General features: G+C 35.3%; 4 protein-coding genes and 1 non-coding gene across 20 annotated transcripts; 3 read left to right on the forward strand and 2 right to left on the reverse strand.

The window, feature by feature from the left end:
• Window positions 1–324: 324 nt before the first annotated feature.
• Window positions 325–3,472, reverse strand: LOC138326317 (uncharacterized). The gene is made up of 4 exons (XM_069272436.1): window positions 2,659–3,472; window positions 2,170–2,243; window positions 1,878–1,947; window positions 325–1,548 (listed from the first exon to the last, which is right to left on the reverse strand). The coding sequence occupies exons 1-4, from the start codon at window positions 3,470–3,472 to the stop codon at window positions 1,421–1,423; spliced, it is 1,086 nt and encodes a 361-aa protein (XP_069128537.1). The 3' UTR covers window positions 325–1,420.
• A 12,703-nt stretch (window positions 3,473–16,175) lies between these two features.
• On the forward strand, window positions 16,176–16,248 carry Trnat-agu (transfer RNA threonine (anticodon AGU)). The gene has a single exon. It is a non-coding gene; the product is annotated as a tRNA-Thr (tRNA).
• A 51,540-nt stretch (window positions 16,249–67,788) lies between these two features.
• Window positions 67,789–68,481, reverse strand: LOC138326405 (zinc finger protein 512B-like). The gene has a single exon (XM_069272515.1). The coding sequence runs from the start codon at window positions 68,479–68,481 to the stop codon at window positions 67,789–67,791; it is 693 nt and encodes a 230-aa protein (XP_069128616.1).
• Window positions 68,482–109,521: 41,040 nt separating this feature from the next.
• On the forward strand, window positions 109,522–227,857 carry LOC138325400 (otoferlin-like). 16 transcript variants are annotated; one of them, XM_069271035.1, is made up of 45 exons: window positions 109,522–109,661; window positions 111,936–112,033; window positions 112,327–112,447; window positions 114,896–114,953; window positions 115,113–115,244; window positions 115,562–115,624; window positions 121,790–121,874; window positions 123,073–123,188; window positions 123,868–123,908; window positions 124,337–124,523; window positions 125,377–125,563; window positions 126,776–126,796; window positions 128,053–128,273; window positions 128,856–128,964; window positions 129,302–129,600; window positions 129,857–130,054; window positions 130,212–130,481; window positions 130,761–130,953; window positions 131,141–131,400; window positions 138,329–138,490; window positions 141,876–141,944; window positions 146,865–146,999; window positions 147,355–147,516; window positions 147,808–147,979; window positions 155,349–155,476; window positions 160,468–160,605; window positions 163,518–163,541; window positions 166,032–166,055; window positions 171,092–171,245; window positions 171,778–171,953; window positions 174,650–174,772; window positions 175,634–175,768; window positions 176,270–176,413; window positions 177,859–177,986; window positions 187,851–188,021; window positions 192,735–192,892; window positions 198,260–198,399; window positions 199,193–199,281; window positions 199,488–199,634; window positions 211,361–211,551; window positions 214,154–214,338; window positions 214,853–214,870; window positions 219,520–219,620; window positions 224,927–225,107; window positions 226,095–226,234. In XM_069271035.1, exons 2-44 carry the CDS (start codon window positions 111,991–111,993, stop codon window positions 225,105–225,107), a joined length of 5,859 nt encoding a protein of 1,952 aa, XP_069127136.1. In that variant the 5' UTR covers window positions 109,522–109,661; window positions 111,936–111,990; the 3' UTR covers window positions 226,095–226,234. The 16 variants fall into 16 exon arrangements, with proteins under 16 accessions (XP_069127136.1, XP_069127135.1, XP_069127133.1 ...); XM_069271034.1 differs by lacking the exons at window positions 121,790–121,874; window positions 224,927–225,107 and adding an exon at window positions 119,647–119,731 and having other exon boundaries at window positions 226,095–227,857; XM_069271032.1 differs by lacking the exon at window positions 224,927–225,107 and having other exon boundaries at window positions 226,095–227,857.
• On the forward strand, window positions 148,900–150,885 carry LOC138326114 (autotransporter adhesin BpaC-like). Its single transcript, XM_069272247.1, has 2 exons — window positions 148,900–149,643; window positions 150,586–150,885. The coding sequence occupies exons 1-2, from the start codon at window positions 148,900–148,902 to the stop codon at window positions 150,883–150,885; spliced, it is 1,044 nt and encodes a 347-aa protein (XP_069128348.1).
• Window positions 227,858–246,062: the final 18,205 nt, after the last annotated feature.

Here is a 246,062-nt window from a genome sequence, read left to right on the forward strand (position 1 = left end):
TTTCTTCTCTTGAACTGGCTTAGTTTTATCACAGGATTACGACGCGCAAAAAAAAAAAAAAAAAAAAAAAAAAAATACTTAAAATACTTTTTAGTATTTTTTTTTCGCGTCGTAAACCTGTGGTTTTATTATGAGATAATGCAGGAGTGGATAGTAACTCCTAGAGCATTGAGGATGGAAAAAGATATACAGTGTACTTGAAAAAAATGACAAACTAAAGATATAACAAATACATTTTGTAACAATTTTATTAAAATATAAAATTTATATCTATCACAGATAACATATACGTAAGTTAATAATTCATTTAAGTAAAACTATAAATAAAGTTTGTAGTTTATGTATTTATGGCAAAAACAATTGGCTAATTAATGTACTTAGTAAACAGATCTACAAATAAGCTTATTATATTAAAATGCTAAAATCCTCAAGCCAAAAATCTTCGTTAATATACAAGCTGATATATAAATTTCAATTTAACCTTGCAACATGGGGTGGTGACATATGCAAAAGTGTAAAAATCAAATATGTTTTAAAAAAATGACAATACATAAATAAATCAGAATTTAAAACCAAATACCCAGACCCTTAATTTTAAAATAGACTGCTTTAACTTTAAAGAGTCTGTCTGATCATTTAAAATGTCAGCTCCGAAATCTGTCCCAGGAATCTGTCTTCGAGGCAAGAAGTATGATATTTAAAGGTATGTACTTTAAATTAATCTATAACCATTTTCAGTTTAAAGTATAGTTTTTGTCACAAAATTTAGACCAACATTTATGTATAGAATATAATTCACCCATACTAGTACTTCAGATAAACATTTTGGCACCATTATGATATAAGTATCGTTAAAATATTAGTCAAGTAGACTTAAAACATATCTTGAAATACAATGAGTTATAAAAATATAACAGTCTTAATATCAAAGCGTACATCATGTAAACATTGGCTGAGCTAAATAAGGTTTTGAAAGCGCTAACCTGAGAATTTTATATAATATATTTCCGCAATACAAATAGGCAATACAAAAAGCAAATATAAAACATAATTGCAATATGTTTTTTTTTCAACTTAATAAACTTTCCATTTGGAATCATTTTTTGAGCTGGGCAAGAAATACCCTAAATACTATACTAATCCTTCTATAACTGCCAGTTCATTGGTAACTTAGAAGTATACATTGGTAATTGCCTCTGCTAACAAGCAAAATGTACTAAAATATCCTTTTCATCTTATGATAATGAAAATAGCTATATATTGTATTAATCTTCTTTAAGACCTTTACTGGTAATATTATCAATGATTTTCTATGAAATATGTTGTTTTACAAATATACCTATAATTACCTAACGTATATTTCCAACGTCTTAAAATTCTACATGCAACTTCTCCCATGTATATCAACCTTTAGTCATCATTATGAAGGTTCCACCTGGCCACTTCCCTTTCTGAGACATGAAAACACTCTCCTTAGAAAATCGTGTTTCTTGGTACAGCTGGTGTTCTTGGTGATCTTGTTATCCAGAAAATTGTCATAATCCACAACTAAAATTAGAATAAGATTTCAAATATACTATTGGAATGGTACAAGAGGCCCAATATTCCTGTATAGCTTATAATGTTCTTTGTAGTTCTTAAGTAAGACTACCATACTTCACATCAAACTTACATTTCATAAGTACATGTACCAAGAACTGAGCTTTGTGTAAGCTGAAATGTCTTGTTAGTAAAATATTCATATTTTTCTTTCAAATTAGATTAAAGAAATAACATTAGATCTACATTTTCAACACATACATTTGAAATATATGTATTGTTATTTAGAAATGTAATACGATTATATAATTTAATTTGATATATAACATTATAATTACCTTTAGTTTTGCCACATACTAGCTGGAGGCAAGGAAACCTCAATTTTATTGAGCCTCTTGATCTTCTCCTCTGAAGAACAAAGTTTTCTAATGATTGATAAAACAGCTAACATATCATTGAGTCATCTTGAAAAACAATGGTGTACAACTGATAAGAAATTTTATATACATGTGATACATATTTTAATGATTATGAAAGTAGAAGTTGGAAAAAAATTAATAACAATTTATTATCTAAAAAAAAAAAAAAAAAAACAGAGGGTTTTGTGACAAAATGATTAGAAATACTTACATTAAAGAAACCAAACACACCCCGAGTGGAAGGTTTAGTGTCTAGAACAGCACTGTCAACCGTCTTATCCAAATCTGTAAATTAGGAGAGACAGAAACTTTAGTGCTTACAAAGTGTCTTTGGTTGTAAATTATCAAAATATCTATCAAACATATATACATACTTGTGTTTTTTCTGAGTTGGTATGTCATAGAGTTAAATCTGCAATGCAGGTAAGTAGCAATTGTGATTATTTCGTGAGCGAAACTCGTGTCGTTTTTCTGAAAGGTATGGTGTTGTATACGCTCGCAAGCACTTGACGTCACAAACACTACCTACCTGCAATGACAGATAACAATGAAATATACAAATACAGCACATTGATTCAATTTTAGTCCAGCATCCATAATAAAAATGATAGGCCCGAAACAAATCGGGAACAAAAAAGTCAAATCATATGTAGATATTTATGACTGGTTTGCAATTATACGAAAGAAGACTCTTGCTCACCTGAATCCTTAGCCTCGATATCATTAACCTTCTTCTCACTAACACTGGCAGTTGTTGGTCCATCTTTGTCTGTGTGGAATTGTACCATTTCTTTTTTTGCTTCTCCGACAATGTCAATGGTCCCTAACTTCTGATCTTCACTTCTGACATCTTGATGCATTTCGTTTTCATTGTCTTCCATCAAAACCATTGTTGCGTCTTCACCTACAATCCTCATCAAAGAGTTACCAACAAAGTGATCGACATCATCGTCCATTATGTCCTCCTTTGTTATAGAGGAAAGTGATAGATTAACGAAGTCGTCAATATTCTGATCCAGGTCTTTCTCTGTGTCTTCTTCTTTTTGTCCACTTGATGATGGATCTGTGGTTTCTTTAATACTTGCAGCAGATTGGCCAGATTTTTGTTCTGAGATAGATGAAGGATCTAATCGGAGGTCTGCTGCAGTTGCCTTCCTGGGTTTGTCTGGTTCCTCCTTTGTCCCTGGTGCTTTGTTGGCACGCTGGTCGACAACAGCCTGTTTGTACTGTCTTTGTAGAATGTTTCTTCGTAGATCTGTTCTGTCTGATGGCCTTCTGTTTATGCCAGGCTGCGAGACTGTCTTTGGTATCTGATGTTTTTGATTGTCTAGGTTTTTCTCTAACGAGGGTAGAGATTTAGCTTTTGGAAACTCTTGATTTATGTTTAGTTTCCTGACTCCAAACTCTGGCTGAGGATTTTGATCATCTTCCTCAATAAGGTCGCGTATCGATTGGTCCACTAAATTATCCAGGAAACCAGAAACTTGGTCTTCTGATTCGTAACCGCAATCCATGGTTAACTGTAAAATTTTAATTAGTCTTATATACTTGTATATTTGAAAATCGTATTAAGTTAATCACTACTGGAATATGATTTATTTCATTGAAATCGAAAGACGATAAATAAATTAATCAGTAGACAAATCCACCTTATTTAAAGGCACTCTTCTCTTAAATTACTTTGCCAAAGATAGAGCAACTTAAGGTATTATCGACCCCTATCAATTATCGATCCCCTACTGTTAATATCATAATTATAACTCATCTTGTGCTGATATATTTGCCAATCAATCTCCAAATTAACAAAGATTAATACATTCGGATCATCTTTTGATTATTCCATAGTCTCAAGCAATAATGAAAACTTCCGGAAACTGACCTAGACGTAAGTTAATTTAACGGTAGAGTTCAAAATCGATGTTGTTACGCAACAAGTTAGTAATTGACACTGTCTTGTCTTTTTTCCTTCTTTTAGGACGTAAACAAAGAGATCGGAACATTAATGAAAAAAAGATATGCAAATATCTTAATATTACTTTGTGGGTAGGGGTTCGATAATAGATTGATAAATCTGATAACCTATTGTATTATCGACCCCCCCCCCTCTCTACCTCCCGGTAGCAAGGATGTCATTATAACTACGAAAAGCTATTATAAGAGTTGTCTTTCTTAGACCGTGAAGCAAGTCACTGTCAACGAAAGTATGTAATATGATAAACACTTCTCACGATTATTTTAACGATATTTTGTCTAATTGCACTGTACTAATATTAATGCAACAATGCAGTTATTTTTGCTCTTAGTTAAAAGAAAACAAATTATTTGCAATGGCTTTCTTGTTCATGTTTATCTAACTATTACATTGCAATTACACCTGTATCATGATTGCTAATGATTTTGAGAAAATGAGGCACTGTAGACTTATTCTAGATGTCAACGACTTGATCAATATAATTTGGGATGAAAAAAGAAGAAGAAGAGAGCAGAGTTAAGATAGAAAAAAACACCCAAAAAGATCTATATTACTATATAAGAAAGCCTAAACATTACTCTAAAACTCACAAACGACAATATATATATATTAGGAAGACAGCTCGGTATAAGGTCGCGGATGTTCAGTTGTGAATAAAGCGGTCAATGGCCATTATAGAAAAAAGGACAAACAGAAAGAAAAAGAACGATTAATAGAAAGATAGGGAGGAATTGACAAATATATCGAATGCCGAAAGACAAACAAGTGGGAATGAGTGAGGAACAGAGTTACACTGTATGTAGAAGAACAGGAAATACACATTTCTATCGAGTGCCTCGACCAGGAATCGAACCCGGATCAAAAATAATATTTTCCTGTAGTCTGTATCTTTGATACATTGTGAATTACAAAGCTTGTAATTGTAAAATGAAATTTTACGTAACAATTAAAGAAATCCTTGATTAAAGATGCTCCACCGCCGACAGAGCAGATATGATATTAATCATTTGAACAATAATTAGTGTTAAATCGTGTATATATATGTCTAATAACACAAAAAAATAATATAAAATAATTTATTTTACCTTTGTTGCATGAACAATCAGTAATTCATTCCATATAGGATATAGTGCCACGGAATTTTTTCGGGATGCAATTAATTATTTTTTATATTTTTAACTTGAAGTAAAATCAGAAGCTCAAACTTTTCAATAGTGGAAATGGTGTAAACTAAGTAACTTTTGCAGCTGAAGAAAAATACTAAATCGTCTGTTCCTGTTTTTGATAGTGAAAAAATACCATTTGTCAGCGGTGGAGCATCTTTAAAGTATTGACGTACGTACACACCGATGATTGATCATTACAAACATTGTGTTGTGTTTTCTAACCGAATAAATTGTGATACATTTATTAAAATATCGTAAAACGTTTCAACATGTGATAGAAAGAATTTATGTTTGATATTATAAAAGATCAAATAATTGAGATATTAAGCAAAACAAACTATTTTTTCAGACCGTGCGGTCGCTTTTAATTTTTAATCGATATACTTATGTACGAGTAGATACTCCGATATAGATATATAATTAGCCATGCCTTTGGTTTGATGGTTACGTAATACCCGGACCAGGATGTTGTTTACCTGTATACAACGCCATTCATCGAACTCATCTGTAATTACCTGGCCGCGGGCAATTTGCTATTCGGTGGACTATATCGGGTATTTGCTATTGTCTTATTGTCAATCAGGTTAGGACATCCGTTAATTGGATTGTGATTTGAATTATGGAACCCCGTACATCTATGCTCTAGGTTTTTTATTGTCACCTCCATTTTTAAATTGAAAATGTAAAAGCAAATGGAAATAAAATATCCCTGATCATACCTAGGAATATATATTACACACACACACATACACACACACACACACACACACATATATATATATATATATATATAATATATGTCGTACACAGATAAAACAATAATGGAAGTTGACTTATTCAGAAACAAAAATGGTTCTAAGAACTATTTCAACTAAAGATTTAACCTTAAAAATTATTCCAGTCTAGAACTGTAATTACGGAAATGTCTAAGGTATTAGTAAAAAAATTTAAGCATGTATTTTCACCGTTTCGAATCTACATGTATAGTCATACAAGAAGGTTAGTATTGCCACACTAAATATACTTATTTCAATATCACTAAGTGTATTTTTGAAAAGGTACAAGATATATCTATTTTTAATGCCTGTTTACAAGTAATTTCATTTTTCATTTGAACACTAAATGTGGTTACTTTTTGGATTATACGATAAATGTTCATATATCATACTATTAAATCTCGGTATGGTATACAAAAGGATCGACAATGAATATACTATTTTAAGGATTTAATATAATTTTTAAATAATGAATTTAAATCTACACTTATACATATGTAGTAAAGGTTATGGATAAAGTTTCAAAGGCAACAATATAGATATACATATTATTTTCGGTTTAAGTTCGGTACTGTTACTCCAATATCACATAAATGATAACCGTCCACATTTTATTTTAATTATAATCTGTGCCGTGATTGCATCGTTATGGCAGAAGTTTGAAATAAAAACACGCATTCTAGATATATTCATGCTTATTTTTGTGATTTTACTCGTAAAAATATAGTGCTATATTATACTGTTTTTATTACACAGAAATTTACATAATATGCTAACTATATCTCAGTCCACACTGATCCGAACATCATTTTGATATATCTATCAAATTGGACTGATTATCTAATCTAAAGTTCGATAAATGAATGGAATGTTTTGAAACTGAAAATATCTACATCATACAGCTAGAACAAGGACGTATATGAGAAGGATAAGTCACAGTGGGTTCATCCTCGATACTCCAGGGGTTCCGATCACTTTCGATGTGTAGAGATCGTAAGTGATCGGAAGCCCTGGAGTATCGAGGATGCAGTGGGTTTTGGGGGAGTACAACGTAGGAGCTTTTGTGTTTGTGCACTGACCGTGACGTTGGGCGACGACCGTTTTCCTTTGATATCTGCCGGCGCAGCCTTTGATGTAGCTTGCGGGTGCGAGGGTTACCGTCTTACTTTCTAAAGCGGGGCCGTCATTTCATGAGCTGTCGTACTTTTTAACGAAAATTTAAGACATATCTTCTAAATCTTCCGTCCTTAAAGCAAGTGATAAACGTTGTAAAATTTAATAAACTTTACATTGGTGTTTCGTTTGACTTGATAAGACAAGTATTTGTTGAGAAAAACGGTTTTTATTCCCGGTTCATAGGCGTCTCGTGTGGTGTTTAGTAATGTAAAGAGACAAAGTCATGAATCCTTCTCACTTATAAATCCTTGGGCTAGAATAACCATTTATTCGAAAACCCATAATGTAGATCTAACGTACACGTATATATGCTGTATACATTTTTCTCTGATCACTGTCCCATTACTTTTAGTATAAAAATTAATCAGACTGTTTCTACAAAAGCTGTAGACAATGTAAATTCAAATGCCGAATACAGTAGAGGACAATGCATGTCGGTTAGATGGAAAGAAGAAAATATACATTTAGTCAGGGATAAATTGAATGAATGCAGTGAGATGATAGATGAAGAACTTAATGTTGACTTTAACAGCCAAAATGTGGTGAACGAATGTATAAATAACATATGTCACATAATCAATGATTGTACTTTACCGTTCTGTGAGTGTAGAGAAAACCCTGTTCGTAATACGGTAGATAGAAAGTTTTCTAATTCAACAGAGGACAAACCATGGGTTACTCCTCAATGCAAACACCTTTATAAAGAATACCGGAAAGCTTTGTCAAACTTTAATAAAGACAAATCTGATGAAACGCACCTCAGACTATTAACTGCTAAGCGTAATTATAAAAAATTAGAATATAAACTAAAACGGGAGTATAAACGGTATGAAGGAAATATGTTGGAGCTTTTGAAAAAGAGCAATCCGAGACAGTTTTTCAAATTATTTAAGAAAAATAAAACGAACAGAACTCGACATAGACGACTTTTATCTACATTTTAAAAATCTAATGGATGCTTACAATGGCGAATGCTCAGACCTTCTTGAAGATGATATGGAACCTGTGTACGAAAATCTTGACTGCAATATCTCAGCCCAAGAAATAATCAGTGCTATTAATAATTTGAAGTTACATAAAAGTTGTAGCGAAGACTTAATAATGAATGAAATATTCATTCATGGAAAAGATATATTATTACCATATTTGGAAAGATTGTTCAATTCTATTTTTAGATCTGGGTTTTTCCCCGAGTCCTGGTCACAATCTTGCATAGTTCCGATTTTCAAGAAAGGATGTGTTAACGAGACAAACAATTATCGAGGTATATCTATTGTAAGTTGTTTCGGTAAATTATTTACTACTATTTTGAATAATAGAATTATGAAATGGGAGAAAGAAAATAGTATTTTAACAGATGCACAATTTGGATTCAGAAGGGGGTCTTCAACTTTAGACGCCATATTCGTATTACAAACTTTAATTAATAAGAAACTAAGAAATAAGGAAAGACTTTATTGTTGTTTTATAGATTTTCGAAAAGCATTCGATTTTATTGATAGAGGAAAGTTATGGAGTAAACTGATTAATTATGGAATTAGGGGAAAGTTTTTTAAAAATTATATTTTCATTATACGAAAATGTTAAAGCCTGTGTAAAACTCGATGGCCATCTGAGTCAATGCTTCCCGAACAGAACCGGACTCTTACAAGGGGAAATATTGTCACCTGTACTTTACTCAATGTATGTTAATGATTTTGAAATGAGTTTTATTAATGATAATTGTCCTAATATTGAACTACAAATGCTTAATTTGTTCCTATTAATGTATGCTGACGACACGGTCCTATTTGCCAATAGTCCAGAAGGTTTGCAATGCATGTTAAATTCATTATTAGATTATTCTAGACGCTGGAACCTGGAGGTTAATGTCGAAAAAACGAAAATTATTGTTTTTAGAAACGGTGGTCACTTACGAAGTAATGAATCATGGAAATATGACAACATGAATGTAGAAATTGTTGACACGTTCAAATACTTAGGTATGCTTTTTAATTACAACGGCAAATTTACAAAAACACAGAAACATCTTGCAGAACAAGGTAAAAAGGCATTATTTGCATTAGCATCTTCCTTTAAAAATCATTGTTTGAATGTTGAAACATATTGTTCAGTTTTTGATTCACATGTAAGTAGTATTCTATGTTATGCAGCCGAAATTTGGGGACTACACAAAGCACCAGATATAGAAAGGGTACACTTGAATTTTTGTAAGAGAATTCTAAAAGTTAGAAAATCTACAAGTAATGATTTAGTATATTGTGAACTAGGTCGCTTACCAATGTATGTAGTTAGAAAACTAAGAGTGTTTAGATATTGGTTAAAGCTCAGAAATACGGATAACTTGATTGTGAAAACTTGTTTCGATGATCGCGTGAACGAAAATGACGAGTGGATAAGTAATATTAAGAATGAATTAGCATTATTAGGACTCGGTTATATGGTTGACACTTACATTCCTGACAACGTTGCTTTTCAAATAATAAAACAGAGACTAGTTGATAGCACTAAGCAAAACATCTTAGCAAAAATATCTGCCTCACCAAAAGGTTCATTATACCAACACTTGATAAACAATCATTGTGTCCAATTTTATCTACGTAAATCTATTGAGGTCAAATACAAACATGTAATAACCAAATTTAGATTATCATGTCACAACTTAAATATTGAGGTTGGTAGACACCATAACATTTTACGTAGAAATAGAATATGTATTAAGTGTAACCTAAGAGATGTAGAAGACGAATTTCATTTTATTCTGATGTGTCCTTTTTATAATGATTTAAGGTTGAAATACATCAAAAAATACTATTATAAAAGACCATCTGTTTTCAAATTAATACAGCTCCTAAGTATTAATAATGTAAGAGAATTATCCAATCTAGGTAAATATCTATATTTAGCATGCAAAAGGAGGAATTGAAAGCCTTATTAATATATATTTAGATAACAAATGTAATATATAAGTGTCCTTGTTAATTATCTTTCATTTATTAGATTTGAGTTTGAAATCTGTCAACTGTCTCGCATTGAATTCATAATACATTATTTTACTACATGAATATTATTATTATTATTATGAACCTATGTAATATTCCAATATTTGTTGATCACTCTCCTTATATGGATTGGTACGTTGCAATTGATAAATACATGTTGTTATTTTCACCTATAGGTCGAAAGGCCTACGGAATAAAATGAATGAATGAATGTATAGTACTAGGCTTACCTTGTGTAGCCGCGGACTACTCTGACATCACAAGACCACGTGACCGCCTTGCTCATTATCTCTGAACCGTTGACGCAAGGACGTATATCCTTGGTTGACGACACTACCTGTAAATCACGACCAAAACCAACCGATAGCGCTAAAACTAGACGATTCGTTGGGTGGGACTTGATTTTTCATTCATCTAAAGCAATATCCTGACGTATTATCAAAACAAAATTTTGGCTGCACAAATCCTTTAATTTTTTTTGTATTAATACTAAAAAAAAACCCTTTACACCCTTGCACCCCTACAGATCACCGTATATATTAGATAGAGGGCTTCAAGGGCTACGTGGGAAATATCTGCCTTGAAGTCCTCGAGTGTAGTGCATTGTACTGCTGCTACAGGGAGGAGATTCCATTGTGTAATTGTTTGTTGGAAGAATGAAGGACACACACCATACAGGAGAAGGGAGATAACTGCTACTAATTCCCGCCAAATGTCGAAGAAGGAATGGCGTGAGCTGCTGATGATCACGGTCAATGGAATCTGTCCCGGGACAGGTAAATGTGGTTATTATCCTAAAACGTAAACGTGACGATGGAGTGTTTTATAGAGATTTATTTAATGGCAACTGAAATTAAGAAAATTACAGTATAACTGACCTTGAACCCATGCCGCTAGAGTGGTCAAGCATCTTTTTTTTACATTAAACAAAGATTTATAAATGATATACGTCCTTGATTTAAACGTCCCTAGCCTAATTCATACCCGAATCGATATCATTAGGCTATAATATGGATGATAATTATAAATCATAATGCAAATTAGTGAAATTTTCATATCACATTTGCTGCAAAATTTGTGATTATATCAACCATAACCAGCAAGCCGGTATTAGATCTAATTAAAGAATGAAATTCGAAAGAATCATATAAAAAAAATGTGAAATTCGTATTACCAGAAATTATTCTGTCTTTATTTGAAAATTGTCGTTAAACTGTGATCTTTTGAACATCTGGGCCCATCCTGTTAATTATAAATACCTTTATACCTAGCTATGTTTGAATGGTTGTTAGATTCAAAATAAACAATTTGTTAGCATGCGTTTGGTGCATTATTGAGCAGATATATGTATTGTTTTAGGAAGGACAGTGTGTGAATATAATTAGGCTATTAAAGGCATAGATTTAGTCATTTACGGGCCTTAGATCTAGGTCTTCAGGTTAAGGTCTCTGTTTTTAGGTACTGCACATGTTACCTTCAAGACTCATTTTCAAGATTCTTTACATGTGATGCAAAAGATCGACATACTTAAAAAAAAGAAAAACTGTAAATAAACCTTAAAGTTGTATTTCTTTTAATTTTCACCATCATAAATTGTCAAAAAACATACATTGTGTGAATATATATGGATGCTTATATATGATGGTTCAGATCCATAAAAGCACCAATATACTATTGACATAGCGGTAAATGTTGCAATAAAATATCACACATTTTGAAAGAACCGCCACAGTCTACAGTCACAGGCTATTCAAATTGCTTTGAATCGTCCGTGGTCTGTCCGTCCGTCCGTTAACAATTCTTGTTATCGCTATATCTCCGAAAGTACTGAAGGGATCATTCTGCAATTTCATATACAAGTTCCCCTAGAACCCTAGTTATGCATATTGCAATTTGTGAACAATCTATTAACAAGATGGCCGTCAGGCAGCCATCTTGGATTTTGATAGTTAAAGTTTGTTATCGCTATTTCTCATAAAGGATTGAATGGATCATTCTCAAATTTCATATGTAGCTTCCCCTAGGGCCTTAGTTATGCATATTATATCTTGGGACTGATTGATCAACAATATGGCTGCCAAGCCGCCATCTTGGATTTCGGTAGTTGAAGTTTGTTACATCTAAATCTCAGAAAGTATTGAAGTGATCATTCCCAAATTTGGCGGCATGCTTCAGTGATATAGCACCATAAAACAAGCAAGTACTGCAGTCTCCTAAAACACACCTGCACTTCATACATGCAACACATCCCATGCATGGGAGGCCGTCCTTGACCCTGGCTGTTAAATATAATAGAACATAAATCAAACAAAATCAATATGTATGTGCCCCTTGGGCCCTAGTTTTGCATAGTGGATTTTGGGACCGATCTGTCAACAAGATTGCTGACAGGCCACCATCTTGGATTTTGATACCAGTTATAGTCTTGAAAAGGAGAGAAAAGATCTATCTGTCAATTGTCAGATATAGATCAATTTCCGACAACTCTCTGGGATCTCTTGTTGTGAATACATAAATATAATGAATCTCCAATGAATAAAACAAATACAATAGCTAAACTTTCAAATGAGTTTGTATTCTACAGTATTGTTACCTGTGTCCAGTGTAGCTTTATAGGTACTCTATAAAACCCTGATACACATACCATCTAACCCAAAATTACCGGTAATTTTACAGGTAACTCCAAACCATACAGTAATTACCTACATTATACTGTAATGCAGGTGTCGGTGTGTAATTCAAATGGCCTAATGAAGTACATTATAAATTTAGAGAATTCATTGACAACAGTTGGGTAAAAGATATTTTTAGTTTTCAGGCAAAAAGTCTTAACTTACTTTTGCCACCATTGGAGAGAATTTATATATGCTTTGCCTGTTATTTAATCCATTTGACTTGTAACATCTTTGTCAATAAAATTTGTTGAAATGAAATGAAAAAGTCTAACTTGTAGGAGTTTGCTCCCTTCGTTTGGAAAATATTGTGTTAACACATTTCTCCAGTGCAGGCCGATGATACAAAGCTTTTGTATTTAGGTTCAGACTGACATAAAACTATCAGCAACTATAACTATATAGGAGCTCTACCTTTGCAATGCCAGTTTCATGTTTGATGAGATTGTACTTGTTTAAGGAATGTTTTTGTAAGCATTTGCAGGTTATCTGACAAGTCCAATTTATTTGGTCAAATTTAAGCTTTCAATTCCTACTTTTCTTTAACGCTTGCATCTGGATTATATGCAATCCTCAGGAATTAGAATTTCCTATGTTACCTAGGTACTTTAGCTAGGTGGCCCTGCAGGTAGGGCGATAGAATTGTACCTGCTGCCCCTATTGTATGATCGTAAGAGGCGACTAAATTTAGGATCTTATTTTTCTTTCTTCCTAAATTACTTCATTCTTCCTAATGCCTCCCTTGGCACCGCCTTACTTTTGGCCTTTAGTTGAGCGCGCGCTCGCCCCTGTGAGGAAGGCTCTGGGTTCTGTCCCCTGGCCAAGACACACCAAAGTCTATAAAAGTGGTAGTCTCTGCTCCTGCTTAGCGCTCAGCGTACCGGGAGTGGGACGACTGGTTCGCTTGTTTTCAGTATTATGTGACCGGGTGGGGTGTGTTGCTTGGTGTCTTTGGCGGCATGCTTCAGTGATATAGCACTATAAAAAGGGCAACAGTTCTACTGTACAAGAAGACACAACATAAATATACCGCAGTCTCTCCAAACACGCACCTCGCACAACATACACACAACACACGCATACATGGGAGGCCGTCTTTACATGACCATAGTTGTTAATAGGACGTTAATTAATCAAACAAACAAACTATAGCTAGGTGAGATGATGTGCTGCTACCAAAATCATGTCACTGTGACCTATACTTTGACCTGCAGTCCAAAAAATGTTTGTTCAGGCTCTGTTATATCTCCTACACTACATGCGTAAAGCCATGGAATTTCATTGTTGGTATGTGTATGGTCCATCAAGATGAGATGACGCATTGCATACTTAAGCTATGTCACTGTGACCTAGATACTTTGTCCTAGACCCTAATTAAAAAAAAGGCTTGTACTCTGTACTATTTGATCATAGATTGCTTGATCGAATCCCAACATAAACCTTTTAAAGTACATTATTTAATATACCATGCAGTATACAGTTGTACTAGGTGCAGAAGATTGTGGTATGATGGTAAGAAGTTTTAAGATGTATTTAAAACTAAAAGCAGAGTCTAGAATCCATTACAGAGATTATGTAATAGGTTAATGTTTAGTTTGGCAGACCAGACCTGTTAACTGTAATTATAGGGTATATCCAGCTAGTTTGATGTACATATCCTTGGGGGAGGGGGAACAAAACTTGTATAAATTTTGGCTCTGACCCACCGGGGACAGGAGGGGTGGGGCCCAATATGGGAAATAGAGGTAAATCCTTTAAATTGCTACTTGTCATAGAGTTCACCATGGATTGTTACCAAATTTGGCCACAAACATCCTTGGGGGAAGGGAACAGAAGTTTTATAAATTTTGGCTCTGATCCCGGGGGCAGGAGGGGCAGGGCCCAATAGGTGAATTAGAGGTTAATCCTATAAATGGCTACTTGTCCTAGAGTTCTGCATGGGTTGTTACCAAATTTGACCATAGACATCCTTGCGGAAAGGGGAACAGAACTTGTATAAATTTTGGCTCTGACCCCCAGGGGGCAGGAGGGGCGAGGCCCAATAGGGGAAATAGACGTAAATCCTATGAATCGCTACTTGTCCTAAAGTTCTGCATGGATTGTGACCAAAATTAGCCACAAACATCTTTAGGAGACGGGGAACAGAACTTGTACAACTTTTAGCTCTGACCCCCCCAGGGGCAGGAGGGGCGGGGCCCAATAGGGGAATTCAAGGTAAATCCTATAAATCTCTACTTGTCCTAGAGTTCTCTATGGATTGTAACCAAATTTGGCCACAAACATCCTTGGAAGAAGGAGAACAGAACATGTATAAATTATGGCTCTGACCCACTCGGGCAGGAGGGGCGGGGCACGATAGAGGAATTAGAGGTAAATTCTATAAATTGCTACTTGTCCTAGAGTTCAGCATGGATTGTGACCAAATTTGGCCACAAACATCCTTGGGAAACAGGGAATAGAACTTGTATAAATTTTGGCTCTGAAAACCCCCAGGGGCAGGAGGGGCGGGGCCCAAAAGAGGAATAAGAGGTAAATCCTATAAATCACTTCTTGTCCTAGAGTTCTGCAAGGATTGTAACCAAATTTGGCCACAAATATCCGTTGGGGAATGGGAACAGAACTTGTATAAATTTTGGCTCTGACCCACTGGGGGCAGGAGGAGCGGGGCCCAATAGGGGAACTAGAGGTAAAAATTCAAATTCCTTCAGAAAAGAAACAATGAACCTGGCCTCTTGTTTTTAAAGAGCTTCTATTTAGTAAGTAGATAAATCTGTATAATTGTGTCAATAGTCATCAACCATGTCACTTGTGTCTTTAAGCAATTAACCTTAAAATTATCCTAAAAAACTTACCATGATTTTCACCAAATGACAGAAAGCAATCCTTGGCCAGTTTGTATGAAAGGTACTGTAACTGGAAAAGATACCCAGTAGGTTCGTATATAATGAAGCTATAGTTTCTCTGCATGGTTCTATATATAAATCTTATTCATACAAGTAGATGCCAAAGGGATCTTTTTCAAATATATGATGCAAGCGCTAGAACTCCTTTTGTTTCTTTCTGTGCATAATATATTTTGTTACTCCTCAGAAAGTAAGCACAGGTTATTATTAAATTTTAGGTGTGTGTTCTCTTTTCATCACTATAGGTGTGATGGAAATATGTTTTTTAGGAATTGATAAGAATACCTAGAACCCATTTGTAGCAGGATTGGAATGGGTCCATCATTGGTGACCAGGTAGCTCAGTCGGTAGAGCACTCGGCTAGTGTTTGGATTGTCCCGGGTTCGAATCCCGGTCTGGCTGCTACATTTTCCCTCTCCGGTTACAGAATTGGCGCCCAATTAAATACCCACGGTGGTGGTGTTAGGAGTGGTCTTGTATGTCTTCCAGGGCAAAGACTTTGAGAAAGGAGAGAGGAGTGTAGCTGGATTGGACTGGGTCGATCATGGGTGACCAGGTAGCTCAGTTGGTAGAGCACTCTGCTAGTATTCGGAGGGTCCCGGGTTCGAATCCCGGTCTGGCCACTACATTTTCTCCTCTCCTGTTATAGAGCAATCAATTTGCATAATTAAGGTCTGATTTAGTCTTTGACAATATGCTGTATTATCAAATACCCCAGCTAGAAACATGTGGGGAGGAGAATTTAATTGATTTGTAATTGAAAAAATAATAAACAGAATTATTGGTAATACTGGTACTTGATTGGTTTCTCCTCATTGCTGTTGTTTCCAATAGATTTCCTGGTGATCTGGACATAAGCGGATATCTGGAATTCGGGGCCTCTTGCAGACTACCAATTAAGCTTCTTGTAACATACTTTGATAGTCCCTCGGAGCTCCATTATCCTGGCCTAGTTATATACTTACAAAAGCTTGCAGAAGGATACAGTAGTGATTAGATAGCCCCCGCCGGACAGATCTTGGAATATTACTGTCCATGGCAGTACTTATAGTGGGAATAGCACGGAAATTCAAATCTCTGTCCTCACATATACTACCTACTCATCTGGAAACGAAGGACTCCCGAGGCCTTCTAGTGGGATCATTGTTTACCTTAGTAATAAACACCAGGCTTTGAATTTCAGCCGTTCAATATAATATGCTCACATATAGCAATTAGAAACCATAATTCTTAGAGTCTTTTTATTCCAAGTCTTGGACTTCTGTAATCTATGATACAAAGTGTTTCAGACATGTTGCTCTCTGAAATAATTGAATCTGTGTTGATTGAGCCTGGTAAACACAAACTTTAACCATTCCATGACTCTGTGTAATTCTAATTGTTTTTGGTACCTTTAATTTGTGTAAATTCTAAGTGTTTTTGGTACCTTTAATTCTAAGTGTTTTTCATACATTTTTTTCTAAGTGTTTTTGGTACCTACCATACGTTCCACTATACTGTTACAACTCCAATTCTATGATAATTCCAAGGATTCATAAGTGAGAAGGATTCGTGAATGCCTCTTTACATTACTAAACACCACGGGAGACGCTGATGAACCGGGAATAAAACCTATTTTCTCTACAAATACTTGTCTTATCGAATCAAACAAAACACCAATGTAAAGTTTATTAAATTTCACAACGTTTATCACTTGTTTTAAGAACGGAAGATTTAGAGGATATGTCTTAAATTTTCATTAAAAAAATACGTCGGCTCATGAAATGACAGCCCGCTTCAGAAAGACGGTAACCCTCGCACCCACAAGCTACATTAAAGGCTGCGCCGGCGGTTATCAAAGGAAAATCAGTCGTCGCTCAACGTCACGGTCAGTGCACAAACACAAAAGCGCCTGCCTTGGACATCCCCCAAACCCAGTGTGACTTATCCTTCTCATATACGTCCTTGGATAATTCTAAGTGTTTTTGGTACCTACCATACATTCAACTATACTGTTACAACTTCTATTATATTGTAGCAGGATTGGACTGGGTCGATCATCTGTAACCAGGTAGCTCAGTCGTTAGAGCACTCGGCTAGTATTCTGAGGGTCCCGGGTTCGAATCCCGGTCTGGCCACTACATTTTCTCCTCTCCTGTTACAGAATTGGCGCCCAACTAAATAACCCACGGTGGTGGTGTTTGGAAGGGTCTCATATGTCTTCGGGGGCGAAGACTTTGAGAAAGGAGGGAGGAGTGTAGCGGGATTGGACTGAGTCGATCATCGGTGACCAGGTAGCTCAGTCGGTAGAGCACTCGGCTAGTATTCTGAGGGTCCGGGGTTCGAATCCCGGTCTGGCCGCTACATTTTCTCCTCTCCTGTTACAATATGATAATTCTAAGTGTTTTTGGTACCTACCATACGTTCCACTGTACTGTTACAACTCCAATTCGATGATAATTCTAAGTGTTTTTGGTACCTACCATACGTTCCACTATACTGTTACAACTCCAATTCTATGATAATTCTAAGTGTTTTTGGTACCTACCATACGTTCCACTATACTGTTACAACTCCAATTCTATGATAATTCTAAGTGTTTTTGGTACCTACCATACGTTCCACTATACTGTTACAACTCCAATTCCATGATAATTCTAAGTGTTTTGGTACCTACCATACGTTCCACTATACTGTTACAACTCCAATTCTATGATAATTCTAAGTGTTTTTGGTACCTACCATACGTTCCCCTATACTGCTACAACTCAAATTCTATGATAATTCTAAGTGTTTTTGGTACCTACCATACGTTCCACTATACTGTTACAACTCTAATTCTATGATAATTCTAAGTGTTTTTGATACCTACCATACGTTCCACTATACTGTTACAACTCCAATTCTATGATAATTCTAAGTGTTTTTTGTACCTACCATACGTTCCACTATACTGTTACAACTCCAATTCTATGATAATTCTAAGTGTTTTTGGTACCTACCATACGTTCCACTATACTGTTACAACTCCTATTCTATGACATCCTCGATACTCCAGGGGTTCCGATCACTTACGATCTCTACACCCCTGGACTATCTCATCGTAAAACTGGAGGCAACAGAACAGGTAATTTAGTCCTTTGATGTACATCAAAAGAACCGTATAACGGTACACTGTGGTTGACTATGTGGCTTTGATGTTAGGCGTCGCTCTCTCTGTAGTCTTCAAAGGAAATCTTTGCTGGTCTGTGATTGGTCAAATATTTTCAGCTGAGCTGCCTTCAATTTCACTATGAGATAGCCCAGGGGTGTAGAGAACGTAAGTGATCAGAACCCCTGGAGTATCAAGGATGATTCTATGATAAGTGTTTTTGGTACCTACCATACATTACACTATACTGTTACAACTCCAATTCTATGATAATTCTAAGTGTTTTTGGTACCTACCATACGTTCGACTATACTGTTACAACTCAAATTCTATGATAATTCTAAGTGTTTTTGGTACCTCCTACCTACCATACGTTCCGCTATACTGTTACAACTCCAATTCTATGATAATTCTAAGTGTTTTTGGTACCTACCATACGTTTCACTATACTGTTACAACTCCTATTCTATGATAATTCTAAGTGTTTTTGGTACCTACCATACGTTCCACTATACTGTTACAACTCCAATTCTATGATAATTCTAAGTGTTTTTGGTACCTACCATACATTTCACTATACTGTTACAACTCCAATTTTATGATAATTCTAAGTGTTTTTGGTACCTACCATACATTTCACTATACTGTTACAACTCCAATTCTATGATATTCAATTCTATGATAATTCTAAGTGTTTTTGTACCTACCATACGTTCGACTATACTGTTACAACTCCAATTCTATGATAATTCTAAGTGTTTTTGGTACCTACCATACGTTCCACTATACTGTTACAACTCCAATTCTATGATAATTCTAAGTGTTTTTGGTACCTACCATACATTTCACTATACTGTTACAACTCCAATTCTATGATAATTCTAAGTGTTTTTGGTACCTACCATACATTTCACTATACTGTTACAACTCCAATTCTATGATAATTCTAAGTGTTTTTGGTACCTACCATACGTTCGACTATACTGTTACAACTCCAATTCTATGATAATTCTAAGTGTTTTTGGTACCATACGTTCCACTATACTGTTACAACTCCAATTCTATGATAATTCTAAGTGTTTTTGGTACCTACCATGCGTTCCACTATACTGTTACAACTCCAATTCTATGATAATTCTAAGTGTTTTTTGTACCTACCATACATTCCACTATACTGTTACAACTCCTATTCTATGATAATTCTAAGTTTTCCCATGGCTCTGCTTACATATCACATGACTGCATGGTGTTATGATGAATTGTCAACTGATTGTGTTTACATCCCAGGAACGCCTGGTCTAATGTTTTTACTTTGTCAGTGACTTCTACATAGGTAATGATACACAACTTCCATCGCAGTAATTTGGTTACATATATCCCAATTTAGTTTGTTTGTGGCTTTAGGTATTTAATGGCTGTGTTCTGTTTTTATTTTGGTAAAGATGTATCGCCCACAGAGAACCACTAACATGAACTTGTACAACTACCCCAGGTAAACGTCAAAGAAAAATACTTTGCAAACAGATATTTCATTTGTTTGGCCTGAAAACTATTTTTTTATGTAATCAAGCGAATAACAGGCTTGCTACTAGAAACGGTCGGTCTTCATCAAAAATTTAACATCAACAATCATGCATGGTGCCAACTGCCCAGCCTCTGTACCATATCAAAGCTTGCTGCTGCATCTGTAGTAGCTAAACTGCACTTAAGTCATTTGTGAAGAAGCTATTAGATCTAGCTGAAAAAAACCTAATCAATGATTCGTATGGGCAGAGAAACTGATGTTCTTTCTTAGACATGGTGTACATGAAAGGTCTTTTTAGGTTCAAGGATATGAAAGAGAATCTTAGAGAAAACAGTTTGACAATAGTAACTTAACTTATTTAGTAAGATTTTTTACATGACCTTGATGAGAACATTGTTATGTAGTATTCATAATATACTATATATGGCAAGTTAAAGGTGACGGTTTAGATTCATATTTATACATGTTACAGGATGAAATTATAGCTAGGAAAAGGAAGCATTCCTATAGAAATGAAAACTCCAGAGTATCCTTTGTTGGTTTTGGTATTTACATAAAAAAAGAGCAATTCAATGGTAAATACAATAAAAACTCATTCACCAGTTTATCACTGGCAAAGGGAACATCTTTTTTATTTTGATGATGGCAAAGTCGTGCCTTGGAAGACTGTGGTTAGGTTTTTCTTGGGACATGTAGTTCAAATCAATGTGATTAGCTCTGAAAATGCAGGGATGAAACGCAGGACTGAGGTTCGGGACACGCATCGGTCTTTCTGCCGCACTCCAGTAGTGTGATAGCTAGAGTGAATTACCTTGACGTTTCCGACACAAGTTGTCTGACCGTCTGACGTATGTAACAGGTAATTGTGGGCTGATGAACCATAGCCGCCGATTCATTAGAGAGAAAGGTTGGCCACAAGGGCAGACGTAGCCTCCTAATGTTCAGACACAGCAATCTCTAGGTCTCCAAAACTATATGTTTCCACCACCAGGCAAAAAACCTTAGCCTCCTGTTTTAGCTTTTTGGGAACTTTTGTCATTTTTTTCTCAAGAATTACATGTCCAAGTCTCATTCAACGGAAATCTGCGCCCACTCTGCTAGCGACAGTCGAGGAATAATCTTTGATCAATTGTATTAGACTAATGGGTATTTGGTTTGTTGTTTTGATGTTTTGTAGTTGTGTTGGGGCGACAGTATATTTTTGTCTGTATTTATCCCAAACTACATATTACGTTACTGGTAATGGAGTAATAATGTACATGTACTAATATAATGATATTTATTAAATACAGAAAAAAACGTTGAGAACATTGATGGAACTTCGTGTCTGTCAATCACCTCAGTAGAGGAGTCTTTCCTTAGATGGTTCTAACTGTTGATAGGATGTGATGGAAAAAACCCTGAAACATTTAAAGATGCTCCACCGCTGACAGAGCATAAATTAAATGACACACATATCATTTGAACAATGATTGTTGTTTAACCATTTATATATATGTCTAATTAATACAAGAAACAATATAATATAGTGTATTTTGCTTTTGGTGCATGTACAATTAGTAGTTCATTCCATATAGGATATACTCATAGTGTCACAGAATTTTTTCTGGATGCAATTTAATACTTTTGATATTTTCATCTTGACGTAAAATTAGAAGCTCAAACTTTTCAATAGTGATAATAGTGCAAAGAAAGTAACTTTTGTAACTGAACAAAAATACTAATTCGTCTGCTTCTGTGTTATGATTGAGAAAAAATACCTGTCAGTGGTGGAGCATCGTTAAACTTGATAGAACTTTGAGGAAAGTTGAGGGAAGGAAGAAAACAAAGATAACATCATCGCTCTAATTAAATTTAGAGTTATAATCTGACGTCCAAGTAATTGTCCATTTCTTAAAAAGATTGGAACTATGGTCTCCAAAGGAAATTTTTTTTAAAAATGTCAGAGAATTGAATTTTTTTTTAAAAATATCAGAGAATTGAATTTTGGTACTGCATAGAAATTCTTATTTATAAAAAAGATGTGTTTCAAATACCAGAAGTTTTATAATTATAGGTTAGAACAAGATATCGATGTGGTCTGTATTTCAACAGACAAGATTTATATGTTTATTCTCAAAGATACCTCGATTAACTATTTTTATTATAAGAACAAAAGATATCATTTATTGTTCAATTCATTGTTTATAGACAATTTTTGTTATTTTTTTGGTGTTTTGTTAAAAAGGAACTGTTGCTAAGTCATCAGAGATTTCTGTTGTTGACATTTGAAGTGCGGCATAGAACACAATCAACATTATTCATGGAGTATATGTAAGTAAGCGGGGTTGAGTTTGATGGTGATCTTTCAAATTTCGTCGGTAGATCTTTTTATGGTGGTGTCTAGACTTCCGAATATGGTATAAGATTGGTACTGCTGCTGATATGTATGGGAGGATTGAGAAATCAACCATCAAACACACAGATATCACTAGTGCTAGCTACGTATACATACAAATTACTCTCTGAATATTACTCACAAATTTATTATCTGGTATCGACAGAGCTTGAGACCAAGAGGTTTTTAGGACTCCATTGTGGCAATGTATAGCGTGGCTATGTTGTCGGCAGAACGTAAAAAAGTACATGATAGTATGAGTTTTGTATCCCCCCTCTACAATCTACACAGTGATGGTGGCTGACCAGTAGATATATGTTGTAATCCTTTATACAGACAAAAGTACATGGTTCATTGATACCAGAATCTTCTGTATCTGAACAATGTAAATATTATACTTGGAGACTTGATACGGTTAAGGGCAAATGACGGATGTAAAGTATTTATACTTCATAGAATTTTTTATCAGAATAAAGCATTCTGATTTTTATCACTATCAATAGAAGTTTACAAGGATTGTTTTGTCAGGCTTTGTTGTGTTAGTGGTGAAAAGAGAGTATTGTGTTACTATAACAATGATACAAATGTGTCTATTTCTTACTACTGTATATATTAGCACTGTCAAATTATAATACAAATTAGAAAAAATGTAAATGATAATTTATTAGTGCAGATATAAATTAGCACAATTATATGCTTCAATTCCAAAAATACTCTTTTTCAAAAGGAGTAGATATGATAGGACCAGTATTTGGCCTTAATTTTTCAGGCCGAAAAATATTAACTCTGATCCACATCAATTTCACATCAATAAATACTCTCATACTTGCCATTCATCAAAACATAAATTTTTATAACCATGTACACGATGTGCTCCACCTTTGACGTCATCAAATTGATGATTTTCCTCTTGTCGCCAAATTTTGCTAGAAATTCATCATCTTTTGGTTAGAAAAGGCTTGAAATGGAATTGGCCTTGGAACAACTTTTATTTTGCATGGATATGCGTAAATACATGATACACAACATGTGAAAATCTCTTTCTGTTCCACGAAGGTGGCCACATTCATTTTTAGAGAAAACCACTCAAAAAGTATGATTTTTCAAAGATTTTTGTGAAAAATGGCGGGACACTGCATGTTGATGACGTCATAGTGAACATAATTGGCACAAGCGGAGTATTTTTGGGATGTAATGTGTTAGCAAATGTATTCAACAGTTATATGGCAAAATATGTTGTTCTTTACTTGAGAATTATTTTGGGGCCATATTCGAGTCTTAATGTACCTTCTCCTTTCATGCTATACATGGATTAGGGTACCTGCCAGCTTCTTAGGAAAACTCTAAATTTCAATGTTTTTTAATCACATTTTAAGGACCATCCAAGGGACACAGAAAATGGTCTATATAACCAGGTGGTCTTTATACACAGGTCCAATGGTGTTGCTATTGGCTATCAGGACCCAAAAGAAAGTGTGTTCTTTAAATGCTGGTTGTCATTTTCAAAGATGGTGGCAGAGCTTTTTCTCACTCCTTTGGGAATGAAGCTGGTGACTTTGAATTTGGGAAAATGTACAACAAAACCAAGATTTGGGAAAAATTGTGAAATATGAAATAAAGCATAACAAATAAGACTTTTTATTTCCAGTGTAGTTTATGTACTTTTCTGAAGCCAGTTCACAATTCTTTAAAGCCTTAGTCAACTACGTTCATATTGCAATGTTTTTGGATAGTCTTCAAAAACCTCTGATTTTGTGAAATTAAGGCTTTAATCAGGAAAAATTAAGAGGATTTGCCATGGGGAATGGGCCGAAATTTGGTCCCAAATCAGGCTGATAAAAAGCTCTGGTTGGTAAAATCAGATTTTATTTATTATATGCCCAAACTGTTATTTCTTTTGGCTTGGATGATCTGCAATCAGGAAATGCAGAGAGGGTTCTTTGTCCATTATCATCAAAAGATATAACAGAATTAGCCTGTGATCCATTGTTTATGTCCTCAGATGTTTAGAACTGTTGTCCCTAATCCATACATATATCCTTTATAATGTTGCAGATTAATGTTCCATGGATACTTATTGGTCAATGGTTACTGAAAAGGACAAACATGAAATGATTGACAGACAGATGTCATGTTGGATTGCATTGTGAAAATATAAAGTAAGTTTCAAGTTTCAACAGTTTCTCTTTGATACAATTATTTATAATGCTTCTGTTTTGTTTTGTTAAAATTGGATCAGGAAACAGTTAGAATATGTCAGGAATCAGTTAAACTGTGTTGATCATATTTCTTTATCAATATAATAAATACAATTGAAAAGAACATGCATCAAACAAAATACTGATTTGACTTTTATAGAAATGATGAAAATGATGGTAGACCTCTAAATACCTGTGAGATCTATTTGATGAATAAATATCACTAATCATAATCATAATATTAGATATTTATTCATCAAAAGATCATCAATACTGTTGTTGATGATGTCAATTACATCACAAATATTGATGATGTCAATTACATCACAAATATTGATGATATCAATTACATCACAAATATTGATGATGTCAGTTACATCACAAATATTGATGATATCAATTACCTACATCACATAGATTGATGATGTCGGTTACATTACAAATATTGATGTAAGTTATATCACAAATATTGATGTCACAGTTGCATCACAAATATTGATGATGTCAGTTACATTACAAATATTGATGATGTCAATTACATCACATAGATTGATGATGTCGGTTACATTACAAATATTGATGTAAGTTATATCACAAATATTGATGTCACAGTTGCATCACAAATATTGATGATATCAATTACATCACAAATGTTGACGATGTCAGTTACATCACAAATGTTGATGTCAGTTACATCACAAATGTTGATGATGTCAGTTACATCACAAATGTTGATGATGTCAGTTACATCACAAATATTGATGATGTCAGTTACATCACAAATATTGATGATGTCAGTTACATCTGTCTGACACCTTTCTGCCTAATATAGAGTTCTCCTTTTCCAATATAGGTCAAATCCCTGTAAAGTATAGGAAAAAATGACATTGCCTGAAATCATTATCATAGTAGAATCCAAACTTTAATTCTGTTTCCTCCTTTTAAACTATGTTACCATACTTGAGGTCAATTTAAAAAGAACCCCCTGATGGTATGTTACTGTTGTTGTTTATTGATGACAACGACAACTTTTTATGTGTAAAAGACAAAAATAGATGTTGATAATTGAATTTCTGTGGTTACAATTAATTGATGGCTGATTCTTGAATGTCAGTAGATTGGCCGAAATGTGATTGAAGTGACACCAACTGACCACAGATAAAGCTCCAGTCAATAGTACTCTCCTTCAGGGAAAGGTCGGGCCACAGAAGGTCATATGAATAATTGATGAACAGTTTGAATGGAAAGGCTGTCATGTTGCCTACTGTTTCATATCATGATGTTGGTATAATGTTTTGTCTGAATGATGTTATATGAGTTGTCGTGGGGAGATCTAGAGGTATTCATAATTGTTTTTGAACAAATCATTGACAATTTCTCTGTCTCCTTGATTTTTTCCAAGCTTGTTAAACTTGAATTGTCTTAGGATGGCATTTGAACAGAGGGGAATTAAGCTTTGCTTAGCTTATCTGGTCCAGGGTTTAATTACGTGATCTGCAGCGTCTGGTGTCTGTCCATCAACTTGTGTGGTCGGGTGGTATAGTGGTTAAGCCACTTGACTTTCACCTAGCTGGCCAGGGTTTGATCCCCGACACCAATGTGAAAAGGTCAGGAGTCACCTGCCCAATCACATGGGTTTTCTCCGGGTACTCCAGTTTCCTCCACACTCCAAGACCCCTCATGCGCTTACATCCCGCAGGCCATGGAAAGTGATTTGATAAGTTATATAATTTGTTTTGCAATCAATGTAAAAAAAAGTAATATTTATTATTAACAGTCAACTCTTCATAACTGTTGGTCGGAATTTGACAAAATATGAGAGTTTTGCCACATTGTTACAAAAGGATAAAACAGCTACTTCTCCTAAACTACTGGAAGGATTTCAATGATACTTGGTGGCAATAATCCATATGCAATATAGATGTGCTTAATCTTTAATTATCTGAACATTTTTAGAGTGATGTCCCTTTTAATTATTACAAATTTTACTCCTTCTAAACTACTGGATGGATTTCAACGAAACGATCCTTATACAAATGCGGATAGGTTCAGGCCTCCTGGATGAGAGTTCTAGTTTATTCATATAGTATGTATTTTAAACACCAACCCTCTGGGTCCCTCTGAAATCATAGAAATGGAATGTGTCAATTGTTGGTAAATAAAAAAACTTTTAAAACCAGATTCAAACAGAGACTCAACTGCTTTTTTGTTTCCTGTAGAATTTTGTAATTTTTATAAGTCCCCCTAGAATTTCTTTATCTTTTATTTTCTAATATATTTGACTCACTTCAATATGTAAATGGCTTAGCTTAACACCTTTTTACACCAGCTCTACTTATGTAACAATTAGGTAACAATTATGTAACAATTTTGCAAGCATCGAATAGATGTTAAAGTTGTATGTGCCGTAACTGGCCGAAAATTTTGACATGTTATTTTTTCTTCAATTATCCATTTAAAACCATAAGTTTTAATGAATAAAGCTGTGAAAATGATTCAAATGGACAGACAAACATATATAATACCTTATAAACGTTAGTTAGAACACAGTTTTTGGCAGTACTGCCAAAAATCATTTTCAGCTCTTATTTGTACATGTAAATCAAAACCTGTGGTTTGAAAGTATTGTAATTCTCAAAATGTTGATAACTTTTGGTGTTGAATAACATATCAAAAGTTCGTCTTGATTCGTGAGTATGAAAAATACGGCACATATAACTTTAAGTTTAGTGTCTGGTCATTTGTTGGAGAGTCAAGCACTGCAGCTGTTATATTCGACAGGATCGTTCTAAGCCCAAAATTGTATATTTGATTAAATGATGACATAATCAATAATTTCTATCCGTGCGTCCGAGTACTTACATAAACAGAAATTAATCAAATTTTGATGAAAGCATATTAGGGAATTGATGGACATTAGACACAGATAAATTGGGCACGGTTATTTCAGCCTATATCCGTACTCTAATTCTATTAATATTATTATGTATGTATGTATGTATGCCTAGCAACACTGATTATTTACACAGTAAGACTTCTAGTTTATTGATCTTCCGGCCGCAATTTTAGCCGAACTTGATATTTATTTAGCTTGACTTATGTCACATCGTTAATGCTTGCTATATTGTAATTATCCCTATTTACATTCCATTGTGTTGCTAATTATATAAGTACAAGTAACGGTTGACATTTCTCCCAAATGAAATTCGGATGGTTTAACACAATGTATAATGTGTATTATCATGAGCAGGGGTTTCGTTAGCATCAGTTACGATTGACATCAGTTACGATTAGATAATTATAAACATTCTATATTTTGAAATTATTCCACTTCTTCTGTGAGTGGTTCTTGTCAATTGTGTATTTATGATAATTCCTGCTCTCTAAGACGGATTTTAAAGGCTCGATCAATAACAAGGTGTTTAAAAATTTAACACAGATGAATTGGTTTTAAGATTGTGATGTTTTGATGCTTGGATGTTATATATTGATTTGTACTGCATTGGTTATTCACAAGGACATAGTTTACGTAAAGTCGTTAATCTCTAGTACAGTGAATTTCAATACTGGTAACGAAGCGAATCAATTTTACTTTTGAAATCATACATTACAGTTATCATTCGTCAACAACAACCACTTGTCTATAGTGTTACCTGTGTAAACTGACTCCAGTGTATACTGCCAACCTGTGTATAAAACACATGTGAAAGATTTCATATGTGTATACCTCTCAATACTGATCACCTATATAAGCTGTAATGCAACAGTTTCTACACATACCACCTGTCCATAACTACCACCTGTCAATACCTACCGCTTGTCTATATCTACCACCTGTCCATAACTTCCACGTGTCTATACGTACCACCAGTCTATACTTACCACCTGTCTATATCTACCACCCGTCTATACCTACCACCTGTCTATAACTACCACCTGTCTATACCTACCACCTGTCTATAACTACCACCTGTCTATACCTACCACCTGTCTATACCTACCACCTGTCTATATCTACCACCTGTCTATACCTACCACCTGTCTATACCTACCACCTGTCTATACCTACCACCTGTCTATACCTACCACCTGTCTATAACTACCACCTGTCTATAACTACCACCTGTCTATATCTACCACCCGTCTATACCTACCACCCATCTATACCTACCACCTGTCTATACCTACCACCTGTCTATACCTACCACCTGTCTATACCTACCACCCATCTATACCTACCACCTGTCTATACCTACCACCAGCCTATACCTACCACCTGTCTATACCTACCACCCATCTATACCTACCACCTGTCTATACCTACCACCTGTCTATACCTACCACCTGTCTATACCTACCACCTGTCTATACCTACCACCTGTCTATACCTACCACCTGTCTATACCTACCACCTGTCTATACCTACCACCCATCTATACCTACCACCTGTCTATACCTACCACCTGTCTATACCTACCACCTGTCTATACCTACCACCTGTCTATATCTACCACCTGTCTATACCTACCACCTGTCTATACCTACCACCTGTCTATAACTACCACCTGTCTATAACTACCACCTGTCTATAACTACCACCTGTCTATACCTACCACCTGTCTATAACTACCACCTGTCTATATCTACCACCTATCTATACCTACCACCCATCTATACCTACCACCTGTCTATACCTACCACCCATCTATACCTACCACCTGTCTATACCTACCACTCATCTATACCTATCACCTGTCTATACCTACCACCTGTCTATACCTACCACCTGTCTATACCTACCACCTGTCTATATCTACCACCTGTCTATACCTACCACCTGTCTATACCTACCACCTGTCTATACCTACCACCTGTCTATACCTACCACCTGTCTATACCTACCACCCATCTATACCTACCACCTGTCTATACCTACCACCTGTCTATACCTACCACCTGTCTATAACTACCACCTGTCTATACCTACCACCTGTCTATACCTACCACCTGTCTATACCTACCACCTGTCTATACCTACCACCTGCCTATACCTACCACCTGCCTTTAACTTCCACGTGTCTATAACAACCATCTGTCTATAACTACCACCTTTCTATACTTACCACCTGTCTTTAACTACCACCTGTCTATACGTACCACCAGTCTATATCTACCACCCGTCTATACCTACCACCTATCTATACATACCACCTGTCTATAACTACCACCTGTCTATACGTACCACCTGTCTATAAGTACCACCTGTCTATATCTACCACCTGTCTATACCTACCACCTATCTATACATACCACCTGCCTATACCTACCACCTGCCTATAACTTCCACGTGTCTATAACAACCATCTGTCTATAACTACCACCTGTCTATACCTACCACCTGCCTCTACATACCACCTGTCTATAACTTCCACGTGTCTATAACAACCATCTGTCTATAACTACCACCTGTCTATACCTACCACCTGCCTCTACATACCACCTGTCTATAACTTTCATGTGTCTATAACAACCATCTGTCTATAACTACCACCTGTCTATACCTACCACCTGCCTCTACATACCACCTGTCTATAACTTCCAAGTGTCTATAACAACCATCTGTCTATAACTACCACATGTCTATACCTACCACCTGTCTATACCTACCACATGTCTATAACTAGCTCCTGTCTATAACTACCATTTGTCTATACATACCACCTGTCTATACATACCGCCAGTCTATACTTACCTTCTGTCTATAACTACCACTTGTCTATACATACCACCTGTGTATAACTACCACCTGTCTATACCAACCACCTTTCTATACCTACCACCTGTCTATACCTACCATCCGTCTATACCTACCACCTGCCTATAACTTCCACCTGTCTATAACAACAATCTGTTTATATCTTCCACCTGTCTATACCTACCACCTGCCTCTACATACCACCTGCCTATAACTTCCACCTGTCTATAACAACCATCTGTCTATACCTATCACCTGTCTATATCTACCATCTGTCTATACCTATCACCTGTCTATATACCTACCACCTGCCTCTACATACCACCTGTCTATAACTTCCACCTGTCTATACATACCACCTGTGTATAACTACCACCTGTCTATACCAACCACCTTTCTATACCTACCACCTGTCTATACCTACCATCCGTCTATACCTACCACCTGCCTATAACTTCCACCTGTCTATAACAACAATCTGTTTATATCTTCCACCTGTCTATACCTACCACCTGCCTCTACATACCACCTGCCTATAACTTCCACCTGTCTATAACAACCATCTGTCTATAACTACCACCTGTCTATACATACCACCTGTCTATACCTATCACCTGTCTATACATACCACCAGTCTATACTTACCACCTGTCTTTAACTACCACCTGTCTATACATACCACCAGTCTATACTTACCACCTGTCTATATCTACCACCCGTCTATACCTACCACCTATCTATACCTACCACCAGCCTATACCTACCACCTGCCTTTAACTTCCACGTGTCTATAACAACCATCTTTCTATAACTATCACCTTTCTATACTTACCACCTGTCTTTTAACTACCACCTGTCTATACGTACCACCTGTCTATATCTACCACCTGTCTATACCTACCACCTATCTATACCTACCACCTGCCTATACCTACCACCTGCCTATAACTTCCATGTGTCTATAACAACCATCTGTCTATAACTACCACCTGTCTATACCTACCACCTGCCTCTACATACCACCTGTCTATAACTTCCACGTTTCTATAACAACCATCTGTCTATATCTACCACATGTCTATACATACCACCTGTCTATACATACCGCCAGTCTATACTTACCTTCTGTCTATAACTACCACTTGTCTATACATACCACCTGTGTATAACTACCACCTGTCTATACCAACCACCTTTCTATACCTACCACCTGTCTATACCTACCATCCGTCTATACCTACCACCTGCCTATAACTTCCACCTGTCTATAACAACAATCTGTTTATATCTTCCACCTGTCTATACCTACCACCTGCCTCTACATACCACCTGCCTATAACTTCCACCTGTCTATAACAACCATCTGTCTATAACTATCACCTGTCTATATCTACCACCTGTCTATACCTATCACCTGTCTATATACCTACCACCTGCCTCTACATACCACCTGTCTATAACTTCCACCTGTCTATAACAACCACCTGTCTATAACTACCGCCTGTCTATATCTACTGCCTGTCTATACCTACCACCTGTCTATACCTACCACCTGTCTATAACTACCACCTGTCTATACCTACCACCTGTCTATACCTACCACCTGTTATTGGCCCTAAATGACCTTAGTTGTCGATGGGCCGTAAAACTCAAACAAACAAATGTCTATATACCTAACACCTGCCTCTACATACCACCTGCCTATAACAACCATCTGTCTATAACAACCATCTGTTTATAACTACCACATGTCTATAACTTCCACCTGTCTATAAGTACTATTTGTCTATTCTTACCACCTGTCTATTCTTACCACCTGTCTATAACTACCACTTGTCTATACATATCACCTGTCTATAACTGCCACTTGTCTATACATATCACCTGTCTATAACAATCGCCTGTCTATACATACCACCTGTCTATAACTTTCACCTGTCTATAACTTTCACCTGTCTATAACTACCACCTGTCTAGACATACTATACATACTGTCTATAGCATCCACCTTAGCAAAGACAATGCATTTTTTTCATTCATGGAAACATTGTGTTGTTGAGTTAGCTTAATGATATTTACTTCATGAACATGATGCTGACACGATTATAGAGTGGCAGTTAACTAGCAATGGCCAATTGATGATATCTTATTGTCTGGACCTAATTGGAAGCTTGGCTTTAGGGTAACAGTGTCTGTCCTCATGTTGTCACTATAACACAGAAGGATCAGATCTAGACCGTGGATTAAGTGTTATGTAAATTTAAACCTTGAGTTAAGTCTGATGTAAATCTAGACTGTGGGTAAAGTCTGATGTAAATCTAGACTGTGGGTAAAGTCTGATGTAAATCAAGGCTGTGGGTTAAGGTAAATGTAAATTTAGACTGTGGGTATAGCTTGATGTAGATCTAGACTGTGGGTAAAGTCTGATGTAAATCTAGACTGTGGGTAAAGTCTGATGTAAATCTAGACTGTGGGTAAAGTCTGATGTAAATCTAGACTGTGGGTAAAGTCTGATGTAAATCTAGACTGTGGGTAAAGTCTTATGTAAATCTAGAATGGGTAAAGTCTGATGTAAATCTAGACTGTGGGGTAAGGTTGATGTAAATCTAGACTGTGAGTAAAGTCTGATGTAAATCTAGACTGTGGGGTAAGGTTGATGTAAATCTAGACTGGGGGTAAAGTCTTGTGTAAATTTAAACCTTGAGTTAAGTCTGATGTAAATCTAGACTGGGGGTAAAGTCTGATGTAAATATAGACTGTGGTTAAAGTCTGATTTAAATCTTGACTGTAGGTAGAGTTTGATGTAAATCTAGACTGTGGGTATAGCTTGATGTAGATCTAGACTGTGGGTAAAGTCTGATGTTAATATAGACTGTGGGTAAAGTCTGATGTAAATCTAGACTATGGGTAAAGTCCAATATAAATCTAAACTGTGGGTAAAGTCTGATGTAAATCTAGACTGTCGGTAAAGTCTTATGTAAATCTAGACTGTGGGTAAAGTCTGATGTAAATATAGACCGTAGGTAAAGTTTGACGTAAATCATGACCATGGATGAAGTCTTATGGAAATCAAGACTGTGGGTAGAGTCTGATGTAAATCTAGACTGTGGTTAAAGTCTGATGTAAATCTTGACTCTAGGTAAAGTTTGATGTAAATCTAGACTGTGAGTATAGCTTGATGTAAATCTAGACTGTGGTTAAAGTCTGATGTAAATATAGACTGTGGTTAAAGTCTGATGTAAATTTAGACCGTAGGTAATGTTTGACGTAAATCAAGACCATGGATGAAGTCTTATGGAAATCAAGACTGTGGGTAAAGTCTAATGTAAATCTAGACTTGGTAAAGTCTGATGTAAATCTAGACCATAAGCAAAGTCTTATGTAAATCAAGATCATCGATGAAGTCTTATGGAAATCAAGACTGTGGGTAGAGTCTGATGTAAATCTAGACTGTGGTTAAAGTCTGATGTAAATCTTGACTGTAGGTAAAGTTTGATGTAAATCTAGACTGTGGGTAAAGTCTGATGTAAATATAGACTGTGGTTAAAGTCTGATGTAAATCTAGACCGTAGGTAACGTTTGACGTAAATCAAGACCATGGATGAAGTCTTATGGAAATCGAAACTGTGGGTAAAGTCTAATGTAATTCTAGACTTGGTAAAGTCTGATGTAAATCTAGACCGTAGGCAAAGTCTTATGTAAGTCAAGACCATCGATGAAGTCTTATGGAAATCAAGACTGTGGGTAGAGTCTGATGTAAATCTAGACTGTGGTTAAAGTCTTGATGTAAATCTAGACCGTAGGTAAAGTTTAATGTAAATCAAGACCATGGATGAAGTCTTATGGAAATCAAGACTGTGGGTAAAGTCTAATGTAAATCTAGACTTGGTAAAGTCTGATGTAAATCTAGACCATAGGCAAAGTCTTATGTAAATCAAGACCATCAATGAAGTCTTATGGAAATCAAGACTGTGGGTAGAGTCTGATGTAAATCTAGACTGTGGTTAAAGTCTGATGTAAATCTTGACTGTAGGTAAAGTTTGATGTAAATCTAGACTGTGGTTATAGTTTGATGTAAATCTAGACTGTGGGTAAAGTCTGATGTAAATATAGACTGTGGTTAAAGTCTGATGTAAATCTAGACCGTAGGTAACGTTTGACGTAAATCAAGACATTGGATGAAGTCTTATGGAAATCAAGACTGTGGGTAAAGTCTAATGTAAATCTAGACTTGGTAAAGTCTGATGTAAATCTAGACCGTAGGCAAAGTCTTATGTAAATCAAGACCAGCGATGAAGTCTTTTGGAAATCAAGACTGTGGGTAGAGTCTGATGTAAATCTAGACTGTGGGTAAAGTCTGATGTAAATCTAGACCATGGGTAAAGTCCAATATAAATCTAAACTGTGGGTAAAGTCTGATGTAAATCTAGACTGTCGGTAAAGTCTTATGTAAATCTAGACTGTGGGTAAAGTCTGATGTAAATATAGACTGTGGGTAAAGTCTGATGTAAATCTAGACCGTAGGTAATGTTTGACGTAAATCAAGACCATGGATGAAGTCTTATGGAAATCAAGACTGTGGGTAAAGTCTAATGTAAATCTAGACTTGGTAAAGTCTGATGTAAATCTAGACCATAAGCAAAGTCTTATGTAAATCAAGACCATCGATGAAGTCTTATGGAAATCAAGACTGTGGGTAGAGTCTGATGTAAATCTAGACTGTGGTTAAAGTCTGATGTAAATCTTGACTGTAGGTAAAGTTTGATGTAAATCTAGACTGTGGGTATAGTTTGATGTAAATCTAGACTGTGGGTAAAGTCTGATGTAAATATAGACTGTGGTTAAAGTCTGATGTAAATCTAGACCGTAGGTAACGTTTGACGTAAATCAAGACCATGGATGAAGTCTTATGGAAATCAAGACTGTGGGTAAAGTCTAATGTAAATCTAGACTTGGTAAAGTCTGATGTAAATCTAGACCGTAGGCAAAGTCTTATGTAAATCAAGACCATCGATGAAGTCTTATGGAAATCAAGACTGTGGGTAGAGTCTGATGTAAATCTAGACTGTGGTTAAAGTCTGATGTAAATCTAGACCATAGGTAAAGTTTAATGTAAATCCAGACCATGGATGAAGTCTTATGGTAAATCAAGACTAAAGTGGTAGGAAGAGACTGAGTCGATGTAAATCTAGTCTGAGTAAATTACTGTATGGTAAAGTCTATGTAAATCTAGATGTAAATCTATGTAAACTAGCGTGGAAGTCGTAGGTAAGTTGAGTAAAGTCTTATCTGATGTAATAGACCTGTAAATGTAAATCAAGACCATGATGGGTAAAGTCGATTTAAATCTAGACATGGGTAAAGTCTGATGTAAATCTAGACTGTGGGTAAAGTTTGATGTAAATCTAGACTGTGGGTAAAGTCTGATGTAAATCTAGACTGTAGGTAAAGTTTGATGTAAATCTAGACTGTGGGTAAAGTCTGATGTAAATCTAGACTGTGGGTAAAGTCTGATGTAAATAAGACTGTGGTAAAGTCTGATGTAAATCTAGACCGTAGGTAAGTTTGACGTAAATCAAGACCATGGATGAAGTCTTATGGAAATCAAGACTGTGGGTAAAGTCTAATGTAAATCTAGACTTGGTAAAGTCTGATGTAAATCTAGACCATAGGCAAAGTCTTATGTAAATCAAGACCATCGATGAAGTCTTATGGAAATCAAGACTGTGGGTAGAGTCTGATGTAAATCTAGACTGTGGTTAAAGTCTGATGTAAATCTGACTGTAGGTAAAGTTTAATGTAAATCTAGACTGAATCTATGAAATATAGTTTGATGTAAATCTAGACTGTGGTAAAGTCTGATGTAAATATAGACTGTGGTTAAAGTCTGATGTAAATCTAGACCGTAGGTAAAGTCTGATGTAAATCTGACCATGATGAAGTCTTATGGAGATCTGTGGGTAAAGTCTATGTAAACTAGATGGGTAAAGTCTGATGTAAATCTAGACCGTAGGTAAAGTCTTATGTAAATCTAGACATGATGAAGTCTTATGGAAATCAAGACTGTGGGTAAAGTCTGATGTAAATCTAGACTGTGGTTAAAGTTGATGTAAATCTAGACGTAGGTAAAGTTTTGTAATCAGACGGTAAAGTCTAGACTGTGGTTAAAGTCTGATGTAAATCTAGACTGGGTAAAGTCTGATGTAAATCTTAGACCGTAGGTAAAGTCTGATGTAAATCTAGACCGTGGGTAAAGTCGGATTTAAATCTAGACCATAGGTAAAGTCTGATGTAAATCTAGACTGTGGGTAAAGTCTTTATGTAAATCTAGACTGTGGTTAAAGTCTGATGTAAATCTAGACCGTAGGTAAAGTCTGATGTAAATCTAGACCGTAGGTAAAGTCTTTATGTAAATCTAGACTGTGGTTAAAGTCTGATGTAAATCTAGACCGTAGGTAAAGTCTGATGTAAATCTAGACGTAGTAGACCGTAGGTAAAGTCTGATGTAATCTAGACAGTAGGTAGTCTTATGTAAATCTAGACGTAGTAGTCTGATTAAATCTAGACTGTGGTTAAACTAGACTGTGGTTAAGTCTGATGTAAATCTAGACCATAGGTAAAGTCTGATGTAAATCTAGACTGTGGTTAAAGTATGATGTAAATCTAGACCGTAGGTAAAGTCTGATGTAAATCTAGACCACAGGTAAAGTCTGATGTAAATCTAGACCGTAGGTAAAGTCTGATGTAAATCTAGACCATAGGTAAAGTCTGATGTAAATCTAGACCATAGGTAAAGTCTGATGTAAATCTAGACCGTAGGTAAAGTCTGATGTAAATCTAGACCGTAGGTAAAGTCTGATGTAAATCTAGACCGTAGGTAAAGTCTGATGTAAATCTAGACCGTAGGTAAAGTCTGATGTAAATCTAGACCGTAGGTAAAGTCTGATGTAAAACTAGACCATAGGTAAAGTCTAATGTAAATCTAGACCGTAGGTAAAGTCTGATGTAAATCTAGACCGTAGGAAAAGTCTGATGTAAATCTAGACCATAGGTAAAGTCTGATGTAAATCTAGACTGTGGTTAAAGTATGATGTAAATCTAGACCGTAGGTAAAGTCTGATGTAAATCTAGACAGTAGGTAAAGTCTTTATGTAAATCTAGACTGTGGTTAAAGTCTGATGTAAATCTAGACCGTAGGTAAAGACTGATGTAAATCTAGACAGTAGGTAAAGTCTTTATGTAAATCTAGACAGTAGGTAAAGTCTTTATGTAAATCTAGACAGTAGGTAAAGTCTGATGTAAATCTAGACTGGGTAAAGTCTGATGTAAATCTAGACAGTAGGTAAAGTCTTTATGTAAATCTAGACTGTGGTTAAAGTCTGATGTAAATCTAGACCGTAGGTAAAGTCTGATGTAAATCTAGACCGTGGGTAAAGTCTGATGTAAATCTAGACCGTAGGTAAAGTCTGATGTAAATCTAGACCGTAGGTAAAGTCTGATGTAAATCTAGACTGGGTAAAGTCTGATGTAAATCTAGACCGTAGGTAAAGTCTTATGTAAATAATCCAGCATGGATTAGCCAAGGTTAATGATTATGGTTAATGGATTTTAAAACGTTTGGTCATGATAAGTAATATAAAAATTGTATAGATGTGTTTATTTTGCATATGATTTTACCAACAGCTTTATTATAAATCAATTTGAGTTCTTTGATCTTGATCTGAATCTCAACATCTCATGTTGTCAACAAACCATCCTCTATATATGTTTTGATACAGCGATACTTGTGTAAAGTAATATAATTTCACGCCATGTTACTTCACACAAGTCTTTAGACGGTTAGAGTCTGATACAGATGAGTTGTCACTGAAAACACAATGAATATAAAGTGAAATTCATTTGATTTTTAGTGAAGTCTTTAAGTACAAGTGTCGTAGTCACTGAGGTATGAAATGTAATACACAGGTTCTTGCATCTGTAGAAGAACAGAAAAAATACACATTCCTGTCAAGTGCCCGACCAGGAATCATACCCGGGTCTCTGGTGTGAAAAACTGTGGCTCTACTGACAGCAAAGAAATGTGCTCCGTCAGCTGAGTGACAGAGACTGTATTTAACACTATGTATATATATATACAAGTCACACCGACCCGCTTCTTTTACATATTATTAATGGTTGTTTTTATTGAAGCTTGAAGTGCAACATCCAAGTTCACATGTACATCAGATACCGATAGCTACATGCATAATGATTGTATGTTTACAAATTGAATGAAATTGTAGAAATCACAGAAAGTATAAGCTGCAATTTCACCAATATTCCAAAACTTTTTTTCTGAACTTTACATGATTTTCCTTAACAATCTTCATTTAATTGGAATTGAAAGTATTTAAGATAGATGATTTTGAATGTTGGATTTCCTTTAGTAAGGCCATTGATAACAGTTAGAACACTGCTAAGGAGCAACCTCATTTTCATGTGAAAGTCAAGATGTACAGTTGGTCAAGATGTACAATTGTTTTGAAACTGTTGAGTATGGTCAAGATGTACATGCAGTTGTTTTGAAACTGTTGAGTACAGTCGAGATGTACAGTAGTTTTGAAACTGTTGAGTACGGCCAAGATGTACAGTTGTTTTGAAACTGTTGAGTACAGTCAAGATGTACAGTTGTTTTGAAACTGTTGAGTACGGTCAAGATGTACATGCAGTTATTTTGAAACTGTTGAGTACAGTCAAGATGTACAGTTGTTTTGCAACTGTTGGGTACGGTCAAGATGTACATGCAGTTGATTTGAAACTGTTGAGTACAGTCAAGATATACAGTTGTTTTGAAACTGTTGAGTATGGTCAAGATGTACAGTTGTTTTGAAACTGTTGAGTACTGTCAAGATGTACAGTTGTTTTGAAACTGTTGAGTACAGTCAAGATGTACAGTTGTTTTGAAACTGTTGAGTATGGTCAAGATGTACAGTTGTTTTGAAACTGTTGAGTACAGTCAAGATGTACAGTTGTTTTGAAACTGTTGAGTACAGTCAAGATGTACAGTTGTTTTGAAACTGTTGAGTATGGTCAAGATGTACAGTTGTTTTGAAACTGTTGAGTATGGTCAAGATGTACAGTTGTTTTGAAACTGTTGAGTACGGTCAAGATGTACATGCAGTTGTTTTGAAACTGTTGAGTACAGTCAAGATGTACAGTTGTTTTGAAACTGTTGAGTACAGTCAAGATGTACAGTTGTTTTGAAACTGTTGAGTACGGTCAAGATGTACAGTTGTTTTGAAACTGTTGAGTATGGTCAAGATGTACAGTTGTTTTGAAACTGTTGAGTATGGTCAAGATGTACAGTTGTTTTGAAACTGTTGAGTACAGTCAAGATGTACAGTTGTTTTGAAACTGTTGAGTACATTTTCAAGTATTTAGATATGCAATTGTGTAATGATATCCTAATTCTAGTATCTAGTCAGGCCGTTGTCTGTGAATTTTCTCCTGAGACGAAGATTCAGGTAACATATAACCTTGTGTAACCTTACAAAAGTAGTATGGAGAATGGCCATTTTATGTCATAATTGATTCCCAGTTTTGGTTAGTAAGAATTTTTTTTTGATGAATCGAAGTGAAATTTAAAAAAAATCTTTTTTTATTTTTGATTCCCATTTTTTTTTGATGAATCGAAGTGAAATTAAAAAAAAATCTTCACAGTATCAATACGGTGCTTGAGTGCACACAGTGAATATAGATCGCAGACAACCTGGTAGCTTACGATCAATTGGTAGAGCGTTTGTTTAGTGGTCGGTTCAAACTCTATTTTGGCTATACATTCCTGCATCACTAGAACTGATGAAGCATTAGATGTTCTCTTCTTTGTATGAAAATATGAATTTTACTTTTAGTCACAGTACTTTATTTAATATTATTTTCAAGGGGCAAATTATATATATATGTTAGAATTTGAATCACTAATTACCAGGTGAAGTCGAGGTTGCGTGGAAAATTTTCTAGTACACGTGGTTAAAATTAAGGCATGGCACGATCTTCACTAACAGATATGACAATAACAAAAGAAGATGAGCACTGGATTGTTTGTTAGATAAACTAGTCCTAAGAATGGCTGCCTTTGTGTCTGTTTATTTTCATTATCAACATTATGTATTTGTTCACGATATCCACTTTAACAGTTATGGCTGAATGAACTCAATCGTAGCAATAATTTCCATATTGGATTTTCATTGATTAATTACGGCAATGTGTGTTATTCAATATTGGCAGCAGATTTCATTGCTCAGGTATTGATTTTGTACCTGTATCTCATATGTATGTATCCATTTCCTAAATTGGATGAGTTTACGTTATCATCTATTGTTGACAGGAAATTTTGTACCTGTAAATGTGTTGATTACAGGTGTAAGATACGTAGAAATGAAAGCAGCTCTGTTACTTGAATTTTGTTTATCATTCATTCATATGTAAATTTTGGTTTCAATAACAAACTGTTAGGGGCAGCATTTGTTACCAAGAGAGCTTTCGATGACTACTCTTCATTTTGTTGATTTCTTGATGTTGGAAAAACTTGTAAACATTTTTTAGAGATTAAAACTTAAATAATTCATACCTAAAATAGGTTGTTTCAGAATCTTTCTAGTCATGTTTTGTCGTATCTTGTCTTGTCATGTCCCAAGTCTCAGTCTCACACAGAGGCAGACATTTATGTGTTACAGCTAGCGCCATCTTGGCTTGAATACAAACATTTCAACTATTGAAAGCATTTTGAAAATGGGATGTCTCATTAACTAAGGTTCCTCATTAAAATGGGTTTCAATTAAAATGACTTTCTCTTTAGAATTGGTTTATCTTTATAAAGTGGGGGTTTCCATTAAGATTGATTGCTCATTAAAATAAGTTTCTCAGTCAGATGCGTTTTTTCTTTGAAATGGGTTTCTTTTTAAAGTGGGTTCTCATTCAAATGAGATTTGCATTCTACAGTGTAGCAAGGCCCATGACTTTGGAGAAGGAAGTTACAGGATGCCAGCAAGTAGGATAAAAGAATATGATCATAAATATTATGATCTTTATGAAGCAAATATACACACATATGAATCCAAGACTTTGAAACAAATGATACATGACATTGTTCTACCAGTCAAAAAGGAAGCAATTCCCCACAAGGAATAGGGCCATTTTAAAATTGGTTTACATGCTTGTGACAGACTTAAAAACCTCGAAACCATGACTCTAGGTTGGATATATGGGTCAAAAGATTGTGGGGCATTATCAGTTTTCCTGTCTGAATAAAGGATTATGTGAGTCTGGTAATAGTTATAAAATTGTGATAGAACAATTACTTGATATACCGTATATGCCATAATTAAAGGGCCCAGGGGGCGGGGGATGCTTATTAGGTGTATTAGGTAACATGTAAGTTGTGGATGAGAAAGCTGCATGATATTTCTAGGATATTACCTACAACTGTGGAATTGACTCATTCAATTTCCTGGATTACATATAGATACCTATTTCATTGGTTTGGCCTTACTTATAATGTTACAACTGGCCTTTATTCTTGAGGTAGATAAAACATTCATTAGATTGTTTTTGCCTAGGTTTTTATGATGAGCATATTGCTAAGATGCTAATGAGTGTTGGGTAGGCCTCTTTGTTCTGTTCTAGTGGAAGTTCCGGACACAACAGTAATGATCCTTTACCTGGTATTGACCGTGGCCTTTTGTCGTGCCGAACACTCAACAACAATGCTCGTCCCTACCATTGTTATTTGTCCTCGAATGTAAACATTTGTTAATGGAATCCATCACATCCCTTTATTTCTGTTATTGTTTAAAAGTTTCCGTTTTACGTTCCGGATCTATTGGAAAACGGAGTTGATATTTATACCTGTGAGGTGGCCCAAATTTCTACAGAGAGTATTAAAAAAGACATTTGACAAAGCATGTGACAATGCTGATGGTATATTTAGTCTCATTTAGATCCTGTCTATTGACAAATCATTTGCATATTGTCCTTGGTAATGCCATAATCCTGTTGTTGGATTTTATCTACAGATATGTTAACCTGGAGGTGAAATTTATATAGGATCTACTCTAATGTAGGTGGTCTCACGATACAGGTATAGTTTTAATACATGGATATTATCTCCCTTTGATGAAGGTGGTCCCACAATACAGGTAATATTTTATATAGGATCTCCCTTGATATAGGCGGTCTCATGATACAGGTAAAGTTTTAATACATGTATATTACATGTATCTCCCTTTGATGAAGGTGGTCCCACAATACAGGTAATATCTTATATAGGATCTCCCTTGATATAGGCGGTCTCATGATACAGGTAGGTGACTTTGTTTTCTTTGTCTCTTGTCCCCTCATGCAGGTAGTCTCCTGAATGTAAGTGGTCACTTAACACAGGTGGTCTCCTAAAGCAGGTTTTCCCTCTATACTGGTGGTACCCTTAAGCAGATGGTCCCTAAATGGAGGTTGTCTTTTCTATGCAGGTTCAGATACTTAATTAAGTGGTCTAAGAAATACAGCGGCCCCTTCAACAAGTGAAAGGTAATTATTGAAAAATTATATTATCAAAAACAAAACTCAAAACAAGTTTGATTGGAGTGTAAATTTAGATAATAATATCTTGTCTGTTCTGTCTGTCCTGTTCTGCCCTGTCCCCACTTTGTCCTGTACCATCCTGTCTGTCCTGTTCTGTCTGTCCTATCCTGTCCTTCCTGTCCTGTCTGTCCTTTTCTGTCCTGTCCCCACTCTGTCCGGTACCATTCTGTCATGTTTGTCCTGTTCTATCCCGTCTCCCGTCTGTCCTGTTCTGTCCTGTCCTGTCCACACTCTGTCTGGTACCATTCTGTCCTGTCTGTCCTGTTCTGTCCTGTCCCCACTCTGTCTTGTACCAACCCTGTCCTGTTTTGTCCTGTCCTGTCCCCACTCTGTCCAGTCTGTCCTGTCCTGTCCTGTCCTGTCCCCATTCTGTCCCGTCTGTCCTGTTCTGTCCCGTCTGTCCTGTTCTGTCCCGTCTGTCATGTTCTGTCCTGTCCTGTCCCCACTCTGTCTGGTACCATTCTGTCCTGTCTGTCCTGTTCTGTCCCATCTGTCCTGTTCTGTCCTGTCTTGTCCCCACTCAGTCCTGTATCCTGTCTGGCTTTGATAAATGGATATAAGAGTAATTATGCATTATAGACATTTCTATATGTATGTTAAATTCTTTGTATTATTAATACAATTAATGTAATAACGTCTTTATTTGACCTTTGACATATCTTGTAACCTCCACCCACATCAGTACAAACAGATAGCTCATCCCTATCTATGTAACTACCATCATAATTCCATTGAGATAACAGTTACTAACCACCCACTCATACCCATCTGATTGGCTGATCTGGGATGGTTATGTTCGTAGTCCTCTGGGTACAAGTAATGGCTCCTCCCAATATTCACCACACTAAACGTCTCTTTGTCATTCACACTCAATCTGGGGCATTTATGTCCATGCGCAATATGGACCATGTCTAATTATTTGCCTTGGATGTAGAAGCTAATTGCTTTTGTTATTAATAATGTATGCATGTTATTGGGTATAAGCTAGTTACCTCCCCTCCCGTATTAATTGTTATTATCTCATTGCTTTGATGGTGCGTGTTGTGTGTATTGATTGGTCGAGTCTGAGGACTGATGTATTTGGATTGGTCAGATCAAGACCCTCGGGTGCTCTGCATCGTAAAGTAACTGGAACAGAGTTGTGATCTTGTGGTAGCCGTAAATACTGTACACCTGATATAGCTATGAAACAAATCCAATATATAGGATAACTTTATAAGCTTTCCATAACAATCGATCAGGGCTTATTGGGGCAAATTAGGAATATCATGTCATTATTTATGAATGGCTTATAAAAAAGAGCCATTGTGATGGCAGTAATATTAAGGATATCGTAGAAAATATTGTCTGCCTGTTTCACAGTTCTGCTTTTCTAGACTAGAAACATGTAAAAAGGCAGATACACTTTGAACTTTATTTATTTTAAATTGATTGCAAACGGGTTAAATATAACTTACCCCGGGTATACAAATAACTTTCAAATTGTTTAGCATCCAAGGGGTCTTCGTAGGAAATCTGAGTGCCCGAAGAAAATCCATAGCCATTTCGATTATACTGTTTGAATATTGGACCTAGTTGTTAGTTTATGAATTAATGATGTTTCTGATGATTTCATATTGTTTTCAAACAAGCCTTAAGAAAGCCCTCAGGTACAGGCCTGTATCAAAAACTGCGAAATTTGTAGGATGATTTATACTTAAAATAATAATGGTTGAAACAGTTGCTCCAAATAAACAAAGTCAGCCTACTATTTTGATCAGACAAGTAACTCAAACCTTTTCATGTCCATGCTTGGAATCGAACCCCAGCTGGCTAGGTGAAATAGCTGAACAGTTAACCACTACACCACCAGATTATTGTATTATTGATTAAAGATTATTCATGTGATTCTCCAGATAATGGTGGATAGAATTTTACGTAATTTCAGAAAGTATATGGTAGAAAACATACAATTAAGATCTCTTGAATGTTTTAAAGAAAGCTTTAAGTTGAGAAATTTCATTGAATTAAAGAAGGTAAAAGAAACTGGATGTCAAATGTTTAGAAATCAGAAATTGCAAATGTTTGAAAAACATAAATTTGTTTTGCTGAATTTTTGTTTTTCTATGTCTGAGTATAAGTGAAATGTGCCTTAAATAAGTATTGGTCAATTTTCCATTATCTTTGGAACATTAGGTTCTATTTTAGGTAAATTTAATACTGAACAGATGAAATATTCAGACAAAAACTTGATAACCTGATCAGTTAATGCATAGTTTACACCCGAGTGAGGACAAAAAAGGACATACAGAGTATTAGGAGGCCGAGCTATTTTTCCAATAAAACATCATGTGACTTATAATTCATGCCATGTATGTACATGTTACAATTGTCCATATAACAATCTGGAAACTGTTCATTAATATGAAATGAAACTTTGTGAACTGAGGCACTGTGAAATTGGGCTCCGGGGAAATTGGTAACGTCGTCGCTAGAATCAATAGGCTTACACTGATCATGGCGAGTTGTGGCAGAGAATTCGTGCATACCTCGCTTGGCGCTGGAAACTCTACTGTCGTGTAATCTACACTACTCTGTACTTTTGCTATAAACACATTTTGACTGTCAATGTATGTTTTGAATTTACCATGCAGATGCTGCGTTTGGTACGGGTTGTCAAATAGGTGCAAGAAGCGTTTATCGGCAGACGGATACCTGCTTGATTGCCAGAGTTAGAGCACCTGTTTTGGGATCTGTGCTGGCCCAAGTTGCTCTCACTAGAGTTCACGGTCGACTAGGCCTACCATTGTGTTCCTGTGGTATGTCTACATACTGTCACAGAGTATTATTGTCTGTCATATTGACTGTACTGTCGCTACAGTAGACACAATATACTGCTTACTTCTACCTGGTTAACAGGTAAACACAGAGTGATCCGCTATATATTGTCATCAATACTATCGCTATCATCTCTCATTTTACCAATATCCCACTGATGAGTCTTATCATGGTTTAGATTGGAACAACAAGGCTGATTTTTGTGTATTCCGGATTTTTTTAAGGATCTTTGGAAAAGTTAAATGCTGCAGTGTCAGTGATGTTCCTGGCAATTTTCCGGTGATACTACAATTCTACGCTAAAGAAGCGGAAACTGCACTAGAAAACGGGATTCTAACCCCTTCTGGAATACCATGGCTCTAATACTCCACTTAAAATATGCTGAGAACCTCCGGGGCAGAGCGGATCGGCTGGCTAAGGTCTCTTTTCGGGGTAAGTTTTTATAAAATTCTATAGTCTTAGGTATTATTCAGCATTTTAGGTTGGCAACATTTTTTTTCACTTTTACATTGGAAATAATACGGTTTGTGTTGTTAACCATGACAAGATATATAGCTGGTATCTTCTTCACAACATCTGAATCTTACATCTATAAATAGTCCATATAATTCAGGAGTTTACAGGTGTAAAATGTGTATTTTGTTCTCACAAAGACACTATTGTTGACGAACAGCTTTAACTTTTATACAGAGCCTTTCAAAACACTGAATATTTAAGTGAGGTATATTTTACTGAAAAGGACAAAATAGAAAAAAAATACCCCTGGTGATATTTCAGGCTATAAAGCTACACACTTTAGTTGATAATATCTACATTCTTTATCTATTTCCTTGGAAACAAATTTACCTGTATAAATTGCACCCAAGATTTTAGATCTTATACCTGTAGTGTTTGTGTACATGTAAATTGAATGGCTTGACCGATCATCCAGGTACATTATAGGTCCAATGGATTTAAGATCTACCAGTAATCACCTGAGAATTCTTCACAATTGGTCAATTATTTTCTGTTTATTTATATGACCTTGACCTCTCAAGACAATTGTTTGACCTTTAATCTTTTCTAATACGAAATATATTTCAAGTCACTTTCACATAGTGGATATGATTTGATGTCCATATTACAACAAAGTTCTCTAACTTGAAACTTATTGAAGAATATCTTTTGATATCAATATTATATCAATGGTGTCTGTTTCACTCAAATTAATTTCCAGCTACCTTAAATGCCTTTTGTGAACCATGAATGTTTTTAAAAAATTGTTTGTCGTACCTGTAGATTTCTAGTGAATATAGAGTAAATAAAAAAGTTTTGCCACCTACTTATGAAATCGAGACAGTATACATACTTATGGATACAGTACAAAACTCAGTTGTGGGGTCATTATCTGGCTGAACAGTGTGGACGCCTTCACAGGATTTTAAAAAGATAAATGCAATTCTACAAGAGCTAATACCTTTTGTTGTGTTCATTTAAACTTAACACGAGGTTTAGATATTTTTAGCTGTATTTCATGACCCGATGGGTACATATTTGTAGAAGTACTAAACAATGTATTTATTTAGTTGTTTAGTTATAGACAAGGCCTTTCAAAGCTTTCACTTACAATAACACAAATACAGGTTATTCTACGCAGTTTGAGTACACTTTCAGTTATACAAGCTTAGGGTACTATGAGGGAAGGCCGAATAATGATATGAACTTAACAAAAAAATTAAGACAACAAAATTCCATTGCTCCAAAAAGAAAACATATTTTTACCGAATATATATAGTGTAAGTAACCCAACCTGAAACATTAGTAAAAAATTTGAATAATTCTACAAAAGGATAAGTTCACTCTTACAATACCTATACAATTTATGACAATAGTGGCCTCTCATTTCGAAATGTACAATAGCATGAAAGAGATCCAGTTACCTGTATATTACCTGTCTGAGTTAGAGATATCAACACTGTCTTCTCGTTTTAGTCACATTAATTAAGTAAGAGCTATATCACAGAGGTTTAGTCAGATTTAGGTCTGATTGTAACTTGTGTTGTCATCTTGATATCCTCGATATGCCACCCAGGGAAACCAGTTCTGTTTGTAATGTATCCTTGGGTGACTATTCAGGTACCCTAATTGGAATATCACTAGAGTCTCCATCTTAAGGAAAAGGTCCCGCAAAGTTCAAACCATGTCAAGATGTTATTTATTCTCCTCATCTGGTACAAAATAGGGTGAGCTTACCAACTCCTTGTTTCAACATTTCAGGTGTTCGCTTAAAGAGTGGACAACTAGACTTGTCTTCTGAATAATTGTGTCTTACTGGTCCAATACTTGAATGGCTGTTGGTCTCAGAAAGCAATCAAAGGAAATTTGTGAAACTTGAAATTTAGATTTTTCTGCATTAATAGTCTAATCCAGATGCCTTTAGTGAATTGTCATGAAACACAAACTTCTAACTAGTGACCATTTTGGATTCTAATATGAAAGATGTGTTCTTGATCTCTTGATTTTCATTTCCCTTGTGAAATGATTAGAATGTGATGGGGAACAAGAAGGAAGATCAGTCTTTTGTTGAACTGAAGGCTGGGAGGGGGGAGAGGGGAGTTTCAATTAATATGGGTTGAATGTTCTTATATCATAATTCTTGTTAAGTTTAATAGTTTTCCAATATATAAGATCAATTCAAGAGACAATCTACTCTAAAAGATGTGAAGAATTAAGTAATAATTATAAGGTCTAATTGGATTCTTTTATCTTAGCTATCAAATATTTATTTCACTCCTAATCTGTGATTGAAATTCAAGGTACTGTTTTAAACACCATGGGGTGACCTAATATGGTAAACATGGCTTGCTTTGTTGTAAATGATCGAGTATTTTTATTTATCTAACTGTAATATTGAATAGTAACATGAAGTTATAGCCTGAGAAATACACAGGTGTAAAGGATAATACAGGTACGCAGGACAAAATCTACAAAGAAATTCTACACATATTAAAATCTTGTTTAAGAAATCAATCAAACTTATAGTGATTCAGGTTAATTTGGTGTCAAAGGGAATTTTAAATATGGACTAATTAACAGTGACAGAAGTACAGTGACGGTATTATTGGTATATATATAACTGTAACCAAGGATGTTCTGAGATAATTACACCCCTAGATGTAGAATTATTGGTAAAGTATTTCTGATATTAAAGTCAATGGTACTCATAGATTGTTGATTAAAAATGAATTATCTTTTTCCGTCAAATTTAGTTCCTAACCACATGGTGACTCTGATTCTCTGTCTGTCAACAGATGACAACCTCAAATAATGTGGACAATTTGACAGTTTTAAAGAATACTATTAAGTAATTTTTGGAAATACTGATGGAACTTTTTAAGTTCCATTGGATAGATGTTCCTTTATTGTCTTCCTTTATTTACAAGTACATGAAGCCACTGTTAGAGTCTCCCATCAGTAGTAGCTGATGGCTATAGATGGTATTTTCATAAAACAAGGCACTCCTTTATTGTCCCCTTTATTTACAAGTACATGAATCCACTATCAAGGGCTCCCATCAGTAGTAGCTGGTGGCTAATTCTTTCTCATCCACTGTCCAGTACATAACACACTAGTGCAGACCAGTTGGTTTCTCAGCCTTCTGATAATGCTAACTGCAATGGCTGATCAAATGCCTGACTGGAAGAGAAGACTAAGCCAATTGTGAACCGCCAGATTTGACATGCTAGACCTTATTCATGTCAATGTTTTATTCACGTTAAAACAAACTGGTCTGACAGTGTAGAGTAAAGAAACTGTCATGAATATTGTATTTGTTGATGATATATTGTTAATTCTGTGGATGTATGTAGAACTTGTAGCTTTGGTTATAAATGTAGCTACTATTCTGAGTATTATCAATGAAAACACCATTATAAAAACTAATTTTGGATTGAGAGAAAGGAAGATTCAAATAATGATTAAATCAAAGTAATTTGCAATATGTATAATCTGATTGATTGAAATCCAGTATTATTTTAGGATGAATTATTACTTCTTGTGTTAGATTGTCTGAAAACCATTTCCAGACAGTGTGTTACACCACAATCTAAATTGCCAATTTTGAAAATAAGATAACAATATCCAGCTAATATTGTTATATCGGGATATCAGAATGGAGACGAAACTCTTTCAGCTGATAGACAGCTTCTGTACGATACTCAACAAATAACAAAAGTGGCTACTCTGACGAACACAAGAAAGGCCAGTCCGTTCATTGATTACTAATTCCTCAATATGATCCCCGGTTACAAGATAATTTGGCGGCCTTTATGCTCCAGAGATATTTAGTATCTATATGATGCACTCTCAACAATCCCAATTATTGGATTTTCATATTTGTAGAACAATCATCGCTGCATTTTCCTCGATGCATTTCCATGATCCATGTCTAATCGCCCCTCAATTCCACTTGTGGTCTTTAATTAGATATTTTTTAGGAGGATATTTCCGATACAGGATGAGTTTTTATGACGTAATATTGAATACCAGTTTAATCAAACCGTGGAGTGCATGTTCGAGATCTTCTACGGACACTTTGAGGTCTTTGTCATATCCAGAGCATGTTTCATACACATGTGAATTTGTCTAAATATTTGGCCATAAATTCACGTAATTTTCATCTGCGGTTGTCATTCTGATGTTTTTTATGAGGTGTAGAACTCGCAATTCTGTTTCCCAAATCGCTGTATTTCATGTGCCATTGAACAAGGTCTGACTTATCGGAAGTTTGATTAAGGTTTTCTGTCAGTGAGAGAATATCTGCCATATAACCTGCTCATATTACTATCGGTACCATCCCTGGAGAACATCCCTCCCACAAAAACTCTTTATTTATTTACACATGCAATTTCCTTCATATGAAGGTTTCTAGAAGAATACGTCACGCACATTTGTTGGTATGTCTGTCTGGAAAGTTTGGTCGTTAACTTTCATGCTATGATGCATAAATTATTAATTTATTGTATGTACATGTACCATGTAGATCATTTTTAGAATCATATGTAAAAGTGTGAAGGTTTTGAACTTAAAAAAAAGAAAACAGAAAAAAACATGAATGATTTTAAATAAAATAATACATAGCCGATTTACTTATATGAAGCTCATCTTTTTTTTTACAATTTGATTAAAATCTATGACACTTTGTGAACTTTTGACCTTTTTATTTTTACATAATTTGATTTCACTCGTTCTAACAACATTTTGATGTCGGCCAAGTTCATAATTAAATTTTCCGTTTGGTCAGAGAAGGTACTCGCAGACACAGAGTCTTGTGAGCGTTTGACTCGGCTGTTTTGGACGCTTTATTTCATCAGTAAGAAGTCAGGGACATGGTCTCCGAGTTTTGAATGGTCTTCAGCACTGTGTGTCAAAATAACAATAGTTGGGATATTTTATTTACATTAAATCAATGGAAACAATAGCCATCCAGTGTGTAATTTGGTTAAAGATCATTTCTGTATCAGGGTGTCAGACAAAACACTTAGCTCGTTTCTTTCCTTTTTTCTCATGTATGTACTCTTTCAAAATTTTTTTTAGTTCTCTTAACAAAATATGAATAGTATTTTTTTTCTGCAATGATGGGAAATTTTACATCAAATTAAGTGTGAAATAGGTTATTTTCTTATTATTTCAAACCCCAAACAGACCAGAAAATTAAACAGGTTTTGTGGTTCTCAAGGCACAGATGGTATAAACAATCTCAGGCCAAAAACCACGATTACTTATATAAGTATCAACTAATTCATTAAATAATTGTAATATAAGCTAGGGGTATGGTATGATATTGGAAACTGCGTCAGTGACAGACTCATTAAGATGTCCCTCTTAATTATGTAACCTCTTAGTTGACAGTAATTGAAACACATGGGGCAGTTGCCAGGTAACTGACCATACATGTAGGTCAGTGGTTTTTCTCTGGGTACTCTGGCTTTCCTCCATCTCCTATACCATCCTTGATGATCATGGATGTAAATATGGCATTAAACATAAATAAACTCAACCAGTTTCTATAGTTTCTAGATAAAGAGCCACAGGTTATGTTAAAATCCAATATTTGTGTAGCTGTTAGTGACTTTCAAACAATTATTGTTTTAATTATATGCCAGGTGTTTGCTATGTAAAATCTTGTCATCAATATTTGTTTTCTCTCTAAAAATATCCAGAACCTGGATCCAGCAACATTATATTGGTACGGTTATAACCCTTGTATGTGACCGTTATCATGCATCTATGCATGCAACCATGCATTGCTGATATAACTGCTTATTATGATATCGTATAATTGTTACATTACATTTAATTAAGACATCACGATTCTCATGCTCAGAAGCATACTAAATGGTCATTATGATTAATGATAAATACATGTTCGTTTAGAGGGGGAGGGGTGGGGGCTTATTGTATGTCAGTTATGGTACAGCTCCTGGTTGTTATATCAGTCTAAATAATATCCATCTCTCAAGGTGTAGTTTGTGTTGGTCCAAGGCTGATTTAACAAAACAAATACAGTAGTTAAAGCAAAATAAAAAACATTTGATAATTTGTTACATTTTTCCTGAAAACTTGAGATTTCAGATCGAGACAGTTCCAAAAGTCACGAATGAAACCATTTCTAACTGCATGTTAACTTTGCTAATGGAATGAAAATTCTCAGGACATTTAGTTAGAGACTCTTGCCAGTTGTGAAGTGAGATTGAAGTTGTGTGTGATTTAGGAGGTAAACAGACTTCAATGATGATTAAGACTTAATCTAGAAAGAGAATGATATTTGTAATCTACGATATTTCTCATTAAAATGATGAGCAGCTGTGGTAAAAATATAATCTGAGTAATTGATGGTCTTTAATCAGCTAGATGGACATATCTCATCAATTTAAGCTAATTAACGAAGATAAAGATTGACAATTGGCAATGACTTATTTCCTTGCAATGGGGCTCCTTAGAGGGATTCCAAGAAACAGTTGATTATAGTAAAGAACGCTCCATTGGGGAAATCTATTGGATAAAATGTGTTTTTTATGCCCAAACCATGAATTTAGGGAGTGGATAGGTAGTGGGGAATGAGGGAGTTGCAGGGCATGGGATTGTATTGTTATAAATCTTTTTTGCATTCTGTCCTTTCCCAATTTCATAGGAAGTGCAAGGTGCAAAATCTTGAATGCTCCACTATCATAAAACATTGCATGTCCTAAGATGAACAAATGGGTTTGACATTTTATACACAAAACATCTTCATTGTCTGCATTTTGTTATTTATATTTACTGTACCTGGGCCTAGGTAGCCCATTTGTATTTAGAATAGTATATTTCTGCTATTTTATAGAATGTAAGGGCTGTGATACCAAAATTCCATATCATATACCATAGATTGGTGCCGTCCCGCCTCAGAAACAAGAGCAGAGATACCTTTCCATATGTTATACCATAGATTGGTGACGTCCTGCCCCAGAAACAAGAGCAGATATACCTTTTGATATGATCCAATTGATGGTGACGTCCTGCCCCAGAAACAAGAGCAGAGATACCTTTCCATATGTCATACCATAGATTGGTGACGTCCCGCCTCAGAAACAAGAGCAGAGATACCTTTCCATATGTTATACCATAGATTGGTGACGTCCTGCCTCAGAAACAAGAGCAGAGATACCTTTTGATATGATCCAATTGATGGTGACGTCCTGCCCCAGAAACAAGAGCAGAGATACCTTTCCATATGTTATACCATAGATTGGTGACATCCCGCCTCAGAAACAAGAGCAGAGATACCTTTCCATATGTTATACCATAGATTGGTGACATCCCGCCTCAGAAACAAGAGCAGAGATACCTTTCCATATGTTATACCATAGATTGGTGACATCCCGCCTCAGAAACAAGAGCAGAGATACCTTTCCATATGTTATACCATAGATTGGTGACATCCCGCCTCAGAAACAAGAGCAGAGATACCTTTCCATATGTTATACCATAGATTGGTGAAGTCCCGCCTCAGAAACAAGAGCAGAGATACCTTTCCATATGTTATACCATAGATTGGTGACGTCCTGCCCAGAAACAAGAGCAGAGATACCTTTCCATATGTTATACCATAGATTGGTGACGTCACGCCTCAGAAACAAGAGCAGAGATACCTTTCCATATGTTATACCATAGATTGGTGACGTCCTGCCCCAGAAACAAGAGCAGAGATACCTTTCCATATGATCAAATTGATTGGTGATGTCCCGCCTCAGAAACAAGAGCAGAGATACTTTTCCTTATGTTATACAACAAGAGCAGAGATACCTTTCCATAGTATCCAATTGATTGGTGATGTCCTGCCCCAGAAACAAGAGCAGAGATATAGTGCTGTATAATATGAATTAGTTTATTGTGGTCATCTCAGATGTACTGCACTGACCTACCAAGTGGCCATAATGGACACAAAAATCAGAATGACCATCTCTTGGTCTGGCTGATAAGTTTATCAATAGTAATTACTAGGGACCAGAATAGTGCTCCTGGTCAGGTTTCCCCGCCACGATCAGATTGACAAATCAAAAGAAGTAGGTCAAGTTTTACTGAGTGAAGGAAATTGACCAATCATTAACTGTCCTGTTTTCTAGGTTAATCACACAATAGAAAGACTCTATAACCATCTTATTTACTGTTGTTTTTCATAATTTATAATGGTTCCATTTCACTGTCAGACCCCTGATCTAAAATGACAGAATAATTACGAGATCTTTGTTGATCTTTATGATGATAGAGAGCTACACTTTTTGGCTTTTGATTTAAAGAAAACATCTTTTATAAAATAGTACTAGTTGTATATGTTTTATTTTGTTGTACAGAGTTTGATAAGCTCTAAAATCTACAGGCCATTTAGAAATTTACTTAGGAATATAGGATGGATTCATCTCCTCTACCATCTGCTACGTCTAAGATGTAAACACTATCAAACAAACAAACAAACAAACAAGCACGCCAATGGTATAAAGTTTATTTGATCTCCGGTATCTTCCAAATTGAATACTTTATATTATATGACGTTGACCCGTAGCCAATTCAAAGGACTGAAGCAATGTTGGAGAATCTATCCAGAAATTATAGATGTGCTGTAGGTGATATTATGGCTGATGTGAATTCCTGACTCTTTGCTCCAGGAAAGATTAACACATTTACATTCATTGGCCTCATTATGGTTAATTAGCATGGATTATTGATTGCTTTATTCTATACTTCCTACCCTTACCCCAGCGGGGATAGCTATACCATTCACTTGTTCCTCATGAACATTACTGACACGTGCTCAAGTGTACCTTAAATACTAATTTGGTAATAAAACACCCGGGTTGTCCAGCTATTATGTGGCGAGGAGATTCGTGGGAGGTTGGGATTCCAGGCCGTTACACGGTGTCAGTAGATAGCTTTTTATTGGAATTTCGATCATTAACAATTTTTCAGTGTTTTTGAATGCTTTGCCTGAAGCTTCAGACCTTTTCACGGCAGCTACTTTACTCCAGCAGATAAGAATCACAAAGTGGAGCTGAAACATTGAAAATGGTTTAAGCCGTTGGTGATTGTAACAGTGTAGCTATGGACATCTGTATGATGATGGAAATCGTGTCCCCAAATTGTTATAGTGGTTACAGCTGTGGTTCTGCGAGTCCATCATTACAATGAAAACAGTTGTTTTCTCGTTACTCTGGTATCGCTGTTTCTACGTTATCACAGAGATGGAATGGAGACATGGTCAGGGTGTGTTTGTATTGGTGTGGGTTAATTACTAGGAATACTAACGTTTTTGGTAGAAGAGATATGGCCAAGAATTTGTGTCAGATCTGAAATGTATTGTAATTTTCTGGTGGATAATCAAATCATTTGAATAATAGTTTAATAAAATATAGACCAATGATGTAAATAGGTCATATGAGGACAGGTGTCTTTAGGGCTCCAATAGTCAGGGTCATATTAGGACAGGTGTCTAGGGGGACACCAAAAGTCTGGGTCATATGAGGACAGGTGTCTAGGGGGACACCAACAGTCAGGGTCATATGAGGACAGGTGTCTAGGGGGACACCAACAGTCAGGGTCATATGAGGACAGGTGTCTAGGGGGACACCAACAGTCAGGGTCATATGAGGTCAGGTGTCTAGGGGACACCAACAGTCATGGAAATATGTCAGGTCATATGAGGACAGCTAGGGGACACCAACAGTCATGGAAATATGGGTCAGGTGTCTAGAGGGACACCAACAGTCAGGGTCATATGGGGACAGGTGTCTAGAGGGACTCCAACAGTCACGGAAATATGGGGATAGATGTCTAGGGGGACACCAACAGTCATGGAAATATGGGGACAGGTGTCTAGGGGGACACTACAATCACAGAAATATGGGGACAGGTGTCTAGGAGGACACCACCAGTCATGGAAATATGGGAACAGGTGTCTAGGGGGACACCAACAGTCACGGAAATATGGGGACAGGTGTTTAGTGGGACACCAACAGTCAGGGTCATATGGGGACAGGTGTCTAGGGGGACACCAACAGTCAGGGTCATATGAGGACAGGTGTCTAGGGGGATACCAATAGTCAGGGTCATATGATGACAGGTGTCTTTGAGGACATTTGAGGTATTGGTCTGTGTGTGGCTTTTTCCTGCCCCATGAGGATTAGTTTCTCACGGTCACCAATATTTCTATCTATAGCAAAACATTCTTTTTAGAATAACATGATACAGGATGATTGTACTGTCAGTAGACCTTGGGTAGCACTACAGATTGATTGCCAGAGGTCCTAAGTTAGCACCCTGATAATGACGATGATACACTCCTCAGGTGTACACGTGGATCACTATAAAAAGTCATTCCTTGTGCTGCTGAAACAATTTGCTTGCATGGCTATAAGGACATACATTATTCAGTAGAAGTTTGAAGGGTGTGCGTTTGATCGGAGTCACCAGCGTACCTGTCAGTACATTCCATTATCTCGTTAAGTCAGGTGTATTTGTTTGCCGTCAGGTGATATCCCTTTGAGGAAGTCATCTATTGCTTTACTGATTGTAGCATCCATTGTTTCACACATTACAATGATATTTTACAAATTTCACCAATTTTGTACTGTTGTTTTACGGAAACAAATTCACTTGATTTCATTATGCATTATTCAAATTTTATTTTCAGTTTGTAGGTAAATATTTTCAGAATGCTAAGCATGTTGATGAAGTATACATGGTTTTAGGTTAGGTTTTATGGCCACTGAATTATTAATGATGGACATGATTCTTTGAAAATAGATGTGTTCAATACATCCAGATAGGTAATATTGACTCGTCAGAATATCTCAGATAAATAGTGTATCATTCGATCAATCTGTGTTATGTAAATGATCTTATACCTGGATATTCATCCTTACTTAGTTAAAAGAAACATTTGCCATCTTAATAAAATCCTTTAATTTAGCTATATTTAGAATATGATAATTAATTTTACAAACTCAGTCCAAAAAAATATTAGGTAAAAGCTGGTTCACAACTAGACTTGTTTTAAAGTTTAATTCTGATTGTCAGCAGAGAGGATTTCTTCCTTAAAAAGTTTCATTTCAGAACCAAAGTATGTCAAAATGGATTGACTGAATTTGTTATACAGATTTGTGTTTCAAATCTCAGAGCTTAGAGAGACAATTCAGTGAGGCTAATTCTGATACATAACCACAAAGCAAAATATGACATAAATGTATTGTTCTACATTCCTTATGAAACAAATATCAAGAAATATTGACAAATTTCACAACATTGTGAAGTGTTTGGATTGATACCGTTGAAATTCCACATCGTAGCTACAACATGTATGCTGTACCCATACCAGAGCCAATGTCGCGCACGTTAAACAAATGCAATACATAACCACTATGGAGGTGATGAATTCTTTTTATACAAGAACATGCATCTAATAATGTAAAGACACCACTGTAAGAGCGATTTGAGTACTTCTAGACAAAAAATTTCTTTACTACACTGGCTAGGGCCAGGGTCCGGCATACAAGACACATCCGACCACTATGTGTAATGGCGGACAGTAAGCGAGTTTGAACATTTCACATACATTTTCACTACAGTGGGCTTTTCTGGCATATCACAGTAAAACCAATAATCTTATTTCTATAAGAACAGGCTTCTTTCCAAAATACAGTGCCGTGCCAAAAGTATTCGGTCACAATGGCGGTGTGTTAATGTCGTGTTAATAACATAGCTGAAAATGGCCTTGGCATTCATTGTGAACGTCACTGATGATGACGTGCATCATTTTTAGGTTTGCGTATGACGTCATGTTAAGTCACACAATATTTTTGTTGTCGTCTGCTTTCTGTTTTTTTCCCATGGACGTGTACTGCCAAGATGGGCCGAAAAGGGAAAGAACTGTCAATGGGCATTAAAAATATGATCGTAGGGATGTTTAGGAGTGGATTTTCACGGAGAAAGATAAGTATGATGTTAAAAATACCCAAGTCTACAGTTATTGACATTGTAAACAAATTTTGTACATGTGGTTCAGTGGAGAACAGGTCGAGACGTGGATGACCAAAGTTAGTGAATTTGTGGGATTATCGTTCTTTGGAGAGGATTGTTAAAAACAATAGGAGGGATTCCCTTAATGATATTACCGTTAATTACAATGAGCAAAGGTATGTTTCGACTTCTAAAAGAATACTTCAGCGGCATCTAAGCCAACATGGGTATACCAGGTGTGTTTCTAGGAAGAAACTTGTCATGAAGCAGAGTAACAGAACTAAGAGACTTGCTTGGTGTAGAGAAAAGCGGAGATAGACAATATATAATTGGAAGCGAGTGATTTTCTCAGATGAAAGCAAAATAGTTATTGGACAGGACCACAGAGTTTATATATGGAGAAAGAGAGGTGAAGGATGGGGACCGGATCTTGTGCAGCCGTGCGATACTCAAAACAAACTCGAGGTTATGATTTGGGGGTATATTTGTTGGAACGGTGTGGAGACATAAGCTCGAGTGGAAAGAAATATTAATGCGGCAAAATATCAGGAGGTTTTGGAGGAAAATCTTTGGCCAGTTCTTGCCAGACATTTTCCTACTGGTGGTTTTTCTTTTTCAAGACGACAATGCCCCAGTTCACCATGCGAGGTCCACTCAAGACTACATCGCCCAGAACGGAATTAATGGAATGAGTTGTCCCGCTCAATCACCAGATTTAAACATAATTGAAAATATTTGGTTATTAATAAAAAGAAAACGCCAGTCTTGAGTAGCAGCTGTGAAATCGGCAAACGACTTGTTTTCCGTGATTCAGAGGATTTGGACGGAGATCACACCTTGCTACATTCAAAGCTTGTACAACACGATCCCTTAACAAATTTTAAACGTAATTAGATTGAAAGGACATCTTACAAAATACTGAAGGTAAGTGTGTAATACCGTTGCAATCGACTGTTTAGTATATAAGTAAAATTAATTTGGAATTCGTTTCGTTTTTACCGTCATGTAAACACGCCGCCATTGTGACCGAATACTTTTGGCACGGTACTGTATGTGCAAATTTTAATGTACTTTAAGATTGAATTCTCCATTTAAAAAAAAATCAAAAATCTTTTGTTTTCATTTGAATTTACAGGTTAATTACATGTTCCATTGGATGCTATGTCGCCTCATTCTGACTTGGAACGACCGTAGCTTTAATGCTGAAGTATCCCACTTTCCTTTAAATAAGTACAGGTCTTATTTCCTTTGGTAGTACATGGGCTTAGCTCCTGGTAATTTTGTAGAAGGTATAAAAAGATAAAATGATGATAGATATTTACTTGCTTGGATGATTGTATACACGGTTGGCCGGTTTTGAACAAGGTATGAAGTGTTAGATAGGGTATGATTAATGAAATACAGTGTCTGTAAAACTTGTATACTGTAAAAGTGAATTCTGTATAGAAATTATATACCAGCCAACTCAACTAAGCTCAGCATGCCTGGCAGGTTTCTAAATGAAAGTATTGAAACTCTATTTCCATGGTGTTGAAACTTTTGTTTTACTATATAAATCAATATTGAATATCAATGAACAGATATTTGTTTTATTCATGACTGAAATTATTGATCCAAAAACTAACCAAGAATATATCATTTGAAAGCTCTGAGCAACTAAAAAACTACACTCACGTATATAGTTCATGTTATACAGCACATATGCTGATTTTTTTCAGCAATTAAAAGCATAGATCAACATGTGCATGCATCAGTCTCAAATTTGTTTAATTAGTATGGTAATTTCATTCAGATTATTTCATTTGATGAGGAAAACTTCAGAAGATCACTTGATGGTTTAGATTATAAATTTACCTTTAATGATTCTTTAATGTTTACAAGGAGATAAGAAACTACAGTAAGTGTTGTCCCGACATATTACCACGAGCCTCGAGCTCTATCTCTGGGATTTGTGAGTTTGAATTCCATGTGGTGCAGTTGCCAGGTACTGGACAAAGATTTTTCTCCAAGTACTCCAACTTTCACCCACCACATAAACCTGTCACGTTCTTATATGCCCCTATCTGTTAATAGGATGTTACACCAGTAAAATAAAACCTGACTTAAGAATACTCGGACAACTTTAAGTTTTACCTTGGTTCGGCCAACTTTGAGTTAACAAAGATGGGTAGTATTGGAAACAATAAGTCTTACTTTCCTAAATACCAAGCAATAAGCTGACACATAGATTAACACATTGATAGTCTTGGTATATGATATGGAAGCTAAAAATTCTAGGATCCACATTTCTTCCATCGTTACGGGACAGAAAATCCTGTCAATTAGTCATGGATATTAGGCTAGATTAACAGATAATGCTATGCTTGCTGGAAGATTAAAGCCTGTCATTCAGATGATAAAATTAGCCCTGCCTTTGTAGCTCTGAAGTAAACTGTATTTTCACTATTTCAAATTACATTCCACACGCCTCCAATCTTCTACCAGTCCTGTTTTTCTATACGGTGACAATTCAGACTGTTTGTTCCTATAGAAACCATGCATGATAAATGCTTGCTAATTTGCAACATTTGGCTTTTATTCACCTCCTGAATCTCATACATCCTTAAATGGCAATGAGTGTCATAGAATAGAAAACAAAAACAAACAAATAAAACCTCATTTAGGTTTTGATTATAACATGATTATATATATAATGATAATATTGTGATGAATATTTGTTTTGTTATAACCAGGCGAGGTTTTAATTTGAAGTTGATTCTGCATATATTATAGCTAGTGGCTATATATTTCACTAATACCATAGGAGAGGTCCATTATAGGAGTGACCTTCAAGGCCATAACCACATCAGCACAGACCAGTTTGTTTGTCAGTTTGCAGACAAATGGTTAGGACACCTAGCTACTATACTATGTATTTTGTAGAGGTGAGATTCTTTGCAGAATATTGGTTGTATTTGTAACATTGATCGTGAATCCTTACAAATCAATGGCGTTCTTTGAAATCTAAAGGTAATAGACTTTATTTAAATAACTTGTTGTAGCAGTACGGAAAATAAATTAGTTTCGATTGTTTAGCTTCCAGTAGGGTTAATCAAGAATGATTTCGTCGAATCATTAGCAAAGGATTAAACAAAGATCATGAATTTTAGCTTCAGATTACAATTGTGTAAATTGTGAGATTTTGGAAAAAGGTTCTTCCACAGAAAGCAATTAATATTGTCAGTCTTCCTAATTGATATCATTGTTGTAATTATACATTTCTCTGTTGCCATGGTGATCTGTGACAAAAATAGAAAAGAAAAATGCAGTCGCTTAACTTTGGTAGTTCCCACTGGTAACTGTATGGGCTTTGCCTGTGTCTTTGGTGACATGCTTCAGTGAGATAGCACTATAAAAAAGGGGGCAAAAGTTTGGCTATCACAAAGAGACACAAAACAAACATACGGCAGGCTTCCAAAACATGCACACACTTCATACATGGAACACACTGCATACACAGGAGGCCGTCCTTAAATGATCCTGACTGTTTAAAGGACATTCATTTAACCAGCCAACTAACCAGCCAACCATACTGAACATATGGAAAAGAAGGATGCACTCAGTGTATAGTGGACAGAACTTGATAGCGATATTCTACTTCAATATGTAATATATATCTATGGCTATTACACAATCTCTAACATTATAACTATCAATCCTAAGGTAAATATTCCCTTGACTAGATCTTGTGACTGAACTTACCCCGTAAACACTGTCTGATGTCAACTTCTTATTGTAATATTTATGTAATCACAGTCCTTCCTGAATTAACAATGTTTCTCAAAGCCTTCGTAACACAGCTTCTACAGATTAATTATTGATATGGATTTATGAAAGACTATTCTGAGAGAACGATGCAACTTTGAGCATAAACAAACAACTTGATTTACAATAAACTTGTATACTGACAAGAGCAGATAACTCCATAAATTACAAAGATGGTAAATGTTCAAGCAGTCATGAAAAGGCAATTCAATAGAGGACATTTCGTATTTATTCAAACCAATCTTTATTTTTTTTTTGCCTAACTTAGAGGGACCTTGATATTAATGTCTGTAACTACCTATATTTTCAGAACAATTGGTTGAGACTTCAAAGGGAGACTATTTCAGTAAAGGGAGATAATTTTACTCAAGCACACATGTGCTATTATAGTACATATTTAAAGGGAACTTTTCACTTAAAGAAGTTTTAAAACCAAACAAGGGTCAGCATTTTAATATCAGAATTGAGGTCCTGTTTTTCCTTGTTGATCAAATTGTCAAACTGGTATTGTTCTGATAAGATTTTGTATGCTGTTTTCACAGTCTTCATGAACACTCGGATAACAGCCTAAGAGGAGTTACTGTCTCATGAGATAATATCTTCACCCCTGAAGACACATTTAGACTCTTCTAAATCAAAGACTAGACCAGTCCATAATGAAATTTCAGGGGTGAATGAGTTGTAGTAAGACTCTACTCTATTGTTTGACTTATGAATTTTAATGGAAACAGAAAAAGCTGAATGGACTACAAAAATCAAAACAGCTATAGCTGTTAAACTTTGTCTGTGTCGTGTAGCATAAAATCAGAACACCAAAAAAATGTTAATAAAACGTTACTATGTAAGTTCTTAACGCTACTTTGAAACTCCCTCGACACAACTCTCCCTCTCATCCACATATCGCCATCAATAAAATCTGTAATGGCTTCCGTGACAAAAGTGTACTTTGAGTTTGATTATAGAAGCCTACATGAAGCCGTCACCGTTCACAAGGGGTTTGACAGTTTTATGGAGCCGAAAACAAGAGAAGTTGCTTCCCTTTGAGATATGTCTTTCATTTGAAGTTTGTTGATGGTAACTCAGAGCTGACTTGTGGTGTTGTAAAATACTGTACTTTTATTTTGTAACTTGTCACTGAAAGTAATGTTAGATATGGTGGTGATAGGTTGGATATCTCTAGCATTTACCACATCAATGGATTTGACATAAACAATTGTACAATAAACCTATTGTACAGTAACACATCAAAAAGACAATTAATAGCCCCACCTGTAATTTGCAACAACATGATTTCGATGTTTAATGGATGGAAATTGTTAACAGAATGTGTTTTTTGTAGCAACTACATTTTTAATCTATTATCAATGAAACTTAATTTCCAAAAGAGAAAATTTAGTTGTGTAAAATATAAGTACCATATATCTGACCTTGTAAATGCCCCTGTCCATGTAAGCTCCCTTCTTCCCTTTTTGAAGCCCCAATATCACATACCTCAAAGTGAATGTAAGCTGAAAATATGACAACCAACAGTTTAATTAAGGATTTCTTTTGCAAATGATTGATGGCTTACTTTGTGCATTAATTGTTTTTGTGAAAGGGTAGCCCACATTTGGTCTTATTAGCGCCCCCTTATTTCCTTTAATTACATGAGCGCCTTGGATGCTTATTAGGTCAAATATAGTATGTCAGCGTCATTGTCTATGTCAACAATATTGGGCCGTTGTCTGGTCAGCAAAGTGTTTCTATGTGGTAACCATCTAAAATGATTTTTCATACTCGCTTCCCTTATAAATTTGCTTGCTTGGGATTACTTTTCAGGTCTGAAACTGAAAGCTATGATCATGTTTACTAAGAATTGAAAATAAATTTCTTTGCAAATTTTCAAATTCATTTTGTCGGATTAAGCATATTTATTTCTTCCCCTTTCCTGAAAATGCTGGCTTTGAGGTCAATGAAAAGTCAAGTCATTGTTACTTAAAATGAAAATAAAAACTGTAACCACACAATCAAAAGTTTGCTTTCATCTGGACCTCTATGGAGATCTTAATTATTTGCTTTAATTTTTTGAAAAGATTGATAAAAAAAATAGAATTAGGTTTCATTCTTTCAAAACCTTTTATTATGATACTCAAACAAAAATGAAAATAGATTTGTTTGATTAAGAATATTTTATTTGTGCTCAACAGAGAGTGCCCAAAGATTTGTGAGGAATGTCTTCTTTTTCTGTGTTCAACATCACTTAATCACATTAATATGGCAAGTTTTCATATGAGAAATGGCTATCATTAATTGTGTTCTCGCCTACACTTGGAATCAGATTACAGGAAATAGTTTTGGTATAGGGTATTAGTGGTGTGAGCTATCAGCTAATTACTTGACATTACACCTTTAGGAAATTGATGTGAGAGAAATTTCAATGTCAGCTATAATAAATAACGTTAGGTAATTGACTCTTTAAAGAAATTAATTTGTCCATGTTCCATTTGTCCTTCAACAGTAGAACTATTCAAGCTTCCATTTGTCCTTCAGCAGTAGAACTGTTCATGCTTCCATTTGTCCTTAAGACCTATTCAAGCTTTCATTTGTCCTTCAGCAATAGAACTATATTCATGCTTCCATTTGTCCTTAAGCACCTATTCAAGCTTCCATTTGCCATTCAGCAGTAGAACTATTTAAGCTTCCATTTGTCCTTAAGCACCTATTCAAGCTTCCATTTCCCTTCATCAGTAGAACTGTTCAAGCTTCGATTTGTCCTTCATCAGTAGAACTATTCAAGCTTCGATTTGTCCTTCATCAGTAGAACTATTCAAGCTTCCATATGTACTTCATCAGTAGAACTGTTCAAGCTTCGATTTGTCCTTCATCAGTAGAACTATTCAAGCTTCCATTTGTCCTTCATCAGTAGAACTATTCAAGCTTCCATTTGTCCTTCATCAGTAGAACTATTCAAGCTTCCATTTGTCCTTCATCAGTAGAACTATTCAAGCTTCCATTTGTCCTTCATCAGTAGAACTATTCAAGCTTCGATTTGTCCTTCATCAGTAGAACTATTCAAGCTTCGATTTGTCCTTCATCAGTAGAACTATTCAAGCTTCCATATGTCCTTCATCAGTAGAACTATTCAAGCTTCCATTTGTCCTTCATCAGTAGAACTATTCAAGCTTTCTTTTGTCCTTCATCAGTAGAACTATTCAAGCTTCCATATGTACTTCATCAGTAGAATTGTTCAAGCTTCGATTTGTCCTTCATCAGTAGAACTATTCAAGCTTCCATTTGTCCTTCATCAGTAGAACTATTCAAGCTTCCATTTGTCCTTCATCAGTAGAACTATTCAAGCTTCCATTTGTCCTTCATCAGTAGAACTATTCAAGCTTCCATTTGTCCTTCATCAGTAGAACTATTCAAGCTTTCTTTTGTCCTTCATCAGTAGAACTATTCAAGCTTCCATATGTACTTCATCAGTAGAACTGTTCAAGCTTCGATTTGTCCTTCATCAGTAGAACTATTCAAGCTTCCATTTGTCCTTCATCAGTAGAACTATTCATGCTTCCATTTGTCCTTCATCAGTAGAACTATTCAAGCTTCCATATGTCTTCATCAGTAGAACTTTTCAAGCTTCATTTGTCTTCATCAGTAGAACTATTCAAGCTTCCATTTGTCCTTCATCAGTAGAACTATTCAAGCTTCCATATGTCCTTCATCAGTAGAACTATTAAGCTTCCATTTGTCCTTCATCAGTAGAACTATTCAAGCTTCCATATGTACTTCATCAGAAGAACTGTTCAAGCTTCGATTTGTCCTTCATCAGTAGAACTATTCAAGCTTCCATATGTACTTCATCAGTAGAACTGTTCAAGCTTCGATTTTGTCCTTCATCAGTAGAACTTTTCAAGCTTCGATTTGTCCTTCATCAGTAGAACTATTCAAGCTTCGATTTGTCCTTCATCAGTAGAACTATTCAAGCTTCCATTTGTCTTTCAGCAGTAGAACTATTCAAGCTTCGATTTTTCCTTCATCAGTAGAACTATTCAAGCTTCGATTTGTCCTTCATCAGTAGAACTATTCAAGCTTCGATTTGTCCTTCATCAGTAGAACTATTCAAGCTTTGATTTGTCCTTCATCAGTAGAACTATTTAAGCTTTGATTTGTCCTTCATCAGTAGAACTATTCAAGCTTCCATTTGTCCTTCAGCAGTAGAACTATTCAAGCTATTCGTTTTTTTCCTTCATCAGTAGAACTATTCAAGCTTCCATATGTACTTCATCAGTAGAACTATTCAAGCTTCCATTTGTCCTTCATCAGTAGAACTATTCAAGCTTCCATATGTACTTCATCAGTAGAACTATTCAAGCTTCGATTTGTCCTTCATCAGTAGAACTATTCAAGCTTCGATTTGTCCTTCATCAGTAGAACTATTCAAGCTTCCATATGTACTTCATCAGTAGAACTATTCAAGCTTCGATTTGTCCTTCATCAGTAGAACTTTTCAAGCTTCCATTTGTCCTTCATCAGTAGAACTATTCAAGCTTCGATTTTTCCTTCATCAGTAGAACTATTCAAGCTTCCTCATGCCATGTTGTATTGCATGGTGTTCGAACTGATACCTGTACAAGTGAAAAAGATCCTTAATGCAGGTTAGATCTGTTGTGTCTATTTACATTTTATTGTAGTAAAACAAATTAATGAAAGACTTTACAGATATAACTGTTGTTTCTATGGTATTTCATTTGACTAATTCTGCCATATTTCACATGCAGAAAATTAAGTGTAATTTGTTCACTGGCTCAGAGTGCATTTGGGACCAATATGGCTAAGAAGACAAACATGGAACTTCCTTTGGGAGGGCGTTGTCTTCTCGCCCACATTCTGTAGAACATAGCCGATATAATCGACTTTAACGCCTTACGGCATGGTGTTTGTTACATTATAGGAATGAAATTATCGGTAGCTTACATAATTGCAAAAGTACATGGAGGCTCTAATATCAATATTAGATTGTAAAACAATGAACTTAAACCTGTTTCTAGACTTTGAGAACTCTTTAGGATCCTTTGTACATGGCTCTTCAAGTAATTGAATAATTCAGTAAATAGATATATATTGACTGTATGTATTCAATAACGACCTAAAGGCCAACTAATCTCTTATTTGATTTTAATATTATATTTGATTATTGCAAGGCAATCGAACAATGTGTTTAAAATCAATTTAAATGAAGAGCAACAGTCTTCAGCAGTTTTATTTCCAAGCATAGACCTGCATTGTACAAGTCATAGGCTTATCGTATAGGCTTATCGTCACACAGACATGCACATATATATATACATTGGCTTATTACTATAGACACTGCACTAAAAGCATCCATATGTTAATTAACAGGAATTAGGTGATAATCATATTATGATCTGACTCTATCATGAGCTTTGATTACCAAGTAATGGAATATCAGTATAAGGCATTGATTTCCTTCCAAACTTAGGCTTATTATCAGACAGGGGCTTATTACCAGACATGGACTTATTACCAGGTATGGGCTTATTACCAGACATGGGCTTATTATATGATATGGACATATTACCAGACATGCCCTTATTGTTAGACAGGGCCTTATTACCAGACATGGACTTATTACCAGGTATGGGCTTATTATCAGACAGGGGCTTATTACCAGACATGGACTTATTACCAGGTATGGGCTTATTATCAGACAGGGGCTTATTACCAGACATGGACTTATTACCAGGTATGGGCTTATTATCAGACATGGACTTATTATCAGACATGGGCTTATTACCAGGTATGGGCTTATTACCAGACATGGGCTTATTACCAGGTATGGGCTTATTACCAGACATGGGCTTATTATATGATATGGACATATTACCAGACATGCCCTTATTGTTTGACATGGGCTTATTATCAGACAGGGGCTTATTACCAGACATGGACTTATTACCAGGTATGGGCTTATTACCAGACATGGGCTTATTATATGATATGGACATATTACCAGACATGACCTTATTGTTTGACATGGACTTATTACCAGGTATGGGCTTATTACCAGGCATGGGTTTATTACCAGGCATGGGCTTATTACCAGGCATGGGACCTTATTATATGATATGGACATATTACCAGACATGACATGGCTTATTGTTTGACATGGGCTTATTACCAGACATGGGCTTATTATTTGATATGGACATATTACCAGACATGACCTTATTGTTTGACATGGGCTTATTACCAGGCATGGGCTTATTATATGATATGGACATATTACCAGACATGGACTTATTACCAGGTATGGGCTTATTACCAGACATGGGCTTATTATATGATATGGACATATTACCAGACATGCCCTTATTGTTTGACATGGGCTTATTACCAGGCATGGGCTTATATCGGGCATGGGCTTATTAACAGGCATGGGCTTATCATCAGACATGGGCTTATTATATTACATGAACTTATTACCACACATGGCTGTATTACCAGACTCGGCAACAATTGCCAGACATGGGTTTCTTTACAAGCCAGTATAAATTGGCCTCTTGGACAAAAGTTCTAGCTTCTCTTGTGATTTCACTAAACACTCAGTTTTAGAAATCTTCATGAAATCTCATATCGAAGGAACAAGTTACCTTTTATTTTTATTGATAACAAGAATCTATATTTTGAAATTATTTGTTACAAAAGTTCAGCTGAGGCAGCCATTTTTATCATGTTGTCCTTGAATCATGACACTATGTCAGTCTCTAAATGCAAAACAATTCTGAATGGTTTTGTTAGATTTTTGATTTTTTTAGATCATGCCATGAAAATTTGATTTTGTGATAGTTCCTGAAAGATGCACATGATTTCAGTGATTGTACGTTCCTGGAAATTGATCTTCCTATCATTGAAGCTGTATTTCCAGTAGTAATTCTGCATTCAAAGTAAGACTGCATTCACAACATTTTAATGTACTGTAAATATTGATCGATGCTGTCTAAGTCATATGTTCGTTCACAAAGGTAGAATTTACAAATAAACATGTTCTGAGGAAAAAAGTATCACAACTGTGTAAATGTGGTTATATGACGTAAGATATCCATTGACAAATTTTTTTGTCTGCCTGTTTCATAATAAAACTTGGCGAGATTTTTGGCTACAAGCCTGAGTTGTCTATTGATTAGTACGGTATGGGACAGTCAGATGAGAGTAAGGTGTTGGTGCTGTCATGTGCGAGGTATATATTACCAAGTTCTTGTGCGAGCACCTATAGGTGAGGCAGTTTCCCTGTGACTCAATGAGATTACTTGTGTTGTTACGAAGCCGAGCGGCCATTATACGGGAATGCTGGTATAGTTCCTAATTGAATAACTTTATAATTACATTTTCTTCGGGAACACTTTTGCACCGCTGTATTTTTACGTCATCATTCGTACAAAAAACAAATCCAGTTCTGTCGTCAATCTCACCAAAGTCGATTCCACAGAACAATGTAGAATGGTTTATTTTCGTGTGTGAAGTCAATTACGTCATGCATGTTATAATACAGTCGTTGACGGACTGTCCAATTACTTGTTAACATTTTGGGTTTTGAGGAAAATTCAAAGAATAAAAAACTAATGACATCACTATTTGCATGAAGGATATTGTCCAAATCTGCATTAAATGAGGATTTTAATATGAACTTTTTCCATGGTTGTTCGCCTGCTCTGTGTTTCTCGTAATTTGGATAGATATTTTTAGAATTAAGAAACTGATGTTTGATGTATGTATGTATACAGGCTGCATGCCCATCAGACACCCAACAGAATTTTCTTTAGAGACAAGTTCTTACTGTTTCAAAGAAGCTCGATAACATATCACCCTAAAATTATTCCTTTTAATCAGTCAAAGTCATTGCACAATTGAAGAATATCTGAAAAATGCAATTATGTAATTATTATTGCAAACTTGAGGATTGCATAGAAAATGTGTTTGGATGGAACAGGTGTTGATATAATTGAAATAAAGATCCGAGTCTGCCATCCCATTTATGGATTTGTAGATGACATTTAGCTAGTTTGATTGTAACTCTATACAGCTTGCGATATGACCTTAACATCACCATAGCTATAGTGTATCAGTGTTTTTACAGCTTCAGTGTAACTCCCTTCACCGACCATTCACGGAAGTTTTACGATTCGATGGGTTCATTACTATCTCCCACAGACTGCAGACCGATAACTATATGCATTTTTTTAGCTCAGCTGGCCCGAAGGGCCGGTGAGCTTATGTCATAAGGCGGCGTCTGTCGTCCGTCGTCCGTCCGTCAACATTTCCTTTAAATCGCTACTAGTCATAGAGTTCTGCATGGATTGTAACCAAATTTGGCCACAAACATCCTTGGGGGAAGGGGAACAGAACTTGTATAAATTTTGGCTCTGACCCCCCGGTGGCAGGAGGGGCGGGGCCCAATAGGGGAAATAGAGGTAAATCCTATAAATCGCTACTTGTCCTAGAGTTCTGCATGGATTGTAACCAAATTTGGCCACAAACATCCTTGGGGGAAGGGGAACAGAACTTGTATAAATTTTGGCTCTGACCCCCCGGGGGCAGGAGGGGCGGGGCCCAATAGGGGAAATAGAGGTAAATCCTATAAATCGCTACTTGTCCTAGAGTTCTGCATGGATTGTAACCAAATTTGGCCACAAACATCCTTGGGGGAAGGGGAACAGAACTTGTATAAATTTTGGCTCTGACCCCCCAGGGGCAGGAGGGGCGGGGCCCAATAGGTGAAATAGAGGTAAATCCTATAAATCGCTACTTGTCCTAGAGTTCTGCATGGATTGTAACCAAATTTGGCCACAAACATCCTTGGGGGAAGGGGGAAAGAACTTGTATAAATTTTGGCTCTTACCCCCTGGGGGCAGGAGGGGCGGGGCCCAATAGGGGAAATAGAGGTAAATCCTATAAAACGCTACTTGTCCTAGAGTTCTGCATGGATTGTAACCAAATTTGGCCACAAACTTGTATAAATTTTGGCTCTGACCCCCCTGGGGGCAGGAGGGTGGGGCCCAATAGGGAAATAAGAGGTAAATATTCAAATTCCTTCAGAAAAGAAACAATGAACCTGTATTCAGAACATGACTTGACATTACAAACCAGGTGAGCGATACAGGCCCTCTGGGCCTCTTGAATTTTTTTGGGCTTGACTATAAATGTATAAGGACAATATCAAAAATAGGTATGGCTGGCACCATTGATGGTTCTACTTACTAAATGAGTCTAAGTTTCCAGTTGGGTTAATTTCAATAGAGGGTGTATGACGTAGATGTTGAGGTGACATTAACAGTCAAGTACATAGATTAAAACCAAGAGTACAGGACATGGGGAAAATTTGGCGAGGGAAATGTTTCAGGTCATAGGTGAAGGGTTCCAACGGGAAGTCAAGGACAGTTACTAATGGGAAATCTAGGTCAAGGACATCAAGGGAAGATTATATGGCATAGGCTAAAGTTGTCAATTTGATGGCCATAGGAATGTTGCCAATCTAGAGGGAAAAGTCAAGGTCATAATTTGAAGCTGGCAAGTCAATGACAAGGATATAGTGGAAGTTGCCAAGGGGATGGTCAAGGTCATATAGCTGTTGAAATTACATTGATTTAGTACTAAGAATTAGAAAAGGACAACTGTGTGGATATGGATCAATGTAGGATTTAAGATCAGTTAAAAGAACATGGAAGTGATGAACAGAGCAGGGTAATTAAATGACAGGCAAATATGGGTGTATCTTTGTGTAATGGTGCAGAAGGCAGAGACTGCAATGAAAGATGACAAAACCTGAGAAACTAGGAGCTACTGTCATGGAAAAATGAATGAGACAATAGTAGCAAATAAGGTTTACCAGCATTTGTTTTATTTCAAAGTTTTTCCACTTTGAATCTTTATATATAACTTGACATTGATGAAATAAGCGGGCTTTAGAAATTAAATTCTGCAATAATGGTAAAGATCGACATCTGCTGGTACAGTAGTGGTTTTGCTGAAGTAATTAAAGTCCTTAATAGTAGGAAGAACTTGTACTAAAATTAGTTCTATGAATATGTATGTATAGGAGTAAATCTTCATTTCTAATTTGAACTGAGAAATTATGGGTTTGGGTTTATTCTGTTTTGCATACTATTATTGACCAATATGTCATTTAAGATTGAGGAGGTGAAAGAGTACCCAGAGAAAAACCGCCAACTCCATGGTCAGTACCTGATAAATGGCTTTAAAGAAGAACTTACAATTGGCACAAATCCACAGAATCATTGATGTACATAACTAAACTAAATAAGTGTAGGTTATTGAGACAGGGTTTTCTCGTTTATCAAAAGTAGACATATTAGTTCAAAATTGGCTTTAAACAAGTGACTTGTCAGTAATAAGTATTCTTTGTTTTATTTATTGGAGAGGATAAAAAGAAACAATTTGGGAAACAAGTCCCCTAAGCACATGTGCAGAGAAACCCTATTTATTCCTCTACTAGCTTAGGCCTTGTGATTGCCTTAAGTATGGAGAAACCCTATTTATTCCTCTACTAGTTCAGGCCTTGTGATGTCACACCCTGCAATTGTCTGTTACAATGCATTAGGTACAATGATAATTACAAACGGTATCTCCTTTTTCAACATCAGCCACCCCCTACTCAGTTGACTATAATTGTGGGCCCAAGGGCTTATTTTGTTAGATAAATGAGTCCAACTAGTCAACCTTTCCCAGTGTCGCACAGGTCAGATTTATTGAACCATTTTCACTGATCCTGGCTTTGTGTCGCTTGCTGTATTTGTATTTCTGTCCATTCTCTTCAAAAACCTGTCCAAAATCTTGAACAAATTTGGTCTTTTAAAGGTATTATACTGCTTTCTCCTTCAGATTTGGGAGAATGAAATAATTTGTGGTAGATGCTATTCCATAGAAATGTTATCAGCATTTCAATCACCAAATATATTTCAAAACCAATAAGCTGACAGTTTTGAAAACTGTTGATGTTTAATTATCAAAGAAAGTAATTAGTATGCCTTTGTTTCATTAGATCTGATAGTATCTAACATTCTCAATGAACCAAAACACGACTTTGCTCAGGTGCAACTGATTAGCACGACCATTTTGATTAAGTACCTGAATTATTATTAACCTTAGGTTAGACCAGCTAAGAAAATCCTCTCTGCAGGCAGAATCTATACATCTTCATAGATCTTTATGTCTGTTAAATGTGTTGAACCTGTGTAAAAATATTGATGTCTTTAGCACACAATGTAACACCAATAGATGTGTAACAGGAGAAATAAGTGGACAGACCCGGGTTTGAACCCAGGACTTCTAAACATTAGCCGGATACTTTAGTAATTGAGTGACCTGTGGTCATCAAATCCCCTTGCCAAGTTTACTTGTACTACAAAGGTTTGCAAGTTTGTAAAAGGAAATTGAAGGAGAAAATGACGCCAACATGTAAAAATATCACCAATTAAAAGAAACAACATTCTGATGAACAATTGTCTTCGTCTAACCTTTCCGTGTGTTTCTTCTGTAGTTCAGATATTACCATTCTGATGTTGAAAGCACCAGTTATTCTAAAAGTGAAATAATGAAATTTGTTAATGTGTAGTGTTTAACCTTTTGGAACAGTTTCATCACTCTAACACGAGTGGGCTGTATTTGTGTATTGGGTTGTGAATGACTATACGATGACACCCAGAACCAATTCCTCTCGCCTACGCGCTGCGTCATTGAGACTATGGCCCTAGGACAGACATGTGCTATATTGTCTACTCTTGCACGTCTATACCTTGTGTTTTCGGCAGACAGACAATGCCTCGTACAAGTCCGTAATATTGTTAAGAGTAGCCAATCAAGGTGGCCCATGACAGTTACAAAGAGAGGACCGGAGGTATTTCTGTCCTCAAAACCCACACTCTTACAACTGGTTTGTGTTGTAGCTGTGATGTACAATATTTGTAGACTGACGTTGGACATTTTTCTATGGTACATACCTAATTAAACTTGTTTCTTGTTTCCTTATACAATCACCATATACTATTTGATATCTTGACCTTTGTTACCCTATTCACCCCTCAAGACACATTTAGATTCTTCTAGTTCAAAGGCTGGAATAGTCCACTTTGAAATATTAGGGGTGAATGAATTAAAGTCTATTCTTGTTTGGGGTTTTTCTATTTTAGATAGAAGTTATAGTGCTTGTAAGTAATGTTAGGACATTTTTTTGTTCATTAGCTCGCCTATTCGAAGAATAGGGGGGGAGCTAATGTTGTCACCCCGGCGTCGGCGTCAGCGTTGGCGTCCCATTTCACGTTAAAGTTTTTGAGCAAGTTTCTGTTTCGTCAATTGTTTAAGCTTAAGTCATCATAAATGTTTATGATTTTATTTTCCTAATGTGTATGGATGCTGAACGTGATAATACAACCAATTTGGGGCCCTTTAGGGGGTTTTTGAGTCTGTTAATTTGTCATATTTCCATGTTAAAGTTTTTGAGCAAGTTTCTATTTTGTCAATTGTTTAAGCATAAGTCATCATAAATGTTTATGATTTTATTTTCCTAATGTGTATGGATGCTGAACGTGATAATACAACCAATTTGGGGCCCTTTAGGGGTTTTTGAGTCTGTTAATTTGTCATATTTCCATGTTAAAGTTTTTGAGCAAGTTTCTATTTTGTCAATTGTTTAAGCATAAGTCATCATAAATGTTTATGATTTTATTTTCCTAATGTGTATGGATGCTGAACGTGATAATACAACCAATTTGGGGCCCTTTAGGGGTTTTTGAGTCTGTTAATTTGTCATATTTCCATGTTAAAGTTTTTGAGCAAGTTTCTATTTTGTCAATTGTTTAAGCATAAGTCTTCATAAATGTTTATGATTTTATTTTCCTAATGTGTATGGATGCTGAACGTGATAATACAACCAATTTGGGGCCCTTTAGGGGGTTTTTGAGTCTGTTAATTTGTCATATTTCCATGTTTAAATAGTAAATACTTGAACATCAACTTCTTCTGAATAGGCGAGCTTTGCTGTTCTCCAACAGCTCTTGTTTGTTCATTGCAGTCATGGTCTTGGAAAGCCCATATGATTAATTACATTTTGTCATATTCATATTAGAAAAAAAGAATTTCAAGTTGAACTTTTGCTCCAAAGAAGAAGGCTCTGGGTTCTCTCCCCTGATCCAGACACACCGTGTCCAAAAGTACTAGTTTCTGCTACTGCTTAGCGTTCAGCATTAAGGGAGTGGGACGAGTGGTTAGCCCATATTGTCAGTATAATGTGACTGGTTGTTGCTCTGTCTTTTGAAACATACTTCATTCAGTGAGATAGCACTATAAAAAGGACCAGAGTTACAAAATCACAAAGAGACACAACATGAATATACTGCAGCCTCCCAAAACGTACAGACTTTCACACATTCAATACTTGGTAGGCCATCCTTTAATGACCTTAGCTGTAAATAGGACATTAAGCCCGAAAGCCAAAGCAAACTTCACCATGTAACTTTATCCTAGTCATGCTTGTACAATTATAACCTTGAATCAATTTAAGCATTAATTGTTTAATTGTAGTTCCTCTATGTGAAGTAGATCAAAGCCTGCATATGATATTTAAGTTTTACTATTGTGTATCAAGGGAATACCAAAATTAGCAATATGGGCTTAATTGTTTCAATCATGGGCCATTTTGTTCAAAAAAGTTAAAGGGAAAACTTTCTCAATCAAACTTCAGTCAATATTAGCTTCTAAAAAGGAGTATTTTTGTGATATGAAAGATTTTACGATCCATGCTTCTCATCTTGCTACAGCAACAGGTTCAGAGTTTGAAAGGATGATTGGCATCTGTAGCCAGCAGTTACATCACAATTTCAGTAACAATGGCACCCATTCAGGATAATTCTGTTGTTATACCCAATATCTATTGGAAAAGAGTTAAAAAGATTCCTTGAAGCAGCGTGTGATGAAGATGAAGCGCTGTTATATGAAGTTTGTTGGTGTGAAGTCAAGCAGACGACACTGGCTGTGATCACTCCCACTTCCTCCTCAAGGCTGATACTTTGTTTGCCTTTGTCCCTTGATTAGTGTTAGCAGAAGCATGTCTCCTGAGATTATGGTTATTGGCAATAATGAAAAATTCCTCTGCCAATATGGCCGATATATTGTGTTTGAACACCTGATTATACATAGGCTTGTCACTATCAGGTATAAAAGAACGAAGGTCAAGGCAAACACAATCTACTAAATGTTGTTGTTAGCAGATCATAATGACCAAGAGTTGAATTTTTTTATTCCATTGTATTTGCATAACATACATTTATTTTAGAGAGAAAATGTTTCCAAGGATATACTAATTAAAGACAATGTTTATTTTGCTGAAAGATAAGTGTATTTTGCCAGAAGATGCCTGGAGTTTCAATGGTACTGATTTAGAAACATTATTGGAAAAAATCTGTTATAGCTTTGATGTTTATGAGGGATAAAGCTCAGGTATTTTTTTTGTTTTGGTGGTGTTTATTTTACATCCCTTTAGGAGTTTTAGGAGGTAAGAAAAGCAGATTATCTGGTGACAGATCACTGATCTTCAATCAGAACCTGGAATCTGCCTCACATGGAGCTCCAACTAGAAACTTTTAAGATCGAGTGCTAGTGGTGAAACACACCTTAACCACTAGGCCACCACAACCCACTTATTCAATCTATTGATAAATTGCATATCAGAATCAAAATTCAATTGTAGGAGAACTGTAATATTTCACGAATTCTTTACAAATTGTTATAAATCTAATGTTGAATGTGATAAATAGCACATTCCTGGAGCTCTACACACGATGAAGGCTTACAGAGAAAACATCGTTAAGATCAACAACGGATGTATTCACCGTAGGAGATGCTCTAGAGTAATTATGTTACTGCCGACTACATAAATTTTCTATGTCCAATTACATCATCGGTCACTGTAAAGCTGAGGTAATCTTATTAGTATTTGTTTAGGCCGCCCTATGAACTGTAATATCGATTTGAGACGATATAATTGGTATTGCACCTCTTGTTGAAACAAAACTCATAAATAGGCGGAGAAACTTCTTTACTTTTATCATTTGATATTTTTGTTTTATGTATAAGTATGTTATTTGTCAGGGGGAAACATATATACTTCAGATTTGAATTCCAAATAAAAGTCAGCTGAATGAAAAATAGAAATGTTTTAACTTCTCTAGTAAACTACTATGAATTATTTATATGTTTAGGTGATATCCTCCATCTTTACGATTGATTAAAAATGGTTACAAAACATTTAGTGTTCGCAATATACTTCCATTCAAAAGTAAGTACCCTATTCCAGGGAGGTAACTCAAAGATAAGGGATCCAGGTTCTTTGAGGATTTTAGAAGAAAGAGAATAATATAAAGATATTTTCTTTGAGTGTATTTCCTCCCAACATTCAAACAAGATCTTTTAACAGGTGGTTTGAAATTGTTTTAAGTTGAAAAAATGTCTATTTATTAGTACTCATATGACTATTGAAAACACATATTTGTGGGTTTTTTTAAACAATAGGCTAAAAACACCAAATGAATGTGGAGATATCCTTAAATTGGTGTTGTAAAAAGGGCATACAGAGAAAACAAGTGTAAATTCTACAGAGTTAAATTTGTACTTGGTCTGTTACATTTTCAGTCTAAGTCATGGATTACCCATTTATATCCATAGGTGCTGTCGATGACGTCAACTGAAAACAATAGTCGGGATTGATTAATTTTCTCGCATGAGCTGGTAATGGAAGGAAATTGCATGAAAAATTGGCCCCATCAACTTAGCGCTTAAGGCCTGCAGTGAAAAATGCCAATGTACCTTTTATTACTGTGTTGGCATCTAAAAATTATTATATTGCGTGCGTAGAAGAAAACAGCCCAATTTCACATCTCGTTGCTGTGGTTATGAACATCGGCAGGAAATGTAGCGTACAGCAATGTCTTCATTAGCACGAATGTGATTGGAGGTTTGATGCATCTACTGAATTCGTCGTCCTTTTCCCCGAAGTATCGCACAGTTATTTGTGATCAGAAAGTGATGAAATTGACGCTATAATACGTCATTGAGGATTATAGCTAATCCACTGTCAATTTCATTCAGTCTAGCGCCAATTTCTTATGTTGCTGTAAGACATTCTATAGGCAGCTTTGAGTGATACAATTTATTCAAGGTTTCTTTTTATCGTGACTGTAACTTAAATTTCGATAGATCATGTCATTTGAAACATGTTATTGAAGCGGTTGAGTGAGTAGTTATTTTGATCAATAGCAGTATATTTAACTGGTTATTTTTGAAGGCAACCCAGAAATTTTAGTAATAGCCAATAGAAATTTTGAGAATAAAAGCAATTGGTTACAGTTGACATGAGATATGACACTAAACCATTGTTAAAAACAAAACATTAACATGAATTAAAATTATCCTGGTGGGTCAAACTTACAGATTTGTTTATTAACATTGAAACTTGAAAATAGATGATTAAGTGGCAAATTATTGAACAGAAAAATGCAATGCATAAAAAATTGATTTTTGTTTTTAACCAAAGATGATATGATGATGAAATTAATTTTGATGGTGCCCAATTACTTTATTAAACCTATTGGCCAATATTGAGGGGAGTAATCCACTAGGGTTGTTATTTTGTAAGGATATGTGTCAGGCTTTGGTGAAGAAAGCCAGAGTGCCCTGAAATAAACCAAAACCAAAGCAATAGTCTCACTTAAGGTAGGTCCATACTTTTGAAAATCGCGCCAATTCATATGACGCTATACCAGAAGTTGCGGAGGTTGTTTTGAATTCCAGAATGGGTTCCGATACGCCACGACATCACACTTGGATATTTTTTCAATAGGTGAAAATTGTCTACATATAATATTGAATGTTTAAAATCATTAAATAAATCAAATAAAAGCAGTGAAGTGAAAATTATATGCTATCTCTGAGGTTTTTGCGGTCCCTGTTGTAAATGGGAATGGATTTTTACACACCGGAAGTGTCGTTCGTCGCTATAAATCATAAGACGGGACCCGGCCGGACCGAAATTCCGGAATTCTAAAAAAGTCGCGTACGGATTTCCTTTAAACACACAATTTGGAGAAAATCATAAAAACAAACAGACATAAACCAGATAAAATATCACAAAAACGTATGAACTGATGTGGAATGTTTTTTTGCGGCATGATTTTCAAAAAATAGTTAAATATAACCCATCTTAGCACTGGATGAAATGGGGGTAGGGTTGCGAGTTACAAACTTCAAGCTTACAAAATTGTGAAATTTTGATCGAGGACCCGTGTTTTTATATGATATTTGAAAAACATATTACCTTGGGCATATCATATACAAATATTGTGAAATTGACAAGGGTTTTTATTTCCTTTTTGGCCTATTCATTGATTTTTTACGGGCGAAAATATGGCAAAACATGATAATTACGTATAGAAACGGTCCTGGGAAATAACAAAAATTAGTTAGCATTAGTAAAAATAAAATAGTTTTGTATATTGTTCTATCGTAAGAAATTTAGGACAAAAATCAACAGGATCGAGACTACATTCACCCTAATATTACAGAAAACATAATATTATGAATTTTTCTATTTTCGGTCAGCAAATTTGCATGGATGGTAATATTTCAAGCTCAAATATCTCAAAAAGTAGTTCGAGAACACCCATTTATCTTTACAGATTTGAAATCTACATGAAAAATGCAAGAAAATAAGACCTGTTAGATAAAAATGACATGGGTTTTTCCAAAAGTATGGAGCTACCTTAAGTTTGAATTTATGAATTTTAGGAGCTATAGAGATAAAAAGAGCTCTTGATAGGATGTAAGGACACTTCAACATCTTATTCACCATTTAAAGCCCCCTTACACTAAGAGAGCTTATTCACCATTTAAAGCCCCTTAACACTGAGAGAGCTTATTCACCATTTAAAGCCCTTTTACACTGAGAGAGCTTATTCACCATTTAAAGCCATTTTACAATGAGAGCTTATTCACCATTAAAGCTCCTTAAAACTGAGAGAGCTTATTCACCACTTAAAGCCCCCTAACACTGAGATAACTTATTCACCATATAAAGCCCCCTACCACTGAGAGAGCTTATTCACCATTTTAAGCCCTTTTACACTGAGAGAGTTTATACACCATTTAAAGCCCCCTAACACTGAGAGAGCTTATTCATCATTTAAAGCCCCTTTACACTGAGAGAGCTTATTCACCATTTAAAGCCCCCTAACACTGAGAGAGCTTATTCACCACTTAAAGCCCCCTAACACTGAGAGAGCTTATACACCATTTAAAGCCCCCTAACACTGAGAGAGCTTATTCACCATTTAAAGCCCCTTAACACTGAGAGAGCTTATATACCATTTAAAGCCCCCTAACACTGAGAGACCTTATATACCATTTAAAGCCCTTTTCACTGAGAGAGCTAATTCACCATTTAAAGCCATTTTACACTGAGAGAGCTTATTCACCATTAAAGCTCCTTAACACCGAGAGAGCTTATATACCATTTAAAGCCCCCTAACACGGAGAGAGCTTATTCACTATTTGAAGCCCTTTTACACTGAGAGAGCTTATTCACCATTTAAAGCCATTTTACACTGAGAGAGCTTATTCACCAGCCCCATTGAAAGACACTGAGAGAGCTTATTCACCATTTAAAGCCCCCGAAACACTGAGAGAGTTTATACACCATTTAAAGCCCCCTAACACTGAGAGAGCTTATTCACCATTTAAAGCCCCTTAACACTGAGAGAGCTTATTCACCATTTAAAGCCCCCTAACACTGAGAGAGCTTATTCACCATTTAAAGCCCCCTAACACTGAGAGAGCTTATTCACCATTTAAAGCCCCCTAACACTGAGAGAGCTTATATACCATTTAAAGCCCCCTAACACTGAGAAATCATATTCACCATTTAAAGCCCCCTAACACTGAGAGAGCTTATTCACCATTTAAAGCCCCCTAACACTGAGAGAGCTTATTCACCATTTAAAGCCCCTTAACACTGAGAGAGCTTATATACCATTTAAAGCCCCCTAACACTGAGAGAGCTTATTCACCATTTAAAGCCCCATAAAACTGAGAGAGCTTATTCACCATATAAAGCCCCCTAACACTGAGAGAGCTTATTCACCATTTAGAGCCTCATAACACTGAAAGAGCTTATTCACCATTAAGCCCCCTAATACTGAGAGAACAAACATTTCTCATCAATTAAGTTACTTGGATTATTAAAGCATTGTAAACTGTGGTAATTGACCTACTTTTACATAAAGCTAGGAGATGTAACCATCATAAAAAGAGCCATACTAATTTTTGTGTTTATTGAAGAACAAGATTCAATGTTATTGTCAATATCCTAGGTCGGTCGGGCCGTTTCGAACCAGAAAGGAGTTATGTACCGAGAGAAATCACATTTAAGTTGTGAATGAGCATTGGGATGGAGAATTTATGGATCAAGTGTATTGTTTTTTATATTCGACGGAGGAATGCAACTTTGTCATATATTTTAGAGATTTGACTGAAAAATCAATCTCTGTTTAGTGGATTAAAACTAGGAAGAGAATTGTCGCTGATACTGATGGCAGCTTTAGGTTTTAGGCTCTGTGTAGCTGATTTAGGTGCCATCTTGTCTGATAGAAATTCTGAAAATGATAGTCTTGTATTGTTTCTGTGGTCTCCACAACTCAAATTGGTGACACTTTTTGGCCTGCTTGAAGGCATTGTACAGGATTTAGTAATACATTTTCTTAATTCAAACAAAGTTCCACCTTCATCCATATTTTTTTTGTGAAACATTGGCCTTATTAACTTGTAACTTAAAACAATCAAATACTTGAAAAAAGGTATGAATTTTAATTCATTAAGTATTATTTATGAGCATCCCTTGATGAAATAGATCATGGAATTTGTGACCAAAACCAACTACTATTTTTGTTCCTTTTTTACTTTAAGCTCCTTTGACACTTTTAACCTCCATTGACATCTTTGACCTTCTTTGAAGCCTTTGACCTTTTTGACCTCATTGACCTTTTGTGAATCCTTTGACATCCTTTGACACCCTTTAACCTTCTCGATGGGGTACATCATAGCAAGGATGGAGAGATTTCAAAATATGTAATTAGTATTATTTTGCCAAAATGTGTTTGCTTATATTACAAAAGCTAACATAGCTTGAAGGTAATACTAGGAATATAGATTTTGTTAGCTGTTTCATAAAGGTTGATTTGTGTAATGTCTGTATATATGAATACATTACACAGTCTTAAACACACAATCTGACCAACAGAATCCATCAAGATTGCCAATAATGTGCTGCTGGTACCTTTCAGTGGGTGCCATAAATATCAACAAATAGCTTTGGACTGTGATGTTTATGTAGAGGATGCTGGCCATGGTTTATTCCTTGGCTCTCGGATTATTCTGTAGCCTTGGACAAAACTGGGTTCACCCAGTGGAGGTAGAACCAACTATGTGCATGTCAGAGTATAAATATTTCACAGCCACTTCAATAAGTGGCGGAAAAGATGGATGCGGTTTTGATACGTGGAAATGAATTAGAAAATTATGGGTTCTTGTAGCTTCTGTTCTGAGCTCCAAGGTCTAAACAATCAATTTCACTAACTGATTAATTAGCCATTAGTTGAATTATCTGATGGCACTGATGACATCATAAGATGTCTGTGCTCGGGCAATATGGTCTAGGATCAATACGGGATGAAATAGATTAGCAATGATCAAGAATTAATTGTCGCAGTTTCATGTTCTTTAGATAAATATCACCGATACATGCTGTCTGCTGCAACTTGGTCGTCTCTCAATGATCAGTTTTACTATTGTTATGTAAATGCACCATTCATAATGAAGAGGAGGGCATGTAGTATTATTTATGTCTGTCTGTCCTGTTCTGTCATGGCGTGCCAGACAGACGTCCAAATTTCATATGAAAACTGTCGAGGCATAAATTTCATTTAGACATTTCTACCATTTGTAATTGTAATTATTCTGTTTTCAAATAAATATCTAATGATATAAAAGAATAATCAAATAGTTTTAAAAAATGGTTAAAAAAAATTGCTATATATGGACATAAGAGTAAGCTTAATGTTTTTTTCATTCCCATTTCAATATCAATATTTCATGGCGAGATCGCTGCTTTCATACATGTATATGTACTTAACTAAGCCTTGCAAGAGACAAGAGCTTAATTGATAATATTTTCAGTGGCATGTTTGGTATTTCAGAGCTGTATACATGTGCCATTATGCTGTAGATATTTATATACAGTTACATTGTTCTTTAAGTTTTATCATGCTATGTTTAATGCAGCTTGAGCTGTGTCCTTTTGTCTTCACAACAATTCCTGTGATAACCAATTAAATGCAATGTAAAGAGGATATTGTAAATGTTGGAATTTAATTTAAATTCTATACAGTTGGAACATGTATGTACAAGGAAATTACATTACTGTCACTATACCTTATCAATAGTGGGGGTGGGCATCTGGTGATGTTAGCTTTGTGCATTATGAATATATACAGCTACATGATCAGAGAGGGGGGAGGGGGGATAAACAGTGGGTTGGGGTGGATGTTGGGTGTTTGTGTTGTTTTTTGTTTGTTAAATAGAGATCTTAGGCAGATTTAGGAGTTGGAAGAAATTAAAAAATTAAGTCAGAGTACATGAAGAAAAGCAGTCAGACCTGCAATAAGTACCTGGCATATTGCTGAATATTGCTTGTCAAGTTGTGAGTGAGGTTCCAAACATGTTATGAGCATCACTCCAGAGCCTTTTAATTCAGTATTGAAATTATTTCAAATCTTAAGATAAAGACTCTGTTAAGAATATAAACTCTAAAATCAAGAGACACTTCAAATGGTAAATGTTCTGACTTCATGTGAATGGATCTGTTAACAATCTAGTATTTACAGACAATATTTCTTTAGCATTATAAAAAGCTGTAGAATTTCTGAAAACCAGATTTAATTGAGAACTGTTTTAAGGGTTTATGAGCCTTTAGCCTTAGTTTTGACAAATAACAAATTTGTTTGAAGGCTGGCTTGAAGAATTCAATGACATTTTGACACTTTGTACTGTGTTGAAATTACTCTGTTATAATGTATGATATTTTTCCAGGAAATTAGAAAATAATGAAAGTGTTTTGGCAATGTTTTAATTCTGTTACATAAATCATAAGATAGTTAATAGCTGTTTTGTTATTGCCGTTTCAGAAATAAAGGCTAGCTGACACGTTTTATGGTCTCTGTTCATTTACAAATATGATGGAAACTGATGTGAATGGCTGTGAGATGCTGCAGTGTTGTTTATTTGTTATGTATTACACCATGGTGTTCCGTACTACTGGTACTGAACGCTCAATGAAGCCGTCTCCGAGTGGTATGAATTATTTAGATGATTTTCGTGTCGTGAGGTCAACGTTTGCCACTATTTGGTATAACTACGTCACTAAAGGACAAGTAGGAAGGAACCAATAACTGATCATAAAATATTGGGCACATCACAAAATTCTGACTTTGTTTAAATTGATAGTGTCTTTAATGCTGCAAATGGCTTTAATGAAAGTTGGAATGAGATACTGGTCTCACTGTGTTAAATTCGATATTTATTGCTTGAAATGGTTTTAATGAAAATTTGATGTGAGCAATAGGTTCTAGATGATATAAAAATTATCTAAGGTGTATAAAAATTATTTTGTATAATTTCTTAAAATTTCATAAATAATCTGTAGAGTCTTTGACCTTCCTTGCTAATTGTCAGGACTTTTCATCAAAATTAAATAAATATACAGTCTTTTAGTTGTATTGTATGTAAATCTTTGCAAAAACATTTTTGAGTAATATTTCATCAATTTTTTTGTCATAAGTAGAAAAAAATCCATATTTTTTCCAAGCAATTAATTGCTAATATTGTTGATGTCCACAGTTCTTTAACAGGACACAGAGTTGTATATGAAAACAAATGTCCAACTAACTTTGGTTTGAATTGAGTTAAAGTAAATTACTAGCTGTTATAGATTCAATTTAGAGATGTTAAATTCTTTTGGTGTTCTTGGCTCCAAATTTCTTTAAAATCTTAAAACACAATTAGATCTGAGCATTTATCGTCTGAAAAAATCTTTACATTTGTCGAGAAATTTTGTCAATTTTCGGTAACTCTTGTTTCAAGACATTGATTCCAGGATGTCTATTGTCCCATAGACTATTGTAAAGATACAAAAAAAACAGAGAAAACCGAGAAATCAATCCTGCTTTAAAACATATTGGTCATTGGTACTGGTTTTTGAAATGAAATATCCTATGTGTTTTATTACTCAGCAGAAATAAATGTATCAGACTCCCATGTAATATTTCATGGATATGAGTTATCAGGTTCCGATTGACTATTGTCGTTACGGCTGGCATTGTCAGCAATTTTAAAAACATTAGTAGTGCATGCTGGGTTTATTACATGGAAACAAACAGGCTGGTATCTGTCTTTTGTTGAGTCTGTTTGAATAATTCATACAAATATAAAACTAAAAACAGTATGTGTAATTACAAATGGGTTTATATAGAGATAGATGTAGAGAAATCCTGAAACTATATACACAATCAAACGTGTAGCTTGTGCAATAGAGGCATTTGCTATAAGTAGCCAATAGTCTCATGGCTAATGGACTCCATTCATCAGAGATATTAGACATTGCTTCTGGAGGAATAATGTGTTTGTATAAATGCTACCTCAGACTACTCTTGACATAAACGCTAAGGCATTCCTAAATATTGTCAGTGTGATTTATCAAAGTACCGAAAGTACTGTAGTCAACCTTGACTTGGATATATATTCATTGTGACCTTTTTTAATACCTTCATCAAAATAATAATCAATTAAAATTGACATTTACATGTTACTAATAGGAATAATTCACATACCATATGATACCTGAAAACGTTTGTGCGGGACTAGTATCTTCTATGGTGATGTAACGTAACTGTTTGTAATCTCCTTGCTAAAATGATGTTAGCATAGAATATCATTTTTAAATGACATTCCATCACCAATAGAAACAATAGTCCCGCATAAACTTTATTGGGTATCACGTAGTATGTGAATTACTCCTATTAGTCTAGTAAAATTTCCATGTATTATCAGAGTGATTAATCAAAGTACCGAAAGTACTGTTTCACCAGTGGTTATACAAACTCTGATAAGTAATTCAATAAATTGGTATTAATGAGTGAAAGTGTTACAATACGAGTAACAATGTTTCCTTTGGAACACTAGGATTTGATCAAGACAACTTCAATCTTATTTCAGTAATATGTTATCAAAAGTTATGCAAATATGCTACTTACACCCAACTTGGAAGATCAATTACCAAAAGATTCAATAAATTGCTCATTTACCAAGTCTCTGACTCAAGTGACAGTGAAGTTATCTTCCTTCCTTGATCTTTGTTTACAGATATCAATGTTCCGTGAAATTCTTTTTATGATAAAATAAATTATTTTTAATATTCTGATCATCCTGTATAAAACCATTTCCAAATTCTTCGAATCTGCTGAAAACACAATATTTTCTTGAGAGTAACAAGCAAGAATTTCAACCAATTTTTGTTTGATGTTGGTAATTCAACATTATAACTTTAATCAGTAGTTCTCACCTATTATCAAATTGCTGAAATACCTAATGTAGAATATTTCTTCTTTGTGTCTATACTTATTTAATACAAAGTCTGATCCAGCTGACAAACTTGCGTGGAAAATTTTAATCTACAAATAATAAATTGAATATCACCTTTTACAAAATACACAAATTTATTAGACAAGCAATAATCTCCAATTTAGCAGCTTATAAGCCTGGGATTCCAGTAAAATGAATATTGATGATTGTGTAGATAACTAGTGAGTGCACTTCACTCTAGCTCAAGAGTACAAATGACTTCAAGGGAATCACATCATATCTGTTTTCTACAGACAGATAAATCATTCAGAGGTAAATCAACCAAGTGGATTTTAGGGAAATAAAATGTGTTGCATGGGGAAATGTATCTTAACAATTAATGTAGTTAACTTTATCTTCCAAAGGTTATGGATGTTGTTAAGTGATAAAATATTGAAAGTGTGTGGGTGGAGTTTCAAACACAAGTACAGTTTTACCAAATGTAAAAGGTCTTGTTTCTGAGATAATATAACACCTGCAATGATTGCACTTACTGAATCCATACAGCTATTTCTGAGAAGGTCTTTTTGAGTGTATAATTGTCTCAGAAGAAATTTCATGCGTATTTGTTTTATATATTGAACTCCTATAATATGTCTTTCTTTGATTTTCATCATTATGAATCTTAACCTTTTGATTCTTTTGCTTCTTAGCCCTTGTATATTTAAGTTCCTTCGACAAATAACTTTGACTTTCGTCAGGAGTTGGCATCTCCTGTCTATCAGTCTTTGCATGCCCTTTGCTGACTTCATTGTTTCTTTGACATCCATCTTGTTGCATTCATGGTCACTATTGTTGTCTGTCATTAAATGTCCCCGGTTGTTGATGTCCTAATTGTAATTCATCTTCTCATGTCCTTTAAAATTACCTCTCCTGTGCCTCGCTGATAGTATCTTGTTGTTTCCAAATATTATAACCTGTGTTTTTACGAAAATATTAAACCATTTCTATCCACTTAAAAAATGTGTTTACTATTAGTTTTATTTTTATGCTTATGCGCATGTTTTTGATTAATTGAAGAATAAACCAAATATAAATAGTTTTAGATTCATAATAATTTTGAAAGATTAACATATCATATTGGTGTACCTGAATCAACATTATTGTAATCACTGTGTTATAGATTAAACACACTGCCAATTAGCTCTTTAACTCCTTGCTGTATTTCAAGTTCTACACTCATTATTACCACACCGTTTCTTCGCTACTTTAACTTGATCTCAAGAGAAGTATTACTGTACTTGCAAGCTAATTGAAATTCTCACAACCATGCACGGCATGTCTCGTTAGATATTTTTGATATTTTAATTTCAGCAGAAATTGCTGCAGTAGAACTATTGATGTTGATTTCTAAACTACTTCATTAGCATACAATACCTGTCAAGTCACATGATGTATAGCCCCGAGTTCAGTATTTCTAGAAAAGGTTGCAGAATGATTAAAGCTTGCCTTGTGTTTCACTGTATCGAAGATATAATTGTCTTTGCCATTTTCGACGAGAGAATTGACTCTGTCATTGAGGACCGAGAAACCGTGAGGTTAATTTGGCATACAACTGATTTTATGGTGATTGTATTTTAAAGTTTGGACGTTTATGGAAGTTAAATGTGATTGGTTCTTGTAGTACAGGAGAAAGGAGTACAAATTTAGCCTAATTTTCTTAAAATGTAGTAGAACTAAGAATAACGCTTACATTGCATTGTCACCTTTCCCCTTCCTTTATCCTACGTTGTTTAACATATTTTACCGAATTGAAACCTTAGCAAAGTAATCAAGCTAAACTCACCTGTTCAAATGACAATAAAGTAATAAAAAAGGTAAAAAAAAAGATAATGCCAAGAAGAATCTAAGGACTATCTGCCCGGTACGACTCCTGTTTTGTCTCTCCATAAACTAAAAGACAGGAGCCATAAATCATGAGAGTTGGATGTTAGAAATTCCTTGGGTGATGAATGACCACATTTAGTATCACAAAACCTGCTCTTAAAATTGTTTTTGATTTTTTGAGACTCATAATCATTAAAGTGTAATGAGCATTGCAAAACAACAACTGGTCTGGAAAGAGTATCCAATATGTGGCCCAGTTGTCTACTGTAAACGTATCACCAATGCAATGATATCGTGGTAGACATTGTCCTAGTTTGGCACGACAATAGGATTTATTCCACAAAACATGATATTCCCCATGGACTGGAGACTTTGAAAATGTCACTGTTTCTTTGTGAGCACTTTCTTGTATTAACCTCGAAATAAGTCAATAATTGTACATTGCCCACAAGGGATAAGGATTGTAACTATGAGAGGATTAACTAAAGGGAGACTACAGGGCAACAATCACATTAACTTCTTCAAAATATTGTTACCATGTCTTACAAGATAAACTCTGAACAAAAGGGAAGGAAAATCAATTGATTAGTTTCAATAAACTTCAAATGCCCTGAAAAGGACTGATTTTACTTGTTTTGGTTTGTGCATCAAGTTTTATCATGCATAATTTTGTCTTTATATAACTTACTAAAGGATTTTAGTTTCAACTAGTTTTATATAATGTTTCAAATATGTTACATGTAAAGCTTTTAGTACATATTTTAATATTCAATCCTTAGTTTGTTCTTCAGAAAAAAAATAAGTGAGTTTATGTTCAGAACTTCTTATTTCATTTCAGATTAAACTGATGATATTTATTCTCCACATGGATTTTGCAGAACAGTTGATATTAAAGCATTTGAAAGACTGGGTCAACTAGAAAGTTTTAAGATAGTTCTTCAATTTTTGCCTAAAAACTGGAGATGGATTTGTTTCAAAGAAGGACAATGTCCATGAAATTGACTTCATGAAAACAACACTTGACTTGGATATGTTTTCATCCAAAGGTACATCCACAGTATTGGCAGATATTCATGGATACAATCTCGATATAATTACTACCATTGTGAAAGACAATTTAAAGTTATATAAATTGCTACTAAGCAGTACAGTATGACCATCGCAGGTCTACTTATGGCTAAAGCCCTTTCGTAGCCAGTGCCGCGGGTGATCCTAGGGGAAATGTGTCGACCAATAATGGTGTGGTTCATAACAAATGGCTAAGTGGGAAGAACAATGGTTAACAAGGAAGCTATGTTATAGTCCAACCTTAAGTGGCTGTATACAGTTATAGAACATTGGCTAGGGAGGAACAGTACAAGACTTGTGAGAGTTGATGTCTCTGATGCCCCTATGGTGTAACAACGTTCACAAACAATCCTTAAAGTACATAGTGGTTGTCTGGGCTAATAGTACAACTTGATACCCGAATGTCATGTCTAGTGATGAGAAAAGTAATGGAGAAATCTTCTAACTATAGGTGTCAAAGACTGCCATGCTTCAAGTATTCAAATAAGTTGGAATTGCAAGTTTGAGACAAATCATGTGGAGCATTTGTCATGTATTGTCTTGAGTGTTTGATTGGCTATGTACCCAAACCATGATATTGCAGATGGAGGAGGAGGAGGGGAGGGGCGCAGCATTTAGAATTATCCTTGTTCACCCCATTCCATTCTATCCCATCCTGCTGTGTGATTTCATTGTGGAGGCTTTCATAATCCATTAAAGCCTGCCACGTCCTCAAAGGACAATATCAGTTTGAATAAAATGATGTAATTTTGTTATAATCCTATTAATTAGGACTAGGGTCATTTATGGATATAAAGGTTTCAGAGGTGGAGGAAAGCCAGAGTATCCAGTGGAAATCCATTGACTTAATGGCTAAGTTAACACTTGTTCATTGACTGCTCATATGTCGGTTTCAAACTTGCTATCCCAAAATGGGGACAACTGTTGTAGCATGTAGGATACTATAATCTCTGATACTTATCAAACCAAATAACAGAATGCTGGACCTATTTTGGTAGAAAGATCGGCACCGATCTAGTAGACGTGAGATGTTTTATACCTATATAGATCTCTACAGTCAGAGAATATCCTCGTTACATGTACAGCCAGAGGTAATCCTGGCTTCTGGGTCGGTTACCTTGCCGATGATATATATCATTCCACTCATGAGTTCGGAGACAGGCATTCATTACAGGACTTATCCCAACATATCCCTGGATATTAGTGGACACCATTTATCACGATTAATGCTCAGACGTGTCTCCATCCGTTCCTGTAATATGGAAGTCGTAGACTTCTGTCGTAGTAGAGTACTGTTTAAGGATGTAAATTTTCTGAACTCTAGGATCCTAGCAACAACAAGTGTATAACACCTAAACATACTGCAATAATACATTAAATCTATAATGTCCTTTTTGATGGAGGAGTGTTTGCAAACAAGTAACTGTTCAGATGAATTTTCTGGTGTCATTTATGACACAAGGATCCTGAACATATAATATTTACCATTTGTCCGACACATCATTTTGTTCATTTTGTCCAGACCACTACACATGACAATGTTTGGTATCATTTATGTCACAAGGTTCCAGAACTTGTAACGTTTACAAATGTTTTCACAAGGTTCCAGAACTTGTAACATTTACAAATGTTCATTGCTTTGTCCAGACCACAACAATGGTCTTTATAAATAGATTGAGAACAAGATTCTGTGATGTTCAATGGTCTTTATAAATAGATTGAGAACAAGATTCTGTGATGTTCAATGGTTTTTATAAATAGATTGAGAACAAGATTCTGTGATGTTCAATGGTCTTTATGAATAGATCGAGAACAAGATTCTGTGATGTTCAATGGTCTTTATGAATAGATCGAGAACAAGATTCTGTGATGTGCAATGGTCTTTATGAATAGATCGAGAACAAGATTCTGTGATGTTCAATGGTCTTTATGAATAGATCGAGAACAAGATTCTGTGATGTTCTTTGGTCGCTTGAGTTTGTTTCATGTCAGTTCCATAAAATGGCATTAGGGGGAGGGAGAGGGGGGGGGAGGGGGAGGATATACTGTTACCCAGCTGTCTGTCCCTTACTGTTCTTCATTTCATATGGAAGCTAGTTTAGAATAGAGGCATATACATATGTATATACCTTGCAGACAGTTCAAGTTTCTTTTTATTCTGAATTGTTGGTGCTTTTGTAAGCTATCCAACTCTAATTGCTGGTAATTGTGAAACTTGAGGGCCCAGAACAATTAACTATTCAATCTTGGAACTTTTTTTTTTTTCCTTAAGTGGCTAAATGATGTGGCCTTAATTGTTTCCATACTTAACAAAGCTGAATGACAAGACAACTATGAACAGACCATTTTCACATCAAGACTTGATTGGTTATAAAAAACGTATTGATCTTTAGATCGTACTGTCATTGTTGGTGGCCTTGAGTGAAGATGATATCCCGATCACAAATTAATTGATTAATTCTCCAGCTCCTGCCTGGTGGAGAATTATATGATAGATTAGAACAGAAGAGCAGTAGAAGAGCAAATTAGGGTACAAATTTCTTTAACATTGGTGCATTCTAACAATACTGGTAAGATTTAAACATTTCTCTATCATTTGGTAAATGCCCCCAGCCTCTCAACCCAAACCCACCAACCCCTCCAAAAAAACCAAAAAAAAAACCAACATAAAATAGGAAAGCTAGCATTTGCATTTATTTTGGTAATTTCTTTAATTTTCTGATATTTTTCTTTGAGATTATTTGGAAAGCAAAATGTACATATTAATGAAATGAAACAATCTGAAGAATAAGAATATATTTATCATTAATAGTCAAATGAGGCACAATACTATAAATAATTGGTTCAAAGGTTCCTACTTCATCAGTTTGCTTTCGCATAAAAGTTCAAGACTGCCAGCTTTTGAAGGTTTGAAATATTTTTTGAGTAAATAAAGAATCATTCAGATGAAGATTAGTTCTGTGAAATATGACAAATTTAAATAAAGATTTTTAGTTATAAAGGTTTTTTTTTATAATGGATATTCTACTATTTATTATTTGGAAAAAAAAAATTCCAACTTCCAAACAGATATTGTTAAAACATCTTGTCATTGCAAACATTGAGTACTTGGAAAAGAGCTAAAGATGCTGTCTAGGTTTGCCAACCATATATCATGTGTTCAAGGACAATATTTTCAATAGTCATTTAAAACATGTACTGAACCATCAAGCTATGTAAGCCAATTGGACCTTTTGTTTTATTGTATTACATTGGGATGGAGATATAGGGATAATATTCATAGTTACCATGGTTACGATAGATAACGGTGATGTCTGTCCTGGACCTAATGTAGTATATTATACCAGGATATGTAGATAGAAGGCAGTGATGTCTGCAATATTTCAACAACACAAAAAATTAGATCAATATCATAATTTGAAAATTTATTTCCTTTCTTGGATTACTTGATGTGGAGGAACATTCCCTTGTGAAATGAGGATCAAAGCTGACCTCAAACCTTACTGGAAGCAATATACCAGAACTCTCCTAGCTCAACTAATCGGAAGATCCAAGTCGCTCCGAGTCTCCTGAGTGCTTCAAAAGAATGGTTGCCTCATTGGTGCTTATTAACAATGAAGATAAACGAGGTCAATTTCTATGTGGGATAGTCAAATGATACAGCTGTCATGGTAGTTTACTCTGAAACAGTATCCAGGAATTTATTTATATTATTGAAAGTAGATATGACAGCAAAAACAACGAAATTATTTTTTTAACATGGCAACTTCCAGCAATGGGGACCTTTAGGGATAGATTTAGTTAGATAGATATAGTCAGTTTTGGATCCAGAGTTGCTTGTTAAAATGTTTTGGGTTGCTTTTTGGATGGAGGAGTGGGGGAGGGCTTAGGGCTTAAGGAACAACAACACACACACTAAAACCTTGATAATTTAATTCTCGATTTTCATACTCGTGGAAACCCTTGAACCTTTAAAAATTCGGAAACCCTCCGAGATTCTGTGGATCTGACAATGTCTTTCCCTATCATATTTTGCGTGTTGGTATTTTATGGTGAGAAAGCCCAGAGTACCTGGAAAAGAAACACTGACCAATACAGAATATGTATCCATGGCTTTCCAGTATAGCAAGCTTGCTTTCATTGACCTTCGTATTCACATGCATTACGTTCTAGCCACAACAAATACACCAGTAGGAATGAACACCAGACAATCAATACAGACCTACATTAACCCTGTCTACAGCTTAATCATTACTTGAATGATCGGTTTATTTATTTATTTATTATCCAGAGGAATTGTGATAGAACATTTCAATGCATTCTCAAGTTCTCCTGGGAATTGTTGAAGAAAATGAGCAGTCAGCTAAATGTTTGTTGAAATGATTTCATTGAAAAAAGCTCTGTAGTTAGATGTAAAAAATATTAAAATATCTTGATAGTTTCCATCTGTTGATCTGCTTTATTCTATTTTACTATATATATACTATATGCTCCATACATTATGATTGTTTCCTGATATTTTTATTGTGATAGCTCAGGTCTAATATGATTTTACTGTCAATTACCTAATTATAAACAAGGAGATGGTAATTATTTGTTCAAGTGTCTGATATTCTTCCAACATTGAGTGTGCCCTTCACAAAGTTGCAAATCAAAATCCTAATTGCCAGTTGGTAGATATGGAACATTAGCAGATGATTTTTCTGCAGGAACTCAGTCTTTTCTCTACCTTGATCAACATTAAGCATGTCTCAGCTAATCATAGCTGTAAATAGAAGGATGTATACTGTAAACAAATATGCATAAATTACTGGCTGATTGAAAAATTTAAAAATGTTTTAAAGTTTTCAGAAATTGCTAGGTCCCAGCATGGATATTTGTGTATGAATTCCACAATATTTGTCCATTTCAGTCTGGATGTCATAGCTGGATGCAGCGACAAATGTGATACAGACATTTTTAATGGATATAAAGTTGAAAAACAATATTTAACATTAGAGTGTTCATTAAGTCTAATAGAATCTTTCACCACCTTTGGGGTGTCAGACAGGAGAATCTCGACCCAAGGGTAAGATTATAAACTTGACAGCTTAAAAATTTTATCCTGAGATCTCCTGTCTCACCCTAAGAGGGTATATGAATCTTTTTCTATTACCCTTTACACCACATTGTGTCTCAAATAATAATGTGTCAGCAATTCAAACAAGGATGACGTTATCTGAATAAATTGTTGCCATCATTGTGACGTCATTGCGTTGTTGTTGTGATGTCATGTTATTGTTACCTATTACAATGACGACATAATACTATTGCTTGGACAGCATACAATTGTTAAGAATGTGAAAAGATCTTGTATAGCTTGTTTTTACACTGCATGGTGATAAAATTGCCGATATCCCTGTCGGGGGTAAGAGAAAAAGACCTCTATTTGATTATTTCTTAAGTACATTTTAAACTGTTTCACCAAAGCAATTAGAATTGTTCCTACGTGAACATAGTACTTTGAGCCAGCTATGCCTCCTTACAAGATAAGTTTGGTGTTGACATGAATGAACTTTATCTTTATGAGAGTTCGTGATACTGTTGAACTACTGCTGATGCTTAAGTTCAAACCCATCAATTCAGAAAGAGGTTACTCTGACGTGTAGACACAGCTCCCTAAGCTTCAGCGTTGACCCTCCTGTCTCTGAACTTTATCATCAAGAAGACAAAATATCTGGTCCCCTGGGAAATGGGTCTGTGCTAAATTCAATAGATAATTCATAGCATGCTCTGTAGGAGCATGCTATCTAGATATGTGGCATAATTTACCAAGTATACAACAGCACTGACAATTCTTTTGTTCATACAAAGGAAACATGCAAATCCTATTTACTGCTACTTTAGGAGAGAAATTTAAATGCAGGTTTTTATCAGAAACAAAATCTAAATCCTTATATCAGTAACTGTAAGCTCCGGAGATGTCCTGACAGTAACACTATCGATTGCATGCTACAGATTTACTAGAAAAGTGTGTTTCGTGTTAGTAAGGTGCTGTGTTTATCTGGCCCAGGGCAGCGTCTCGATTGGTTGACAGTTTTCTAATCCCCTCTAAGTCCTCGGCTGCGATCCATTAGTATCCATGCAAACTTGTCATTATAATCTAACTAGTCACCATGACTTCCCAGCTGAATTTCTTGCTTTGACCTTGTTTGTCAAATGACCTTTTATTTCTGTGACAGTGTTTCCTTAATGGCAATATAAAGGCTTACTAATGTCATCATCATCTGGTCAATGACTTTGTATATTGTCATATTATGACCTTGCCTTTGCCTTAAAACCAAGTCACACACTAACCTTAAATGTATCAATGACCTTGTAACCTCAAAACCTATTGTTGGCAGTGACCTTCTGAAACCAGGATATTTTGATAGTGATTCTATAGGTAGAGACACTATGACCTTTTTATTCTGTGACCTTTTAACACTATTTAAGAACTTGTGATGTGGTAACCTTTTTACACTATGACCTTGTGATGTTTTGACTTTTTAATACTTTGACCTTGTGATTTTTTGACCTTTTAGCACTGATCCTGTGGTATTGTGACCTTTTAACATTATGACCTTGTGATGTAATGACCATTTAACACTATGACCTTTTGACATTTTAACACTGTGAGCTTATAAAGTTGTGACATTTTGACACTATGACTTTGTGATGTTATGAACTTTGAACACCATGACCTTTTGACATTTAAGCACTGTGAACTTGTAATGTTGTGACATTTTAACACTTTGACGTTTATGGTGTTATGAACTTTGAACACCATGACCTTTTGACATTTTAACACTGTGAGCTTGTAATGTTGTGACATTTTAACACTGTGACCTTGCAATGTTATGAACTTTGAACACCATGATATTTTTGACATTTTAACACCATGACCTTGTAATGTTGTTACATTTCACCACTATGACCTTGTGATGTATTGACCATTTAACACTATGACCTTTTGACATTTTTACACTGTGAGCTTGTAATGTTGTTACATTTTAACACTATGACCTTGTGATGTTGTGACCTTTTGACATTTTAACACTGTGACCTTGTTATGCTGTTACTCTTTTAAGACTTTAAATTTGTGATCTATGAACTTTTAACACTTTGATCTTGTAATCTATGACCTTTTAACAGTATGACCTTTTGAAATTTTAACACTTTGACCTTGAATTGTGACCTTTTGACACTATGACCTTGTGATACTGTAATTTCTTTACAGTGACGTTTTTACTATTATCTATGCCATTTTTTTCTGGTCTTAATCTCCAATAGGTGTCACAATGACGCCTGGTGTTGCAAACCGTACCACTCTTTCATCAGACAATGTGACCTGACACGATCACATCTGACCGAAGCTTTGGTCCAGTTTGTATAGCGTTTACAAAGATCAAACAATGACCAATCCCTTGTTACATCTTCTCTAATTTTTCTCCCCAAAATGGCCTTGCGTCTAAGCAGTTTATGACAGTGGCATTCTGTCCCGTGTGATTGGCGATCAGTATTTTATCCACATAATCATGACATTTTGTTTGGTCAGGATATAGAGTTAAGATTTTTACGACATACCAAATTGACCAGACGTCCTCTAAAAAACTTACTTGAACAATGCTTGTCTCTATAGACTTATCTGAAAGAACCATTGATGTGTATGATAGCCGGCTGAGAGTCTGGAAATCTGGTATTGAAGTATGACTCTCTGAAGCAAAGTATCAATTTTACTTCCTCGTGCTTAATAACCTGGTAGTGCATGCCTGGATGTATTTGTTATTAAATAATGACAATTCCACACTTTGAAAGTTTAGAAATCAAATGTTTTCATACTAACAGTAGACTGACTCTGCGTCTTCAGAGTTGTGATTACTTTATATCCCAAAATCACCTTGTCATTGACCTTCATAATCAAGGAGTCATAGGCATAGTGTTTGTGAAAATGTAGCTGCCAGACCAGGGTTTGAACCCAAGACCTCGTAACAATAACCAATTGAACTATTATTGACAGATCCAGTCCCACTATGAGCAGAATTTACCATAACTTCCCTCCCTTTTTGTTTTCTGTATAAAATTTTGTAGATCAAACGTTTTGTGAAGAGGGTTTGGCAGTTAATTTATGACAATTGCACTTTCTTTAAAAACTTGCAGATTAGTTTTGCAATGAAGGTCCGTGTGTCCTATTTGTTATGAGTATAATCTTTCAGAACCATCTGTAATGATTTATACTTGATAATACAATTATCCTGTATTTAAGCTGTGCTGAGAATCTCTTTTCGTTGTTTTTTTATGTCTAATTTTTTCCTGAACTTACAGATGTCATGCAATATCTGACATATTAGACATAGAAACAAAGATACCATGGCCAGAGGTACTTACCGTATTTGCCGTAATTAGCGCCACTCCACTTTAACAAACCATCCCACAGATTTAACTATGTTTTATAACATGTGATGCCTCTTACATCAACATTGTATCCAATATTACACGAACTTGCGAGACTTTTACATGTGAATCACGACATAATAATGTGTCTCATTCATTTGAAAGTGACCAATTTGTTACTTACCGTATTTGCCGTAATTAGCGCCACTCCACTTTAACAAACCATCCCACAGATTTAACTATGTTTTATAACATGTGATGCCTCTTACATCAACATTGTATCCAATATTACACGAACTTGCGAGACTTTTACATGTGAATCACGACATAATAATGTGTCTCATTCATTTGAAAGTGACCAATTTGTTACAGTTATTCAAGCGCCTTGGCGAATACGGTAGGTGTATATATATATCTAAGTCTTGTGTGAAGTCTGATGCAGATGAATGTGTTTATGATGAATTGAAAACTGACAAATTCTCCTTATATTTTCAGGTGTGTGCCATTATTCCAAAATCATTGAGAATGCCGAAGACAGCATCTGGTTCGATGAGGTAAATATCAACAAAATGGAAAGCTGAGAAATATTTATATCCATAAAAAGATACAAAAAATACATGAATAATCTACACAAATTCTCTCAGAAATCTAGTCATATATTTCATTTTTCTTTTTACTTTTTTGTGCAGGTTTTAGTTTGTGAGACTAATTATATAACAATATGATTTCCAACCATCAATTATGGATCTTGTTCGTTGGAAATTTTGCTGTTGCCAAATCTCTTGAAAGGATTGCATAAAAATTCCAAGGCACTCAATTAGAGCAAATGGTTTTCAGATTGTCTGTCCATAGTAGTCTCCCTTTATGCTGTACATACATACAGTGGTCAAAGCATTAGGTAATTATCTATGACTAGACAATAGTTACCTGGGAGACAGCACAGAGGAAGGCTTGTCAAATACAGGTTCTGTGATATATTATAAATTCCGAAAATCAGGCTTATCATCCATTTCTTTGTTAAAACCACCTATTTTGTCTGTCTGGGAAAAGGACCTCGAATTATGTATGCGATATTTGATCCAATGCACGCCCAGTGCACTTTAAAAAAAAATGAAAAAATAAGGGTCGCTTAATAGGACCAAATTTGGACTAGCCTCTCGTAAAATTTTTTGCAAAGAGTAAGCTGTAAATCAATTTCCAAAAGAAATAAAATAGAGAAATCTTCACTGTTTTCATGGTTTCAATATGTATTTATGTTAATGTAAATGAAATTGAGGACTCTAAAAAGAGATAGGGACACTTATAGAGACGAGAGTGCTTCTTTGGTCGAATACGGTATTTTGTCTGTGTAGGAAAGGGTCCTGGGATTTGGTATGTTTTGGGGCAAGTCTGACCCTGATCTCAAAAATGTCATGATAACGTATAATTTTTAGGTATTTTTTTAACTGGCAGCTACTAATGTTAGCCATATCTGTCCTGTTCTGCCCAACAATATCATATTGTGTCTCATCATATATACATCCCATGCACTTTATATACATCCCACTTTGATGGGGCTGGGGGCTTTGAAGTATGTCCCATACAGACGTTAACTAATTCATGGTGCAATATGTTTTGAAAAACTGAATGAAATGAAGAAAAAAGGGTAGTGTAGTCCCTTGAAGTCAGAATCTCATTCAGAAAATGCAGTTTTAGAATTTGTTGGTGTTATTGATTTTGTAAGTGTAATTTGATTACATTGAAATGTATTTTATGTTTGTGTCACTTGTTGACAGTCCATATATCATTGGGAGTGAAAACATGTGGGAAGTTATATCAGTAATTTATGACTGTACTTTGTGACCTTTTAGTGACGAAGTTAAGAGAAAACGATGACAGGTTTTAGCTTAATGGCATCTATAGAAAATTATGTATTATTCAGAAATATTTCATTTCTTGACATTTTTATTGAATCTAAATCTTTTCTTAGAATATGATGCAGAATAATTGAACAGCAAAATTCTCCTTCCTATCCTATTGATAAAATGACATCTGATGATCAATGTTGTGGTGTTGTATTGATAATTTAATTTTTTGCAAAGACTAACTCTTTTTCACACTAAACAACCAGATGCTTTTACTTGAAGAAAGTAATTCAATGGTAATTAATTAAGATGTCGAGAGGAAAAGTACACTCCCAAATTCTTTGTAAGATGACTGAACTGATCACAGTCTTAGAAGGACAAAACAGTTGATGGTATTTTCACCATCACTGACAATTCATAAAAGGACAGAACAGATTATGGTATTCCTAACATCACTGACAATTTCTAAAAGAACAGAACAGATTATGGTATTCCTAACATCACTGACAATTTCTAAAAGAACAGAACAGATTATGGTATTCCTAACATCACTGACAATTTCTAAAAGAACAGAACAGATTATGGTATTCCTAACATCACTGACAATTTCTAAAAGAACAGAACAGATTATGGTATTCCTAACATCACTGACAATTCCTAAAAGGACAGAACAGATTATGGTATTCCTAACATCACTGACAATTTCTAAAAGAACAAAACAGATTATGGTATTCCTAACATCACTGACAATTCCTAAAAGGACAGAACAGATTATGGTATTCCTAACATCACTGACAATTTCTAAAAGAACAAAACACGTTATGGTATTCATAGCATCACTGACAAGTTCCAAAAGCACAAAATCACTTGGGGGTTGAAAAATATTTTGCAAAAGAAATTTCTTTGGGACACTTCAAAATATTACCCTGAAGATTATTAAGTTCCAAGTTTTAGGAATAGTTGACATGCAAAATCTTCATTAAAGAAAAAGCTAATTGGCTAGTTGAATTTTCATCCTTGCAGGCTGAATATATTGATTGAGGTTGAATATTAGTACAAGGAATATATTTGTGATGTATTCTGAAAAAAATTGGTATTTCATGATGTTTATACCTTCTTACTTAAGATTGATGTTGTTATTACTTTCAACAATGTATAGGTTTTTACATCACAGTAATCATCCTTGAAGTGAAAATTCATCCTGGCGTGCACAATGAGCGTTATATTTCAATCGATGATGTTCTGATATGTGTTAGGAAACTTGGTGCTATGTGTTATGTCATATAACAGTAATGGATATATCTATCTATGTATGGCTGATTTCCCCAAGTAACACATCTGTAAGGCGAGCTATTTAATTTCCTTCTCTTCGAGACGGCTTTAATTCCATTCAAGTGTCAAATTCGTGCTTCAGCACACTTCCTATGCGCCGTTCTCCATACTCTCTCTCTGTCGAATGTTTCATTGCTCCAACGAACATTGCGTGCAGTGCTCTTTCGCGTAATTAGAGGACAATGTTGACACCTTCAATGTTCCTACGGAGACGAGTGGGATCACATGTCCATATCTTGGCTCTGTTTTCTGTCAACAATGCCAAGATGCTATTGATTCAAGTTCCTTTCTGTCAGAATAAAACTAACATGCATTTAAAGCCAATGTTCTGAATTCACTTATTAGATTTCCTTTTTTTTTCCTTGTTTAAATGGAGAAATTTGATTTTAAGATTTTTTTTGAGCTTCACATGTAAGTATGTAAATGTCATTTTCTGTTTTAGTCCTTTGAATGGCCAGTGGCACGTCCCGTGGAAAAAGAGGAAATTATCGACATTCAGATCTTCAACTACAACAAATACCTCAGTAACAGGTACAATATCTCTAATAAAACGGTCCAAATTAAAATTCTATTTCTCAAAAATCAATTTCAATGATTTTCCACTTGAAAAATATATACTCCCTGAAAATGGCATTTAAGATCTCTTGTTTCAAGAATAGAATTTCAGTGCTTTGTGCCATAATGGAATTGTTCATTCTACCCAAAGTAATTCACAGTAGATTTTTTGTAACAGTTTATTAAACAATTATCTATGACAAAGGTTATTACATATGCTTCAATCGAAAATGTCAAAATTTATGTTGTTAAGTGAAAAATGGCCAATACGCATGTCACATTTCACTGATTCCATTCCTATACAATTAACATCTCCAATATATCCATTAACTCTTATACATTATTGTCAGCCATTTAAGTTTAAAAGGATATGATATGTCAGCAGAAATGACAAATGGAATATCTAATTGAGATAATCCCTTAAAAATGTCATTTCATAGACATTATCAGCATTCGCTCTTTGATAATGAGAATTGTTTAATTACCTTTTTGTTTGGATCTATTTTCTGATAAGTACAATAAGTTGTTTCAATTATAGAGTTTCTTGGTATAAGGATATTACCATGTAGATATATTATATACTCCCCCTGTAAAGTGAATATGTTATCACATAGCTACAGATTACCAATTAACCTGAATAGATAATTCAAACTGTCGATGTGAAGTCAATATATCTATCCATAAGCTGAAGAACAAAGCATAACTGTTTTATTTTCTGATAATAGATGACACAATGTTATATCAGAAAAGGCAGGCTTTAACAGATTGATGTCGTCTGCTCTGGTAATAGTTCATAAAAACTTGTTTCCACATTCATAGACTAATAAAGCAGTTGCATGTGTTGGCACCCTCTCATTGTAGCTTCATTGTTGACAGAACATTTCCTCGAGAAACTTCAGGAAACATGCTTTGAATTGTTAAAAGATGAAGTTATACATATTTATGTGGTCTCAAAGACAAAAGAAATGAATTAATTGAAAGGCTGATGTCCTCTCTTAAATGCCTCATTAATCTGCAAAAAAAAAAAAAAAAATTATGGTTAGCAATTAAGACCACCATGATCAATTATTGAAACTGATAAACGATCTGTCAAGATTTGAAAGGTACAAAGTACTGCACTTGTTCACAGGTATTAATAAAAAAAACTAAAACATTAGATTTAAAAAAAAAAAGAAGATGAAAGTTCAATGAGTGCTTGATGAATGAGCATCCAGTTTGAGCTACAAAAAGCAAACAGCATGGTAGTTAATATACGGTGAATTTTCACCAATATTTCACCATGGGGTGTAATTAGCTACTCAATCAGCTAAAGTTGGCATTTTCCTTCTGTTAAGGTGAAATTATTTGTCTTATTGAGTCAGAGAAAGTCAAAAGCTATACAATTAAGTATGCAGATCTAGAAAATGAGGAAACAAGTTGTTGAGTTTTTACTATAGTCACCAGGAAAATTAACATTAATTCATTCATCCCTAAGACAAATTTAGAATCTTCCATATCAAGATCTAGAACAGTCCATTATAACATTTTAGGGGTGAATGAGTAATGTCTATGTATGGGGATCAACAAGGTTATCTCCTTTTGTTAATTAGTATTGATTTTAAATCAAAGATGAAGCTGCTGTGTATCATTTTCTCACTTAATGATGTGATTCTTAAAAACTACCAATGTCACCTTCAATATCTATGGCCATGAGGTTCAAAGATCTAGTATCGAATAACATAGTAGGCTTACTATCACACATGATAAATACGGTCTAATGATTATTTTTTTATTTGATCATCCCCAGAATATTGAAGTGTGAAGATAGGATGACTACCCTAGAAATGGTTATACCACATTTAAACTAATAGGTGTCCAGGACACTTGGCAAATTGAAAAAATGGAGGGGTGCTTAATGGAATGGAATAAAATTGCAGAAAAATCTGTTAAAGAAAAAAGGAAATTCAATATATATTTTTTACATTTTTATACACATTTCATAATGATCCAAGATAACTGAACATAAGGTCTAAAAGAAAGAAAGAGGTGCTTAAATCTGCGATGGCGGCTGTTGTGCTTATCAGGTTGAATGCGGTAAATCATCCATGAAAGCACTTGCTATCTGTTTTAGGATGATAATTCTCCCAGAAAAAAAAACACGGCTGTATACTGTCCTGGGGTTGATGATATTTCTCTTACAAAAACACCCTGTACCTTGTCCCTCATGATAAGATTGATGGACGGAGAGGAAAGATCGCTCAACTGTAAACAATCAACAGTCAGGAATTGAGGTTATTTCCTGCCGTGGCCAATCATTACTGTATCGTAATCTAGACCAATAATAGAAAATACTGTTGGATAATTTGATTTCATATTAGACTTTCCTTCCTATGTCCGCAGATTATAATGATGAAAGATATGATCACATTATTTTGTCTTTTTGTTTCAGACTTATCGGCACTTTTCGTATGATCCTACAGGAGCTCGTAGATGTTGGACATGTCAAAATTTCTGACTCGCTGCTGGATGGCAACAACGTAGTGATGCGGGTGGGTAGTCTGACAAACCACACATGCTTATAAGATGAAAAAAGTCCCAGACGTTTTTAGGTCATTTCAGCCATTCTTTTCCATTTACAGGAAATATTGTCATCAATCATCATAAAGATTGAAGGACAAAAGAAAATACACAGGGAATTTTGTACGGTATGCGACAAGGGCTATCAATTTGGGATCATCTTGTCAAAATATTATATTATTGTTGTGTATTAGAGTTGGCATTGTTTTATTAACACAATAGAAATATCAACCGCTTGATTTATTGATACAAATGGGATTACCATGGAATGTAGACCTAGATAGGACAGCCAGTCAAAAAGGGGAGGGGGATTATTAACAAGAAGGGGCTTATTGCTGGCAGAATATGGTATTATAGATTTATTGTAAAGCAGCAAACATACTCAAATGATAAACAAGATATATTTTATGCCAGTCCTAGGGACACAAGAAAGCTGGTGAATGACATCAAGCCTATATACACATTCCCCATCACATGATCCTAATTACCCTCCATTTACATGTATTTTTGGTGCCACCAGCCACTGATTATAGTAATTATGGTAGCTGTTAGAAATTCTTAGAACAGAATTAACTCTAGATGTAATGTTACCTTTCTTGTGCACAAGCTGACTAAATTTGTAAAAATAAAGAAGAAAAATGGTGTTGGATGATGTATGAAATTCAGAGTTGAAAACAAATTATCTACTGACCGTGGGGATAGAAGAATTAGAAGATATAGAATATATCAGACTAGTTTGGCATTAGATCTACGCTGTTAAGAGACTATACTTGGTCAATTTACTTCTTTGTTTGTTCTGACATTTAGACTGTTACACTTTTCTGTCAAATTTTTCGCATCTGTTTCTTGCAAGTTATTTCAACTGCCAACAAGTTAGAGTAGACAGTACCACCTGTCTCCACTCACTATAGCTCGAGAGTGTAGCCCTTCACAACAAAACTGGTGATATCCATCACATTCTCTCTTTCTCACCAAACATTTCTCTCCATCTCACAACCATTTCTCTCCATCTTGCACAACCATTTCTCTCCATCTTGCAAAACCTTTCTTTTTTGCATGAAGAATTTGCCACATTTGAAATTTTATAAAAACAGAATTTATTAAATTGTAAATTACAATACAGTAATTGCTGCTTTCAAAGCAAAAAATCATTATTCCACTAAATTATTTTTTGATGAATGTAATACATCTTAACCACTCTGGCCATGTCACAATTGGAGGAAGGCTCAGTGATCAAATGTCAAGTATTTTTTTTGTTACTAGGCCACCATAATCAATGATTAGATTGTCAGACACCTTGACCACTCAGTCATGGTTACCAACTGTAAGGATTGGTTTTAACCTCCTGTTAAAAACCAATGACATTTTAGGACTCGACATGTTTAGGAGCTGGAAGAAAGTCAATAGTACTCAGAGAAAAACCTGATCAGCGGTTTGTAGCTGGTAATTTTCCCACATGGGATTTGAACTGAGAGCTAGTGGTAGAATGTCGGACACCTATTTAAAAGAATTAACAGTAGAAACACGCTTTGTGGTATGATTTACAATGTATTCAAAATAAATGTTGTCAAGCATTTTAGATTTTGTAGGAACCTTCAAATTTTAAACTTCACTGATCAAGTACTGAAGGCGCTGTAGTATTGTTAACAGTCTGATAAAACACATGATGTAAGATGGCCTCACTGTCTTCTATGATATTACCTCCCGACACTTGATATATAAGGATTGCATTTGGAAGAGACTTCAGGGAGAATAATTAAATACATATTAACCTTTCTCGTCCTTAAATCGGTTAAAAACAATTTAAAGAACATTAAAAAAGGACAAGTCTAAATTCAATTTCAGAGCCTGCCTTGTTCGTTTAGATATTGTCTCTCCGTAACAAAGAGTCTAAATTAATTACTAAATTTGGCATGCTAGGATAAAGGGAGACCAATTTGTTTACTTAACCCTGTGGCTATGATTGATCATTAGGATCATAGGTCTCTTCTTTTCAAAATAAAGCAATATGCTTTGGTAGTAGGGTTAAGGGCATGTTATGTTAACTGTAATTTTACGTGAAAGGGGTTATAGCTAGGTTTAAGAATATTTCCGTATTTAAAACATTTTTTATTATCAAATTACCCACTGTCATATTTTTCTTTTTATTAAATAATATGTTGTTACAAATATTGACATTGACATTGCTTCTATGAATTTCACAGTTCACTGTTCTCTCCTTGGAAGGATTACAGCAATTAAGCCTTAAAAAAGAAGAGAAATTAACTTTGATTTAAACAAATTCTACAACTTTTGAAGCATTTGTTTGGGAAATTAAGTGAAGTTACAATCGACTTGACATGCACCAGAAGTTAATTGAAAATTTTGCCTCTATCAAACTAAACTGTTTGGATTTAAATACTTAACAAAATTGCAGGAGATTGCACACACTAAATTCATGAATTGGTGTTTATGTGCATGCATGCACTATAACAAGGAGGAAAAGGATGATTTGAATTTCAGAACGCATGTTAAATCAATTTTTTTGAAGAAATTTTGACTGTTTGACAGATAAAATTGGAACATTTCTATACCCACCGGTAGTTTTGATACTGGCTTTGAGACATTAGCAGTTCCTGAATATAGTTATGTGTAATTGCATTATTTGTAGTTTTGAGATTTATGGCGAAAAAATAGAAGTATTTAAATAATGTTAGCTCCATTTCTTACCATTTATTTGTCTCGGATATCAATTGTCTTTGAGGAGGTAGATAGTTATTGTATGTCTATTGTGATACTGAAAATTGACTATGACTTATATAGAAGAATGCTAGGTGAAAAATGGATTCAATTTTTCCTGACATATATTTATCAACTCGTGACCTTTAGATATGGGTATGAAATTGAGTAGGTGGAATTTGGTTATCCAAGAAATGTCCCAATACATTTCATATCAAATTTCCATTTTCACTTTTTTTTCCTATGTGATTGATAGCTCGGAGGGCTTCTTAAAGGGATTTTACAATTTCATTGTGCCATTTCGATCCAATGGATCCGTTACATTAAGCTGTCATATTAAGAAATATGTTTTTATTTTCAATTCTAAAATTGAAATGAAAGCGCTAAAGAATATCCCGTTTTGACATTCAGATGTCCCAAGTTGAATTCTCTGCATGGCTACAGCTTTGTAAATTGCTGATTTTCAAATCAAAATTACTAACCTTGAAATTGATTTGGTTGGCCTTGGCATTTTTTTGTATAGAACTTCATGTTTGTATTACCGAACGTTTCTTTTATTTGTACAATTCATCCTATGTATAAATTGTAAAAAGAGTCCATGTAAAATTCAAGTTTAAGGAAATAAAGTCAGTCAACAATATCTGGTATACTGGGGTGTGTATATGACAAAAGAACAAAAGAAAATTGTTTCTACCAAACTTTCAAACATTGAACTGGAATATTGCCTTGATCATGGGCTACATTTTTGCCAACAAACTGAAAGATTTTGGTAACATTTGCCTGAATTCCGTTAAAAATTTGATTCTTTATTGAACTTACAAGAATCATGCTTCGTTCATTAGCAAGGGAACTATACAAATCTAATAGTCTGCTTCTATTTAAATCATGATTTTGAACACTGTTTAATGTGAAGTAAAAATTTTAGTCCTAAAACTTTTGCTGAATGGATTGGACACCATTTACTTACTGTAAAGAGAAATGTAACTTTATAAGTTTCTGTAAGTGCTGTTGAAAATTGATCTTGTAGAAAATAAACGTTAGGATGCGTATTTGTTTTGGATGATGTGTTATTCCTGTGCATGTTTAAATGATGCTTATGTGAAGATTCCTAGCGAGTATGTCAGTATTGTCTGTTGATAGTATGACGAAGTCGTAAATCATGTGAAATACGCCGACTGATACGGAGCAAGGACTTGAAAATCAATCTGCTCTCTGTACCAGGGGAGTTCCTAAACTTTAGATTTTACTAAAACACACATGAACGTTTCAGACATTTGGCATTAATTTAGTAAGATAAGGATTTTCCATTTCTGTCAAATTTTCATTACTTTTTTATCCAATATGTAAATAGTTAATGCATGACCTCTATCAGTTAGACTTGTGGCCCTTTCTCTTGCTCTTGTTTTAACAAATACATTTCAGCTGTGGAAATTTTGTAAAGATTTATTGTAGAATCTGAACTTTATCAGCCATAACATGCGTGTATGTTGGCAGTTTCAAAAATAAATTGAGATGTTAGAAAATCTACAATACATATATTCTCCATAACTCCAATCTCATGAAAAGTAGAATTTGTACTTGACATCATCCTGCTTATTTTGAAGTGTTTTGTTTGTTCATCACTAGTTTTCACTAGATATTCAAGTACATTATATACATAATTGACACAGTTTAGTCTTCTTTAAAGATCATTGATGTTAATGGTTTTTTCCAAGAACTCTAACTTTCTTGCATCTTCATAAACCTGGCAATTTCCTAAACGATCCTGCATTTGGCTGTCAATAGGATTTACAACACAAAACACAAAACCAAAATAAATTGATAATAGGACATGATTTGTAGACAAATTCTTATCATATTTCAAAAACCAATAACATTTCCTTATCAATGTGAATATTATAAACTGTTTTGTGTTTACAGACAACAATCACATTTGAACTGACCTACAACGCTCCTGATGGGTCTGTTGGATTATGGCAGAAAGGTGAATTCAAACAGTTAAAGAGTGATGAACTCCGAGTGCCACTCACGGAGGATGAACGGAACCAGCTCAACCTGGACAGTCGGAGCAGCTTTGGTGACTCTGAGTCCATTCTGACGAGTCCCTCAAGGACCTCGCTTCGAGAGTCTCGACTTAGTCTCGCCTCGAAAACGTCGAGGACATCTGGTGGCAGGTCTCCCAAACAGTATGTACTTTTTATAGATAGGGGCCTAGGGAGGCGGTTTCTAAACAGGATATATTATTAGACTTCTACTTATTTCAATAATGCAGAAATATAAAAAAAAAATAGATTATTTACAATGCAAACAATACTCACAATGCAAACAATTTGAAAGCCAACTTGGTAAATATCAAAACGCAAAATATCTTAAAGTTTACAGATATACATAAAGTACTTAAGTTTGTGGACACTGTTGGATGGTTTGATGTGGTTTTGTTTAATGTATATTTATTGTCCCTTTATGTATGCCTGATACTTGTATGTGGTTTGGGTTTATCATAAGGACTATTGGCCTCCTATGTATGCCTATATACTTGTATGTGGTTTGGGTTTATCATAAGGACTATTGGCCTCCTATGTATGCCTGATACTTGTATGTGGTTTGGGTTTATCATAAGGACTATTGGCCTCCTATGTATGCCTGATACTTGTATGTGGTTTGGGTTTATCATAAGGACTATTGGCCCCCTATGTATGCGGGTTTGGGTTTCATAGGACTATGGCTTGTATGTGATTTTTAGTGGTTTGTTTATCATAAGGACTATTGGCCCCCTATGTATGCCTGTACTTGTATGTGGTTTGGGTTTATCATAAGGACTATTGGCCCCTATGTATGCCTGATACTTGTATGTGGTTTGGGTTTATCATAAGGACTATTGGCCCCTATGTATGCCCGATACTTGTATGTGGTTTGGGTTTATCATAAGGACTATTGGCCCCTATGTATGCCTGATACTTGTATGTGGTATGGGTTTATCATAAGGACTATTGGCCTATGTATGCCTGATACTTGTATGTGGTTTGGGTATGAAGGACTATTGGCCTCCTGTATGCACTATACTTGTATGTGGTTTGGGTTTATCATAAGGACTATTGGCCTCCTATGTATGCCTGATACTTGTATGTGGTTTGGGTTTATCATAAGGACTATTGGCCCCCTATGTATGCCTGATACTTGTATGTGGTTTGGGTTTATCATAAGGACTATTGGCCTCCTATGTATGCCAGATTTGTATGTGGTTAGTGGTTTGGGTTTATCATAAGGGACTATTGGCCTCCTATGTATAACCTGATACTTGTATGTGGTTTGGGTTTATCATAAGGACTATTGGCCCCTATGTATGCCTGATACTTGTATGTGGTTTGGGTTTATCATAAGGACTATTGGCCTCCTATGTATGCCTGATACTTGTATGTGGTTTGGGTTTATCATAAGGACTATTGGCCCCCTATGTATGCCTGATACTTGTATGTGGTTTGGGTTTATCATAAGGACTATTGGCCTCCTATGTATGCCTGATACTTGTATGTGGTTTGGGTTTATCATAAGGACTATTGGCTCCTATGTATGCCTGATATTGTAGTGTGTTTAGGGTATGTATGTTATGTGGTTGGGTTTATCATAAGGACTATTGGCCTCCTATGTATGCCTGATACTTGTATGTGGTTTGGGTTTATCATAAGGACTATTGGCCCCTATGTATGCCTGATACTTGTATGTGGTTTGGGTTTATCATAAGGACTATTGGCCTCCTATGTATGCCTGATACTTGTATGTGGTTTGGGTTTATCATAAGGACTATTGGCCTCCTATGTATGCCTGATACTTGTATGTGGTGTGGTTTGGGTTTATCATAAGGACTATTGGCCCCCTATGTATGCCTGATACTTGTATGTGGTTTGGGTTTATCATAAGGACTATTGGCCTCCTATGTATGCCTGATACTTGTATGTGGTTTGGGTTTATCATAAGGACTATTGGCCTCCTATGTATGCCTGATACTTGTATGTGGTTTGGGTTTATCATAAGGACTATTGGCCCCTATGTATGCCTGATACTTGTATGTGGTTTGGGTTTATCATAAGGACTATTGGCCCCCTATGTATGCCTGGTACTTGTATGTGGTTTGGGTTTATCATAAGGACTATTGGCCTCCTATGTATGCCTGATACTTGTATGTGGTTTGGGTTTATCATAAGGGACTATTGGCCTCCTATGTATGCCTGAGACTGTATTTGTATAAGGACTATTGCCCCTATGTATGCTGATACTTGTATGTGGTTTGGGTTAATCATAAGGACTATTGGCCCCCTATGTATGCCTGGTACTTGTATGTACTTGTATGTGGTTTGGGTTTATCATAAGGGACTATTGGCCTCGCTCATATGTATGCCTGATACTTCTATGTGGTGTAGTTTGGGTTTATTATAAGGAGTCTGACAAGTTGTTTGTTTCAGTGTGAAGAATTTTCCGTCGGTGGTGAGATGATGATGGGGTCGGGGAAAAGGTCAGATGTCGATGAGAAAACAGTCATTAATAGATGAGATTGAGACAGGTGAGTTCTCATTAGTATCATAGAGAAAATATACGACACATTACCATCGACTGGTTAAAACATTGAAAAATGAAAAGGCTCCTTAATAGGACCAGATTTGGGTTAATTGTTCTCAGAATTATTACACAGAGTAAGTCATTAATCAAATTAAAAACAAAATCATATAGATCCAGATAAAATTGAGGCCTGAAAGTTATTTTGAAGTAATTAAAATAGGTGGAGCAATGTAATGATGAACAAAAAGCCTCATTTCAACATAAAGGTCTTGCTATTGTTTTGTTATTTGATAATAGATCCAAGTCTGGATGCTCGAGCTGCTGAGGTGGCATCCATGTTAGGGGCCAGAGCGGAACAGATGGAAGATGACCAGGGCAGTCAGTCGTCAGCTATAGCTACTCCGGTCACTAACAGAAGGTAGGTCAGTCAAGGTCACTGGAGGTCATGATCAGGGCAGTCAGTCATCAGTGATAGCTACTCCGGTCACTTACAGAAGGTAGGTCAGTCAAGGTCTTTGGAGGTCATGATCAGGGCAGTAAGTTGTCAGCTATAGCTACTCCCGTCACTAACAGAAGGTAGGTCAGTCAAGGTCTTTGGAGGTCATGATCAGGGCAAGTTACTCCGGTCAGGGTGGTCTTGGAGGTCAGCGTCATCAGCGATAGCTACTCCGGTCACTCCAAAACAGAAGGGTAGTTCAGTCAGGGTCACATGGAGGTCATGGATCAGGCGGCAGGGTCAGGTAGGGTCAATGTCTAGAGGTCATGATCAGGGCAGTCAGTCATCAGTAATAGCTACTCCGGTCACTACAGAGGTAGGTAAGTCAAGGTTGGGAGTCATGATAGGGCAGTTAGTCAGTGATAGCTACTCGGTCACTCAGTAGGTTAGTCAAGGTCACTGGAGGTCATGATCAGGGCAGTTAGTATCTCAGTGATAGCTACTCCGGTCACTAACAGAAGGTAGGTCAGTCAAGGTCACTGGAGGTCATGATCAGGGCAGTTAGTCATCAGTGATAGCTACTCCGGTCACTAACAGTCCCTAACAAGGTAGGTCAGTCAAGGTCACTAGAGGTCATGATCAGGGGCAGTTAGTCATCGATAGCATGATAGCTTCACTCCGGTCACTAACAGAAGGTAGGTCAGTCAAGGTCACTGGAGGTCATGATCAGGGCAGTTAGTCATCAGTGATAGCTACTCTGGTCACTAACAGAAGGTAGGTCATTCAAGGTCGCTGGAGGTCATGATCAGGGCAGTCAGTCATCAACGATAGCATGATAGCTTCACTCTGGTCACTAACAGAAGGTAGGTCAGTCAAGGTCACTGGAGGTCATGATCAGGGCAGTTAGTCATCAGTGATAGCTACTCTGGTCACTAACAGAAGGTAGGTCAGTCAAGGTCACTGGAGGTCATGATCAGGGCAGTCAGTCATCAGTGATCAAGGTCGCTACTCGTGTGGTCACTAACAAGGTAGGTCAGTCAAGGTCACTGGGAGGTCATTGATCAGGGCAGCTAGCATCAGTGATAGCTACTCTGGTCACTAACAGAAGGTAGGTCAGTCAAGGTCACTGGAGGTCATGATCAGGGCAGTTAGTCATCAGTGATAGCTTCTCCGGTCACTAACAAGGTAGGTCAGTCAAGGTCACTGGAGGTCATGATCAGGGCAGTTAGTCATCAGTGATAGCTACTCAGGTCACTAACAGAAGGTAGGTCAGTAAAGGTCACTAGAGGTCAGATCAGGGCAGTTAGTTATCATCAGTGATAGCTACTCTGGTCACTAACAGAAGGTAAGTCATTCAAGGTCTGGAGGTCATGATCAGGGCAGGGTCAGTGATAGCTACTCCGGTCTAACAGAAGGTAGGTCAGTCAAGGTCACTGAGGTCATGATCGAGTTAGTCATCAGCTGATCTACTCCAGTCACTAACACAGAAGATAGCAGTAGGTCAGTCAAGGTCACTGGAGGTCAGGTCCTGATGTCATGATCCAGGGCAGTTAGTCATCAGTGATAGCTACTCAGGGCCACTAACAGAAGGTAGGTCAGTCAAGGTCACTAGAGGTCATGATCAGGGTAGTTCAGTCATTAGTGATAGCTACTCTGGTCACTAACAGAAGGTAGGTCAGTCAAGGTCACTGGAGGTCATGATCAGGGCAGTCAGTCATCAGTGATAGCTACTCTGGTCACTAACAGAAGGTAGGTCAGTCAAGGTCACTGGAGGTCATGATCAGGGCAGTTAGTCATCAGTGATAGCTACTCCGGTCACTAACAGAAGGTAGGTCAGTCAAGGTCACTGGAGGTCATGATCAGGGCAGTTAGTCATCAGTGATAGCTACTCTGGTCACTAACAGAAGGTAGGTCAGTCAAGGTCATGGGAGGCCAAACGAGATAAAATCATGCAATGACTTCTCAGAAGTATAAAGGTTCAAAAACCAGGGGCATAAAATGAATGACTTTGACCTTGTATTCTCATTAACTTGGGTCAAGATCTTTTTTTAAGAGACCTAGATATTAGATATTTGATCTGTAAGATTCTTTTTAAACAGTCCTTGACATTCATTAAAACCTCACTCACAGTGATCAAGTATGTCCAGATTGTGAAAAAGATTTTTATTAAAAACCATCTGAAACATGAGGTTTGGCCTGTTGTAACTTATGTATACATGTCTAGATACAGCTGATGTGATAGCTATAAACAGCGGTCATTTATTTCTGACTAATGTCAATATTGGACCTTGTTGACATATTACTTTATATCATCATGACAACTGTAGAATATCTTCAATGGATATAAATTTATATCTTTCACATTTATTAGTATAGCATTTGCCTATCTGATAAGGTCATATGAATTGCTGAATTAATTCATTGTTTCAGAAACAAGGGGAGAGCCCAGCAAATGGAGCCTGCCTCCTTAAAAGCCCAGGACTTTCAGGTTAGCATTGTTTTGTTTTGTGAAAAATTGATAAATTAAAGAATTGTTTTTTTAAATTGTGCTATTCAAGAAAATGAAATGGTTTGTGATAATGGAAGTTTCCTCTGACCTTGACCTGCCCTAGGAGGCTCTGACCTTTCTGTTCAACATCTATTTTAGGTCTGCATAACTGTGATAGAAGCTCGACAATTAGCAGGACTCAACATGGATCCCGTGGTATGTGTCCAGGTCGGGGACCAGAAGAAGTACACAAGTGTGAAAGAATCCACGAACTGTCCTTATTACAGCGAGGTATGTCCAAACACAATTCTACATCAATATCACACTTGGCATTGCAACTAAATTATATTGTCTGTCCACCAGACATTTATGATGTAATATAAGGTGTCTCAATAGTAGTTTGTTCAACAGTAGGAAATGTCCAAATCTTTTTGAAAATGAAACAGGGTATCTCATAGAGGGACATTGCGATTCAAAAGTGGCAAATCACAAAGGTTTTACCAACTGGCGACTTTACTTGTCATATCATTTTGAAGCTATGCTAACCAACAATATGCAATAATTAATTAAATGATGTTGTTTGATGATTTTGTTTTCATCCTTTTCAGTATTTTGTATTTGACTTCCATATGGCTCCTGCAATGTTATTTGACAAGATTATCACATTAACGGTAAGTTTGTGTTCTGATAATGTGCCCCAGATATGTATAAGTCAAACATGTATATAGGGCCCCAGATATGTATAAGTCAATATAAATATATGCCCCAGATCTGGACATGTAATAATATAGCACCTAATCTGGACATGTAATGATACAGGCCTCCAATTTGGACATGTATTAGGCCTGTGTAATTGTTTTGCTTTATATACTAGATTTGTTGACAATGGTATATATTGTAGAATTGTTGGAAATTAACGTGGTGTGTATGTTTCATAATTTTAATCTTTAGACTGCAGCTGTTTGCAAGAAATTGTTAAACTAGTTTAACCTTTTGTTGTAAATTGTAAAATCCTAAACTACCTCTACAAGTTGTTAAGGTACAAATCATGATTATCCCTATATATACTGTTGAAGTCCCTGGTTTATAGATACACAAAAGTACGTTTTGAATTGTGTACATATTGATAAATGTACCTATAACTGTATACATGATGTAGTTTATTAGAGAGTCGTGAGAGGGATTCGTTATGATATCGAGAGGGGGGTGTCCCTCCGTCCGGGGGCCAGGTGGAGTTTGATACACTTTTTGCATGTGACCATTCGTCCGTTTGGGTTTTGGCAGGCACTCAATCCGGAGATTATAAGGTTCCGCTCCTGATTGTGCTGGCTCGGTTTTCCCGGGGGTTAATCAAAGTATGTCCTGCGGGCAACCATCCTTTCTTATACCCGCAGTGTTTTGATAATTGGCAGCCAGCCGCTATATGATACGGGTTGAAAATCTGTGAGGTCGTGGTGTCGTCAGAGGATGAGATGTTGTTCATCTCTCCCCTGCTGCTCCGATATTAGTCCCTGGTTTATAGATATCGCTCACTGCCAGAAGGTACACTATTGTGTCTCACTCTTGTCCTCGATTTATGGAGAAGAAATCTTCTTCATCTCGCACGCTTGGTTTGCGGGTTGCAGCTCATTATTAAATTACTCTTTGAAGGAGGGACTCGGTCGCCGTTCTGCCCTCTTTGGAAGAGATCTGCAGACCGTAAGGCCAGTACCAGCTCGCAGGGGTCCGTGCCTCCGTCCCAATTAGAACTTCATACTTGACTTAAGGGCAAACAATTGGGAAGGGTATTAAGAGAAGAGTTTTCTGACTCTTTTTCCCCCTCCTTGGCCATTCCCGACGAGGGGTCTGTTCTGAGGACTAACGCTCCTGCCAGTTTTAGATTGCTCACCGCAGGATTCAGTTTCGGTTAGGAAGCGATTCTCCTCTGGGAGGGTCTCGGAACTTCCTCGTCCCGATCGTCCTGTAGGATTGTCGTCAGTCCTTCTTCCTCCCAGAGTGAAGGAAATCACAGAGGACACATGGGCCCGTCTGTGGACAAGGAGGGGTTGCATTCCCCCTCTTGCGGATCCGCCCTTGGCAACAAGACCTATCTTCTTCCCTCCTCCGGGGATCCAGAAAAGGCACTATGCCATCCAGGAGGAAGTAAGACCATGCTTTTTAAAGGCGCGGGTCGAGGAGGTGCCTATGGTGTAATGCACTCCGGGCTTTTATTCCAGAATGTTTCTGGTTCAGGAAAAAGTCCGGAGCTTGCGTCCCATATAGATTCTAAGTGCCTTCACAGAGCACGTAGATTCATCCTCACTTCAAGAGTGAGACTCTATCTTAAACGGAGCATCAAGCTTCCCGTGAGTAGAGGGGATGTTGGGCTACTTCAGTAGATCTGAAGGATGCCTACTATCCACAATCCCATCAAGAAGTCGGCACGAAAATTCCTCCTGCACTTGCAACGGGAAGGATTTTCAGTTCCGGGCCATGCTTTCGGGCTCACCGACAGCTTCCTTTGGTTTTCACCAAGCTGCTTGCAGGTTGTTGGGGTTTTCTGCACTCCAGTGAATAGATGTTCACATCTATTTCGACACGATTCCCCTCATTCTCCACCTATTGCGGGAATCTTTTGTGCAGAACACCCCGTCTAGGTCCTGAAAACTTATGCTCAAATTTCGGCTTCATTCCATCCAGAGAGAAGTCCGAGGTCTCCCCTTTCTCGAGACTTTGTCTTCCTGGAAACCGTTTCAATCACGGATTCAGGGTCATTGCCCTTACCATCCTTTGGAGAAGTTTCGAGAAGGCCAGAAGATCTTGCTCTGACTTCATCAGTTGGACACTCACGTCCCATGTGCGTTGGTTTCTCAGCTTTTCCTGGGTTATCTAAACTCCCTGCAGATGTAGTCCCCCCTTGGAGACTCACATCAGAACCTCTCCAGATTTTTCTACCTCGCGAAACTGGGTTCCCTGGCGCCAGCAGTGTGAATGGGAGGCTTTGGCTTCCTCTCAACCAGTCCGTGAAGGATTTGCACTGTGGTGGACTCTCAAAGACAATGTTTCAACAGGGGTTCCGTTCAAGAGCCAGCTCCCCACCATGAGTTTGATTTAAGTTATTTGAGGGCACATATTTCTAGCTTCTTTGGCTTGTTCAATCTAAAATCATGTCTGCTGCCTTTTGGCTGGTGTTAATAATCCGGATTTAAAATCCAGTTGTTCAGATTTTTATTTAGTATTTGTTTTTGACTGTATGCGGGCACCACACGATGTACTCCTCTTTTCTTGCTATTCGGGGGGGGCACTGGGCTTGTCTCCTGGATTTGACCAAAACTACGGTACGAATTGTAAAGTTATATATTTGAAATATTATCAAATAACTGTATAGACATGTAGTGCTCCATATTAGAGGAAGGAGAAGTCGTCGTAGTATGATACGGTGTGTTTTTTGCTACACTTTTGCTAAAAGTTATGTGTGGCAGTCCTTGCACTCAATGAGACTTTCATAATGATCAGAAACTAACTTTAATCAAAGTATGCTTTTCTAAAATATGTTAAAAATATTTTATTTGATTTTGATAATTACATGTAGTTTATTAGAAGATGATATTGTTAAAATGTGTGTTTTTGTTTATTAAATTTTGAATAATTACTGTTGAAAATTTGATTTAAGAATTTCTCAGGTTGTCAATTACTAGATTAATATTTGTAATAAAATTGTTCATTCTTTTTATGGTAATTTTTAGATTGTCTCCCATATATTGTTTTAAATGTCTGATTAGCTCTCCCCTGTATTTATAAATGTTACCATTCCTTCAATGTTTGGTAACATGTAAGATAATCTCCCTTGTTTTAGTAAATGTTCCTCCTCTGTTTTATTAGCTACCTCCCCTGTTTTGGTTGATGTTTTATTATCTCCCCTGTTTTGGTTGATGTGTTATTATCTCCCCTGTTTTGGTTGATGTTTTATTATCTCCCCTTTTTTGGAAAATGTTCCTCCTCTGTTTTGTTAGCTATGGGATTTTCTCCCCTGTTTTGGTTGATGTTATATTATCTCCCCTCTTTTCGTAATGTTTGATTATCTCCCCTGATTTGGTTAATTTGAGATTATCTCCCCTATTTTGGTTAACACTAGAACATCCCAATCTTTATGTGGATATGTAACTGTGTTAGTTTATGTTAGTTTATAATGTAATCCATGTAGATATTGTCTCCCTTGTTTTGGTTTGTTAGTGCTTGTGTGGTTATCTCCCCTACTAATTTGCTAACTGTATGTTTGATGCGTAAATGTTAATTAGAGAACCACAGCTTTATATCAGAAAAATGAAAGATTTTTTAAATCACAATTATGCACATATAAAAAGTGAGCAATCTATACAAATAAAATAGCACCTTAGATCTTGTGTGAATCTAGATGGCATTGTTTAGCTTTGTTAAATTGTTTAAACCAAGGAAACAAGTTACTTATTGATGTTATTTGAGAATTATTTGAAAGCTTTCAATGAGTCATTGCATTTTTGTAAAGTGTAAACATCGCATGATTTGATGTTATTATTTAGTTATGTAACACACGAAAAATCTCACAAAAACCTGTCTGTATGTAATGTGTGCCATATGTGTCCTTGACCCTATGTGATGACCTTTGTTGACCTCATAGTCTTTTGACCTTAGTTTTTTTGTAGTTTTCATTTATGAATTTTGTGTTCCTACCCAGGTGCTCCATTCTCGTAACCTACTCAGCTCCGGTACCCGAGTGGGAAGTTTCAAGATAGATATCGGGACGGTTTATAGCGCTCCTGGTACTTTTATTTGCTCTTGGTCTTAAGAACTCTTGAAACCCTGACCAAGTTACCTGCATGTTTGGTACTTCCTAGCATGCATCTCATATCTAGTTTTCATACTTCCTTCATGTCTTTTTCATTTTTGCAATTTTTACTGCACATTTCTCCAATTAAATAATTGTTCATATCTTAGAAAATGTTTAACAAGTATTCTATGGGAGGATGAGATTTAGAGTAAAATTTTGGGTAATAGTACATTAGGCTTTCAACAAGATGTTTCAAGTGCATTAAAAATTTATTTTGTTCAAATTTTTGAAATTTCTCAAATTTTTACTTTCCTTGATGTTTTAAAATTTTCATACTTTATTGTAGAATTTGAATTAAGTTCTGAAATTATTTTGATATAACCAAATGACTATATCCCAAAAAGCTTTTCTATTTTATCCTTGCATGCTGTTGTGAGAAAGCTGTTGCCATGGTAACCTTCTCAAAAATAGGCAAGGAGAGGTCCCTTAATGCTCTTGTTGTTATAAGTATAATTATACAAATCTACAAAGAAAATATTAAATTTGGATTTAGGTTGGTTTCTATAAATCATCCCTATAAAGTAGAAACAGATGGCACCATTACTTGACCTTGATTGAGAAAAAGATTGAGCCAAAAGGGAACACTGAACTGTTATAAATAGAAGTTTAAATCTGTATTGACCAATACATTTACTCCTATGCTTGAACTTATTGATATTGAATTGTTAAGGACATCTGATTCCTAGGCACTCTTGCAGTGATAGGTTTTTATTCCCTTATTTTTATCCTCTTCAATTTTTACTAGCTTGTTTGTGCATTTTCTTGTCCTCTCTTGTCCTCAGAAAACATGCCTGATTTTGATGCTAAGCATACTTTAACATGATTGCCTGTGTTAAGGTTAAGCTAGTGTTTTGAAATTTATGAACGTTTTGTGCTTTATATCTATAGGAACATTTCAAAAAAATCTCTATTACATTCTGTCTTAAAATATAAAAATTGCATCCACTTTTGAGGACCTTGGGTTTTTGAAGATGGGCAAGAAAGTTTAGGTATCATTAGAAGTGAGCTTGGTAGATTTTTCCCAACAGTGTCTGCAAAGGTGAAGGTCAAATCTCAGGCTGGGGCATGACCTTCACCTCAGCATTAGTGTCTTAAGGTGAAGGTCAGAGGTTTATTCAAGACTTTCACTGTTTAACTGTGGAATGTTTTGCATCTAGTTTAGCTCTTTACAAGTATAGCTTAAGTGGTTAACCATGAAAAAGATTGAAACAAAATGATATGACTTTATAGTCTTAAATAGATATTTCAAATGAACTTAATAATAATATTGTTTATGAAATTAAGGGGCAACAATCCCTAAATTTTCACTCAATAGTTTTGATGAAATTATTTTACTTAAAAGATCTGTTGTCATGGATACCAGAAAAGTTGTACTTGTAAAAGAGCTGACTTGTTTGTTTACTATTTAGTGCCTTCCTACCTGTAGTTTTAGCACAGGTATTGCTATTTTTACTGCTCTGAAACAAGCAAATTGAATTAGCAGAGAGTTATTGAGATTCTTTTTGGCTAAATTCCTAATTGGGAAATTGGAAATTGAGGCTACAAAATAAATTTAAAAAAAAAAGAAATTTTGAAGAAAATCTCCAAATGTTTCTCGTCTTAATTAAATTTGCTTGTTTGATGGCAGAGTAACAGTTGTTTGTTGATATTTCTCTGGCATTTTTGTTGATATTCAAAGATAGGACTCTCTGCTCTCCTAATAAAAAAAATGTTTTGAACCTTAGAAAGTTATAAAACCATATTTCATTTTTTGCCACCTAGATTTATTAAAATGATTGCCAGAGAAAAGTTGAAAAACAACATATTTTTCTTTGATTTCAGGTATTTGGTCTTATTTGTTTAATCCATTACATGAATTAGAATAAACAGACGATCAATGATCGTTAGTCAGATTAAATGTTTATTTCACCTGTCCACACGAGAATTGTGTATGTGTCGACAGATCATGTTGCTACGACAACTGACAAATTATATGTTGTCCATGGCTTAGGTTTGTCAGTCGGGACGACTTTTCCGCTCCAACAAGCCGCTCGGAACTTACAAACTTGATGTTGGCACAGTTTACAATGCCCAAGGTACTGTCTTTAAAATCACAATACATATATGAAGATTACCCACAGGTAAAAATGTTCAGGTAATTAACATTCAAATTAATTAAAATACAACATCTATTTATGATAATGAAATTGTATAAGTTTGTTTAATTCTTAACGGTATTCTCATTCTGTTAATATTTTATTCACATATTCTGCATATTCTTACTTTTATATATGTATATATATATACTTTATTTCATTTACTTACACATTTTACTAAGATTTTTCTCTCTTTCTGTGGGATTTTTGGCGTACCTCTGTAAACCATCTTTTGTGACATACAATGGAATGCTGTATATTGTTGTTTCATTTACTTCCTTAAATAGATAAATTGCTAGCTAAGTCATCAGTTTGAAAATTATAATATGTGCATCTTTATGGTGATTTTCTCAGTTATGCCAATTTGATTAGTCCTTGATAAAGAGAGTCTTGAAATCAAAGATCTTCATTTTATTTTCATTTTCATGCCATTTGAGGTATCAATCACCCTTCTTGGAAAATTAGTTTTGAAAATTGTATTTCATGGGAGTTTTTGTTGATTTCATGGGAGTTTTTGTTGATTTCAAACATTTCAGCTTGTTAAAATTGTTATTGGGTACAATAGAATAATATAGCTTTATTTTTTGTTAGTGCATTGTATACTTATCCTGTCAGTATTTAGGAACATTTTTAAGCATTCTTTGCCTGATCTGCCTGAAGTATACATTTATTAAAGTTTTTTAAACACATTTAAATATTGTCACATTTTTTCTTAAATGTCATTATACAAAAATTTTGTTTATTTACAGTATAAAGCATTCGTATGTGTATCATTGCCTGCTAGAAAATGTTTATTTACAGAATAAAACATTCGTATGTGTATCATTGCCTGCTAGAAAATGTTTATTTTCAACTAAAAGGAAATTAGAAAAGATGTTTGTTTATGGAGAAATACTTAACCTTGCTTTATCTGTTAAAATTGTTTTGACAATTTTGATGCAATATTGCATAATTGCAGTTAACTTCAATTGTTTACTATTTAAATTACAAGACATTTTTACAACTCGCATATTAAAAAATGGAGAGTTTCCTAGAATCATAATTTTTATATTTTAAAAGTGGAACATAAAAAAAAGAAATTATAATTCATTCGATTTTAAAGAAGCTAGAGTTAATTTTATTTTTCTTCAAATTTCAGATCGACAGTTTTACCATAAATGGGCAATGTTGACAGACTCGGATGACATCAATGGTGGGGTCAAAGGTTATGTGAAAGTGGATATTGCTGTTATAGGAAAAGGGGACTCGGTCAAGGTCATTATACTATTATAACATTGTTCGAGTTTATGATAAGATCATAATATGTAATGTAACTCTGAATATACCATATTCGACCCAGTTAGTGCCGCTGTCCCTTAATTAGCACCCCTCTTCCCTTTCTGAAGCCTCAATTTTACTTACCTCAAAGTAAATGTAAGCTGCAAATATGACATTCAACATTTTCTTTGTTTGATTTCTTTGCAAATAGATTTATGACTTACTTTTTGCATTGGTATTGTGAAATGGTAGCCCACATTTGGTCTAATTAGCGCCCCCTTATTTCCTCTAATTATTTCAGCACCCTGGGTACATTGGGTTGAATACGGTATTCAAAATTCAACATTGCAGAACTTTTTTACAAAGAAAATATGTTCTAAAGTTGAAATCATAAGCCTGATGAGAAGTTTAAATTGAAATGGTTAACCAAAAATTTTATTGTCCTTTTATAATACCACATTGATGCCATTGTGTTGGTGAAACTTGCATGAAAACCTGTCTATAAAGGTCACCTCTTCCTGATGGCACCTATGTAATTAGGCTGTCCTATATCAATATTGAAATATGGCATGTTTTAAGTAGATTGCATTCGACAATAATAATAAATGAGATGAATATGACTTCTGTTGTATTTGAGACTTAAGTAATAGAACATGTCTTTTGTCTGTGATTACAGGTCCCTCCAAAAACTGACAAAGATGAAGATGATATTGAAGGGTAAGCAAATCCAATGGTTTAATACTTTAAATTCCTTCTAGAATTTTTAGATCCATAATCTTTCATAAACTTTTTGTATCACCCATGATGATAGTAATTCTTGTTTCATCATAAGGATTGATCTCATAGTTTAGGTAGTGGTTAAATTTATCTTTTATAATCTTATACAATTGACTCTCTTCAGTACATGGCTTGGCTTACACATTTATACACTAGCTCTGATCACATAACTATTAATCAAGAATAGAATAGATGTTAAGTCTTAAGTATATGTAGGCCAGGTCATTTGCTGGAGTGTCAAACACCACAGCTGTTATATCCCCTCAGCCCAAAAATTTTATTTTTGAATAAATGTTATTAGTTTTTATGGTATATTTTTCGTGAGTCGTTTGTTTATGAATTATCTGTCTAATTCTGGTTGTTTACAGGAACCTTTTACTACCAGAGGGTGTTCCTGCTGACCGTCAGCGTGCAAAATTTACAGTTCGCGTCCTGAAGGCCGAGGGCCTGCCCAAAATGAACACGGGGATCATGGCCAACGTGAAGAAGGCGTTTACAGGGGAAACAAAGGACCTAGTGGATCCTTATGTATCTGTATCATTCGCAGGACACATCGTAAGTAGCTGGACAAGTTACCATGGTAACAGGAATTATTTTGCCTTCTTATTATTACAATCATAGCATTTTACCATAATTCATCTGCCCATCTTTTAGGATTTGTCGTAAGTTACTAAGGGACAGCAAGTTACCATGGTCACAGAACTTTTTTTGGTCTGATTTCTTTCCCCATATAAAAAATTTGGATCATACCATTTTACCATGTCCATTTTCGATTTTTGTTCATTAATTGCTCTGTAGTAACTGACTATTTTTCTGTCCAAGCATCCTGATACTGCCATCCCCTCTTTCTATCAAAGATAAGAAAAGCTTTTATGTCTAAAAGTATATGCACCCTCCTCTCTCCCATTCTATTTCCTCTTTCAGCTTTCAGTGAACTTTTTTTCTTCTTTTTTTGTGCTCAGATATTGGCTCATTACACCTGTATCTAATCTCATTCATATAGTCTCAGGCGTATATAGAACAAGTATCATATTTTCCGTTTTGACTCTTGGATTTTACACATTCATTTTCAATACAATTCTTATACATACATCCCAGCATGCTCTCTACTTATCTCTCTCCTCTCATTCCAACTAACATCCGTATATGTATCAACCACCATCTCGCCATTTCATTTTAGTCATCCCGTCTCAGCCGCCATATCACTCCACCATCTCGTCTTAACCGCTATCTCACTTTACCGCCATATCACTTCTAGCGCTATCTCACTTCTACCGCTATATCACTTCTACCACTATCTCGTCTCTACCGCTATCTCACTTCTACCGACATCTCAGTGAACTTTAGTGACAAATTCTGTTTAATTTCATAAAAATTTACATCAATATAATTATTGTGTTTTTTATAGGGGAAAACGTCAGTGAAGAAGGGATCTTATGAACCTGTGTGGAATGAACAGCTTGTGTTTACAGAGATGTTTCCTCCGTTGTGTAGGAGGATGAAAGTTCAACTGCGGGACAGTGACAAAGTCAACGACGACATCATTGGGACGTTCTTCATTGACATCTCAAAAATATCAAACGAAGGAGACAAAGGTAGGAGCCACTAATGGACATTTAAGCATTGAACATCTTTCAGTTGGCATTGATAGCTAATATGAATGCCAACTGGACAGAGGCAAATCATACTATTTTCCTGTTATGAGATGGACTTTGAAGAATTTCCATGGAAACGATTTTGTATACATTTTGTACTACATAACTCTGAACCTTTAGTATAGTAAGCTATATATAGATTTTGTCTTTGCATATTTAAGACTTATCTCCCCTCGCTTGAAGGTATTAATTGTGATTTCACATGAAGCTGTAAATGAAAATTGTGTACATCTGATATAAGGTAGAAAACTTGATAGAGAACTGCTTTCCAGTAACATCACCCGTTATGTTCCCTGTAACGATCAGTGTCATGACAAAAGGGAGATAACTCAAATCAATCTTAGGTCATGTCAGATGCCAAGTTGCTGTTAGAATAGATGCTTTTGTGAATGGACATTTTGATGAAAATGGGGGGGGGGGGGGGAAAAAAAAAAGAAAAAAAAAGGTTGACAGAAATCACTTACTTATTAAGTAATAGATGTTATATGTTTTACAATTTGTTTCTAGAAAAGACAAATGTCAAAACTAAACATGGTATGGATATTACTAACTGATGGTGTAAGACATATCGACTGCTATTACTTATTGTTATTTTAATCTCTGAGTTTTAATTAACACAGAAATAATTAGTATCTGTGGCTAATTGTTATAGAAAGAAATTTACTTTTTTCAGAAAAGATTAACATCCCTAATAAATATGCTTTCATGTGCACATTTTCAAACAAACAAAAACAAAAGACAAAATGAAATGGCCTGATGAAATTATCTTTGTTTTTGAAATGTTTTTTTGTTTCTGTAGTTTTAAGTTATTTTTTACACTTAGCTGCACTGACATTACAAATTGGGTGTTTTATTTGTTTGCACATCCTTAATTACAGTTGTCTGTTTTATTGAGGTCAAGGTTAATCTTCTTAATTTACATATTGTAAAATTATATTGAGTGATTTTGTTATATAATGGTATCAATATTGGACACAGTGTACCAGGATTTGACTTGACTCAAAATTAAATGATGCATTTTTATCATTGTATCATCTGATTCAATGTTGATCAAGGTTTAAAGGGAGGTAACTTCACTTTCCACGGAAAATACTTAATCTCAATTATTAAATATCCAAGTATTATTTTTCATTTGTAATATTTCTTTTCTAGAAAAAACAAACGTCAAAGATGGTAAGGACACATAAGTAGAGCTAAATATAGGTCCCCAGTATATTGGGCTGTACTAATTACAGAGGAGTACAAACTAACAGAAATACTACATAGGTTAATTCTAACAAAGCTCATTACAAATGAGCTCTCTCTAAAGAAGTACTAAAAAATCTCAATACAAAGGAGCTCTCTCTATAAAAGTACTAACAAAGCTCATTACAAATGAGCTCTCTCTATAAAAGTTCTAACAAAGCTCTATTACAAAGGAGCTCTCTCTATAAAAGGAGCTCTACAAAGGAGCTCTCTCTATAAAAGTACTAACAAAGCTCATTACAAATGAGCTCTATGTAGAAGTACTAAAAACTCATTACAAAAGCTGTCTACAGACTTACTTAAAAGCTCATTACAAATGAGCTCTCTCTATAAAAGTACTAACAAATCTCATACAAAAAGTACTTACAAAGCTCATTACAAATGAGCTCTCTCTATAAAAGTACTAACAAAGCTCATTACAAAGGAGTTTTCTCTATAAAAGTACTAACAAAGCTCATTACAAATGAGCTCTCTCTATAAAAGTACTAACAAAGCTCATTACAAAGGAGCTTTCTCTATAAAAGTACTAACAAAGCTCATTACAAAGGATCTCTCCATATAGAAGTACTAACAGAGCTCACTACAAAGAAGCTCTCTGCATAAAGGTACTATGCAAATAAAGCTCACTACAAAGGAGTTTTCTACATAGAAGTTCTTATAGCTGAGCTCACGACAAAGAAACTCTGCATAAAAGTACTAATAGCTGAGCTCACTACAAAGGAACTCTCTACATAGAAGTACTAATAGTTGAGCTCACTACAAAGGAACTCTCTACATAGAAGTACTAATAGTTGAGCTCGCTACAAAGGAGTTCTCCACAGGATATGTAATCTGTGTACTAATTTTACACAATATATGGCTGGTGACACCAAAAGTGTATAGCACCATTAGCATCACTCTCACAAACTTTTCATTCAAGTAATCATGACATGAATGACACAATTTTGTGAAAGAAACAATTTCAGAAAAATTTGAAAAGTTAATCAAGAATTTTTGAAATGAAAATTGTCAAGAAGTTAGACCAGTTTCATTTCCCATTGAACCTCTAGCCTGAACATGATAATGGCCCTGAATTGGTTTGAATGTAAAGTCAATAATAAACAGAACAAAGAAATATTTTCGCTTTCCTGTTTAAGGTCACTACTTTCACTTGTTTAACTTGCCCTGATGTTTAACCATTTCAGGTTTTCTGCCAACCTTTGGCCCGTGTTGGATAAACTTGTATGGGTCGATACGTGACTACAGCATACTAGACGAGAACACGCACCTCAATGATGGTCTCGGTGAAGGAGTGTCCTATCGAGGCCGTATGCTCATTTCCCTGAAAACTGACATCATCGACAGTGTAGAGGAGGGCTCAAATAAAGCTATGGTGGAATTAGAGCCAGCACTACCAATACCAGAAGTAGGTCAAGAAATGAAATGGGATGAATGGTTACCAAGTTTGTTCAAATGGATGACCATGATTTTCATTCAAGGTCACAGGGGTCAAATAGGCTAAAATCTTTAAACAACTTATGAATAACTTGAATAACTAAGAGTCCTAAAGACCTGATATAAAGCCTGTGACATGCTTGGACGAATGGCAAGTGAATGACCTTGACCTTCATTCAAGGTAACAGTGTCAAATAGCTTAAAATATTTAAACGACTTCTAGCAAATAGCTAAGAGGCCTAGAGACAGGATATTGGACTTGTAGCACAGTTGGGATCAAGGGACCTTCATTCATGGTCTAATTCATCAATTATATCCGAACCTAAACTCTCTATTAAAAGAGTTCTTTGTATTGCCTTAATTGTTTGCCAGTTCTATTTTTTGAGGTGTTGTATTGTTGCAATAGTCAGATGACCGTTAAGGCCCATGGGCCTCTTGTTACTGTAAAACAAAATGCTGCAATCTTCATTAGTTTTACATATTAGGAATGTGTGAGTGAATCTGAATACTTGACTATTTATAATGTTTGTAAATTGTCACTTTTATTTCCCAGAATGCAACAGGGAGATTGGAGGAGTACTTCCTGTTTGGCTGTTTCTTAGAGGCATCCATGATTGATAAGAAAGTTGGAGACAAGCCTGTCCATTTTGAAATCAGCATTGGTAAGCACAGAACATGTTGAGGTTAAAAATATTAGTATCAAATTTCAGAAATTGTTTCTAGGTATCTTCTGAAGATGGCATGGTCTCATTCAAGGAATTTCTAAATTTTCATCTGCATAAATTTCTGATTAAATATATTTGAATGGCATCTGCATAGTGCAGAGTCGAGTTCTTCCTTAATATGACTTCTCAAAAACCCAGAGGTCTAGAGACCTGATATTGGGCATATAACATGCTTTGTTGCTTAGGGCAAATTATTGGATGTCAAAATAAATGGAATTTCATGTACTACTTACATATTTCACAATTTTAAGCAACAGCATATATCTTTTTCCAGCCAATGCTGGAAATACATTGGATGGGTACAACCCTCCAACCAAGAAGAAGCAGGACTCGAGCAGCGAAGAAGAGAGCGAGGAGGAAGGAGAGGATGGTCCGATGGAGAAACCATCAAGTACTGACGCCCCCAAGTGGCAGAGTCACACACCACCGCTACGCCCAGTCACCCGTGACCGATGCTATTACCACCTGCCCTTCTACGACGACAAGCCATGTGTCTACATCAAGGAGGTGTTTGAGGACCATAGACGGAGAATGTATAACACAAATATCATCAACAAAATCGCCGAAAAACTGGTCAGAACCAAGACATGTTGTTTTGTCATTGTCATGTTTTGCTCTTGGTTCTTTAGTTCTTCCTATGAATGGTGATAAATAAATATCTCAATGTAAACTAGTGCGATATGTGATAAACTTTTGTGAATTTAGCACGATCATGAAATTTGAAAAATTAAGTCACTTTAAAAAGAATGTGATTAGATTGTATCATTTAAGTTAAATTATGAAAATAAATGATATTATTACCAAACCCATATTTTGGTGTCTTCAATAGGAGGATGGGATCAACGATGTTCATGAGATGATTAACCAAGAACAACCATTCCCCGAGAAACGTCTCCGGGGAGTGTTCGAAGAGCTCGGATCATCGGCATCAAAATTTGTTACCATCGTTAAGGGAACCAGTGGGGGAGCCACTGCAGGCAAAACAAAACTGGACAAGGAACGACAGAAGTTACTTATCAGGGAAATGGTAAGTCTGGAGAAGGTAGAGAGACAGAATTTTCTTATCAGGGAAATTGTAATTTTGTTAAAAAAAAAAAAAAAAAAAAAAGGAACAACAAGAAATGGTTATCTTACCTCCACTAACAAAAGCTTCATCGGAGAGTTTTTCTTTTGGTTTTGAACAGGACCAGATGTCTACCCTAGCCCGCAGCATGAAGGCCACAGTATCTAAGGGTAATCTCAAGGACAAACTTCGCTATGCAAGTCAGTATCTACAGAAACTGAAGAGCCTGACATCAGAGCCACAGCATGCATTGCCGGATGTGTTTATATGGATGGTGAGTGGTAACAAGAGGATTGCCTACCAAAGGATACCCGCCATGGACATCATCTACTCCATCGTAGACGAAGAACGTGGCAAGGACTGCTCACGTGTCCAGACTCTGCTTCTCAAGGTTAGTGTCAAGGTCATTGGGAAAGGTCATTAAATATGATGGTTGTGAAATTTGAATTTGATTCTTATGAAATTTGTTAATTACAATCTCTTAATTAAGTATAAATGACTAATTAGGGTTTTTACTAATACAGGATTGATCCTTACATTGACTCAATTATAGAAAAAAAGAATAGTGATCAACTATGATAATTGTAAATGTCAATGTAAAATTGTCATTGTTAATAGATATTTTAGTCCATATTATAAATCTTTATTACCTCCATCTTACATTGTTTAGTTACCAGGCAAAAAGGCTACTAGTCAGGCAGGCTGGGCCATTCAGGCGAAGGTACAGATTTACTTATGGCTCGGTCTAGCCAAACACAAAAAGGACTTCCTCGCTGGACTGCCTGGAGGTTACGAAACAAATAAACTTACCCAGCTGGCCATTAAACCACAAGGAATCCCACCGCCTTTTATACATTACACAGGTAAGCGACAAGGAATCAGACCAGGATTCCACTTCAGAACTGGCCTTCAGAAGACATGCTGGAAGTTCAATCAGTTGTGTCTACATTTGTCCTATTATTGACCAAGTCTAGTCCTAATACATATATACAAATAATTCAAATATCCTTATTACTGACTAATCATCATTTCTCAAATTCGAATTTTCAGAGAAGCAATTGTTCCAGTTAAGAGCGCATCTCTATCAGGCTCGTAGTCTAATTGGCTCTGATGCATCAGGTTTGTCTGACCCCTTTGCTCGAATAGCCTTCGGCGACCAAAGTGTCTGCACGCAAGTGATCGAAGAAACACTTAGTCCAACCTGGGACGAAATGTTGATCATCAACGAGGTTACAATGTTTGGACTGATGGAGGAAATCGCCAATAGTCCACCAACGATTATAGTCGAACTCTTCGACCAAGATAAAGTGGTAAGCTTAGATCCGTTATATTGGCTGCACACGTCTCTATCAACAAGGTTTTTCTCCTCTTCTCAGGAATCTATTTTTAAAATTTTTTAACTTGAATGCTAGAAGTTTGCGGCATTGTAGTTTTCTAAAGACACATTTGCATTTTGGAAATGACAGCACCCTATGGTAGAGGAGGATTCTGGGATAGAGTCGGGTGATAAAGGGATGGTTAGAAACGACTGGGAATATCTTAGATGTGAAGGTATGGTCAAGTAAAAGTACTTTATGACTAGCCCATGAGAATTTTAGATTGGTTTGTATGAATCTAATCAGTAATCCATTCATTAAGTAAGTCAAAAGTTCCATGTGTTGAGAAATCCTTTTTGTTCAACTGATTCCATTGACTTTAGCCTCATCGCCTTTTTCCATCATTGTCAATTGAGCTTAAAAGTATTTGATTCCATTATTTGGCTTCTTTTCAAAAAGCAAAAGTTATAGTAATAAGATAAACTTGAAAGTCTCCATGCACCTAGGACTGAGGTTGAAAAAACGCCAATGGGACTGTAACCTAACCAAGCTTCAATCAGATCTTCTTTCTAAAAGTGCTACCTTAGGAATGCTTTTTGAGGTCGGTAGGTTAAAGGTCACTGTTACTGAATCAATTTACTTTGGGCTGATTTGACTTATTTTTAAAATTTCTAAAATCAACATTCCTGAGAAGGGTTTTATTCAATAATTTAACTTATATCAGGAGGCTACCAAGGCCAACAGATCTCTTTATTTCATGTTATTTTCTGGCTTAAGTTTAGAGCTTTGCATTCAAATCCCCAATTTATTGAACCTAGCTATGTTTATTCTTCCAACAATCTATCTATCCTTGATAACAAAAGTTGACTTCCACTGTAATACTCCTCAGATATACCCAGAGTTAATTTGTATGCAAAATCAGGATAAGATTATAATTGATAATGTCGTATGGTTTTTGAATAAATTATAGATGCATTTTGTTGCTATGGTTATCCTGGCTGCTGCTGCTTGTCATAAAGTCTTGTGAAGAGTCGAATGTCTATGAATGTTTGAATAAAATGATAGCAGAAAAAAATTGGAAATTCCATAGATTTCTTTCTTGTATAAAACAAACCATGTCCATCTGTATACAGCCAAGATTATTTTAGAAATTTGACATATGAAGATGGACACTATATTAGGCATGGATATTTGTACAAGCCCCGGTTTCTTAAAACAAAACAAAAAAGCCAATTTAAAATCAAAACTTAGGTCACGTCATTATGTGATTTAAGTTTATGAAGTCCTTTTTGGATGAAAGTTTGTTTAAAGATATCGGAGCTAATAGGGGATTTCGTTCAACAAGTCTTGACAATTGTTTTACTGTAATAGCTAGTAAAAATGCCTTAATTTTTTTTCCAAACATGAGAACATGAGATTGCTGTGGAATATTTATGGTAATTAACATTGCTAGGAAAAAATCTACTTATTTCTTGAAATGTATAAGAGAGATATCTGATCGTTTGCTCCCCTGCTAATTTTAGGCGATAAAAGGCCAGGTATGGACAGAGTAGCGTTCCTTGATGGGTTCGTGCTGTCATGTGTCGTGCTGTTGTCGTTATTAAATGTTTTGCAAAATCTACTCGTTAGCAATTGACTTGATTATCTACACTCTCCAAAGTACCAATGATCATATTTGATCGTAGTATATTGATTTCCTTTCCTTAGTTTTTAATTGGCAGCAATCTTTTGCATGCAAACCATATCCTAATTACGCATTTTACTGCCTCATTTCTTGAATGGTACTTGTAGAATTGCTGAAATAATCTGTCTTCTATCATCAATGGTTAAGCTGTTATTCATGTTCATGGAATAAATCCATCTATCATCAGAATAGAATTGTTTGGATTTTAAACAGTTTTTACCCTACCATCATCAGATGGTGGGCTATTCAAATTGCCCTGCTTCCGTGGTCCGTGGTCCGTCGGTAAACAATGCTTGTTATCACTATTTCTTAAAAACTACTGCAGGGATTTTGTTCAAGCTTCACATGAAGGGTTCCCTTGGTCCATAGTTGTGCCATACAGATTTTGTGGCTGATCTGAAAAACAAAATGGCCACCAGGCAGCCATCTTTGATTTTGGCAGTTGAAGTTTGTTATCGATATTTCTTGAGAACTACCGAAGGGATTTTGCTCAAACTTCACATGGCGGGTACCCTTGGTCCCTAGTTGTGCCATATAGATTTTGAGGCTGATCGGAAAAACAAGATGGCCGCCATGCAGTCATCTTGGATTTTGGCAGTTAAAGTCTGTTATCACTATTTCTTAAGAACTACTGGAGGGATTTTGTTCAAACTTCACATGAAGGGTCCTCTTGGTCCATATTTGTGTCATACAGATTTTGAGGCTGATCAGAAAAACAAGATGGCCGACAGGCAGCGGTCTTTGATTTTGGCAGTTTGATATCGATATTTCTTGAGAACTACTGAAGGGATTTTGTTCAAACTTCACATGGATGGTTCTCTTGGTCCCTCATGTGCCATACAGATTTTGTGGCTGATTCGAAAACCAAGATGGCCGCCAGGCAAGTTGTGCATAATGCCTTTTGGGACTGATCAGTCAACAAGATGGCCAACTGGCCGCCATATTTGATTTCATCGTTGAAGTTTGTTACCGCTTTTTCTTAGAAAGTACTGAAGCGATCTGTCTCAAAATTTATATGTAGTATGTTTGAAAAAGTTTAAAAAGCAGGGAAAAGATCCCTCTTTCCATTGTCAGACTTACACCATTCTTTGATGGGCGCCAAGATCCCTCTGGCATGTCTTGTTCTTTAAAATCGTTACTTTGCACATAAAACAGTAAAGTACCTCTGTTGCTATATAGTATTTTGACTATACACATGTATATCTGTGATAGTAGAATATGTGATCATTTAAGGGCATGCCTGATGTAATTCATGGTATTCAACTAATAGCATGCTGTGGTAAAAACAGAAAAATTGTTAAAATGACCAACCTTGACCTATCATTCAACTTGAGGGGATGTTGAATAAACTTAAATTGTTCTTTGTGATGGTTAGGAAGCTTGAAGACCTGATATTCAGCCATGAGTCTTCTGCTTGAAAGAAATTAAGTTACAAATTACAAAAGATTATTGATTTCTGGATGACCTTGAAATTGTTTCAATTTTACAAATTACAAATATGTTGAAATATCTAAAAACAAATCAATAACCTGCAGTAAGCCCACATGGTTCTGATGTTAGGCCTTGAGCATGCTAGAGAGAAGCTGTAGGACAGACTTTTCAATATGATTGGAAAACTGGATGATTAACACCGATGATTAATCAAGCCTTTTGGCCATCTTGTTTCTGTATTGTTACTCCTATTGAAGCTGTTTGATTAAGGAAAAACCAAGTGTGAGGGCCATAAATGAATCCAAACCTTGTCACAGTTTCAGTCTTCTTTGAATTCTATAGCAATATTTTTGCTAAAAGATGCTTCACCACCAAAAGAGCATAACAATACCTATTATTTGGACAATAACTATGTATAATCAGTGCTTAACTATGTATAATCAGTGCTTAATTCTGTATAGGGCATAGAGCCATGGAATTTTTGGGGACGCACTTAATTTTTACATTTTTTTTATCTTGAATTAAAATGAGAAACTCAGACTTTTCAATGGTGGCAATGCACAGGTGTAAAGTAAGTAACTTATGAAAGCAAAGAAAAATACTTATTCATATCTACTCATGTTTTTGATAGAGAAAAAATTACCATTTGTCGGCAGTGAAGCATCTTCATAGTTGGGTATAATGATTAATTTGGAAAGAGATATTTTTTACTGACTCTATCTAAAACAACCAAGATTCATGAATGGAAGCAAATAGGAAATTAATAGTCTCTTTTGGACTTAAGTTGACTTAAATGTGTGACTGAAGTTCTATTTGTAACTATGTGTTTGTTTTCTAGATCATATCTTTCATTTGACTTTACCATTTTACATAGTAATTGTTCATTTTCATTAGCTGTAATTACTTTTGCTGTAACTAGAACGTTTTTTTCAATGTAACTAGATTGATTTTTAGCATTGAATTATCTAATTGTATATTTTATGTATATTTTTCATATGTACATAAATCATGATTTTCAATATGATTTTAAATGATTATACAAACATATTTCTTATTGTGAACCTAGCCATTTGTTTTATTTTGGAGCAAGCCAGCCTAATGTTATTACAATCAAAATGCTTACAATACTATTTAAAGTCACAATTATTTGTAGTTTTTAGCCCACCATCATCAGATGGTGAAATATTCAGTCCTTCCGTCCGTCCGTTTGTCCTTCCGTCCGTTAACATTTCTGGTTACCTCTATTTCTCAGAAAGGGCTGAAGGGATCTTTTTCAAATTTCATATGAATTTATATTAAGGTTCCCCTAGGGCCCTAGTTGTGCATATTGCATTTTGGGATCGATCAGTAAAAAAGATGGCCGCCAGGCAGCCATCTTGGATTTTGATATTTAAAGTTTGTTACAACTATTTCTCAGAAAGTACTGAAGGGATCTCTCTCAAATTTCACATGTAGGTTCCCCTAGGGCTCTAGTTGTGCATATTGCATTTTGGGATTGATCGGTCAACAAGATGGCCATCTTGGATTTAGATAGTTTAAGTTTGTTACCGCCATTTCTCAGAGAGTACTGAAGGGATCTCTCTCAAATTTCACATATAGGTTCCCCAAGGATTCTAGTTTTGCAAATTGCATTTTGGGACTGACAGTCAACAAGATGGCTGACATGCCGCCATCTTGGATTTTGACAATTGAAGTTAGATACTGCTATTTCTCAGAAAGTTATGAAGTGATCTGTCTCAAATTACATGTGCAGGTTTCCTTAGGTCCCTAATTATGCATAATACATTTTAGGACTGATTGGTCAACAAGATCGTCAATAGGCCACCATCTTGGATTTTGATAATTGAAGTTTGTTACCGCAATTTCTCAGAGAGTCCTGAAGGGATCTATCTCAAATTTCATGTGCAGGTTTTCCTAGAGGTCTAGTTGTTCATATAGCATTTTGGGACCGATCGGTCAACAAGATGGTCAACAGGCCACCATCTTGGATTTTGATAATTGAAGTTTGTTACTGCTATTTCTCAGAAAGTACTGAAGCGATCTGGTATATATCTCAGAAAGTTCTGAAAGGATCTTTATCAAATTTCATATGTAGTAACGTGTAGTAAAAGTTTGAAAAGCAGAGAAAAGATTCCTCTTTCCATTGTCAGACGTAGATCATTCTTGGTGGGCCCCAAGATCCCTCTGGGATCTCTTGTTAATATTTGATTTTAGCAGATTTATTTACAGCTTCATTTTCAATGAGATTTTGATCTTCTTTTGCAAAGTTTTTACAGAAAGCACACCTGCTTGTACCTACCATAAGCATCTTGACACACTTACTACCAGAGTTATGGCCCTTGGTATTCATATGCAGATTTATAGCTCCTTGCCATTATAATAAGTAGAATTACCTCCCTTGGTCTATTACACTTTCAGTTTAATGGTTATCAGTCTTTATAAGCATTATGCTATGATTGCTGTTTACTTGATCATTTGTGTCTGGATTAAGCATCCAAGATGGCTGCCACAGCCTCCGATTGGCAGAAAACATATTCTTAAATGGCAGCACAGGATCATGGCAATACAAAGATCATGACAGTTTATTTTGTAAAAAAAATACATTAATTATTTAGTCTGAGATGAGGATGAAATTGTTGGTTGAGTCAAGTTTCATGACATTTAGCTATACAAATGCAGTTTTATATGAATGCGAAGACATTGATATCAAACAGACATTTCTTGTTTTATTGTAAATAAATAAAGCATGTGTATTACATCACTTTAATTTGTATCCTCTGAGATTCTTATTTCATATGGAGGTGTGGGCATTTATTAAATCATCAGACATTTCTAGTTTCATTATAATCATTAAGCTAGCTAGGCTTATCATTTATGATATTTCACTATTAATGGTAGGTTGGTTATCACACAAGTAGTTTTTTTTGCACCTTTTTTAACTGTTAACATTGCATATTATATATAAAGTATTTAAAAGTAGAAAATGTGAGGCCTAACGGAGTGCTGAAGAACAAGTTTATGAGAATTAGTTCATAATATCATGAATCTGTCATATTAAAATCTGTATACATGGAAACTTCAAAAATTTATATCATTCTTATTGAAATAATAACTGAATGTCCAATTATTTAATGATAAGATAATGTGTGATAAAATTTGAGTTGACAGTTAATTAGTTTGCTGTAAGGATCTGAGAAGTTCATGTAAAAGTGAATGCAATAGTGTTTATTTTATTATACCTGATCTATACAGCATCATTACACTCATCTATATTATGTTATGTTGTTTTGTTTCATCATTTATATTTTGTGAAAATGACACAGACTTCACTAAGTAAAAACTGCACAAATGCATGCATAATTTGACGACTAACTATTAGAAAACGTGATTTGTTTGACGAAAATTATTGTAGAAATTTACAACAAAAGTATCACTTTTCTTCCAAATTGAACAGTCAGATTCTGAAGTTATTATTCCGGTACGAGGCTATATAATTACTTTTATATTACATGTTAGAGGTTCCTCAATGTTCTTTTCTTATGACAAGACATTTTAAGATTTAATTTTCTTCAATTTGTTGGTATAGATACTTGCAATTATTCTTGTGTTTAAAATATTCTTTTTAAAAAGAAAAATGCTTTATAAAACTCCATGATCATTCAAACTAGTGATAAAATGATAGACATTTGTAAAATTGCTTTTCCAAAAATATGAGTGATTAAATTAGTTTTATTTATTTAAGCAAGTGCAACTTTTCATGTGCTAGTAGATTATAATAACTTGGTCTGTTTTTCTTTTAATGCATAGGGAAAATCTGAGTTTATCGGACGTTCAATCACAAAGCCATTGGTGAAAAAAAGCAACGAAAAATATGAAATGCCGAAATTTCCTCCACGCTTGGAATGGTGGGATGTGCATAGGGGGCCGGACCGTGCTGGAGAACTCTTAGCAACCTTTGAACTTTTACAGGTAACCAATCAGATTTCTGCACTTTAGGAATGTTTGTGTTATCCAAGAAAGCATCTTCATGTAATCAGTTGTTTTTGTTTTCTAGCATGATATTTCTAAGCTAAATGAAAAATGGAAGATTTTCGTGAAGCAATTCATTTGCATTTTTAGTAGACTGCTATGAACAAGGTTTCACAAGCAGTCTTGATAATGCTTTATAGGATATTGCATGAAGTAAATTCAGCTATTTGTTTAGAGATATGTAGTCCCTTGTCTAAAAATATTGATACCTCTCATTGCTCTTGTTTTATCCCTTATCGACAGTTTCCATTTACCTGAATATTTCAAAGATTATTAAATGTAAATGCTATAAAGCTTGTGGATTGGTTTAAATATTTATTTTTCGAAAGATGTATGACATTGTCTCCCTTATAATTACTCATGAGTTATCTACCTTAAACTCAAAGTTATCTCCCTTTAACCCAAAGTTATCTACCTTTTCGATGTAAGTTATCTACATTTCATTGAACGGTTATTTTACCAAGTACATAAATCTCAAAGGGTTTTTATCAATTATTGGATGAGAGACTTTATAGCCATGTAATGTTTTATGCATCAACTTGAATTTGCAGAGCCATGTTTGTGTTAATTTATCTGTTAATTTAGTTGTTACTTTCCATTAAATTGTATGTTTATTGTATAATGTTTTGTCAGGCAATGACATTGATTCGATGTCTTTAATTTTGGTTTATGATATGCCAGAGGATGTAATATTTCTTTAGTGTTTCCTTGCATGTGTTGAAAATTTAGTGACAACCTTTTTTGTCTGCTGATATGTTATATGTAGATAAATTTAATTGTAATTTCTATACTCTCCAGCAAGATTAACTTTATTATATTCTGTTATGAAAAAACCCTCCTGCCTTTCCTGTATGAAGTGATGGTTATTTGACTTTTCTTTGATATTTTGTGATATTTGATAAAAGTGTGGTGAAGTATTTTGGGATTCCTTTCTGTTATTGTAGCAGCTATTGCTTTCATGATTGCTATATTGTAGCAATAAGTCCTACTAAATTTGCAACTGCTTTTCTTATTGATCAGTTTTGTCCTGCTAATGTTTTAGTAATGTATAACTATGCTGTCTGCTATGGTATAACAGCTAATGTGTCAATGACTGCTGTAATGTAGCAGCTAGGGTGTAGCAGCTATTGCAATCTTGTTTGCTATAATATAACAGCTCTGCTAGGATGTAGCACCAATTGCAATATCCTGAATGCTGGTGTAGCAACCATTGCAATATCCTGACTGCTATGGTGTTGTAGCGAATGTCTTCCTAACAGCTACACTATAGCAGCTAATGTTTTCTTGTATGCTTAGATGTGGTGACCCTCTTCTATTTCTGTTCTGTCTGCTATAGTTTAGCAACTATTACTATCCTTGTTTGCTGTTGCTTTCTTGTCTGCAAGGATGTTGTGACCATGCTATGGTGTAACAGCTATTGCTGGTAATAGCAGCTATTGCTCCTCTTGACTGTTATAGTATAGCAGCTCTATCCTTCATGTCTGCCAAGGTACAACAGAGCTGCTTTCCTAGTTGTTATTCTCTAGGATTTATTGCTATGTTCCTTACTGTATATACTGGTATCCCTTCTATCTAGTTTTGTATCCCTCTGTTTTGTAGTTTAGCATCATTGAGCATTTTTCTGCTAATACAATTACTTCCTATTTTGCTTGCTATGGTGAATCATACATGTGATTCTCATTCTCTGATTGCTTTTGGTGTATACTATACTGTTATATTCTGCTGGAATGTGCTAAGGATGTAACCTGATGTGGAATGTACTTATATATCTATCGTGTAACTCGTATCAAAGATTCTGTAGTATGTCATCATTTGCTCTGTGTCTGCGTTTGTGATAAAGTTCAGATTTGTTGTTGGGTGTCTATGTTAAGCTTTTTGACTCTTATGCTTCTGTTAATCTTTTCATTTTTTCAAGGTATATTTAGTATCAATATCCGAGTGAGATGAAGGTTTCAGATGACATTTTTGTTTAAGTAGAATTGTTTAATGGATCATCTAGGTAATTTAAGGAAGAACAGCTTACAGATATAAAAGAAAAAATTCTGGTATTATATCATGGCTATCTATTGTTTTGATTCCATCGTATCAGACAAGTGTGAGTACAAGTTACCTCCCCTTCTATCATGCACATATATATATATATGAAATATAAGGACATAAATGCCTACATAAGTTCCCTAACACAACAGGTGTTTCTATATAATCCATCCATCATTCATTTAAAAGTTATCTCATCTATTATGTAGAAATTACCTATAATTATCTCTCTTGTCTCAGAAAAGTTGCCTCCCTTATTTATTTAATTATCTCTTCTGCCTTATAGAAACTGCCTCCCTTATTATAAACTTTTATCTCTCATACCTTATAGAAATTATATCCCTTATTATAAATTAATTATCTCCCTTGCCTCAATTAATTGTCTCATATTTTACACTAATTATCTCCCCTGCCCTAAAGAAATTATTTCCCTTACTATAAATCAATTAGCTGCCTGCTATGTAATCCTCTTCCATACCGTTTTAATGAATGTGTTCGTACTAACCTTACTATTACCCTGATCAGAAAAACTGCTTGTCTGATTAACTGACCTGAATATTGTGGTCAAATCTTGTAAGCTGTGGTCAAGCAGGTGCATGTGCATCACAGTATATTCCGAATTTGCATATTACAGAGTTATCTGCACTTGCAGGTAGGTATTGATTGTAGCGTCATGTGTTTAAGAGCGTAACGTCATAAGTGTCTGAGAAAACAACGTTAATTGCACTCATAAAATAATAACGTAACAATCGATACATACCCGCAACGGAGCTAACTCTGTAATATGCAAAGACGGAATAGATGGTCACAGGCACACAATACACCTTAGTATATTTTGTGTGATGGAATATTTCACAGAAGAGATCAATATACAAATTTCCATCTTACATTCTTAAAGGTCTATATATATATATGGAAAAGATAAATTTATATTTGCTTAGGAATGGTCCAGCTGAATTCAGAGAATCAAAAAGGTTCCACATTGCTAAATTAATCAGAAAAGTTTGAAAGATGAAAGTTTTACACTACATTTACCTTATTTTCATGACAGAGAATGATTCTGATTGCATTCATCTTCAACTTCCTGTAAATCAAATATTATGGTTTTGTAATTAGATTGTGTAATGCTTTATAATTCTTCTTGATGATTGCTTAATGATTAACATTTTTATGTTGTAAAAACATTTCCTTAACATATGTATGTGTGCTGCTGCGATACCGTGTGTTTGCGCCGTGGGGGCGTGGCTTAATCCTCCCATTGTGTAGTAACATGTCATCCCCATTGTAGTTACCCTTCGAGGAGGCCGATCTTCGAGAGGCTCATCTTACCCCGCCTCATGCCAGGAAAATTCCGCTGGTATCTTAAGCATACTAATTCCTCCCATATTTTTGCTACTTTTTTATTTGTATTTTATTTAAAATTCATTGGCTGTGTGTGCTGTTTACTTCGCTCTAACTTTTCAATATCTGCTGCTTACTAATTAATTAATGATTATAAAGATGACAGTAAATATTGCCTTTTGTCCTTCGTCTATTGTCCGTCTCTAACATATATTGTTAACAGTTTGTCCATTTCTCCATGACCATCTTGTCTGTAAACAAATGTTATTGTCACAATTTCTGAGAAACTACAAAATTCTCTCATAAATATTTTTTTTTAGATATTCTGTATACTACTGATCAGTTGAAATTTGACCGATTACAAGATAAAATGAGAAATTGATAACAAACGGCCATTTGCAATTTGAACAAATCAAATTTTTTGTTAGAAAGTACTGAATTAATTAATTTATATATTTAATTTCATAAGGATAAAATGACGATTATGATAAATAAGGTGGTTTAAGGCTGGAAAATAATTGAAACAGTGGGCGCCAATATCCATCTAATTTTACTAAATAATCAAGTGAATGAACAATTTCTTTTTCTTATTGTTCTTTTTTATTGGCATGATATTTGGAAAAAAATGTTATCTAAAATGAAATGAGGATGAAGAATGCAAACCTTATTGTACTAAATAACCAAATGTGAGTGAATGATCAATATTTTTTTTTATTATCATTCTTTTTTATTGGCATGTTGTTTGAAAAAAATATAATCTAAAAATGAAGTGAAGATGCAAAACCTTGTCAATGTTAGTGAGTTGTTGCTTATATAAAATGGATTTAGTCATTGTTAGTAGACAGTTCATCACTGTATGTACTAGCTCTATACTACAGAGTGAGAATTGGATTTCTCCATTGGCCATGCAGTAAGCAGTAGAATGTTGAGTGATATGTCTCCGTAATGAAGTGAACTTTGGGAAAGTTTCTGATATTATATTATATATACCACACACTGGCTGATTACCTTGATAAACTACATATAATTCTGCACACAAACTGAATCTAATTACCCTATATTACATGTACAGATTTAACCTTGCACTAGGCATATAATTATCAAATGAACCATATCTCACCAATTGCATAAGGAATTCAACTATTGTGATTGTATACTCATTAACAGCACACAAGTCTTGTACACAAAAGCACATTTTGATACAATAAAGTCAGATGCTGTGTCAGATTTGGTATAACAGCATGTAACATTATATCTTGAGCAGGATACTGTATCATATCCACCAAACGGATTAGTTAACTTTAAAAAATAAAGCATTGGAACAATTTGAATCATACAGGAGGCAATAATGTTTCCTTTAAAACAACTTCTTCTCAACTCCTATCATTGGACCTGTAGCATCCTGCTTTGAGGAGCTTGTATGACCTTAACCTTAATTTAAGAGAAGTTGATAATTAAAAAGGAAAAAAACAATAAGAATAAAACAGAAGTTTTAAGGTCACCTGAGACGAAGTCTCAAGTGACCTATCCTAATCGCCTTTTGTCCGTCATCGTGCGTCGTCCGTCTTGTGTTCGTAAACAATTTACATTTTTCGACTTCTTCTCAAAAACTGCTGAAGCAATTTCAATGAAACTCTGCAGAAACCTTCTAAGGCATAAGGCCAATCAAAATTGTGAAAAATATGACGCCCACCCCCCAGGGGACTGTTGGAGGGGCCAAAAGGTGTAAAATTGACTAAAATTTCAAAAATCTTCTTCTCCAATCACAGATGTTGTAGAATCAAATACTCTTCATAGATAGAAAGGTCTCAAGGCCCTCTACAAAACCTGTGAATTATATGACCCTGGGGTCTCCGGTTTTCCCCTGGGGAGGGGATTAAGTTTATTATAGTTTATATAAAAAAAATACATTTTTAGATCACCTGGCCCAAAGCGCCGGTAAGCTTATGTCATGGCGTGGCGTCCGGCGTCCAGCCGTCGTCCGTCCGTCAACATTTCCATTTCGCTACTAGTCATAGAGTTCTGCATAGATTGTAACCAAATTTAGCCACAAACATCCTTGGGGGAAGGGGAACAGAACTTGTATAAATTTTGGCTCTGACCCCCCGGTGGCAGGAGGGGCGGGGCCCAATAGGGAAAATAAAGGTAAATCCTATAAATCGCTACTTGTCCTAGAGTTCTGCATGGATTGTAACCAAATTTGGCCACAAACATCCTTGAGGGAAGGGGAACAGAACTTGTATAAATTTTGGCTCTGACCCCCCCCCCCCCCCCCGGGGGCAGGAGGGGCGGGGCCCAATAGGGGAAATAGAGGTGAATCCTATAAATCGCTACTTGTCCTAGAGTTCTGCATGGATTGTAACCAAATTCGGCCACAAACATCCTTGGGGGAATGGGGAAAGAACTTGTATAAATTTTGGCTCTGACCCCCCCGGGGGCAGGAGGGGCGGGGCCCAATAGGGGAAATAGAGGTAAATCCTATAAATCGCTACTTGTCCTAGAGTTCTGCATGGATTGTAACCAAATTTGGCCACATACATCCTTGGGGGAAGGGGAACAGAACTTGTATAAATTTTGGCTCTGACCCCCCGGGGGCAGGAGGGGCGGGGCCCAATAGGGGAAATAGAGGTAAATCCTATAAATCGCTACTTGTCCTAGAGTTCTGCATGGATTGTAACCAAATTTGGCCACAAACATCCTTGGGGGAAGGGGAACAGAACTTGTATAAATTTTGGCTCTGACCCCCCGGGGGCAGGAGGGGCGGGGCCCAATAGGGGAAATAGAGGTAAATCCTATAAATCGCTACTTGTCCTAGAGTTCTGCATGGATTGTAACCAAATTTGGCCACAAACATCCTTGAGGGAAGGGGAACAGAACTTGTATAAATTTTGGCTCTGACTCCCTGGGGGCAGGAGGGGCGGGGCCCAATAGGGGAAATAGACTTAAATCCTATAAATCGCTACTTGTCCTAGAGTTCTGCATGGATTGTAACCAAATTTGGCCACAAATATCCTTGGGGGAAGGGGAACAGAACTTGTATAAATTTTGGCTCTGACCCCCCGGGGGCAGGAGGGGCGGGGCCCAATAGGGAAATAAGAGGTAAATATTCAAATTCCTTCAGAAAAGAAACAATGAATCTGTATTCAGAACATGACTTGACATTACAAACCAGGTGAGCGATACAGGCCCTCTGGGCCTCTTGTTTGGAGAATTATTTGGTCATTTATAATAGGAAATTAGTCAAATGTTGTCAGAATTATCCCTATTCGATGACCATTGAATCCTTCTCACAAATTTTCCATGACTGACCCCCAGGGGCTTTAGGGGCGGGGCCAAAAGGGGTCAAATAGGCTAAAACTTCAAAAATCTTCTTCTAAAATTCTGGAACTGGTAGAATCAGATGGAAAGGTCTTAAGGTCGTTTACAAAAATTGTGAAAAATATGTGACCCTGGGGTCTCATGTTTCCCCTTGGTAGGAGGTCAAGTTTACTATAGTTTATATAGGAAAAACACATTAATGAAAGTTTTTTGCTTATTTTTCATAGGAAATTAGTCAAACTGGGTTAGAATTTTTAGCCTGAGATGGCATTTTAACATCATATCCATATTGGTTCTGATTTCAAAAATCACAGGTTTGTTGGAACCAAATAATCTTCATAGATTAAAAAGTAAAATTTATAAAACCACTGACACTGACTGACTTCTAGTCTGGTTTTGTTGTTTAGTGTTGGCAAAGCAAATTGGAATTTTAAGCATAAGGTTCGGTAACATAATACACTAACTATCAAAATTAAAAAAAAGAAAAATTAAAATTCTAATACAAAGGTTCAACTTTATTCTAATTTGTAAATACTTTTTACAGATTTGAACCAACTTTGCAATGATCTTTCTGTATCAGAACGTAGGTGACGGTCAAGGCCTCTTGGGCCTCTTGTTTCAATATCCATGACCTTCATTTGACAAAGGTGAGAGGTCAAGTGGATGGTGTTAATGCCAGAATGAAAGACAAATTGATCAGGTTTCATCTAGAGTGAATAAAGTTAGATATAAAATTAGTGACATGATATGTTTGACCAAATGGGATGTTTAATACGGTATATATATTTTATGACATATCAAGTTAATTGTTTAGAAGAATTATACAGTTTCAATTTGTTATTTTTTCATCATTTGCCTAAAATAAGCTTTGTTAACATCTCTTTCATCGTGATTGAAAACCGCACCCTACATTCACAGTATCACCATAATTTCTTGCATGTTCATCATCTGACAATCAAGCGCAGCATACCAATCCAGAAATTATTTGTTTTTTCTTTTCTTCTCTCATTCTTTTCTGTTGTATACTGTAATTATTCAAAAGAAGATTGTGTTAACCTGGTACATTTCATTTACATTTGAACAACTTTCTTCTAATGAACCATATAAGGCCTTAAATTATTACTAAAATAATTGGTTATAGATTGATGGTCAAAAGTGATTAACATCTTGAACAGCATAGCTATATTTATATATAAAGATAAAGAGATAATCACTTTTTGAATCTGATGTCAGAATGTTTGAAATGTCTGCTGTATCTATACTTGCATTATATTACAGGAATAGTTACAGTATCACATTTTTTTATTTCATTTTGTGTGCTGTACCATACACTTTATATAATTTTCACTGATTTTATTTCTTTTTCTTTTTACCAAACCCACATAAAACATACAGTTTATAATTAATGTCTTAGAATAACAACATGTTTTTCATGATTAAGACTTCTACAATAATATAATTCAACATAAACATAGCTAATCAGATGAATTCTTATTGACTTTTGTAGATTACTTGATTGCTTTTTTAAAAGACACCTCAAATAGAAAATAAAAGATATTTCTTGTTATAAGGCTTAAAGACAGCTTGAATTTATTTTCAAATCCAATATTTTGATCAGTTGGCAGCTTTCGGAGACATGTCTGGTCAAGACTTACCTCCCCTTGAACTTCCAGCAGCTTCAGACAAAGATCGGGGACCAATTATGCCCGTACCAAAGGGTATTCGGCCGGTTCTGAGCAAGCATCGAATAGAGGTTAGTCATTTATCTAGACAAAGGGGACCAGGTATATCAGTAATTATACAGATAGAACTTCATTGTATTTCTTATACCCTTGTCAGGAATATCATACATGAAACAGGTTTGTTTTGTCATGTCTTTTCATATGGAGGCGGCAATAAATAGTTATGTTTCAGACATTCCTATTCTATAGAAAACATCATATATATAATATTTCTGTTTTGATTTTAGTCATAACAAATACTTTAACGATAAGATAAAAAAAGATTGTTTTTGTGTGAAATGTAAGAATATCATAAGCCCAGGAATTTCATAGGGATAAGCTTTCCCTGTTTACAATAGATGATAAACTAGAGATGTGTCTGTACAGGTACTGTTCTGGGGTGTCCGTGACCTAAAGCGTGTCCAGTTGACCTCTGTCGACAAGCCTCGGATTGACATTGAGTGTGCCGGACAAGTTCTACAGTCTTCAATCATACAGACCTGCAAGAAAAACCCAAACTTTAATGTTCCTGTCAAGTTCTTTGATGTGGTGAGTGTATCATATAACACTGTCACTTGGGTATTATATTAGTAAATAATTCCTTACATATATATGATATAGTTTCATATTAGATATTTTTTGTTTGTTCTAGCTGTTACCCCAAAAATGCATTGTACTTTAACGATGTTTCAAAAATTACAAGTGTGTACAGAAGAAAAAAAATTAATCAAAATATCATGAAAGTAATAGAATTAAAGTTTGTAAATCAATATTTCAAATGTACAAAATTATTTTGCTGTAAGTCTGTGTTTCAATGTACAAAATTATTTTACTGTGCAGGAGCTGCCAGAAAATGAACTGTATTGTCCTCCCATTACGATTCGCTGTGTGGACTGTCGTAACTTTGGACGATACGTTCTGGTTGGTACCCATGTGATTAATTCACTACACAAGTTTATGTATGTACCTACAACCAAGAAGGCGAAGTCCATCATCTCCAAGCTGTTTCCAGGTAAGGGGAATAACTCATTTCATAAGGGATATAACTCATCTCTAAAGGGCATAATTCATTCCATTAGGGACTTCACTTATTTCACAAGGGAAATAACTCATCTTTCAGGGACATAATGCATCTCACAAGGGTCATAACTCATTTCACTGGCGACATAACTTATCTCAAAGGGAGGGGATACATTTTTTTGCAAGGGACATAACTCATTTCACACGAAATATACCTTATGTCACAAGGGTCATGATCCATCTCACAGGGGATATAACTCATCTCACAAGGGACAGAACTCTTCTCACAAGGGACGTAATTCATTTCACAAGGGACATAACACATCTCACAAGGGACAAGACACATCACAAGGGACATAACTCATCTCTAAAGGGGCATAACTCATGTCACAAGGGACAACTCATATTCTCAATGGACAAAACTCTTCTCATAAGGGACATGAGTGATATAACTCATCTCACAAGGGACATAACTCATCTCACAAGGGACATGAGGGATATAACTCATCTCACAAGGGACATAACTCATCTCACAAGGGACATGAGGGATATAACTTATCTCACAAGGGACAAAACTCTTCTCACAAGGAACATGAGGGATATAACTCATCTCACAAGGAACATAACTCATCTCATAATGGACATAACTCATCTCACAATGGACATAACTCATCTCACAAGTGTCATAACTCATCTCACAAGGAGATAATTCTTCTTACAATGGACATAACTTATCTCACAAGGGTCATAGCTCATCTCATAAGGACATAACTCTTCTCCCAATGGACATAACACATCTCACAAGGGACATAACACATCTCACAAGGGACATAACACATCTCACAAGGGAAATAACTCATCTCACAATGGGCATAACTCATCTCACAATAGACATAACTCTTAATTCTCACAATGGACATAACACATTCCTACAAGGGACATACCTCATCTCACCATGGACAAAACACATCTCACAAGGGACATAACACATCTCACAAGGGACATAACATATCTCACAAGGGACATAACACATCTCACAAGGGACATAACATATCTCACAAGGGACATAACACATATCACAAGGGCCATAACACATCTCACAAGGGACATAACACATCTCACAAGGGATATAACACATCTCACAAGGGACATAACACATCTCACAAGGGACATAACATATCTCACAAGGGACATAACACATATCACAAAGGACATAACACATCTCACAAGGGACATAACACATATCACAAAGGACATAACACATCTCACAAAGGACATAACACATCTCACAAAGGACATAACACATCTCACAAGGGACATAACATATCTCACAAGGGACATAACACATCTCACAAGGGACATAACATATCTCACAAGGGACATAACACATCTCACAAGGGACATAACACATCTCACAAGGGACATAACACATCTCACAAAGGACATAACACATATCACAAAGGACATAACACATATCACAAAGGACATAACACATATCACAAAGGACATAACACATATCACAAAGGACATAACACATATCACAAAGGACATAACACATATCACAAAGGACATAACACATCTCACAAGGGACATAACACATCTCACAAAGGACATAACACATCTCACAAGGGACATAACACATCTCACAAGGGACATAACACATCTCACAAGGGACATAACACATCTCACAAGGGACATAACACATCTCACAAGGGACATAACACATCTCACAAGGGACATAACCCATCTCACAAGGGACATAACACATCTCTTCAGGGACATAACACATATCACAAAGGACATAACACATATCACAAAGGACATAACACATCTCACAAGGGGCATAACACATATCACAAGGGATATAACATATCTCACAAAGTACATAACACATCTCACAAGGGACATAACACATCTCACAAGGGACATAACATATCTCACAAGGGACATAACACATCTCACAATGGACATAACACATCTCATAATGGACATAACACATCTCATAATGGACAAAACACATTTCACAAAGGACATAACACATCTCACAATGGACATAACATATCTCACAAGGGACATAACACATCTCACAAGGGACATAACACATCTCACAAGGGACATAACACATCTCACAAGGGACATAACACATCTCACAAGGGACATAACACATCTCACAAGGGACATAACACATCTCACAAGGGACATAACACATCTCACAAGGGACATAACACATCTCACAAGGGACATAACACATCTCACAAGGGACATAACACATCTCACAAGGGACATAACACATCTCACAAGGGACATAACACATCTCACAAGGGACATAACACATCTCACAAGGGACATAACACATATCACAAAGGACATAACACATCTCACAAGGGACATAACACATCTCACAATGGACATAACATATCTCACAAGGGACATAACATATCTCACAAGGGACATAACACATCTCACAAGGGACATAACACATCTCACAAGGGACATAACACATCTCACAAGGGACATAACACATCTCACAAGGGACATAACATATCTCACAAGGGACATAACATATCTCACAAGGGACATAACACATCTCACAAGGGACATAACACATCTCACAAGGGACATAACATATCTCACAAGGGACATAACACATCTCACAAGGGACATAACACATATCACAATGGACATAACACATCTCACAAGGGACATAACACATATCACAAAGGACATAACACATCTCACAAGGGACATAACACATATCACAAAGGACATAACACATCTCACAAGGGACATAACACATCTCACAAGGGACATAACACATCTCACAATGGACATAACACATCTCAAAATGGACATAACACATCTCATAATGGACAAAAACACATCTCACAAGGGACATAACACATCTCACAAGGGACATAACACATCTCACAAGGGACATAACACATCTCACAAGGGACATAACACATCTCACAAGGGACATAACACATCTCACAAGGGACATAACACATCTCACAAGGGACATAACACATCTCACAAGGGACATAACACATCTCACAATGGACATAACACATCTCATAATGGACAAAACACATCTCACAAGGGACATAACACATCTCACAAGGGACATAACACATCTCACAAGGGACATAACACATCTCACAAGGGACATAACACATCTCACAAGGGACATAACACATCTCACAATGGACATAACACATCTCACAATGGACATAACACATCTCACAAGGGACATAACACATCTCACAAGGGACATAACACATCTCACAAGGGACATAACACATCTCACAAGGGACATAACACATCTCACAAGGGACATAACACATCTCACAATGGACATAACACATCTCACAAAGGACATAACACATCTCACAAGGGACATAACACATCTCACAAGGGACATAACACATCTCACAAGGGACATAACACATCTCACAAGGGACATAACACATCTCACAAGGGACATAACACATTTCACAAAGGACATAACACATTTCACAAAGGACATAACACATTTCACAAAGGACATAACACATTTCACAAAGGACATAACACATCTCACAATGGACATAACACATCTCACAATGGACATAACATATCTCACAATGGACATAACATATCTCACAAGGGACATAACACATCTCATAATGGACATAACACATCTCACAAGGGATATAACATATCTCACAGGCATACATCATCATTCAGGGGAAATTTCTTTCTTTTTTTTTCATCATAATTTGGTTTAAATACTTGCACATCCAAAGTTATGTATTGATTTACATACTGACCAGCATCATTAATTCCTTATATATTGGGTAATTAACCAGGGTTATATCTAAATGGAGATGTCTGATGTGTGGTATAGTTTTATAAATCCAGATGGATACATAGTTACTAATATTGTATTCCTTTTGAACGTCTAGATGATGAAGGTTCCATTTCAGGTAGGATATGCATGGGCTATACCATAGCTACTGATGGTCTGTCTCCCATCTTATATGTCCAGATCAATAATCAGAAAATGGTGACAGGTTTCAAAATTCTTATCCAAAACATTTAGATTATGTGGCTCCAACTTTAATCTTGCATTTTTGAATTCAACTAGAAAGACAGACCATCAAACATCCCTAATTATACATGTATATGCAATCCCTCAATTTGATGCTATATAGTTCCATTAAAACTTTAGTATGTAATTATCATAATCTCACGTTATTTTATCTTAACATATGTATATGAGCATATTCCCAATATTTGACCATCAGAATGTTTGGTTTTGAGCATTTTAAATCATGAAAATACAATGCATGACATCAGAATTACATTTATAATATTATTAATTGCATTAACTGTATATTAAGAAGCATGATGGGGAAAAACTTAGAGACAATAGGGTGACACTTAATTACACATTACTTCTAATACCAAGACATATATCTTTGAGATTTTATAGATAAGATGTTAACAAAGGGATATTATGTACTCTGATTGTTAACAATTAGTTTTCATACTGTAGCAAGCTTAGATTTAGCTTAGAACCTTTCATAGATTTGACTTCATGTATGTTGGTAAATGTTGCTTTCATTTAGATTTGATGATATTATTTGACCATCCAGATCATATTTTAAATACATGTTTTACTTGGCATGTCTGAAGTGCAAGCTGTGATGCAATACCATCATTCATTTTTTCCTTAAAATGTCAATCTTTTTTCGAATAATTATTATAAATCCAAGATAATGGGCCAATGCATACAGGAACAGTTGACTACTAGTTGGTTCAAATAAATAACTTTGACTTTTATATAGGGTCACTTCAAAAGACTTTGTAACAAAAAAGGCCAGCAATTCAATAGTGGGCTCATGATGAAGGGAAACAAATTAGTTTTAAAAATGACCTTGAAATTCATTCAAAATCAAAAGCTATGAATTGTCAAATATCAAAGTCCTTATGATGTAGGGTAGAAAACATACAAGTATACTTAAGAAAAGTCCTTTGTCTTTATTCAAGGTCACAGGAGTCAAATATTTTGGATGAATGATTTGTTTTAATAATGAACAAAATAAGATGTGAAAACATTTGAATTCATTTTCACCGTGTTCATAAAGAATTCTATACATCTCACAAAGTCACTTTAACAAATGATATAAGAGGGACAAATAACATTTTTGAAACTAACAATAAATACTGGAAACAAAGATTTCTTTGTTTTTGAATGACTTTAAGTATCTTACATAGATTTTCTTTCTTATTTAGTTTTCCTACTTTTTATTGATAATTTTCTACCTTTATAGAATTTCTATCAATTCTTAAGTGATTCCTTTTTTTTCTCTACTCTACTGATCTCTATGCTTACTTTATATCTAAATCTTGTCTATCCTTTCCACTCTCCACCAATCAAATTAACCATCTTGACATATTGAAGATATATGAATCTCTCTTTCTGTTGCTGTTAATTTGTTTTCAATAGATTTTTAGCTCACCTGGCCCGAAGGGCCGGTGAGCTTATGTCATGGCGCGGCGTCCGTCGTCCGTCGTCCGTCCGTCCGTCGTCCGTCGTCCGTCCGTCAACATTTCCTTTAAATCGCTACTAGTCATAGAGTTCTGCATAGATTGTAACCAAATTTGGCCACAAACATCCTTGGGGAAAGGGGAACAGAACTTGTATAAATTTTGGCTCTGACTCCCCGGGGGCAGGAGGGGCGGGGCCCAATAGGGAAAATAAAGGTAAATCCTATAAAACGCTACTTGTCCTAGAGTTCTGCATGAATTGTAACCACATTTGGCCACAAACATCCTTGGGGGAAGGGGAACAGAACTTGTATAAATTTATGCTCTGACCCCCTGGGGGCAGGAGGGGCGGGGCCCAATAGGGGAAATAGAGGTAAATCCTATAAATCGCTACTTGTCCTTGAGTTCTGCATGGATTGTAACCATATTTGGCCACAAACATCCTTGGCGGAAGGGGAACAGAACTTGTGTAAATTTAGGCTCTGACCCCCTGGGGGCAAGAGGGGCGGGGCCCAATAGGGGAAATAGAGGTAAATCCTATGAATCGCTACTTGTCCTACAGTTCTGCATGGATTGTAACCAAATATGGCCACAAACATCCTTAGGGGAAGGGGAACAGAACTTGTATAAATTTTGGTTCTGACCCCCTGGGGGCAGGAGGGGCGGGGCCCAATAGGGGAAATAGAGGTAAATCCTATGAATCGCTACTTGACCTAGAGTTCTGCAGGGATTTTAACCAAATTTGGCCACAAACATCCTTGGGGGAAGGGGAACAGAACTTGTATGAAATTTTTGCTCTGACCCCCTGGGGGCAGGAGGGGCGGGGCCCAATCTTCATGTATGTTGGTAAATGTTGCTTTCATTTAGATTTGATGATATTATTTGACCATTCAAGATCATATTTTAAATACATGTTTTAACTTGGCATGTCTGAAGTGCAAGCTGTGATGCAATACCAACATTCAATTTTTTTCCTTAAAATGGTCATTCTTTTTTTTTTCGAATAATTATTATAAATCCAAAGAAAATGGGCGCCAATGCATACAGGAACAGTTTGATTACTAGTTGGTTCAAAATAAATAACTTTGACTTTTATATAGGGTCACTTCAAAAGACTTCGTAACAAAAAAATGGCCAGCAATTCAATAGTGGGCTCATGATGAAGGGAAAACAAATTAGTTTTTAAAAATGACCTTGAAATTCCATTCAAAATCAGAAAGCTAATGAAATTTGTCAAAAAATCAATAGTCCTTTATGCTGTTAGGTAGTAGAGAAACATTCAAGTATACTTAAGAAAAGGTCCCTTTGTCTTTATTCGAGGTCATACAGGAGTCTAAATATTTTTGGGATGAAATGACTTTGTTTTAATAATGTACAAAATAAGACTGTGAAAAACATGTTGTGAAATTATTTTTCACCGTGTTTCATGAAGAATTATATGTTTACATCCTCACAAAAGTCCACTTTAACAAATGAATATAAGAGGGGACAAATAACATTTTTGAAAACTTACAATAGATACTGGAAACAAAGATTTCTTGTTGTTTTTGAATGACTTTTAAGTATCTTACAATAGATTGTTCTTTCTTATTTAGTGTAATATCCTACTTTTTATTGATAAATTTTCTACCTTATAATAGAAAATTTCTATCAATTCTATAAGTGATTTGCCATTATTTTTCCTCTTTGATCTTTGTATATTTCTCCAAGAACGTAATTTTATCATTTTACCCGAAATAGAAAAAAGAATTACATGATATAATTTCTGAAGTTTACAAATAAACCGTATAAACATATTTTTACCCATAATGCTTTGGTTACTTTAACAGGAAAGGACCCGGATGCACCTAAAATAATCAGTGATGGACACGTTTCTGTGAAAGCTGACGACGTCGCTGTAACAATTGATGAGCGTCTGCCGCTGGTTCACAAGGAGCCGCACGTTAACATTGATACGGTAAATGATAATTTATTTGATTCTATGGGAGTTGCCCCCCTTCCATTAGTCACATAACAATTTAAATGCATACAGTCTACTTTTTATGCAGCTAGAAAACCGCTAGCTACTATATAATGATCCTGCTGCAAAATTATCTGTTATTGTCACTGATATTGATCTTATTAATATTTTTAGCCCACCATCATCAGATGGTGGGCTATTCAAATCGCCTTTCGTCCGTGGTCCGTCCGTCCGTCCTTCCATCCGTCCTTCCGTCCGTCCTTCCGTCCGTCCTTCCGTCCGTCCGTCCGTCCGTCCGTCCGTCCGTCCGTCCGTCCGTCCGTCCGTCCGTTAACAATTCTTGTTACCGCTATTTCTCAGAAAGTACTGAAGGAATCTTTCTCAAATTTCACATGTAGGTTCCCCTAGGGCCCTAGTTGTGCATATTGCATTTTGGGACCAATCGGTCAACAAGATGGCCGACTGGCGGCCATCTTGGATTTTGATAGTTAAAGTTTGTTACCGCTATTTCTCAGAAAGTTGTGAAGGGATCTTTCTCAAATTTCACATGTAGGTTCCCCTAGGGCCCTAGTTGTGCATATTGCATTTTGGGACCAATCTGTCAACAAGATGGCCGACTGGCGGCCATCTTGGATTTTGATAGTTAAAGTTTGTTACCGCTATTTCTCAGAAAGTTGTGAAGGGATCTTTCTCAAATTTCACATGTAGGTTTCCCTAGGGCCCTAGTTGTGCATATTGCATTTTTGGACCAATCGGTCAACAAGATGGCGGACTGGCGGCCATCTTGGAGTTTGATAGTTAAAGTTTGTTACCGCTATTTTTCAGAAAGTTGTGAAGGGATCTTTCTCAAATTTCACATGTAGGTTCCCCTAGGGTCCTAGTTGTGCATATTGCATTTTGGGACCAATCGGTCAACAAGATGGCCGTCTGGCGGCCATCTTGGTTTTTGAAAGTTAAAGTTTGTTACCGCTATTTCTCAGAAAGTACTGAAGTGATCTTTCTCAAATTTCATATGTAGGTTCTCCTAGGGCCCTAGTTGTGCATATTGCATTTTGGGACCAATCGGTCAACAAGATGGCCGACCAGCAGCCATCTTGGATTTTGATAGTTAAAGTTTGTTACCGCTATTTCTCAGAAAGTGTTGAAGGGATTGTTCTCAAATTTCATATGTAGGTTCCTCTAGGACCCTAGTTCTGCATATTACATTTTGGGACTGATCGGTCAACAAGATGGCCGACTGGCGGCCATCTTGGATTTTGATAGTTAAAGTTTGTTACCGCTATTTCCCAGAAAGTACTGAAGGGATCTTTCTCAAATTTCATATGTAGGTTCCCCTAGGGCCCTAGTTGTGCATATTGCATTTTGGGACCAATCTGTCAACAAGATGGCCGACCGACTGACAGCCATCTTGGATTTCGATAGTTAAAGTTTGTTACCGCTATTTCTCAGAAAGTACTGAAGGGATCTCTCTCAAATTTCATATGCATGTTCCCCTTGAACCCTAGTTGTGCATATTGCATTTTGGGAGCGATCGGTCAACAAGATAGTCGACTGGTGGCCATCTTGGATTTTGATAGTTAAAGTTTGTTAACGCTATTTCCCAGAAAGTACTGAAGGAATCTTTCTCAAATTTAATATGTAGGTTCCCCTAGGACCCTAGTTGTGCATATTGCATTTTGGGACAGATCGGTCAACAAGATGGCCAAAGGACGGCCATCTTGGATTTTGATAGTTAAAGTTTGTTACCGCTATTTCTCAGAAAGTACTGAAGGGATCTCTCTCAAATTTCATGTGCAGGTTCCTGAAGGGGTCTAGTGCATTTTCGGACTTATCGGTCAGCAAGATGATCGACAGGTAGCCATCTTGGATTTTGATAATTGAAGTTTGTTTCTGCTACATATCTCAGAAAGTACTGAAAGGATCTTTCTCAAGTTTCATATATAGTATGTAGTAAAAGTTTGAAAAGCAGGGAAAAGATCCCTCTTTCTGTTGTCAGACATAGATCATTCTTTGGTGGGCGCCAAGATCCCTCTGGGATCTCTTGTGATAGTTAAAGTTTGTTACCGCTATTTCTCAGAAAGTACTGAAGGGATCTTTCTCAAATTTCATATGTAGGTTCCCCTAGGACCCCAGGTGTGCATATTGCATTTTGGGACTGATCGGTCAACAAGATGGCCGACCAGCAGCCATCTTGGATTTTGATAGTTAAAGTTTTGTTACCGCTATTTCTCAGAAAGTGTTGAAGGGATTGTTCTCAAATTTCATATGTAGGTTCCTCTAGGACCCTAGTTCTGCATATTACATTTTGGGACAGATCGGTCAACAAGATGGCCGAAGGACGGCCATCTTGGATTTTGATAGTTAAAGTTTGTTACCGCTATTTCTCAGAAAGTGTTGAAGGGATTGTTCTCAAATTTCATATGTAGGTTCCTCTAGGACCCTAGTTCTGCATATTACATTTTGGGACTGATCGGTCAACAAGATGGCCGACTGGCGGCCATCTTGGATTTTGATAGTTAAAGTTTGTTACCGCTATTTCCCAGAAAGTACTGAAGGGATCTTTCTCAAATTTCATATGTAGGTTCCCCTAGGGCCCTAGTTGTGCATATTGCATTTTGGGACCAATCTGTCAACAAGATGGCCGACCGACTGACAGCCATCTTGGATTTCGATAGTTAAAGTTTGTTACTGCTATTTCTCAGAAAGTACTGAAGGGATCTCTCTCAAATTTCATATGCATGTTCCCCTTGAACCCTAGTTGTGCATATTGCATTTTGGGAGCGATCGGTCAACAAGATAGTCGACCGGTGGCCATCTTGGATTTTGATAGTTAAAGTTTGTTAACGCTATTTCCCAGAAAGTACTGAAGGAATCTTTCTCAAATTTAATATGTAGGTTCCCCTAGGACCCTAGTTGTGCATATTTTATTTTGGGACAGATCGGTCAACAAGATGGCCAAAGGACGGCCATCTTGGATTTTGATAGTTAAAGTTTGTTACCGCTATTTCTCAGAAAGTACTGAAGGGATCTCTCTCAAATTTCATGTGCAGGTTCCTGAAGGGGTCTAGTGCATTTTCGGACTTATCGGTCAGCAAGATGATCGACAGGTAGCCATCTTGGATTTTGATAATTGAAGTTTGTTTCTGCTACATATCTCAGAAAGTACTGAAAGGATCTTTCTCAAGTTTCATATAGAGTATGTAGTAAAAGTTTGAAAAGCAGGGAAAAGATCCCTCTTTCTGTTGTCAGACATAGATCATTCTTTGGTGGGCGCCAAGATCCCTCTGGGATCTCTTGTGATAGTTAAAGTTTGTTACCGCTATTTCTCAGAAAGCACTGAAGGGATCTTTCTCAATTTTCATATGTAGGTTCCCCTAGGACCCCAGTTGTGCATATTGCATTTTGGGACTGATCGGTCAACAAGATGGCCGACAAGCAGCCATCTTGGATTTTGATAGTTAAAGTTTGTTACCGCTATTTCTCAGAAAGTGTTGAAGGGATTGTTCTCAAATTTCATATGTAGGTTCCTCTAGGACCCTAGTTCTGCATATTACATTTTGGGACTGATCGGTCAACAAGATGGCCGACTGGTGGCCATCTTGGATTTTGATAGTTAAAGTTTGTTACCGCTATTTCCCAGAAAGTACTGAAGGGATCTTTCTCAAATTTCATATGTAGGTTCCCCTAGGGCCCTAGTTGTGCATATTGCATTTTGGGACCAATCTGTCAACAAGATGGCCGACCGACTGACAGCCATCTTGGATTTCGATAGTTAAAGTTTGTTACCGCTATTTCTCAGAAAGTACTGAAGGGATCTCTCTCAAATTTCATATGCATGTTCCCCTTGGGCCCTAGTTGTGCATATTGCATTTTGGGAGCGATCGGTCAACAAGATAGTCGACCGGTGGCCATCTTGGATTTTGATAGTTAAAGTTTGTTAACGCTATTTCCCAGAAAGTACTGAAGGAATCTTTCTCAAATTTAATATGTAGGTTCCCCTAGGACCCTAGTTGTGCATATTTTATTTTGGGACAGATCGGTCAACAAGATGGCCAAAGGACGGCCATCTTGGATTTTGATAGTTAAAGTTTGTTACCGCTATTTCTCAGAAAGTACTGAAGGGATCTCTCTCAAATTTCATGTGCAGGTTCCTGAAGGGGTCTAGTGCATTTTCGGACTTATCGGTCAGCAAGATGATCGACAGGTAGCCATCTTGGATTTTGATAATTGAAGTTTGTTTCTGCTACATATCTCAGAAAGTACTGAAAGGATCTTTCTCAAGTTTCATATAGAGTATGTAGTAAAAGTTTGAAAAGCAGGGAAAAGATCCCTCTTTCTGTTGTCAGACATAGATCATTCTTTGGTGGGCGCCAAGATCCCTCTGGGATCTCTTGTGATAGTTAAAGTTTGTTACCGCTATTTCTCAGAAAGCACTGAAGGGATCTTTCTCAAATTTCATATGTAGGTTCCCCTAGGACCCCAGTTGTGCATATTGCATTTTGGGACTGATCGGTCAACAAGATGGCCGACAAGCAGCCATCTTGGATTTTGATAGTTAAAGTTTGTTACCGCTATTTCTCAGAAAGTGTTGAAGGGATTGTTCTCAAATTTCATATGTAGGTTCCTCTAGGACCCTAGTTCTGCATATTACATTTTGGGACTGATCGGTCAACAAGATGGCCGACCAGCAGCCATCTTGGATTTTGATAGTTAAAGTTTGTTACCGCTATTTCTCAGAAAGTATTGAAGGGATTGTTCTCAAATTTCATATGTAGGTTCCCCTAGGACCCTAGTTCTGCCTATTGCATTTTGCGACCACCATCTTGGATTTTGATAGTTTAAAGTTTGAAAAGCAGAAAAAAGAAGTGTAAGTTTGAAAAGCAGAGTTTGGTGGGCGCCAAGATCCCTCTGGGATCTCTTGTTATAATATTTATAAATTTTAAGAAATATGTGCATATTTCAGAAAATTGTATTTTATTTATAATCAGGCTGCAGAAAAGAAGGAAAAGAAAACAGCAGAGAACAAGAAAAGGAAGAAGAGTTCAGCTGAGGACGAGGATGACCTTGACCTTGAAAGTTTAGACTGGTGGAGCAAGTACTTTGCTTCTGTAGACACCTTAATCATGGTAAGGTACCTTATATCTGGTCTAGAAGCCCAAATGTAGATAGCAGTTAGGAAGTAGAGAGCTTAGGTCTGGGGGTAGAGAGCTTACCTCAGATGATAGGAGCTCGTACAGGTGTAGAGAACTAGCCCATAGGGTAGAACTTAAGCCCAAAAGTAGAGAGTAAGCTTAGGGATAGGGAACTTCCTCAGGAGGTAAGCACCTATACCAGACTCGCCCAAGGGGTGAAGAGCATGTCAGCCCATGGGGTAAAGGCAAAGGCCAAAGTAAACTGAAGAGTAGACAGCAGGCTTAGGAGGTAGCTCAGAGGATAGAACGCGAGCTCAGAGGGAAAAGTGTGAGCTCAGTTAGTAGAGAGTAAGCTCACTGAGTATAGACAGTCAGCTCAGAGGGTATAAAGAGTAACCCATTAGGATAGAAAGTAACTTCAGAGGGTATAAAGAGTAATCCATTAGGATAGAAAGTAACTTCAGAGGGTATAAAAAGTAATCCATTAGGATAGAAAGTAACTTCAGAGGGTATAAAGAGTAAGTTCAGAGAGTATAAAGAGTAAGTAGAGTATTAAGTTTAGAGGGTATAAAAAGATAAGCCCAGAGGGTATGGAGAGTAAGATCAGAGGGTATAAAAAGTAAGTTCAGAGGGTATAAAGAGTAAGATCAGAGGGTATAAAGAGTAAGTTCAGAGGGTATAAAGAGTAAGTTTAGAGGGTATAAAGAGTAAGTTTAGAGGGTATAAAAAGATAAGCCCAGAGGGTATGGAGAGTAAGATCAGAGGGTATAAAGAGTAAGTTCAGAGGGTATAAAGAGTAAGTTTAGAGGGTATAAAAAGATAAGCCCAGAGGGTATGGAGAGTAAGATCAGAGGGTATAAAAAGTAAGCTCAGAGGGTATAAAGAGTAAGTTTAGAGGGTATAAAAAGATAAGCCCAGAGGGTATGGAGAGTAAGATCAGAGGGTATGAAAAGTAAGCTCAGAGGGTATGAAAAGATAAGCCAAGAGGGTATGGAGAGTAAGATCAGAGAGTATAAGAGTGAGCTCAGAGGGTAAATAGAGTAAGCTCAGAAAGTATAGAGTAAGCTCAGAGGGTAAATAGAGTAAGCTCAGAAAGTATAGAGTAAGCTCAGAGGGTATAGAGAGTAAGCTCAGAGGGTATAAAGAGTAAGCTCAAAGGGTATAGAGAGTAAGCGAAGAGGGTATAAGCCAAAGCTCAGAGGGTAAAGAAAGTAAGGTCAGAGAGTATAGAGTAAGCTTAGAGAGTAAGCTCAGAGGGTATAAAAAGTAAGCTGAAAGGGGATAGAGTTGGCTCAGACAGTATAGAGTGGCTCAGACAGTATAGAGTAGACTCAGGCAGTGTAGAGAGTAGACTCAGACAGTATAGAGAGTAAGCTCAGAGAGTATAGAAAGTATGCTCAGAGGGTATAAAGAGTAAGCTTAGAGGGTATAGAGACAGAAAACAACCCAAGAGGTTAAACATTAAGCTGAAATGAAGGGAAGAAGGGAGTGTTACCTAGTACCGTAGAGACATAGCACAGTAGTTGAGAGTAGGTAGAGAGGTAGCCAATACAGACCTATAAAGTGATAGAGAGTACATGACTGCCAAAAGGGGATACAGAGTTAGCAGAACAACCTTCCCTGTATTGTTCAAGGGTAAGGGTAGGTAGGTGTTCTTTTAGGGATGTTCAACTGAACTGCTCAGCGGTTATAAAGTGACAAGCCAATGTTCAAGGGAAGGATAGTTAAGGATCTCAAGGACTTTATTGGCCACAGAAAGGGTCATGGTCTCTGTCTAGTTCAATTTTCATCCACCTCTTAGACTTGGCGAGCCCCTAAAGTATAACATTAAATTAAACAAACAAAACCACTGAACTATTGAATATAAAGGGACTAGGAGACAAAAGGATGTTCTTATAGATTGTTGAAGTGCTTCAAATGGCTAATGAATTACCGTTATACATTGTGTGTTCTGCTTTTCTTATTCATTGGAAATTCACCGCTTACCACATTAGTTCTACATCCCATAATAAGCGTGACCTTGCCCTTTGACCTTTGTTTGATATTGTGGGCTGAATTGTGAACTTGTTCTTTTGTTTTGTGAAAAGTTAATCATGTCTGGGCTTTTTGAATTTCATTTGATAATACTATTATTTAAAAAAAAATAGATATAGAATGGTATGACTGTCTGTATGAATGATGTTGTTGTTGATGAAATTAGCTAGTTGAGAGTTGGACCAATGTTGCAAGGCTTGATTGCACATCTTTTTTTCAAACAATATTTTAATATTTATCATCAATCTTCAGTATATATAATTTTTTTTCAAAAACTAGTATCTTAGGTAAACAGCACTTCATCAAACCCAGAAAGGTAAAGTATATTGTAGAATGCAGGCTACAAACTTGAAAATGATATTGCTGGTGAAGAAAATCCTACCAAACATCCATGTGAATGAGATTTTTTTTTCTCTTAAGTGAATGGACAATTTCGAGAGTTTGAGGTTGATCTACACAGACTTTAGTTTGTGAAGAGTGTTATGGCTTATGGCTTACCAACTTATGAGTTCTTAGATCCTAAATTTAAACGTCAGACAAACAGCTCTGTCCTTGCATATCCTTCCAACCAAAAGTTCCATGGTTTTGTAATAAGTTTTGTTCTAGTTTTCTGACTTGTTTCATTTATTTCCGTTCCTAGCTTTCTATGTTTTAAATAATCCCTTCCCTGTTGAATCTTCTTATCAAAATTCCCAGCTTTATTCAAAACTTAAGATTATGAATTTTTTTCTGGCAGAATTTTTTTCATACACATTTGAAATAAACTTTTTTTAAATGTTGGCACTTATAATGAAGTAGTCTATGTTTATTTTTGTTGCTTTTGAAATTTATTTTGGGTCATGTGATCACATCCTGCCTCTGTATCACTACAGGATCCAGCCTCATCAACCAATCAGGTAAAGCTTTACAAATCGCCATGGTATTGGTTACCATGGTTCCTGTTGTTTTTTTTTAAATACTTTAGACTTCTACCTATCAGTTTGTTCGCAACTATTTCATAAATATTTGTCATGATGTGCATCCATCTTTTCCAAAGTGGTATATATATATATAATTTTTTCATATTTCACCCTGACGTTCCGGCTAAACTTTTTTTTTCAATTTTTAAATTTCCTTTTTCCTATCTATAATCTGATTTTTGCCTTTTTGCTAAAACTCTGCCCTGAAATACGTGTATGAATGTCTGCTAAGGCACACTGCCATGAGGCCCTAACATTCTTCTCATAAGTTAAAAAGTACAGATTTCATTTAATTTTTATTTTTTTACAACTTTATTTATTTTATTTATTATTATTATATTTTTTTTTATTATTATTTATTTTTATTTTTATTTATTTTTTGCAATTTTAGAGATATTGTTTCTTAATTTTTCTTAATTTTTAATTTGACATTATGAATATCGTAAAAGATGTGCATGCATGTGGATACTCACTGAAACACTCACAAAATCTAAATACATAAGCAGAATTCAGTTGTACAGCATGTATATAACATATTTATTTCATGGCTTTAACTTCATTTAGACCCATTACAAGTTGTGCCATTCCTTTTCTTCAGTCAGTTTCCACTTACTCTAATGGATGATGAACCAATGACAGTCTGTTCCTATATAGCTTAATTTCAGAGGATGACAATGCTGTAACAAAGCTTTAACTTATGCTTTACTATCCTAAATACTATAGTACCTTGCCAGGAGGCAAAATTGTGAACTTTTTATTTTTTTATCTATTTTCTATTTAATTGTAATTCTCTAGACTCTTCATTTCTTTAAATCTCAAATATTTGCCTGTCCGTTACCCTGAAGATTCAACCTTGACCTTCAACTTTAACCTTGATATATCCTCTAGAGGCTCTCTTTGGCTTTGCAATTCTCCAGTAAGTCACTTTTGACCTTGCAATCCCTTGGAAGGTCAGCCTTGACCTTATAGTCCTACCTATAGTCACCAAGGACCTTGGTGTGTCAACCTTTGACCTTGCAATCCCCTGAAAGGGTCACACTTCACCTTGAAATCCTGTTGACGTAGACTAAATATCACTGGTCTTAAATTCTCTGTTGTCTCCATCATGGCCAATAATTTCATTGCCTTTAAGCCTATGTTACTGTGCAATCAGACTATCAATCCAAGCTCATTACAATGTCTCGATTGCCCTTCAGAAAATTCAGATTGTACTTACACCAGAGTAGCATTCAGTATCAAACACTTATTTGACAGTTCTTTTGGTGAAATTTGATTTTGGTCTTATGACTTATTTTACTGTTTTTAAAAAATCCCCATGTGTAAGGCCATTGTTTCTGAAGTTGGTTATTTTGGGACGTATATGTAATTTACTTTTTTTCTCATTTGCAGTGCATAGTAAGAAATCAAAAGATGAAGCCACATATCATTGGTTAAGCAAGCAAAATCATGTATTGTCAATCATGACAGTGTCATGTGACTTCATAACTTAATTTCATTGCTAATCATATAAAATCATTTACAATCGTGACAGTGTCATGTGACTTCATAACTTAATTTCATTCGTTAATCATGTAAAATCAGGTGTCTATCATGATGTCATGTGACTTCAGAATGAAGAGGACAATCAGGTGGAGGTCAAGGTCATTGGAGACCGTTATTACGACCAGTTCGAGGTTAACACTCCATAGATGATCTTACATATTATCATTACTACATTTATACACATTTAAAGATATATCACATTTTCAAAAAATAATTCATATTGTAATATTTTACTTTCTATCATAAAACTTTGACATCACATATTAGCTACGCGGCTTGCTGATCACAAATTGGTGGGATAATACCTGACTGTCTTATATTCGGACAGTATACTGTATCTATGAAATGCTTGCTTAAAAACATGCACACATGTTCATTGACAAATTCAGTGCATGGTTCACTTGGCATGTCCCAAAAAGCTCATCAATAGTTCAGGTTACACAGAGAAAACATGGAGGAAATGTCTGCAGTCTTCAATTATAGTTGATTAGTGGTAGATGCCAATTTAATCTTGTCGCCTGTATATTATATATTGTGTTTGTGTGTTTTCCTGTAGCTGTTGACCTTCCTATTTCCTATGACATTGGTAGGGAGGGGGGCTGGGTGTTATTAGTGGTACCTATGTCAAGATTGATGAAAGCAGTTTCATTTGTGTCTTACATACATTTCCAGGATATATTGTCAGGATCAAGTTTTTATATTTTGTATATCACTAAATATTTCCTGTGGGGCTTGTTTTACACTCAGTTAAAGTGTAAGGTTCATTGTATGGTACTCATGATTTTTCGGGATCTCGTAAATGGTTGTATATCATTTATTGTAAATAAACAAAGATGTACATCTCATCTTTTATGTATTTTGAAATATAAACATGATTTATTCCAGAAAAAGCCAAGAAAAAAAGTAAATGTAAGAGAAAAGTAATCTCTCTATTTCTGATGGAATTGGGAATTCTTCAAGGCTCTTTTCATTTTTCTTAATCTTCTCAAATTAAACTGCTAGAGTTAGTAGGGACTTGTCCAACTGCTACTCTCAAATATCTGAAGCTTTTTCTTATCCTTCTCCTTTTCACCAAGAGTTTTTTTAACAAGGAAAGAAATATTTTCATTTCTAAAATTGATTTCGTCCTACATTTGTAGTGATCAATATTTATTTATTATCTTTATCTATAATATTTCTGATTATCTCCCCTTGATGAGCTACGTTTACTTACTGTGCGTTCCATTTGCGGATTCATACCAGTTGCACGAAAGTGATACGGCACTGCCAAATGGAATGCGTTTGGATTTTTCCATGATGGCGGCACCCATATGAAAGATACGCTTCAAATATAAAAGCTAAGTCTTTTCTGTTTTAAAAAAAATGATAATGGATATAAAAATAATAATACCTGGATAGTTTCAGCACACATTGAAATAAACGATCCATGTAATTTTATTGGATATAAATACGCTCTGCCTTGTTTTCAACAAAGATAAAATTCCGGTGAAAAATGAAGAATCTTTGGTCTGCCATCTTGGATACAAGTAGTACGCTTCTGAAAACGAACCACTTCTACCGGTCGGTTCGGCTGGTACAGCGCGTTCGATTACAGATACAACGGGTTCGTACCAGTTGTATCTACAAATGGAACACACAGCTATACTCAATATACTGGCGTTGAATATAACTGGTAGCACTGTATTATAATAAATGGCTGGTGTAATATGTATCTAATAAGTGCGCTGTATTTGATCAATAATTGACACTACTTTTACTAATAGGTTTCATACTTCATAGGACCATTAAGTGGCGTTATACAATTATAGCATTTTGATAAGGTCGATGTATGTTTTTATTGACCAAAGAAAAATTATCGACCAAGGATATATGACCAATAGGTGGTACTGTATATGATCAATAGGTGACAATGTATATGACCAATAGGTGACACTGTATATGACCAATAGGTGGTGCTGTATATGATCAATAGGTGACAATGTATATGACCAATAGGTGACACTGTATATGACCAATAGGTGGTGCTGTATATGATCAATAGGTGACGCTGTATATGACCAATAGGTGGTGCTGTATATGGTCAATAGGTGGTGCTGTATATGACCAATAGGTGGTGCTGTATATGATCAATAGGTGACGCTGTATATGACCAATAGGTGGTGCTGTATATGACCAATAGGTGGTGCTGTATATGACCAATAGGTGACACTGTATATGACCAATAGGTGACACTGTATATGACCAATAGGTGGTGCTGTATATGGTCAATAGGTGACGCTGTATATGACCAATAGGTGGTGCTGTATATGATCAATAGGTGGTGCTGTATATGACCAATAGGTGGTGCTGTATATGACCAATAGGTGGCGCTGTATATGACCAATAGGTGGCACTGTATATGACCAGTATGTGGAGCTTTATATGACCAATAGGTGGCACTGTATATGACCAAAAGGTGGCACTGTATATGACCAATAGGTGGTGCTGTATATGACCAATAGGTGGTGCTGTATATGACCAATAGGTGGCACTGTATATGACCAATAGGTGGCACTGTATATGACCAATAGGTGGTGCTGTATATGACCAATAGGTGGCACTGTATATGACCAATAGGTGGCACTGTATATGACCAATAGGTGGCACTGTATATGACCAATAGGTGGTGCTGTATATGACCAAATGGTGGAGCTGTATATGACCAAGAGGTACCACTGTATATGACCAATAGGTGGTGCTGTATATGACCAATAGGTGGCACTGTATATGACCAATAGGTGGCACTGTATATGACCAATAGGTGGCACTGTATATGACCAATAGGTGGCACTGTATATGACCAATAGGTGGTGCTGTATATGACCAATAGGTGGCACTGTATATGACCAATAGGTGGCACTGTATATGACCAAAAGGTGGCACTGTATATTACCAATAGATGGCACTGTATATGACCAATAGGTGGTGCTGTATATGATCAATAGGTGGTGCTGTATATGACCAAATGGTGGAGCTGTATATGACCAAGAGGTACCACTGTATATGACCAATAGGTGGCACTGTATATGACCAATAGGTGGCACTGTATATGACCAATAGGTGGCACTGTATATGACCAATAGGTGGCGCTGTATATGATCAATAGGTGGTGCTGTATATGACCAAATGGTGGAGCTGTATATGACCAAGAGGTACCACTGTATATGACCAATAGTCGGCACTGTATATGACCAATAGGTGGCACTGTATATGACCAATAGGTGGTGCTGTATATGATCAATAGGTGGTGCTGTATATGACCAAATGGTGGAGCTGTATATGACCAAGAGGTACCACTGTATATGACCAATAGGTGGCACTGTATATGACCAATAGGTGGCACTGTATATGACCAATAGGTGGCACTGTATATGACCAATAGGTGGCACTGTATATGACCAATAGGTGGCACTGTATATGACCAATAGGTGGCACTGTATATGACCAATAGGTGGCACTGTATATGACCAATAGGTGGCACTGTATATGACCAATAGGTGGCACTGTATATGACCAATAGGTGGCACTGTATATGACCAATAGGTGGCACTGTATATGACCAATAGGTGGCACTGTATATGACCAATAGGTGGTGCTGTATATGACCAATAGGTGGCACTGTATATGACCAATAGGTGGCACTGTAAATGACCAAAAGGTGGCACTGTACTGTATATGACCAATAGGTGGCACTGTATATGACCAATAGGTGGCACTGTATATGACCAATAGGTGGTGCTGTATATGATCAATAGGTGGTGCTGTATATGACCAAATGGTGGAGCTGTATATGACCAAGAGGTACCACTGTATATGACCAATAGGTGGCACTGTATATGACCAATAGGTGGCACTGTATATGACCAATAGGTGGCACTGTATATGACCAATAGGTGGCACTGTATATGACCAATAGGTGGCGCTGCATATTATCAATAGGTTGCACTGTGTATGACCAAAAAATAGTGCTGTATATGACTAATAAGTTGCACTGTATATGACCAATAGATAGTACTGTATATGGTCAATAGGTGGCGCTGCATATGACCAATAGGTGGCGCTGCATATGATCAATAGGTTGCACTGTGTATGACCAAAAGATAGTGCTGTATATGATCAATAGGTGGTGCTGTATATGAACAATAGTCGGCACTGTATATGACCAATAGGTGGCACTGTATATGACCAATAGGTGGCACTGTATATGACCAATAGGTGGTGCTGTATATGACCAATAGGTGGCGCTGCATATGATCAATAGGTTGCACTGTGTATGACCAAAAGATAGTGCTGTATATGATCAATAGATGGTGCTGTATATGACCAATAAGTTGCACTGTATATGACCAATAGATAGTACTGTATATGGTCAATAGGTGGCGCTGCATATGACCAATAGGTGGCGCTGCATATGATCAATAGGTTGCACTGTGTATGACCAAAAGATAGTGCTGTATATGATCAATAGATGGTGCTGTATATGACCAATAGGTGACGCTGTATATGACCAATAGGTGATGCAGTATATGACCAATAGGTGACGCTGTATATGACCAATAGGTGGTGCTGTATATGATCAATGGGTGGTGCTGTATATCACCAATAGGTGGTGCTGTATATGGTCAATAGGTGACGCTGTATATGACCAATAGGGTGAATGGTGTGATATGGTCAATAGGTATATGATCAATAGGTGGTGCTGTATATGACCAATAGGTGGTGCTGTATTATGATCAATAGGTGGTGCTGTATCAAATCACCAATAGGTGGTGCTGTATATGGTCAAATAGGTGGTGCTGTATATGACCAATAGGTGGTGCTGTATATGACCATTAGGTGGCGCTATATATATAACCATATAAGATAGCGCTATATATGAGCAGTAGTTGATATTTAATTTCTAATATTTTGAAATTATGTCATTAAAGGGGGTTATATTTCACAAGCCATTGTCATTAAATTTCACATCATATTTTTTGCACAGCAATCATCAAATTACATTCCATAACACATCACAGTAATCTTCATCTTTGTTGTCCATTGTCAACGGTATTTGTTGTGAGCAATGCTAGTAGAATTTGGTTGAAACTATTAGATATTTTGTTTCATATATATGAGTAAATCACAATATTGAAGATTTTTTCATTTATTGCCCATATATTTTGGTGCTTCATTGATAATTAGTAAGCATTTAACCAATATATATCTGCAATGCTTCAAATATATCGTTACAAAATCAGGTGTGCACATTATTACAACTACACCTATTTATAAAATTGAATTATTGGAATTATTCAATATTCGGTGAAATAAGCAATTTTAAAGAAATACATTTTACTTTGAGATATGCTGTTCTTGTTTTCATGGTGTTCTCTTTTAAACATTTTTTTTAAATGACTTAAGGGTGTATTTATATTTAACCTTGGCTTCAGTTGCTTACAGATCTTTATTCTATCTGCACTTGCTTTGTCACTTCCCAAGGGACACAACTCCAGCTTGCTACCTAGCACATGTTTTATACATATATTTTTTTTCTTTTCATTGCTGTTAGTTTTCAATATTTAATCATTATTTTCTGAAATATCTATAATAAATTAATTAGATTTGCTTCATCGGAAAATAGAAGTTAAATTCATAATTTTTATATCAAAGTTGAATCCAAATAGATTTATCACACGTTTTTTGTTCATTTTAGCTTACTGCTTAACGATTTGAGTTTTAGACTAGTCATAGCAGCATTGAAATTCCGCGTGTAGATTCCATTAAGAAGAGCAACATTAAAATTGTGTGTGTAGATTTCTAACGGTATAGATGAGTTTAAAACTGGAAAAGAGGTCATAGTCAAATAAGGTCATCTATAAATAGGTCAGGACATCTGTAATTACGTTGTTGCTGGTATATTCCAGGAGCATGACCGTGCTCGGGCCGATGGGGTTGACCCACTTGACCTTGACAATAAAGAGGAAGTATCGTCTCAACAACAGACAGTACAAAACAGTCAGGGTAACGGCCACAATTACGGCGCCATTCCCAATGGACAAGATACAGGTCACGAAGAAGGTAGCCAAATTTTATTTTATGAATTACAGTTTAAATGTGTACATGTAATTTTGGTGTAAGTGATAACTACAATATAATATAATATAACTGTTTCAATAGATAATTAAACTTCAGTAATACTATGAATTAATTGTTTGTATCCTGGTTTATAAGATGCCAAATCCTCATTATTCATTGTTTATAATGCCAATGATGAATGACTCTCTCTTTCTGTCATGTTTTCTCATACAACATTGTATGTTAATGAGTTGATAATTCTAACTGTTAACTACAACAACATCAGTTTAGATTACTGTTAGTTTTCTTAAAAATCAGATTCAACAACTTGAAACATGTAAATTTTAATAAAAATTACAAAAAAAAAGGATAACAGAATAAAACTAGAAAAGACAAACAAAACAGCAAAAGTAAAAATTAAACTAATCAATTTGACAATTATAAATTTACATTATTTGTTATTATCTCAAATTTTATCAGTTCTTTGTTAAAAAATTAAATGATGACATTAATTTCTGAGACATTTTTTGTTAAGAAGATCCGGACTTCAATGCAAAAGAGGCCAAAAAATTTGAAGCTGCTTTGAAAAAAATGGAAAAACAGGACAGCAAGGGAGAGAAGAAATCAAAAGGTTCAAGTCTCGCCTCAAAGTTGTCGCCAAAATCTCAGAGAAAGAAAGAGAAAGCAACAAATTCTACAGCGCAGCTCAAGGTACAAGCTTTTTGATATATGTCTTTAGACCATGTGTGTCGTCTGCTTGCACTGTTCTGTATTTACATATTACAGTTATCTGCTCTTGTGGGTAGGTATTGATTGTAATGTCAAAGCATTACATCAGATTTTTTCAGTAAAGAAATGTCATCATTTTGGTACTTAACTAATGATGAACCGATAAATATCTACATTCAGGGGTAGATAACTCGAGTATGCATCAAGGGTAGATAATTCCAGTATGTATCAGGGGTAGATAATTCCTGTATGAATCAGGGGTAGATAATTTCTGGATGAATCAGGAGTAGATAACTCTAGTATGCATCAGGGGTAGATAACTCAAGTATGCATCAGGGGTAGATAATTCCAGTATGCATCAGGGGTAGATAACTCGAGTATGCATCAAGGGTAGATAATTCCAGTATGCATCAGGGGTAGATAATTCCTGTATGAATCAGGGGTAGATGATTCCTGTATGAATCAGGAGTAGATAACACTAGTATGCATCAGGGGTAGATAACTCAAGTATGCATCAAAGGAAGATAATTCCAGTTCGCATCAGCGTTAGATAACTCTAGTATGCATCAGGAGTAGATAACTCTAGTATGCATCAGGGGTAGATTATTCCTGTATGAATCAGGAGTAGATAGCTCTAGTATGCATCAGGGGTAGATAACTCAAGTATTTATCAGAGGTAGATAATTCCAGTATGCATCATGGGTAGATAGCTTTAGTATGCAAGGACAGAATCAGCACTCCACATATATGTTGTTGTAGATATTGTGTTCTGTAGAAAATAGAAACAATGTTGTTGTTTTATTATATTATATGTTTGATTTTTAAATCTACCGAGTATTTCATTAGAACATATTGTTGTTACTATGCCAAATGATAGCATTTTATTTGTGAAAGAATAAATAATATTTGTCCCCATTATTTTCAAAGTTGCCTTAGAAATGTTGAATAGAATCTTTTAGGAAGTATATTGTATTTTTTTTTTTTTTTTTTTTTTTTGAAAATAGAGAATTAATCTTTATCCATGTCTCATATAATGTGCTACCAGCTAAAATAAAGTGTAAAAAAACAGCTCATTTCACATTGTGAATAAGAAAATCTTGTCAGTAACAAAAATTATCCCACTTTATATAGCGACGGCGAACCTGTCAGGTAACTCGGGATTGTCTGTGACAATAGACATCGTGTTCTCAGGTTAAGACGCATCTTTTTATGATCACTTAATCATTACAATTTGTTCATGTGTCTGAATTATTAGCCTACCATCATCAGATGGCTATTCAAATCACATTTCGTCCGTGGTCCGTCATCCGTCCGTCCGTTAACAATGCTTGTTACACCTATTTCTCAGAAAGTTCTTTTTTCAAATTTCATATGTAGGAGCCCCAAGGGCCCTAGTTGTGCATATTGCATTTTCGGATCGATCAGTCAATAAGATGGCTGCCAGGCCATCTTGGATTTTGATAGTTAAAGTTTGTTACCGCTATTTCTCAGAAAGTACTAAAGGGATCTTTCTAAAATTTCACATGGAAGTTCCCCTAGGGCCCTTGTTGTGCATTTTGCATTTTTGGACTGATCGCCAACCAGCGGCCATCTTGGATTTTGATAGTTTAAGTTTGTTACCACTATTTCTCAGAAAGTACTGAAGGGATCTGTCTCAAATTGCATATGTAGGTTCCCCTAGGGCCCTGGTTGTGCATATTGCATTTTGGGACTGATCGGTCAACGAGATGGCCACTTGTCAGCCATCTTTGATTTTGATAGTTAGAGTTTGTTACCGCTATTTCTCAGAAAGTACTTAAGGGATCCTTTAGGACTGATCGAACAACAAGATGGCCAATGGGCCGCCATATTGCATTTCACCGCTGTTTCTCAGAAAGTAATGAAGTGATCTGTCTTAAATTTCATATGTAGTATGTTTGAAAAAGTTTGAAAAGCAGAGAAAAGATCCTTCTTTCTATTGTCAAACATAGATCATTCTTTGGTAGGCACCAAGATCCCTCTAGGATCTCTTGTATGTATCATGTTTCAAGATTTTGAACTATATTACCCTCAAGTACTTCTCCCATAACCAAGATTTTGAACTATATTACCCTCAAGTACTTCTCCCATAACCAAGATTTCCACCTTTTGGAAAGTGTAAAAGTTCCTTCAGCTAACAGTAATTTTCTTTTACTTTCAATAGTTGATTACCATTAATGAAAACAATTGAAGTTAAATCTAAACTGGTATTTCTTTTTAAAGAGTGCTATCATAGTAACAATCTCTGTAACTGCCAGCCCTAATCCCATCCCACCATGTCTGTCCAGGGTAGGGCAAAGATTTCTAGATGACTGTAGGTTTGCACTTCTATCATTATGTTGTATGCTTTTTGTTATTGTACATCTTATATGTTCTGTTTTGATATTACACAAACTATGTTCTTGTCTTTTCACTTTTGTGATACTGCAGTGAAGGGCAATTGTATTTGGTACAGTAAGACTGATAGGTAATCAAATGGTGAGATTATTTTAACCTGAAAATGAATGAAAACAGATACATTTTAAATTCATTAAACAAAATTATGGAAATCATTTCACCAAAACATGTTGCCTTTCTTCGTTGTATTATCAAAATGCACTGCATGCCATCCATATCCATTCTTTTTTCTAGGTTTGCATGTATTTATTGTTTTTGTTTAGACTATTTCATCAGGAATATTATCATCCAGTTTGGGATCATTCATCAACAAAGCCTTTCAGTCAGATAATGATGACGAAGAGATAAATAATAAAGAGGAATTGCCAAAATGTTCTTTACTGAAGGTAAAATGCTGTTACATGATAAAAATATGGTGGAGGTTAATTATATTGTCACATGATAAAAAGATGGTGGAGGTTAATTATATTGTCACATGATAAAAATATGGTGGAGGTTAATTATATTGTCACATGATAAAAAGATGGTGGAGGTTAATTATATTGTCACATGATAAAAATATGGTGGAGGTTAATTATATTGTCACATGATAAAAACATGGTGGAGGTTAATTATATTGTCACATGATAAAAAGATGGTGGAGGTTAATTATATTGTCACATGATTAAAATATGGTGGAGGTTAAATCACACTGAATATCAAATAATTTGTAATACAATCTGTCAATTGTGATGAAATTTCATGAATGAATTTTGTTGTTTCTTTAAATTGAGATATAAGCTATAATGTTTAAAAACTTTCCGGTATGTATGATTGCAATTAATAGATTTGCATGCTAGATGTTTGTTTTGATATTTAGAATCTGTGTGAACTCATAAAAGCTACAGTATCTATTTAAAGTCACTCTTTTGTATGTCTTATTTTTTTTCAGGGTAAAACTAGGATGATATGTCAAATTTTTGTCCTGTAATGAAATTATTATTGGAATAAATGCTCATTTATAATAGATAATTTTAAGTGACGGTACTTCAATAACTATTGAGTAAAAGTGAATGATGGAAGAAAATCTAATTGTCAATATTTACAAAGGAGTTGTTTCCCTTGATCTGTTTTCTTCAGCCTAATGTCTGTTTTAGATAATGCTTTTGTAAATGCATAGTTATCTTTATTTTATTTTCATGTGGTTATTATTTCATCATTGGCCTCTGACCTGTATGACCTTTCTAAAATTAATACTTGACCTTCAGGTGTACCCATGTGAGTTAGAAAGCCTAAGCGACTACAGTAATTTTAAGGATTGGCTTCACACCTTCGAGTTATACAGAGGCAAAAAGACTGGAAACGAGGATACAGATGAAAGCCGAGTGGTCGGAAAGTTCAAGGTCAGTCCTTATAATTATCATATCAATAATAAGTTGTTACAATTACACAATTACCAGATTGCCTAGAATAGGAATGATTTAAAATAGTGAATGAAAAAGTGAAAATCTATTATTAAGACATCGTTACATCTGAATTATAAGACTTACCGTATTTGACCCGATAAAACCCGATAAAGCCCAGGGCATTTAAAAAGACATAAGACATAATTATTGCAAATCTAGACAGTTTTGTGTAGTTTTGGTCTTTATTTATGCTGGGCAATTGAAATCGAGGCCTCAAAAAACGGGAGGGGCATTTATAGGGACATGGGCACTAATTGGGTCGAATATGGTATTTAAAATTAAGAATTATAAAAGTAAATCTTTTCTAAAACTAGCCTTAACTGCAGGGAAGAAATCCTTGTCTTAAAAAGAAAAAGCAAAAAAAAAGTTGAAGTTATCTGAATCTGAATTTTCCTGTTTGATCTAAATTATTTGAATTTTACGTTTCATCTGTTTTAGGGATCCTTAAAGATCTACAAAATTCCTCTCCCTGATGACATTGAGGACACAACAGTGACAGGTGGTGACCCCTCACTGGGGTTATTTCAAGGTCTCCCTGGCAACGACCCCATCAAAGTCCTCGTCAGAGTTTATGTCGTTAAGGTAAGTAGTCAAAGAATTGGGACATCACAAGTTACCACCTCACAAAATACATTTATAGAAAGAAAACAAAATTATTGGAAATGGAAAGAAAAATAATTGCAAACTGCACAAATTTATGCAAATGAAATACAGTAATAAGTTTTAAGGAATTTTTTTTCTGTGTTCAATCATAAGTTTAACAAAATTTGACTTGATCAGCTGACACATCAATAACATGATCAACTGAAAGTATCAGAGTTGTGTCCCTTTGACCATGCCAACTTTATAGTAAGTTACTGATTACTATATAGATGGGGTATGTCAGATGAGGTTGTCTCCCTTCCACTACTCGGTACGTTCCACCACCTGCCGGTTACCCAATATTTACTGAAGTGTCTCTTATGTCAGCTGTAAAAACACTCAATCTGTCCTTTTTTACTCCAAACTTCTGCTACCTTTGTGGTGAATCTGGACACATAATCGTACATATAAGCCCTCCTCAAACACCACATGTAGCCTGCCGTCAGTATAACGCTCATTATGGGGTGTACATTTCAAATTTTACACCTCCGGATTTTATTCCTAATTTTGTAATTGGCAAAAGTTTCTAATGACGATAGTGTGTTGAGCTGATCTCCTTAAATAAAATGACAGTAATTTGAAGATATGGGTAGAATTCCGCCGACATCACTTCTCAGGTCCACCAGAAGATAGAGTGGAATGAGCCATTACCAGCTAATATAACATATATACACCATACAGCTCCAGTCAATTCATTCCATGTGATATTTGGTTAACTTGAGATTGTAAAAAAACATCAAATCAAATCTCTATAAATTGTCTGAGTAGAGAGGTTTATTGTCAAGGAAATGAAAACATTTGTGTGTGAGAGATGCAGAAATGTGGATAAAATTAAAGCATCTGTGTACAAAAGATGCAGAATGGTTTGGAAAATTAGAATTTTTCTATATGAATGACAAGAAAAATCTCCGGGAAATCAAAACATTTGTTTACAAAGCAACAGTCAGGAAGACTGAAGGAGAAATTACCTGAAATAAGAACTCAATATCAACTAGTCATGATTGAGAGTCGTGCTGTTTTAGTAGGAACTGCTTTGTTGCCAATGGAAAGTCTAATGAGTACAGTCGTTAATATTGCTGTATTTTATTGGCTTCTGACAATTTCTCATGGTTATAGCCACAAAAATTTGTTTTGGAATTTATTTGTCTGCTTTCCATGGAAACAAAGAATAAAATTATTGGAATCGTAAATGTATAATTCGCCTGATTACCCTTGGTAGATATTTACACAAAGTGTCGTTAGTGTTTGTCTGGCATAAAGGTTGGTACAGGAGTTTCTAGGGGAAATCAAAAGGACCCAGCATTAAAACATGGAGAATTATGATGGGAAATTAACAAGATTCCAAATAAATACATTTTTGAGGATAGGAATTAATCATTTTGTAGGCGAATGATCTCCACCCTGCGGACATGAACGGGAAGGCTGACCCCTATTTGGTTATCCGGCTCGGACAAACTACCATCAACGATAAGGAAAACTACCTCTCAAAACAACTCAATCCTGTCTTTGGCAAGTGAGTAATTTTCAGTTTATTAAATTCATGCAAAAAGTATATACATGTTCCTATTCCAACTGCCCCTTCCTAGCAAAATTTTTGGATATCTCCTCCCTCATTGTCATTGATTGCACTCCGACCTTTACCAACCCTACCCTATCCTTCTATCCCAACCATCTCTTCTGCCCCTGCCCTCCTGCCCCCCCCCCCCCCCTGCCCTCACCCCTTATGAACCTCTATTATATATTTACTACCTCTGAAATTTATGATGACCTTTCCCTTGCTCGATAACCTTTCCCTTGCTGCTGTCCCCTAAGCCCCTCCATCTGATGCCCTCTGCCCCCCTCTGCCCGGTCCCTAATGCCCCTTAACCTCCCTCTGATTTTCCTGACCCTCTTTCATATGCCTATAACACTCTCTTAACTGAAATTCATAATGTAATATGACTTGTTTTAGACTAGAAAATATTTTTGTTAGTACAATTATTTACTATTTTTTAAAAGCTCTAAAACTAAATTTGTACAATATCATTTATTTTAAGCAATAAAAAATTTGTAATGAAATTTAGAGAGAGAGAAAATAAGAAAGATTATCATGTTTATGTAATTTATAATGTTTACTAATGATTTACAATAATATTAATTCATTTTTTCTTTAATTTCTCAAATCTTTTGTCATATTTCTTCAAACTAAGTCAATCTTTCCAAGGTTGAATTATATATATATGTTTGAAATCAAATATTGCATAGATAGTAATATTACAATTTTGAAAAAAAATGTCAGTTTGAATTTAAAGTTGAGCTGTTACTTTGTTATAAATTACAGTGAAGTTCGATCGTCAAACAAAATTAAAATTGATGCACAAAATGTTAATAATTCAACTGCATCCAACATTTATGGAAATGATGGAAAAAATATTATTCTTATTTAATAAAGAAATATATTTATCATCATATAACTTTAAGAAACATTTCTTATTTAAACTAATCAAAGAGTTTTAAAATGGGCAGTAAAGATCGTCAGACTAGACAACGATTTCTCATGATGGATCAGATAGATAAGTTCTCTGTTATAGAAGCATAAATTAAAAAACAATATTTATTTACAATATATCTATACGCAATATTACTTTAAACTTTGGATGAAATTTCTGTTCAATTAATATTACTTTAATATTTGTAAGACATTTCAGTTAAATTTTGTGCTGTTGCTCTTTTCCTTTAAAATAATTGTGTAGTATTTGTTGAGTGCTGATACTGTTTACGCTCGAGAATAATGTCCTTTACAAATAACCAACCCACGCCCAACCCACGGTTTGTCTATGTTAGCAAGCAGACAGTCGGCATTCATAGCAGTAATAACGCTACTTCATGGCTAATTTCTCCTTTTTACCAGATTATTTAAATACTCCCACTAATTTTGTAACAATACATATCTCTTCAACTGAGGAGGAATTTAATTTTTTTGAACAACAAAAGTAAACTATGTTTAACTGGTTCCTGCATGTAAACATATAAATATATCTTGTCTAGGAGGTAATGTAATAAATACAACCATACTGAATGTATCAAGTACATACTAGAAATCCTTCTGTGATAGTATCAGTTAGATTAGAGAATATAAATCTGATATTGTTTATCATTTCATGATTTTTGTTTGATCAGTATAAAAGATTTTTCCGTCTTAGATTGTTTACCTGGAAATTATAGGATATGGTAAAGTTCTAATATTTTGTTCCTGGTTTCTATGATTTATAATGATTTTGCCCGTTACTATATATGAAAATGGTTTTTGATTGCATTCATATAATCAACCATATATATAGTCAAAGACAAAATAAAAAAATCAGGATTTGTTATATACATGTATTTATCCAGTGACTGTTTTTGGCACACTTGCTACTTTAATATCACCAAAATTCTTTGAAAATGCAAAACTTCTTCCAAGCAAAAAATATCATTGAAAATCGCATTCTTTTAAAATATCATTACAGTAAATTCAAGGATTTTTGCTTCTTGAAATCTTGACCCGCCCTCAAGTACATTTCAATTATCTTAAAATAGTCTTATGCCAATGGCAAAAATTTTAAAATTCCAAAGTGCTTTTTTCTAAACTCAAAATTAATCAGAAATTTAAATAGTGGTCATGAAAATTTATAACTGCCTTGAAAATTTCATAATAATCTAATAAATTAGATTATAGATGAATAATCTAGTGAAGGATTATATATTGGATAATCTATAATATATGGAGGTTTTAATATTCACATAAATTACATAGTTTGATTAGATATTTATAAGTACTTTTGTTATTTATTTTGATGTTGATAAGACAATTTATGCAAAAAGATAATGAAAATAATAAGATCCTGGACAAGTGAAATTAAATTTGATAATAATTCATTAAAAGGCCTGTAGATGAAAATCAGCCCACATTTTCACTATCTGCTTGATTAACGTACTATTGAAATAATTATGTACATGGTATTTGAAAGCTGATATGTGCTAATGATTTAATTGCTTGTGGATTTCCTTTGATTGGCAAAAAAAAAATTTCCCCTTAATTTTTTTCTAATAAGACAATTTGAAATATGTGTTTAAGATATTGTTTCATATATTTTGTGGTAAACCATGTGGTGAAACACCTGTAAAAATAAGTGTTTTATCAAATTAAAATAATTTTCTAAAAAACAATTAGCTTGGACTTAATAGGTACTTCTCTATCTTATCTGTCCATCGGAAGTTTAAATATCTTAGTATTGTGGCCAGGCTTGCGATTTTTTTGACATTCTGCGGTTAACATGTTTAAGGCTTGTGGAGAATTGTTTTGGTATGTTTCTTTGTAAATAAATATAGTCCTCTAATTGTTTTTAATAAGTTATTTTTTGCAAATAGTGAAATGTATTCCTTTATCATTTTTTATATGTTTCTTTGTCATTATTTTCGATACATTTTCTTTTCAAATAATGTTGTTTTCATATTGGAATATAAATCAGCTCATCCTGAAAATTTCTTACATCCAGAAAATAAATCTGGAAAAAATTTATGGTAAATATTTTCATCTTCACACAGTTATGACAACTTATTGATATTAAAATGTAACCACTCACGCTCCAGTTAATGTATTCCATGTTGTTGATAAAACCACTAAATTATTTATTTAGATTATTTCGACATAACATTCATTACTGTAATCCTATAGTTATGCTGTGCCATTACGCCATCATTAGCATACTTTTTTAATTCTATTAAAAAATATGTCGCCATATTATAAATAAATTTATCTTATTGATAGACAGTTTCTAACAAACAAACCAAGAAACACCATTTGAACAATTCTCTAGATATCAGATAGGTAATATCATGTTTGTATTGTCTGCAATTAGAGTACACAGTGGTATATATATACTTCAGTAGATTTTGAAATATTAGATATTTTCCCAGGACCGGTTGAGTGAATTAGTTGTAACATATGTTTGTAATTGTGTAGGTCTAAGCTCTCCCAATCCAGGCCACCCTTTAATGGGCTGGGCTGGCAATGGTCAATTTGTTCTAGCTTATGTAGAATCATATGGCTCATAAATTTTTCACAACTTGCTGGACATTTTTATCATATAACATACCAACACAAAACAGGTTCACTGTGGCAAAGTAATTAGTGAACACTTAATTAGGCCACCATAAAAGTTTGGACAGACATGCAGGTTAGGGTAGATACTTTGTTGATTGGTCACCTGGTTAAGTGGCTGGTCATCGCTGGACCTGCTGACCAGTAAATTAGAACACCTTCCTATAAAACAGGTGGCCCATTCTCATCTCATAAATTATCACTGACATCGACCCCCTCCCCCTCTTCTTTCCCATGTCCCTATTCATGTATGTAGTATGTAGGCACAAAGATTTACCTCTATGCTAGCTGTGTCTCTCTGTGTGTTTTCAGCAGTATTGTTCAGCGAGGTGGCACTATGATATTGTCATAGCAAAAAAAGATATATATTTATATTCTCTTAAAACAAACATACCAAATGCAGTTACATGATGTTATTTAGAGTAAGAGAGAAAAGAAAGGAGACAAATGATGGAAAACATTTCAACATTTATGAAAAGTGGGGAATCAGAAGAGGAGAGGAAAATATTCAGAATCAGAAAGATAGTTGTCCTCATGCATGTACACATGCTGTCAAAGCTAATTGGGGAGGGCATGTAGCTCACTTAATGCAGTACTCATGTTAGAGGGAATAAACTTACCAATAAATCTCAAAGTTAAAATTGTTGAAATTCCACCAGTGGAGTAGTTTATGGCTGCCACTTGTGAAATGGCTGCTGTGGAAACCATGTCTATTACATATTTTGCCTGGTAATGCAGCATTAAAAAGTAGAATTTTGACAATTCAGAGGAAATGTGTCACAGTGCTGCTCAACCATGACTTGTTATGGCCGAGCTTTGGCAGTATCAGAGGAGGAATTAGGCTTTAAAACAAGTGGAATTCAAATTATTCTGGTGAAAAAACAAACAGTCAGGTTGCGGAGATTCTTGACCATTTCAAGTCTGACCAGTCAGTTTGAGTGTCCATGTGGTGTTACTTATGGTTTTTTATTAGAGTCAGATGCTAATGGTAAGTCCCCTATCCCCTAAATAGGTCTGGAATCCTCCACCTCCTCCCCAACCCCTCTTCTTTCAATCCCTTTCCCCACCCCCTTCTTTTTTCATTTTTCACTACCTCCCTTCTCCCACCCCCTTTTCCTCAACCCTTCCCTTTCCCCACCCCTCTTCCACCACCCCTCTTCCACCACCCCTCTTCCTTCATTGACAATAATCCTTCAAATCTTTACAGCAGAGTATTTTATCATATCTAGACATTAACATGAAATTGCACAGTCCAAAATTGTAGCTCAGGCAAGTAATTTTGTCCTCATTGTGTTCAGACAATGGCATAAGGCTATAGTGCTTTCTCAACAAGGCCATAAGTGATCATTAAAACTGTCGTTGCATGTCATTTAAGAATTGGTCAGATTTTGATAGTTTAGGAAGGCCTGAGTTCCCAGAGGAAAACCACCAAACTACAACCACTGGCTAGCACTGTTACATGTTAAACACCTTTCCAACTTGCAAAGCCAGTCCTTTGCGTTACTGCTGTCTAGTTTAATTGCTATTATGGCTATAAAGAGTAATAATTTACTAGTAATACAGTAAAACCTGTCATTATAACCACCTCTGTATAAAGACCACCTGGCTAATAAGACCCCTTTCATGTGGTCCAATGGCAAATTCCACACAATTTGACCTTTGTAAAAAGACTACTTGGCTACATTAAAACCATTCTTGTCTCTTTGCTGGCTAAAATGAGTGTGCTCTTTGCCTAGTTTGAAACCATCAAACAATGCTCTATATTTTTTGTGGTCCATTGTTTTCAAAATAAATAGTAATAATAAGGGTCTAAGAACTATTCAAACCAATTTAGAAACACAATGTGATCCTGCTTATTGACAATTAAACATGCAGTGTTGGTAATGCAGCCAATAGGCTTGACTAATGTTTTTTGGGTCATTTTGCAAACAGCTTGTATAGATCTTGATGAAGATAAAGCAATTAATTAAGTTCTAAATGCCAGATTGTTAATTTGAAATCATCGGCCATATGGTACATATGCTAGATAACTAATTCCTAATCTGATTAAATCACAATACACAAGAATTATCAGACTATGATAAATTGCTGTAGTGTACTAACATATAGCACACAGAACTTGTGGTAACATGTATGTGTCTGTGGGTTTCTTAATCGCATACTGGAAAACAAAAATGGTTCTTATAATGTTAATTTGGAAAAACAAAATTAGAAGGTTCAATATCATTGCTTCATTTGCAGATTATAAGGCATATAAAAGATTTTTTTTCCTTTGCTGAATTCTATTTTTAACTCAATAAACATTTTACTTGTCATGACATATATTACTCAATTTAGACCCATTTAGATAAAAATCCAAATAACTTTGTAATAAAGAATTGATGAAAAATGCAGACTAAATTGGGTACATGATCCTACCTAATTCTATCCTATTCTAGGTACGTAAATTTAACTTTGGACAATAACATTATTCAAAGTTCCCCAACAAAAATACTGACCTTTGAAAATTAATGGAAAAATTGTCATTGGTATAAAAAATGGAAACATTGCATTGAAGTATTTTCATCCAGGTAGAGTATGAAATAAATGTTTAGATTCTAGAGTTAAGACACTTTGTGAAGGTTTATGGTGGTATCGTTATAGCTGTCACGCCGGACACCAATGCAATAACCCAAGGTGAATGACCGCCCAGGTGAGAAACTGTGGCCGATTATGAAAAGATTCGGACAGAAATTCCTTAATTCACCCCTGATGGGATACAAAAGTCATGTTGTTTTTTACAATGTGACATCTCGTCTTTTTAAGCCGCGGTCCAGCCACCCAATTCTTCATCCCCAGAAGACCCTCGAACAATGACCAGTTCTTTACAATAGTCGCTAGTAAATTACTTACTCATTTAAAAGGACCTCACAGATTTCTAAAAGATTTCGGAAGCCACTATTTTGATGGCATTCGCTTATCACCGCAAATTCTGCAAAGTTACTGACCCTTGAATTCATTTCCAAATAGGTCATCGCTTGTTTTTTAAACTCCAATCGCAGGTCGTGGGTTTGCCGTCAGGCCGCTCATTGTGGTTTGATATCTGTTATAGAAGAAAATCGCTATCAACTGGTGGAATAGTCATTTGTCAGAGCTAATGGCTCCGATACACATTGTCTTTGTTTACAGCCAAGCTCCCATATTCATTGAAATTTCATGTAAATGCTACCTTGATTTATTTGTTTGTGGGAACAGAAATGGACAGTCGAGGACAGTGTTAACAGAGTTAAGTTATCTGATACAATAAAATCACTAAAATTTTAGTTGTCTTTACTAAAGTACAGATTTATCGTAAAGGCTGTCTGATGTCCTGATATAAGTAGCAAAGTTGATTGAAGAACTTCCAAGTTTGTTCAAATTAATGACCTTGAACTTTTGTAATATTTTAAGGGTCATATGTCATGAACTAGAATTTGCAAACAGCTCTCAGACATGTACTTAAAGTACAAAGGCGATGGCTGCTGATACAATGATTGACCTTGACCTTTATACAGTGACTTTGACCTTTATTCAAGGTTACTTGAATTAATTGTAAAGTAAGTAAATGACTTCATAAATAAAGAGACCAAGACCTGATAATTGATGTAATTTCTGTAGGATGTGACTCTGATTTGTGACTCTGATTTCTCAAAACTAAAAGTACCAACATAAGTCAGGTTAACTTGGGTTTCCATGATATGTAACTTATGATATTTTTTTATTTTTTTTTACTAAAGTTTGTACATCTTATCATTGTCTGGATTTATGGACATTTCCTTTGCACATTTTGTAAATCATGTATCTTGTAGTCAATAATTGACTTCCAAATTTTGATTTCTCCAATACTTCTAAGACATTTACCAAAGTGTTTTTCTTCCTCCAATAATTTCTCCAATACTTCTAAGACATTTACCAAAGTGTTTTTCTTCCTTATTTGGATAGTTTTGAAATATTGATAGAAACGTCTTTACACATTTTATAATACAAGTCCAGAAAAATATATATCACAAAATAAAAACATTACATTGTCATCAAGTGAAGGTGATGATAAAGACCTAGATATTGTCTATAGCATTTCTGTCCATTAGGAATCATGGACTGAATATTTCAGACATCCATTTCTGTTCCTTCGTACAGTAGATAGTTCCCTATGTGTACTTTGGCCGTCGGTCTCACTGCCAAACGGACATCGGCGCCAGTCTTATTCTGCCAGACGTAGAGCATTGTCCTACTCTTTGTTTTAATTCATAATATAAAACCCATCAAAATATGATACCACCTGTAGCTCTAAAGGGTCCTACAAAGACGAGGCTACATGATGAAAAGTTCATTCACACTTCATTGCACTTGACTTAAGGCCATTTTCTTACTGTAAAGAAATTAAACTGATTGGGTATGCAAATTTAGTTTGAAAAAGAATTGCTGAACTGGATTGTACTGTTTGTGATATGAAGGCCAAATTATTTAGATTTATTGCCTTTTCAAATTGTTTGGATTAAAATGATCAGTATGAGCCTGTGAGTTATGACGGCTAATTAATCCCAATAAGGTTCAGGATAACATGACGCGCCCAGGTGTCCATTCTCAAAATCGTTCATGTGTTTCTATCCTCCATAAAATTCTAACTAAGGGTGCCGTTCCTTGACCCGTGACTTGTGCTGAAGGTAGATTCGGAATAGTTTCATACTTAACTGAAGGTATTGTTCGAGTTTTGTCTGTCGGCGGTAATCCTGGGTAACATTCGCGTATTAAATATCTGTGTTATATTTCAACCAATGAATGGAATAAGAAAACAGAAGACTTGGTCTTTTTGTATGTAGGATGAACCGTGAATACTTCTTTTAGTTCGGTCAACCGGTCAGAGGGATATAACATTGTCGAAATTTACACGGAAACTTGCTCGCAGCCGTAATCTTGATGCGGCACTGTCTTTTAAAGGGTGTTGCATTTTTAAGGCCTTTGATGCGGTTTGGGATAGAAAGTTGTTTCTTGCTTGTTTTCCAGGTGTCTGTACAAAGGTTATTTGAGAATATGTTATGATGTTGAATCTTTAGAGAGAGAAAAAAAGAAAATACTGAAGAACAGATAGGCATCGCGACATGTTTCGCGACATGTTTCGCATAACAACAAACTCTGTATTGTAGTCCTATCGTCTCATTCATTATGTACGCTAGTCCCGCTCTGCACTTTCTGCATAAACTCATTATTCTCCATAATGCAAAATTATTGGATTTGGACCATATTCGCTTGATTAGGTGAACAAAATCTAATCGTCGAGCCATCAGCTCGCCTATTGGAATTGTGGGTAATTTATGTCAGGCTACAAGCGTTTCATCTTTTGTTGTTTTAAATGCACCTATACTAATGGTTTCCTTGCTTTTTGCTCAGCAGTTTGAATTTTTAATTAAAGAGAGACACAACAATGCGCCGAACAAATGGATTATTTTTATTTTGTCATTAGCCTTAAATACGAGCTATCATAAATATTAGCTGAACCATTTTGTTTCATTCTTGTATAATTACGTTTCCCCCAACTTGTCGAAGGTCTATTCTTAACCATGTATAATTAATTATTTGATTCATTGGTAGATTAATAGATATAGATTTGAACATCCGCTCGATATATTTGTACCCTCTTACTTGACTGGTGCCTCAATATGAATGTCGTCTGCTTTTGACTGGTCTGAGCTTTTCACATACAGTTGCAAGCGAACAACGAAGCTTTCAACAAAACCACAAATGCTGATCTAAAAACAGATGTTAGAAAAGTATAAAATTAAATGTGAACTAGTTCATAAATTTATATCATATAGGTTTCCTTTAGAAATTTAAACAATAGGCCCAAATGGCTGTATCACTCCTCTGGTTATTTCATTGATTGTGTACGTTACATCAATTGACCTTATTTGGAATGTCCTCTTTTGGGTTGTAGAGTTCACGCTATGTACAAAGGCCATTCCCCCTTCAACCAAGGATGCTTCAAACCCCATTTTAGCCATAAAATCCTACATATAACAATTTTTCTGGGGTTTTTTGGGGTTTTTTTTGTTATGGCCAATGAAATATATATTTGTAGAGATTATTTGATTAAAAAGTCTTCAGTCTGGTCAGAGAACATTTTTGACATCAATTTTCCCAAACTAAAATCCAGTCACCCTGTTAACCTTATCATGGACTGATGATAGTTTCCTCCTTCTGACAACGAATTCCCTTCATGAGATTTTCCCGTATTTTCAGATGTTTTGAGATCGAGGCTACGTTTCCGATGGAGTCCCTCCTCACTGTACAGGTGTACGATTGGGACTTGGTTGGAATGGATGACCTGATTGGAGAAACACAGCTCGACCTCGAGAATCGATATTACAGCCGCCATCGAGGGACATGTGGATTTAGCTCCAAGTACGATATGTAAGTATCCAAATATATACCTTAACTTTGACTTATAGAAAAAACACTAAAATTTCAACTGATGGAATCGTATTCCAACTGCCACTGTCTTCAAGTTGGATTAATGACGTCAATAAAAAATGTTTCAAGACTTTTACGTTTTTATACCTTAGAACCCTTTTGAAAAGGTTAAAGTTGAAGTTTCATTGTATACTAAACAAATTCTGAAAAAAAATTATTTAAGTATTAGCTAACTGTGCAGATAAAAAAAAATTGTGTGAAAATACAAATATTTTACATTTGCTTCAAAAAATATTTCCAAAAGATTGATCTGTTCTGTTAAGCTAAGAAATTAAACAAAAAATAGAAATAAATATAAAAATAAATTTTCAAATAGCATTTTTTTTCTACAACTGTAAAAAGACTTAACATACAGCATAGTTAAATTGATGATTTAAAGTAGGTCAAGACAACTGAACTAAATCAAATTTAGGATTTACTAGGTAATTTTTACCTAATTCATACAATACCATAAGGTCAAAGTTCATCCATACAGTTCTCATGATTTGATAGAAAATAGTGACATATTAGGAGTGCAGTATGAAGATTTGTTCCTCGAGAGAAGTTATATAGATGTTTAGGAGGATAGGAATCTGATACAGAATAATGTCCTGGTCATGTGGATCTGTGTGTTACGTAATGGGAAGGGTAATTAATGAGAGCTGTGATTGGTTAGTGCAGACGATAAGTCGAAACCATCCCGTGGAGCAATGCATACAGATATAGTTACGTCCAATGGATGGGACTTCTTATTGGAGCGGCCGACTAAAACACGAAGCACTTTAGCTAATAAATGATCCAGTCTATTGCTTTAAAACAACACGGCCGATATTCCATGATGAATGGCCGATGCAGGGATTACGGAGACTTGGACAAAGCACAAGCATGTCCAAACACATCTATCATTAGCTAAAGTTTGTTGTAATGAAGGAAATCTCTCTGGGCCAATATGTGGTAGTGCATCGCAGGAATTATTGAAAAATATTGAAAATATGACATATTGAATAAATTTCCGTAATGATGTGAAAAATGATTTTCTCTTTCCATTTTTCATTTTTATGCGTTGGGAAATGATGCAATTTGTTTTGTAGGTGATTAGTGAGACAGAATTATTGGTATTTAACATTGTCTTGGATTGGGAATAAATGTGCCCATGGGATGTGTGCCTGAAACCATAAACTGTCAACTTGATCTCGCTTGGGCAGTATGCATCATTGCATCAGTTGTGGTATCAGTTCACAGCATAACAAGGGGTTGTGACTGTGTTCAGGGATATTGTACTGGGTTAGGCAATGTTTAAAACAATCATGTATAAACCTTTGATAGAAATATGCAATTTGATTGTAATTACTTCTTATAAAAATCATGTCCTATGTTTTTGTATTTCTTTTATATTATCATCGCTATTGTTCTGAATGCACAAAATCATCACTCTGTGATTCTGTTTCAAATTACTTGTTTTCAGTTGTCCATGTAGAATGGGTTAATTATTTTGGTGGTCAGTGGTTAGTATAATGTAGGTGGAATATGATGTTGTTCAATGGTTGATGTTAAGTGAATAGATTATTATAGTGTTCAGTGGTTGATGTTAAGTGAGCAGATTATTGTGGTGTTCAGTGGTTGATGGTAAGTGAGTAGATTATTATAGTGTTCAGTGGTTGATGTTAAGTGAGTGGATTATTATGGTGTTCAGTGGTTGATGTTTAGTAGGTGGAATATTATGTTGTTCAATGGTTGATGGTAAGTGAGTGGAATATTATGTTGTTCAGGGGTTGATGTTTAGTAGGTGGAATATTATGTTGTTCAATGGTTGATGTTAAGTGAGTGGATTATTATGTTGTTCAGTGGTTGATGTTAAGTGAGTGGATTATTATGGTGTTCAGTGGTTGATGTTTAGTAGGTGGAATATTATGTTGTTCAATGGTTGATGGTAAGTGAGTAGATTATTATAGTGTTCAGTGGTTGATGTTAAGTGAGCGGATTATTATAGTGTTCAGTGGTTGATGTTAAGTGAACGGATTATTATTGTTGTTCAGTGGTTGATGTTAAGTGAGTGGATTATTATGGTGTTCAGTGGTTGATGTTTAGTAAGTGGAATATTATGTTGTTCAATGGTTGATGTTAAGTGAGTAGATTATTATAGTGTTCAGTGGTTGATGTTAAGTGAGCAGATTATTATTGTTGTTCAGTGGTTGATGTTAAGTGAGTGGATTATTATGGTGTTCAGTGGTTGATGTTTAGTAGTGAGTGTTCATGGTTATTAGTGGTGGTGTTCAGTGGTTGTTCAGTGGTTGATGTTAAGTGAGTGGATTATTATGGTGTTCAGTGGTTGATGTTAGTAGTGCAGATATTATGTGTTCAGTGGTTGATGTTAAGTGAGTGGATTATTATGGTGTTCAGTGGTTGATGTTTAGTGGTGGATTATTATGTTGTTCAGTGGTTGATGTTAAGTGAGTGGATTATTATGGTGTTCAGTGGTTGATGTTTAGTAGGTGGAATATTATGTTGTTCAGTGGTTGATGTTAAGTGAGTGGATTATTATGGTGTTCAGTGGTTGATGTTTAGTAGGTGGAATATTATGTTGTTCAGTGGTTGATGTTAAGTGAGTGGATTATTATGGTGTTCAGTGGTTGATGTTAAGTAGTATGTTCAGGTGGAATAGTTATGTTAGGGTATTTGTGTTCATGGTGATGGTTGATGGTAAGTGAGTAGATTCATGGTTGATGTTTAGTGAGTTGTGTTCAGTGGTTGATGTTAAGTGAGGTGTTCATTATTAAGTATGGATTATTATGGTTCAGTGGTTGATGTTAAGTGAGTGGATTATTATGGTGTTCAGTGGTTGATGTTTAGTAGGTGTAATATTATGTTGTTCAATGGTTGATGTAAGTGAGTAGATTATTATAGTGTTCAGTGGTTGATGTTAAGTGAGTGGATTATTATTGTTGTTCAGGGGTTGATGTTAAGTGAGTGGATTATTATGGTGTTCAGTGGTTGATATTAAGTTAATGGATTATTATGGTGTTCAATGGTGAGCATAAATTTGGTGAATTACTAAGTGTGCAAAATATTAAGGTTTAGTCAGTGGAATTTTTTAATCACTATAGATAACTATATTAGATCAGTTGGATCATTCTGCTGAAGTATTTTTTAGTGTTATGTGAGATTAGTGGATAAATCATTTGGTTCAGTGGTAAAAGATGTTTTGTGGATGGGTTTAGTCAGTAGATATTATGAATCACTATAGATTATCATATAATGGAAATGTGAATATAGTTGGAACTTTTTGTAGAGATATTTTCCAGTATGTAAATTTAGTGGTAGTGAATGGATTTTTAGGGTGACCAATAGACCTATACTTGGTGGACCCTGCTAATTAAAACGCTAATTAAAACGTTTAGATAACTATTTACACCCCCAGTAGGTGTTAACAGGGAAGAGAAGTAAGGTGTAGTGATTTATCCCCCTGTTATCCTCACCACATGGCCAGTGATGGTATACAGGGGTGTGGTGATGTATGATAAATTACCATCTGTCCTTTCCTAACGAGCTCCTCCACTAGGGATGGCCCCACCCCCTCAGCTAACGGTGATGAAAGTCTCTAATTGGGGGTCCTGTCCCCTAAGATAACATGGGTTACATTAGGATGGCTTGTCTTACTGAACTATTAACACATAGCATGTCGCTGGTAATTAATTCTTACGTTGGTTAGGTGGGTGTGGAAGACTTTGTGTCAAAAATTCAGAAAAAAATGTTTTTATTGAAGTGAACCATGCACAGACATGATTATCATATTGACTTAACAGATTAATACAATGTCGAAGAATTGCTGAAGGATATGAAATGAAAAATGATTTTAATAGAAGGAACCACAGACAATAGCTATATGTATATAGGCTCATAGGTTGGCATGCTTTGGATGAATCCCTTTTATAGATAGAATGAAAAATGATTTTATAGAAATTAACCACAACAGACATAGATATTGCACTGTCATAAATATTTTACATAACGTTGAAAAATTCCTATAAAAACGAAATGAAATAGAGAAAATATTTATCTTTTCATATTTGCTTAAAGATATGAAGGAATAGTTATATAAAAAAAAATCTCTGATGTCTTGGGATTGAGACTTTATGTCATATTGATAGTTTAGGGTCGAGGGAGGGGATGTACATTTCAGTCACATAGGGAATTTGTACACTCGACATTGAAATGGATAGTCAAGGTATGATTTAGAGGAATAATTCCAAAGTAATACGTTGTCGTCTTTCTCGTCTTTAAAGGCCCTGCAGCAATCATCATAACTATAATTGGAAAGCTACACCCTACGACCTCGCTAGTATTGTCCACACTAACATCGCTTTGCCGTTCATTTACAAATGATTAAAAAAAATTCAGATCACCAAAAAAAAATATGATTAAGTTATGATTGATGTGCCAGAATGGTCAAATACAGCTATATTAAAGAGTTGACTGTCCGAATCTGCCCATCCACAGTGGGTTTTTTTCCCCTGTGGCCATTGTGTCGGTCAGTTGGTAACTCTAGCCAAATGACGGACAGGAAATATTTCTCTAATTTGATGTTGTTTCTGGACAAATGACCATAGCTATGATATTTGCGCAGTAAGGAAGAGTAATTTCCTGTTCTATCATTCATGTTCTGTGTATTTTCAGCCAAGGCTATAACATGTGGCGCGACCCTATGAAACCAACGCAGATTCTCGCCAAGCTCTGTAAAGAAGGAAAAGTGGACGGTCCCCATTACCAGCCGGGCAAAGTCCGAATCGCCAACCGTATCTTCACCGCCTCCATGGACCTAGACTTTGACAACGGTAACAACTTAGAAATAAATAAAACAAACAAACAAAAAATTCCAATGTTTTACAAAAAACATTCTGTGTTAAAAATGTGTTTTCATTTTTAAGGAAAAAATCCACAATAAAGAAAACAGAAAAATTAGTCTAAATTAAAATTAAATAGAAAACAATCATAATTTTTCAAATCAAAATTTCAAACTTGTTTATAAAGACAACTTAAAGAAGCAGATTTTCTAATAATACATTTTGCTGTTTGGATCTAAAACACATGGTTTATAAAACTTCTTACTACTTGTGGCTTTTGTTATTGATTTAATGATTAAAAAGACATATTCAAGTGTTTACCTCATAGTAGTATAGGTTATATTAAAATATTGCTTTAAAAAGTGCTATATTTCCTCTGATTGACGTGTGGTTGTAGATTATTTTGTGGTGTGTGTGTGTATTTTCTGATAATGTCACATTGGAAAGCACATTCCACCATTTATACGATTATACAGATGATAATCATTAACATTTGAATTTGTTTAAATGCTTCATCGTCCGATCAGTAATATTATCCAATATATTCAGCTCTGATAGCTCGCATCATTGTCTGGTTAAATCGAGTAATCCCGTTTGGTGGCAGACGCGGTGAATCTCTCTCGGGTAGCGTGGAGTGGCCAAGGTAACGTACTAGTGTCCGTTATAATAGGGACATAGTGTCACTCTGCCACTAGGGGGACATCACAAATATCGAAGACCAGGTTTAAATTGGTAATTGGAGTCCGACCATTGGTACATACCCACCCTGAAGGCATCTGACATTTCTTACCCACTGACGTGACATAATCTAACCCGCCACCAGAGATCTGTATGGCAAACCAATTCACAATTACTATTTGACAATTGGGATGAATAAATATGATTAGGAAGATGTGATAATTAGGTCGACATGTAAGTCGGTGCCTTGGACAAGTTTGTTACATGTATTTATTTGATTCTATTTGATTGTACCTAATAACAGAAGAAATTTTAAGCCAGTGTAGATTTTCTTTCTATTTTTTTTCAGTTTAAGAAAATTTTATGTCTATTTTGACATGTTTAATTAAAAAAAAAAAGTGTTGGGTTATTTTGTGTTGGGTAGTTGAATTTAGTGTTTGGCATAAATAGTATCGGTTAATCGTGTAAGGGTTAATAGTATTTAAAACAGTATTGTGGATAAAAACGTAATACTGCAATTGATGTTAAATGGGAGTGGATATTTGGGAAGGTCAGTAGTAGATCATTTAACAGTAGATTGCTTGGAAATGTAGTTAAAATGAATATCTGAATGCATAATGTTCTTTATAGTTAACAATTTTAGATAATGGACATGCTGGAATCGAAGGATTAATTTTGCGGGTCTTATTTTCACCACAACATTTCTTGTTTTCCGAACTTACTAAATCAGCTCATAGGATAAAGAAAATCCCTAATCAAATTTCTCTTCCATTTTGATTGAGAAAGTTGAACTGAGTTGCTATTATCTAAGTGCGTTGATTTATTTGTGAGGACACATTTTATTGTGAATCTCCCATTTAAATGTCTGTTGTACTGTTTACTTATATCCTAAGATGTTATAACTGTAGCCAGTATTGGCTCAGACATTGATTTGTACCCTACACTTCAGCCTCCCATCCCCGACCCCACTCCCTCCTTTCTCCATTCCTGTTCATTCTGTTGGGGTACAGATGTCATTTTTGTTGCCAATTAAATGTCATTTAATTCATCCTATTCTTCTCCCCTTTTTATCTGCTGTACAATACCTGGGTTTGCCCTCCCCCTCTATTGCTATCCTCAGCCCCTACCACATCCCTTCCCTTAACTCCTCCACCGCCAATTACAACAACATGTAACTTTCAAACTTAAAATTTGTGCCAATATTTATCCTTCAAGGCATCTTTTTCCTCTTCCTCCCATTCAACTCTCCCTCCCCTCTTCCCCTCCCCCTCTCCTCCTCCCCCTCGCCCTACCCCGCCCCCCAACCCCATCACCAGCCACCTATAATTCATTGTGATAGGAAACCTGGTTTTCTGGCTAACTTTTGACTGATGGGTGTTAATTGGATATTAGAGTAAGTGTAAAGTCCAGACACTTTGTGTTTATAACTGACCTTTAACCTTGAATACATGATTTAGAGCACCGTCTGACCCAAAAAGGTCACACTTTTTCACAAAGGTCAGATTTGAAAAAGTCAACGTGTTATCTATCTTCATCATTTAAGATTATGTTATTCTTTGTTTTATGATTTATAATTTCTTGATTAATAAAACTGAGTAAAACCTGTGTTAGAGGCCACCTCCCTATAAAGACCCCTTGCTTAATAAGACCACTTGTTAGGGTCCTAAATGGCTCTGTTTAAAATTGACCCATGTAAATATAAATACTTGGTTATAAAGACTATTTTTGCACTTAGTGGATGGTTTTTATAGACAGGTTTGACAGTAACTAAAGATGTGTAATTCATGAAAAAATATTTGAAATTTTAATTTATATATTTTTTTGATACAAAATGAAGTTAGTTGTAGCCTCAATTGGATATCATTAAAGATATTTTTTGAAGAGATATTTAAAGAGGATATTTATGATTTTTCTCTCCCATCCAATTCCTTCCACTTGTTAGATTTATGGGTGTTTTTATTAATATCGCCATGTGATATATACCTCCTTATTCTCCTTAGCCTAGTCTGTGTAATAACTAGGTAAATTTGATCCCCTTAGAAATGTACTGCCCTAATTGGTCTTAATGGTGGTTGTAATTGTGACTTAATTCCAACTGGGGGTTTAGGCCGAGATCTTAAAGATAAGGCCAATAGAAAATCCGGTTCATGTTCCTCCTTACTTCTGCTGTATCGTGGTCGACAAGGCTCTTGTTTCCTTCCTTACTTTGTACACTTACACCAAACATCTTCATAAGTCTGATAAACCTGGTGGAAAAATCTAGATAATCTGTTTCAAATTTAAAGTATTTTCTCAAAACATAGTAATTCCTCCAATTATGCTGGTAGATTCTGTAAGATCCTAGGCAGACAGATTTATGGCTTGATGTGTTTAAGTTTTAATTTGTATTTAATCTGTTGTAGTGAGGTAGCTTTGAACTAGTATTAGGTCCTGATGTGTGAGTTTTACCCATCTGTTGGTCATGAGTAGGATAGCTCTGTAATGGTTAAGATTATTACATACATAGATAAGTCAGTAGCCAGAGTATTTACTTATCATCAGCTAAACATACAGGTTATATAATAAATAGATAAATAGAGGCTCATCAACAAACTTATCACCGGATACATGTATTGGCACTGCTTTAGGTGTGTATTGTCTGTGGGGAATGGGTGAGGGAGAAAGAAAGTGATGGGGGTAAAGAAAATGGAAGGAGGCATGGTGGGGAAGTGAGGTAGAACAAAGGAGATTGCCTGGAGTACAGGAAAGAAGATGGAAAGAGGGATGATGATGAAGTGAAGGAGAAAGAAGCTGGAAAGGAGAGATGGTGGGGGAGTGAACGAGAACAAAGGCGATTGCCTAGAGTACAGGAAAGAAGATGGAATGAGGGATGATGATGAAGTGAAGGAGAAAGAATATGGAAAGGAGAGATGGTGGGGGAGTGAACGAGAACAAAGGCGATTGCCTAGAGTACAGGAAAGAAGATGGAATGAGGGATGATGATGAATGAAGAATATGGAAGGAGAGATGTGAGTGAACAAAGGCGATTGCCTAGAGTACAGGAAAGAAGATGGAATGAGGGATGATGATGAAGTGAAGGAGAAAGAATATGGAAAGGAGAGATGGTGGGGGAGTGAACGAGAACAAAGGCGATTGCCTAGAGTACAGGAAAGAAGATGGAATGAGGGATGATGATGAAGTGAAGGAGAAAGAAGCTGGAAAGGAGAGATGGTGGGGAGTGAACAAGAATGAAGTACCCAGTAGATTGCTTGCAGTACAGGAAAAAGATGAAATGAGGGATGATGATGAAGTGAAGGAGAAATAAGATGGAAAGGAGAGATGGTGGGGGAGTGAATGAGAACGAAGTTGATTGCTTGGAGTACAGGTAAGAAGATGGAAGGGACAATGGGTAGGGTGAGTGAGAGAGAAAGAAGAGGGAAGGCGATGGATGGAGAAAAAAGGAAATTGCCAAGATGGATGGAAGTGTGAGGGAGAAAGAAGATTTTGGAAGTAGGCACAAAAAACAATAATAAGGTCACGAGCAAAGAAAACTGAAAAAATAATTGGTTACAGTAAGGAGAAGATGTCTGGAATAAATGGATGGAAAGATGGGTGGGAGTGAGGGGGAAAAAGGTGGAAGATGGTATCGGTAGGAAATGCTACATTTGGTTGTATTGTGATGGAGGAGGGAACGACTTAGGAGCACTATTTTGTAGCTGTACTTACAAAGGTTAACCTCTTAGTAATAAAAGGTAATAGAGAAAGATGACACCCTGATAACCAGCCATTGTCTAGCTGACGACACCAGTTGTCTTTATGACCCTTCCTTATTATGACCAGACTAGGGAATGGACAATTAAAACTACTTAATTTGAAGTGGAAAAGTTAGAGTAGGCATGCTGACAGGTAGACAATGGAATGACTGCTGATTTAAATGACCATAAAAGGTAGTACTGATAGCAAAATTTACATCAGAAAGGAACGAGTTGGCAGGGGATAAAGACAACAGATTTTGAAGGTTTTCAGGGGAACATTAATAACTCTTAAAGGTACAGAAATAATCAATAAACAATATGGCTGTCCTGACCTGGTGTGAGTTTCATAAATCCAGGACATGGAAATGTTGGTTTTATATAAAATCATAGTGGTAACATAATGTAGATTTATTCTTATCACTTAAACATTTCGTGGATAAGATTGATAAACAATATGCTGCCTGTATTCCTGTATTTCAAGGTCATGTACAGCTAACATGTTTCCTTGCTTACCTACCCTTTTATCTATAATCCAGTATTTTACTGTCACTGTGTAGTAGGTGGTAGCTGCCTCAGTGAACAATATTATGAAATTAAATGTCATTTTATAACCACAACACTAAGACTGGTTCATTTTTCTGATTCTTGAGAAAATTAATTGTCCTAAGACACTAGGAACAAATAAGACCATATCTATCTGACAGTCATGTAGGCAGTAAAATGGCTACTTTATAACCACACAGACCTTTTGCCCTTTCTATGTAACCTTTCCCCATCCACCCACCCCACCACCAACTCCCCCTCAAATGCAATTTAATAGTATATTAAAGCAATTCTACAGACCTTTAATAAGCTTTAATAGGTCTTTATATATACCACTGTAATCTTCTTTTCTATATAGGGGATATACTGATGTTATGTGGATACCTATGTTTTTGTTTGACAGACCACAAGGCTCGTGAGGAACACCTGGCTCTGTATGTACTGAAACATTGGGAGGAGATTCCCAAGGTGGGACGTAAACTGGTACCAGAACATGTGGAGACACGGCCGCTGTATAACCCAGAGAAACCGGGCATAGAACAGGTAATCGAGGGAACTCATGCCAAGGAAACTTAAATATTAAATATTGAACAAAACGATAATCTAAAAATTTCGTCATTAACCGATTTGTCATTCTTGTAGAGTAAGACATGGCTCCAAAATCAAGAAACAGTCTTACACTTAAGTTTTTGCTTAGCCAATCAAAAATGATGTAATGTTTTGCAACGTCATCTTTGATTGGCTAAGTCTAAACTCCAGACCGTTTTAGACTTAGACTGTGTCATGATCTTGGAGCATTGTCCCAAGTCTTAGAAAGGAACATTTGCAAATTACGGAAAGTGTTATAGTCCCTCAATAATTAATTCAAAGATGAATAAATTATTATTATTTGAGGTATAAACTTTAGCACCAAATAGACAATCTGCTTTACAAAGCTGAAGAGGACACCATTTATGATATTGTGTGAATTTCCACTATATGTCCATTGATTATGAACTATGTTGTAACATATAGCACCTTCTGTAGTACTGTCACCACAGTTTGGCATCACCAACTTGTTAACATTACCAGACAGACCTTTAATTAGGAACCTAACGAGAGAAGGTATTACATTGAAGGGGTGGCACAATTAGGGTCAGAAAAACACCTGCAGCCTCATGCAGCTAGCTTTAAGTTAGTACACCAGATATGAAATATAATGTCAAAAGTTTGATAAAAAGATTAGCTAAATTCAGTTGTAAAATAAATGAATTACAAAGAAATGTTTTATGTAGAGATTGTTGGTTTTACAGCCCTGGAGTAATGTTTTAAACAAAGTATATTTATCTGTGTACAGGGTAAAGTAGAGATGTGGGTCGATATGTTCCCCATGGATATGCCTGCCCCCGGACCTCCTGTCGACATCAGTCCCAGGAAACCGAAAAGGTAATTCTACACAGAAAATATTCATAATTTGTGTCAATATAATAATCAAGTCTGTATTTTAGTCACAATATATATCATAGATACATTTGTGACTATATATACAGTATACTATGAGAGGGGTTTTTTTTCAACAGCTACGAGTTACGTTGTATTATGTTTTGTTTTTACAGCTACAAGTTACATTGTATGATATTTTGTTTTCACAGCTACGAGTTACGCTGTATTATATGGAACACAGACGATGTAGTTCTAGAAGATGATGCATTCTTTACTGGAGAAAAAATGAGTGATATCTATGTGAAGGGATGGATAAAAGGTCAGGAGGATATGCAAAATACAGACATCCATTACAGGTAGGTCAAGGTCATAACCTATACAAAAAGTTCAAGGTCATATAGATATCAAGGTTTTATACAGGTTTCAATTCTCTGCTGCATGTAAATCAAAAGTTGCTGGCTATTAATAAGTCATGGTCAGATTAACTTCAGTAAGACAAAGTGCAAACATTATTTGAAGTTGTACAGGTAGGTCAAGGCCATATATTTTATACAGATCAGCCAAAAGCCAAGGTCAAATATCAACTTTAAATTATCTAGAGACTATACCATGAGGTCAAGGTCTTACACTCAGATGTAACACTTTAGGTAGGTCAAATAAAAAAAATAATCTTTCTTTTAGATGATATCTGGAAACAAATTGTGTATTGTACAATATAGCAAAGGACAGAAAGGTCAAAAGTGCAGATAGATCAAAGTTCATTCATTTCAGGCAAAGACTATAAAAACATTGATGTTTTGTTTTTCTCTTGGCAAGGTTATGTGAGTATGTCTCATGCTCTAGTTAGTACACAATGGTAACAATCATAGCCTATATATGTAAGGGAGAAAAACTGTCATTATGTACATTCTGCCAATTGACAAAAAGATTCCTACAACTTTGGCAAATGTGCATTGTTTATGAAGAAAGTCTCTCATCACAGTAATGATTGGTTTGTATGTGAGCTGTGAGGAGGGCGATGGAGACAGGAGTTAGGGGTGTTCTGGTGTACAGTCAATGTGTGTCCCTCATACACTGTAACTTAGAAGGTTGTACCTGAACATCTCTAAACACCACAGCCTTGGCATTCTGTTGTGTGTAATGAGTGACAATCAAGTCTCCAGAGTTTGTAGAGCTGATGATGTAAGAAAGAAATTTGGATATAATTTGTCCAAAAGGTCCAACAGATGATGTAAGAAAGAAATTTGGAGATAATTTGTCCAAAAGGTCCAACAGATGATGTAAGAAAGAAATTTGGAGATAATTTGTCCAAAAGGTCCAATGGTGCCAGGTTACCAAGCTCTAACTAGGCCGACCATCACATCTATAGTGACAATGTATTCCAAAGGTCAGATAGATGTTTGTAGGTGATACACATTACCTTCTGTAAATAAAGTATTCCATTGCCAATGTATCTGGTCATTCTGTCATCGGACTCTTTTGTCAATAAGGGTATCTTACAAAAATGTGATCACTATACCCATGCATCCAAAATTTCTATCCGACTTACAATGTGAAACTAATACCATATAAATGATATTTGCATAGGTCAGCAAATTTGTCAAACTAGACTAGGACAAAAATCACTGTATGGTTTAATCCAGTTAGTTTTTCCTTTATCATTTTAAAGGTTTATGTCTCTTGTTTATGATCAATTTAAACTTTAAAGAATTTTTAGCAGGTATGTATGGTATAAATAATTTTTAGCAGGTATGTACGGTATAAATATTTCAGCTAAAAGTAGAAAAATCTATCCCAAATTTTGTGAGTTTTTAAGAATATTTTTGCAGGTAAGTAGGGTTTAAATGTTTTAAGCTAAAGGTAGAAAAAATTACCCTAAGTTTTGAGAGTTTCTATTTTTACCTGTAATTGGTAGTACCTATCATTGTGTTTATATGACAGAGATAAAGGTACGGATGATCACCTACCTGGCTTTATAGTCTCACCTGACCCCAATTTACCTTTCACCTTACCTGGCTGCCTCACCTGGCGGGTGGTACAGGGAGGATGTTACAGTCAACCTACAATTAATCAGCAATAAGTCGTCGATAAACTCCGACCAACACAATGTGGCTTCCCGACTTTACAACAGTCGTCTTGTCCAAACTCCGCACGGAGGATGTCGTCCATGTTTTTTATTGCTTTCCCTTAACTGTCACCTGCCGGGGTCACCAATTGTACCGTCCAGCTACAAGGGAACGTTTACGATTTGCCCTGTAATTTACGAATTCCATAGATACACTGACCATAGCCTGGTCATTCTGTATCCATCAGGGGACTTCTTTTTTCAATATCAAACATTGATTTGATTTTTTTAATCTGAGAAACCTGTTTTGCATTTAGTTATAAATCTTCAAGAGAGTCCCTTCTCCTGTAGGGAGATGTAAGTTTCAGTACCGGTAAGGTTTAAGGAATACTTTTAAGTTTATTATTTGAAACTCAAGATTACTCTCTTCGTCAGCAACAAACTATGTATAGCTAATATTGCAGCTTAAATCTAGACTAGAACATGTAGATAAGTTCAGCGATGAATATTCTATAAGTGCTGTTCAGAGAGCAATTGTATAACTGCCCTAAAAACTCCAAATTTTAAACCTTTTTTATGGATGTTTAAGGAATTACCTCTATGTTTTGTAAAGTGGAGCCTCAGTAAACTGACACAACATTCTACCACTATACATACAGTGACACCTGACTTTACAGAATAAATAAAATATACTTCCAAAAAATAACCATGGGAACATTCAATCTGGTTTCATATTAAGGAATTGATTCAATATTTAATCTTCGCGTTGTTGGAGATTCTGGGTCACAACCTGTCATTACAGTTGCTAGAGATCATGTTCACGATTTAATATGAGACCTTATAGATCCACAATGTCGACGTTGACAACGTGGGCAAACATTGTACAACATTCTAGAAATTCATAATAACGCTTTAGTGTTTTTGCGAGCGACTGTGCCGTAATGACAGTTAGAGAGTTGTTAGGCGAGACCTGGTGATGATACAGCGCCAGAGATAATTAATATTTCCTGAACTTGATGGACTGAAACACCTGAGGTTGACAACTAGGTCACTCGCTGCCCTTACCTGTCTTGCAGAGAAAGCGAGTATTGTCTCCATGGCTTCTTCTGAACTGACCTTTGCTGTAGATATATTGGTGTCATGTATATCCTTTAAAATTTATGCATCTAAATATATCTACCAAAGACCACAAAAGGACAAAAGATGGTCTTTATAGCCAAGTAGTCTTTATACACAGGTCAAATGACAGGCAATTTTGGATATATTTATTATTATGCAGGTGGTTATCATAAAAAGCTGGTCACTATAAGCAGGTTTTGTTGTAAAAGAAATGCAATTTACTGATGTTCATGTTTTCCCAGTAAGGTCTTTCCATGTGTCTTATGATCTTTACTACTTTGTTGTACATGTCTTAACAATTAAAGTCTTTAAGACCTATACCAGTTCCTCATTTCACCTTTCCATGTGTCTTATGATCTTTACTACTTTGTTGTACATGTCTTAACAATTAAAGTCTTTAAGACCTATACCAGTTCCTCATTTCACCTGACTATGTGTCTTACATGGTGTCTTCAAGATACACACAATCTCTGCTCCTGTGTTGCCTTTTTAAAATAAAATAAACTTTATTTATTTTACATTGATTAAGAAACAAGTTATACAATTTATGCAAATCACTCTCGATGGCTCTGATGTAAGCGAACAAGGGATCTTAGTGTGGGAGGAAACCGGAGTGCCCTGAGTGATGATCGGGCAGGTTACCCTTAACCTTTTTACGTCCGTGCCAGGGATCGAACCCCGGCCGGCTAGGTGAACCACTACAACACATGTGTTGTCCTTTTGTCTTTAAGACAATGGTGTCTCATTTTCTCTCTGCTTCTTTCCTACAGGTTGCTGTTAAGTAACTTTTTCTTCATCTTTCCATCCATGTTATGGAATCTGAGAACCTGTTGTTATTCTGTGACCTTTTTGTCCTCATCGTTCCTTCCATGGTGATGGACCTGAGAATGTCGGCATTGTTCACTGACCTTTACATCCTCACCTTTCCGTCCTGAGCCATCCTGTCAGATGAAACACCTCTGAACAGTCGTAGGATTAATTTCATTATTACTTATTGTTTACGATGATCTTGTTTCATATCTTATCTGCTGATTAGAATAAAAGACAGCAATTCTTCTCCTTGGCATAATGTCCATGTGTCTTAAGTCATTTTCCCTTTTCTCTTTCTGTCGGATTTGATTGCACTTTTTAGGTCATCTGACCCGAAGGGTCAGGATGACCTATTGTCATCATGCACCGTCCGTCGTCGTGCGCCGTGCGCCGTCCGCCGTCCGCCGTCCGCCGTGCGCCGTGCGTAAACTTTTTATTCAAACGACTTCTTCTCAATAACCGGAAGGCCCAGGGTACTCATATTTGGCCTGTAGGTTGCTGGGATGGAGGGCTACCAAGTTTGTTCAAATGAATGACCTTGACCTTCATTCAAGGTCACAGGGGTCAAAAAGGCTAAAATCTTTAAACAACTTCTTCTCAAGAACCAGAAGGCCCAGGGTACTGATATTTGCCCTGTAGGATGCTGGGATGAAGGGCTACCAAGTTTGTTCAAATAAATGACCTTGATCTTCATTCAAGGTCACATGGGTCAAATAGGCTAAAATCCTTTAAACAACTTCTTGTGAATAACTAAGAGGCCTAGAGACCTGATATTAGGCCTGTGACATGCTGGGATGAATGGCTACCAAGTTTGTTCAAATAAATGACCTTGACCTTCATTCAAGGTCACGAGGGTCAAAAAGGCTAAAATCTTTAAACAATTTCTTCTCAAGAACCAGAAGGCCCAGGGTACTGATATTTGGCCTGTAGGATGCTGGGATGAAGGGCTACCAAGTTTGTTCAAATAAATGACCTTGACCTTCATTCAAGGTCACAGGGGTCAAATAGGCTAAAATCCTTTAAACAACTTCTTGTGAATAACTAAGAGGCCTAGAGACCTGATATTAGGCCTGTGGCATGCTGGGATGAAGGGCTACCAAGTTTGTTCAAATAAATGACCTTGACCTTCATTCAAGGTCACGAGGGTCAAATAGGCTAAAATCTTTAAACGACTTCTTCTCAAGAGCCAGAAGGCCCAGGGTAATGATATTGGGCCTGTGACATGCTGGGATGAAGGGCTACCAAGTTTGTCCAAATGAATGACCTTAACCTTCTTCATTCAAGGTCACGGGGGTCAAAAAGGCTAAAATATTTAAATGACTTCTTCTCAAGAACCAGAATGCCCAGGGTACTGATATTTGGCCTGTAGGATGCTGGGATGAAGGGCTACCAAGTTTGTTCAAATAAATGACCTTGACCTTCATTCAAGGTCACAGGGGTCAAATAGGCTAAAATCATTTAAACAAATTCTTTTGAATAACTAAGAGGCCTAGAGACCTGATATTAGGCCTGTGGCATGCTGGGATAAAGGGCTACCAAGTTTGTTCAAATGAATGACCTTGATCTTCATTCAAGGTCACAGGGGTCAAATAGGCTAAAATCTTTAAATGACTTCTTCTTAAGAACCAGAAGGCCCAGGGTACTGATATTGGGCATGTAGCATGCTAGGATGAAGGGCTACCAAGTTTGTTCAAATAAATGACCTTGACCTTCATTCAAGGTCACAGGGGTCAAATAGGCTAAAATCTTTTAATGACTTCTTCTCAAGAACTAGAAGGCCAAGGGTACTGATATTGGGCATGTAGCATGCTTGGATGAAAGGCTATCAAGTTTATTCAAATGAATGACCTTGATCTTCATTTAAGGTCACGGGCGGCAAATAGACTAAAATCTTTAAATGACTTCTTCTCAAGAACCAGAAGGCCCAGGGTACTGATATTGAGCATGTGGCATGCTGGTAGCATGCTGGGATGAAGGGCTACCAAGTTTGTTCAAATGAATTACCTTGACCTTCAATCAAGGTCACAGAGGTCAAATAGGCTAAAATCTTTAAACAACTATGTTGTATTGTACTAATAGTCAGATGACCGTTAAGGCCCATGGGCCTCTTGTTTTTGTTTTCTAAGCATCATTTTATTCTCTTGCTGATTCCATCTTTGTTTTTGATGCATTCGCTTTCTTGTACACTGGCAAATTGCTTTCTTCGATCTGTCAATCTTTTCCTTCCTAATTTACCATAATTTTTATTTCGGCTATCTGTCCTTTCCTTCATAATTTCCAATAATTTTCATTTCTCCTGTCTGTCTATCCCTCCTTCATAATTCTATAATTTTCATTTCTCCTATCTATCCATCTTTCCTTCATAATTCTATATAATTTTCATTTCTGTGATATCTCCGTCTTTCCTTCATTGCTTTCTATAATTTTTCCATACAGTACTTTCCCTTATTAATTTTTAGGTAAGATTTCTTTTGAATTTCCTCAATATGTATCCTACAGACTCCCCAGATTGCCTGGGTGCTCCTTTCTGATCTCCTTTAATACCCTTATCTGTGTAGGGATCTTACCACTACATATTATGTCAATGCCAATACATCTAAATAAACACAGATCTTTTATACATAAGCAATAACTTAACTATCTACATATTCCGTAGTAGAAAACTCCAGAGAAAACAGCAAAATGTGAAAACTTCTGTTTTGTGTATTTTTTCATGAGAGATTTTGCCTGAATATACATCTGCTGCCCAAGACTGGTAACTACACAAATAGCTTTGTCTGGGAAAGTAGTTAAGAGTTCCCTCGTTAAGGCACAGGTGTTGGAGTTGGGGTCCGAAACTTGTCATAACAGCGTACACCTTGTTTTTACAAGCCTAAGGTCCTGTTGAATTATTTGGCGTTTTGTAAGCTGTTTTCCAGCTTCCGTCGACAAGGGACTTCCTCCGATCCAGCTGTCAAAAAATGACTGATGATTTTGGACCAAGCATTTGTTTATTCTGACTTAGCTGATAGGAGAAAAGTAAAACTGCTTTGGGGGCGATGATAAAAAGCAAAATTTCTGAAATAGATTGGATTGGTTTAGAAAGTTCTTATTTTTGTTCATATTCTTTTTCTTTTCATTTTTTTTTTTTTTTCTCAATCCCTGGTAAGTTTTTTTTTTCTTTGACGAGGTCATTGCTCAAATAAATTGATTTGAATATATTTTTCATGGAATTTGAGTTATAGAAAAACTACTGTGATTATCATATGCTTATGTATTCAATCATCCAATGCTTTGTTGTAAATTGATGATATCATATTATTTAAAGAAAAGAAAAAAAAATACAATGCAAAATTATTTTCTATTGTTTTATTACAAAAAGAATAAATATCATGACATTTACATTACACATCTTGACACTTCTTCTGATTTCACATCTTATGAAATCTGTAGACTCTGCACTAGCTTTGATATACATTTTGATAACTTGTGTAATACCTTCAATGCCACGCCCTCAAAGTGTCCCACCAAAAAAATGTTCAGGACAGAATGCCAATATGTCATGCCATCAACCAGAACATCCCACTGCCATGCTGGAAATGACAACTCATAAATTGGTGAGATTAATGACTTGTAACTTTCTCCATTTTACGATATTTCTTATGGCTATGAGTAAGGACACATTCCAAACGTTATGATGAAAAAACAAGTCCTGTTAGGCTAGAATCTAAACTGTGAGGTGTTTCTAAATGTTTCTGTGTAAATATCTTCCACAGATTTGGGAAGAGCTGTAAGCATGCAGCGATCTGTCACCTATGCTATTTTCTTAAGCCTTTCACAACAATTTCCAACAGTTGGAAAAAGTTTTGCTTACTGTGAACCATGACATGACATGTTTAAAACTAATTTGCCTAAATTGTTTGCATAACAACATGTACCGCTAGCCTGAACCAACTTCTGTAGATAGAATTAACTTGTCATGTGGAAAACAAGGTCTTCCAGAAAAAATCTCTGAAAATTGGTAATGCATTTTTTGGGGGGAAAGATGAGGGAGGGAGGAGCGAGAGTGATTATTGATGCTAAGAGATGCTTGTTTCTGCAGTTTGACAGATTTGGACTATGGTCTATTCACAAATGTCTTTGCCAGATGGTGGCACTTGGCTTCTGATTCACTCTCTCACTTTCCTCACAAGCCTATAAATTTTGACTGATTGGGACCATTTTTTCCCCACTTATAACAGAGCTCATACACTGGTAACTGTCAAAGGAGATTTGGACGGTATGGTTTGAATTAGATGGTTTTTTCACTGTGAGAAATTTTACATTCAACATGTGGTAGGTATATTGAAGGTGGACGGGAGTCCCCTACCATTGCTTCCCTTTTAGAATCCTCTGTTAGGTACCTAACATTGAGCCCTTCTGTACTCCTCAGGCTATATTGGGACCAAACAGGTTCCTGTCTTAGCCCCTAATCTAGGCCCTTTAACATTGCCGTTTTAGACTTAACATTTTCTTACCATATCCCTCCATTTAGGGCCTGTATACCATTAAATGACCCATGTGTCCAAGTGATTAAGGTGTTTTGACATATTTCTGCTAGCCTTCCACCTTTGGTTTCCAATCCCACGTGGGGCAGATCTCGGGTACTCATTGTAGGTCAATTGTGTTTCTCTGTGTTATATTCACCTTTACTTCAATTTCAAAATCTGGCATGAAATGAAAGGATCCTAACAGTAAGTAGGATGTCAAACAAAAGATCTATCCTAAACCTTCCTTACCAAAGTCTTCCAGCTAGACCCTACCCTCTTTAGTTTTCAAAACAGCTATGAATTTCAATTTGGGTCCTCTCTGTCAATATTGAAATTTGAGCAAAGTGATGAAATATTTTCTATACGTGTATATGATTGTTAAATTGTGGAAAAATTCATTTTAAACCAATCTAAACTTAAACTTAACCAGACTTAATTTGCTTTTGATGAATTCATCAGTGTCTAAATCAACAGTCCACAGAGTTGCAAGAAAAAAGGCTGAAAATATACATAGAGTTTAAAACCAAGTCTTTATTGACAATGTGTGTTGGATTGTTGGTATTAATTTGTATGTCGTAAGGTATTAATTTGTATGTCATAATTAAAGGTTTGCTTGCATTTGCAAGCAAACCACACGTTGCCTTGATTTACTGTAACCTCCAAATCACCTTAAATTAAACTTCGTAATTAAAACTGTGTTTAAAGAATTAAGATTTTAGTGAAGGGCATTAAAAAGAGGCTCCACGGCTAATTTGCTTTTAATGTTAAGACATCTGTGTTGTAGGAGACTTGCTATGGTAGAGTGTTTTAGCGGGATACTTGTTACAGATTCCAAGTAGATTTGACAGAGCAGAAAAACATTAAACTGCAGCCCCTCCCCCAGACAATGGTGACCCCGGTGATTGGTGTTACGATTAGCCCTACTCTTTCCGGCTAATTCCATGTTTCATATTTCTTATCTTTTGAATAAAATAAACAAAAAAAGATCAAGTATTGTGCTAGAGGTTGAAAACAGTGAGGATGGAAGGAACTGATATGTCCATTTTGAAACCGGATGATACCCTAGGTTAGCGAGACTTGTAAAAACTGGGAACACTAACTGTTGTATATGCTGCACAGGCATATTGCACTATTTCATGCTTATTTTCAGCTTGAAAAGACCACTTCAAGCTCATGCTTGTAAACTTAATCCTCGAAACATGATGGGGGGTTAATATGTCTCGAGATTGGCCAGATTAGTTTTCATTATTGGGTCATGAAACATATGTTTGTATGAGGTAGTTTAACAGATGCTTGTGTATAGGTTTACTGGAGGCCAGCTCCTACTGTAGTTGCCCAATCCAGGCCGAGGGGCTCCACAAAGGCAGAGGTTTTTCTTCCCCACATTTAACACTAAAATATCAGCATGTTAACAGGAAAATAAAGAGAAAGATTATACCCAATTGCAGATGAAATCTACCAAAATTTTATGTGACAACTGAAGGCTTGCTGTAGTGTTGTGTATAGAGATGATGTTTCAACGGTAGTGTGTCTAGTTTCATCAGAATTAGCAGGAACTGTCTTGTATCTTTTGAAATCACACTTGCCCGATCTTCCTTGTAAATTGAACAGATATTTGAGCTGTGACAGGTTTAATAGTGGGTCTGATGATGTGCAGCCGCCAAAGCGGTCTATCATCACTGGTATGTACTATAAACAAATGCCTTTACATCTATACATTCTCTCACTTATTGGTCCGGATGCTGTCGGTAACTCCCTCCTATTGGCGGGATTCTGTCAGTTATGAAGTCTTTAACACTATTTATTTGAATACGGTACTGTATTATATACAGTAGAACCTCAAAAGTCTTGAAACAATGGAACATTTCTAGCAAAACTTCTGAAGCCTTGTTAGTCTGGACACTACATTGGTTTCTAGCCAGTCTTCTTAAACCTGACCAAACTTCAGAAACCTTGATAGTTTGGACACTTTCGTTTCAAATGCATGACCTCTGAAATCTTGTTAGTTTGGACACTTTGGTTTCTGGCCAAACTTCTGAAACCTTTTTAAAACACCTCTTAACACAAGTTTCTGACCAAAAGCACTGAAACCTGTAATGTTTCTTGTAGACACTTGGTTTTCCGACCAAAGGTTTGAAACCTTATTAATCTGGACACTATTTTCTGTCATATCTTTGAGAACCTTATCGGTATTATATACAAATTGCAACATTGCAAAATTAATATCTTGACAAAAGTGAAAGGGTGAACTTGGCCAATGCATAAGGTTTGGATTCTAGACAACTATCACTTCATCAATGAAATACAGACAAAGGGACATATCCTGTAAAGATCTCATTGAATCTTACATATTCATTATAAATCCTGCCGCATGGCTTATGACATGATACAAAAATAACCTAGAAATGTCTCCCCACTATGGTAATTCCAGTGATACTTCACTCATTAATAACTCAACCTTTGTTTTGTTGTTCAGAATAAAATTGTTGGATTTAATCAGCACATTCTTGTTATAATTGAATTCATTATTGCCTTACACAATATTTTAGTTTGGCCTCTAATTTATAGACCTATGTCTTTTGTATTGACCTTTTACCTTTGGTCTTGAGCCAATACCATTGACTTTCCCAAGTAGCAAGAGCAATATTTGATTGACTGATCAAAACCCTATCAATGTTTTATTGTGATTCTCTTGGTAATGGCCATTGAATAAAAAGGTTACCATGAATGGAACAATGTACAACTTGATCCAAACGATAATTTTTTTATCATAGTTCCAATTTTTTGCTGAGTAATTATGAATTACCCCTTGGTGTGCCCCAGATTTTTAAGTCCAACTCATTGCATAATGTATTGTTGAAATTGTGCATTTAAGGATGAAATTTTGTTTGACTAGCACCACAAATAAAAGCCATGTTTTGGTTGGGTAGAAACTGAAGGTAGCCATGAATGCTGTGCTATCCGGTTACAGTAACAATGTTGCCATTTAAAATGTATATTTTGAAATGTATATTTATGATTAAGGCTTGTTGATTTGCATATGTATGACCTATGCTCACCCCTAAAGAGATAAGCGTGATTTGAATAAATGGTTGCGTGCTGATTCTAGAACATATCAATTAACTGAAGCTTGTGGGTTTCTTTTTAATCATTATCAGATATTTCAGATGTGGTAAGATAAGAGATTCAGCCATTCACCGAATTTTCATTTATAGTCGATGAAGAAACAGGTCTTTCATGGTGTGTTAAAATAATATACCATGATTTGCTAAAATTAAAAGTTTTGATGGAATTTAATCTATCACATGAATAAGATGATCCTATGCACAAACAATGGAATACTAGAGAAAGACATTTAAGTAAAATACATTCAACTAACGTGCAATATCCTGTTTCTCAATTAAGAATACATCATTTGTTTAAAAGTTAGTTTTTACCCGACTTCAAATAGCGAAGGTTAACCGTTTGATTAAACGAGGTATTAACGAGATGCTTGTTTAAATTTTATGTATATGTTTATTGTTTTACTACAAGACAAGATTTTAAAAAATAACAAAAGAATATTGTTTATCTTTTTCAGGTCTCTAACGGGAGAGGGAAATTTCAACTGGCGTTTCGTGTATCCATTTGAATACCTGATTGCAGAGGAAAAAATTGTCATCTCGCGAAAGGAGTCCTTGTTTTCCTGGGACGAATCGGAGACAAAGATACCAGCCAGACTAAATCTACAAGTATGGGATGCGGACCATTTCTCCGCTGATGATTTCCTTGGTAAATAAATACCTTTCTTCTTATCTGTGTATCACTAGTTAAAACTGATCTTTAAATTATTATTTCTTCAGAATTTTCTTTTTATCTTTTGTTTATGAAATATTTGCTGCACAGTTTTATGCTTTAGCTTCTAAATTTCTATAAATCAATTAAAATATTAAATTTCCTAAATCTTATGTATGCAGATGAAGATAAGTTATTTAAACTGCTTTATATCTGAACAGAATAGAAATTTGACAGTAAATTGGTTTTTATTTCTATTGATATATCTAGAAATCAAAAATAAATAATGATAATTGTATCATTACAAAAATTTTGTATTTTGTGCTCATATAGTAATCTGTGGTGACTGAAAATACAAATCCAGCAATTTCAATTCTAAATGTGTATATGATTTAGGTTTAGGAATTAGTATCATGTTTATTTTATGTTATTTAATAGTTTATGGTTTTAGAAAACAATTATTTTATAGCAATTAAAAAAAAATTCATGTAGAAAAAATTGAATTGGAAGTACTTTACAAGTAAAAATTTCATAATAAAAAAAACTTGGTGAAGGATTGTGACTGATTTAAAAAAAAAAAAATTGATCAAAATATACAGTAATTTTGAAGAAAATAAATATTGTTTTATGCAAGTTCATCCCATCACTGCCAAATGGATAACAATACATTTGAGTTTGAATTCAATTAAATGATGATAACTTGAAATTTAATTTTAGATTTAAATTTATTATCAATCAATTATAAAAGAACAATATTTAGTTGACAAAATTGATATATATCAGATCCCTTTCTTTCAAACATAGTAAGAAGCACTTTGCAAAAGCTGTAATTATGAAATAAATAAAAATGCCTTATTCATGAAATGTTATCAAAGTATTGTGATTACATGAAATGAATGGGACACTTAGTGTAACGTACTTTTATCAAGTCTTTACCTGATGTACTTAATCAGGTAATGAAGGTTATCATATTATAAATGTAAGGGAACAATCCCAATGTCTGTTGATAAGCTTTATATTTTGATGGTTATTGAAAAGTCTTATTGGTCAATCTACCAGGTCAGTTTTAAAATACAATCAATGAATTTAAAAATGTCTTTAGATATATTCTTCTATGTATATCTAAAAATGTTCCTTTGATAGTTTGAAATTACCTACCTAAAATATCCATTGTAAAATTAGGGGGAAAATGCTCCCAAAAATTGTTAGAGATTGTACTTTTTCAGAAAATTATCATTTTAATAACTTTACTAGGAATAGTGTTGAAATGATTTTGAAATTTATAAGTTATTAAAATTTATAAGAAAATGCTCAGTTAAAAATTCCGAACTAGACAACTGGTCGCAAAAAAATTTAATACAAAGAAAAAAAAAAAGAAGCAAAATTATTAATTCAGTATGTACTTAGGAAATCCACATAGAAAAGATAACTAGGTTTTTTTCCAGATAATTCTCCTTTGTTACATAAATAGTGTTGGGAAATAGTAACATTACTGAAATGTCTATTGATGTAATGTTTTTTGTTTATCAAAACAATGGTTATCAGTGTTGGAAATGATCTGAGGCGAGAATTATCTTAAATAGGTTGTTCTAGTCGGGAGGTATGATAAAATACACCATCATCTGACTTACAGAGAAAAAAAACTGAATGTTTCAGACAAAATTTTGAAATGTTGAAACAAAACTAGTTTGTATTTATAGAATGACTCACAGAAGAGATTTTGGCCATCAAGATACTGAACCTCTCTCCCATGTATTTGTATTTACCAGCCCGACCAGTGAGCCAAAAGCTGGCACAAGTCTTGTTTTCTTTTCTCCATTTACAAGCAGTTTTATACCACCGTGTTTTAGAATGAACTGATAAACCGTATTTATTCAAACAAACACCATCCTACCTAACTAGCTCAATTAGTCAGTGCTGGAAACACAGAATGGCTGAGACCATTGGTATGTCGTGCTAGACATTCGATAACAACCCTTGTCTACTCATCAGACCTGCTATCTATCTGATTTCAAGAAAGTTTTTCACAAAGAAAATCCAAGTTAAGACTACCCTGGAAAATAAACAATAAAACAGTGCTTTATCTGGATATACATAAGAATTATAATGATAGGCCTTATCTAGCTCTGGAGTTAAAATGGTCAGTTTATCGTAAAAATACAAACACGTTTCATGTCATTTGTCTTTCAAATGGTTGTTTAAGGATGGGTTTTTATGTCATTTTTAATAGGTAGTAAATTTTAGTAGGACTTGAAGGATTAATAATTAATGCTCCACATATTATTGTAATATTCTGCGAAAAAAAATATTCTTTGAAATTCTGTCTGAAGCTTTTTATCTCGGTAAAGATATTGCAAGATGGTTATGCTTAATTTTGATATAATAGAAAAGTACATCCCTTCTGTTTATAACATCAATTCTTATAACCTCCCTTTGCAGTAATTATCTCCATTTTATTTATACATTTTCTTTGTTGTGATCATCTCCCTTTTGTTGTAATTATCTCCCTTTCTGACAATCCTTAATGTGCTAAGACTTTGTTCTGACATTGCTCTGCAGATTATTAAATTTTACCTCCTTTAATTGTTTATGTCGACAGGTGCCCTGACCCTTGACCTGAACCGGTTCCCACGTGGTGCCAAGTCAGCCAAACTATGTTCCCTGGACATGTTGAAGACTGATGGAAGTGTACCACAGATGTCACTCTTCAAACAAAAGCGGGTCAAAGGCTGGTGGCCATTCGCTGTAAAGAGTGATGGGGGAGAGGAAGAGTATGAACTGACTGTGAGTCCATATTTCTGATAAAATAGCCTTTTTTATAGTTCTAGTTTTGTTGTGTGTCCTTCATATCCCTTTATCATTGTTGTTTCACTTGACCTTGGGAAACCAAGAAATAGCAGTTACTAGAACAGAAACATACATATTCAGATCTATATAACAGAATTCTCTGGGTACAGTGATTTTTTTATTTCTATTTTGCATTCATCAAGCAGTGTCTGTGGTATAAAGCTGAAAACCTAAAATTCAATCTAACAAGAAAGTGAGTTTCAAAATACTAAAGACATTTTCAAATCTGAGAACTCATTCCACTGTATTACTTTAGGTTTGAATTTTGAAATATTCCAACCAGCGAAAAAACTTCAAGATCAAGATTTTTCAAACAACTGTCACAGCCTTTTCAGTGAAAATTTAGATTTCAATTTAAAAAAAAAAATCATCTTGATAAAGTTTATCCTTATCCTACGGTAAGATTTAACCTTGATTTTATTGTTGCCATGACAATAAAAATTCATTTCAGGGCGGATGGATGCTACAAGTAAGTTATGTGGGCACAAGAGCAGTCTTTAATATCATACATTCAGGGAAAGGGGTTTTTTCAGGTCAAAGTCTTTCTATGCACCGTGGTAATGGAGTCAAGGTGAAAATGTTATCTAAGCCAAGGTGATGGAGTTATTGTAGTCATGCACATTGGTGTAAATTATTTTAATGAATATAGTGTTACTGGGAGTATTAAGGTCAAGGTCACCGGAATCCTGTGTACATTTGATATCTAGGTCAAGGTCATTGGGACCCTGTGTCTCTTTATGGCATGATATAATATCTAGATCAATGGAATCCTGGCCCTCTGTACTTGTACACATTTATATAATGCATGGGTCAAACTGAGAAGTTTGTACTTGCAGACATTGACAGGGGAACTATAGGTCAAGGTCACTGAGGTCCACATTTCAGTGCTTTATTTAGGTCATTGTTTTGGGGGTCAAGGGTTACCAATATATGACCCAGCACTGTATCAAGGTCAAGGTCAAAAGGGTCTTTAATAACCTTAGCATCTGTTCTATGTCAATATCACTAGGTTTACTCTACTTGAACACCTGGGCATTTATCTAGAACAATATGGCTTGGGAGTCTTTTATATTTTAGGTCAAGGTCACTGGAATCTATATATATATACACCATGTAATCTGCTTATATTGTAGCATGTCAATACTTTGATATATGGGAATTTATTATGTTATAAGATATACATGTATAGGTGAAAGGAGGAAGAGTGTTGAATATGATATGTATTTTACCATCACAAAAATTAAACATTGACTTGTAACAAGTCTCTAGAATATTAAAATTATCAGTGAATTTTGGCTTGAAAATTTTCTGTGTCTAAGACATTTCGAATTCTAGAAGGAAGGGGTCAGGACACAGCTTAGTTATTCTTTGGGTCTGTTTGTAAGTGTAAAGAAATTTAATCAGGTTTCTTAAACTATCAGGAAATTATTACTTTGTGAATATACAGCACTCTTGTAGACTTTTACATATGAATGTTATGATTAACAGAGGGAAGATTTTCATTTTCGTTTCAGATATTTACGATTTATATTTTTACAGGTTTTAAGTTTTATTCTCCTTTTGTCTTTCACATTTGGAATGCATATTGGATACTGAAGATTTATATTTTGGTTTAAATTTATATTTTGAATAAATAAGCTCCATTTATTTGTTATAAAACTTCATTTCTGCATCAACAATACTTTGTGGAGGGGGTTTAAACCTATCTGTCACCTAGCATGCTTTTAAAACATTGTAAATTTATTCTTTATTGTGAAACACCATATACATTACACAATCTGCATTAGTGAAATGTGCCAGAATGCCATCTAAGTGTATTTATAGCCCCGACTGTTTTAGATTATCCTTAAATTGAAACATATAACATAATAACTACTTGAAAAAGGTTGAACCCCACTCCGACAAGCTAATGGTTTTGGGACATCCAAAGTAGTTATAGAAACGAACCGTACTGACCTACCACCAGGTGGCACTGCGACTTTGACTGTCTGTCTTTGGCTAATAGCGTTAGCACCAGCGCCTTTAGAATTAGTGTTTTCCCTAATATCTCTGATTCGACTAATAAATTCACTCATTTGCTGCACATTATTGTGTAATGATCAGAAATGAATTTGTTTTCTTCATTATTGATCCAAAAAGAACTTCACAAAATTCATATAATTGTGACGCGTGCCACCAAGTTTATCAAAGACTCGTCCTGTTTGTTCTGAAATCTAGCAGACAAAGACAATGACATAAAAATGTAGCCTTTGTACTCTAACAACCCCATATTGTGAGTAGCCCAGTGTCTTATAATGACTTGAAGAATTTCTGGGCACAGGTACCATTGGGGAAAATTTCCACTTAATTTTTCAATGTTCACTTTTTTCAAGAAAATAAAACTAGTTTTTGTTTTTTTGTTTCAGAAGCCTATGTAAAGCACAAAAGTAATATTTTAAGTTTTTTTATACAATGCAGCTTAGGCCATTGTCTTTTTTGACTTTTCAAAAATGTATTTATATCAATGTATTATGCCATGTCCACATTATTTTTGGTGAATTTAAACACAAGTCTACCAAAGGAAGATTTTCAGTACTGAAATGTCCATAACAGAATTATATAATTTCCCTTTCATAACCAACAACTGGTGTCGATTGCATGACACCCTGCTGGCACATGATGTCACAACGTAATCCCTTTACACAATTTGAGTTTCAGGTTATTGGGTAAATTATCTGTAAGCTAATTAGCCAATAGGTAGGAAGTTTGAATATCATCAATGATTGGCCAAATCACATATCTTGTCTGAGATCAACATCAGGGGTGGATAGTCAGAACTTAATCTGTAGGGATTATACAGCTGTCAACATGACTGTGTAATATGTTAACTTTTATATGCAAGAATAACTCATATTTTTATTATTTTTTAAGTATAATGAATTACTCATATTTTTATTATTTTTTGAAGTATAACAAAGTTCAAGAATTTTAAGCCTACCATTAGCAATGTCATAGTTTTACCTGCTGGCATCGTGAATTTCATGGTTTTTCCTGAACTTTTTCCACAATCAATGTATTTATAGCTAAAGGTATAATTCTAAACACCGACTACACTTTGTTAGTTCTCCAGTATACCCCCAAAACATGCATTCTCCCTTCAACCTTATCCCAATATACAGAGATAGGTATTAATGTTATGAACGGAGTCCTTTACCCCCAATCCAATCGTATAATGACTTTTGGGGACTAATGATGTTTACTCCTACCTCTGTGACCTCGTAGCTTTGACAGTCTGGAGTATCAGGTTGACTCAAGCAAACTGTCCAAACGAGATCAGTTTTCTTACCAATTTGTTGTATTACCATCATAAGCATGATAAGAAACTCCTATTTTAACAGTTTCTTACAAGTTCTAATGAATTGACAGTGATGATGAGAAATCTACAAATGTCATTGCTGAGTAATTTTTGGACATTATTAGTGCAATTTCATCCAAGGGTGTTGATATGGTTTTACTGAGGACAACACACATTACTACTGGCAATGGTACAAACAGCACAGTTGCTGGGAGGCAGGCAGACGGCCATCCCCGTTGTCGTAGAAACCATTGCCAAGTCAATATGATTAGTATGTTTTTGTCATAACCTCCATCTAATTGTGTGGTATAAAGAACAGCTCAATCAGAAAATCATCTACCAAAATTAAATGGCGCAAGACAACATTTACACCAAAGCTTGACTGTTTGGATGTCGTCCAAAAGTACCAGGACAGAGACTTTGAGTTGGCACTGTCAGAGGTAGTGGGGGACCATTTATAAATGTTTTGTTTGTACGAATTATGTTATAATAACTGTCGTGGCTGTAATGTATTATAAATCTTTATGTCCTGCATCAGTGAGAATCTTCACTTCATCTCTCTAATAACTCCAAGATAAAAATGTATGTCTGTAACAACAGGAGAAATGTATCAAACCTTGATACCTGCAAAAGATACAACAGACAGGACAAAAGCTACACTTCAGATTGAAGACACCACAAATAAGACACAACAGAAACACTAGTCACCACTTAGATAAATGGCAAACAAGATAAAATAAACGACACACTTCAGATTTAAGACACGCCACAAATAAGACACAACAGATATGTGACACCAAAGATTACATAAGATACCACAGATAACCGACGCCAAAGACATATGAAACATCATAGAAGTGAGACAACAAATATTTAAGACATATTAAGTATATAAGACACAAAAGGCAAGACACTTGACAAGACAGATAACAGAAATGAGACACAAAAGACACAAGACACATGACAAACAGGGGACAAATATCAGAGTCATATCACAGACACCAATACAGAAGACACAGCAGACATGAGACACCAAAGACACAAGATATACAAAAGACACTAACTGCTTCAGTATGAGACATGATACACTAAACGCCTAATTATATTTGAACTCTGAAGAAATTACAGTGAGGTTTATTCATGTGCTGCACCCAGAATTGTGAATCATAGAAAATAATGATTTGCAGCCTGACAATCGATGTGATCTTTGTGTCAGTGATGCCTGAAAGTCTTTGTCACAGCTAATTATTGGTGTTCAGCTGTTTCTACTTGTGCTAGTGATTAGATTCACCTGTACTTTCCTCGTTACAACTATTAAATACCATTATTGGATCTGTTTGACATCTCCCCTATAGTTATCTTCTGTAGGATACCTACGACGACTCTAATCTGGATAAATGTGTTGTAGGAGAGGGGGGGGGTTATTTGGTTACAATAGAAGACAAGGGGGATGAAAGGGAATTTATATTTGGGAGATGGGGAAGGAGTTATAACACTGTAGTGAAACTTTCTGTCCTAATATTATATGATATTATTACACTATTGAATACTGATCCTGTTGTTGAATACTGACCCTATTGTTGAATACTGATCCTGTTGTTGAATACTGATCCTGTTGTTGAATACTGGCCCTGTTCTTGAATATTGAACCTGTTGTTTCCATGTTGATTTTTGTATACATTATAGTATGATATTGTCACACGTTATTTACATTATGTGATGTGTTAACATTTTGTGGTGTTGAAATGTGTTGTTTACATTTCAATGTTGTTGGTTTCCTCTAGGGTAAAGTAGAAGCAGAACTCCATCTCCTGTCCATGGAGGAAGCGGAGAAACATCCGGCTGGCCTCGGTAGAAATGAACCAGACCCACTGGAAAAACCAAAGTAGGTCACACTTTTTATATCATACTTAGTGTTAATCCTTTCTACTAATAAAAACAAGAATAATTTCTTTGTTCTTTCTAGTGGTTTACACAATAAAATCCTAGCCATGTAAAAAAGGACCCCTTGTAACATGTCGAATAACATTAGTTGAAATACTTGAAACATATATGAGTTATCTCCCTTTTCCAAAAAATTCTGGCAGGATTTTATGTACGTGTGGAGTAGTCCTTCTTCTGACTCGATTTATTACACGTTAAAAATATGCTTTGAAATACTTACATGTAACTGGATATTTTCAGTTTATCTGTCATTTCAATAATTTACTGGCAGGATTTGTATCTTTACTAAGGAGTAGTCTATACTTTCCATACTGACTTGATGGCTATACTTCCATTTTAATATTATCTTTACAATTTTTTATGCAATCACTATAATTATGTTGAAGATTGTGAAGCATGTACATCACATTTTTCTATGCTTTTGTAGATCATGTCACAAAATTATTCTATCAACTTTATTAGCATATTTTATCCTTGAGCAAGCCCATAGCCAAACTTGATTTGCCTTCGTCTACACTGAATGTCTGGACTTCTGATCAAACAGTTAGCTTTTGGAAGCTCTTCCCTCTATAAGTTAGCTTCTGGAAGCTCTTCCCTCTATAAGTTGGAAGATCTTCTGTGAAGACTCTGTATTAAAAAAGCGGAAATCAAGTTGGCTTCTGAAATCATAGGAGGTAGGGGGGGGGGGGGGGGCTTATCACTGGATATTACTTGAACAATTAGATAATATTTGAACAATTAGATAATTTAAGAATTATCTGTGCTTACAGGTAGGTAATGATTATGACATCATGATTTTGCAATCATTACATCATATATTGAGGGGAAACGACGTAAGTTTCACTCACAAAATAATGACGTCAGGATCAATATCTTCCAACAAGGGAAATAACTCTATTACTTATTACTATTCTCTCACTAATATGAAAGACGGAATTGCTGGGGTTTTAAGCATGGGCTTACTGATGGAAAAATATGATAACCAAAAGGTATTAGAGATCACTGTACTTTCCATCCATTGCTGGTGTATTTTACATATGAAATCTTTAAAATCATGAAATCTCATTAATTTGAATGCATCGGAAAACATGTAATTTGGCAAATTAAGTGAACTGAAATGGAACAAAAAATATGTAGCAGGTACTCATATTTTCGGAATTAGTCTTTCACATTGTTGAGGTTTCATGTTAAAAACACTGCTACTTGATGCATGTTCTTCGTGACATGTCAGTCACCATGGTTACAGGATAATTCTGTCACTTTGAATTTCTTCACAGCTTCCTGGTTCTTTCCGAGATGATTTTTCACTTGCATACAGTACTGATGTCTTAAAATTTCATGTTACTAATGACATCCTAGCTTTTCGTAATTTCAGCAATACTGACATTTGGACTCCTCTTTTCTGAGATGACTTTTTAGCCCACCATCAGCCCACCATATGCATCATCAGATGGTGGGCTATTCAAATCACTTTTCATCCGTGGTCTGTCGTCCATACTTCCGTCCGCCCGTCTGTTAACATATATTGTTACCGCTATTTCTCAGTAAGGGCTGAAGAGATCTTTATCAAATTTCAAATGTAGGTTCCCCAAGGGCCACATTGCATTTTTGGTTTGATCCATCAACAAGATGGCCGCCATTTGTGCATTTTGCATTTTGGGATCTATCAGTCAACAATATGGCAACCATGCAGGCAGCCATCTTGGATTTTGATAGTTAAAGTTTGTTACTGCTATTTCTGCGAAGGTATTGTAGGTATCTCTCTCTAATTTCACATGTAAGTTTCCCGAGGGCCCTATTTATGCATATTGCATTTTGGGATTGATCGGTCAACAATATGGCCACCAGTCAGCCATCTTGGATTTTGATAATTGAAGTTAGATAGTGGTATATATCTCAGAAAGTACTGAAAGGATCTGTGTAGTAAAAGTTTGAAAAGCAGAGAAAAGATCCTCTTTACTTAGTCAGAAGTAAATCATTCTTTGGTGGGCCACAAGATTCCTTTGGGATCTCTTGTTCTTTGACCAAGATAATGTCCAATATGAAAGGATGTCAGAATCTTTTGTTCATTTTCTGTAGCAATTTGAACATTATCTTGAATCTTAAAACCAGTACTTTTGATTTTACTCTCTTTTGATCAGTGTTTCAATCGCTAATTACATAAAGAGTATTTATAGCATAATAAGATGTACTTATAAAATTGCCTTGCGAGACGTTGATGATAAATAATTTAGGAAAAAATATTTCATGAACATTCATGAATCCTTTCATTCATGATTTCATGATAGTTCATGAAACTTTTTTATTAATAAAAAAGTTCATGAATATTTAAAGAATATTCATGAACTTAAAACCATCATGAATGATCATGAACGTTTATTCTTGATAATTCAGGAGTTATTCATGAACTACAACTGACACAAATGATTCATGAATATTCATGAAACTTCATGAACTGGAACAATTCATGAATATTCATGAACTTGAGTCGTGTTCATGAAGCTTAATGAATGCAATATGGAGTCAGTGGCATCTAAATTTCATGAACTCTACTGGGGGTCCAGAATTAAAATTTTCTATCAAAACCATTCTATTGCAATCAATTCAATATTTGGTTGGAATTACTTCCTTGTCCCATATAATCCATATATTAATATATAACATCAGAAGATCACCAACAGTTTACTGTGTTCATTATATTTCCATACTGCCACCGATAAGTGCTAACAAAATCTATTTTCACTGATACACAGCAATCAATTTCATAATACATTCCCAGTTAATACTCCTTTGTCAAAAATAAACCTATAGTTGTAAAGCATATAGTTTATATGTAAAATTTAATTCAATAACATTGGACAAAATTTCACAAACAAATATCTATGCATAATCATAATGGCAATAACAGTGTGCAACAATTTCATGTTGAAAAAGAACTGCAGGGAAATCAAAAATTACTGAAAGTGTTCATCTGTGCTTAAAGAAATCCAGGAATGGAATAATCCGTTCATTAATGTGCAAAACTTCCATTTTAAGATGAATATAATGTTTCAATCCCCTTCCACATGCCAGCAGATACAGCAGCCATTTTGGATTGTGACTGTTTTGGCAGGATATATACAGAGGACTCCACATAATCGAATAACGGTTATTTGAATATTTCGGTTATTTACATAAAATTCTGTGGTCCCGATTTTTTCCTTCTTTATCTTTGTTTTTCAACTCCGTGTATTTGAATAGACTTTTATGTGACCTCTGGTTATTTGAATAAGATATTTGTGAAATTCTAAAAATAAAATCGAATATTTTTCAATTTTGCAATATATTTTTAGCGAAATTCGCCGATATATGTTCCAAGATACTTCAATTTTACTAGAAATCATCATGGTGACAGATTAACGTTATCGTATGGCTTGTTATTTTATGCATGAATCTGCAAAGGTATTCGACGCTGTTACGATTTACATCAGCAGCGATAGATCATTAATTTAGTATAATCACTGACTCAAACATCTAATTAAAGCATTTGCACTTTCAAATATGTTTATTTATTAACGTAACGTACCTAAGTTCGCGATCGGTTAGAGAAACCATGCTTCCTTACAACAATCGCTATTCATAAGTAGTCTCGTTCAACCAGAGTCTTCTTGACTACGACAGACATGTGTGTATCAAGCATCTCGTTGAGCGAGACATAAAAGCATGCAAAGTCGGCCTGCAATCAATGACTACCGCAAGTTTCGTATGTAGGATACAAAAGATACTTGCTACGTTGTTTCATTGCTACTTGAATATGAATTAATTTCTGAAATGTTATCAAGCTATTCGCCATATCGATCAACAATACAGGAAGAATTCTCAAAACACATTTAGGTCCCATGAAAGCATGGCTTCATCACCTGCCGCCATTTTCGAATTCATACACATGTGTTAAAACAACACTGCTAGGCCTAGTTGATCGGCACTTTGAAGTTTAATCACGATCGTAAGTTCATTTTGCAAGGCAAATATATGTAAATTTGTTTATTATTTAGGTTGGAATTGCAGACACAAATTCAATCCTGTTTAGTTATTGCATTTGATATCGATCGTTAGCTGTTTCTCAAAGATTCACGTGTCGATCTAACATAAACAAGAATCTAATATTGGAATATTTTTTGTTATTAAACAATTAAAATTGATTTACAACTTCGAAAATAATTACTTGTTGTTCGTTTTAAGTGTAAATAATTTACGTATTTATCAAGTAAACGAAAGGATATCTATTTGCCTGTTCACATATAATGTACATATGTATGGAATCAAACGGAAGTGCAAAATGCCATCTCCGCCTACTCGAATACTCCGGTTATTTGCATATTTTCTTCTGGAAAATGACTTATTCAAATAAGCGGAATCCTCTGTATATAGAAGTCATGACTGATATGGTCATGCAACAAGTCAGGTGACTTCAGTGGATATTCAGTAAAATTCATCAAAATGAATGAAATAGCATTTCAAGAATCATTCATGAAGTTTTATGCATAACTGATATTCATTAAAATTCTTGAAAATGAATGAAACACTTTCTTTTATTTTGAATAATTTCAATGAATATTAGTCATGCATAAAACTTCATGGATAATTCTTGACACATTGATCATGAACAATCATGAATGTTTCATGGATTCATTAAACTTCATGAATAGTTCATGAGAGTCATTTGATGAATATTCATGAACTTTTTTTCATGAACTACAATCTGCTAATATTCTTGAAAGTTCATGAATCATTCATGAATATCATGATGTCATGAATACCATCTCCCCTTTGGATAATCAAATCTTAAATCTGCAATGTGTCCTCAAGTAATTATTACACTTTCTTTTTTGGACATTTTTCTTTTCTTTTATTCTTTTTATAGTTTTTTTTTTGTTCATTTACAAATTAGAGGAATGTTTTGGGGGTTTTTTCCCTTTTTTTTCTTTGTTTTTTCTTCTTTAACAATTTCTAATTTTTCTCAAAGTGTAATATTTAACTTGGAATATAAATAACAATAAATTAGAATTAAGAGAAAGATTGCATGGTATGCGGTATCAACATTATCTAGCTATTCTCATAAAACAACTAAAAATATAAAAATTGTAATTTAACATGAATCTTTTCAGTTAAAGATAAAAAAGGAAAATCTTCTGTATCATTTCATAAAGTATAGGTTTGAATTTGAGACATTGCTGCAGATAGTTTACAATATGTGGTTGGTTACAGTCGCCCAGATACTTCGTTCATCTGGTTCCTGAGTCCCCTCAAATCCATTCGCTACATCTTGTGGAACAACTACAAATGGGTAATCCTAAAGATGCTTATCTTCAGTGCACTGACGGCCATTTTGGTACTTTTCTTCTACGCAATGCCAGGCTATACGGTCAAGAGGATGTTTGGCGCCTAGGTAGATTTGTTATGCTATTCGCTTAATTTTCTTTCTTCAATTTATTATTCATTTTTAGCTTAAAGCTTTTGTTAAAATTATGCTATATTTATTGGACATAACATATGGTATTATCTTGTTTGTTATTTTACAGGTTCAACAGCCAGAAAATTGAGTTAATTCTGCAATATTTCTCATGTATTCTCAATAAGCCCCCCGCCCTCCCTCCTTTTCTTTTTAGCATTGCAATTATTTGTAAGCTTCATGTTGCTAGTCACGTTAAAGCTGCTGATTTTCTAAATGTTAAAAATGAAAAGGGGCTTATTTGTGTATATATGATGGTTGTGTAACATATATTTTTATTCTGATTAAAAACTTACATTCTTACAGGAGCTCATCTGAAAGGGTGACAGTAAAATCTCCACTCATAATCAAATTTTCTTTACAGATTAATCAAATTGACTTTACAGTGCTTTTTTCAGTTAACCTTGCCATTGATGTAGAATCCTTACAGTTAATCTAGTTGAGAATCCTTACAGTTAATCTAGTTGAGGATGTTTAATCACTGGCTATGAATACCCCTATCTGCTTTATCTGCTTCCACACCCAACAACTCTGTAGTGTATATACTTTGTCTTGTTCTCACAAATGTAATATCTTGTCATGCAGTCAACTGAATTGTGGTATCTCAAGTCTCAGAAATGTCTTTTTTGTTATTTCAATATACTGGTGGTTCGACCTTGTTCGGGAGGGTCCCAAATTTTATTTGACCCAATGTCTCTTTATTAAATTCCTAATATTTTATTTGCCTTTTCAGTCGACTGGATTTTGCCATGATTTTGAGTCCCTAACACTGAATTTTCTTAATATTATATTTCCCTTTTCAGTCAACTGGATTTTGCCATGATCGTGAGTCCATAACATTGATTGTTTTTTTTCCATTTCATTTGTCCATGTTCCGCCTTTTCATGAAATAAAGCCCCAAATATTGTACATTTGTCGTTTCAGTCGACCCGATTCATCGTTTATCTGGTTCCTGAATCCCCTCAAGTCAATCCGCTACATTTTGTGCCACAACTACAAATGGGTGATAATCAAAGTGCTCATTGTGTTGGCCCTGGCCGCCTTACTGGTTCTCTTCTTCTACGCGATGCCAGGCTACATGGTGAAGAGGATGTTTGGAGCCTAGGTACCACATAACAGCCTCAAAAACACCAAACAGAGGCACTCCATGCCACAAACTAGCATAGACTATTTGGGTTTTCTTAATATTAGAGAAACATCATTAGTGTTGAGGAAGGAACACACATTTCCGGGATTGATCAAATATTGATCGCCATGGTAACCATGTCTGTCGGGTAATAGATGGTTGGAATCCTATATTCCACAGGAAGTAGGGCTGTCGAAACAATAGCTCTACGGAAATGTCAATTCTCTCAACGATGTGCTTCAGTGCTTCGAGTCCGGATGGCTAAGGGTTTAAAATATCCTAATATACACAAAACAAACTTACGTATTACGAAAAGTGCTCATTAACAGTGCATCCGACAGAGAACCTCCAAAGTGCAATAAACTTTATATATATATACCTGTTATTTATATGTTGACACAGTTAACCTTGTAAAAATGTATGATAGTCAAAATCCTTTTTTACATGTTTACTACTTTTTCTATGAAGCACCTAACACTTTCAAGTCTCGTCATCTCATCTTCATCGTCATCTTCGCCATTTCCATCCTTCATCATTGAAGCAACTTCTCAGACTTTCTCCATTCCATGAAGAATAAGAACATTCCTTTTTATTGTACATGTACATTTTATACTCATTTTTGACTTTCTATCTGCTATTTTGTTCTATAAACTAGAGTAGATGTTCCACATTCCTGATAGCAGGTATCATTATTCTGATAGTTTCTCTGTATTCCTAATTAGCTTGCTCTCCCTAAGTGAAGCCTTTGGACTCTTCTAATAAAATGTTGGAACAGCTCATTGTGAAATTTCAGGGGTGATTGAGCAAAGAACCAATAAATGACACCGGTATGTTTTAAAAATCAACTATATAGAACAAAAATAAATTGTCATGGGTTGTTGCATATTAATTGGACATGCAATTGGTATTACCAAAGGTTCATTTAAAATTGAAATTTGAAGACAAAAGATTTAATATTGAATCCTGGTTGATATTTTAGTCTCATATTCATACAAACTATATGTGAAATGCAGGAACATTGAATTGTGATATATACATTTATACATACATTTACTCTTGTAAACAGATGTTTACATGATGTTTACACTTGTACATACAATCAGATGTCCTCTTGATGTTTACACCTGTGTATCCATAGTAAACACAAATTGTGACAATGTTTTGTGATGTCCATGTTCAGTGATATCACCTGTCTCTCATCAAAGTAGGCCAATTGTCCGCAGTCATCAGCAGATAGCATTTACAAGTGATTATAATCATCAAGATTAAATATACGTCATAGCTGCATTTCATATAAACAAGTATTCATTTAATTGTCACAAATTATTCAAAATACACTTGCATTCTACAAAAACTATTCAGTTGATCTGAAACTGTCAATAAATACATGAAAACACTCATTATGCACTAAGAATGTAATTTGTCTGGTGTACGTGTTAGATAATTACTTACACATTGATGACCTCCAACCTACTGTATAGAAGTTTTTATTCGTGGGGAGTAAATTTTGCTATATTAGTGTTCAAGTTCATTTCCATGAACTGAAATACCCGAAAATAAATTGAAAAGAATGAATTATGACAAGTAAAATAATATATATTCTGTCTTTGCATATTACAGAGTAGGAATCAATTTTTATGTCATTATTTTGTGAGCGAAATTCAAGTCATTTTCTCCGGAAAGTATGATGGTACGCTCACAAACACATGACGTCATAAGAAATACCTACCTGCAAGGGCAGATAACTCTGTAAGATGCAAATACAGAAGAGCTTATCACTTAGAAATTCACAAATTGAAAAACATTATTCCCCACTAATAAGTATCAAAACTACACAGTTTAATGTAGCCTAAGGCAGTTGATAGAATATAATGATTTGTCACTTGATATATAATTAGCCATTGTAGATACATTTCATTGGTCAATATAAATCACATTGTCTGTCACATGACTTTTCATCAGTCACATGATCTAACATCAGTCACATGACCCACCATCATCAGTAGTTGTATTAGCCAATGAATAAATGTTGTACCAGCCAATGGTTACCATAGTTATAACAGTCTCTGGAAATAGTTACCATAGTTATAACAGTCTCTGGAAATGGTTACCATAGTTATAACAGTCTCTGGAAATGGTTACCATAGTTATAACAGTCTCTGGAAATGGTTACCAAGTTATAACAGTCTCTGGAAATGGTTACCATAGTTATAACAGTCTCTGGAAATGGTTACCATAGTTATAACAGTCTCTGGAAATGGTTACCATAGTTATAACAGTCTCTGGAAATGGTTACCATAGTTATAACAGTCTCTGGAAATGGTTACCATAGTTATAACAGTCTCTGGAAATGGTTACCATAGTTATAACAGTCTCTGGAAATGGTTACCATAGTTATAACAGTCTCTGGAAATGGTTACCATAGTTATAGCAGTCTCTAAAAATGGTTACCATAGTTATAACAGTCTCTGGAAATGGTTACCATAGTTATAACAGTCTCTGGAAATGGTTACCATAGTTATAACAGTCTCTGGAAATGGTTACCATAGTTATAACAGTCTCTGGAAATGGTTACCATAGTTATAACAGTCTCTGGAAATGGTTACCATAGTTATAACATCTCTGGAAATGGTTACCATAGTTATAACAGTCTCTGGAAATGGTTACCATAGTTATAACAGTCTCTGGAAATGGTTACCATAGTTATAACAGTCTCTGGAAATGGTTACCATAGTTATAAACAGTCTCTGGAAATGGTTACCATAGTTATAACAGTCTCTGGAAATGGTTACCATAGTTATAACAGTCTCTGGAAATGGTTACCATAGTTATAACAGTCTCTGGAAATGGTTACCATAGTTATAACAGTCTCTGGAAATGGTTACCATAGTTATAACAGTCTCTGGAAATGGTTACCATAGTTATAGCAGTCTCTAAAAATGGTTACCATAGTTATAACAGTCTCTGGAAATTAGGCCTATGTGTGTGTAGATATACCTTCAATGATTTCAAAAGACAAAAGGGTTGATGCTTTGTCTCCACATATGTTTGATAAAGTAAATCATTACAAACGTATGAATAAGACTAACTACTGATTTAAATACTGATTGAATAGATCTATTATCAGACAACTTCGACAGACATGTGATGTTTACAAACTGTGATCTGTTGTTATTTGTTAAGTTTTACTACAGCACTGGTTGTGTCCCTTTTGTTTATTTCAGGAAAGAAAACTATGTATCTTTTATGGATGCCAAACTCTACTTTGTTGTTGTTTCCTCACTGTTTCCTCAAAAGTTACAGACTTAATGGACACAGACTTAATGGAGAGATTCCATAAGATACAAATGTATAGATTCAGTAAATGGTGACAAATCTACCGCTAGTGTACCTTACCACATGTTCTCTTTAAATTCAATATATAGTATACACTTAAATCAATTTCACTGCATGGTCTTATGTGATTGCCTTAGCAACAGGTAAATACTTCGAACAATTGTCATAGCAACATTCACGTGTCTGGCCAGGTTTTTACACTAACACTTGCCATGATAGGGCGAAAGGTAGATGCTGTGGAGATTTTATCATTTCGCTCTTTTTCAGGTTTAATTTACTGATTGAAGTCACAGTTGCAAAGTAATGTTTCTCTCTGAATTTTCTGCTCAGTTCTTTGCAGAATAATCACAAAACTGTTTAACTGTCACAAAAGTTATACCAGCAGATATGATAAAACTACAGTATATATTTATTTTTACATTGTATCTTAAGAAGTAACATTTACCATCTGTAGGGATAAATTGTATCATACAAAAGCCAGGACACCTGTCGAATGTGGACTGTATATATATATACAGACACAGTCGGCTAGGTATTGACTAGAAGAAGATACACCTTTCATTGTTACAGAGCAGGAATATAAGCTAATGTTTCCTTATGTGACCTTTAACCTGAAATGAACACTGACAACATGTGTAGGTTGGTGGCGGGTGTCAAAGTCGGGTATTCCCGAGTATCATTTCTGATGTAGCTCATCTTAACTGGTTAATATCATGCAATGTGACGTAGAAATAAAACAATAGCATTGTCAACTAAGGCGGTTAGATGTATTGTTGAAGGAGATAAAGTTTAATTATTGGGAAAGAAGACAAAGAGCAAAAAATAGAGTGTATTCTATATTTGTATATGGATGCGAAAGAGCTTTATTTGGTTATTGTATTTTAAGATTTACAAAGAAAAAAGTAAATCTTTCGTGGAAAAAATTTAACTTGAAAATAGGCACTCCTTTCCACCCCTAATCCCACCCCTAATCCCACCCCTCAATCCTCTATCCCTACCCCCTCCAGGGACTCTGGGGGTTATACTGTAACCTATGTGACTTGAGAACATGAGTTGGACAAGGCTGACATGAGCTTGATAAGTGTATATTCGGGAGTAGATAATGTTACGACATTATATTTCCCTATTACACCCACCAATATCTTATTTAGATTTTATCTTCAGAAACCTGTGTTCACCAGATGTTGTTTTTTCCAGGAAATTTTTTTTGTAAATAAATACCAAGTGTGAAATGCTATCTAGCTATTGAGGAAATATTTGATTTACACAAATTTTGAGCGAAATTCCATAATTCAATTAAACATTTCATATAATCAGATGACAGAAAGTTTTAATTTCATTATAAATATTTAAAGAATGGATTCATCTATGATATCAACATTTTCTCTATATACATTGGACTTTTCAAATAGTATTGTCCTGGTTTGTAGTAGGTTGAATTGTTATAATAAGTAACCTTTAAAAAAATTTTCTCAGCCCTAAGGAAGATTTATCAGAAATTCGCTTTCATGCAGAACTGGCGTTTCTGTAACATTTGATTCTAGAGTTCCATCCCCCTAGTTCTAGGTTTTCTCAGCACCGAAAACCGAGCAATAAAACTCCAGCACGCAAGCATTTTAAATGCCTTTTTATCAAACTATATTTAACAGTTATGCCTACTGAACTCCCAGGGACTTTTTATGAAAAATGGTTATATAAGAATTAGAGCTCATTTTGTAATCTGATTTATTTGCTGCGCTAAGGCAGTAGATAAGAGGGCTAGTGTATATTGGAGTGTATAGAAATGAGAATAGGGAGGGGGATCAAACAGAAGAAAACATGGCCCTTATAAATTGAAATATGATTAATATTACAGGTGTATTTTTCATAGGGATTATATTTTAAAGTACGATGTGTGAATCTGAATGAAATTGTTCCACTAAAGCAAATTTCTGAAAAATAATCATATTTATTTAAAATGATATTTTAATGAACCAAACATATTAAGTAGCCATTTCCATGCTTATTTAAAACAACAGTTTGTGCAAAATCTTGTTTTAAATAAAATTCTTCAAACTGCATTCAAAAAATCCATGATTTATGATAACATGCTACTGTTCAGTTCAGTTCTTTTGTTTTACTGACCAATTTCAACAGAGTACCTACAAAGATCTTATAAACACAGCTATGACAATAATTACAATGCTGCATGTGATTCTCTGAATAATGTATAATTCACTGCTATTGATAAGTAACTTTTAATGTTGATGTCATTGAATTGTTCTGTTATGTTTGTGGCCGGATGTGGTTATTAATTTATTATAGAATTATGAACATGTTGGTAGACAACATTGATTGCTGTCCTGGTGTGTTTATACACCAAATCCTGAAATAACAATAAAATGTTGTTTTTTTCTAACACAACAATCGTTTCAATTACAAGAACTTGCACCACTTCACATGTTTACAGTTTACAATGCAGACAAAAATGGACTGCAATTGAATTCCGAATTCTCTGAATCAGTCCAACTGAAAACCAATCTAAATATCCTCAGTCTTTAGCCTTTATGCTTTTATGTAACCTTGGTAAAGGAGATTTCCTTGTAAAATAATTTCTGAATTCTTGGTTATTACTAAATTGGTTCATTAGTACTAAACTAGAACCTTAACATGGGTTTGTCGAAAACAATTTCTTTTGTCTTGGTTACAAAGGTTTATTAGTACTCAATGTCTGAAACTGACCTTTGTTCCCAAGATTCTGGACAACAATTTCTGAAATATTGGTTACCAAAAGTTAAAGGTACTCAATTTCAATAACCTTGACTACCAAAATTTCGTTGTCTAAAAATACTGACACTAATTTGTTACCAAGGTTTAATGGCTTGCAATTTCATTTATATTCGTTACCGAAGACGAATTTTGTAACCTTGGTGCCAAGGTTTCACAAGAAACATATTAAGGATACCAAGCTTTTTAAGTAGATGATTTCGTCAAGAACTATCTTCTATCATCCTATAGTCACACTTATACACACAGCAGTTGTTAAGGAACAAATGTCTTTCAAATTTCAAGTAAATGCAATCTTAGTTATGTTGTCATGGTAGCATGTGTTGTCAATAAAAATGTTTGTGTCACATTTCTTTGTTTGTTTTAAGTCGTTAAACAGTTTGATCAAATGCTATTGATGTTTACCTACGTTGAGTTCCACATACATGTAAATCAATGGACGAAATAAAGTATTTCAGAGAATGTAAAATAAGAGAGAGTGTTTGAATACTCACAGTTGCCATTGCTGGGATGATGCAGAAGTTTCCTGAAACATACTCGTTGGAAATGCTGAAAAAATAATACTCATATTGGGCCTGCAGCATGCTAGGATAAATGGCTAGCAAGCACTACTAATTATAATGTTAATAGTTTCTTATAATAACTCTTATGGAGCTAGATTGTCTCTTTGTCATCAACAAGGCCGGTCACAATTAACGTGGTCATATTTTACCAATATCGGAAGTTGTCAAAATGTTTGGAAATACTACAATAGGCACTCGAGTGATGGCAAAAGTACCTGTAAATGTGTCTAAGGTACAAGGGCGTCATCAAGTGTCGATAAGGAACAAAGGACTCGTGACATCTTGAATTAAAAGGACCTGAAGAGCAAGCTTCAAATATCATTTATCATAAGTATTTGTGGTATACAGATTCGTGGTTAAAATGTAAGTATGGCGGCTGCGTTTACTAGTATTTGTGTAATTCTGTTCCATTCACTAAGTTCATCTAATGACGACTCTTGTACACTGTCACAAACTAAACTAAACGAGACGTTAGAGTGGTGTTGATACAATGTCACAATGAAGGGTTTGAACCCGGAACCAAAAGATAAACGTACACGACAACTCGCTCTACTGGATCCGGGATCTCTACACCATAACCAAAATTTGATGTTAATTTTAACAAGACGTAATAATATTTCCTTTTAATTAGGGCTGCAAAGAAGATACTTACGTTTTAGTATTCTGTACCTTTTATACAAATCATTAATTTGAGAGAAAGTTTTATTTACCTAAATGAAATAAAATGAGACATCAACCCTATCACTTCTATAGTCGTATTATGTTGATTTTCTACAAAGATGTTTAACGTATTTTGTTTTTGAAATGGCGAAGCTAGATAAGTCATAATATTGTCATACATGAATATAATGCAATTAAACACATTATTAGAACAAATAATGTGTTTAATATTAGATATTTGTAAGTGGTGGATACGTAAAATATCACATAAACAAATTCTGAATAAATTCTGCTCATCTTATTAATCGTATTCGCCATCTCGCCTGCATACCACCTGTTACATCGGGGTTGGCTCTACCAGTGTTCACGAAATGGTTAAATTGTTTACGGGTTTCCTTCTATTCTTGCCATGGAAAAAGTCTAATCATGTTATTTTTTCGTTGATATATAATTATAATTGTTACGCCGTCCAGATTGCGAGATAAATCACTTCCGTCATATTAGAAGATAGCTAATATTTCATGCTATTTGAAATGAATATCCTTTCCTTGTAATGCTCATTAACCTTTTTATTCTACAAACAATGTTCCGCTAAAGAAGTAGAGATCGTTCAGTTGTTCTTAAACAGGCGACACCTTGTCGGAGTATTCTCATTGACTTAGCTTTGTAATAACTGGTTATTTTTATCATTAATATTGCTCACGTACACCATATATAGGACTGATTGCTATTGTTTCCATTCAGAAAAGAAAAAAGGACATTTACAATATTTATCATCTGAGGAATATCGTTTGTGAACAAATTAGAAAAAAAGAGATATAGAAACGGTCGTTACTATAAAAAAATGATCGCACGGGCTAAGCTATTTTTATAATCAAATGTTGAGAGTTACGAAAGGTAAAAATCACCGTTATTAAATATAGAAAGCGTAGACAAACACATTAATGAAAACAATATGTAATGTATTTTGATATTTCAGACATTTCAAATCTGCTCTCTCTTCAGCATTCATGCGTTCGATATTCTGTACAAGAACATCTTAAATGTCGACACAGCGTGGCATTATTCTAAAGATAATATTATCATTATTATTTTCGTTTTGAACCTTAGATTTATTTTTAATGGACTAATAATAATACAACTTTTGTGTATTGTATGCTGTTGTGGGGCCTACCGTTTGCGAACACTGGGAGTTCGAAAGAGTAAACACGACACTACGCTATTTGAGAATATGTCGCAAAGCTGTCAAGTTAATTGCTGGAAATCGACACCATCTAGTTAGGATTATTATCAAAGTAAATATTTAATGTACCCTACTCATTTAATTTTGATAATTCGAACGGAAAAAAAAAAATCATACAAATATCTGTGGTACAACCATTTTTATATGAATCATCAAAAGTATAATCTTGAATATTTCTAGACAACGCGACATGCGGCAGAAGAAAACAACAGAACTGTTTGACTTTAATTCAGCTTACCAATACTCCATCGCATAAACTATTGTCTAGTGGCTTATATAATTCCGTGGGCCACCTTTTTTTAAAAAAATGATGTTTGTTTTAACCATGTGGAGAGGTCAAGATCAAGTAATTTATTTACCAGAAAATGTACCAAAAACTGCCACAGATTTAACAGTTATTTGACATTCAGAGGACTAACTTAATTTTTCCTCTTCAATAAATATTATATCTATTAACTTACTGGCGATATTTTATGCAGGGTTCATATCAGATTTTTTTTAAAGGGCCAGATGGAGTTAGGGTCAAAGGTCTACTACTGTCATAAGCAGTAAAGCAAAATATTTTACCTATGACGTTTGAAAATGTTTTAATTACATACACTAAACCTATAATATGTCCGTATAAATTACATAATCTAACTTCTTTAAAAAAATTTATAGGTGCTACATTAATTGAGGGGATTAAAATCTCGCAAAAATGACGTTCTGTAAAATAGAATTGATGAAATTATGAATAAGGCCACAGTTGTGTTTTTTGTGCTTTGCGTCCGCGTGCTAGTCGATTTTAGCTCCTAAGAGCGAAAACTAAAGCAAATGTGTTTTTAAAGGACTCAGTGATAAAGACATTTGCAACATGGAAAGTAATGAGTTACCTACAATCCTAAATTTGATCAATTGCAATGAAATATTTATTTCTACAAACAATGTACATGACCCACATTTTTCTAGGGGTAGGGGGTTTGTGTTCAATTTGTTATGTAAGTTGCTTCGACTTGCTAGCTGGTAGGTTTCAGGAAATTAAAAAGATGCAAAACAGAAATATCTTTTGCAGAACCAGGAAAACAACATCATCAAATATCATCATGTCATTTTAACAGATAACACATACACGAATCTGGCGGTGAACACGGAATGAGTAAATACATTAAAACAAGATTATTACTTTAAATATTTTAAAAAATGTATGTTATCGTTATTTTTATTGAAAGTTTATGTATTGAAGCGGATTAGTCTGTATAAGTACGATTTCGGTTTCTTATCTTCACGAACAAACTAAATTATATTTGAAACTATCAAATGATGGACTGGGATAAATATTATAAACTATGGAATGATGGACTTGGATTAATATTATAAACTATCAAATGATGAACTGGGATAAATATTATAAACTATCGAATGTTGAACTTGGATGAAAATTCACTTATAATCTCTTCATTTTTATACATTTTAAAATAAACAATAAATAAAAAATGTATACAATCGGGTTTACAATCCGCGAACACATGATAAGATCACTAAGATAAATAAGAGAATTTTTACATGTCTGTTTCTGATTCACGACGAAATGCTGAATACAACATTAAACAACTGTCTAAGAACGAGTGATGTTTCCTTTGTGTAAACATGGCATGTTAGTTGTGAATATTACCTACACAATCTGGTATTCGTGTGCAGATGAGGACTTGAATGTGACACTTTTTCTGTTCGGGGTCACTCACGCTTGGACCGTCTGCTCGAGTAATTTGCATAAACTACACTCCTACTCGTATAGCACGTGTTAACCGCCCGAATCAAATATAACTACCACTAACAATTTATGTATTTTTTCTTTTATATTTAAAATTTAATATACCATAATTAATGTTTCCATTGTATTTTTATGACGTAATATCATATACATTTGTATGGAAGAGGAAAATTCTAGGTTGTGTAACTTCTGCCCAATTCCCTTTTAAATTGGTTCAAATGGATATGTTAAAACTAAAATTAATTACTCAGAGAGTACACAATAACATCCAAGGTCATTAAGGACGCGACAGGATTTGGATGAGAAGAAAACCTGATTTACTGGAGAGTAACATCCGACCTACGGTTTTTTTAACTCAACATGAAGAGTCAGTGTTGAACATTAGAAACATATTGTTGTATAACATATTAAAAGTATCGGAGATTGTGATGTACGATCAATCATCGAGTTAATTGATAGAAATTAATTACTAGTACTAAAAGCAACAGGTCTTAGAAAACAGCATGATTTAATTAACAATGTAATTTCAGTTAATCATATTTTGTTTTCTCTTTTCTAACAGCGCAAAATACTACAAAATGTATATATATTACAACAAATCTAACAGCGCAAAATACTATATATATTACTACAAAACCCTATTTTACTTTGAATCTTGCGATATGAATGGTCAAGTGTTCACGATCCACGGGACTCTGATTTTCAAATATCTTATAAGATTTCAAAATGTAATGGCACATCAAAAACAGATGACTCTTAGCTCAACTTAATGAGAATTTGCTAAAAATCACTCTCTGAAAGACAAGATTCAAAGTCAATCAGAATGACCAAAATCGTTCAGATTATGTGTCAAATTGAGAAGTAAATATTTTGTATGAATTGGAGGCGGAGATCTCAATACAGCAAAAACACCTGATGAGATTGCAATGCAGAAACATGTATATTTGATTACTTAGTTTACTTATTATTATCTTTATTTCCTCCAAAATAAAGAGTATATAATGATAATATATGAAAATACATATGGTATCAGCATGAAATAATGTGTACAAAATTAGAGAGACAATGGGGGAAAATACACAACATGATTATTATAAATCAGAGAAAGAGAGAAGAGGGCACAATTCTCTCTGATATTTCTATATCAAATTATTCTCAATATTTATATATATTCATAAACGAGTGAGTTTTATTCAGTTACATATACAAATTGAACATCTTTATAAAAGTATACACTGATATCAATCTGAATTGTTCTTTATCATACCTTTTTAATGTATAGTCCAAGGGACCTCCTAATAGTACATGACGATGTTGTATTAGCTCAAAATCTGAGAGGGAGTATAAATATGAAATAAAATCTATATTTGTGGTTGATACAATTGAACATATGAAATCATTTTTCATTGTTCAGTTAATGAACAACTCAAAACAATATGACTAACAATATCAGTGTAAAAGTGTCCACAATAGTGACATAATATTACAGAAATTTCTAAACGTACAGACAGAATCATTTTCATAATATATTTTACATTTTCAAGGCAATTTGGATGACGTAGAGCTAGTTTCCAAAGGTAATGGGGTTTTAAACAATCATGTAATGATAAGAATCGTGTGAATTCTGCGTCATTTGACATTCTCAATTTCCAGGCATTTGTTTCATACATAGTTACAGATTTGTGGACTAATGCCTTCCAACAATATCTGGAAGGAAAAGATCCATCATCAAAAAAATTAAGACATATTCATATTAGTCGTATTTCTTAAGTATTTTGGTAATGTCTGGAATAAAACCTTTTTGAACATACGTAGTCACATTATTTTAAAAATATCTCACATTGAAAATTTTGAAAATCAAATTTGTTCTTTTCCTTCTGCAAACTCTGCCTAGGAACAATAGTTTTTTAATATCTATATAAGCCTCAATAGAGGTCCAACAAAACCCTGTTTTAATTTGAATCTTGCGATATGAATGGTCAAGTGTTCACGATCCATGGGACTCTAATTTTCAAATACCTTAGAAGATTTAAAAATGTAATGGCACATCAAAAACAGATGACTCTTAGCTCAACTTAATGAGAATTTGCTATAAATCACTCTCTCTGAAAGTCAAGATTCCAAGTCAATCAGAATGACCAAAATCGTTAAGATTATGTGTCAAATTGAGAAGTAAATATTTTGTATGAATTGGAGGCGGAGATCTCAATACAGCTAAAACACCTGATGAGATAGTAATGCTGCAATGCAGATATATTTGATTACTAAGTTTACTTGCATATTTTTGTCTGGGATCGGATCATCGAAGTTTCTAAAATTACAATGGCAGAAATCATGAATAAAATTCGATGTAGATGATTCTATGCTCATCATATACCAAGCCTGTTAAAGTTATTATCAATATTTTTAACCATTTAAACAACACCAGTCTTCATTTTGCATCTTTTTGTCTCGGACTAGACAAGATCCTTTACTCATGTTCATATAATTCCCGTTATGAGTTTTTCATGCTCCTATAAAATGCCTTTACATATCTTTTATGAAATATAATTTAGAGATACACCAGAGGAAAAATCCAGTTTATAACCATACAGAATAAAGAGTAAAATGGCGAATTATTCTTCTGACAGAATATTACAAAAGAGCCAAAATAGTTTAGATAGCGTCAACCAAGTTTAAGACATTCTGTTGATGTTCCCCGATATTACTTGACATCCCTAGTAAAGATATAGATGACAAACTTGCATATTCTTCAGGTTAAAGGGTGATATTTTCAAAACATAGAAATAAATACTGTTTATGTCAATAATTACTCGGTCATTAATTGTATACGCCGTATTTCAAAATAATGATATTTTAAAGTCGCGAGTTTGATGTGCTTTTTACTGGTGCACAAGTAAGATATTGCTGACTTAAACAAAATTAATATGCATATTTAGATATTGTGATATTTACATAAATATGAACCTTTTTAAGCCATAAATTCTTAGAACATTTATGTCGGAACAGCTTGACACGGTCAATGGCGGTATTCGTTTATTTAGCGAATTCTAACAAATGCACAGGAAGATCTTGCGAGAGGTAGTGAAAGCGCAGCCTTAACAGACAGAAGAAAGCACGACAAACTGCAATGCTTTCAACAACGGCTTATATGGAAATACCGTCGGGAGAATCAGCTAGAATTTCGCATGCATAAAATAAACACTGCACAATGAATGCAAGCTGTTTACGACGTTTGAGCAATGTAAATATTGATATAAAAATCATATATAGTTCTTTGCGAAGCATGCAAACCTTTGTTTTCATTGACATATCTTTGAAATATACTTTTACGGAAGCTATGCAGCAGGTGTTTGTATCCAATATATAGTTTTACAGCTTACATCCAAATGGTGTTCAAATGACCGCAATTACATACACACGCGAAAAATAGGCCCAGACACATTTTTAAATGGGTATTTTCTGCACATGTGAGAATTTATCGCTAAATATTGGGCGTCTCCAAAACGCTAAGAATAGATTCAATGGTGTTACGAATCTGTCGTCACACTTAACGCGATTTAAACGTGAAAACTCACCAACTTCCGGAAGGTAGGTGCAATCATATGAATTAAAAACGATAGGGAAAATAAATTACTGATCTCTTTATCTGCGCGAAAAACACATTCTGATAAGGTTTTCTCGAGGTCAGAACGTTATGGAATTTCTTGAAAGATTTTTTTCTCTATCGTGTTTAACTCCTAAGGAAAAAAACAACTTAGTTGAACTTTAGTCCTTTTTTATCCAAAAGCACAGCTGCGACGACGGGGTTGAAGTTTTTTTCCGGCAATAACCAGGGTTGATCCGATGACAAAATCAGTGGAACTTAACGTCTTCTAGCGGCTTTGATCAAAGCCGAGAAGTTGTCTTGTTTTATCTTAACTGTCAGAGTTTTGTAAAGCTGCTAGCTTTATCAGTTTCCTAGACACTTCACTTGCTATCTATGCGGGCAACAAATTTTGTTTATGCTCCCAGCTTCAAAGCATACGTAATGTTATCTTATAGGAAACACTTTTCGCTGAGCGAGATGTTCGCCATTGGAAGTTGAAGGTGTTGAAAGGTTATCGGACTCATTGTTAAATCATGACACGTATGTCACGTGCTTGGCAGGACCGCGCATTACCAAATAAATTATGTCAGAAAATTTACTTTTATCATTTTATGTTAAAACTCTAACTTTAATCATTTATAAAAAAAAATTCGTGCGAGTTGGAAAACATTGCCTTATCTTTAAATGATGATTCACGCCAAAATGCCTGACTGTCATGCTCGTCAGGGAGTTGATGGATTAGGGGTTCTTAAAAATCAAAGTATATACTAGTTCTACGATCCATGACCCGATTTCGTAAGATATAATCGCACGAAACAGCGGCGTTCGCGCTCCATAAAATGGCAAGACCTTGCAAATGTCATTCTGATGTCAAACTCCCGCGGTTGACGGTTCCCGCGCAGGTGAGCAGACGGCTACTTCAAGAGTTATAACGAATTATGACATATGTTCATATCTATAACAAAATAATAAAATCAGAAACCCAATAGCTTCTTTGAAGTTGTTGGCTGCTGATCCAAAGATATCGAAACGATGGATTCTCATGAAATTTAAAGTCGTCTGTTTAACCCGAGTCCATTTTGTGTCGTTGTTTGTGCATGCATGTTGTTTGCGCGTGATTTTCCATCAATTAGAAACATGACATGAACCTTGTTTCTTGTCAAATGCCACAGGCTGATGAGAGCGAGATATGTATTCGTTGTAGGTGGGATAATATAACATACAGCTTTAACTCTAGTCGATACGGACGTATCTATTTCAAATCCAGATGATTTTCAAAATAACTCCTTACGTAAAATAAAATCTGGTATTTTGCGTAATATGCAGAAAAGCATTTGATTGACAAGAAACTTGTATATATACTCGATGACCTATATACATTTATGTGAATATCTCTATTGTTCGGATGATTTGAAATCTTGTCCATAACTATCCAGCTAATTACTAGCTAATGTTTTATAGACTTTTTAACACATGTTATTCGAAGGTTTATAGACATTTCTATATAGTTTGATGGTCTAGAGAAATTTCTGTATATAACTCGATGTTTTGTAGACATGTCTGTATATAACTCGATGGTTTGTAGACATGCCTGTATATAACTCGATGGTTTGTAGACATTTCTCTATTTAACTCGATGTTTTGTACACAATTCTGTATGTAACTCGATGTTTTATAGACATGTCTGTATATAACTCGATGGTTTGTAGACATTTCTGTATATAACTCGATGTTTTGTAGACATTTCTGTATATAACTCGATGTTTTGTAGACATTTCTGTATATAACTCGATGTTTTGTAGACATTTCTGTATATAACTCGATGGTTTGTAGACATTTCTGTATATAACTCGATGGTTCATAGACATTTCTGTATAAACCCCGATAATTTGTAGACATTTTTGTTAATAACTCGATGGTTTGTAGACATTTCTGTATATAACTCGATGGTTTGTAGACATGCCTGTATATAACTCGATGTTTTGTAGACATGTCTGTATATAACTCGAAGGTTTGTAGACATTTCTGTATATAACTCGATGGTTTGTAGACATTTCAATATATAACTCGATGTTTTGTAGACATTGCTGTATATAACTCGATGGTTGGTAGACATTTCATATATAACTCGATGTTTTGTAGACATTTCTGTATATAACTCGATGTTTTGTAGACATTTCTGTATATAACTCGATGTTTTGTAGACATATCTGTTTATATCTCGATGGTTTGTAGACATTTCAATATATAACTCGATGTTTTGTAGACATTTCTGCATATAACTCGATGGTTTGTATACATTTCAATATATCACTCGATGGTTTGTAGACATTTCTGTATATAAAACTCGATGTTTTGTAGACATTTCAATATATAACTCGATGTTTCGTATAGACATTTCTGTATATAAAACTCGATGTTTTGTAGACATTTCTGTATATAACTCGATGGTTTGTAGACATTTCTGTATAGAACTCGATGGTTTGTAGACATTTCTGTATAGAACTCGATGGTTTGTAGACATTTCTGTATAGAACTCGATGGTTTGTAGACATTTCTGTATAGAACTCGATGGTTTGTAGACATTTCTGTATAGAACTCGATGGTTTGTAGACATTTCTGTATAGAACTCGATGGTTTGTAGATCTTTGTATAATTTTCTCAAGAGTATCCAATACGCTTCGGCCAGTCGAACACAAAACAACCAGACCTTTACATCGTTATGGTATTTTGTATTTTAAAATTTCGATGCATCGATATTAACATACAATATGGGACTATGTCCCATTGCCTACAGAAACAAGACGTTTTTGGATATTGCTGGCAGTGACCGCGCAGCTCATTATCAGTTTTCATCGTCCCATTGCCATTGCTGGCAGTGACCGCGCAGCTCATTATCAGTTTTCAGGGGTAAACGAGTAAATGCAAAAATAGATATTTTTTTATTATTGATAAAGTCGTCAACGATCAATTTTAATGAAATATAACAATATAAAACTTCTGTTTCATCTTTTGGAGAACAAAGACATTGTACTTTGCAAGTGTCTCTTTGATGTGGCTTACCTAAAGGACAGTTGTCGATTGGTCAATATCGCAAACGTGACCTCATTCAACTTCAACGATAGGTGAACTTCACATATGTAATTATTTAGTAACTTCAAAAGTTATGTATTGTTTTATACCATCTTAGATTGTATCCTGATAAAATATATTAATATAATATAATTGAGATAATTGTTTCTAACAATAGTTTACAACTGATAACTACCCACGTAATACTAAAAATAACTAAAGACAATTAAAATAAAATCTAAGACTTATTTGTTGTACTCAATTATCTCATATGCAAATAGGCGAGAGTAATTTTTTTTCTGATTTTATTTATTGGTGTTCTGCAATTGTGATTATTATGATTTATTTCGAATGTACACCAGAAGATATCTAAACAAGCGGTCCCAAAATGCAATATGCGCAACTAGGGTCCTAGGGGAACCTTCATATTACAGTCCCTTAAATACTTTCTGAGAAATAGCGGTATCAAACTCAAACTAGAGACCAATGGGCATTAGTTACAATATGTGGCCAATATCATCCTAAAAGACTATGACACATTCAAATGAAGTAACATCCTATTCAGTCAAACAATTATTTATCTAAAGCTACGTTTTGAAGTCCGTTTTTGATCTGTATGTTAGACAATACAATCGTTCCTTAGCTAAATAACAGCTGTTGATTGGTCAATAACACGAACGTGACCTCGATTAACTTCAATGGAGGTGAACAGGTGGAAATCACAGGTGTGTATACATATTTTCATATTTCAAATGACTTCAAAAGTTAAGTTTTGTTTAAAGATTTTATCCCGGTAAGATTTTTTGATTGAGTATCGACTGAGATAATGCAAAAGATCGTAGCTTATAACAATGGTTTATATCTTACACAATGGGATGCGAAGAGAACACCTAGAGATGATATTACATCGTCTCATTATTACTGATCAGAGACTGATTAATGTTATCCTTAACCTGTATTTCTTAAAAGAGTTCTCTCTATAATAACTTTATATATTTTCTTATTACTAGCCATTGTATAAATGTATCAAGGTGAATTCCCCGGCCTCTGAGCACCCATCTATATGATGAAACAACCAAGTCAAAAGACACAACAAGGGATTCCTGACTTTAGTGTTATGTAATTTGTTCAAGAATTATACACATGTAATTAAAAAAATGGGATTTCGAACATTTCTTGATGTTTATTTCTTCTAATAATGAACGATTCTTGTATAATTTCCCTTTTCTTTTTCACTTTGAAAATGACAGATCAAACTTGATTGTAAGTTTTGGTGGTAAATAAAGTTTCTTAATGGTTTCTATGAGGAGTGACTTCAGAGACGTTGTGTATCATTTTCCCCTACAGTTTGTGATACATGCGTTTTGATAATGAAAATAACATCCAACAGTATGTAATTGATTGTAAGTTTTGACGTAAATAAAGTTTTCTTAATGATTACACTTGAATGAAATCAAAACACTTAAGAAACAGAAAGTCTCTGTCAAGTTTTGGAAAATTCTGCTGCCGATGTCCCACGAAATAGGAAAGCAAGGCTAGCTGAAGGTTGATGACGAATTCGTTATATTCATTGCATTTTCCCAATCAGGAGTTGGGATTAGGATATTTTCTGCTGTTATGTGATTATACACCGAGGCCAAAAATATGCGGCGTTGTTGTTACTTTCACTGTCATTATATTTACCCTTCGACTATCTCGTAGTCAAAATGAAAGAAGTTCAGGAGAACTGACCGTTCATGTGTTCGCAGAGACTTTCTTTGAAGATTACAGAAAAAGAGGTGCTCAACGACAGTGAAATTACCCCTTGAGTGTCGAGGATGAATATAACGACAATGATAGAAACCCCTAGCATATTGATGATGTCGTTGAAATAATTGCCTGATGAAACAATGAACAACCGAAAACATTCACACGCCCACAACCAGTTTTTACTTAAATTCTATAAAAAATAGATTTGATGAAACTTGTCTTGATATTTCTATTTTTGCTTCCTAATTATCAATATACGCTTACCTGTACATGAAACACTGTACTTAGAATATAATTGCCGTGCGACCTACCGAGTAGTGTATTATTGCGTAAAGCCAATGGTTACTGTGAGGAGTGGCTTCAGAAACGTTGTGCGTTTTTTTGTGTGTACAATTTGTGATATTTGTGTTCTGATTATGAAAATAGCATCCAACTGTATTCCAATAATTCTAATCAATATATCATATACAACATATCAAAACCGAAATTCTCGCAAATCTTACTAAATCTGGTGATATTTGTATTTCTCAAACCGTCGTTCGTATGCAGTGCACGTGCAAATTATTACAAACGCTATGAGTTTTGCATCATCCACAACAGCACAACAAAGAAAACACATACGCAGGCTTTACTTCGTCACCGCGACCAACCATTCACCTGTTTTGATCTACAGGACTATACTACACACATGAAAAGCAGCAAACACAAAGCGACCGCACTTTTACTTAGTGTGACTTTTATACATATATTAGAGTGAAGCAGAAAAACGAAATGCTAACAACAATTAAGTCTGAGTTTCAAATAAAAGGATGAGACGAGATATTATACACGCAATCAGGACCAATCACATGGAGAGTAATACACTGAATGGTAGACCAATCAGAAGGAGAGTAATGCATTCAATGATGGACCAATCAGGAGGAGAGTAATGCATTCAATGATGGACCAATCCGGTGGAGAGTAATACACTCAATGATGGACCAATCAGGTTGAGAGTAATACACTTCATGGTGGACCAATCAGAGGAGAGTAATGCAT

Source organism: Argopecten irradians, chromosome 6 (genome assembly GCF_041381155.1).
Source record: "Argopecten irradians isolate NY chromosome 6, Ai_NY, whole genome shotgun sequence".
Classification (NCBI taxonomy): Eukaryota; Metazoa; Mollusca; class Bivalvia; order Pectinida; family Pectinidae; genus Argopecten; species Argopecten irradians.

What these genes read in the sequence shown, in the direction of transcription:
- LOC138326317 (XM_069272436.1), bottom strand. Translation starts at nt 3,472, where the DNA reads ATGGATTGCGGTTACGAATCAGAAGACCAAGTTTCTGGTTTCCTGGAT. An exon ending in GTGTGTTTGGTTTCTTTAAT is followed by an intron (nt 1,948 to 2,169) that starts GTAAGTATTTCT and finishes TTTGTTCTTCAG; the next exon opens with AGGAGAAGATCAAGAGGCTC. An exon ending in AGTATGTGGCAAAACTAAAG is followed by an intron (nt 1,549 to 1,877) that starts GTAATTATAATG and finishes TTCTAATTTTAG; the next exon opens with TTGTGGATTATGACAATTTT.
- LOC138326405 (XM_069272515.1), bottom strand. Translation starts at nt 68,481, where the DNA reads ATGCCTGGTAATAAGCCCATGCCTGGTAATAAACCCATGCCTGGTAAT.
- LOC138325400 (XM_069271034.1), top strand. Translation starts at nt 111,991, where the DNA reads ATGTCGATGAGAAAACAGTCATTAATAGATGAGATTGAGACAG. An exon ending in ATCAAACGAAGGAGACAAAG is followed by an intron (nt 125,564 to 126,775) that starts GTAGGAGCCACT and finishes TTTCTTTTCTAG; the next exon opens with AAAAAACAAACGTCAAAGAT. An exon ending in CTGTCAAGTTCTTTGATGTG is followed by an intron (nt 147,517 to 147,807) that starts GTGAGTGTATCA and finishes TTTACTGTGCAG; the next exon opens with GAGCTGCCAGAAAATGAACT.
- LOC138326114 (XM_069272247.1), top strand. Translation starts at nt 148,900, where the DNA reads ATGGACATAACACATTCCTACAAGGGACATACCTCATCTCACCATGGA. An exon ending in ACACATCTCACAAGGGACAT is followed by an intron (nt 149,644 to 150,585) that starts AACACATCTCAC and finishes TCTCACAAGGGA; the next exon opens with CATAACACATCTCACAAGGG.